Source organism: Agelaius phoeniceus, chromosome 5 (assembly GCF_051311805.1).
Source record: "Agelaius phoeniceus isolate bAgePho1 chromosome 5, bAgePho1.hap1, whole genome shotgun sequence".
Lineage (NCBI taxonomy): Eukaryota > Metazoa > Chordata > Aves > Passeriformes > Icteridae > Agelaius > Agelaius phoeniceus.
In genome coordinates this window covers 72112113-72364290 of record NC_135269.1, presented here as the reverse complement: position 1 = coordinate 72364290, position 252178 = coordinate 72112113, and the positions used below count along the sequence as shown (strand labels likewise).

At 48.8% G+C, this 252178-nt stretch overlaps 5 protein-coding genes and 1 long non-coding RNA gene across 9 annotated transcripts in view; 1 reads left to right on the top strand and 5 right to left on the bottom strand.

Annotated features, from left to right (window-relative positions):
- Positions 1-51614: 51614 nt before the first annotated feature.
- On the bottom strand, positions 51615-53247 carry LOC143694176 (uncharacterized). Its single transcript, XR_013182522.1, has 3 exons — positions 52694-53247; positions 52404-52596; positions 51615-52258 (listed from the first exon to the last, which is right to left on the bottom strand). It is a non-coding gene; the product is annotated as an uncharacterized LOC143694176 (long non-coding RNA).
- Positions 53248-78727: 25480 nt separating this feature from the next.
- On the top strand, positions 78728-82049 carry TUBAL3 (tubulin alpha like 3). The gene is made up of 3 exons (XM_054631148.2): positions 78728-78965; positions 80068-80216; positions 81066-82049. The coding sequence occupies exons 1-3, from the start codon at positions 78764-78766 to the stop codon at positions 82047-82049; spliced, it is 1335 nt and encodes a 444-aa protein (XP_054487123.1). The 5' UTR covers positions 78728-78763.
- Positions 82050-91214: 9165 nt separating this feature from the next.
- On the bottom strand, positions 91215-101547 carry UCN3 (urocortin 3). The gene is made up of 2 exons (XM_077179289.1): positions 100263-101547; positions 91215-92043 (listed from the first exon to the last, which is right to left on the bottom strand). The coding sequence occupies exon 2, from the start codon at positions 92032-92034 to the stop codon at positions 91570-91572; it is 465 nt and encodes a 154-aa protein (XP_077035404.1). The 5' UTR covers positions 92035-92043; positions 100263-101547; the 3' UTR covers positions 91215-91569.
- A 7757-nt stretch (positions 101548-109304) lies between these two features.
- LOC129119670 (uncharacterized) lies at positions 109305-219506 on the bottom strand. Of its 3 annotated transcripts, XM_077179286.1 has the most exons (85): positions 219453-219505; positions 219151-219346; positions 213153-213392; positions 207705-207844; positions 205618-205801; positions 204658-204817; positions 203898-203991; positions 202728-202901; positions 201252-201406; positions 198720-198849; positions 196415-196531; positions 195754-195909; positions 194629-194745; positions 190137-190283; positions 189855-189974; positions 187989-188147; positions 185293-185421; positions 184913-185062; positions 183282-183419; positions 182339-182485; positions 181494-181613; positions 179223-179369; positions 178893-179081; positions 178128-178267; positions 176795-176918; positions 175472-175615; positions 173593-173783; positions 173076-173144; positions 172450-172530; positions 172328-172354; positions 172084-172128; positions 171379-171447; positions 171206-171283; positions 169796-169822; positions 169586-169639; positions 168878-168949; positions 168580-168639; positions 168359-168394; positions 167810-167845; positions 167512-167547; positions 166915-166947; positions 165805-165867; positions 165451-165510; positions 164365-164400; positions 162896-162958; positions 161466-161510; positions 161131-161202; positions 160041-160094; positions 158718-158756; positions 158514-158549; positions 156738-156863; positions 154083-154199; positions 152280-152393; positions 147980-148168; positions 147123-147158; positions 146364-146408; positions 145785-145829; positions 145349-145393; positions 144028-144063; positions 142856-142915; positions 141373-141498; positions 140659-140730; positions 140465-140500; positions 140112-140171; positions 139270-139314; positions 138152-138187; positions 136527-136562; positions 134486-134542; positions 134283-134354; positions 132813-132884; positions 132311-132346; positions 127096-127176; positions 125883-125936; positions 125572-125625; positions 124315-124377; positions 123825-123887; positions 122568-122684; positions 119319-119396; positions 118043-118096; positions 116175-116223; positions 115345-115383; positions 114724-114888; positions 112087-112143; positions 110137-110307; positions 109305-109620 (listed from the first exon to the last, which is right to left on the bottom strand). In XM_077179286.1, exons 4-85 carry the CDS (start codon positions 207778-207780, stop codon positions 109550-109552), a joined length of 7176 nt encoding a protein of 2391 aa, XP_077035401.1. In that variant the 5' UTR covers positions 207781-207844; positions 213153-213392; positions 219151-219346; positions 219453-219505; the 3' UTR covers positions 109305-109549. The 3 variants fall into 3 exon arrangements, with proteins under 3 accessions (XP_077035401.1, XP_077035402.1, XP_077035403.1); XM_077179287.1 differs by lacking the exons at positions 109305-109620; positions 110137-110307; positions 112087-112143; positions 115345-115383 and adding an exon at positions 119043-119224 and having other exon boundaries at positions 114776-114888; positions 219453-219506; XM_077179288.1 differs by lacking the exons at positions 109305-109620; positions 110137-110307; positions 112087-112143; positions 115345-115383 and having other exon boundaries at positions 114871-115000; positions 219453-219504.
- Positions 219507-227185: 7679 nt separating this feature from the next.
- SLC35B4 (solute carrier family 35 member B4) lies at positions 227186-246870 on the bottom strand. The gene is made up of 10 exons (XM_054632216.2): positions 246651-246870; positions 239408-239521; positions 238842-238944; positions 237202-237251; positions 235202-235283; positions 232939-232999; positions 232441-232550; positions 231490-231565; positions 230731-230806; positions 227186-229931 (listed from the first exon to the last, which is right to left on the bottom strand). Exons 1-10 carry the CDS (start codon positions 246725-246727, stop codon positions 229679-229681), a joined length of 1002 nt encoding a protein of 333 aa, XP_054488191.1. The 5' UTR covers positions 246728-246870; the 3' UTR covers positions 227186-229678.
- Positions 246871-248376: 1506 nt separating this feature from the next.
- Positions 248377-252178, bottom strand: part of LRGUK (leucine rich repeats and guanylate kinase domain containing) — a 66858-nt gene continuing 63056 nt past the window's right edge. Inside the window, exon 20 of one of the 2 annotated variants that reach the window (XM_077179283.1) lies at positions 248377-250679. In XM_077179283.1, coding sequence (XP_077035398.1) covers positions 250543-250679 — 137 coding nt within the window. In that variant the 3' untranslated portion in view covers positions 248377-250542. The remainder of the gene's footprint in view (positions 250680-252178) is intronic. The other variant, XM_077179285.1, reaches the window with a different exon arrangement.

Sequence of the window (252178 nt, the reverse complement as noted above, 5' to 3'; positions counted from 1 at the left end):
GCTGAGGGACCCATCCATGGGGATCCATGGGTACAGGAGCCCATCCATGGGCACAGGAGCCCATCCATGGGGATCCATGGGTACAGGAGCCCATCCATGGGCACAGGAGCCCATCCATGGGGATCCATGGGCACAGGAGCCCATCCATGGGGATCCATGGGCACAGGGACCCATCCATGGGGATCCATGGGCACAGGAGCCCATCCATGGGGATCCATGGGTACAGGAGCCCATCCATGGGCACAGGAGCCCATCCATGGGGATCCATGGGCACAGGAGCCCATCCATGGGGATCCATGGGCACAGGAGCCCATCCATGGGGATCCATGGGTACAGGAGCCCATCCATGGGCACAGGAGCCCATCCATGGGGATCCACGGGCACAGGAGCCCATCCATGGGGATCCACGGGCACAGGAGCCCATCCATGGGGATCCATGGGCACAGGGACCCATCCATGGGGATCCATGGCTGAGGGACCCATCCATGGGGATCCATGGGGATCCATGGGCACAGGAGCCCATCCAAGGGGATCCATGGGCACAGGAGCCCATCCATGGGGATCCATGGGCACAGGAGCCCATCCATGGGGATCCATGGGCACAGGAACCCCATCCATGGGGATCCATGGGGATCCATGGGCACAGGAACCCCATCCATGGGGATCCATGGGGATCCACGGGCACAGGAGCCCATCCATGGGGATCCATGGCTGAGGGACCCATCCATGGGGATCCATGGGCACAGGAGCCCATCCATGGGGATCCATAGCTGAGGGAGCTCCCAAAGGATGGAGCAGGCTCTGCAGGACAGGGGGACATGGCTGAGAGAGCCCATTCATGGGCACAGGAGCCCATCCATGGGGATCCATGGCTGAGGGACCCATCCATGGGGATCCATGGGCACAGGAGCTCCCAAAGGATGGAGCAGGCTCTGCTCTGGGCCCAGTGGTGGCACCAGGGGAAGGGGCAGGGTCTGAGCCCAGGAATTCCCCCTGGATGTGGGGCAGAGCTGCTGCCCTGGGCAGGGCCCAGCCCAGAGTGGGGCTGGAGTCTCCTCCCTGGGGACATTCCAGGGGCACCTGGACACTGCCCTGTGCTCTGGGATGGCCCTGCTGGGGCAGGGAGTGGGACCCGTGACCCACTGGGGTCCTTTCCCACCTCACCCATCCTGGGATTCTGTGAAAAACGGGGCCTCCAAGAGACTCTGCTGCAAGGAGGGCAAAGAGGCTGTCCCATCCCACAAAGCCAAGCATATATTTGCTTTTTTCCCCACTTTTAGTGTTTTTTCCTGGCACTTGCAGCATGGCGGGACAACCTCCTTTTAACAGCCGCTCTCCTTGCCAGCGCTGGAGTATATAAAAAATGTTTTTAAAAAAATAATGATTCTTGTCTAGACCTGTTCTTTTAAGTCTGCTCTGAGCTTTAAAGTTGTGCTGGCAGAGCTCTGGGGCTGGGCTGAGCCTCTCCCCCTGCTCTCCCAGGGGAGCCTGTCTCGGCAGGCCCGGCTGGAGCTGCAGAGGGTTTGGATTTTCTGTTTGTTTGTTCAAGTCCTTTCATTCCTGGCACTGCTGCAAATCTCTGAACTAAAAGCTTTCTTGTGCTGGTAAAAATAAACTCGAGTTGATTGGGCTGCCTACCTGTGCTGGCCAAGCTTGCTGCTTCAAGGGGAGAAATTTGGGGTGGGTTCCAGTAGGAGGTTTGCAAACTGCGTTTATCAGAGGCAGGAGGAGGAGAAAAAGGAAAATCCTGCTGTGCTCTCCCCTGGATTTTTAATTTTTGGCTTTGTTTGCTTCTCTCAGCAAATCTGCAGCCACTTAACCTCTGCCATGCAAGGCCAGCACATTGAGGATTCTCAGAAATGCAGGACACACTGAGTCTCCCCTTGCTGGAGGGACAGACTGTGACTCTTCCAGACACAAAAATGCTTTCCTGAATTACTGAAATTCGCTATTTTTAACACCAAAGTGACGCTGACTCTGGGGAGGAGCAGACAAACCCTCCCTTGAACCGATCTTTTTTTAGAAAGCATCAAACCCACTTCTCCTAAAATCCAAGGTCCAAGCCTTGTTAAACCCGACCTAAAGATTCAGGAGCTCGTTTCTTTGCAGGGAGATGGGAAAAGGGCAACTGCAAGCAGGGGATGAACAGCCGGGAGCGAGGGGAGGTGAGGCAGAGTCACACCGAGGTGACACCGACACAGTCCTGCTGTGTGCCGTGTCCCAGAGCTCCTCCTGGGGACATTGGTGACGTGGGTGTCCCACTGTCCTCGGGGCAGGGCCACGTGCTGCAGCCACGGGTGATCCCTGACTCTGTGGTGACACCTGGGCAGGTGACGAATTCGCGGTGATGCAAGGCCCAGCTGAGGTGACGGTGAGGAAACGCTCCTGGCCTGATGGGACAGAGCTCCAGGGCTGGCTCTGGGCCAGGCAGAGGATCTGTGTCCTGGGACATGCCCTGCCTGTCAGAAAGGCCTGAGAGGAGCAGCTCCCAGCTGGACACTCTGGGCTGGGACGGTTTCTGTGTGGCAGCTGGAGCTCTACAGGTCATCAACGGCGTTTTGGGGCAAAACCCACCCTGAGGGGTGGACATGAGAACCTTAAAGCCATCCAAGGGATGGACATGATCAGAAACCCATCCCAAGGGATGGACATGAGCACCATAAACCCATCCTGAGGGATGAACATGAGCACCATAAACCCATCCTGAGTGGTGGACATGAGCACCATAAACCCATCCTGAGGGATGGAGATGAGCACCATAAACCCATCCTGAGGGATGGAGATGAGCACCATAAACCCATCCCGAGGGGTGGACATGAGCACCATAAACCCATCCTGAGTGGTGGACATGAGCACCCTAAATCCATCCCAAGAGATGGAGATAAACACCACAAACCCATCCCAAGGGATGGACATGATAATAAATCCATCCTGAGTGGTGGATATGAACACCATAAACCCATCCCAAGGGGTGGACATGAGCACCCTAAATCCATCCCAAGAGATGGAGATGAGCACCATAAACCTGTCCTGAGGGATGGAGATAATCACCATAAACTCATCCAAGTGACGGACATGAGCACAATAAATCCATCCCAAGGGATGGACATGATCATAAGTCCATCCTGAGGGATACAGATGGTCATCACAAATCCATCCCAAGAGATGGAGATGAGCACCATAAACCTATCCTGAGGGATGGAGATAAACACCACAAACCCATCCAAAGGGATGGAGAACCATAAATCCATCCCAGGCGATAGACATGAGCACCATAAACCCATCTTGAGTGATGATCACCACAAACCCATCCTAAGAAATGGAGATAAACACAAAAAACCCATCCTAAGGGATGGAGATGATGACCATAAACCCATCCCAAGGGGTGGACATGACCACCATAAACCCATCCTAAGTGATGAACACCAAAAATCCATCCCAAGGGTTGGAGATGAGCACCATAAACCCATCCAAGGGATGGAGATGATGACCACAAATCCATCAACTCATCCCAATGGATGGGATGAACTCACAGGGAAGGCCACAAAGCTGGAGAAGGCTGCAGACAGCCAGGCTGGGTGTGCCCAAGGACAGGTCCAAGAACCCTTTCCCAGGATCACGTCCCTGGGATGCCCAGCCTGGCTCCAGGTGTGCTCCGATACCTCCACGTCCCTCACCTGCCTCTGCTGCACCTCTGCCACGGAAGAGGGAATATCTTAAATTTACTGGAGTCCATTGGGATGCAAACCCATCCTGAACACGGCTGAGCAGCTTGGGAACGCTCGGATAAAAGGCAAAATATGGGAAAAGGAAGGAGCAACAAGGCAGCTTGATGGATGTACCTACAAACCCTGTGCTGCCATTGCAGCTTGGGACACATCCTTCAATCCAAGAGATCTCCCAGGGCTCCCTTCCCCCTCTCCCTGTCCTTCCAGGAGCCTCAGGAACGCAGCCAGGCCGGGCCATGGATACCAGACCAGTTCTTCCTGCTCTCCTGCCAGGGGGCATCCACAGCATTCCTGGCCTGGATTGTCATGGAGATTTTCACTTCCAGGAACAAAATCCCTCGGTGATTCCTATCCAGTTATCAAATCAGGGAGCTGGGAAGAGCTGGAGTCACAGGGAATCACCCAGCCCTCAGCTTTCCTCTCATTTTCAGGCTGGGATTTCATTCCCACAGAGCTGTTTTCCTTGAGTCCTGGGCAGCCTCATCCCTGTGACATTCCTGGAATTTATTCCTGGAAGAGCTGCCACCAAATAAAAATCCTCTCTGGGGTATTGCCATACAAGTTTGTTATTTCAGCCCCCAAAGCATCATCCAGTAAATTTGAGACTCACAAAGGATGAACTCTGAAGAAAACAAACATTCAAATTCCAAAATTCCAGCACGCAATTCCAGGCTGATGGAAATTTTTAGGGATAGAAATGCTGGGTTGTTGAAGTGACACCTGGCATCTGGCTCGTGCCAGGGGTTGCCAAAGTGTGGACATGCAGCAATGTTGTCCCCAGCAGCTGAAAATGTCCCCAGGGTGGACACACACAACCCGATCCTGCCTTTTCTCTTGGAAAAACTGAGGGAAATGAGGTGTTGGAGCAGCAGGAAGACATAAAAATCCCAGCAAGATTGGGATTTTCAGCCCATCATGATCAGGAGAATCCTTAGAGCACCCAGGTCTGCCCATGCCAGCGATCCCAAATGATGCCTCAGGGTTCAGCTTTTCTATTTTTCACATTCTGTGCTGCTTTGGTGTGTGGGTCTGAGCTCCATATTCTGGGATGGTGAGCTCTGTGCACAGAGCAGGGAGACAAAACAATTCCTGCTCCAGCTGGGCACCAAGGACAAATGACCCAAATCTCAGCCCAGGAGCACAAACCCCATGGGCTGGAGAGAGAAAAACAAGCAGGGTGGGACTGCAGGGGCTAAAGCTGGAATGGGACAATGAACTGCAAGATGCAAATGGAGCAGAACTGATCCCAGGGAGAGACCCCGGGAGCGCTGGTGCATTTTGGGGCCATTTTGGTTCATCTTGGGTGCAGCCCTGGCTGGGCTCTGGTGCTGCCCAAGGTGCATCCATGGAGGAGATCCTTGGAATGAATCCCTGCTTTATTCTGGGACTCTGCCCAGCCTCTGCTCCAGCTCAGATTCTCAGTGCATCAGCTGTGGTGACCATGAAGGGACACAAGAATCCCCTGGACCAGAGGGTGTCCAGCTCTGGGATGGCTCCATTTCATCCCAATCCAAGAGCCAGGAATCAACACACTCAGCTGGAGAGGAGCAGTTTGGAGCTGTGGCACTGCAGAGCCTGGTGGGCATTCCTCAGTGGGCAGTTTTCCCCAGTTTTCCTGCTGGGCATTCCTCAGTGGGCAGTTTTCCCCAGTTTTCCTGGTGTGCAGTTCCCCCCAGTTTTCCTGCTGGGTATTCCTCAGCGGGCAGTTCCCCCCAGTTTTCCTGGTGGGTATTCCTCAGTGGGCAGTTCCCCCCAGTTTTCCTGGTGGGCATTCCTCAGTGGGCAGTTCCCCCCAGTTTTCCTGGTGTGCAGTTCCCCCCAGTTTTCCTGCTGGGTATTCCTCAGTGGGCAGTTTTCCCCAGTTTTCCTGGTGGGCATTCCTCAGTGGGCAGTTCCCCCCAGTTTTCCTGGTGTGCAGTTTCCCCCAGTTTTCCTGGTGGGTATTCCTCAGTGGGCAGTTCCCCCCAGTTTTCCTGTGGGCATTCCTCAGTGGGCAGTTTTCCCCAGTTTTCCTGCTGGGCATTCCTCAGTGGGCAGTTTTCCCCAGTTTTCCTGGTGGGCATTCCTCAGTGGGCAGTTTTCCCCAGTTTTCCTGGTGGGCATTCCTCAGTGGGCAGTTCCCCCCAGTTTTCCTGGTGGGCATTCCTCAGTGGGCAGTTCCCCCCAGTTTTCCTGGTGGGCAGTTCCCCCCAGTTTTCCTGGTGGGCATTCCTCAGTGGGCAGTTTCCCCCCAGTTTTCCTGGTGGGCATTCCTCAGTGTGCAGTTTTCCCCAGTTTTCCTGGTGGGTATTCCTCAGTGGGCAGTTCCCCCCAGTTTTCCTGTGGGCATTCCTCAGTGTGCAGTTTCCCCCCAGTTTTCCTGGTGGGTATTCCTCAGTGTGCAGTTTCCCCCCAGTTTTCCTGTGGGCATTCCTCAGTGGGCAGTTCCCCCCAGTTTTCCTGGTGGGTATTCCTCAGTGTGCAGTTTCCCCCCAGTTTTCCTGGTGGGCATTCCTCAGTGGGCAGTTTCCCCCCAGTTTTCCTGGTGGGTATTCCTCAGTGGGCAGTTTTCCCCCAGTTTTCCTGGTGGGTATTCCTCAGTGGGCAGTTTTCCCCCAGTTTTCCTGCTGGGCATTCCTCAGTGGGCAGTTTCCCCCCAGTTTTCCTGGTGGGTATTCCTCAGTGGGCAGTTCCCCCCAGTTTTCCTGGTGGGCAGTTCCCCCCAGTTTTCCTAGTGGGTATTCCTCAGTGTGCAGTTTCCCCCAGTTTTCCTGGTGGGCATTCCTCAGTGTGCAGTTTCCCCCCAGTTTTCCTGGTGGGCATTCCTCAGTGTGCAGTTTCCCCCAGTTTTCCTGGTGGGTATTCCTCAGTGGGCAGTTTCCCCCCAGTTTTCCCAGATCCTGGAAGGTGGAATCCATCAGGATTCCATTCCTTCAAAGCAAGAAGCTGGGATGTTTTAACCCCTCGGGCGGTTGCGAGTCTCAGGGCAGAGGAAATCACCCAGTCCATGCCCACTGGCAGTTTGAAACCCCTGAACCATCCCTTCCCAGCTATTTTTGCTGGGATATTTTTAGTGGGAGGTGCAGAGCACTGGAGGATGGGATAAACAGGATTTTCCAGGCTGGCTTTTGCCATCCCTGTTCAGCGGGAGCCCAGGCCCAGGCTGTTTACTGGCCACGAGCTGTGTTTAACATTCCACTCCTGCATATTTATATTCAAGCCAAATTCAGAGCAGGATTCTGGAAAATGAGCAAAAGTAGGCGATGACCCAACCAGAGACCATTGGGTCATCCAAAAACTTGAGGAGCTGCTCTGGAATCCAGTGTTTTTTTGGGATGCTGGGAGCTGACTATAATTAGCAGCCACTCAAATCCTGTAAACAGCCACAAAAAAATCAACTCTGACTTTGCTGAAATCCAGCCTTGAACATTTGGGAATATTTAGGGAAGGTAAAATCCACCCTTGAACATTTGGGAATATTTAGGGAAGGTAAAATCCCTCCATGAATATTTTGGGAATATTTAAGGAAGGTAAAATCCCTCCTTGAATATTTTTGAAATCTTTAGAAAAGGCAAAATCCACCCTTGAGCATTTGGAAATATTTAGGGAAAGTAAAATCCACCCTTGAACATTTGGGAATATTTAGGAAAGATAAAATCCACCCTTGAATATTTAAGTAAGGTAAAATCCACCCATGAACATTTGGGAATATTTAGGAAAGGTAAAATCCACCCTTGAACATTTGGGAATATTTAGGAAAGGTAGAATCCACCTTTGAAGATTTGGGAATATCTAGGAAAAATAAAATCCCTCCTTGAATATTTTGGGAATATTTAGGAAAAATAAAATCTATCCTTGAACATTTGGGAATATGTAGGAAAGGTAAAATCCACCCTTGGACATTTAGGGAAGACAAAATCAACCCTTGAACATTTGGGAATATTTAGAAAAAATAAAACCTCTCCTTGAATATTTTGGGAATATTTAGGAAAGGTAAAATCCCCCCTTGAGCATTTGGATTATTTAGGAAAGGTAAAATCCAGCCTTGACCATTTGGGAATATTTAGGGAAGGTAAAATCCACCCTTGAATATTTTGGGAATATTTAGGGAAAGTAAAATCCACCTTTGAACATTTGGGAATATTTAGGGAAAGTAAAACTCTCTTTGATATTTTGAAAATCTTTAGGAAAGGTAAAATCCACCCTTGAGCATTGGGGAATATTTAGGAAAAGTAAAATCCACCCTTGAATACTTAGGGAAGGTAAAATCCACTCTTGAATATTTTGGGAATATTTAGGAAAGGTAAAATCCAGCCTTGGACATTTAGGGAAGGTAAAATCAACCCTTGAATATTTGGGAATATCTAGGAAAAAATAAAATCCCTCCTTGAATATTTGGGACTATTTAGGGAAAATTAAATCCACCCTTGAAGATTTGGGAATATTTAGGAAAAGTAAAACCTCTCCTTGAATATTTTGGGAATATTTAGGAAAGGTAAAATCCCTCCTTGAATATTTTTGAAATCTTTAGAAAAGGCAAAATCCACCCTTGAGCATTTGGAAATATTTGGGGAAAGTAAAATCCACCCTTGAACATTTGGGAATATTTAGGAAAAGTAAAATCCACCCTTGAATACTTAAGTAAGGTAAAATCCACCCATGAACATTTGGGAATATTTAGGAAAGGTAAAATCCACCCATGAACATTTGGGAATATTTAGGAAAGGTAAAATCCACCCTTGAACATTTGGGAATATTTAGGAAAGGTAAAATCCACCCTTGGACATTTAGGGAAGACAAAATCAACCCTTGAACATTTGGGAATATTTAGAAAAAATAAAACCTCTCCTTGAATATTTTGGGAATATTTAGGGAAGGTAAAATCCACCCTTGAACGTTTGGATTATTTAGGAAAGGTAAAATCCAGCCTTGACCATTTGGGAATATTTAGGGAAAGTAAAATCCACCTTTGAACATTTGGGAATATTTAGGGAAAGTAAAACTCTCTTTGATATTTTGGAAATCTTTAGGAAAGGTAAAATCCACCCTTGAGCATTTGGGAATATTTAGGAAAGGTAAAATCCATCCTTGGACATTTAGGGAAGACAAAATCAACCCTTGAATATTTGGGAATATCTAGGAAAAAATAAAATCCCTCCTTGAATATTTTGGGAAGGTAAAATCCACCCTTGAATATTTTTGAAATTTTTAGAAAAGGCAAAATCCACCCTCGAGCATTTGGGAATATTTAGGAAAAATAAAATCTCTCCTTGAATATTTTGGGAATATTTAGGAAAGGTAAAATCCACCCTCGAAGATTTGGGTATATTTAGGAAAAGTAAAATCCACCCTTGACCATTTGGGAATATTTAGAAAAAATAAAATCCCTCCATGAACATTTTGGGAATATTTTGGGAAGGTAAAATCCCTCCTTGAATATTTTGGGAATATTTAGGAAAGGTAAAATCCACTCTTGAACGTTTGGATTATTTAGGAAAGGTAAAATCCAGCCTTGAGCATTGGGGAATATTTAGGAAAAGTAAAATCCACCCTTGAATATTTAGGGAATATTTAGGGAATATTTAGGGAAGGTAAAATCCAGCCTTGAATATTTGGGAATATTTAGGAAGGGTAAAATCCATCCTTGAACGTTTGGATTATTTAGGGAAGGTAAAATCCACCCTTGAGCATTTGGGAATATTTAGGGAAGGTAAAATCCACCCATGAGCATTTGGGAATATTTAGGGAAGGTAAAATCCACCCTTGAATATTTTGGGGATACTTAGGAAAGGTAAAATCCACCCTTGAACATTTGGATTATTTAGGAAAGGTAAAATCCAGCCTTGAATATTTTGGAAATATTTAAGGAAGGTAAAATCCACCCTTGAATGTTCGGATTACTTAGGAAAGGTAAAATCCACCCTTGAGCATTTGGATTATTTAGGGAAGGTAAAATCCAGCCTTGAGCATTTGGGAATCTTTAGGGAAGGTAAAATCCACCGTTGAACATTTTGGGAATATTTAGGGAAGGTAAAATCTGCCCTTGAATGTTTGGATTATTTAGGGAAGGTAAAATCCAACCTTGAACATTTGGGAATCTTTAGGGAAGGTAAAATCCAGCCTTGACCATTTGGGAATATTTAGGAAAGGTAAAATCCAGCCTTGAATATTTTGGGAATATTTAGGGAAGGTAAAATCCAGCCTTGATCATTTGGGAATATTTAGGAAGGGTAAAATCCACCCTTGAAGGTTTCGGAACGAGCTCCCCCAGCGCTCCTTGTGCTCGGGGCAGAATGGCAATTTCCATCTCATGAATATGGATGAGAGAGCAGAAATCGGGCCGGGCCCATCCGGGGATCCCATTAAACCCCAAATCCCTTTTCCCCAGGGATGAGTGGAGCAGGGAGCTCCGGTTCACTTCGGCTCCCGTGCCGGGAGTTGTTTTTGGGGGCCGCTGGACGGGATCCAAGCCGATTTTCAAGCACAAATTTGTAACTCAGCGCAAACGTTCCTGCAGAGATGGACACGGCCAGAACGTTCCCATCAAATGTCCAGAACATTCCCATCAAATGTCCAGAACATTCCCATCAAATGTCCAGAACATTCCCATCAAATGTCCAGAACATTCCCATCAAATCCTCGGCGCGGAGGGAAGGAGAGGCTCGGCTCTTGCTGCAGAGGCTGGGGGATGTTGGGATACAGAGAGGGAGGTTTGGGGTTTTTGTGGGGTTTGGGGAGGATTTTTAGGCTGGGTTATCCCTGCCTGAAGCCAAGGAGGTTGGGGAGGAATTAGAAGGGTTTTGGGGAGGAAAGAGAAGGTTTTGGGGATGAATGAGAAGGTTTCGGGAGGAAAGAGAAGGTTTTTGGAGGAAAGAGAAGGTTTTGGGGAGGAAAGAGAAGGTTTTGGGGAGGAATGAGAAGGTTTTGAGGAAAGAGAAGGTTTTTAGGAATGAGAAGGTTTTTGGGAGGAAAGAGAAGGTTTTGGGGAGGAAAGAGAAGGTTTTGAGGAAAGAGAAGGTTTTGGGGAGGAAGGAGAAGGTTTTGGGGAGGAAAGAGAAGGTTTTGAGGAGGAAAGAGAAGGTTTTGGGGAGGAAGGAGAAGGTTTTGAGGAGGAATGAGGTTTTGGGGAGGAAAGAGAAGGTTTTGGGAAAGAAAGAGAAGGTTTTTAGGAGGAAAGAGAAGGTTTTTGGGAGGAAAGAGAAGGTTTTGAGGAGGAAAGAGAAGGTTTTTAGGAGGAAAGAGAAGGTTTTTGGGAGGAATGAGAAGGTTTTGAGGAGGAATGAGAAGGTTTTTAGGAATGAGAAGGTTTTGGGGAGGAAGGAGAAGGTTTTGGGGAAAATGAAATTTTTGGGAAGAATTACAAAATTTGGGGAGGAATGAGAAGGTTTTGGGGAGAATTACAAGGTCTTTGGTAGGAATGAGGTTTTTGAGGAGGTTTTTGGGAGGAAAGAAGGTTCTTGGGGAGAATGAAAGTTTTGGGAGGAATGAGAAGGTTTTGGGGAGAATTACAAGGAAAGAAGGTTCTTGGGGAGGAGAAAAAGCTTTTGAGAAGAATGAGAAGGTTTTTAGAAGAAATGAGAAGGTTTTTGGGAAGGATGAGAAGGTTTTTAGGAGGAAAGAGAATGTTTGGGAAGAATTACAAGATTTTGGGAAGAAATGACAAGGTTTTGGGGGGAATTAAGATTTTGGGGAGGAATGACAAGGTTTTGGTAGGAAAGAAAGATTTTGTGAGGAAAGAGAAGATTTTTGAGAGGAATGAGAAGGTTTTGAGAGGAATGAAGGTTTTTGTGAGGAAAAGGTAAGGTTTTTGAGAAGAATGAGGAGTTTTTTGAGAGGAATTATAAAGTTTTGGGAGGAAAGAGAAGGTTTTTGACAAGGATTTTGAGAGGAATGAAGGTTTTTGTGAGGAAAAGATAAGGTTTTTGAGAAGAATGAGAAGGTTTTTGTGAGGAATGATAACGTTTTGGGAGGAAAGAGAAGGTTTTTGAGAAGGATTTTGGGAGGAATCACAAGGTATTTGGGAGGGCTCCAGCCATGGAATGTCACTCATGGATGGCTTCAAGGGGTCAGCACCGGCAAGAATCCAGGATTTTCTGGAAAAAACAAGGACTTCCTCTCCCTCTCCTCTTTTGAAAAAGCATTTTTTCCACATCAAAAATAAAATGAAATAAGTGTTTTGTGCCTTTCATGGAGATGTCACCCCAGCCTGTTCCTTTTTCCCTGCCAGGCTGTTGGGATGAGATGGATTTCAGGTCCTTTCCAACCCAAACCATGCCATAATTCCACTTCCCAAGCTTCTCCAACTCCAGGAGAAGTTGGGAATTTGGGCTGAAACGCCCCCTAAGACGTGAGGGACACTTGGAGAGGACACAGCTCGGGGTGGTCAGGACGAGGCCCCTCACTGAGATTTCCCTCCAGAAACCCCTAAATCCTCGCAAGGACAACCCAAGAGGAGAAAACACCACCCCAAAATGCTTTTTTGGCTCGTTTAGCCTCGGGGTAAATGGAGTGTGTGCCCTGGCAGACAATGCCGGTGTTTATTTTATTTAGTTGCTACCAACGGCCGCGATCCACACCCCGCCCTCGGCACAGCCCCCGCCGCTTCCTGCCTGACTCAGCCGCGCCTCACGGCCCGGGCCTGCGGGACCGACCAGGCCCCAAAAACACCTGAAACGCGGAGATAATTCGGATTTAGAGCAGAAAAACTGCATTTCCTGCCCTTTGTGTCCAGTGTTTGTTATAGTCAACTATGGGGGTGATTTGGGATCACAAACAGCCCCAAGCTCACTTGAAATGCAGGGATTAAAGCAGAAAAACTGAATTTCCTGCCCTCCATTCCTAGTTTTTATGGTTGGTTATGGGGGTGATTTGGGATCGCCAAGGCCCCAAACTCACCTGAAACGCGGAGATAATTCGGATTTAGAGCAGAAAAACTGAATTTCCTGCCCTTTCTGTCCAGTGTTTGTTATAGTAAATTATGGGGGTGATTTGGGATCGCCAAGGTCCCAAACCCACCTGAAACGCGGAGATAATTCAGATTTAGAGCAGAAAAACTGAATTTCCTGCCTTCCATTCCCGTATTTGTTACAGTCAATTATTGGGGCAATTTGGGATCGCCAAGGCTCCAAACTCACCTGAAACGCAGAAATAACTCAGATTTAAAGCAGAAAAACTGCATTTCCTGCCCTCTGTGTCCAGTGTTTGTTACAGTAAATTATGGGGGTGATTTGGGATCGCCAAGGCCCCAAACTCACCTGAAATGCGGAGATAATTCGGATTTAGAGCAGGAAAACTGCATTTCCTGCCCTTTGTGTCCAATGTTTGTTATAGTAAATTATGGGGGTGATTTGGGATCGCCAAGGCCCCAAACTCACCTGAAATAATTCGGATTTAGAGCAGGAAAACTGCATTTCCTGCCCCTTGTGTCCAGTGTTTGTTATAGTAAATTGTGGGGGTGATTTGGGATCATAAACAGCCCCAAGCTCACTTGAAATGCAGGGATTAAAGCAGAAAAACTGCATTTCCTGCCCTCCATTCCTAGTTTTTATGGTCGGTTATGGGGGTGATTTGGGATCGCCAACGACCCCAAACTCACCTGAAATGCGGAGATAATTCAGATTTAGAGCAGGAAAAACTGCATTTCCTGCCCTTTGTGTCCAGTGTTTGTTATAGTAAATTATGGGGGTGATTTGGGATCGCCAAGGCCCCAAACTCACCTGAAATGCAGAAATAATTCAGATTTAGAGCAGGAAAAACTGCATTTCCTGCCCTTTCTGTCCAGTGTTTGTTATAGTCAACTATGGGGGTGATTTGGGATCACCAAGGCCCCAAACTCACCTGAAATAATTCGGATTTAGAGCAGGAAAACTGCATTTCCTGCCCCTTGTGTCCAGTGTTTGTTATAGTAAATTGTGGGGGTGATTTGGGATCACAAACAGCCCCAAGCTCACCTGAAATCCAGAAATAATTCGGCTTTAAAGCACGAAAAACTGCATTTCCTGCCCTCAATTCCTGTTTGTTATAGTAAATTATGGGGGTGATTTGGGATCGCCAAGGCCCCAAACTCACCTGAAACGCGGAGATAATTCGGATTTAGAGCAGAAAAACTGCATTTCCTGCCCCTTGTGTCCAATGTTTGTTATAGTAAATTATTGGGGCAATTTGGGATCACCAAGGCCCCAAACTCACCTGAAACACGGAGATAATTCGGATTTAGAGCAGGAAAAACTGCATTTCCTGCCCTCAATTCCTGTTTGTTAATTATTGGGGCGATTTGGGATCACCAATGGCCCCAAATTCACCTGAAATGCAGAAAAAATTCGGCTTTAAAGCAGGAAAAACTGCATTTCCTGCCCCTTGTGTCCAGTGTTTTTTATAGTAAATTATGGGGGTGATTTGGGATCACAAACAGCCCCAAGCTCACTTGAAATGCAGGGATTAAAGCAGAAAAAAACTGAATTTCCTGCCCTCCATTCCTAGTTTTTATGGTCGGTTATGGGGGTGATTTGGGATCGCCAAGGCCCCAAACTCACCTGAAACGCAGAAATAATTCGGATTTAGAGCAGGAAAAACTGCATTTCCTGCCCTTTCTGTCCAGTGTTTGTTATAGTCAACTATGGGGGTGATTTGGGATCGCCAAGGCCCCAAACTCACCTGAAATGCAGAAATAATTCGGCTTTAAAGCACGAAAAACTGAATTTCCTGCCCTCCATTCCTGTTTGTTATAGTAAATTATGGGGGTGATTTGGGATCGCCAAGGCCCCAAACTCACCTGAAATAATTCGGATTTAGAGCAGGAAAACTGCATTTCCTGCCCTTTGTGTCCAGTGTTTGTTATAATAAATTATGGGGGTGATTTGGGATCACAAACAGCCCCAAACTCACTTGAAATGCAGAAATTAAAGCAGAAAAAACTGAATTTCCTGCCCTCCATTCCTAGTTTTTATGGTCGGTTATGGGGGTGATTTGGGATCACCAAGGCCCCAAACTCACCTGAAATCCAGAAATAATTCAGATTTAGAGCAGAAAAACTGCATTTCCTGCCCGGTTTTTTTATGGTCAGTTTTGGGGGCAATCTGGAATCACAAACAGCCCCAAACTTTCCTGAAATGCAGGGATTAAAGCAGGAAAAACTGAATTTCCTGCCTTCCATTCCCATATTTGTTACAGTCAATTATTGGGGCAATTTGGGATCGCCAAGGCCCCAAACTCACCTGAAATGCAGAAATAATTCTGCTTTAAAGCAGGAAAACTGCATTTCCTGCCCGATTTTCCCAGTTTTTTTACAGTCAGTTTTGGGGGTGATTTGGAATCAACAACAGCCCCAAGCTCACTTGAAATGCAGGGATTAAAGCAGAAAAAACTGAATTTCCTGCCCTCCATTCCTAGTTTTTATGGTCGGTTATGGGGGTAATTTGGGATCACCAAGGCCCCAAACTCACCTGAAACACAAAATAATTCGGATTTAGAGCAGAAAAACTGCATTTCCTGCCCTTTGTGTCCAGTGTTTGTTATAGTAAATTATGGGGGTGATTTGGGATCGCCAAGGCCCCAAACTCACCTGAAATGCAGAAATAATTCGGATTTAAAGCAGGAAAAACTGAATTTCCTGCCTTCCATTCCCATATTTGTTACAGTCAATTATTGGGGCAATTTGGGATCACCAAGGCCCCAAACTCACCTGAAATGCAGAAATAATTCGGCTTTAAAGCAGGAAAAACTGAATTTCCTGCCCTCCATTCCCATTTCTTATTGTCAATTATAAATGACATTCTAGACCAGCTCTAGGTATGATCACAAGAGAAAATTCCTGATTTTTTTCCCCAAAGGAGGCACGAGCAAAGAGGTTGAAGGAATCCGACTCAGATTTGGGAATATTTGGAAGGTTTGAAAACAGAATTCTCCAAGATTTGCTGGATCTGGTTGAGTTTTGAGTAAAAAAGTAAGGAAATAAATAAAAATAAAGGCATTTCATGGCTCTGGATGATCCCCCTGGCCATCCCACATCCCACATTCCCAGTGTGTGGAATAATCTGGATATGGGAGCTTTAAAAAGCATTAAAGGATTGCTGAAGTTTTTCAGAAAAAAAATTCCAATCAATAAAAATAAAATCTCAATTAATAAAAAATCCCAATTAATTGAAAATTAAATGTCCCCCTTAGCTTTATTTTAAAAGCATGTGGGGTAGGGTGACAAATTTGGGATTTTTCAGCTAAATGTGCTGGAGCTGAAATCCCAGAAAAACCCTGGGAAATCAATTTATCAGGGGCTGAAAATAAATGTGGTTTGATCAGTCCATGACTGAATTATTGTGATTTTCTCTTGAGATTTTATTTCAGCTGGGATGGAGCCAAGTTTGATGGTTTGGGTTCATTTTGGTGAAATGGAGACAGAGGAAAGAACAATTTTGAAACTTTAAAAATCCTGGAGAGTTGGGATCAAAAAGCCTGGAAATTTTAATTCCAGCAGCACCATTCATGTATTTTAACATAAAATAAAAAAAGAAAATAAGAAAATTCTCCTCCCTTAGGGCAGATTTCCCTGTCTGAACACTCCCATTGCATCAGGAGCCCAGAATTCCCTCAGGAACAAAACAAATTTTAAAAAATCAGGTTCAGAGGGTCCAAACCTCTTTTTTTTTGCTCTCCTCCCATCCTGGAATTGGAATTTGGAGAGGTCAAAACTCAGGATTTGCCTGGGCAGCATTCAGCAATGCCAGGGGAATAATCAATTCTGAATAAATAATTCACAAGAAATAATTGGATTCAGGATTCAGCAATGTCAGGGGAATAATGAATTCTGAATAAATAATTCACAAGAAATAATTCAGAATAATTAATTCTGAATAGATCATTCAGTATAAATAATCCAGAATAACTAATCAGAATAAATAATCCAGAATAACTAATTCTGAATAAGTAATTCAGAATAAATAATCCAGAAAAAAAAATATTCATAATAAAAAATTCAGAAGAAATACTGCTGAATAAGGAATTCAGGATAAATAATCAAGAAGAAATAACCCAAAAGCAATAATTCAGAAGAAATAATTAACTGAGAAATGCAAATGAGATGACATCAGCAGGATGCCCTGGTCATGAGGTCACACAGGAAATGCCCCACTAGCAAATTGCCTTTAATCCCAGCCTAACAAACCTTAAACCTCACTTAGCTAAGCCTCAGCTAAAGAGGTGTCACACAGGAAAATTCCTTTTTCTCTTCCTTCCCCTCTCCAAAGGGATCAGGACAGACAGAGAGAAAATGGGGAGGAATTTCTCCTCAGGAAAATCAGGAAAAGCTTCACCTCAGGATGGATGAAAAGAAGAAGAAAGAAATTTTTCCCACAAGAAAAATGGGAAAAGATTCCCTTTGGGAGGAGTGAAGGAGTTTTTTCACAAGAAAAGTGGGAAAAGATTCACTTCAGGATGGATGAAGGAGTTTTTCCACAAGAAAATCAGGAAAAGCCTCACCTCAAGATGGATGAAGGAATTTTTCCCTCAGAAAAGCAGGAAAAGCTTCAGGAGAGATGAACCTCAGGAGGGTTGAAGGAATTTTTCCCTCAGAAAAGCCTCACCTCAGGACAAATGTGGGATTTTTTCCCTCAGAAAAAAAGGAAAAGCTTCACCTCAGGACAGATGAGAGTTTTTCCCTCAGAAAAGCAGAAAAAGCTTCAGAAGGGCTGAACCTCAGGAGGGTTGAAGGAATTTTTCCCTCAAATAAAAAGCGGGAAAAGCAGGTAAAGCTTCACCTCAGGACAGTGGGAAGGAGTTTTTCCCCAAGAAAATCAGGAAAAACTTCACTTTAGGAGGGATGAAGGAGTTTTTCCCTCAGAAAAATGGGAAAAAGCTTCACCTCAGGACAAATTTAGGAATTTTTCCTTCAGAAAATGAGGAAAAGCTTCACATCAGGATAGTGGGAAGGAATTTTTCCCTCAGAAAAGCAGGAAAAGCTTCACTTCAGGAGATTGGGAAGGAGTTTTTGCCTCAGAAAAACGGGAAAAAGCTTCACCTCAAGACAAATTTAGGATTTTTTTCCCTCAGAAAATGAAGAAAAGCTTCACATCAGGAAAGTGGGAAGGAATTTTTCCCTCAGAAAAGCAGGAAAAGCTCCACCTCAGGACATTGGGAAGGAGTTTTTTCACAAGAAAGGTAGAAAAGCTTCACCTCAGGAGGGATGAAGGAGTTTTTCCCTCAGAAAAATGGGAAAAAGCTTCACCTCAGGACAAATTTAGGGTTTTTTTCCTTCAGAAAAGGAGGAAATGCTTCATGTCAGGACAGTGGGAAGGAATTTTTCCCTCAGAAAAGCCTCATCTCAGAAGGGATGAAGGAATTTTTCCCCAAGAAAATCAAGGAAAATCTCACCTCGGGACAGATGAAGGAGTTTTTCCCCAATAAAAGCAGGAAAAGCTTCACCTCAAGAGATTGGGAAGGAAATTTTTCCCTCAGAAAAATGGGAAAAAGCTTCACCTCAGGACAAATGTAGGATTTTTTCCTTCAGAAAATGAGGAAAAGCTTCACATCAGGATAGTGGGAAGGAATTTTTCCCTCAGAAAAGCAGGAAAAGCTCCACCTCAGGAGGGTGGGAATGAGTTTTTCCCTAGAAAAAGCAGGAAAAGCTTCACTTCAGGAGATTGGGAAGGAGTTTTTCCCGCAGAAAAATGGGAAAAAGCTTCACCTCAGGACAAATGTAGGATATTTTCCCTCAGAAAAAGACAAAAAACTTCACCTCAGGACAAATTTAGGGTTTTTTTCCCTCAGAAAATGAGGAAAAGCTTCACATCAGGACAGTGGGAAGGAATTTTTCCCTCAGAAAAGCCTCACTTCAGGATGGATGAAGGAATTTTTCCCCAAGAAAAGCAGGAAAAGCTTCACCTCAGGACAGTGAGAATGAATTTTTCCCTCAGAAAAACAGGAGAAGCTTCACGTCAGCAGAAATTTTAAGATTTTTTTCCCTCAGAAAAATGGGAAAAAGCTTCACCTCAGGACAAATTTAGGAGATTTTCCCTCAGAAAAGGAGGAAAAGCCTCACCTCAGGACAGTGGGAAGGATTTTTTTCCCTCAGAAAAGCAGGAAAAGCTTCACCTCAGGATGGTGGGAAAGAATTTTTCCCTCAGAAAAGCAGGAAAAGCTTCACCTCAGGATGGATGATGGAGTTTTCACCTCAGGAAAAAAAAGGCGGGAAAAGCAGGAAAGTTTCACCTCAGTAGGGATGAAGGAGTTTTTCCCCAAGAAAATCAGAAAAGCTTCACCTCAGGACAAATTTAAGATTTTTTTCCCTCAGAAAATCAGGAAAATTTAAGATTTCTTTCCCTCAGAAAATCAGGAAAATTTAAGATTTTTTTCCCTCAGAAAATCAGCCCCACCTCAGCTGTGTAAATCCCTTTAATCCCCAGCTTTAAGGACAATTTCCCACCCAGCCAGTCCAGCGGGTTCTCACCCCCACCCAGGGCACTGAAATGAAAATAAAACAACATTTGAAGAGGCTTTGCAGAGTTTGCCTTCCTGATTTTTGGGGGAAAGCACATTTATTACACCCAGCATCCAACCTGGGGTGGGTTTGGAATAGCTGGGATTGGGGCAGGAGCAGCAGCATTGGGAGAGGAGGACTCAGAGGCCCTGACCCTTGAAAAATGTTAATGAAAATATTAAAAATTGTGTTTTTATGGCAGAAAAACACCATAAAAGAGGAGTATTAAACAAAAAAAAAGGGGTTTTTGAGAGCTCTCAGATTTTCAAAGGAACTTGGAAATTCAGCTGGGCAGCATTTCAAAAGAATTTTAATGAATATTTCTATTTCAATAACTCCCAAATTTCAGCTTTTACAGAGCTCTGACATCATGGAAAGCATCTTTAAATATTTGGGTGCATTTTGAAATGCCAAGAAAACAGGAATAGCACCTTTGCTGCTGCCAGGAGCTCCAAGTGCTGCAGTGGGAGGGCACAAAAAATGAAATTTCATGGGTAAAACTCATTTATTTCACACCACATCCAACCTGGAATTCGGGATTGAGGCAGGGTTGGGAGAGGAGCAAACCCAGCTGGGCACGAGCCTGAATTCAAACCACAGAAAACTGCACAGGAATTGCCAAAGGAGGGGATTGGAAGTGGTGTAAATTCATTTTCAGGTGGTGTAAATTGATTTTCAGGTGTTGTAAATTGATTTTCAGTACCTTAAAGTCGAGGCTGCTCAGGCTGACGGCGTCGTCGTCCTTCTCTCGCCGCTTCCTCTTCTGTGAGAAACCAAACACAGTTGTGGGTTTGGGGTCAGAAATGGAATTTTAAATACAAAATCTGGAGATGTTTCCTTTTTTACATCTCCAGCTAAGGGTAAGAAGTCAAAAATTAAAAGTTGAACACTTTTTTTTTTTGTTATTTAATGAAGTTTGTCGCCTGGAAATTAAATTATTTGTCTCAAAACTTCTCATCTCTTAATTCTGGTTGGGAATTGAATTTTTAAGTAGGAAGTGGCAGCAGCAGCAACCACTGGGAAATGATTTGGGATTGATTTAAAGTCATAAAATCCTGGAATGGTTTGGATTGCAAGAAGTTCTAAAAATCATCCTGTTGCAAACCTGTCACCTCCACTACCCCAGGGTGCTCCAACCTGGCCTTGGACACTCCAGGCATCCAGAAGTTCAGGAATTTTATTTTAATTTAATTTTATTTTTATTTTATTTTATTTTATTTATTTTATTTTTATTTTATTTTAATTTTATTTATTTTATTTTATTTATATTTTATTTTATTTTATTTTATTTTTATTTTATTTTATTTATATTTTATTTTATTTAAATTTAATTTTATTTTTATTTTATTTTTATTTTATTTTAATTTAATTTTATTTTAATTTTATTTATTTTATTTTATTTATATTTTATTTTATTTTAATTTCATTTTATTTTTATTTTATTTTATTTTAATTTTATTTTATTTTATTTATATTTTATTTTATTTATATTTTATTTTATTTTTATTTTATTTTATTTTAATTTAATTTAATTTTAATTTTATTTTATATATTATATTATTTTATTTTAATTTAATTTCATTTAGGAAGTCCCTGCCTGTGTATGAGAGCTGTGGGATCTCCCATTCCTTTGGGCATGGCCAGCACAGATCTGTGGTGCAGAATTCCTGCTGGGAATGTGAGTGACTAAAAAAACAAGGATTTTTTGGGGGATAAAAATGAGGATTTTGGCTTGGGAATTCTCAGTTCTTCTCCCTTCCCCAGAACAGAACCATTGGAATAATGATCAAAGGCATCTGCACTGAGATCCCTGCTATTTCCCACTGGAAATCTGGAATATTAAACTAGAAAATTCCCATTCTCCCAGCCCCCAGATTGTGTGGAAAAATTCCTTTTCCCAAAATTATTGAAGTAGAAAATTCCCCTTCTCACAGTCCCCAAATCCTGTGGAAAAAGTTCATTTTCCCCCAAATTTAATAAAGTGGAAAATTCCCCTTCTCCCATGCCCAAATTGAGTGGAAAGAATTCCTTTTCCCAAAGTTATTACAGGGGAAAACTCTCCTTCTTCCAGCCCCCAAATTGTGTGAAAAAATTTCATTTTTCACAAATTTATTAGAGTGGAAAATTTCCCTTCTCCCATTCCCAAATCCTGTGGAAAATTTCATTTTCCCAAAATTATTAAGGTAGAAAATTCCCCTTTTCCCAGCCCCCAGATTGTGTAGAAAAAAAATATTAAAGGGGTAATATTAAATTTTATTAATATTAAAATATTAAAGGGGTAATATTAAATTTTATTAATATTAAAATATTAAAGGGGTAATATTAAATTTCCCTTCTCATGGTCCCCAAATTCAGTGGAAAAATCCATTTTCCAAAATTTATTGCAGTAGGAAATTCCCCTTTGCATGGCACCCAAGTCCTGGGGGAAAAATTCCTTTTTCCAAAATTATGAAAGTAAAAAATTCCTTTTTTCCCAGCCCTCAAATCCTGTGGAAGAAATTCCTTTTTCCAAAATTGTTAAGAGGGAAAATTTCCCTTCTCCCACACCCAAATCCTGTGGAAAAATTCCTTTTCCCAAAATTATTAAGGTAGAAAATTCCCCTTTTCCCATACCCAAATTGTGTAGAAAAAATTCTTTATTTTAATAAAGTTATTAAAGGGGTAAATTTCCCTTCTCATGGTCCCCAAATTCAGTGGAAAAATTCCTTTTCCAAAATTTATTCAAGTAGGAAATTCCCCTTTGCATGGCACCCAAGTCCTGTGCAAAAATTCCTTTTCTCAAAATTACCAAAGCAGAAAATTCTCTTTCTTCCACTCCTCAGATTGTGTGGAAAAAATTCCTTTTTCCAAAATTGTCAAGAGGGAAAATTTCCCTTCTCCCACACCCAAATCCTGTGGAAAATTTCATTTTCCCAAAATTATTAAGGTAGAAAATTCCTCTTTTCCCAGCCCCCAGATTGTGTAGAAAAAAAATATTAAAGGGGTAATATTAAATTTTATTAATATTAAAATATTAAAGGGGTAATATTAAATTTTATTAATATTAAAATATTAAAGGGGTAATATTAAATTTTATTAATATTAAAATATTAAAGGGGTAATATTAAATTTCCCTTCTCATGGCCCCCAAATTCAGTGGAAAAATCCCTTTTCCAAAATTTATTGCAGTAGGAAATTCCCCTTTGCATGGCACCCAAGTCCTGGGGGAAAAATTCCTTTTTTCTCAAAATTATGAAAGTAAAAAATTCCTTTTTTCCAGCCCTCAAATCCTGTGGCAAAAATTCCTTTTTCCAAATTATGAACCCCTCAGGCCCAGCTTAGGGGGTTTTATGGAGCAGAATTTAAAATTCTTGCTCAGGAAGGAAAATGAAAATATTTTGGGATTTTATTTCCAAGCAGGGCTGAAAATGGAATTTCCAGGATTGTGAGGGAAGCTTCAGGAATTCTTTGGAAGCAGTGATGGGGTTTGAACTGGAAAATAATTCCAATAAAATTCTCCTTTTTTGCCTCTTTCCAGGGGGTTTTGGTTTGGAAGGATCAGAAAAGTTTTTGGTGCTTTTTGCCCACTGAGGTCAGGAACTTCAATGAGGGCTCAGGATCATTAAATCCACAAAGCTCCAATTTCCCAGAAAGAAATCCTCAAAAATGAAACTGAAATTTAATCAAATTAAATGAAGGGAAATAAAATTAAATTAAATGAAAGGAAACATCCCATAAGGAATTTTGCTTCCCCTCAGAGGAAGTGTTAAATATTTGGATTTTGCCCCCAAACTGATTTCATTTTTTCTTACAATTCTGTAGAACAAGCACTGAGCATTCCCTAAAAATCTTTCCCACTTTGGATTTTTAGAAAATTCTGGTTTAGAATTTTAAATTTCTTCCCAAGGCAGGTTCATTTTCCAGCCTTTTGGCCAAACAGCTGCACCAATTATCCCATGAAAAAGGGGATTTTTGGGACTGGCATGGGAATATTTGGGGGGGAAAAAATCCTTTAGATTTGTGTTGCTAGAGCACAGAATTTTCAGATTTAAAAGAAGAATTTTCGAGGCTTTGTAATAATAAAAAACAGGGTTTAATGGAGCTGAAAGCTTCTAAAATTCAGCAAAATTTGAATTTAGGAGAATTTGTGGGTTTGGGTCAGCTCAGCCCAAAATCCCAGGGCTGGGTTGGGACAGGGGAATTTTTTAGGTTTAGGGATGGGATCAGCAAATATGGGAATGAGCTCCAGGATGGGGCAGGAGCTGGAATCCCTTCAAACCCTCCCAATGATCCCAAAGGGAAATTCCCAAGGGAAATCCTTCCCTGCCTGCTCCAGGCCTTGGGAAATAAAGGATGGGAAAAGGAAAGTTCACAAGAGGACCAAAAATTCCCTCTGAGGAGCTTCTCCACACCAATAAAATCCAGATTTTTTTGCATTTAAGGAATAAAAACTTTTCATTTGATTCCCCCACTTGCCAGGGCTAAAACAAGGAAAAGTACCCAGAATTTCCCTGAATTCTGGCTGAGCTCAGGAACCTGGATAACTCAGGAATTATTCCAAGGAAAATGTTGATTTTCCTGTTTTTCCAGAGGAGTTTTCCTGCTTTTCCTTCACCCTGGATTGGGCTTTTCCAGCTGTTCCACTCACCAGGGTGAAATCCCAGTGGGGGCCTGGAGTCAGGAATGTGAAGGAGCTGCCTCGTCTCAGTGGGTACCTGTGAGCAGAAAATGAAATTATTATTATTATTATTATTATTATTATTATTATTATTATTATTATTATTATTATTATTATTATGTTATTATCATTATTATTATTACTGTTATATTATTATTATTATCATCATCATTATCATATTTTATTATTTTATTATTTTATTATTTTTATGTTATTATCATTATTATTATTACTGATATATTATTATCATCATCATCATTATTATTATTATTATTATATTTTATTATTTTATTATTTTAATGTTATTATCATTATTATTACTACTGTTATATTATTATTATCATTATTATTATTATATTTTATTATTTTATTATTTTTATGTTATTATCATTATTGTTTTTACTGTTATATTATTATTATCATCATTATTATTATGTTTTATTATTTTATTATTTTATTATTTTTATGTTGTTATCATTATTATTATTACTGTTTTATTATTATTATTATTATTACTATTATTATATTTATGTTATTATCATTATTATTACTATTATATTATTATTATCATCATTATTATTATATTTTATTATTTTATTATTTTATTATTTTTATGTTATCATTATTATTATCACTATTATATTATTATTATCATCATTATTATTATGTTTTATTATTTTATTATTTTATTATTTTTATGTTGTTATCATTATTATTATTACTGTTTTATTATTATTATTATTATTACTATTATTATATTTATGTTATTATCATTATTATTACTATTATATTATTATTATCATCATTATTATTATATTTTATTATTTTATTATTTTATTATTTTTATGTTATCATTATTATTATCACTATTATATTATTATTATCATCATTATTATTATATTTTATTATTTTATTTTATTATTTTAATGTTATTATCATTATTATTACTACTGTTATATTATTATCATTATTATTATAATATTTTATTATTTTATTATTTTATGTTGTCATTATTATTACTGTATTATTATTATTATTATTATTATTATTATTATTATTATTATTATTATTATTATTATATTTTTATGTTATTATTTTCCTATTGTTCTTGAATTCCTGCTGCAGAATGGATGAATTCCATGTTTTCCAGTAGCTCAGACAAGGAAAGGTGGAGGTTTTTTTTTTTTGGGAAGGAGGAAGCCAAAGGATTTGCCAGCATTCCCCACCAGATTTGGAATTTTGGATTCAAAATCTTGATTTTCTGTAATAAGAAGGGGCTCTGTGTAAAACTTCCCACTGGGGATTGCAGGAAAAGCTCATTTTGATCCCAAATTTTTTTGAAAAAGGGAAGGATATACAGTGAAAATAACGAATAATTATAATTTTCAGCCTCATTTTCTCACTTTGCCAAGGCAGCCCTGGAGCTTGCCATGAAATTCCAGGCTGGAATTGCTCGGGGGGATTTCCTGGAGGGAATTTTCCTGCAGGGAAGTTGGGGCACACACAAAGGACCCTTTGTAATCCCAATTTTGAACAAAGCTGAGCCCTTTATTGCACCAGTCCCACCTGAGCAAACAAATTCTGCTCTCCCAGCTTTCACCCTCTGCTGCATTGAAGGAATTTTTTCCAGCCAGGATTTTTTCCCAGCTTCTCCTGGCCAGAGGTTGGAGGGATTTGTGTCTCTTGCTGGGTTTTTTGTGGGATTTTTGTCCCAAATGGCCCACACCATTTTCCCCCCACTTTTTTGGGGGGAGATTTCCCCTTTTCTCTCTGGCATCTCCTCCGCTTCCTCATCCTGAGATCCTACAGGATTATGGAAAACCTGGGAATAACCAAGGGCTGGAAATCTGAATTTCAGGGATTTGCCTCCCTTCATTCCCAGATTCTGGGGAAGGAATGTGTCAGATCCCAAATGGGCCACACAGCTTTTTTCCCACTTGATTTTTTGGAAATTTCCCCCTTTTGTGTCTTTTTTTCCTCCTCTTCTTCATCCCAAGATCCCATGGGATTGTGGAAAACCTGGGAATAACCAAGGGCTGGAAATCTGAATTTCAGGGATTTCAATCCTGTCATTCCCAAATTCTGGGGAAGGAATGTGATCCCAAATGGGCCACACAACTTCCTGCACTCAGGATTCCCCCCATGGATTCCTGCACTCAGGATTCCCCCCATGGATTCCTGCACTCAGGATTCCCCCTATGGATTCCTGCACTCAGGATTCCCCCTATGGATTCCCCACTGGATTCCTGCACTCAGGATTCCCCCTATGGATTCCCCATGGATTCCTGCACTCAGGATTCCCCCATGGATTCCTGCACTCAGGATTCCCCCATGGATTCCTGCACTCAGGATTCCTCCCATGGATTCCTGCACTCAGGATTCCCCATGGATTCCTGCACTCAGGATTCCCCCATGGATTCCTGCACTCAGGATTCCCCCCATGGATTCCTGCACTCAGGATTCCTCCCATGGATTCCTGCACTCAGGATTCCCCATGGATTCCTGCACTCAGGATTCCCACATGGATTCCTGCACTCAGGATTCCTGCACTCAGGATTCCTGCACTCAGGATTGCTCCCATGGATTCCTGCACTCAGGATTCCTGCACTCAGGATTCCTCCCATGGATTCCTGCACTCAGGATTCCCCCCATGGATTCCTGCACTCAGGATTCCTGCACTCAGGATTCCTCCCATGGATTCCTGCACTCAGGATTCCCACATGGATTCCTGCACTCAGGATTCCCCCATGGATTCCTGCACTCAGGATTCCCACATGGATTCCTGCACTCAGGATTCCCACATGGATTCCTGCACTCAGGATTCCCACATGGATTCCTGCACTCAGGATTCCCCATGGATTCCTGCACTCAGGATTCCTCCTATGGATTCCCCCCATGGATTCCTGCACTCAGGATTCCCCCATGGATTCCTGCACTCAGGATTCCTCCCATGGATTCCTGCACTCAGGATTCCCCCATGGATTCCTGCACTCAGGATTCCTCCCATGGATTCCTGCACTCAGGATTCCTGCACTCAGGATTGCTCCCATGGATTCCTGCACTCAGGATTCCCACATGGATCCCTGCACTCAGGATTCCCCCCATGGATTCCTGCACTCAGGATTCCCCCATGGATTCCTGCACTCAGGATTCCCCCCATGGATTCCCCCCATGGATTCCAGCACTCAGGATTCCCCCATGGATTCCTGCACTCAGGATTCCCCCCATGGATTCCTGCACTCAGGATTCCCACATGGATTCCTGCACTCAGGATTCCCCCATGGATTCCCCCCATGGATTCCTGCACTCAGGATTCCCCCATGGATTCCTGCACTCAGGATTCCCCACTGGATTTCCCCACTGGATCCCTGCACTCAGGATTCCTCCCATGGATTCCTGCACTCAGGATTCCCCCCATGGATTCCTGCTCTCAGGATTCCTCCTGTGGATTCCTGCACTCAGGATTGCTCCCATGGATTCCTGCACTCAGGATTCCCCCATGGATTCCTGCACTCAGGATTCCTCCCATGGATTCCTGCACTCAGGATTCCCACATGGATTCCTGCACTCAGGATTCCCACATGGATTCCTGCACTCAGGATTCCCACATGGATTCCCACATGGATTCCTGCACTCAGGATTCCCCCATGGATCCCTGCACTCAGGATTGCTCCCATGGATTCCTGCACTCAGGATTCCCCACTGGATTCCTGCACTCAGGATTCCCCCATGGATTCCTGCACTCAGGATTCCTCCATGGATTCCTGCACTCAGGATTCCCCCATGGATTCCTGCACTCAGGATTCCCCCATGGATTCCTGCACTCAGGATTCCTGCTCTCAGGATTCCTCACTGGATTCCTGCACTCAGGATTCCCACATGGATTCCTGCACTCAGGATTCCTCACTGGATACCCGCACTCTGGATTCCCCCCATGGATTCCTGCACTCAGGATTCCTCCCATGGATTCCTGCACTCAGGATTCCCCCCGTGGATTCCTGCACTCAGGATTCCCCCATGGATTCCTGCACTCAGGATTCCCCATGGATTCCTGCACTCAGGATTCCCCCATGGATTCCTGCACTCAGGATTCCTCACTGGATTCCCCCCATGGATTCCTGCTCTCAGGATTCCCCCCATGGATTCCTGCACTCAGGATTCCCCCCATGGATTCCTGCACTCAGGATTCCCCCCATGGATTCCTGCACTCAGGATTCCCCCATGGATTCCTGCACTCAGGATTCCCCCCATGGATTCCTGCACTCAGGATTCCCCATGGATTCCTCACTGGATTCCTGCACTCAGGATCCCCCCATGGATTCCTGCACTCAGGATTCCCCCATGGATTCCTGCTCTCAGGATTCCCCACTGGATTCCCCCCATGGATTCCTGCTCTCAGGATTCCCCACTGGATTCCCCCCATGGATTCCTGCTCTCAGGATTCCTGCTCTCAGGATTCCTCACAGGATTCCTGCACTCAGGATATCCCATGGATTCCTGCACTCAGGATTCCTCACTGGATTCCTGCACTCAGGATTCCTCCCATGGATTCCTGCACTCAGGATTCCCACATGGATTCCCCCATGGATTCCTGCACTCAGGATTCCCCCATGGATTCCTGCACTCAGGATTCCTCACTGGATTCCCGCACTCTGGATTCCCCCCATGGATTCCTGCACTCAGGATTCCTCCCATGGATTCCCCCATGGATTCCTGCTCTCAGGATTCCCCCATGGATTTCTGCACTCAGGATTCCCCACTGGATTCCAGCACTCAGGATTCCAGCACTCAGGATTCCTCACTGGATTCCTGCACTCAGGATTCCCACATGGATTCCTGCACTCAGGATTCCTCACTGGATTCCTGCACTCAGGATTCCCACATGGATTCCTGCACTCAGGATTCCTCACTGGATACCCGCACTCTGGATTCCCCCCATGGATTCCTGCACTCAGGATTCCTCACTGGATTCCCCCCATGGATTCCTGCACTCAGGATTCCCCCCATGGATTCCTGCTCTCAGGATTCCCCCCATGGATTCCTGCACTCAGGATTCCCCCCATGGATTCCTGCACTCAGGATTCCCCCATGGATTCCTGCACTCAGGATTCCCCCCATGGATTCCCCCCATGGATTCCTGCACTCAGGATTCCCCCCTGGATTCCTGCACTCAGGATTCCCCACTGGATTCCTGCTCTCAGGATTCCTCCCAGGATTCCTCCCAGGATTCCTGCACTCAGGGCTGGCTCAGGATGGCCCAGGATGGATGTGAATCCCTGGCAGGATTTGAAGCCAGCCCAGGTGGGTTTAAGGTCACGGATGCTGCCCTGGAACCCTCCTGGAAGTTTTCCCTGCTCAAATCAGCGTGAGGAGAAGCAGAGCTGAGCCCTGCTCCAAACACTCTGTGATGGATTGAACTGAGCCTGTTGCTGGAAGATTGTAGGATCTGAAGGGAGCAAACTGAGGTGGAGCTGGTGGCCCTGTTCAGTGTCCCTGTGCCCCGGGCAGGCCCAGGCTGTGTCAGGAACTCAGGTCCCTGGCAGGATTGCTGTGTGTGTGTGTTTGGGGCAGCACGAGCAGCCCCGCTCTCCTCACCTCAACAGCAGCACCAAGTGTTAACCAGGGCAGGCTGATTCATACCTCAGCGTGATTGAGGAGTTCAGGGTCACGAGAAGGCACAAAAATAAAGTTTGCAGATGTAAAACATCGAGGCAAAACAAATCCCTCCAAACTCAGGCCAACCTCGTAGAGAAAAGAACAAACATTTCTGTTTTGGTACCCTCTGTTTGCTTCAAGAAATGAAATGTTCCAGGCTTTTCCCCAGCAAATGATGGCACTGCCAGGAGAAAAGTGCTCTGTTCAAACAGAGATTGCCATGCTGATGGTGCACGGGGAATATTTTTAACCTTCAGGGAGAGAATTCCAGTTGGATTCCCAAGTCAGAAAAGTGCTTTTCACGTTAGAAAACTCTCCCCCAGTGCTGAGAGAGAAGCCCTGGAGGCAAAACCCGTTTGGCAGCATAGCAGAGGAGGAGATGTGGCCCCAGTAATCTTCAGGGAGGAAGTTTGGGTAATTAATAGATAAGGAATTGATAGAGCAGAGCGGGCAGCTGGATTGTTTGGCTTTGGGAGCAGAGTAGGAACCGCTCATTGTTCCCCACCTTCCTTGGACAAACAGTGGATGCTCCTGCCAGGATCCTATGGAGGCACTCAGCACTTGGCCATATTTGTCCTGGGAAGGATTTACCTCCCAGAGTCCAGCAGCACTGCAAAAACACCCTCAAATCTTAAAGCTATTTGTCAAAAAAAGCAAATTTTTCTATCGACTCTTACGTTGTTCCTAATCTGTCACTGCTTTTCTTCACCAGATACAGCCTGGGGGTTTTGTACATGGATTTTTGATGGTTGGCTTTAAGAAAGGAGGGGGAGAAAGCCATAAATGAGATTTTGGGGTCACAAGAATGCCAAAGGAGCCCCAAAGGGCTGCAGAGAGCTTCCATCAGTGCGAGGGTGAGGCACAGCACAGCAAATTCCCATTAATGTCGTTTTTCTCCCTGTTCCTGTAAATCAGCACTGCTCACTCAGCACCATTTGACAGCCTGCCCCCTTTTCCCCCTTCTTTTTGATGACTTCTCCAGGAAACTGCAGAAATGCTTGGATCTGGCAGGACTCTGAATTTTTTGGAAGTTCCAAAATAAATTCTTCAGGCTGGGCAGCAATTTTGTGTTTCCTTCCCCTCTGACTTCCAACCTCCTTTATTTTTTTTTTTTGGTGTTTTCAGAGCAAGATGTTCTTGAACATAAACCAGTTTTAAGATGGTGAAGAGAACAGGAATAGATTAAAATTCGGTTTTTTCCCCCCAAACAATCAGTGAATCCTGCTTGGAAAGATAAGAACAAGAAAGCTCCACAAAAAAGTTTTGAATTTTAATTTAAAGCTTTTCTGCAGGGGAAAAAAAAAAAAAGAAAAGATTTTCAGCTTGTTAAGAGTTGATATTTCCACAATATCCAGAGGCTTTGGCTGCTGGAAGAGGCCTCCCAAGCTGTGTGCAAACAAAGCCTGACTCAAGGCACTTAGGCTGGGCTTGTCAGGGTTCCTTATCTTGCAAAGCCCCAGGGGAAAAGCTTTGCTTGAAGGAAACTCGATTGACAAACCTTTGGAACTCAGGATTTTAATTTCATCGAATAGGAAAATTGGGTAAACTGAGCCTGGAGTTCAAGTGGGATCCTTGCAGCCCTAATTAAATAGGGAGCAAAGAGGATTAAACAGCAATGCTGGGTGGCTCTCTGGAAATGTGCTCTGAAAACTGCAATAATTTGCAGGGTAATTCCAATTTGGGAATTCCAGCAGGCTCAGCTTGCCAAGGGGAGCCTAACAGGGATGGGAAACACTCCCAGGCAGGGATGGTGCTGGAACCCCTGTGCTGGGAATTGGAGATTTCTGTGACCCCCAGGAGAACCCTGCACTGCCCTGAGGCCTGGAGAAGCTTCCAGAATGGAATGATGGAACTGGGATTGTGGGGGTGCAGTTTGGACAGGAGTGTGTGAGATCACAGGGGGGAAACTCAGAGTTTAAGGGTTTAGAATGCAGGAATGGATATAAAGCAAGATGGAGGTTTGGGGCAGGGCTGCTCCTTCTTCTTCACCTTCTTCTCCATGGGTTTGGGTGGTTTTGTGCCATTGGATTAAAAAGTCCCCATTGCAGGGCATGGGTGGTTGGTTATTGGGTTAAAAGTGAAAATAATTCAGGTGTCATTTCTTAATTGGACAGTTTATCCTTAAAAGGCCTTGGAGAGAGAGAGACACAGCTCCATTTTTAGTTTGTTAGAGTGAGGTGCAGTAGAACTCAGGGTTTGTGAGACTGGGACATGGATAAGAACTAACAAACATCTGAGTCCAAACAAGAAATATCATCTCAGGCATTGAATCCCAACCCTGGCAAAAAAAAGATAAACTCACCAACCTGCTGTCCCTCAGTTCCTAATTATCCCAAAGGCAATCAGCAATTAACTTCTTGGAGTTCTGGCTGCTGGGAATTGGAGATTTCTGTGCTGCAGGCACTGACCCCCAGGAGAACCCTGCACTGCCCTGAGGTCTGGAGAAGCTTCCAGAATGGAATGATGGAACTGGGATTGTGGGGGTGCAGTTTGGACAGGAGTGTGTGAGATCACAGGGGGGAAACTCAGAGTTTAAGGGTTTAGAATACAGGAATGGATATAGAGCAAGATGGAGGTTTTGGGGCAGGGCTGCTCCTTCTTGACCTTCTCCTCCATGGGTTTGGGTGGTTTTGTGCCATTGGATTAAAAAGCCCCCATTGCAGGGCATGGGTTGGTTATTGGGTTAAAAGATAATTTATAATAATTATTATAATTATTTATTATAATTTATAATAATTCTGGAGGTACATGTCCACTCTGCTCACTCCCTGGGCACGGGTGGTTGGTTATTGGGGTTATTGGATTAAAAGGTAATTTAGAACAATTTTTTATTAAAACATTATTAAAATTTATTATTATTAATTATTAATTAATTATTAAAATATTAACAATAATTTATATTAATTAATATAATAATTTATTATAATTGGGTGAAAATCATTGAGGTGTCATTTCTTAATTGGACAGTTTATCCTTAAGAGACTTTGTACAGAAATGCAGTGAGCCTTTTTGTAACTACAAAATCAGAATTAGTAACTCTAATTACTAACTCTGCAGGAGAATGCTGTAGAACTCAGCACTTGCAGGATAAAGATAAATAACAAACATTTGAGGCTGAACACCAAACATCATCTCAAGAGAAGAAGTTGAAGAATGCCCAGGCAGGGACTGAGCATTGCTGCTGTGGAGCTGGGAACTGCCTGTGCTTTTCTGGAATTGCCATTATTCTGTTCTGTTCTCTTGGCAAGGCCCTGGGCAGGCTGGGCCAGCAGAGGAACCCTGGCTTTGTGGTCAGCTTTATGGGGTTCAGCACAGCTGGCTGGGAAAAGCCATTTTCCAGGCAGGGCTTGCAGGCACTGCAGTGTCCCAGCAGCAATGCCTGGCTGCAGATACGGCCTGGGGAGGGAGATTAAAGTGGCCCTGCCATCCCAGAATAATCAGCCCAGTGCAGGCAGCTCCAGTGAGGGCTCAGGGATGTCCTCCCAGCACACACCTCCCCTCTGAGCCAGCCTGGCCTCCCACTCTGCCCTCGCTCACACCTCCCTCCCTGCTCTGCTCCAGGCACACCCACGGCTCCATCCTGGGCCTGACAGGCTGAGCTTCCCACAGGGAAAAGGTACTGCAGGAGGCACTCCAGGCTGCTCTTTTCCTATCCCAGGGATGGGAAAAGGACACTCCAGGCTGCTCTTTTCCTATCCCAGCAATGGGAAAAGGACACTCCAGGCTGCTCTTTCACCATCCCAGGGATGGAAACAGGACACTCCAGGCTGCTCTTTCACCATCCCAGGGATGGGAAAAGGACACTCCAGGCTGCTCTTTTCCTATCCCAGCAATGGGAAAAGGACACTCCAGGCTGCTCTTTCACCATCCCAGCAATGGGAAAAGGACACTCCAGGCTGCTCTTTCACCATTCCAGTGATGGAAAAAGGACACTCAAAGCTCCTCTTTTGCCATCCCAATAGCAGAAAAAAGGACACTCCAGGCTGCTCTTTCACCATCCCAATGGAAAAAACCCCACTCCAGGCTTCTCTTTTCCCATCCCAATAATGAAAATAGGACACTCAAAGCTCCTCTTTCCCCATCACAATAGTGGAAAAAGGACACTCCAGCTCCTCTTCTCCCATCCCAATAGTGGATAAAGGACACTCAAAGCTCCTCTTCTCCCATCCCAATGATGGAAAAAGGACACTCCAGGCTCCTCTTTTCCCATCCCAATAGTGGATAAAGGACACTCAAAGCTCCTCTTTTCCCTAGCCCAATAATGGTAAAAAAAAAGAAACTCCAGGCTCCTCTTTCCCTATCCCAATAGCAGAAAAAAGGACACTCCAGGCTCTTTCCCCATCCCAATGATGGAAAAAGGACACTCCAGGCTCCTCTTTCCCCATCCCAATAGCAGAAAAAAGGACACTCCAGGCTCCTCTTCTTCCCATCCCAATGGAAAATAAAAGAAACTCCAGGCCCCTCTTTTCCCATCCCAATGGAAAATAAAAGAAACTCCAGGCTGCTCTTTCCCCATCCCAATAGTGGAAAAAGGACACTCCAGGCTCCTCTTTTCCTATCCCAATAATGGAAAAAGGACACTCCAGGCCCCTCTTTCCCCATCCCAATGGAAAAAAAAAGAAACTCCAGGCTCCTCTTTTCCCATCTCAATAATGAAAATAGGACACTCAAAGCTCCTCTTTTCCCTAACCCAATAATGGAAAAAAACCCAAGAAACTGCAGGCTCTTTTCCCCATCCCAACAATGGAAAAAGGACACTCAAAGCTTCTCTTTTCCCATCCCAATAGGGAAAAAGAGGAGCCTGGAGTGGTTTTTTTTCCCATTATTAGGGTGGGAAAAGAGGAGCCTTGAGTGTCCTTTTTCCATTGCTGGGATGGGGAAAAGAGGAGCCTGGAGTGGTTTTTGTTCCACTATTGGGGTAGGGAAAAGAGGAGCCTGGAGTGTCCTTTTTCCATTATTGGGATGGGAAAAGAGGGGCCTGGAGTGTCCTTTTTTCTGCTATTGGGATAGGGAGAAGAGGAACCTGGAGTGTCCTTTTTCCCTATTGGGATGGGGAAAGAGGGGCCTGGAGTGGTTTTTGTTCCACTATTGGGATGGGAAAAGAGGAACCTGGAGTGTCCTTTTTCCCTATTGGAAAAAGTTGCCAGCACGCTCACAGGAAAGAATTCCTTGCTGATATTTATCCTAAATTCCCTCTAAACCTGCAGCTGTCACAGCCACCTGAATCTCTGCTGCTGGCGATGCCTCAGAGCCTCCCCAGCTCTCCCCTCCCCTGACATCCACCTGCACCCATGGTTTGGATTTTTGGACTGTGGCAGGCAGAGAGCTCCATTGCCCAAGCGGCCCAGAGAGGATTTTGGCAATAATCCATCACTGGGAGGAGGAAAGCTTTCCTGGAAGGAGAGAATGAGAGCTGCTGATGACAGAAGGAGCATCCTCTGCTCCGTGCTCCCTTCCAGGCTGGGATGCAAACCCAGCAGCAGCAGCAGGAGGAGGAGGAGGGAGGGCTGAGCAAGAAGCCATGCAGCTGCTGCCAAAATATTTTGCTCCTCAGCATGCACACAATGTCTGCCTCTGCTGCAGGAGCAGCCCTGGCACAGCAGATGGAGAGCCCAGGATCCCAAAAGCTCCCACAGCTGGATCCCCCAAAATGTCTCAAAGCTGGATCCCAAAAGCTCCCACAGCTGGATCCCAAAGCTCCAAGGCTGGATCTCAAAGCTGGATCCCAAACCTCTCAAAGCTGGATCCCAAAGCTCCCAAAGTTGGATCCCAAAGCTCCAAGGCTGGATCTCAAAGCTGGATCCCAAACCTCTCAAAGCTGGATCCCTAAAAGCTCCCAAAGCTGGATCCCCTAAGCTCCAAAGCTGGATCCCAAAGCTCCCAAAGCTGGATCCCTAAAAGCTCCCAAAGCTGGATCCCCTAAGCTCCAAAGCTGGATCCCAAAGCTCCCAAAGCTGGATCCCTAAAAGCTCCCAAAGCTGCATCCCCAAAGCTGCATCCCCAAAGCTGGATCCCAAAAGCTCCCAAAGCTAGATCCCAAAAGCTCCAAAGTGGATCCCAAAGCTCCCAAAGCTGGATCCCAAAAGCTCCAAAGCTGGATCTCCAAAGCTCCAAAGCTGGATCCCAAAAGCTCCCACGGCTGGATCCCCCAATTCCCAAACCACAAATTTGGGTACTGTAGGAGCAGCCCTCGCACAGGAAATGCAGAGCTCAGGATCCCAGAAGTTCACAAGGCACAGATTTGGGTGCTGCAGGAGCAGCCCTGGAGGTGCAGATCTTGTGATCCCCAAATTCCCAAAGCACAAATTTGGGTAAAGCAGGAGCAGCCCTGGTACAGGATCCCAAAAGCTCCCAAAGCTGGATCCCCAAACTCCAAAGCTGGATCCCAAACCTCTCCAAGCTGGATCCCCAAAAGCTCCAAAGCTGGATCCCAAAGCTCCCAAAGCTGGATCCCAAAAGCTCCCAAAGCTGAATCCCAAAGCTCCCAAATCTGGGTCCCAAAAGCTCCCAAAGCTGGATCCCAAAAGCTCCCAAAGCTGGGTCCCAAAAGCTCCCAAAGCTGGATCCCAAAAGCTCCCAAAGCTGGGTCCCAAAAGCTCCCAAAGCTGGATCCCAAAAGCTCCCAAAGCTGGGTCCCAAAAGCTCCCAAAGCTGGATCCCAAACCTCTCAAAGCTGGATCCCAAACCTCTCAAAGCTGCATCCCAAAAGCTCCCAAAGCTGGATCCCAAAAGCTCCAAAGCCGGATCCCAAACCTCTCAAAGCTGCATCCCCAAAGCTCCCAAAGCTGGATCCCAAAAGCTCCAAAGTGGATCCCAAACCTCTCAAAGCTGGATCCTCAAGGCTCCCAAAGCACAAATTTTGTGCTGCAGGAGCAGCCCTGGCACAGGATCCCCAAAGCTCCCAAAGCTGGATCCCAAAAGCTCTCAAAGCTGGATCCCCAAAAGTTCCCAAAGCTGGATCCCCAAAGCTGGATCCCCAAAGCTCTCAAAGCTGGATCCCAAAGCTGGATCCCAAAGCTGATCCCCCAGTTCCCAAAGCTCCCAAGTGGATCCCCCCGTTCCCCGAGTGGATCCCCCCCCCCCCCCTTTCCCCAAGTGGACCCCCCCGTTCCCCAAGTGGATCCCTCCATTCCCAAGTGGATCCCCTGTTCCCCAGTGGCTCCTCCATTCCCAAAGTGGATCCCCCGTTCCCAAGTGGCTCCCCCGTTCCCAAAGTGGATCCCCCATTCCCAAAGTGGATCCCCCGTTCCCCAGTGGCTCCCCCATTCCCAAAGTGGATCCCCCATTCCCCAGTGGCTCCCCCATTCCCCAGTGGCTCCCCCGTTCCCCAGTGGCTCCCCCATTCCCAAAGCAGATCCCCCATTCCCCAGTGGCTGCCCCGTTCCCAAAGTGGATCCCCCATTCCCCAAGTGGCTCCCCCGTTCCCCAGTGGCTCCCCCGTTCCCCAGTGGCTCCCCCATTCCCCAGTGGCTCCCCCGTTCCCAAGCCCGGCCCGGCTGCATTGCCCCGGTCAGTGGCGCTGGAGGCGGAGCCTGCGCTATCCCTGCTGTTCCAGCCCAGCACAGCAATAACCCCGCACACACCGGGCCCTGCTCCCACCCAGGGCTGATCTCATCGGGCCCAGGCCCCGCTGTCACTCCTGCGGGGCACTGACACCTCCAGCCAGGCAGCTGAGGCTGCCCCGGGCGAGGCTCAGATTGAAGCAATCGCTTTTAGGTGAAATCAATCTCGGTGAGGAGGCACCAGCTCCTGAAATTTCCAGACATAACGTTCATAAATCCATTTTTGCCTCTCTCGCTCGTGTCATCCTAGCCGGGCATGGATAGCAGGTACTTGGAAAGGCTCAGAATAAAGCCTGACTAAAGATTACTCAAAATAGTTCCTCAGCAATTTCAGTGCCAAGGTCAGCAGGGAGTTCTGTGCTCTAGAAAAACCACCAGCAGTAGAAAGGAAATCAATATAAAATCCAAATAAAAGCAGATTTGTCGATGCAGAGATGTCAGAAAATGCCATGACAGAAGGTTGAGGAATCTGTATCCAAGGAAAGAGAAAGGAAGCAGATGTTGGACACAGAAATCCTCCAGGAAATCAGTGTCCCATAGAGACTGGATGGGGAGAACAGGAATTTCCAGGGGTTTGTATGGAGCAGAGTGGAGCTCTGTAGATGTTTAATGCACACTGACCCTTCCCAATTAACTTTACCTGCCTTTCCTTCCTTCCTTCCCACAGAGTCAGCCTCCCCAGGGCTCCATGAGAACACTGAGATTCATGAACATTTCCAGCCAGCCCAGCTGGCATCAGTGGGACTTCAACGTCCCTCAGTGTCACCCCCGTGAGCCCCTCTCCCTGGGATCCCTATTTTCAGCTTTCCCTGGGGACAGGGGTCTGGCCAGAGGAATTCCAAGTGCCCAGAAGCCCTGGGAGCCAGGGGGGACCACGCTGCTCCAAATGCACACAACTATTTTGAGTTCTTGTGGGAACTGAGCTTGTCCAATAAATATCAGGAGTTATCACAAGAGAACCCAGAGGAAAACACACACTGAGTGCTGACAGACACAAATTTCCCTTTTTTTAGCTGGGATTTCAAATGAGTGAAGGCAGCATTTTTCCAGTTCTGCAGAAGCCATAAAATTCAGTGGGATTGAGGTGGGGGAGGTCAAATCCCTTTTTTCCTGCCAGTTTCAGTGGTGGGAATGATGCCTTGAGAATCTGAGCTGGAGCAGAGATTGAGCAGAGTTCCAGAATAAAGCAGGGATTCATTCCAAGGATCTCCTCCATGGATGCACCTTGGGCAGCACCAGAGCCCAGCCAGGGCTGCACCCAAGATGAACCAAAATGGCCCCAAAATGCACCAGCGCTCCCGGGGTCTCTCCCTGGGATCAGTTCTGCTCCATTTGCATCTTGCAGTTCATTGTCCCATTCCAGCTTTAGCCCCTGCAGTCCCACCCTGCTTGTTTTTCTCTCTCCAGCCCACGGGGTTTGTGCTCCTGGGCTGAGATTTGGGGCATTTGGCCTTGGTGCCCAGCTGGAGCAGGAATTGTTTTGTCTCCCTGCTCTGTGCACAGAGCTCACCATCCCATAATATGGAGCCCAGACACTAAAGCAGCTCAGAATGTGAAAATATAAAAGCCAAACCTGAGGCATCAGACACCCCTGTCCCCAAGTGCCACAGGCACAGGGCTCTGGAACCCCCCCAGGAATGGGAGCTCCAGCCCTGCCTTGGGCAGCCCAGTGCCATGCCTGGAAACCCTTTCCATGGGGAATTGTCCCCAGGGTCCCCCCTGAAGCTGCCCTGGCCAGCCTGAGGCTGCTCCCTCCTGTCCTGGCCCCTGTCCTGGCCATGGAGCTCCCCAGAGTGACCTCGTGCTCCCTGCGGAGCTCGGCCTTCCCAGCCCCTCTGGGCAGGATCCAGCTGGGCCCAGAGCCAGGCCTGGCCCCAAAGGTTGGATTGTCCCTGGGCCAGGGCTGCTGGGCCAGCCCCACCTGGAGATTCCATGGGCTCCAAGGGGCACACGTGGGATCTGACACAGCAAAACCCACACTTGGACCCACCTGAGCTTCAGCCCACGGGGTTTGTGCTCCTGGGCTGAGATTTGGGGCATTTGTCCTTGGTGCCCAGCTGGAGCAGGAATTGTTTTGTCTCCCTGCTCTGTGCACAGAGCTCACCATCCCATAATATGGAGCTCAGACCCACACACCAAAGCAGCACAGAATGGGAAAAATAGAAAAGCCAAACCCTGAGGCACCAGGAACACCCCAAAGAAACAACTGAGCTGCAGGACTCCTGCCAAAGTTATCCTGGTGGATGAGACTGGACAAGGACTGGAAGAGGGAATGCAGCTGATAAATTTGTCAGATCAAGCTTAAAACTCCAAAAGTGAAGGAAAAAGGAGCCTCACAAACATCAGCCTTGTCCTGTTTAGCACCCAAGTCATTGCTGGGATCCCTGGAGCAGAGGGAATCTCCTTAGGGAGATTCACCTTGCTGGCTCAGCAGGGCTATAAAAAGCTGCCCTGCATTGCTGAGGGGGATTAACATTGATCCCACAGGAGGAAAAAGAAATGGGGCCAGGAGTAGATTTGGGCAGGAGGACAGTCTGGGAATCCTGGAGGAGAAAATGGAGGTGCTGAAAAGAGCAAAGAATAATCAGGGAAAATCCTGGAGGAGAAAATGGAGCTGAAAGGAGCAAAGAATAATCAGGAAAAATCCTGGAGAAGAAATGGAGGTGAAGGGAGCAAAGAATAATCAGAAAAATCTTGGAGGAGAAAATGGAGCTGAAAGGAGCAAAGAATAATCAGGAAAATCTTGGTGGAGAAAATGGAGCTGAAAGGAGTAGAAGAATAATCAGGAGAAAATGGAGCTGAAAGGAGCAAAGAAAAATCAGGAAAAATCTTGGAGGAGAAAATGGAGCTGAAAGGAGCAAAGAAAAATCAGGAAAAATCTTGGAGGAGAAAATGGAGCTGAAAGGAGCAGAAGAATAATCAGGAAAAAAATCCTGGAGGAGAAAATGGAGCTGAAGAATAATCAGGAATAATCCTGGAGGAGAAAATGGAGCTGGAAGGAGCAAAGAATAATCAGGAAAAAAATCCTGGAGGAGAAAATGGAGCTGAAAGGAGCAAAGAAGAATCAGGAAAGAGCAGGAGGCAGGAAATGGCTGCAGGGTGGAGCTGGGGTTTGTAATGTCTGTACAGTTTCAGGGCACATAGAGGAGAAGCAGGCCTGGCTGGCTGCTAAGGCAGCACTGAATGAGTTCATATTTGAAATATTTAAACACTCCAAGGGCTGAAGGTGTACTTTGCCCTGCCTAAAGGGTTTGTTGAATGCTTTCCCTTTTCAAGGCCCAGTCCCCCTCAGTAAAGGCACACAAAGTGAACCCCCTGAGTGAGGGCTGGCAGGGCAGGCAGAGGCAGCAGCCATGCCCTGGGCTCAGGGGACACAGCCAGGAGAGCTCCTGTGCCCAGCAGGGTTTGCAAACCCCCTGAGTGAGGGCTGGCAGGGCAGGCAGAGGCAGCAGCCATGCCCTGGGCTCAGGGGACACAGCCAGGAGAGCTCCTGTGCCCAGCAGGGTTTGCAAACCCCCTGAGTGAGGGCTGGCAGGGCAGGCAGAGGCAGCAGTGTGCCCTGGGCTCAGGGGACACAGCCAGGAGAGCTCCTGTGCCCAGCAGGGTTTGCAAACCCCCTGAGTGAGGGCTGGCAGGGCAGGCAGAGGCAGCAGTGTGCCCTGGGCTCAGGGGACACAGCCAGGAGAGCTCCTGTGCCCAGCAGGGTTTGCTCTCCTCCATTTCATCCATTGCAAGCCCTTGGGCAAGATAAATTCCCTTTCCTCAGGCTGGTTCAACCTTGAACCACCTCCTCCTGCAGCCTGGGACATCCCTGGATCCCTTCTCCTGCAGTGTTTTCATTTGGAACTTTGGGAGAGGTGCTGGGATCTGTGTCTGAGCTGTGTCTGCACTCACACAACCCCAAAAATGACATTTCCCAGCCCTCCCTGGCCCTCTGTGTGTGCTTGGGTGCCTCCTGATTTTCCTGTGACCTCCTCCTCCTTCCTGACGGGGAAACAAGAGAGGAAAATCAGCTCTGCAATGCTTTGGTTCAGGTCCTGGATAAGTTCTTCCCTTTTCCTCTCCTAGTCTAGACATGGATGGTGGCAGGGATCAGGTCTGACTCAAAATCTCCTTGTGAGGATGAAAATCTTGGATAACCTAGACATGGATGGTGGCAGGGATCAGGTCTGACTCAAAATCCCCTGGAGGGGATGAAAATCTTGGATTTTTCTTGGTAATTTGCCCATGGAGGTTTTGGAGAAGGGACAAAGAACAACAGGCCTGGAAGGAGAAAAAATGAGAGCGTCCTCTCCTTGCTGGTGGGAAAACAAGAGAGGAAAATCAGCTCTGCAATGCTTTGGTTCAGGTCCTGGATAAGTTCTTCCCCTTTCTTCTGCTAGTCTAGACATGGATGGGTGGGATCAGGTTTGACCCCAAATCTCCTTGAGGGAATGAAAATCTTGGATAACCTGGACATGGATGGTGGCAAGGATCAGGTCTGACTCAAAATCTCCTTGAGGGAATGAAAATCTTGGATAACCTAGACATGGATGGTGGCAAGGATCAGGTTTGACCCAAAATCTCCTGGTGAGGATGAAAATCTTGGATTTTCTTTGGTTATTTGCCCATGGTGGTTTTGGAGGCAGGAGCAGATGAAGGACAAAGAAAGGATAAGAAGAGGCTCCTCTCCTTGCTGGTGGGAAAACAAGAGAGGAAAATCAGCTCTGCAATTGTTGGGTTTTTATTTCCAATATGCAATGATTTGGTTCAGGTCCTGGATGGATTTTCCAGCCTGAGATCCCTTCTTTACTCCTAATTTAGACATGGATGGGTGGGATCAGGTCTGACTCAAAATCCCCTTGAGGGGATGAAAATCTTAGATTTTCTTTGGTTATTTGCCCATGGAGGTTTTGGAGGCAGGAGCAGATAAAGGACAAAGAAATAAAAAAAAAGGCCAGCAAGGAGAAAAAACAAAGATCTTGAGCCTGAGCCCAAAGAAGAGTGAAGGATGAAGCAGAGCTGCAGGAAAACGCAGTCAGTGCAGCAGACAGGGAACTGCTGCCTCCAGGGAGGGTTTTATGGAGCCTGGCAGGGATCAGGGGCCAAGGCAGCAAACACAAGCAGAAAAGGAGAGCTCAGAGCCTCTCATCTCTGTCCATGGCAGAAATGTAAATACACCTGAAGTGTGTTTGCAGGTTTGAATCAGAGCAATAAAGAAGGTTTATTAAAGCCTTACAGTAATTCCCAGTTCTTACAACAAACAAAGCAACTGCCCACACACAAAGGAAATCTCCCAGTGCAGGGGGAAAGCAGATTTTTATGAAATGATTTTTAAAGAGAGGAGAAAGTCTGCTAGGCATGGCCACAGGAAAACCACGATTGAAGCTCCCTCGGCTCAAGCTCACGTTCAGGAGAACATTCCTGGACAGTGAGCAGGAAAAGGAGTCTGTCTGTCCTAGAGATGAGTCACAAACACACCAAGAAATCCCAGTCAAGCTGCAGAGCCAGCGCAGAGCTGCCCCCCGATGGGCATGGGCGGCAGTGCTGCAAGGAGGGATCGCCAAAAATCAAAATCAGCGGAAAACCGGAGGGGTTGGGGGAAATCAGCAATAGGCAGGGAAATCAGTAATAGCCAGGGAAATCAGCAATAGCCAGGGAATTCAGCACTAGCCAGGGAATTCAGCAATAGCCAGGGAATCTGCAATAGCCAAGGAAATCAGCAATAGCCAAGGAAATCAGCAATAGCCAGGGAAATCAGCACTATCTAAGGAAATCAGCAATATCCAGGGAATTCAGCACTAGCCAGGGAATCAGCACTAGCCAGGGAATTCAGCACTAGCCAGGGAATTCAGCAATAGCCAGGGAAATCAGCAATACCCAGGGAATTCAGCACTAGCCAGGGAATTCAGCAATAGCCAGGGAAATCAGCAATACCCAGGGAATTCAGCAATAGCCAGGGAAATCAGCAATACCCAGGGAATTCAGCAATAGCCAGGGAAATCAGCAATAGCCAGGGAATCTGCAATAGCCAAGGAAATCAGGAATAGCCAAGGAAATCAGCAGTATCCAAGGAAATCAGCAATAGCCAAGGAAATCAGCAATATCCAGGGAAATCAGCAATAGGCAGGGAAATCAGCAATAGCCAGGGAATTCAGCAATACCCAGGGAATTCAGCAATAGCCAGGGAAATCAGCAATACCCAGGGAATTCAGCAATAGCCAGGGAAATCTGCACTATCTAAGGAAATCAGCACTAGCCAGAGAAATCAGGAATAGCCAGGGAATCAGCAATATCCAGGGAATTCAGCAATAGCCAGCGAATTCAGCACTAGCCAGGGAATTCAGCAATAGCCAGGGAATCAGCAATAGCCAGGGAATTCAGCAATAGCCAAGGGAATTCAGGAATAGCCAGGGAAATCAGCACTAGCCAGGGAATTCAGCAATAGCCAGGGAATCAGCAATAGCCAGGGAATTCAGCAATAGCCAAGGGAATTCAGGAATAGCCAGGGAAATCAGCAATAGCCAGGGAATCAGCACTATCTAAGGAAATCAGCAATAGCCAGGGAAATCAGCAATAGCCAGGGAATTCAGCACTAGCCAGGGAAATCAGCAATAGCCAGGGAATTCAGCAATAGCCAGGGAATTCAGGAATAGCCAGGGAAATCAGCAATAGCCAGGGAATCAGCACTATCTAAGGAAATCAGCAATAGCCAGGGAAATCAGCAATAGCCAGGGAAATCAGCAATAGCCAGGGAATTCAGCACTAGCCAGGGAAATCAGCAATAGCCAGGGAATCTGCAATAGCCAAGGAAATCAGCAATATCCAAGGAATTCAGCAATACCCAGGGAATTCAGCAACATCCAAGGAATTCAGCAATATCAATATCCAGGGAATTCTGCACTATCCAGGGAATTCAGCACTATCAATATCCAGGGAATTCAGCAATAGCCAGGGAATTCAGCACTATCCAGGGAATTCAGCAATATCCAGGGAATTCTGCACTATCCAAAGCAGCTGCTGCCAGGACTGTACAAAGTCCCATGGCACAAATGTCATCTGTGAAGGAACCTGAGTGCAGGTCATTAATTAAAGAATTAATTAATTAATGCCTCCCAGTGCTCTGGGCAATATTTTTCAAGCAGTTCAGGATAAAACGATTTGGGGTTGGAAAGGATCTTTAAAAACCCCTCCAATTCCATGGGCAGAAAATGGGATATTTAATGGAATATTGACATGTCTAAATCCATCCCTTGGTCTTTGCATTCCAATTGTGCAGCTGGGGAACCTCAGCCCTTTGCAGTGAGACACAGAAATAATTCCAGGTGTGGAGAAACCTGGAATGCCTGGAAATTTCTATCCCAGGCTGCTCCAAGCCTGGCTTTGGACATTGTAGGGGCAGCCTCAGGAGGAGTTTAAGGGACTCATGAACACAACTGGAATTAAAAAAGCACCCCAAGCAATGGAAGCTCTCAGACTCATGGAAAAGCTCCTGTGTAGAGGTTTTGTTTAATGGAATATCCATCCCTTGGTCATTTAATTTGAATTTTGCAGCTTGCTTGGTTCAGCTGGGGAGCTTCAGCCCTTTGCAGTCAGACACAGAAATAATTCCAGGGTTTCTCCCCACCTGCAATGCCAGGGAATTTCTATCCCAGGCTGCTCCAAGCCTGGCTTTGGATATTCCAGGGGCAGCCTCAGGAGGAGTTTAAGGGACTCATGAACACAACTGGAATTTTAAAAAGCACCCCTAGCAATGGAAGCACTCAGACTCATGGAAAAGCTCCTGTGTAGAGGTTTTGTTTAATGAAATATCCATTCCTTGGTCATTTAATTTGAATTGTGCAGCTTGCTTGGTGCAGCTGGGGAACCTCAGCCCTTTGCAGTCAGACACAGAAATAACTCCAGGGTTTCTCCCCACCTGCAATGCCAGGGAATTTCTATCCCAGCCTGCTCCAAGCCTGGCTTTGGACATTGTAGGGGCAGCCTCAGGAGGAGTTTAAGGGACTCATGAACACAACTGGAATTCCAAACCACCACCATTGCAGATTTTCTGTATTAACAAACCTCAGAAAACAATTTCTTCTGCCTCTCAATCTCAAATGTTTTTGGTGTTTTCATTGCATTCAGAGGTAATGCCACAGAAATGCCCATGGATTATGTTCCATAATGTGTGTTCATATTCCTATCATGCCCCCACCCTAAATTAATATACAGGAGAAAAACTCGGAGCTTTGGTCACTTTGTTTTTGCAATGGAAGCACTCAGACTCATGGAAAAGCTCCTGTGTAGAGGTTTAAACCTGGATTCACAGGAAAACCTCCTAAAGCTGAGCTTAAAGTGAGCCAAGCTCTGGGAGTGCTCCTTCTCCCCCAGCCAGACACGGGCAGTGCCAAGCTCTGGGTGTGTGGGAGGAAAATCTGTTGAATGAAACGACACCTTTTGAATGAAATCAAATTACACCAAGCAGCTCTGTGCTCTCTCTGGTGCTGGGGATCAGCACATCCCAAAGCACCCAGGCAACTTTGGCTCAGGAGCTTTGAGAGAGGAGCCTCCCAGCCCACCCACCCAGGCCTGCAGCAGCCTGGGCACCTTCACCTGATTCTTTTCTTTATTCTTTCTCCCCTCCCCAGGTCAGCTTGCAGTTGTAAAAGTTCAGGAAAGGGCCAGGGTGGGTGTTTAAGGATATTTAAAACCAGGTTAGACAGGGCTTGGAGTGGAGGTGTCCCTGCCCATGGCAAGGGTGGAATGAGATGAGCTCTAAGGTCCTGAAAATCCTTTGGGATTTTATTGGTACTTTGGGATTTGTTGGTCCTTTGGGATTTATTGGTCCTTTGGGATTTTCCAACCCAAATCTTTCTGTAATTCCATAAATATTAATTCAGTGCAAGAAAGTGGGGGAAAAAAAATCACATTGAAGTATTAAGGAATGAATTCCTTTAAGCCTTGCTGCGTTTGACTGGGTAAAATGAAATCAATCCAAATTATTGGAAATATTTAATATTTCACCCAAAGCAGGAGTGAAATCCCAACTGCTGTGGCTGGAACTGGAAGGGAAAGCTGGGATTCCCAATCCAGTGGTGACACCTGGAGGGACAGGAAGAAATCACCTCAGGGACAGGAAGGATTTCACCTCAGGGACAGGAAGGATTGCACCTCAGGGACAGGAAGGATTGCACCTAAAGGAAGGATTGCACCTGGAGGGAGAGGAAGGATCTCACCTAGAGGGAAAGGAAGGATTGCACCTAAAGGAAGGATCTCACCTAAAGGAAGGATCTCACCTGGAGGGAGAGGAAGGATTGCACCTCAGGGAGAGGAAGGATTTCACCTAAAGGAAGGATTTCACCTAAAGGAAGGATCTCACCTAAAGGAAGGATTTCACCTAAAGGAAGGATTTCACCTAAAGGAAGGATTGCACCTAAAGGAAGGATTTCACTTAAAGGAAGGATTTCACCTAAAGGAAGGATTTCACCTAAAGGAAGGATTGCACCTGGAGGGAAATGAAGGGAATGACAAGGGAATTTTTGTAAAGCTGTGCCTGAGGCAGGAGTGGCTCTGGAGCCCTTTGGTTCACTCCAGGGAACACCAAAGGCAAAGGGAGAAGCCCGAGGCTCTCCGGGGAGGTCTCTGCCAACCCCGGGAGCGCTGCACTCAGGCCCAGCACAGCAATCCCGTTTAACCCTTTCCTGCCAAACCTCCCCTCCACGCTGCATCTCCACTTTTTGGGGTTTTTTTAAGCTTTTCTTTCCTCTGTGAGGGAACTGTGGCACCTCAGAGCCATCAGAGACGTTCATGCTTGGAACTGCCTGCCCAAACCTGCAGGAAGCTCGGCCTGCAGTTGTTCCTCTGCCTCCACACCGGGTGGGGCCCACCTGGCTTTGCAATTCCACAGAGATTTTTGACTCCGTGCCTTTTTTTTGTTGTTTAGTCTGGGTTTTCTTTGCCTGGGAGCAGAGAAGCACCCAAATGGGAGCTTGTGGGACTTTTATTTTATCAAATGTTTTATATTTTCAGAGCATAAATCCTTTTTTTTTGAGAACTTTTTGACAAGCACAAGGTGCTGCTGAAGGAGAGAAAAAAATCCCCTTGTCCATGTGGGCTCCATCCAAACACCTGAGAGTCAGGGCTGGAATAATTGTGGAGTTTTTTCCTCACTCTAAAAATGACTGGGAGAGCCTCACCTCACTCGAATTTCTGGGCACACTTCCAAGGAACCCCAAAGGAAATTGCTGTGATCAAGCCTTGCCCTCCTGTCCAGTGCCAGCTGCAGAGGAAGGCCTGGGCAGATCGTTAATAATTAATAATTCCTCGTTAATTCCAATGAGGGCAGCACCTTTCATGAGGTGGTTCCCTCCTCCCCAGGCTGTGGGAAGTGTGGGACCACCACAACCCAAGAGATTTCCTGCTGAGGAGAAACCCTGGAATTGTTTCTGGCTCTCAGCTGAACCATGCAAGCTGCAAAATTGAAATTAAAATAACAAAGAATGGATTTAGACATGTAAATATTCCATTAAAGTACACCTGCTTTCCAGGAAATTTGTATAAAAATATGGGAATAGAAATGCTTCAATTTAGTGACCTTTTAATCCCTGACCATCCCTATATCCCAAATATGACTGAAATAATTCTTTATTGACCAAAAAATCCCTGACCATCCCTATATCCCAAATATGACTGAAATAATTCTTTATTGACCAAAAAATCCCTGACCATCCCTTCCCAGCCCTGTTATCCCAAATATGACTGAAATAATTCCATAATGACCTTTTAATCCCTGACCATCCCTTCCCAGTTTTTATCCCAAATATGACTGAAATAATTCCTTAATGACCAAAAAATCCCTGACCATCCTTACCCAATCCTGTTATCCCAAATATGACTGAAATAATTCCATAATGACCTTTTAACCCCTGGCCATCCCTACCCAGTCCTGTTATCCCAAATATGACTGAAATAATTCCTTATTGACCTTTTAATCCCTGACCATCCCTTCCCAGTTTTTATCCCAAATATGACTGAAATCATTCCATAATGACCTTTTAATCCCTGACCATCCCTTCCCAATCCTGTTACCCCAAATATTAATGAAATAATTCCTTGGTGACCTTTTAATCCCTGACCATCCCTTCCCAGTTTTTATCCCAAATATGACTGAAATCATTCCTTAATGACCAAAAAATCCCTGACCATCCCTACCCAGTCCTGTTATCCCAAATATGACTGAAATAATTCCTTATTTACCTTTTAATCCCTGACCATCCCTTCCCAGTTTTTATCCCAAATGTGACTGAAATAATTCCTTATTGACCTTTTAATCCCTGACCATCCCTTCCCAGTTTTTATCCCAAATATTAATAAAATAATTCCTTATTGACCTTTTAATCCCTGACCATCTCTTCCCAATCCTGTTATCCCAAATATGACTGAAATAATTCCTTATTTACCTTTTAATCCCTGACCATCCCTTCCCAGTTTTTATCCCAAATGTGATTGAAATAATTCCTTGGTGACCTTTTAATCCCTGACCATCCCTTCCCAGTTTTTATCCCAAATATGACTGAAATAATTCCTTGGTGACCTTTTCATCCCTGACCATCCCTTCCCAATCCTGTTATCCCAAATATGACTGAAATCATTCCTTAATGACCTTTTAATCCCTGACCATCCCTACCCAGTCCTGTTATCCCAAATGTGACTGAAATAATTCCATAATGACCTTTTAATCTCTGACCATCCCTTCCCAATCCTGTTATCCCAAATATTAATGAAATAATTCCTTGGTGACCTTTTAATCCCTGACCATCCCTTCCCAGTTTTTATCCCAAATATTAATAAAATAATTCCTTGGTGACCTTTTCATCCCTGGCCATCCCTACCCAGTCCTGTTATCCCAATGATATTGCTCTGCTGCAGTGCTTTTGCTTTACCAATGAATCATTTTTATTCAAACTGCTGCAGTTCCTCCCAAGGAGCAAGGGGCAGAATCTTCTCTGGGATTTGCAGTTTTGAGTTCACTGGTTCAAGCAGCACTCAGGGCCCATCCTTGTCACCAAGGACATTTTTACAGGAGCTGCTCTCATTTTCTGGGGTCTGCAATCCCCCCTTTTTGGGGTTTCCCATGCTGCAAAGCACCTGCCAGGAGCTGCCCTGACACCATTCATGAGAGCAGCACCAACAACTGCAGCCCCTGGAGGATGATGATGATGATGATGATGATGATGAGGATTTGGGAGGAAGATCATTATTTGCTAAGTGTAGCTTGACTTGGCTTTGCAATCCAATAATGAGCAGCCTATCATCAGCACAAGGTAATGAAAAGCCTGGTGTTAAGATAATCAACATTTACACCGAGGGCTGAAGGGTTTGCTTGGGTTTTCATCACTGCAGCATGCTTTAAAAATAAGATTTTACAGGTATTTTCTTTCTCCTCTCTTCACCTCACCTTTCCTATGAGGAAATTGATTTTCCCAGCATTTCCAAGCACTGAGAAACACCAAATTGCAGTGGGAATAGAAGAGATTGCACAGGCCAAAAGGACATGGAGTGATGGAATTATCCTTCAGCTTGGTTTATTTATTCTGCCTGTGTCCCAACACCTCTCACACATCCTAAGAGAAAATCCAGGAATTATTTCCAGAGCTGCTCACACCTTCTCTGCCCCTTGGAGGAACACACCAGGCACAAGAGTTTAGAAGAGGTGCCCAGTGAAATCAGGATTTTATTGCACTTCAGGAGGATTTTAATAAACCCTGGCACTCAAAATGTAGGGAAAGAGAAAAGTGACCTTAAATTATTTCACTGACCATCATTCTATAGCAGAAAAACCCCAAAACACAACCACAAGATCATAAATCCACTCCTTTTTAGGGATAATTTCCTCCCAACCCTCTCCCAGTTACTGGAAGATTGTGCAATAGCTGTCCAAGGAACAAAGGACACAAGTGGGGATTAAACACTTAAAAACTCTTTTTTTTTCTTCTTTTTTTTTTTTTTAATGAATGATTGCAATCGGTTTTAGGGATAATTTCTTCCCAGTTGCTGGAATATTATGGAATTGTTGTGCCAAGAAGAGCTGAGGAGAAGCCCAAAGAACAAAGGACATGAGTGGGGTTTAAACACTTAAAAACTCCTATTTGATTTTTTTTAATGAATGATTCCACTCAGTTTTAGGGATAATCTTTCCCCAGTTGCTGGAATATTATGGAATTGTTGTCCAAGGAACAAAGGACACAAATGGGGTTTAAACACTCAAAAACTCCTATTTGATTTTTTTTAATGAATGATTCCACTCAGTTTTAGGGATAATTTTTCCCCAGTTGCTGGAATATTGTGGAATTGCTGTTCAAGGAACAAAGGACATGAGTGGGGTTTAAACACTTACAAACTCCTATTTGATTTTTTTTAATGAATGATTCCACTCAGCTTTAAGGATAATTTTTCCCCAGTTGCTGGAACATTGTGGAATTGTTGTCCAAGGAACAAAGGACACAAGTGGGGTTTAAACACTTACAAACTCCTATTTGATTTTTCAATGAGTGATTGCACTCAGGGATAATTTCTTCCCAGCCCTCTCCCAGTTGCTGGAATATTGTGGAATCGTTGTGCCAAGCCCAAGGAACAAAGGACAGAGGTTGGGTTTTAACCCTTAAAAACGCTGAGATTTTTTGAATGACTGATTCCCAAAGGATCAATAATCTTTTCCAGTAACTTCAGGCCAAAATATGAATTAATAATTTGGGATATTCTGATCTCCTGGGAATTGTTTCAGGCCTCTGGAAGGACAACTGCCTGCAGTGCTTGTGGGTTCCTCACACTGCAGACACTCACAAGCTGCTCTTGGAAAGAAAAACCAAACAAAACCAACAACCCACTGGGAATTGGAGCCTATGGACAATTTCTGCAAGCTCGGAGCTTCCAATTCTGCTCAAATGCTGCATTTTAATCAGCACCTTCTTCAGGGGAGGAAAGGTTTCCAGTTTGGGTGAACTTTGATGTGATAATGGCAGGGAGAAGTGCGTGTTTGCACTCTTGGGGAGGCTCTCAGCAGCCCTGGAAAATCTGCTGGACCAGAGCTTTAATCGCAGCCAAGATCAAGAGCAAACAAACATCGCTGGCAGAAAAGCCATCATTAAGGAGAAGAAAGGCAAGAAAAGCATCGGCATCAAAAGCACTTGGCCCTCACGGCAGTAAGGTCAGTGGCCAACAAACAACTGCCTTTAATGGGATAAACGTGGCAAGGGAATAAATCAAAGGCAATTGGATTTATTGCAGCTTGTGCAGGTGATCAGGGAAGGGTTTTAAAAGCATTTTTGAAATCTATAATTCAGGAAGGACTGACTCTCTCTCTTGAGATGCCTCGTTAAAACCAATCCTGGTGAAGAGTGAACAACAAATTCCTTGCAGACAAAGCTCCCCCTGACAGAATTCCAGCATGGATGGGAAGGGGTTTGTTTCACATGAAACCTCTCAGGCTGCCACCAACAAAATTCCACCTTTCTCCCTTCTTCATCCCTGCAAGCCTAATCCAGCAATGCCACAGCCACGGGGAAAGGTGGAAGGGTAGAACTTGACTTTTTTCACAGAACTCACAGAATCCCTGGCTTGGGAGAGACCCTCAAGGCCATGGAGTCCAGCCCAGCCCCTGGCCCCCAGTGCCACATCCAGGCTGTCAAACACACCCAGGGCTGGGGACTGCACCACCTCCCCGGGCAGCCATTGCAGAACTTGATCCCCCTTGCTGGAAAAGCTTTTTCCTGCTCTCCAGCCTGAATTTCCCTTGGCACAGCTGGAGGCTGTGTGCTCTGGTTGTGTCAGTGCTGCTGGAGAAAGAGCCCAAGGGCAGCTGAGCACAGGCACCTTTCAGGAGCTGCAGAGAGCGATGGGGGCAGCCCTGAGTCTCCTTTGCTGCAGGCTGAGCACCCCCAGCTCCCTCAGGGGCTCCTCTCAGGCTTTGTGTTCCCAGCCCCTCTCCAGCCCCGCTGCCCCTCTGGCCCCGCTCAGTGTCCCCAGGCCCTTCCCAGGCTGAGGGGCCAGAGCTGGGCACAGCCCTGGAGCTGAGCCCTCCCCGTGCCCAGGGCAGGGCACAGTGACCTCCCTGCTGTGCTGCCCTCACTGCTGACACTGCCAGGGCACAGTGACCTCCCTGCTGTGCTGCCCCTCATTCCTGACACTGCCAGGGCACAGTGACCTCCCTGCTGTGCTGCCCTCACTGCTGACACTGCCAGGGCACAGTGACCTCCCTGCTGTGCTGCCCTCATCCCTGACACTGCCAGGGCACAGTGACCTCCCTGCTGTGCTGCCCCTCACTGCTGACACTGCCAGGGCACAGTGACCTCCCTGCTGTGCTGCCCTCATTCCTGGCACTGCCAGGGCACAGTGACCTCCCTGCTGTGCTGCCCCTCATCCCTGACACTGCCAGGGCACAGTGACCTCCCTGCTGTGCTGCCCTCACTGCTGACACTGCCAGGGCACAGTGACCTCCCTGCTGTGCTGCCCTCACTGCTGACACTGCCAGGGCACAGTGACCTCCCTGCTGTGCTGCCCTCACTGCTGACACTGCCAGGGCACAGTGACCTCCCTGCTGTGCTGCCCCTCATCCCTGACACTGCCAGGGCACAGTGACCTCCCTGCTGTGCTGCCCTCATTCCTGGCACTGCCAGGGCACAGTGACCTCCCTGCTGTGCTGCCCCTCACTGCTGACACTGCCAGGGCACAGTGACCTCCCTGCTGTGCTGCCCCTCATCCCTGACACTGCCAGGGCACAGTGACCTCCCTGCTGTGCTGCCCCTCACTGCTGACACTGCCAGGGCACAGTGACCTCCCTGCTGTGCTGCCCTCACTGCTGACACTGCCAGGGCACAGTGACCTCCCTGCTGTGCTGCCCCTCATCCCTGACACTGCCAGGGCACAGTGACCTCCCTGCTGTGCTGCCCTCACTGCTGACACTGCCAGGGCACAGTGACCTCCCTGCTGTGCTGCCCTCATTCCTGACACTGCCAGGGCACAGTGACCTCCCTGCTGTGCTGCCCCTCATCCCTGACACTGCCAGGGCACAGTGACCTCCCTGCTGTGCTGCCCCTCATTCCTGACACTGCCAGGGCACAGTGACCTCCCTGCTGTGCTGCCCCTCACTGCTGACACTGCCAGGTGCCATTGGCTCCTTGGCCACCAGGGCACACCAGGGCTCCTGTCCTGCTGCCCACCAGGTCCCTCTGTGCCTGGCACTGCCCCAGCCACACCATCCCCAGCCTGTGGCACTGCAGGGGTTGTTGTGGCCAAAGTGCAGCACTGGGCACTTGGACTGATTAAACTCCATCCATGGGACTCTGCCCATCCCTGCAGAGCCCTCCAGTGGATGGACACAGTCCCAGCTCAGTGTCACCTGCAGATTCACTGGTGACACACTCCCAGCTCAGTGTCACCTGCAGATTCACTGGTGACATGTCAGGACCCAGGACATGCCCCTGGCTGTCCAGGATGGCCCAGACCCTGCCAGGGGGCTCAGAGACGCTGGCACAGAGCCCAAGATGCCCCTGTGGTTCTGATCATGACCCGTGGAGCAAATCACCAACCTTAGATGAAGATCTGCAGGCCATGACAGTTAAGTAGAATAATAGTGAATTTATCATGGGGTGAAAAAATAGATTTTGGGGTTTTTAGAATGGGGATTCAGGGGGCAAGATGGAGGGATCTGGGCATGTCCAGCCTTTCTCCTTCTTCTTCCTGGCCTCCATCTCCTGCTGTGATGTTGGCACTTTTGGATTGGTTTAGGGTAGAAGCTCAGTGTCTAACATAGGGGATAGGTACTGGGAAGTTATGGTGAATATTGCACAGGTAGTTTTTAGTATAAAAGATAACACAGCCCCAGGGGCAGGCAGAGTGCCTCTGTCTGACCTGCTGGATGGACCTCAGCTGGACAGGAAAAAGAATTTTAGTGATAAGAAACAATGAACAACCAAGAACTGAAGAGCCCTGACTCCTCCTTTGAGGGCCAGGCTGGGAAAAGAGACTCTGTGACACATCTTGGGGTCACTGTGAGCAGAGAGACCCCGAGGATGACAGAATGAACCCCTCAGCCATGTGGTCAATAAAGACTGAACAGAGCTGGCCTCACACACAGCCCTGAGGGACAGCCCTGGGGCCTGGCCCCACACAGGACAGCCCTGAGGGACAGCCCTGGGGCCTGGCCCCACACAGGACAGCCCTGGGGCCTGGCCCCAGCTGCAGGCAGCACTCTCACCCAGCACATTTCTGAGTTGTTTTGAACAGATTCAAAAGCAAAGCAAGTCCCCAGCGGGGCTGGAGGCTCTGGGACCCTGCCTTGGGCAGCAGCTCAAGGTTGAGGATCTTACTGAGCTCTTCTCCTGCTCCTTTGGCAGCCTCAGGGTCCATCCCAGGAGGAGCTGCCTGGCCTGGCTCTCTCAGCCCTGAGCATTTTTTCCACCTTCCACCCTCTGGTGACCTTCAGAGAAACACTTTAAATCCACAATCAGCCAATTAATTGGGATTAATCTCATTGGAGTTGATGTTTCCAGGTGTCAGAGAGAACAGCTGGCTCTGGAGAGAGATAAAAATCAACTTTTCAAGCTTGCCTGGGCTTGGAGGGCTCCTTCTCCAGCTGAAGAAGCTGCTCCAGAGCCATTCTCCATGGAAAGGACAAAGTGTCTGGAGCAGGAGAGAGGCCTCAGCTTTATTTCCAAGCTTCACCTGGTCTCACCTCCAGATTAGAGAAACAGGGAAGCTGGGAACAAGATTAGAGAGTAAACAAACAAATCCTACAATAAATGGTGTTTTATCTGTCCCAGGTTAAAGTTTTTGTCAGGTTTTTTTTGTTATCTCCTTGCAGCCAGAGTTGGGGTGGGGGAAAGGTTGAGAGAAAAACACTCATCCACTTGTTGTGCTGCTAAATTCTGGGGAAACTTCTGGAAGAAGAGGTAAAATCATTCTTTATTTGTCCTTCTGAGCACACTCTGCAGCTCCCTCTGCTATTACCTCTCACTTTTGAGCCTGAAACCTGACACAAGAGCTGCAGGTGCATTACCAGGTGTGGGATCTCAGCACATCGTTCCCGATGTCCAGAGATGCCAGGAGAACCCCTGGGGGTCTCAGAAATCCTGGAATGTTGCCAAGAGTGTTTGGTGGCTTGATTTTGATCCATCCACAGAAGTAACAAGAGTTTGAGGGCAAGAGAATCACTTTAGAGTGAAAGGTGTAAAAGGGACACATTTAGAGGGTGAAATATAAACTTTAAGGTTTTTGGTACAGGGGGGTTATGGAGACAAGATGGAGGGATCAAGGTGTGTCTCGTCCTTCTTCTTTCTTCTTCTTGTCCTCCATCTCCTGTGCTGATGTTGGCACTTGGGGATTGGTTTATGGTGAAGGTGCACTTGCTAACATGGGTGAAAAGTATTGGGAAATAAAGGTAAATATTGTGTACGTAGATTTTAGTATAAAAAGACACGACCGCCCCGTGGGTGGGCAGAGTGCCCTTGGCTGCCTTGCAGGTCAGACCTCTGCTGGGCAGACAGAAAATTTTGTAGATAAGAAACAATAAACAATCTGAAGGTCGAAAAGCTGAAGAGTCCAGACTCGTCCTTTGAAACGCGGGCACCCAAGAACCGCCCTGCCCGTGTCGGGGCACAGACAGACAGACAGACAGACAGACAGACGGACCCGGCAACCAGGAGGGGACAAAGAAAGAAGGAAGATAAATGGCAAATGAGAGGATGTGAAAAGCACCCTGAGCTCAAACACTCCCCGTTCAGAACTGGGTGAAGTCACCGTCTCCAGCACCCTCTCCTCCCTTTTTAGACACCACAAACAAGAGGCCGCTCCAAACGCAGCCCGGAGCATCAGGAGCCCTCGGGCAGGAGTGAAATCGGATCCTCCAAACACCCCGCAGGAGCAGCAGCTCCAGACTGCCCGGCAGTGTTGTAGCTAATAAATTCCGGGCTAATAAAGGCAATTACCTCGCCCTGCCTTAGTCTGACGCATTTCTAGAAGCGACAGAAAGCTCTTAGCTGCGAGGAGGTTGTGCACGCTCCTGTGAGAAGACAGCTGGAATTTTGTCTTTTCTAGCAGGCAGGTGCTGTGCATGACAAAGCCACGAGAGAATTGGTTTTATCCTCACAGAAAAATCTCCAGAACATTCACAAGAGCGACTGCTCTCCCGAAGTAAACTAATTCCAGAAGTGGGAAACCGACTGCAGTTTTAGGGTTTGTTCCTTTACATTGTCAGTGGGAAAAAAAGGTTGGGGGGCAGGAGTGTTCTAAAAGTTTTGTTCTTGCTTTTATTACTCTTTCTTTTACTTACTGTTAGTAATTTTTTCTCTATACCCTTTTCAAGTTTTAAGCTGCTTTGCCTTTCTACTCCTACCTCACGAGTCCCTTGAAAACTCCTATTGGATTTTTCTTTTTAATGAATGACTGCACTCAGTTTTAGGGATAGTTTCTGCCCAGTTGCTGGAATATTGTGGAATTGTTGTGCCAAGGAGAGCTGAGGAGAAGCCCAAGGAACAAAGGACACAGGTGATGTTTTAGCCCTTAAAAACGATATTTTTTCTTTTTAATGACTTATTCCACTCAGTTTTAGGGATAATTTCTTCCCAGCCCTCTCGCACCAGAGCTCGGGGTTCCCTACGTGCACCCAGACAGCGAATGGACCAACACTGACACCCACCCCGCTCATTAGCACACCAACCAAGACATCTCGCAATTAGCAAAACCTCAAATTAGCGCCACCAAATGAGCGCTGGGGCCACTCCCCCGGGCGGGTTCAGGGAATCCGGAGGCTCCCGGAGCTCTGGACTGCGATTGGAGCAAACTCGGCTGCCCAAGGGCGGGCTCAGGTTACGGCGCTGGGGACAAAAGCGCCTTCATGGGTGTGCGCACTGAGGTCACTTGTCGTGCATATATGGAATATATGGAATATACTGAATATATTTATGGTTTGTAGGCAGTGGAGGCCGTGCTTAAATCCCAGCCAGACCCTTGAACGTAGAACAGATTTGGCACATTTGGCTACAGTTTAAAATCTGACTGCTTCCAGATTTTGGTCTGTTTTGTTTTTTTTTTTTAAATTAAGAAAACAAACCCCGTGTCACTCTGTCCCCAACAGCTGCAGGGATTAAACGACTGCAATTCTGTTATTGTCGGGAAGCTCAGAGCTCCAATGATGCCAGTTGGGATTTGGGAGATCCCATCTGGATACTGGGAGCAGCTCTGGCATTCCCAGGGCAAGGAACAGCAACTGGGGCAAAATAACGGCCGGGATTCAGAAAGGGACTGGGAGCAGGGGAAAAGGGATTCGGGGAAAGGGGGAAAAGGGATTGGGGAAAGGGGGAAAAAAAGGGATTCGGGGAAAGGGGGAAAAAAAGGGATTGGGGAAAGGGGGAAAAGGGATTGGGGAAAGGGGGAAAAGGGATTGGGGAAAGGGGGAAAAAAAGGGATTCGGGGAAAGGGGGGAAAAGGGATTCGGGGAAAGGGGGGAAAAGGGATTCGGGGAAAGGGGAAAAGGGATTGGGGAAAGGGGGAAAAAAAGGGATTCGGGGAAAGGGGGAAAATAAGGGATTCGGGGAAAGGGGGAAAATAAGGGATTCGGGGAAAGGGGGAAAATAAGGGATTCGGGGAAAGGGGGAAAATAAGGGATTCGGGGAAAGGGGGAAAATAAGGGATTCGGGGAAAGGGGGAAAATAAGGGATTCGGGGAAAGGGGGAAAATAAGGGATTCGGGGAAAGGGGGAAAATAAGGGATTCGGGGAAAGGGGGAAAATAAGGGATTCGGGGAAAGGGGGAAAATAAGGGATTCGGGGAAAGGGGGAAAATAAGGGATTCGGGGAAAGGGGGAAAATAAGGGATTCGGGGAAAGGGGGAAAATAAGGGATTCGGGGAAAGGGGGAAAATAAGGGATTCGGGGAAAGGGGGAAAATAAGGGATTCGGGGAAAGGGGGAAAATAAGGGATTCGGGGAAAGGGGGAAAATAAGGGATTCGGGGAAAGGGGGAAAATAAGGGATTCGGGGAAAGGGGAAAATTAAAAAAAGGGGATCCAGGCAAAGGAGAAAAAAATAAAGGGACCCAGGCAAGGGGGAAAATTAAAAAAGGGGATCCAGGCAAGGGGGAAAATTAAAAAAAGGGGATCCAGGCAAAGGAGAAAAAAATAAAGGGACCCAGGCAAGGGGGAATAAAAAAAGGGATCCAGGCAAGCGGGGGAAAATGAAGGGATTTAAGGAAGGTAGAAGGGGATCCAGGGAAGGCAAAAAGGGATTTAAGGAAGGTAGAAGGGGATCCAGGGAAGGCAAAAAGGGATTTAAGGAAGGTAAAAGGGGATCCAGGGAAGGCAGAAAGGGATTTAAGGAAGGTAAAAGGGGATCCAGGGAAGGCAAAAAGGGATTTAAGGAAGGTAAAAGGGGATCCAGGGAAGGCAGAAAGGGATTTAAGGAAGGTAAAAGGGGATCCAGGGAAGGCAAAAAGGGATTTAAGGAAGGTAAAAGGGGATCCAGGGAAGGCAAAAAGGGATTTAAGGAAGGTAGAAGGGGACCCAGGGAAGGCAAAGAGGGATTGAAGTGCTGCCTAGACAATCTAAAAGGGAGATCAAACCAGAAACAGGCCCTTCCACATGCACAAGCTGCAGCATGGAAAATTCCCAGTAACCCAAGGAAGATTGGCCTGCAGTGAGTGTGACCAGGCTGGGAGAGGTAAGGGAATCCCTGTCCTTGGAGGGTTTTAGAGCTCACCCCGGCAGTGCCAAGCTGACCTAAACTGAAGCTGGGCTGGAGAGCTCCCAGTTTGATTTTTTAATTTCTCTAAACCAGCCTCAAGCAGCAGCAGCAGCAGCTCGAGGTGCTGAGCATCACCAGACCATGGAGGAGCTGAGCTGCCCTCGCTCACCTCGGGTGCCCAGCTGTACCTGCATTCACTCCTGTCCAGTTTTACCCCAATTCCTTGGCCTCTCCCAGCAATGCCCGACGGTCCCCAACCAGCAAAGCCTTCAGTCAGGCTCTGCTTCTCACCGAGTGCTCCTTAGGCAGCTCCAGGTTGGTTGCTCAAGGCACATTGCTCTGTGAACATTTCTTTGTCACAGCCTGTTGAGCCCTTCTGCCGCCCAGCCCAGTGCCTGCAAAGCCCAAGCTCCTCAATGTTTATGTGGCTTTTATCGCCTGATTCAGAGCATCCACTCCAGGCCCCGGGAAGCTTTTCCAAAACAAGGGATTGCTCCACTCCCCTTCCTCGCGCTCATTTCCGTGGAAAAATGAGGCTGGAGGAAAAACAGGAGCATCTCTCACCCCTCCCAGCCAAGCTGGGAAGCAAAGGTTGATCCCCGCCCTAAGAGCCAGGAACAAATTTCTGTCCAAACACAGCGTTTGGAGGTGGGAACTCCCTGTGCTGAGGTAACTAAAGCCACTTTGGTCACATACATGGATATTCCTAATCCCATTTTCACACGGGTATTTCCAAATCCCATTTTCACACATACACATTTGGATATTCCCAATCCCATTTTCACACGGATTTTCCCAAATCCCATTTTCACACGGGTATTCCCCAATCCCATTTTCACACGGGTATTCCCCAATCCCATTTTCACACGCATATTTCCAAATCCTGTTCTCACATGGTTATTCCAGATCCCATTTTTACATGGATATTCTAAATCCCGTTTTCACGTGGATATTCCCCAATCCCGTTTTCACGTGGATATTCCCCAATCCCGTTTTCACGTGGATATTCCCCAATCCCGTTTTCACGTGGATATTCCCCAATCCCGTTTTCACGTGGATATTCCCCAATCCCGTTTTCACGTGGATATTCCCCAATCCCGTTTTCACACATATACATTTGGATATTCCCAAATCCCATTTTCACACACATATTCCCAAATCCTGTTCTCACATGGTTATTCCAGATGCCGTTTTTACATGGATATTCCAAATGCCATTTTCACAGATATCCTAAATCTCATTTTCACATGGGTATTCCCAAATCCTATTCTCACATGGTTATTCCAGATCCCATTTTTACATAGATATGCCAAATCCCATTCTCACGTGGACATTCCCAAATCCCATTTTCACACGGACATTCCCAAATCCCATATGTACATGGATATTTTCAATCCTGTTTTCACACGGTTATTCCAGATCCCATTTTTACATGGATATTCCCAATCCCATTTTCACATGGATATCCTCAATCCTGTTCTCACATGGTTATTCCAGATCCCATTTTCACATGGATATCCTAAATCCCATTTTCACACGGATATCCCCAATCCCATCTTTGCTTGGATATCCCAATTCCATTTTTACATGGATATTCCTAATCCTGTTTTCACACGGATATTCCCAATCCCATTTTTATGTGGCTATCCCAAATCCCATTTTTACATGGACATTCCCAATCCCATTTTCACACGGACATCCCAAGAAGTTTCCACATCACCTGCACGCTTGGAGAAGTCATTTCCTAACCTCGAGGGCAACAGAAAACCCAAACCTCTGCTGATCTGGGGCTGTCAAATCTGCTTAAATTCTAAACACACGCAGGTAACATTTTGGGGTCAACACAAATAAAATGAACTGAACCTCAGGGTGATTTAATTCCTACATTGCTTTCAGGGTGTGACGTTAGGAAAATCTCCCCAAGTTTCACATCTCAGAGCAACAGTAACACGCAGGGGTTTGAACATCAGAATAAAGGCACAGCTGGTGCTGCGCTGGATTTTACACCCAGGAGAGGGAGATGATGCCAGCCCTGCCCAGAGAAGCTCTGGCTGCTCCCGGCATCCCTGCAAGTGTCTGAAGCAGCCTGGGACGGTGTCACTGGATGATCCTTAGGGATCATTCCAGCCCTTTAAAACTCCGTGATAGGAGCAGCTACAGACTCATCAGGGCACATGTTACAAAGCTGTTATGGCCTGAGGAATGAAGCGTCCAATCTCTTGAGGCAGAAAGGCAAAAGATTCCCTCACAGCCCGCAGGAGAGGAATTCCTCTCAGGAGATGGGAAGGGAGACCCTTGAACATAAAACAGGGTTTGATGGGAAGGGAATTTCCCTGGAAAATCCCCTCACAGCTGGCTGGAGGGGTCCCTTCCCAAGGCAGTAAAGAGTTAAAGGCAGAACCGGCGGGGTCTCCTCTGAGGGCGCCCCGCGGGTCACCCTCAGCCCCTCACGGGGGGACGCGGGGGGATCGCGACTCCTACCGGCTGCAGGAAGCGGCCACGCCGGGGGTTCCGCCCGCTGGGGGCGAGATGCTGACCCTGCCCCGTCTCCTCGCAGAGGGTTTCTGGCCTAGGGGCTCTGCCTCCATGGGGACAGGGACCGGCAGCGGCGGTGGCAGCGGCAGGGGCACCTCAGCCTAGGGAGAAATGGCGGCGGCGGCGGCGGCGGTTTGAAAATGGCGGCGGTGGCGGCGCTGGCCAATCAGAAGCCAGGGGGGCGTGGCCAGAGGGTGGCGGCGGGCGCAGCGCCCCCTGGCGGAGCGCGCTGAGGGAGCGCCCCGGCCGCATGGGGGAAACTGAGGCACGGGGCGGGGGCATCGCCCTCCGTGAGGAAAACTCCAATCACTTGTTGGTTTTTTTAAATTTTTAAAAGTTTGATAGTAATAAAATGGTTATAAAAGTATTAATGCAATTAGAGTAATGATAATTTGGACAATTTGGATTAGGGCAGCAAGAGACAATAGAAACAAAGTGTTATGGACAGTCTGGGTACCTCTTTCTGGGCAAAATAAGCCCGAAAAAGGACCCCCGTTAACAAAGGATTAACCCTTAAAAACAATAACCTGTTGTATATTCATACACCTCATCCATGATGCATAAATTCCATTCAAACACAGGATTCTGTCTGGGCAGTGTCAGCTTCTTCCTCTGAATCCTAACAGCGCCTTCGAGGTGGGAAGAAGTTCATTTCTCCTGATAATGGAGCAATAAATTCTTTTCCTGTGAAAGATTCAGGTGTCCTGTGGCTGCTATCTCGCTGCAAGTCCTTTCTTTAATGTGAAAAATGCCAATCACTTGTTTTTAAAATTTTAAAAGTTTAATAGTAATAAAATGGTTATAAAAATAGTAATGCAATTAGACTAATGATAATTTGGACAATTTGAATTAGGACAATATGAGACAATAGAACCAGAGTTACAGACAGTCTGGGTACCTTTTCTGGGCAAAATAAGCCTGAAAAAGGACCCAGGTTAACAAAGCATTAACCCTTAAAAGCAATAGCCTGTTGCATATTCATACACCTCATACATGATGCATAAATTCCATTCAAATACAGGATTCTGTCTGGGCAGTGTCAGCTTCTTCCTCTGAATCCTAACAGTGCCTTTGAGGCGGGAAGAAGTTAGTTTCTTCTGATAAGAGGGCAATAATAATAATAATAATAATAATAATAATAATCTTTTTCTCTGAAAGATTAAGGAGTCCTGTGGCTGCTATCTCACTGCAAGTCCTTTCTTAAAAAAAAGAATCCTATATAGCATAGTTTCTATTTTAACATTTTTTATAACCTAAAACTATATTTAACACACTACTCAAGAGAATTAACACAGCATTACTTCATAACACAACACATATAATATTAATTTGAATATTCGCGAAAAGCCAATCATGAAATCCGCATTTTTCATGCTCTGCATCCCAGGATTCCCGGGAATCACAGCGCTGTGGAGGCTGCAGAGACCTCGGGGACCATGGAGTCCAACGTGAGGCTGAGCTTTGGCCACTTTGCCAGACCTGAGCTCTCGGTGCCGCGTCCGGTTCTTCCTTAAACATCTCCAGGGATGGTGAGTCCAGCACTGCCCTGAGCAGCCCCTTCCAGTGTTTGATCCCCCTTTCTGATGCCTCAGGGTTCAGCTTTTATATTTGTCCCATTCTGTGCTGCTTTGGTGTGTGGGTCTGAGCTCCATATTATGGGATGGTGAGCTCTGTGCACAGAGCAGGGAGACAAAACAATTCCTGCTCCAGCTGGGCACCAAGGACAAATGACCCAAATCTCAGCCCAGGAGCACAAACCCCGTGGGCTGGAGAGAGAAAAACAAGCAGGGTGGGACTGCAGGGGCTAAAGCTGGAATGGGACAATGAACTGCAAGGTGCAAATGGAGCAGAACTGATCCCAGGGAGAGACCCCGGGAGCGCTGGTGCATTTTGGGGCCATTTTGGTTCATCTTGGGTGCAGCCCTGGCTGGGCTCTTGTGCTGCCCAAGGTGCATCCATGGAGGAGATGCTTGGAATGAATCCCTGCTTTATTCTGGGACTCTGCCCAGCCTCTGCTCTAGGGCAGATTCTCAAGGCATCAGTTCCATGGAGAAATTTTCCCCAAAATCCCCCCTGAGCTGCCCTGGCCCAGCCTGAGGCCGTTCCCTCTGCTCCTGTCCCTGTTCCCTGGAGCACAGCCCGACCCCCCCGGCTGTGCCCTCCTGGCAGGGACTTGTGCAGAGCCACAAGGGCCCCCTGAGCCTCCTTTGCTCCAGGCTCAGCCCCTGCCCAGCTCCCTCAGCCTCTCCTGGTTCTCCAGACCCTTCCCAGCTCCCTCAGCCCCTCCTGGTTCTCTCCAGACCCTTCCCAGCTCCCTCAGCCCCTCCTGGCTCTCCAGACCCTTCCCAGCTCCCTCAGCCTCTCCAGACCCTTCCCAGCTCCCTCAGCCCCTCCTGGTTCTCCAGGCCCTTCCCAGCTCCCTCAGCCTCTCCAGACCCTTCCCAGCTCCATTCCTGGACCCTCTCCAGCCCCTGCAGGTCCTTCCTGACCTGAGGAGCTCAGAGCTGACCCCAAGATTCCAGGGGGTCCCTCAGCAGTGCCAGCTCAGGGACAGTCCCTTCCCTGACCCTGCTGGCCACTCCATGCCTGCTAAAATCCAGGTGCCATCGGCCTCCTGCCCACCTGGGCACACCTGGGGATGTCCAGCCACTGTCACCAACCCCCCCAGGGACATTTCCAGCCCCTCTGGAGCGTTCCATGAGGTGAACTTGGCCCTTGGTCTTGTTGGAATTCCAACGCATCCATTCCCACCTGCATCCCTGATCCCGGGGAGGGAGCAGCTGGAGCTGTGTCAGGTGGGCTCAGCCTGGATTTTAGGAAAAAGTTCTTCCTGGGAAGGGGATCAACAGCCTCACCCAGTCTGAAAGAGGCAAAAAATCAGTGAAATTTTGGAGGAGAAACAGCTCCTTCCTAAAAAAAAAGGAAAATATTCCACCTCAGAAATCAGCTCAAATCCCAAAAATTTGCCTCACGGTCACCTCTCTCAAAACCCAGGGGATTTAAATCCTGAGGCACAAAACCACTGCCTGAACCATTTTGTGGTGAGGTTTTTGAGTGAGATGATGGAGCTGGAAAGGAGCAGCTGTTTGGCCAGACATGGCAGCAAATCCCCCAAGCCTGCCTTGAAAATCCATCAGGAGCCCCTGCTGTTCCTCCCATCCCCACAGCACGGGCAAGTGCTGCTTCCAGCCAGACTCTGGGAGGATTTCTGGATACTCTCAGGGAAGGGGATCATCTGGAAAGCTGTCCCACTTGGCTGGGGCCTGGATTTTGCTCCATTGCAGCCCTTTCCCTCTGCAGAGCAGCAGGGATGAGGAGGGGATGGATGGGGTCTGTCCCCTCATGGGGTGGTGCCCCCACCCATCCCTGCAACAAGGGGTGGCTTTTCCCTGCTTATAAATTGGGAATATCTCCTCTGGAGTGCGAATCTGCTGTTGGATCAGGCAGATCTGGCAAGAAATAATCTCTTTTTAACAGCTCTGACCCCCCAGTGCTGGAACAGCCTTTTACACTCCATCAGGTTCACCAGGGTGAGCTCAGCTTCTGGGCAGCCCCTGGATGAAATTCTTTGAAACATATTAAATTCTTTTTGAAACCCATTAAAAAAAAAACAACCAAAAACCCCACATGTGCACAAAGCATTTCACTTTCTTGGCTGTATTTAAGTATTAAAAAAAAAAAAAAAAAAAAATCACAAATTGATTCTTCAGAGATGCAAAATCCACAAGCGGGACCTTGATTCAGACAAGGAGATGCCCCCTCTTTAAACTGCCAAAAAACTGCAAACATAACCAGATGTGAGAGTGAGGATTTAAAGGTTTTAGAAGGAATTTGTGCTGTTTTTTTGGGGAAAAAAAGCATCCATTGGGATGGGAGAGGGAGCATTCCTGGGGCGCCAGGTGTGCCAGAGGACTCAGACTCGGCAAGGAAACGATGCCAAAGAAAAGGGGATTAATTTTGCTCTTTTTATTAAAGAAAAGGGAATAAATTTTGCTCTTTTTTTTTTACTCAAAGGGAATTAATTTTGCTCTTTTTTTTATTCAAAGGGGATTAATTTTGCTCTTTTTATTAAAGAAAAGGGAATTAATTTTGCTCTTTTTTTAATTCAAAGGGAATAAATTTTGCTCTTTTTTTTTTATTCAAAGGGAATTAATTTTGCTCTTTTTTTATTCAAAGAAAATGGAATTAATTTTGCCTTTTTTTTTTATTCCAGTGCAGACTTAAGATGACCAAACTGTGAAGTTTCCATTTGGGTTCAAACCCAAACGCTTCAGCAAAGCTGTGTTGCCTCACTCCACATTTCATTTATGTTGGCTGGGATGAATATCCATGAATCCATTTTATTTCCACCATCCAAATTCCTTCCCCTCAGCTGAGACCTGCCTTGGCTGCACCCTGATTTCTGCAATGGCCATTCCCAAATTGCTGTGTCCTGCTGGAAACTGGGACAGGTTTTCCAGACCTTCCAAACCTCCTGTCCTTTGCCTTCAGCTGCACCCCCAGCCCTGAATCCCCCCTGGAGCTGTGGGATTTGGGAATTGTGGGTTTGGGAATGCCTTTCCCATCAGCACAGGCACTGGGAGGTTTTCCTTTCCCTGCTGAATTCCTCCTCTGGCAGCTCAGGAGGGCAGGGCAGATCCCAGCATGGATCTCCAGGGGTGATCCCATTTCTCTTGGATGCTGGTTTTTAGGAGAAACTGGTTCTCCTCCAGGATTTTGCTGCTTTTTGGCCTCTTTTGGCCAAGGTGAGGCTGCTGCTCCCCTCTGCGAGCTGTGGGGTGCTGGGCTTGCGTGCAGGGCCAAGGGAAGGGTCACAGAACCATGGAAATCCTGAGCTGGAAGGAGCCCACGGGGATCAGCCGCCCCAATTCCTGCACAGACAGCCCAAAATCCCAGCCTGGAGCAGCCTGGGAGCGGGGCCTGGAGCAGCCTTGGGAATGTGCCCATTCCCTGGGAGCCTGCATCCTCTGGGGGAGGAAATGTCCCTAAAATGCCCCTCAGCCTTCCCCGCACAGCCCCGCGCATTCCCTGCAACCCCTAAAGCTCAGCTGCCCACAATCGGCCCCGGGACTTTCCAGTCCTGATTCTACATGGATATCCAAAATCCCACTTTTGCTTGGATATCCCAAACCCCATTTTCACATGGATATCCCAAACCCCATTTCTACATGGATATCCCAAACCCCATTTTCACATGGATATCCCAAACCCCATTTTCACATGAACATTCCCAATCCCATTTCTACATGGATATCCAAAATCCCATTTCTACATGGATATCCCAAACCCCATTTTCACATGGATATCCCAAACCCCATTTCTACATGGATATCCCAAACCCCATTTCTACATGGATATCCCAAACCCCATTTTCACATGGATATCCCAAACCCCATTTTCACATGAACATTCCCAATCCCATTTCTACATGGATATCCCAAACCCCATTTTTGCCTGGATATCCCAAACCCCATTTTCACATGAACATTCCCAATCCCATTTCTACATGGATATCCCAAACCCCATTTTCACATGAACATTCCCAATCCCATTTCTACATGGATATCCCAAACCCCATTTTCACATGGATATCCCAAACCCCATTTTCACATGGATATCCCAAATCCCATTTCTACATGGATATCCCAAATCCCATTTTTACATGGCTATTTCCAATCCTGTTTCTACATGGATATCCCAAACCCCATTTTTGCCTGGATATCCCAAATCCCATTTTCACATGAACATTCCCAATCCCATTTCTACATGGATATCCCAAATCCCATTTTCACATGAACATTCCCAATCCCATTTCTACATGGATATCCCAAACCCCATTTTCACATGAACATTCCCAATCCCATTTCTACATGGATATCCAAAATCCCATTTTTACATGGATATCCCAAATCCCATTTTTACATGGATATCCCAAATCCCATTTTCACATGGCTATTTCCAATCCTGATTCTACATGGATATCCAAAATCCCATTTTCACATGAACATTCCCAATCCCATTTCTACATGGATATCCCAAATCCCACTTTTGCTTGGATATCCCAAATCCCATTTTCACATAGCTATTCCCAATCCCATTTTTACATGGCTATTTCCAGTCCCATTTTTACATGGATGTTCTCAATCCCATTTTTGTTTAGATATTCCCAAACTCATTTTTACATGGATATTTCCAATCCTGTTTTTACATGAATATTCCCAATCCCATTTTTCTTTGGATATTTCCAATCCCATTTTTACATAAATATTCCAAATCCTGTTTTCACATAGATATTCCCAATCCCATTTTTATGTGGATATTTCCAATCCCATTTTTGCTTGGATATTTTCAAATCCCATTTTTACATGGACATTCCCAATCCCATTTTTACATGGATATTTCCAATCCCATTTTTACATGGATGTTCCCAATCCCATTTTTGTTTAGATATTCCCAAACTTATTTTTACATGGATATTTCCAATCTTGCTTTTACATGGACATTCCCAATCCCATTTTTACATTGATATTTCCAATCCCATTTTTTTATTCCCAAACTCATTTTTACAGTCCCATTTTTCCTTGGATATCCCAATCCCATTTTTACATGGATATTTCCAATCCTGTTTTTACATGGACATTCCCAATCCCATTTTTACATGGATATTTCCAATCCCATTTTTGCTTGGATATCCCAAATCCCATTTTTACATGGATATTCCCAATCCCATTTTTGTTTAGATATTCCCAAACTCATTTTTACATGGATATTCCCAATCCCATTTTTACGTGGCCATTCCCAATCCCATTTTTGCTTGGATATTCCCAATCCCATTTTTCCTTAAATATTCCAAATCCCATTTTTTGCTTGGATGTTCCAAATTCCATTTGTACATGGATATCCCAAATCCCATTTTTATGTGGATTTTTCCAATCCTGGTTTTGCTTGGATATTCCAAATCCCATTTTTGTTTGGATATTCCCAATCCTCTTTTCAATCTTTTGGATATTTTCAATCCCATTTTTCACATGAATATTCCAAATCCCATTTCTGCTCGGATATTTCCAAATTCAATTTTACATGAATATTCCCAATCCCATTTTTGTCTCACCCCGTCCATAAACAGCGGGAAAAACTCCTTAAGGAATTCAAATCCATTTTTCTCCAGATTATTTGAAAAGGAACATTTTCCTTAAAGCATTTCCCTCATTACTCTTAAATTAAAGGGAGGGGAGCAGAAATTAGGAATAAACCAAAATAAATCCTCATTGTTGCTACAGCTGGTGCCCATTTTTATTCATTTATTGGGGAGAAATAAATAAATAAAATGAAAATAATTTTCATTATTTTTTGCTGCTGCTTTTTTTTTTTTTTTTTTTGCAGGACAATAAAGAACATCAAAATTCCAGCTGATGCCAAATGCTCTGTTTTAAAATATATTTTAATTAATTAATAATTACGATTAAAACAATGATATTAATTATTTATTTGTGGCAAGGTTAATTGGTTTTGTTTTGGGGAGTGTGACCACATCACCCCACTGCTGGATGTGTTTGCAGGTGGAGTTTGGCTGAAGGAAAATGCGCAGAAATCAGAGGAAAAAATCAGCAAAAAAATTTTAAAAATTGGCAAAAATCAGTGAAAAAAGTCAGCAAAAATATTGGCAAAAAATCAGCAAAAATCAGCAAAATAATGGCAAAAAATAATCAAAAATTAGCAAAACCCAGCAAATTATCAGCAAAAAAATTCAGTAAAATATCAGCAAAAATTCGGCAAAATGTCGTCAAAAAATCAGCAAAAAAAATCAGCAAAAAATCAGCAAAAATCAGCAAAACCCAGCAAAATATCAGCAAAAAATAGCCAAATATCAGCAAAAATCAGGCAAAAAATCAGAAAAAAAATCAGCAAAAATTAGCCAAAAAAAAAAAAAAATCAGCAAAAAAAATCAGCAAAAGTTAGCAAAACCCAGCAAAATACCAGCAAAAAATTAGCCAAATATCAGCAAAAATCGGGTAAAAAAATCAGGCAAAAAATCAGAAAAAAATCAGAAAAAAATCAGAAAAAAATCAGAAAAAAAAAAATCAGAAAAAAAAAATCAGGAAAAAAAATCAGAAAAAATTAGCAAAACCTAGCAAAATACCAGCAAAAATTAGCCAAATATCAGCAAAAATCAGGTAAAAAATCAGGCAAAAAATCAGAAAAAAATCAGAAAAAAAGGAGAAAAAATTAGCAAAACCTGGCAAAATGTTAGCCAAAAAAAAAAAAAAATCAGCAAAAATCAGCCCCCACCCCCCCCCCCAAAAAAAAATTCACAAAAAATCAGCAGAAAAAAATTCAACAAAATAAGTGGATAGCCAAAGGATGGGTTGGATCAAAAAGCGGATTTCCCTTGGGAAGTGGAGATGGAAAAATGGGATCAGATTTAAGCAGGTGAACAATGAAATCTGGGAGCAAATTACTGGAATTGCAGAGTTTGGAAGTGCCTGAATCCCCATTTTTCCATTTTTTCAGCTCAGCCAATTGGGCCAACACAGGGAAAAATCCCTGAAACAAAAGGATTTTTTTTCCTAAAAAAAACCCCAAAACAACAACCCAAAACCCAAACCAAACAAAAAAAAAAATTCCAAAGAATGCCCATTAAATTCAATATTTTCTCTTCCCAGTGCTGAAATCTTTGGATTTGAAGCCGATTGAGGAGCCCGAGCAGCGCCTTGTGGTGAGTGCTGGCCAAAATTCACCTCCAGAAGGGTTTGGGGTCAGGATTTACCCCGGGGAATCGAAGCAGTGCCAGCCATGGGGAGCCAGGGGGGATTTGGGATATTTGGGATTGGGAAGGAGCAGCAGCTGTGAGCCCTGGCTATAAAAATCCTCTGGAGGGGGTGGGCTCTGCTTGGTTCCCTTCTAAATCCGGCCTGGAGCCGAAATCCCAGGCAGGTTCTCTCTGACACCACCAATTTCAGAAATTCCTTCTTTTCCTTCACATTTTTTCCCCAAAAAAACCCCAAATTTTGGGCTTGAGGTTGCCCAAAAAGATCATAATTTAGTGAAGAAACCACTGAAATTCCTTGGTTTTTATCCAGAAAAGCTGAAACCCCAGGAAATGTCTCTCTGCCACCACCAGCTCCAGAAATTCCCTCTTTTTCTTCCCATGTCTCCTCCAAAAAAACCCAAAATTTTGGATTTTGTATTGCCCCAAAAGACAATTCCTCGTTTTCTCTTTTCTGTTTTCTCCAGAAAAGCTGAAATTCCAGGCAGGTTCTCTCTGCCACCACCAGCTCCAGAAATTCCTTCTTTTCCTTCACATTTTCCCCCCAAAAAACTCCAAATTTTAGGCTTGGGGTTGCCCAAAAAGACAAAATTTAGTGAAGAAAACACTGAAATTCCTCGGTTTTTCTCCAGAAAAGCTGAAATCCCAGGAAATGTCCCTCTGCCACCACCAGTTCGGGAAATTTCTTCTTTTCCTTCACATTTTTTCCCCAAAAATCCCAACTTTTGGGCTTGGGGTTGCCCCAAACCCCATAATTTAGTGAAGAAACCACTGAAATTCCTCCTTTTTTTCTCCAGAAAAGCTGAAATCCCAGGCAGGTTCTCTCTGCCACCACCAATTTCAGAAATTCCTTCTTTTCCTTCTCATTTCCCCCCCAAAAAAACCCAAATTTTGGGCTTGGGTTGCCCAAAAAAGGCCATAATTTAGTGAAGAAACCACAGAAATTTCTTGTTTTTTCTCCAGAAAAGCTGAAATCCCAGGCAGGTTCTCTCTGCCACCACCAGCTCCAGAAATTCCCTCTTGTCCTTCACAATTTTCCCCCAAAATTTTGGGATTAGGGTTGTCCAAAAAGACAAAATTTAGTGAAGAAAACACTGAAATTCCTCACTTTTTCTCCAGAAAAGCTGAAATCCCAGGAAATGTCCCTCTGCCACCACCAGTTCAGGAAATTCCTTCACATTCCCAAAATTCCCTCTTTCCCTTTTCAGTTCCCCCCAAAACCCCCCAAAATTTTGGGCTTGGGGTTACTCAAAAACCCCTATAATTGAATGAAGAAACCACTGAAATTCCTCGTTTTTTTCTCCAGAAAAGCTGAAATCCCAGGCAGGTTCTCTCTGCCACCACCAATTTCAGAAATTCCCTCTTGTCCTTCACAATTTTCCCCCAAAAAACCCCAAATTTTGGGCTTGGTGTTGCCCAAAAAGACAAAATTTAGTGAAGAAACCACTGAAATTCCTCGTTTTTTCTCCAGAAAAGTTGAAATCCCAGGCAGGTTCTCTCTGCCACCACCAATTTCAGAAATTCCTTCTTTTCCTTCACATTTCCCCCCCAAAAATCCCAAGTTTTGGGCTTGGAGTGGCCCCAAACCCCCATAATTTAGTGAAGAAACCACTGAAATTCCTCTTTTTTTTCTCCAGAAAAGCCGAAATCCCAGGCAGGTTCTCTCTGCCACCACCAATTTCAGAAATTCCCTCTTGTCCTTCACATTTCCCACCAAAACCGCCCAAAATTTTGGGCTTGAGGTTGCCCAAAAAGACAAAATTTGGTGAAGAAACCACTGAAATTCCTCGTTTTTTCTCCAGAAAAGCCGAAATCCCAGGCAGGTTCTCTCTGCCACCACCAGAAATTCCCTTTTCCCTTCCCATTTCCCCTCCAAAAAAACCCCAAAATTTTGAATTTTGCATTTCCCAAAAAGGTGATTCAGTGGTTAAACCCCTACAATCAGATTTGGGACGCATCCAAGGATAAAAATTCCCCAAATCTTCACATTCCCGCCCCAAACTCTCCCCAGATTCCTGGGAGTTGAAAGCTCAAGGCTCAGATCCCATTCCCTGCCCCAAATCCACCCAATCCATGGATTTGGCTCCAGTTTCCCAGTGGGGGTTTTATACTGGGAATCCCAAAGAAAATCCCCAAAAATGCTGAACAAAAGGGGGGAAATTCCTGCTCCCGATCCCATTTGGGATATTCTTGTCTGCCCTCAGTCCAGAGCTGTTGGGATTTGGGATGGATCAAAGGAAATTTGGGGATTTTTAATGGGAGATGAAGAGGTGAATAAAGGAATTAGGGAAAAGGCAGAAGAACCACACAGGTATTTATGGGATTTGGGAAATTCCATGGGAATGGGGCCAAAAGTGATTCCCAATCCTTGGCAGGAGGGAAAAATTAATCCTAAGGGAATCCAGAGGGGCTGGGCCTCCACCTGAACATCCCAGAGGTGCAAATCCCAGCAGATCCCCTTGAAATCATGGATATTATGGGGGGAAATCACCCCAAAATTTGCAGGATTTTGTCTAAAAATCGACAAAATTCAAAATATCGTCGGCAGTGCTGTGGACAATGACAAAGGCAGGTTGCTCCTGCTGGAAAAAGTGAATTATCTGGGAACACACAAAACTTTTCCTTCTTTTTCTAACCAACCCCAGGCTTAAAAAATCAACTTTTATTCCCCTTCAAACAAAACCCTTTAAAAAAAAAAAGCCCAAAAAAAAAGAAAAATAAAAAAGACAAAAAAAAAAGAAAAATAAAAAAGACAAAAAGCTGCCTTTAATCAGAGAAATCCTGCAAGCTAGGCAGGATTTGATCCCGATTTTTTTGGGGTTTCTTTTTTTGGGATGGAAGGAAAAGGAGCTCTGCTCCTTTAAGCTGGAGGAAACTTCTTTAAATTCAGGTGGAGTCAGGATTTCCTGGGCTATAAAGTTGCAGGGAGAGGCAGAGGCTGCAGCTGCTTTGCTCAGATCTTCCCCAGCCTCACCATGGTAAGAGCGTTAAATTTCCAAATTTTTCCCACTTTTCCCCGAGGCTTCTGAGCTGAAAATTCCCTTTTTTTTTTTCCCCCTTCTGGTTCCTGCCCGGGGTTTTCGTTTCCAGCAGCTTTGCTGGGATTGCTCGGTACCTTCTGGGTTATTGATTCGGGGTTTGCTCCTTATAAGGGAAAAATGAGGGATGTGCTTGGGATTTGTTGCGGTGGCCTCTTGGTGCTTTTCCCCGCGGAGTTTGCAGCTCCTGAGCTGGGCTCTGCAGACTTGGAAAGTTTTTAAAAAGTTGAGGTTTTTAATTTTTTTTTAATTTTTTTTTTTGGTGTATGTGTGTAGAAGCAGGAAAAAAAATACCCCTTATTTTTCCTCTACTAAGTTATGAATTAAAATCAAAATTTTTCATCCTGCTGCCCATTTTTCCTAAAATTTTGACACTCCCAATGTGCTGCAACAAGCACAACTTTTAGGTTTTTTTTTTTTTTCTTTAGGAATGAGCTGCCATGTTGCCTTTGTCTGCTCTAAACCCTTGGGATTATATTAAATGGATAAAAATCCCCCTTTTCCATGTTGTTTTTTCATGGAATCCCTGCTCCAAAACCTTTGCAGCCTGGGAAACTGAAGTGGCTTGAGTTGAGGATTAAAAAAATAAAAAAAAAATCTGGAATTCTGATTATTTCTATCTGCTCCAGTTGAAACTTTTTGGGCAAGAGGATCCCAACTGGCACTTTTTTTTTTTCTTTTTTTTTTTTTGTGGATGCAAAGGAGCAACTTGTTGGGAAAAATCTGGTTGCAAATGGGAGAAAACTTCAAAGTGGCTCCCAGGGATTTGGCTTTGAACTTTTCCTTTAGTCTGAGGGTTTCTGGTCTGGCCTGGCTATAAAAGTGTTAAATATTTACATGGTGTTCCCAAAGGGAAAATCAGCTGGACAACAATAGGCTGCCTATAGCCAGAGTCTGCAAAAGGCACTTCAGCTGGATGCAAATGTTGGGAAGATCCCAAAAAAAAACTTCTCTGGAATATTTAAGAGCAGGGGAAAACCTCCAATAAACCACTGCACTTTTTTCCTTCCAGCAGCTCCCACATATTTCATTTTTTTAATATTTCATTTTTTTAATATTTCATTTTTTAATATTTCATTTTTTAATATTTCATTTTTTAATATTTCATTTTTTAATATTTCATTTTTTAATATTTCATTTTTTAATATTTCATTTTTTAATATTTCATTTTTTTAATATTTCATTTTTTAATATTTCTTTTAAAAATATTTTTAATGTATTTCTTTTTTTAATTATATTTCTTTTTTTAATTATATTTCTTTTTTTAATTATATTTCTTTTTTTAATTATATTTCTTTTTTTAAATTATATTTCTTTTTTTAATTATATTTCTTTTTTTATATATTTCTTTTTTTTAATATATTTCTTTTTATATTTCCTTTTTTTTTATATTTCATTTTTTAATATATTTCATTTTTATTTTCCTTTGTTCTCGTTCCCTGAGCTCTGGGCTGCGAATTCCAGCGCTGCCAGTGCAGCAGGTGCTGGGAATGGGGCTTTGGGAGCGGAGCAGCTGTCCCAGGGAAGAGCTGGGATGGGGAACAATCCCAACCACGCCGCAGCCAGGGCTGGGCAGGGCAGCCGGGGCTGGGCAGGGCAGCCGGGGCTGGGCAGGGCAGCCGGGGCTGGGCAGGGCAGCCGGGGCTGGGCAGGGCAGCCGGGGCTGGGCAGGGCAGCCGGGGCTGGGCAGGGCAGCCAGGGCTGGGCAGGGCAGCCAGCACTGCCCACGGAGAGCAGGCGGCAGCTGGGACAGCGGGGACGGGATGGCCCCGGTCCCTGATCCCGGCAGGAATGAGATCGCCCCGATCCCTGATCCCGGCAGGAGTGGGATCGCCCCGGTCCCTAATCCCGGCAGGGATGGGATCGCCCCAGTCCCTGATCCCGGCAGGAGTGGGATCCCAGGCCCTCCTGATCCCGGCAGGAGAGGGATCGCCCCGGTCCCTGATCCCGGCAGGAATGGGATCACCCCGATCCCTGATCATGGAAGGAATGGGATCGCAGGCCCTCCTGATCCCAGCAGGAATGGGATCGCCCCGATCCCTGATCCCAGCAGGGATGGGATCGTCCCAGTCCCTGATCCCAGCAGGAATGGGATCGCCCCGATCCCTGATCCCAGCAGGGATGGGATCGTCCCAGTCCCTGATCCCAGCAGGAGTGGGATCACCACAATCCCTGATACCAGTGGCTCCTGATCCCAGCCAGAATGGGATCATCACGATCCCTGATCCCAGCAGGAATGGGATCACCCCAGTTTCTGATCTCGGCAGGGATGGGATCATCCCCAATCCTTCATCCCGGCAGGAATGGGATCACCCCGATCCCTGATCCCAGTAGGAATGGGATTCCGACAGGAATGGGATCATCACAATCCCCGATCCCAGCATGAAAGGGATCCCAGTAGCTCCTGATTCCAGCAGGAATGGGATCATCATGATCCCTGATCCCGGCAGGAATGGGATCCCAGGCCCTCCTGATCCCAGCAGGAATGGGATCGCCCCAGTCCCTGATCCCAGCAGGAATGGGATCGCCCCAGTCCCTGATCCCAGCAGGAATGGGATCACCACAATCCCTGATCCCGGCATGAAAGGGATCCCAGTAGCTCCTGATTCCAGCAGGAATGGGATTGCCCTGATCCTGGCAGGAATGGGCTCACCCCGATCCCTGATCCCGGCAGGGATGGGATCATCCCAATCCTTCATCCCAGCAGGAATGGGATCGCCCCGATCCCTGATCCCAGCATGAATGGGATCCCTCTGATCCCAGCAGGGATGGGATCATCCCAGTCCCTGATCCTGGCAGGAATGGGATCACCACAATCCCTGATCCCAGCGTGAAAGGGATCCCAGTAGCTCCTGATTCCAGCAGGAATGGGATTGCCCTGATCCTGGCAGGAATGGGATCGTCCCAGTCCTTGATCCCAGCAGGAATGGGATCCCAGCCCCTCCTGATCCTGGCAGGGATGGGATCACCCCAATCCCTGATCCCAGCAGGAATGGGATCTCCCCGGTCCCTGATCCCAGCAGGAATGGGATCTCCCCGGTCCCTGATCCCAGCAGGGATGGGATCCCAGCCCCTCCTGATCCCAGCAGGAATGGGATCCCAACAATCCCTGATCCCAGCAGGAATGGGATCCCAACAATCCCTGCACACACTGGGGCTCTTGTCCCGCCCTGGGATCTGGGGGTGTTTGGGCAGCTCTGGGTCGGTGTCCCAGGAATGATCCAGTCCTGCCTTGCTCTGTCCTGGCTCTGGTGGCCTCTGGAATTCCTCGAGGGATGGGAAAACCTTGGCACATCCACGCTTGGGGAAGGGGATGGAAAAGTTCCATGGTCTCCTCTCCCTGCCGTGAGTGGATGGTGCCCCGGGATGTCCAGCTGGGATCTTCTGGAGGCTCCTGGGCACTTTGGGCGGTTGTGCCCAGGAGATTTGGGATCTGCTGTTCCCACCACCCCTCTCTAAGCCAGGCTTACCTGGGGAGGCCCAGCCTGGTGAGGTGAGACCTGAGCCCAGCTGCCCACGGATGATCCCACAAATAATGGGATCAGCTCCCTGCCGGTGTTGTACAGTGGGGCTGGATAATTAATGAGGCCAGCACTTACTGTGGTTCCAGGGCAGCTTCTCCAAGTGCAGGGGAGATATGGAGAGGGTCACTGACTCCTGTGTGTGTTCAGCTGGGAATTTCATCCCTCACTTCTGCCCTCTCTGGTGTGGAATTTCTCCTGCCTGTGTAACTGGGGAGAAAATAAAAATGCAGCGTAGGGACATTAATGAGATTGACCCCTTTAAGTTTTAACGTTTGAGTTTTTCCCCCCAGCCTCCTGTTAATGATGTCCCAGTTTGGTGCTGCAGGAGAGAGAGAGAGAGGGAATCTGCATCTGTGCTAACCAAAGGCCAGAGCTAGACAGAGAGAGAATCTGCATCTGTGCTGACCAAAGGCCAGAGAGAGAATCTGCATCTGTGCTGACCAAAGGCCAGAGCTAGAGAGAGAGGGAATCTGCATCTGTGCTGACCAAAGGCCAGAACTAGAGAGAGAGAGGGAATCTGCATCTGTGCTGACCAAAGGCCAGAGCTAGAGAGGATCTGCATCTGTGCTGACCAAAGGCCAGAGCTAGAGAGGATCTGCATCTGTGCTGACCAAAGGCCAGAGCTAGAGACAGAGAGAGAATCTGCATCTGTGCTGACCAAAGGCCAGAGAGGGAATCTGCATCTGTGCTGACCAAAGGCCAGAGCTAGAGAGAGAGGGAATCTGCATCTGTGCTGACCAAAGGCCAGAGCTCACACCTGCCTGTCCTTCCCAGGTGGGCCCCAGCTCCCTTGGGAAGCAGCGCTGCAGTTCCTGGGATTCTGGGCTGGGATCTGGGGCTGTGCTGTGCCTTTGATCGTGGCGTGGTGGCAGCAGCAGGTGCCAATTACCCAGGGCAGCGCCCAGGGAGCCTCCAGGAGACGCCGCTCCCCGGAGCTTCCCTGGAGTCACAGCCCGCTGGAGATGACCTGGATAAATCCAGACTGGAGCTGCTCCTGGGAGCCTTGCTCTGCCCCGGGGCACTCCCTGCTTTCTCCAGCCTGGCTCAGCTTTTCCAAGCTTGGCTTCTCCCTGAGCTCTTTTTCCCGGGCTCAGGAGCCTGGAGCTGCTGGTGCTGATCCATCGGGATGGGAGGGAGCTGGTGCTGCTCAGCTGCTTCCTGCCCCAGCATGGAACCAGCAGCTCCTTCCTTCCTCCTTCCCTGGGTGGGAGAGCCTTTCCCAGGAATGCTGTGTCCAGCAGATCCCGGTTTGATCCTGGCTCCAGCTTCCATGGTGGGCAGACACCACCTGTTTCCCTCAGCATCCCCGGCATGGCTCCAAGGGGAGCTCCGGGGGCTGGAACTCCTGATCCCCCTGCACAGGATGAGTGCAATTCCCTGTTTCCCTTTTCCAGAGGGATACAATTCCCCGTTTCCCTTTTCCAGAGGGAGTGCATTTCCATGTTGTTTCCCTTTTCCAGAGGGAGTGCATTTCCCTGTTGTTTCCCTTTTCCAGAGGGATACATTTCCCTGTTTCCCTTTTCCAGAGGGAGTGCATTTCCATGTTTCCCTTCTCCTATTTCCAGAGGGATGCATTTCCATGTTGTTTCCCTTTTCCAGAGGGATACATTTCCCTGTTGTTTCCCTTTTCCAGAGGGGTACATTTCCCTGTTGTTTCCCTTTTCCAGAGCGGTACATTTCCCTGTTGTTTCCCTTTTCCAGAGGGATACATTTCCCTGTTGTTTCCCTTTTCCAGAGGGATACATTTCCCTGTTGTTTCCCTTTTCCAGAGGGAGTGCATTTCCCTGTTGTTTCCCTTTTCCAGAGGGATACATTTCCCTTTTCCAGAGGGATACATTTCCATGTTGTTTCCCTTTTCCAGAGGGATACATTTCCCTTTTCCAGAGGGATGCATTTCCCTGTTGTTTCCCTTTTCCAGAGGGATACATTTCCCTGTTGTTTCCCTTTTCCAGAGGGAGTGCATTTCCCTGTTGTTCCCCTTTTCCAGAGGGAGTGCATTTCCATGTTGTTTCCCTTTTCCAGAGGGATACATTTCCCTGTTTCCCTTTTCCAGAGGGATACATTTCCCTGTTGTTTCCCTTTTCCAGAGGGGTACATTTCCCTGTTTCCCTTTTCCAGAGGGAGTGCATTTCCATCCACATCGGGCAGGCCGGAGTGCAGATGGGCAATGCCTGCTGGGAGCTCTACTGCCTGGAGCACGGCATCCAGGCCGATGGGACCATTCCCAGCTCCAAGCAGGTGAAATCCATGGATCCCAACTCGGAGCAGGTGGATTCCTCCTTCGAGACCTTCTTCTGTGAGACAGCTTCTGGCAAGCACGTGCCCCGGGCAGTGTTCATAGACCTGGAGCCCACTGTCATTGGTAAAGCTGGGATTTTGCCCAAATCCATCTTTATCCGTAATTTCCAACCCTTTTTTCCGTAGGATCCTGATGTTCCCCCTCCTCTGCTCTGGTTAAACGTCCCTGGCCATTGGCAGCAGACAGAATTTACCCTCCCAGAGGGACCAGGAGGGACAAACCCGTGGCTGTCCCTGAGTTGTCTTTGTTCCCTCATTTTGGGACCTTCAGCAGGTGGGAAGTGTCCTGGATTTGCCAGCCTTGGTGGTCCTGGCTGGAATTCCACCATTCCATGGCCGGATGTGGCCCATCTGGCTCGGATGCCACCCGCAAAGGGGGGTGCCACACGTGCCATGGCTTCGTGGGACCCGGCTCTCCTGTTTCTTGGAGATCTTTTCCAGCCTGATGGCTTCCAAAAGATTCCCACTTCCCCTTCCAGCTCCCTCTGGGATCTCTCTGGCTGTTTGTTTGTGTGGCACCTCAATTTGAGGTGTCTCCCTAGAGAATAATAATTATCTGTTTAGGAAATGACTCCAAACCCAGCCACCTGCTCCTGCCTTCCAGGCTTCTCCTCCTATCTTTCCATCTGGGCCGTGACTCATTAGTCCTAATTAAAGGCTTTGCAGGCTTTTGTTTGGGTTCTGCTTAATTTTTAGACACCTCATTAAGGTATCAAATGGAGAGCTTAATGAGCGAGCCAGGAGATTATGGAATGTGCCCAGTGTTGGGATGGAGTGGATTTAAAACCCCTCAGGAGGCGGGAATGTCAACTGGAGGGGTTTTGTATGTGTCCCTTCCGTGCTGGAGAGCAGGGGATGGAGATGGAGCTTCCAGACTTCTCCTCCAGCCTGCCTGTGGTAGCTGATCCCACAAAAGCTCTGGAATTGTGGTGCCCTAGCTCATTAAGCCAGATTAATTCAGGATTTCAGGCTGGGTGAGGGTGAAGATGGAGTTCTGGTAGCACCTTACCTGCGTGAGTCTCTTCCTCCCCCTTCCATCATTCCCACAACCCTTCCCTGGCCGTGCCCTGACCTCCTGCTGGACATCCCACGGATTTTGCTTCCGTCAGCCTCACCCAGAACCTTTCCTTGTGCTCTGCTCTGGCTGATTTCTCCTCCTGGTGCAGATGAGATCAGGACAGGGCCCTACCACGGGCTCTTCCACCCGGAGCAGCTCATCAGTGGCAAGGAGGACGCTGCCAACAACTACGCCCGCGGGCACTACACCATCGGCAAGGAGATCATCGACACCGTGCTCAGCCGCATCCGGAAAATGGTGAGGGAAACACCCAGTCCTGGGCTAAAATAGTGCCCTTGTCCTGGGCTAAAATAGTGCCCTTGTCCTGGGCTAAAATAGTGCCCTTGTCCTGGGCTAAAATAACGCCCTTCTGGACAGCATTGTGGAGTTTGGGGCAGGAGTCTTGAAGTGAAAGTCTTGAATTAAAAAATAGCTTTAGTTGAGGCCCAAGCTGTTGGGATTTGGTTTGGGGCTTGGAAAGGCTCCAGGTTTGTGTGTTTGTCCTAGAAGTAGAGAATTGTTGTGTTAAAACTGGGCTTAAGATGCCTGGGGAGTGTTCTAAGCAGAATTTTGTGCTGTATTACTTGGGATAGTTATCCTGGTCCTTAAATGGATAAATATCCACTTTTTGGGGATAGTTATCCCAGTTCTTAAAGTAATAAATATCTATTATTGGAATAGTTATCCCAGTCCTTAAATGGTTAAATATCCATTTTGTTGGGATAGTTATCCCAGTCTTTAAATGGATAAATATCCAGTATTCCTGGGATAGTTTCTCTAGTCCTTAAAGGGATAAATATCCATTTTCTTGGGATAATTATCTCTGTCCTAACAGGGAAAAAGATTCCTTTTCTTGGGATAATTATTCTGGTCCTTACAGGGATAAATATATGTATTCTTGGGATAGTTATTCCAGTCCTGAAAGGGATAAATGTCCAGTATTCTTGGGATAGTTATCTCAGTCCTTACAGGGAAAAATACCCGTTTTCTTGGGATAGTGATCCCAGTATTCTTGGGATAGTGATCCCAGTCCTGAAAGGGATAAATATCTGATATTCTTGGGATATTTTTTGGGTCCTTGGGTAAATATCCGACGTTCTGCTGCAGGCTGACCAGTGCAGTGGACTCCAAGGCTTCCTGGTCTTCCACAGCTTCGGAGGAGGCACCGGCTCCGGCTTCACCTCACTGCTCATGGAGCGGCTCTCCGTGGAGTACAGCAAGAAGTCCAAGCTGGAGTTCTCGGTGTACCCGGCCCCGCAGGTGTCCACGGCCGTGGTGGAGCCCTACAACTCCATCCTGACCACGCACACCACGCTGGAGCACTCGGACTGCTCCTTCATGGTGGACAACGAGGCCATCTACGACATCTGCCACCGCAACCTGGACATCGAGCGCCCCACCTACACCAACCTCAACCGCCTCATCGGCCAGATCGTCTCCTCGGTCACGGCCTCGCTGCGCTTCAACGGCGCCCTCAACGTGGACCTCATCGAGTTCCAGACCAACCTGGTGCCCTACCCGCGCATCCACTTCCCGCTCACCACCTACGCGCCCATCGTCTCGGCAGAGAAGGCCTACCACGAGCAGCTCTCCGTGCCCGAGATCACCAACGCCTGCTTCGAGTTCTCCAACCAGATGGTCAAGTGCGACCCTCGCCGCGGCAAGTACATGGCGTGCTGCCTGCTGTACCGCGGTGACGTGGTGCCCAAGGACGTCAACGCCGCCATCGCCGCCATCAAGACGCGCCGCTCCATCCAGTTCGTGGACTGGTGCCCCACCGGTTTCAAGGTGGGCATCAACTACCAGCCTCCCACGGTGGTGCCCGGGGGCGACCTGGCCAAGGTGCAGAGGGCTGTGTGCATGCTGAGCAACACCACGGCCATCGCCGAGGCCTGGGCCCGCCTGGACCACAAGTTCGACCTGATGTACGCCAAGAGGGCCTTCGTGCACTGGTACGTGGGGGAGGGCATGGAGGAGGGCGAGTTCTCCGAGGCCAGGGAGGACCTGGCGGCTCTGGAGAAGGATTATGAGGAGGTTGGAAGGGACTCGGCGGACGGGGAGGAGGATGAGGGTGAGGAGGATGAGTACTGACAGACTGCGGCCTGGTCTTGAGCTCGGCTGGAATCCAGACTTGTGTCCCGAGTTCCTGAGGGCCCGGGGGTGCCCGAGGACCGGCCGTGTTTGATGTATTGAACCTCCCCTGCTTGCATAGAGCTCCTCTCTAGCCTGGGTGTCTTGAGCTTTATCCCACTGCTGTTTATTGGTGAGTGACGCTGAGCCGGGCCTAACTTAGGCCTGACATCCCGCCTAGCCAGGAGATCCCGGTTCCTAATCCGGGGGATGTCGCGGGCTGCCTGCTTCGGCTGGAATGCCAAACTCTTGCTCTGGCTTTTTCTTGTAAAAGCACTTTGGAATTAGAAATGCACCTGTAAACTTCTATGCAAATGGCTTTTTGTATATGAATAAAGAGGGTTTTTTTTGGCTCAGAATTCCTTGGATTTCCCCCGGGGGGGTTTTGTGGGGAGGCTCCTGCTCGCAGATGGCCTGAGGAGAAGAGCAAATGCTGATCAGGGTGTGCTGTGAGAGTCATCATCCCTAATTAGTGTTGTGGGGGAAGCGTCCTATATCCTGTGGGAATTTCTGTCTGGGGCTGGCTGCCGCTCAGGGAATTCCATGTCTGGGATCAGGGAATCACTTCCGGGTGGTGGGGAGCAAATTTTGGCGTTCTCGCCACCTTTGGTGAAGCTCAGGTGTTCCCTGAGCAAATCCTGGTGGTTTGGGGGAGTGCTGAGGATTTGGGAAATATTCCCAGAGCAGGGAAATCCAGCCAGGAATGGGGAGAAGAGAGGGGAGCTCTGTCTGGTATTTGGGACAGGAAGGGGAAGGATCCCAAAAACTCTTTGGTGGCCCTAAAAGGCCAGGGATGATGACAGCAGGACCAGGTTGGAGGTGGCCCCTGGGAAGTTCCAGGTCCCTTGAGCCACTCCAAAGTCCTCATCCCAGATTGTTCCCTGAGGAGATTCCAGGTCCAGCCGGGAATGGGGACGGGGAAAGGGAGAGGAGCTGTGTTTGATATTTGGGACAGGAGGGGGAAGGATCCCAAAACTCTTTGGTGGCCCTAAAAGGGTGGGGTTGGAGGTGGCCCCTGGGAAGGCTGAGGTTCCTTGAGTCACCCCAAAGGTTGTCACCCCAAAGCCCCCATCCCAGATTGTCCCCAAGAAGATTCCAGGTCCAGCCAGGAATGGGGACCGGGAAAGGGAGGGAACTGTGTGGGTGGAGTCACCTTGGAAAGGAGAGGAAGGGGATTTTGGGGAAAATCCCCCAGTTTTTGGGGAGCTGGAACCTCCAATTCTCTCCACAAGGGGTGAATCCTCATAGAGTGATTGCAGCTCTGTTTTCTCTTCTGGGAATAGCAAAGCTGCTCCTACAGAATTCCAGCCTGTGGGAATGTCCCCATCCCTCTTCCAGCCCATCCACCATTCTTAACTCTGTTTTATTCATAATTAATCCATTGAGTGAAATACTTTGTGCTGATGGTAAATTCCACAGAACCTTTTGTTAAATTGTTCTAGTTAGGCCATTAATTAAGTGCTTTTAACTTGAATTTCATTTTTTAATTTAAAGGTTAAAAACCTTTTAATTGTTGACGAAGGGGCTCAGTTTGATTAAGGAACCTCAGGATTCCATGGGAAGATCTCCCTTGCTCCTTTTATCCTTTCCCATTCCCAACCTCCACACAGCTCATTTTTGTTTATTTTTTTTATTCCCAGATTGCTCAAATTTCGGTTTTATTTTGCTTTTTCCCTGAGCTTTGCCCATCCAGTAAAAGCTGCAGGCTGAGCTTTGCCAAGGAGCTTTGTCACGCTTTCGCTTTTAGATGAAATCCACTTTTTTCCACACTTCTGCCAGTGATTCCCTAGGGAATCCTTAAACCTCTCATTCCTGCTAAAGCAATCCCCGTCCTGCTGCCAGGGCTGGAAATTTAATTGGAGTTGAGATGGGAATTCCAGCACTTTGGCTCTGTCTGCCTCCTATAAAACCGTGTCCAAGCTCCCTGGAAAAATTCCTTCCCTGTCCTGGCTGCTCCCAGACGTGATGTAAGAATCCCTGGAAGCTGCAAACGAGCAGGGAAAGGGGATTGAGCCCCACCTCTGCCTTTCCCGGGATTGCAGCTGGGTCATTCCTCCTCCTCTGGGGACTCCCCTGCTGTCAGGGATCCAGGGAAAGCAGCTTGGGCAGGAAAAAAAGGAAAGGAAAAATCCAAGGGGGAAAAAAAAGGGAAAATGCAAGGGGGAAAAAAAAGGAAAAATGCAAGGGGGAAAAAAAAGGAAAAATGCAAGGGGGAAAAAAAAGGAAAAATCCAAGGGGGAAAAAAAAAGGAAAAATCCGAGGCCAGGGGAAAAAGGAAAAATCCAAGGCCAGGGGAAAAAGGAATAATCCTAGGGGAAAAAAAAAGGAAAAATCCTAGGGGAAAAAAAAAAAAGGAAAAATCCAAGGCGGGGGATAAAGGGAAAATCCAAGGCGGGGGGAAAAAGGGAAAATCCGAGGGGAAAAAAAAAGGAAAAATGCGAGGGGGAAGAAAAAGAAGGAAAAATCCAAGGGAGGGAAAAAAAAAAAGGAAAAATGCGAGGGGGAAGAAAAAGAAGGAAAAATGCGAGGGGGAAGAAAAAGAAGGAAAAATGCGAGGGGGAAGAAAAAGAAGGAAAAATGCGAGGGGGAAGAAAAAGAAGGAAAAATGCGAGGGAGGGGGGAAAAAAAAAGGAAAAATCCAAGGGAGGGGAAAAAAGGAAAAAGCCGAGGGGGAAAAAAAAAAAGGAAAAATGCGAGGGGAAAAATAAAGGAGAAATGCGAGGGGGAGAAAAAGAAGGAAAAATGCGAGGGGGGAAAAAAAGAAGGAAAAATGCAAGGGGAAAAAAAAAAGGAGAAATGCGAGGGGGGAAGAAAAGAAGGAAAAATGCGAGGGGGAAGAAAAAGAAGGAAAAATCCAAGGGAGGGGGAAAAAAAAAGGAAAAATCCGAGGGAGGGGAAAAAAGGAAAAATCCGAGGGGAAAAAAAAAAAAGGAAAAATGCAAGGGGGAAAAAGAAAGAAAAATCCAAGGGGAAAAAAAAAAAGGAAAAATCCATGGGAAAAAAACCCCAAAAGCTGGAGTTGAAGGGCTGGCTTGGGAGTGTTGAGCTGAGATGGGGGAATGGAGCTGGATTTGAATCCCAGTTTCTCCTCAGCGGAGCTCTGGGGCTGGGCGCTCCCCGAGGCGGGAAAGCCCCGGAGCTGCCTCACCTCTGGCCGCCCTTTCCCTTGGAGCATCCCCAGCAGGAGGAACGAGGTTTTCCAGGCCTCCCTCCGGCCTCCCGGCCCCGCAGGCTGAGGAGCTGGGAAAAGCCTCTCGGATTGGTGAAAAGTGATGGATTTTGAGCAGAGAAGAGCTCCGGGAGCGTTGGGAAGCTGCCCGGGGAGCTGTGGCTATCGCGGGTGGAGGATCCAGCCAGGACCGCGGCGCTGACCGGAGGTTCCTGGAGCTCCCCAGATCTGCCCCCATCCTCCTGAGGCGGGACTCACCTGGCCAGGGCTGGGAGCTCCGCGCCTGAGGAGCTCCGGGAGGCCCCAAACGCCCCGGAACGGTGGGAATGGGGCTCCCCTGGGACCGCTGGGGGATCCCGGGCGGAGATGGGGGACACGGAAACGCGGGAAAGGCTCTGGGAGTCCTGGGAATGCCAGGCTGGGCAATGGAAATGTGCACCTGCACATCCACGGAATTCGGAGCTTTCTGGGATTTCAAAGCCTCACCCAGCGCTGGTTTCCCTGTAACGTCCATCAGCACTTCCCATGAATTCAGGAAAATTATTTACATTGCTTTTTGGTGGGGGAATCAATTTTTAAAAATGAATTTATTTAAAGGATTAAGCTCATGTTTAAAGGGTTAAGCTAATTTTCAGGAAAATTATTTTCATTAATTTTTCAGGGGGGAAAATCAATTAAAAAAATCAATTTTAAAAAATGAATTTATTTAAAGGATTGAGCTCGTATTTAAAGGATTAAGCTAATTTCAGGAAATTTATGTTAATTGTTTTTTAGTGGGGGAATCAATTTTAAAAATGAATTTATTTAAAGGATTAAGCTCATATTTAAAGGGTTAAGCTAATGTTCAGGAAAATTATTTTCATTGTTTTTTTGGTGGGGGAATAAATTTTAAAAAATGAATTTATTTAAAGGATTAAGCTCATATTTACAAAGTTAAGCTAATTTGTAAAGGATTAAGCTAATTTTCAGGGAAATTATTTTCTTTGTTTTTTTGGGGGTAATCAATTTAAAAAATGAATTTATTTAAAGGATTAAGCTCATATTTAAAGGGTTAAGCTAATTTGTAAAGGATTAAGCTAATTTTCCGGAAAATTATTTTCATTATTTTTTTGGGGGGGAATAAATTTTTAAAAATGAATTTATTTAAAGGATTGAGCTCATATTTACAAGGTTAAGCTAATTTTCAGGAAAATTATTTTAATTGTTTTTTAGTGAGGGAATCAATTTAAAAAATTGAATTTATTTAAAGGATTAAGCTCATATTTTAAGGATTAAACTAATTTTCAGGAAAATTATTTTCATTACTTTTTGGTGGGACAATAAATTTTAAAAAATTTAATTTATTTAAAGGATTAAGCTCGTTTTTAAAGGGTTAAGCTAATTTGTAAAGGATTAATCTAATTTTCAGGAAAATTGTTTTCATTATTTTTTCAGGGGGGAATCAATTTAAAAAAATGTATTTATTTAAAGGATTAAGCTCATATTTAAAGGGTTAAGCTAATTTCTAAAGAATTAAGCTAATTTTCAGGAAATTTATGTTAATTGTTTTTTAGTGGGGGAATCAATTTTAAAAATGAATTTATTTAAAGGATTAAGCTCATATTTAAAGGGTTAAGCTAATTAGTAAAGGATTAAGCTAATTTTCAAGAAAAGTATTTTAATTGTTTTTTAGTGGGGGAATAAATTTTTAAAAATGAATTTATGTAAAGGATTAAGCTCATATTTGCAAGATTAAGCTAATTTTCAGGAAAATTAGAATCAATTAAAAAAATGAATTTATTTAAAGGAATAAGGTAATATTTTCAGGATTAAGCTAATTTTCAGGAAGATTATTTTAATTGTTTTTTAGTGGGGGAATCAATTTTTAAAAATGAATTTATTTAAAGGATTAAGCTCATATTTAAAGGGTTAAGCTCATTTGTAAAGAATTAAGCTAATTTTCAGGAAAAGTATTTTAATTGTTTTGTAGTGGGGGAATCAATTTTAAAAAAATGAATTTATTTAAAGGATTAAGGTAATATTATCAGGATTAAGCTAATTTTTAGGAAAATTATTTTTTTGGAGGAGGGAATAATTAAAAAAAAAATATTTAAAGGATTAAGCTCATTTTCCAAACTTCCCTTGCAGCCCTCAGGGCTGGGAATGGGATTTCTGCTTTGCACCCTCATTCCCAAACGCTGGAATTGCTGGGATGGGGCTCCTGGGTTGGGATCGTGGGGCTGGGATGGTTCTTCCAGCATTGGATCCATGAAAATTTGGCCTCCTTGAACCCAAATTTTGACTCCTCTTCCTCCCTGAGCCCAAACCACGGATAATGAAAAGCCAAAGGCTTCCCCACGGAGCTGGATCCCACTCCCACCCCTCAGTGTCCCTTCCCTGAAACAGGGATAAAAATTCCGTAGGAAATGGGGAATTAGGGATGTCCTGGAGAAGCTGTGGGAGAGGGGACAAAGCCAGGACTGCAGTCACCAGTGAGACCAATCCCGTTGCAGGTGGACAATGGTTTTATTTTCCATGCAAAACAGACAAAATGAAGGAATTTGTGGACACGAGGTGTCCCAGAGGCTGGAAAAAGGAATTTTAAAACTTTATCCAGATTTGGGATGTGGGAACAGCTCCATGGGAATCATGGTTTGGTCCCCTTGGACATTCCTGGTCTGTCCCAAACCTTGCTTTGGTTCACTGGAGAGTTTGGGATCATCTGAGGAAAGCAGGAAATGAGGCTGTTCCCGGGAAAAATCCTTAAAAACTCTTCAGGAAGGGAACGGATGAGGAATCCAAGGACAAGCACATGGGAATAGCAGGGAGCAGATCCCACTCAGCAGCCGATGGAGCTGGGGCCTGGGGCAGGGCCTCACCCGCGCTGGATTTTCCATCTCCTGTCCGTGTGCTGGGGGGATCCAGGAGGAGCTCCCGGCAGCTGGGAATGCCCCAAATCCCGGGATAAGGGGTCCCAGCCCCACCTGGGCCGGGCTGGAATCCCAGGAATGTCCCGGCTGTGGGACAGGACATTCCAGGAGCCGGGCAGGCATCCTGGGAAGGGGATTCATTCCACCAGGGATGGCTCCAGCTGGGCCTGCAGCCCCTGCTCCAGAGCTCCTGGCGGAATTCCCTACAAATCCATCCCATTCCTTGTCCCGTTCCTGCTGGGAATTGCCTTGGTTTTCCCGGCCAAACCCCCGTGGATGTGAACGTGGGTGTGTTCCCTAAACACTGGGAATGTACTTTGGAATCTGTCCCTCAGCAGGTGGGGCTGGATCCTCCTCGATCCCAGGATGGAACTGAGGATCCTGCTGTCCTTGGGAATGTGGGAGCTCTTGCAGCACCTCTGGTTTGCTCTTCCATGTGGGAAGGATCCTTTTGGGAAAGGTTAATTAGGGAAGGGTCCATTTGGGAAGGTTCTATTTGGGAAGGATCCATTTTGGAAGGGTCCATTTGGGAAAGGTTCATTTGGGGAGGATCCATTTGGGAAGGGTCTGTTTGGGGAGGGTTAATTTGGGAAGGGTGAGTTTGGAAAGGATCCATTTGGGAGGGGTCAATTTGGGGAGGATCCTTTTGCGAAAGATCAGTTTGGGAGGGGTCAATTTGGGAGGATCTATTTGGGAAGGATCCATTTGGGAGGGGTCAGTTTTGGGAGGATCCATTTGGGAAAGGTTCATTTGGGAAGGATCCATTTGGGAGGGGTCAATTTGGGAGGATCCATTTGGGAAGGATCCATTTGGGAGGGGTCAGTTTTGGGAGGATCCATTAGGGAAGGATCCATTTGGGAAGGGTTTATCCAGGTGCCAGGTGTGGATGGCCTCTCCCTGGGAGGCAGCTGGGAAGGGAGGATCCCACTCCTTATCAGCTGATAAGAGCTGCCTCAGCTCTGCCTGGAGCCCACAGATCCCTGGGCTCATCCCTTCCCACTTCCCTGGGAATTCCCTTCCCTAAAGGGGGAAGATCCTGTGGGAGCTCCAGGCAGGTGACGTTTGGAATTCCCGTCTGTCCCACAGGGCTGGGATGTTCTCCTGGATGTTCTCCTTGTCCAGCCAGGAGCTGGGAAAGGCTCCCAGGCAGGGCTGGTGGGAGGAAAAGCTGTTCCCAGCCTGGAGCAGGACTTTCCTGGGAATCCCGGTGGGAAACCTCTCCCAGCTTCCTGCTCAAAGCAGGGATTTCTCCTGGGCTCTGAGCAAATCCCTCCTTCCAAGGATCCTCTGAGCATCCCGAAGGCTGAGCCTGGCACACCTGGGACACCTGGGCAGCCCACAAAGGGGTGAGTGACCAACTGGACACAGAGCAGGTGTGGCCTTGTTCTCCCCGTGCCTCAGTTTCCCTGCATGGGAAATGGGGACCGTGTCCGTGTCCTGCTGGATGAGAACACTGGGAATTTGGGTCATTGTCCCTCTGGTGGCTCTCCAGGACATTTCCCACCCACCAGGACATCTCCAGCCCTCTGGCTGTCCCGTGGTGTCCCACCTGGAATGTCCCCGTGGCCGTGCCCTGGATGGGGCTGGTGGGATCTCATTTCCTCCTCTTGCTGAGCACCTCCTGGGGAAGAAGGGCCAAATTTCTCTCCCAAATTTCTGCCCCAGATTTCTTCCCCAGGTTTCTCCCCCACCTCCCAAACCTGCTGCGTGCAGGGATGCGGGAAGAGGTGGGATTTCGGCGGGGCTGGGAGGTTCAGAGGAAGGGGTGGATATTCCGAGCTGGAGGGTGGTGGGAGCAGGGAAGGAGCAGGGATGGTCGGTGGAGGAAGAGCTGAGCCTGGACCAGCTGGAAAACAGCAGAGGGAAAGTGGGAAGGGACAGGGGGGGGGGATTTGTGATGGGACCCAGGGTGGGCTTGGAGCAGCCACGGAGCCACCGGCGGCTCCTGGGATCCAAACCCAGCTCAGGCTGTGGGGTGACAATGGCTGGGACCCACTGGGGACACCAGGGCTGTGTGGGTGACAATGGCTGGGACCCACTGGGGACACCGGGGCTGTGTGGGTGACAATGGCTCCATTGGGGACACTGGGGCTGTGTGGGTGACAATGGCTGGGACCCACTGGGGACACTGGGGCTGTGTGGGTGACAATGGCTGGGACCCACTGGGGACACTGGGGCTGTGTGGGTGACAATGGCTGGGACCCATTGGGGACACCAGGGCTGTGTGGGTGACAGTGGCTGGGACCCACTGGGGACACTGGGGCTGTGTGGGTGACAATGGCTCCATTGGGGACACCGGGGCTGTGGGGGTGACAATGTCTCCATTGGGGACACCGGGGCTGTGTGGGTGACAATGGCTGGGACCCATTGGGGACACTGGGGCTGTGTGGGTGACAATGGCTGGGACCCATTGGGGACACTGGGGCTGTGTGGGTGACAATGGCTGGGACCCATTGGGGACACCGGGGCTGTGGGGTGACAATGGCTCCATTGGGGACACTGGGGCTGTGTGGGTGACAATGGCCAGGACCCACTGGGGACACTGGGGCTGTGTGGGTGACAATGGCCCCATTGAGGACACTGGGTCTGTGTGGGTGACAATGGCTGGGACCCATTGGGGACACTGGGGCTGTGTGGGTGACAATGGCTGGGACCCATTGGGGACACCGGGGCTATGTGGGTGACAATGGCTGGGACCCATTGGGGACACTGGGGCCAGGTGGGTGACAATGGCCCCATTGGGGACACTGGAGGGGTGTGGGTGACAATGGCTGGGACCCACTGGGGACACTGGGGCTGTGTGGGTGACAATGGCTGAGACCCATTGGGGACACTGGGGCCAGGTGGGTGACAATGGCCCCATTGGGGACACTGGAGGGGTGTGGGTGACAATGGCTGGGACCTCTCTGGGGACACTGGGGCTGTGTGGGTGGGGAGGTTGATGCTGAAGGTGCTGGTGCAAACTCAGAGACGTCCTCAGAGGAGGAACAGGGAGATCCCTCCTGAGGTTGTCCCTTCCCAGTGTGTTGGTGGCCGTGGCAGGAACAGCTCATGGCGGGATTTGGGAGGGCTGTGGTGGGGACAGGGCCACCAGGCCCAGCTGGGGGAGGTTCGGGAATCCCTATGGACCCAACGGAGCAGCCGGGGCAGGAGATGGGACAACAAAGCCTTGGAAACTCCAGAGATGGCAGCTTTAATCAGGAACCTTCCCGGGTGACGCGTCCCCTGCGCCCTGCTGGGGACAGGAACCTCTTCCCTGCGCGTGGAAACGTCCGGAAGGAACGGCGGGGGAGAGCGGGGAGGAGGAGGAGGAGGAGGAACACGGATGTGGGGTGGCTCGATGGGTCACAGCCAGCCAGGGCCGATGTCCCAGCCGGCCATCAGTCCCCTCGGTGGCCCCCAGTCACTTCCTGCGCCCGATCTGGGCCATCAGGTGTGCGTTGGCCGCCGCCTTGGCCCGCAAGTTCTTGGCCTTGGCGATGTTGAAGAGGATGTTCATGATGTTGGTGGGGACGTCCAGGGACAGCGTCACCTTGGTGCGCCGGTCGCTCTTGGCCCGGTTCTGCTGGGTCTTGCCCTTGCCCTGCGCCTGGGACACGTATTTGTGGTGGCCGTCCCCCGGGAATGTCCTTTTCCCCAGCTCCTCCTCCTCCTCCTCCATGTCCTCCTGGGACGCCTCCTCCAGGGACGGGGAGGCGGAGCCGCGCTTTTCCAGGACGGCGTTGTCCTCGGGAAGGATCCGGCGTGGCTCCGCGAGGGCGGCCTGGAGGCAGCTGAGGATGGAGGCGGCGCTGGAGAGGCTCAGGGCGCGGCCGGCGCCAGCGGCTCCCAGCAGGACGAGGAGCAGCAGCAGCCTGGGGTGGGACATGGCGCTGGCCTGGCCGGGAGAGGGAGGTGAGCTTCCCATGGGGAGAGAGATCCTCATCTCCTCATCCCTTCCCATCCCTGAACCTTCCTCCCTGCGCTCTTGGAGTCACCTCCCAGGTCCCATCCGAATTTTGGGGCAGGTGGGAAGGAGCTTCCTGGGGATGCAAGCTCCAGGCCTCGGCTTTGGGGTGCTGGTGGGAGGTGGGATGTCCAAGGAGCTTCCATGGAATTTCCTTGGAGGTGAGGGTTTGGTCTTTGCTTCCATGGAGCTTCCATGGAGAGGAGGACTTGGCCATTCCTTCATGGAGCTTCCATGGAGCTTCCATGGAGAGGAGGACTTGGCCTTTCCTTCATGGAACTTCCATGGAGCTTCCATGGAGAGGAGGACTTGGCCATGCCTTCATGGAGCTTCCATGGAGAGGAGGACTTGGTCATTCCTTCATGGAGCTTCCATGGAGAGGAGGATTTGGCCTTTCCTTCATGGATCTTCCATAGAGAGGAGGATTTGGTCTTTCCTTCATGGAACTTCCATGGAGCTTCCGTGGAGGGGAGGATTTGACATTTCTTTCATGGAATTTCCGTGGAGAGGAGGACTTAGCCTTTCCTTTGTGGAGTTTCCATGGAGCTTCCACAGAGCTTCCATGGAGGTGAGGGTTTGGTCATTCCTTCATGGAATTTCCATGGTTTGGAGGATTTTGCCTTTTCTTCATGGAATTTCCATGGAGAGGAAGAGTTAGCCTTTCCTTCATGGAGCTTCCCTTCCATGGATGAGAGGGTTTGACCTTTCCTTCGTGGAGTTTCCATGGAGCTTCCATGGTTTGGAGAATTTCACCTTTCCCTGATAGAATTTCCATGGAACTTCCACGGAGATTCCATAGAGAGGAGGATTTGGTCCTTCCTTCATGGAACTTCCATGGAGATTCCATGGAGAGGAGGATTTGGCCTTTCCTTCATGGAACATCCATAGAGCTTCCATGGATGAGAGGATTTGATCTTTCCTTCATGGAATTTCCATGAAACTTGCATGGAGAGGAGGCTTTGGCCTTTCCTTTGTGGAGTTCCCATAGAGAGGAGGATTTGGCCTTTCCTTCGTGGAACTTCCATGGAACTGCCATGGAATTTCCACGGAGAGGAGGATTTGGCCTTTCCTTCATGGAACTTCCATGGAGCTTCCATGGACGAGGAGGATTTTGCTTTTCCTTCAGGGAATTTCTATGGAACTTCCATGGAGAGGAGGACTTAGCCTTTCCTTCATGGAGTTTCCATGGAGCTTCCTCAGAGCTTCCATGGAAGGGAGGATTTGGCCTTTCCCATGGAACTTCCATAGAGAGGAGGATTTGGCCTTTCCTTCATGGAATTTCCACAGAGCTTCCATGGAGGAGAGGATTTGACCTTTCCTTCATGGAACTTCCATGAAACTTCCATGGAAGGGAGGATTTGGCCTTTCCTTCATGGAACTTCCATGGAGAGGAGGATTTGGCCTTTCCTCCATGGAATTTCCGCGGAGCTTCCGTGGACAAGGAGGAGCATTTTGCTCTTCCTTCGTGGAGCTTCCGTGGGTTTTCCATGGAGGGAATCTTGCAGGGCGCACACGCGGCTGCTGCGGGCCCCGTTTGGGATCCCATGGATCCCTCTCCAGCCCCCGGGAGCGCCCCGGGTGCCACCGGCTGCCGCCAGGGTGACGTTCCCTGTCCCCTGCTCGCCCCGGAGCCACCAGAGATGTTCCTCGAGCCCGTCCCTCCTCCCTCATCCCAAAGGAATGTGGGAACGCCGATCCCGGGCGATGGCCCCGTGTGCTCCGGGCTTGCTCCACCCCCTGAGCCTCCTACGTGAAACGTGGCCACTTTTGGGTCTTTTTGGGTCTTTTTGGGTCTTTTGGGCCCATTTTTGGGGGCTGTAAATCCCTGGACAACTCTCCTGCTCCACAAGCCCTCCCCATCTGCCTTTACCCACTCCTGACCCCTCCCAAAAATCCACCAAGGATCTCCCGTGGGGCTTTTTGCCCATTCCAGGATGGAAAAATGTCCCCAGGCAGCCCCGAGGCCACACAGGCTCTCCGAGCTCCTGGAATCCTGCTGGCATTCCCAAACCCCTGGAATTCCCAAAAACCTGGAATCCTTCTGACATTCCCCAAAAACCTGGAATACTTCTGGAATTCCCCAAAAACCTGGAATCCTTCTGGAGTTCCCAAACCCCATGAATCCTACTGGAATTCCCAAAAGCCTGGAATTCCCAAAAACCTGGAATCCTGCTGACATTCCCCAAACCCCTGGGATCCTTCTGGCATTCCCCAAAAACCTGGAATCCTGCTGGAATTCCCAAACCCCTGGAATCCTGCTGGAATTCCAAAACCCCTGGAATCCTGCTGACATTCCCCAAACTCCTGGAATTCCCAAACCCCTGGAATCCTTCTGGCATTCCCCAAAAACCTGGTATCCTGCTGGAATTCCCCAAACCCCTGGGATCCTGCTGGAATTTCCAAAACCCTGGAATCCTGCTGACATTCCCCAAAAACCTGGAATCCTTCTGGAATTCCAAAAACCCTGGAATCCTTCTGACATCCCCCAAACCCCTGGAATTCCCAAAAACCTGGAATCCTGCTGACATTCCCAAACCCCTGGAATCCTGCTGGAATTCCAAAAACCCTGGAATCCTGCTGACATCCCCCAAACTCCTGGAATTCCCAAAAACCTGGAATCCTTCTGACATTCCCAAACCCCTGGAATCCTGCTGACATTCCCCCAAAGCCTGGAATCCTTCTGACATTCCCAAACCCCTGGAATCCTTCTGGAATTCCCCAAAACCCTGGAATCCTTCTGACATTCCCCAAACCCCTGGAATCCTGCTGGAATTCCCAAAACCCCGGACTCCTGCTGGAATTCCCAATCTTCTGGCCCCATCTCGTGGCCAGCGGCTCGCACGGCAATTCCTGGCCGGAATTCCATCCCGGGGGCGGCGGGCACCTCAGCCTGGGGCTGGAATTCCGTCGCCGATTTTGGGGTTGGGAGCGGCAGATTCCATCCCGTGGAGCAGCGGGAGGTGCTGGGGAGGCCCCTGGGAATGGGGGATGTTCCTCAGATCCATCCAAACTCACCCCAGGGCCTGGGATCTGTCCCCTGCTCATTCCAAATAGCCCTTCCCTGTCCGTGGAGGGGGAATTTTGGGAAGGTTTATCCCCCAAATTTTGCCCTTTGCCAACCCTTGGAGTGGGAATTTTGGAAAGTTTCATCCTCTAAATTCTGCCTTTTGCCATTCCTTGGAGATTGAATTTTGGGAGGGTTTATCCCCTTAATACTTCCCTTTTCCATCCCTTGGAGTGGGAATTTTGGGAAGGTCTTTTCCCCTTAAATTTGCCCTTTGCTGTTCCTCGGAGTGGGAATTTTGGGCAGGTTTATTCCCTTAAATCTGCCCTTTATTGCCCAGGGTGGGAGAGATTTGGGAAGTTTCATCCCTTTAATTCTTCCCTTTTCCATCCCTTGGAGAGGGAACTTTGGGAAGGTCTTTTTTCCTTAGATTTGCCCTTTGCTGTTCCTCCAGCTGGGAATTTTGGGCAGGTTCATTCCCTTTAAAATTCTGCCCTTTATTGTCCAGGGAGGAGGAGATTTGGGAAGTTTCATCCTCTAAATTTTGCCTTTTGCCATCCCTTGGAGAGGGAATTTTGGGCAGCTTTATTCCCTTTAGGTCTGCCCTGAGGTCTGTCCTTGGAGAGGGAATTTTGGGAATTTTTATCCTCTAAATTCTGCCTTTCATGATCCCTTGGAGAAGGAATTTTGGGCAGGTTCATTCCCTTTAACTCTGCCCCTTATTGTCCATGGAGGGAGAGATTTGGGAAGTTTCATCCCTTTAACTCTTCCCTTTTCCATCCCTTAGAGAAGGAATTTTGGGAAGTTCTTTCCCCTTAATTTTGCCCTTTGCCATTCCTCAGAGGGTGAATTTTGGGCAGCTTTATTCCCTTTAACTCCGCCCTTAGGTCTGTCCTTGGAGAGGGAATTTTGGGAAGTTTCATCCTCTAAGTTCTGCCCTTTGCCATTCTGGAAATTTTGGGAAGGTCTTTTCTCCTTATATTTGCCCTTTGCTGTTCCTCAGAGTGGGAATTTTGGGCAGGTTTATTCCCTTAAATCTGCCCTTTATTGCCTGTGAAGGGGGAAGTTTGGGAATTTTTATCCTCTAAATTTTGCCCTCTGCTGTTCCTCAGAGTGGGAATTTTGGGCAGGTTCATTCCCTTAGTTCTGCCCCTTGCCATCACTTGGAGTGGGAATTTTGGGAAGTTTCATCCTCTAAATTCTGCCTTTTGCCATTCCTTGGAGAAGGAATTTTGGGAGGGTTTATCCCCTCAATACTTCCCTTTTCCATCCCTTGGAGAGGGAATTTCGGGAAGTTCTTTCCCCTTAAATTTGCCCTTTGCCGTTCCTCAGAGTGGGAATTTTGGGCAGGTTTATTCCCTTAGTTCTGCCCTTTATTGTCCATGGAGGGAGAGATTTGGGAAGTTTCATCCTCTAAATTTTGCCTTTTGCTATCCCTTGGTGTGGGAATTTTTGGGAAGCTTTATTCCCATTAATTCTGCTCTTTGCCATTCCTGAAGTGGGAATTTTGGGCACGTTTATCTCTTTAACTCTGCTCTTTATTGTTCATAGAGGGAGAGATTTGGGAAGTTTTATCCCCTAAATTCTGCCTTTTGCCCTTCCTTGGAGAGGGAATTTTGGGCAGGTTTATTCCCTTAATTCTGCCCTTTATTGCCTGTGAAAGGGGAAGTTTGGGAAGTTTTATCCTCTAAATTTTGCCCTTTGGAGTGGAAATTTTGGGAAGGTCTTTCCCCTTAAATTTACCCTCTGCTGTTCCTCAGAGTGGGAATTTTGGGCAGGTTTATTCCCTTAATTCTGCCCTTTGCCATCACTTGGAGTGGGAATTTTGGGAAGTTTCATCCTCTAAATTCAGCCTTTTGCCCTTCCTTGGAGATTGAATTTTGGGAAGGTTTATCCCCTCAATACTTCCCTTTTCCATCCCTTGGAGAGGGAATTTTGGGAAGTTCTTTCCCCTTAATTTTGCCCTTTGCCGTTCCTCAGAGGGGGAATTTTGGGCAGGTTTATTCCCTTTAACTCCGCCCTTAGGCCTGTCCTTGGAGAGGGAATTTTGGGAAGTTTCATCCTCTAGGTTCTGCCCTTTGCCATTCTGGAAATTTTGGGAAGGTCTTTTCTCCTTAAATTTACCCTTTGCTGTTCCTCAGAGTGGGAATTTTGGGCAGGTTTATTCCCTTAGTTCTGCCCTTTATTGTCCATGGAGGGAGAGATTTGGGAAGTTTCATCCTCTAAATTTTGCCTTTTGCTATCCCTTGGTGTGGGAATTTTTGGGAAGCTTTATTCCCATTAATTCTGCTCTTTGCCATCCCTTGAAGAGGGAATTTTAGGCAGCTTTATCCCTTTAGCTCTGTCCTTTATTGTTCAAAGAGGGAGAGATTTGGGAAGTTTCATCCCCCAAATTCTGCCTTTTGCCCTTCCTTGGAGAGGGAATTTTGGGCAGGTTTATTCCCTTAAATCTGCCCTTTATTGCCTGTGAAGGGGGAAGTTTGGGAATTTTTATCCTCTAAATTTTGCCCTTTGCCATCCCTTGGAGTGGAAATTTTGGGAAGGTCTTTCCCCTTAAATTTGCCCTTTGCTGTTCCTCAGAGTGGGAATTTTGGGCAGGTTCATTCCCTTAGTTCTGCCCTTTGCCATTGCTTGGAGTGGGAATTTTGGGAAGTTTCATTCTCTAAATTCTGCCTTTTGCCCTTCCTTAGAGAAGGAATTTTGGGAAGGTTTTTTTCCTCCTTAAATTTGCCCTTTGCTGTTCCTCAGAGTGGGAATTTTGGGCTGATTTATTCCCTTTAACTCTGCCCTTTATTGTCCAGGGAGGGAGAGATTTGGGAAGTTTCATCCCCTTAACTCTTCCCTTTTCCATCCCTTAGAGAGGGAATTTCGGGAAGTTCTTTCCCCTTAAATTTGCCCTCTGCTGTTCCTCAGAGTGGGAGTTTTGGGCAGGTTCATTCCCTTTAACTCTGCTCTTTGGATCACTTGGAGGGGGAATTTTTGGCAGGTTTATTCCCTTTAGATCTGCCCTTAGATCTGTCCTTGGAGAGGGAATTTTGGGATGTTAAATTTCCCCTTAAATTTGCCCTTTTCAATTCCTCAGAGCTGGAATTTTGGGCAGGTTTATTCCCTTGACTCTGCTCTTTGCTCTCCATGGAAAAGGGGAGAGATTTGGGAGGTTCATTCCCTGGACTCTTCCCTTTCCCCCTTCCCAAAGGGAGATTTGGCCGTGCCAATCCCCCCTCAGGATTTCAGGGAGCTGCTCCCTTTCCCCTCCTTTGCCTCCCATTTCACCCCTTCCCAAAACCCCCAAATCCAAAATTCCCAAATCCCCCAAACCCCCTCCACCTTTCCCTGGATCCGGATGGGAGAGGAAGAGGATGAGGAGCAGCCATGGAATGATCCAGGGAAAGCTTTTCCTGCAGGATCAAGGGAGGAAAACCCTCCCCAGGCTCTCGTCCCCCACATGGGATCACTGAGGACCCCAAACTCTCCTTTCCTCCAGCCCCAAATCCCACATTTGGCCATTTAAACACGAGCACATCCCGGGATTTCATTTTTTCTTGGAAAATAAAATGAGGGTTTTTCTGGAGATTTGGGAACAGGGTTTTTTTTTCCATGTGATCCAAGGCTGCAATCCTGAATGGGATGAAGATTCCCCCCACCCCAAAATTCCCCTTTTTCCCCAGCTGTGTTTCACCTCCCTCCACCCTGAGCTCCTGCAGGATGGGATGCTCGGGGTGGGGATTCAGGGAATTCAGGGAATTCAGGGATTGGGGATTTTCCCACCCCAGATCCTGGAAGGGAAAGGGGAATATCCCCAAATCCCTTCCAGAACTGGGATGTTCCTGCCCCGCCTGGAATCTCATCCCCCTCACCGCGGGCTGAATCCAGCCCCTTTCCCTGGGATTTTCCCAGCTTTTCCCGCTCAGCAAAACTCCGGGAATGTCAGCTGAGCAGAGGGAAAGGCGGAACAAGGGGAAAACGCGGCTGAAGCCATCCCCATCCACACCCATTCCTGCTCCTCGCCGGGATGGATATCCTGGAAAAGGAGCAGGAATGAGGGAAAAAACAAACTAGGAAAAGCTGATTTTTTTGGGTTTTTTTTCTGGGATTGGGTTTATTTTCGCCGGGGGTGGGGGTGGGTTGTGCCCCGCCGCTCCAGGAAGTTTTTATGGAGCAGGAAAAAAGCTGGAATTGGGGTTTTCTCTTTGCTAAAAAAAAAAAAAAAAAAAGAGCAGGAAAAGGAGGAAAAGCACCGGCGGTGGATCTGAGGAAATGGGAATTTAATCCGCGCTGCCGGAGCCGCTCCTCCCGCTGGGAATTGCTGGGAGAGCCGGGAGCGTTTTCCAGGAATTTTACTGGGATGCTGCCCACCCTGCGAAGCCTCCCGCAGCTCGGCTGGGAAGCGGAAAATCGCCTCATTCCAGCCGGGAGAACCGGGACCATCGCCGCCTCTCCCTGCGGCGGGGCACCGGGATGGAGCGGGATTCCCCGGTGAGTCTGGGATAAACCCGGGAATGGGACCTGGAGACTCCCGCAGCTCCGCCCGGCGCTGCCCCCGCTGCTTTCCCGGGGCTCGGATTTGGGTTCCCCAAACCCGGGCGGGCTCGGTGGGACGGGAGCGCGGCCGTGCCTCGCTCTCCTCCCCATCCCTGCACCGACAGCACGGATTCATCTCCCTAATTTTGCTTTTCCCCAAAATTTCCCTATCCTTCCCATGCTGCCCATTCCAATCTGCCTCCCAAAAACTGCTGGAATAATAATAATGATAATAATAAAAAATATTTTTCCTAGGAGGGAGGGTGAGGGGAATTACGAATCCCTTGATATCAAAATATCTTGGATTGCTTTTCCCATACCTTGCCTATTTTTTTCCCCCTATAAAAACACCCCCCCCAAAAAAAAACCCTGGAAAATTCCATGTCTGGAGCGTGGATTTGCCTCCTCCAAGGACATTTTTTTCCTTCCCAACAAAGATTTTGTGGGGAAAATAAATTTGTGGGGGAATAAAACTCAGGAAAGCAGCCCAGGATGGGATCTGGAGGTGGAAAAGTCTCTCAGTCCCAAAAGAAGCCCCAAACCCTGGAATCTGATATCCCAAGAAAAACACTGAAATATTTAAAGTTTCTGCATTTGGGGGGATAAATGAATTCCAGGCACTCACCTGCTTCTCCTGGATGCTTGGGATGGGAAGGAATTGCCGTGGAATCACTGCCAGGAAAGAGGCATCAGGAGCCTTTCCCAAACTTCTCCTCCCTGATTTATTTTGGGTTTTTTTTTTTTCCCAGGGATTGGGATTTTTTTCCCCCTCTCTCTGGAAACCTTTTCCCCCTCCCTGGTGTATTTATAAAAATCCCAGGGATCACGGGGTTGGAGTCGTGATTCCAGCCTTGCTTGGGAATGATTTCATCCCAATGAGGTCAGAGGGAGGCGGTGACGTCACGGAGCCGCTCCCCATCCGCAGGAAAAACCGGGAATTGGGCTGGAGGGGGGGGAATGACGTCAGATCCCAAAATCTGGGAAGAGTCACCCCAAAACGGGGCTGGCGTCAGTGCTGGGATCTGTAGGATCACTCCTGGCCCCGGGGCTTTGGGAGCAGGGATGTTGTAATTCCGAAGGTTTTTCTGGCTCTGAGGATGCCACGGATTGAGGTTATCCCAAAAAATGTGGGTTTATTCCCCATGTGGGGATCTGGAAGGGTTTTCCCTGTTTTTCCCATTTCCAGGGGATTTTCTCTTCCCACTCATGCAGGGAAACCCTTGGGAAATGGGAATTTTGGGAAGGTTCTTCCAGGATTTGTTTGCACAATCCCAGGTGAGGCTTTGGGAGAAGATGGGAAGGACGAGGTGTGGGATGAGGGGGAAAAGCTGCAATTCCCTGAAACTGCAGCAGGATTGGGATTTGGGATCATCCCAAAACAGCAGCAGGTGGGGAAAATTCCCAGTTTGGGCTCCCAGCACCAGACTGGTCCCAGTGAGCCCAGAGGGGAAACTCCTGGGATTCCCCAAGGTTTGGGAGCAGAAGGGGATTGGGATGGGGATTTGGGAATGAGGATGGAGATTTGGGAATGGGGATGGAGATTTGGGAATGGGGATGGGGATTTGGGAACAGGGATGGAGATTTGGGAACAGGGATGGAGATTTGGGAACAAGGATGGGGATTTGGGAACAGGAATGGGGATGGGGGTTTGGGAATGGGGATGAAGATTTGGGAGCAGGGATGGGGATGGAGGTTTGGGACCAGGGGTGGGGATTTGGGAATGAGGAAGGAGATTTGGGAACAGGAATGGGGATGGAGATTTGGGAACAATAATGGGGATGGAGATTTGGGACCAGGGACGGGGATTTGGGAACAGGGATGGAGATTTTGGACTAGGGATGGGGATTTGGGAATGAGGATGGGGATTTGGGAACAGGGATGGAGATTTGGGACCAGGGATGGATATTTGGGACCAGGGATGGGGATTTGGGAACAGGGATGGAGATTTGGGATCAGGGATGGGGATTTGGGAACAGGGATGGGGATTTGGGAACGGGGATTTTTCCATATGATCCAAGGAAGGCCTCAGGTCCCTCCAAAGGGTCCCACCATGGATTTGTAGCAGGGCTGGATTCTCCTGGAGGCACCAGGACCAAACTATCCAAAATTCCTTTCTGGAACTTCCTTGGAAAAGCCCTTGGTGACCTGGAGGGGAGCAGTTATCCCTGAGAATGGGGCAAATCCTGCTGAAAGTGGGGAAAACCCCTGGAGAAACCCCTGGAGCCAGCAGAGAGCCGGGATGGCCCCTGATTTAGCCTGGGGAGGTGTTCCCAATCCCGGCCTGGAGAGAAGGAGCCAGAACTGTGGGAATTCCTGGATGAGGATCCGGGATCTGAGCTGGGAATGGTGGGAGCTCCCCTGCGCCTCCAAACCTCGGGAATTCCGCCCAGTCGGGATCCCCCTCTCCAGCAATTCCTTCCTTTCCCACCTCAGCTCGTTCCAGCTCCCGGAATGAGGTTTTGGTTTCCCTCCTTCCCTGAGGCCTGGAAGGGAATTTTTTTCCTCCAAATGTTTGGAATTTTGGAGCTGTTTCTGGGAATGAAAACTCCCAGGTGACTCCAGCACAAGGGGCTGGGTGGGAAAATCCACATGAGGGATTTTTCCAAGGAAAAGGATCAGGGCAAGGGACTGAGAGACTTCCCTACCTCTGGATCCCATCCTGGGCTGCTTTCCTGAGTTTTATTCCCCCACAAATTTATTTTCCCTACAAAATCTTTGTTGGGGAGGGAAAAAATGTCCTTGGAGGAGGCAAATCCATGCTCCAGACATGGAATTTTCCATGTTTCAGACATGGAATTTTCAGGGTGGTTTTATTAAAGAAAAGCAGGGAAGAGAAGGCAGAAAAAAGAAGGAATCCTGGTTCATCCCTTGAAAAGCAAATCCGACTTTTTTTGGCTGCCAAAGTTTGGAATTCCTCACTCCTGAGGAGGAGAATTTGCTGCAGGAAAATTGTGTTTCCAAGGGGAAAATTCCATCAAATTCCAAAATTCCATCAAAATATCCCTCGGGAAAGAGAGAGCTGGGCCAGGGACATCTGAGGGCACCCACAGGACCCGGAGGCCTCAAACTTCCAGAAGTTTCCCTGAAAAAGTCCGGAATTTATGAGAAATGCAGGAAGCGAGGAGCGATCCCACACACATCCCTGGGATCCCACCTCTCCTCACCTTTCCCTGGAGCTGAATTTCCCGGAGTGAATCATTGCTCGGTAAAGTTTCATCCCCACAGGCCGGGGACAATCAGGGATTTGGGGCCGTTCCACCCCAGGAACTTTAAAAACACAAGAAAATTCCCAAATCCCAGAAGTTTTGCCCGGCCCAGGGGATCCCGTTGGGTGCTTCCAGCACCAGAATTCCATGAGGGAGTCGGACATGGATGCATTGAGGGGCAAAAAGGACCTTTCTGCTTGGCTTTGTCCCTTTTTCCCCCCCAATTTTTAGGGCTCAATTTGCATTTTCCGGGCTGTGGAAGGAGGGGAATTTCCATAAAATCCTGCAGCAATCCCTTCCTCTGCCATGAGGCTGATTTAGGGGATTCTGTGGGATTTCTCTTCGTTCCAGCCCCAATTTGGGGGGATTTTCACTCCTTCCAACAGCTCAAATCCGTAAAGTTTTCCCAAATATTGGAAAACTCCATCCAATGGGAAGAGGAGAGCTGGGAATACAAAATTTTGAATCATTATTTTGCCCTTTTTGCACTTTTTTGTTTTTCACCTTTTCTGAGGGGATTTGCATCCCTGGATTTCCACAGAGCTCTCCGTGTTTCATCTTCCTGAGAATTAATTAAATTAGTTCAATTAATTAAATTGAATTAATTATTTAAATTAATTGACGCCTGGAGCTTTGGATGCCAACGGAATGTCAGGAAAGCTCCTTGGGATGAACTGGATTTGAGGCTAATTTGAAAATTCCCAAAAATCACTTGGGCCAAACCAAAAAATCCAATTCCAGCAGCAGCTCCTGGGCGTGGAATTAAATTTGGGATTAAAATTAGAATTAAAATTGGGATTAAACTTGGAATTGAATTTGGAATTAAACTTGGATTTTTGCTTGTTTCCCTCCAAGGGAAGAGGAGGAAAAAAGTGGTGGAAGAGGAAAAGTAATCCCAAATCCTCCAAATTTTCCTGCAATGTTTTCATTTCTTCCCCTCTTTTGCAATTCCTGCCCCTTTTCCAAAGGGATTTTTGCACCTCCCTGGCCACGTGGGCAGCACAGACAAAAAAAAAATCCAGGAATTTGTGAAGGGATCCTGGATCCTCACTCAGGTTCTGGGAATTTTCCCTGATTTTCTGTGTCCCAGTGGAAAATCCATTTTTATCCCAAGGATCTGAGTCTTGGAGCTGCTCCTGCTTTTTCCTGCACCCAGAACTGGGATCTGATCCCACAGCTGGAAAAGGCTGGAAGAGCTCAGGGAATGTTTCATTCCCTCCAGGTGGGTTTTGGTGCCTTTCCAGGAGGTTTTTTGGGATTTTCCAGGTGGTTTCAGGAGCCAAACGGGGCAGGACAAACAGCCCAGGGTGGGATTTCTCCTTGGATTTCCTGGGACAAACCCATCCTGATTTCCTCCCTTTCCTGCCGGGCACTGAAGGTTTTCCAGGATTTTCCAAGGATTTTTTGCCTTCCCTGGGCAAAAAAATGGATTATGGATGGGAGTTTGGGAACAGGGATGGGGATGGGGATTTGGGAATGGGGATGGAGATGTGGGAACAGGGGTGGGGATTTGGGAACAGGGGTGGGGATGAAGATTTGGGAACATGGGTGGAGATGTGGGAACAGGGATGGAGATTTGGGATTTGGGACCAGGGATGGGGATGGAGATTTGGGAATGGGGATGGAGATGTGGGAACAGGGGTGGGGACTTGGGAACAGGGATTGGGATTTGGGAACAGGGATTGGGAACAGGGATGGAGGTTTGGGAATGGGGATTTGGGAACAGGGACTGGGATTTGGGAATGGGGATTTGGGAACAGGGATGGGAATGTGGGATTTGGGAACAGGGGTGGAGATGTGGGAACAGGGATGAGGATTTGAGAACAGGGATGGGGATGGAGATTTGGGAACAGGGATGGGGATTTGGGAAGAGGGGTGGGGCTGGGGATGTGGGAACAGGGATGGAGATTTGGGAACAGGGACTGGGATTTGGGAATGGGGATTTGGGAACAGGGATGGGGATGTGGGAACAGGGATGGAGATTTGGGATTTGGGAGCAGGGACATGGATTTCACCCCAGAAGGGTGTGGATGGCAGGATGGTGGAGGCACAGGAGCTTTTCCAAGATTTAGGCCAGGCTGGATGAGGCCTGGAACACCCTGGGATCATGGGAGGTGTCCCTGGCCATGAGATGAGCTTTAGGATCCTTTCCACCCCAGCCATTCCAGGATTAATTCCAGCCCTCCATTAACAGCATCTTTAATTGCTCCCACGGTAAGAATCCATCATTAACGAGCCCAATTCCAGCTGGGAACACCAGCAGGGATTTCCTGGGCTGCTTTTCCACCCGGCAGGATTTTGTCGGCTCCTTCCCTGGATCCGATCCCTGGGCACATCCCGAGGGTGCTGGGTGAGGCTCAGGCCTGGCTCGTTATCCAATTATGGAATTATCCCTCTCCATCCCTCTCCATCCCTCTCCATCCCTCTCCATCCTCGGGGTTGCTTAGGAACTGCTGCGGACACCGGAGCTGCGGCCGGGGGGGTTTCGACATTCCCTGCCTGGATGCAGGGTCCGTATTCCAACACCCAATATCCCAGGAATCCCCTCCTGGAGTGCCCCTAAATCCACATTGGGGTCTGCGTTCCCCAAGCCACAAATCCCAGTCCAAAATCCCTCCTTATTTCCAGATTCCATGAGGAATCCCAGCTGGCGTGGCGCGCTTTGAATCCCACATTTCCACTGCTCAGCTTGGCTTTTCCCAAGGCCTTTCTCCAAAGGATGTTCAGGAATTTTCTGCTTGGGAGCCTGGAAAGCCACCAGGAAGCCTGAAGCTTCTCCCCCCTCTCCTGGCCTAGGATAATTTCAAGGAACTCGATTAGGCTGCCCTGACATTTCCAGGGAAGCTCCAGGCTCCGTTCCCGGAATGCCGTGGCCCTGCCAAAACCTGGATGGCAAATCCATAGGGAACATTTGATTAATCCATGGAAGATTAAAAAAAAAATTCCAGTTCTCAGCTTCCCCGAGCTCTGATGGGAATTTGAGCTGGGTTTAATCCACTGAACTCAACCTTAGGCCTGCCTAAATATCGGTTTTCGCTTCCCGGCTCTTCCAAACCTGGATTAAATCACTTGGATCCCTCAGGAATGTGGATTTTGGTGGAAGGTTTTGAGCCAAATCATTCCCTTGGGAGGCTCTTCCCAACTCCTCTGGATGATCCAGGACCAGGAGCCCAAATCTTGCTTGGATTTGGGATTTGGAGCCAAAAGCTGCCGAGAAATTCCAAAGCCAGGGAAGTGAGGTCTGATTTTTAGGGATGGCACTGGTCTGGAAAGGGAAAATGAAGGGATTGTCCCAAAAAATTCTGGGAATAACAACACAGGAAGGGAATGTCCTCAGGCTCCCAAATCCCACAGGTCCATTCCTCCCCTCCTGCTGCCTCCGGCCCGTGGATTCCCAGCCCTAAGAAGGATTTTCATGGAATTTCTGCTGCTTGGGGTCTCCTCAGCCTCGGTGAGAACTTCCCAACTTTTGGCTCCAAATCCCAAATCCTAAAGGCTGGAGAAGGATTTGGCCTCCTGGTCCCGGAGCATCCAGAGGAGTTGGGAAGAGCCTCCCAAGGGGTTCATAGGGGGGATGAGGGATTTTTGCTCTTGGATTTGGGAGAAAATTCCACTTTGAGTTCTTAATGAGCACTTAATGATTGAATAGGCTGTTGTCCTTAATGGAATGGAGGGAAGAGGGGTTTTAGTATGGAGCAATAGGACACAGGGAATGGCTTTAAACTGGAATAGGGGAGGGATGGATGGGATCTTGGCAATGAGGAATTCCTGGCTGGGCTGGAATTGCCAGAGCAGCTGGGGCTGCCCCTGCATCCCTGCAATGTCCAAGGAAGGATTGGAGCACCCTGGGATAGGGGAGGTGTCCCTGGAATGAGCTTGGAGGTCCCTTCCCACCTAAACTGCTCTGGGATTCTGGGATTTGGGACACTCAGAATCCATCCCGAGGGATTTTTATGGGAAATGGGGAGAGAAAAGAGAGGAGAAGGGAAGGGAGACCCTTCATGGTTTGCTGAGATTCCAAGTGAAGGCCCTGGGTCCATGAATGTCTTGGAGAGGAGATGGATCCAATGCCAGGCTGGGAGAGCTGGGAATGTTCCCCTGGAGAAGGGAAGGCTCCAGGGAGAGCTTCCAGCACATTCCAGGGCCTGAAGGGGCTCCAGGAGAGCTGCAGAGGGGCTGGGGCCAAGGCCTGCAGGGACAGCACCCAGGGAATGGCTCCCAGTGCCAGAGGGCAGCCAGGGATGGGATCTTGGCAATGAGGAATTCCTGGCTGGGCTGGGATTGCCAGAGCAGCTGGGGCTGCCCCTGCATCCCTGCAATGCCCAAGGCCAGGCTGGACACTGGGGCTGGAGCAGCCTGGGACACTGGGAGGTGGCCCTGCCATGGCAGGGGTGGAATTGGATGATCCTTAAAGTCCCTTCAATCCAAACCATTCCATGCTTTTCCAACCAGGGAACCTCCTGCCTCCGTTTCCCTGATCATTTTTGCCCATTTAATATTTAGGAATGGGATGATTTCCCGATTTTTTCAAATCCTTTATTTTCCTGTGTGGTCTCAGCTCCCTTGGGGCTGGAATTCCACTCATTCCCTGTTCCCTGGGATGTTGGATTCCAGAGGCTGCAGCATCCCAAGATCAGCATCCTTCAGCATTCCTGGGTAAAATTCACTCAGGGAAACCAGGAAAATGGGAAAATGTGGGAATGTTTCCCAGAATTCCACTTGTTCCCAAACCCTGTGGAAAAGCCCAATCCCTCAATTCCGGGCGACGCCGCTTTTCCCACTGGGAATGTTTTGTTTCTTCTCCCAGGAAATATTTTTCTGGAATGTTTTTCCTGCCCAAGGACATCTCAGGACAGACCAGGATTTTGGGAGGAGAGGCTGGAATTGTCACTCTGGAAACGGCTCCTTACTAAAGCTTACAAAATTCCCAAAATTCCACGTTTTTCATTTTTTTGGGGGAGGAAAAGGAAGAAAAGTCCCCAGATCTCTGCTCCTCCCTCCTCAGTGCCTGGGACATTGTGGGTGAGGAAAATCCTGGGATTCTGGGAATGAGGAGAATCCTTTTCCTACCTGTGCTTCCAGGAGCAAAGGGCCAGCCCTGGGAAATATGAAATCTGGGAATGCTGAAAAAACTTGGAAATCTGAGCTCAGTCTTACCAAATTACATGGAAAACTTTTACTAAATCCCTGTTTTCCCATTGGAAATCCTGGGATTTTGGGATTGAGGAGAATCCTTTTCCTACCTGTGCTACCAGGAGCAAAGAGCCAGCCCCGAATCCTGGGAAATCTGAAATCTGGGAATGCTGAAACCTGGGAAATCTGAGCTCAGTTTTACCAAATTACATGGAAAACTTTTAATAAATCCCTGTTTTCCCACTGGAAATCCTGTAAACTTTCCCAGGGATTGTCCCATAGAGCAGGACCCCTCTCAGCTGTGTCCGTGTCTCCATGGGACCAAAATCCAGGGATTTGGGATCCCTCTTACTGGATTTCCACACGCTGCAGCTCCAAGCTCCTCAAGGAATTGGAAGTGGCATTTTTTAGGGAGAAGCCTGGCTTGGATCCCTGTTTTTTTTCTTGGAGATTGTGGATGGTTCCTTTTTAACCTGCCCAGGGAATTCCCAAGTGGAGGAGGAGGTGGTGGAAATTCCTAAAGGCCCCAGGGAATTTAGGGCCAGGCCAAAAGGGATGGGGCTCCACCTGATCCAGCTGGAAAAATGGATATTCCCACCTTTCTCTGCCATTCCCAAGGTTTCCCTCTTCCCATGTGAGTGATCCAGAATTCCACGGCATCGAGACACGTTTATTTTACAAAAATAAAACCTGGGAATTTGTGCCACCTGGTTTGGCTCAGGAATTCTGCCCTTCCCATCCTCCTTTTCCTGAGCATCCAGAGGTTTCCCTCTCCTCATCCCATAATGTCCATAATTCCAGTTTTTTTCTTTTTTCCCAACATTTTAGTGTTTGTTTTCCTTGTCCATCCCAGAGGTGTTGGAGTGACTCCTCCCAATCCCGTTGGATTTAAATGAAGCACTTGGAGCTGCTCATCTCCCTCTGCCTGGTTTGGGAAAAGGAGGGAAACAATGGGAATGTTGGCTGCAGTTTGGGCTCCCTCTTGGAATTCCCAGGCTCACAGCGGCTCGGGAGGTCCCTGGCACCACGGGATTGTCCCATCCCACATCCACAAAAAGCAAATGTCCCAATCCTGGCTGGATCCTGGCTCTGTTTAGGATCAGCCAGGAAAAATGGGCACGTGGAGGACTCAGGGATCTGTCCTGGATTGGGATTAATCCCATTCCCAGTGCTGGTTTCTTCCCACAGACCATGCTAGAGATACCTTCAGCTGCTTCGTGAAGTTCCCAGTGGCTCCTAAAGCAAATTCCCTGGAAAAAAATTTCCAGGGAATGGGGAAAAAAAAAAATAAAATCCAGGGAATTCCCTGGAAAAAAAAATTGGGCAGGAGGAACTTCACTCATTTCCTGGTGCTGCTGGGCCTGGATTTCCAGCCCTTGGAGTGATTCCCAAAATTATGGATCTGAGCCTTTAATTCCTCTCTCTTTTTAAAGTTTTCCTCAAACCCAGAGCAGATGAACCTCACCAGAGATTTTTTTTTAATGGATTGTGGAGAATTTATGGATTTTTTTTCCCAAAGGTCTCCGGGCAGAAGGAATTCCCAGAGAGGAATATTTTCCTTGGAAAGCTGGGATCAGTCCCAGCTCCTGCCCTGCTTGGAGCAGGGTTTGCATTCTTGCCAGGCCCCATTTTCCCTGGGATGACCTGGAAATGAGGGAAAATCCACACAAATGGATCCCAAACCCCCTGGATCCGGCAATGGGAGCCAAACTGTGCTTCCAGGGGATTTTCCCATTGAACCCCTGGATGGGGTGAGACCCCAGCCCTGGCTGTTAATCCAGACCTAAACTGGTCTGGGTTAGACTTCGGGTTCTGCCTGGAGATGTCAGAGTGAGCTTGGATGGAACATTCCAAAGGGTTCTGAGGGCACAAATCCCCAAATTCCTGCAAAATTCTAGTCCTTGGAAAATACAAAAGGTGTCCATAACATCAGGACCTGGTGTCCAGGTGGATCCATGCCCATCCCACCCATGGAATTAACCCAGGGCGACGTCCAGGAGTTCCTGGGAATGATCTGGGAATGGGGAAGGGAAGAAAACCCCGTGGCTTCCTGGCGCTTCCGCCTTCGGGGAGCGGGAGTGGGCAGGCCCTGGGTGGGTTTTCCTGCTCTGGCCTCGCTCCTGGCTGGAGGAGGGGGGAATCTGGAGGGCCCAGGCTCACCTGGGGGGCCCTGGCAGCGGCGCTGGCATTCCCGCCGGGATGGGAAGCGGTTGCTGTTCCCTCGGCAGCCCCCGAACAGGAAGGGCCTGCAGGAGCTGGTGGGGACGTGGAAGTACCAGAGCAAGGAATGGTGATGGCAGGAGCCCTCATCCATGGGCTGCAGGCACCGGGCTGCAGGAAAACACCCCACAGTTCCCAGGAGCTGGATCCCAGTGGGAAAACACCCCACAGTTCCCAGGAGCTGGATCCCAGTGGGAAAACACCCCACAGTTCCCCACGGGTTGCATCCCAGTGGGAAAACACCCCACAGTTCCCCACGGGTTGCATCCAGGTTGGAAAATAGCCCATACCCTGCCAGGGGTTGGATTCTCTCTGGGAAACACCCCACAATTCCCCATGGTTTGTATCTGTGTGGGAAAACACCCCACAATTCCCATGGGTTGGATCTGGGCTTCATTCCTGCCCGGTCCCACATTCCCCACGGCTTGAATCCAGGTGGGAAAACACCCCCACAATTCCCACAGGTTGGATCCCAGTGGGAAAACACCCCACAATTCCCCATGGGATGGATCCCAGGTGGGAAAGCACCTCACAATTCCCATGGATTGGATCTGGACTTCATTCCTGCCTGGTCCCACATTCCCCGTGGGTTGGCTCCAGGTGGGAAAACACCACCACACCCACCCCACAGGTTGGATTTGGGTGGGAAAACACCCCACATTCCCCATGGGTTGCATCCAGGTGGGAAAACACCCCCAACACCCTGCCAGGGGTTGGATTCTCCCTGGGAAACACCCCAAAACCATCCAAGGGTTGGATCCATGTGGGAAAACGTCCCCACACCCACCCAGGGGCTGGATCCAGATGGGAAAACACCCCCACACCCTGCCAGGGGTTGGATCTACTTGGGAAAACGCCCCACATTCCCCACAGGCTGGATCCAGGTGGGAAAAGGCCACACCTCAGAAAATATCCCCATAACTATCCATGGGTTGGATTTGCTCTGGAAAACACCCCACACCCACCCTGGGCTGGATCCCAGAGGGGACAAAGGAGGGAATCCAGCACTGGATTCCCGGAATGGAAAAATGGGAATATCCAGGAGTGGATTCCCATAATCAACAAAGGAGGGAATCCAGCACTGGATTCCCAGTGTGGAAAAATGGGGATATTCAGGAGTGGATTCCCATCATAAACAAAGGAGGGAATCCAGCACTGGATTCCCAGAGTGGAAAAATGGGGATATTCAGGAGTGGATTCCCATAATCAACAAAGGAGGGAATCCAGCACTGGATTCCCAAAGGGGACAAAGAGCACATCCAGCACTGGATTCCCAGAGTGGAAAAATGGGGATATTCAGGAGTGGATTCCCAGAGGGGACAAAGGAGGGAATCCAGCAGTGGATTCCCAGTGTGGAAAAATGGGGATATCCAGGAGTGGATTCCCATAATAAACAAAGGAGGGAATTAGAGCGGATTCCCAGTGTGGAAAAATGGGATTATCCTGCAGTGGATTCCCAGAATGGAAAAATGGGGATATCCAGGAGTGGATTCCCAGAGGGGACAAAGGGCGCATCCAGCCCTGGATTCCCGGAGTGGGATAAACTCTGTGTTGCTCCATCCCTGTGATTCCCGCCATGGAGGCCCCTGACCTTTCCAAAGGGATGGTTAAACCCTGGATTCCGGGTGGGATATTTTCACAGGAATGTTTGCATTCAGGGGATTCCAGGAGGATCCTCCCAGTGTGTTTTTCTGGATCAAAACCCCCTCCAGTTCCTTCACCACCAGCTCAACACCCCTGCTTTAAGCCAAGCTGCTTTAAGCCAAGCCCAAACTGAGTTTTAACTTTGTGTAACTCCTTCCGTGCCACATCCCTTGATCCCAAGGCCGAGCAGCCCTTCCCACCTGGGAAGTGACTTCCCAAAATGCCACTTAATTCCCAGCTTTTCACCTGGTAATTGGCTGTCGGCTTCTCCCCGAGAGGCTCCCGCCGTCTGCCGCGCCGGGGCTGCGGGGGGGATGAAAAAACCAAGGAAATCACACGGAACGAGGGCGCGCAAACAAATTATCCCTCATTTAAATAAAGCTCCTCGGAGCCTTCCGTGGCTAACGAGTCCTCCTAATAAATGTCACGGAGCAACCGGCCGCGGGCAGCGAGGGACCGGCGGCAATAAAACCGCCCTAATGGTGTTAAACAGCTCCGTGGGAAAGGTTGGGCGTTCGTCAGGGAGGATGGGAGGTGTTGGTGGTTGTTTGCAGGAGATAAATGTCAGGCTGGAGCTGGGGAGGCTGGGAAAAGCCGGGAGCGATTGGAATCTGGCGGCAATAACGCTCCGGCCGCAGAATCCTGTTAGCGTCTGGAGCCTCGTCACTTAGCCGAGGGATTTATGAGCCCTCCTGCCTCAGCCCCGGCTTGTAATGGGATTGTTGGCTGCCGCCGTGATTCAATAACACCTGGAACGTCCCATCCATCTGATCCCAGCGCTGCCGCGGTGTAAATCGAGTTTAGATCCAGATGGGAGACTCTGACGTCCGGCACAGACGTCGGGAGAGAGCCCGGAGTGGGGAATGCTGGGGTTGGGTTTGGTTCTAGGCTTGGCTGGGTTTTTTGGGATGTGTTCATCCCTTACATGGGGCCACCATCCATGAGTTTGAGTTAAAACCCTTCCCAAAGCTCTTCCCAAAGCTCTCTATCCTGGGGAATCGTGGAATTGTAGAATACGAGCTTGGAATTGGATGATCCTTAAGGCCCCTTCCAACCCAAACTGTTCCATGCCTCAGGATGGAAAGGGGGCTGTAAAAATCCTGGAATCCAAATCTCTGTTGGACCCCTCGGATGATTCTGAAGGCCTCTTCCATCCCAAACGATTCCACGTCTCAAATTGGAAGGGATCAATAAAGACCATTGAGTCCAACTTTCTGTTGGAATCCCTGCCTTGGAATTGGATGACTTTTAAGGCCCCTTCCATCCCAACCTGTTCCATGTCCTAAATTTGAAGGGTCTGTAAAAACCCGGAACCCAAATCACTGTTGGACTCCCCTGCCTTGGAACTGGACGATTTTTAAGGCCCCTTCCAACCCAAACTGTTCCATGCCTTGAGTTGGAAAGGGGGCTGTAAAAATCCTGGAATCCAAATCTCTGTTGGACCCCTTGGCCTGGAACTGGATGATTTTCAAGGCTATCCCAAACCGTTCTATGTCCTAAATTTGAAGGGCCTGTAAAAACCCTGGAATCCAAATCTCTCTTGGACTCCCTGCCTTGGAATTGGATGATTTTTAAGGTTCTTTCCATCCCCAACCATTCCATGTCCCAAACAGGAAGGGATCAATAAAGACCATTGAGTCCAACTTTCTGTTGGAATCCCTGCCTTGGAATTGGATGATTTTTGAGGTCCCTTCCATCCCAAACCATTCCATGTCCCAAACTGGAAGGTGTTGGAAGGATCGTGGAGTCCAGCTCCCTCTTAGACTGGAATTTGGAGCGTCCCTTAGAGGATATTTTTGGGGTGACCAAGAGGATTTAATGGCAGTGCTTGATCAAATTTAATTAAACCCCAAACCCCCAGGCTGGAAAAGCATTCCACTGCTCCATCCTCCTAATTTGGAAGAAATTCCCCAAGAACTTCACACTTGAATCCCATAACAAACCCCCACACCTGTAAACTGCAGGACAACACCACAGCTGATTTTGGGGTGTAAGGGTGACAGCTCTGGGGTGTCTTGCCCAGTGCAATGGAATTTTAAATTTATTTTGAATTATTTCTCCAGCTGTGCCATCCATTGTACCCAACCCTCCTCCTCCTCCTCTTCGTCCTGGCGACAAAATCTGAGCATCTTCATCTGCTGGATTACAAGAAATGATCCCAAACTCTCCCTCCTCTTTAATCCTGTCCTGAAGTTTGGATTTTGAGCCCCAAGTACGAGGAATCCTGCCACAAATTCCCCCACAATCCCTCAGTTTCCCCCTGTCCTGTTTTCCCTCTGTCCCACCAATCCAGATGGAATTCCAAGCCCTGGTGAGGAGATCAGGAGGTCCATGGGTGGCTCTTGCCCTGCTCTAGGAGCAGATCTGGCTCTCCCAGGGCCCTTCCCTCTTGGAAAACACTAACAGGAACAGATCCAGTTGTTTTTCCATGAGGAAAAGCTCATGGAAAACACGTTTTTCCATGTTTTTAAGCTGTGGTTTTATCCTTTATTACAACGTTCACAATGCCCTGGACAGGAATAGTCTGGGATGAATGTTTGGTCTCAGAGATGCCATTTCTGCCTGGCTGGAAATTTTAATGGAATTTGCCAAGGATGTGGTGGGAAAAGTGGGACAAAATCAGCCTGGAAACGGCTGCCTCCTCCCAGCTTTTTAAAAGGAGCCCTTTGGAAGGCTGGGATCACCACTGATCCCACGGATATTTAGGTTTTCCTCACTTCCAGGGGCATGGGCTCATGTCACTTCCAAGTGTGTGGGAGCCCTCACTGGGAATCCCATCCCTGCCTCATTCCTGCCCAATTCCAGGGAAGAGGATTTATCATGGAACACTCCAGAGGATTCATTCCATGGTTGGGAAGATGGGAAGGAGGAGGCTGAACTCACCTGCAAGGAGTGGAGGTGGCTCCATGAAGGGCTTCACCAGAGTCTCCCACGTGGTCTTGCCGTGAGTTGTGCCAAGATTTTCTTCCCAATTTCCACCATTCCCGCCGTATTCCTGAGGCTGGGAATACCCTTGGAGTCGCCTGTGGACTTCAGCCACTTCCAGACCTGTGGGTTGAGGGTCACTGAGGATGAATGTGATGCTTTGGGCTGGGCAGATCAGCTCTCCAGGCTCCGTGGGCCATTGGATTTGAGGACTCCATGAGTCCTGGAGTCGATCCTGGGGAACGGTTTGGGATGGTGGAGCAATCCCGGAATTTTGTGGGCAGGGATTGGGATTTCTGTGGGCTCAGCTTTACAAGCTGGGAGTCAGGGAGGGATTGGAGCAGGTCCTGGAGGAGAGGGTGAAAACAGGAGACTTCCAGGTGTCCCTCTGATCCCTCAGATTCCTCTCAGGAAGACCCATCCCCCTCAAACCAGGATCCAAAAGCTGTTGGCGATCCAACATTTTCTGCACCGAACCCCGGAAAAAAACCCCATTTATTCCTAAAAACAACTTTTCACAGTTTTGGGGTGATCTGGGGCAAGGAGAAGATCCTTTCCTGCATGAATTCCCAGCCTTACCCTTTTCCATGGACATCCTTCCCAACTCACCTCCACAACCTGCAGACCAAAGAGACAGGGATGAGTTTGTTTGCTACATTTTTCCCCAACATAAATAAGATTTTCCAAGGAAATAATTATTTTTATGGGTTATTTTTCATCCCTTTCCCCTCTTTTTCAAGGACTCAAATGCTTCCTAATAACTCCAGTGGTGGTGAACCTAAAAATCTTCCATGTCCATGGGGAAAGCCCTGGGAATGGGGCAGGAAGGTTCTGCTAGATCTCAAATAAATGGATTTCTTCAGGGCAAGGAAAGCAAATCCCCAAAACCTTTCAGTGTTGGGATTTTGGGATAAAACCCAAATTTTGTGGGATTTTTTTTTTGGTTGGTGTTTTCTTTTTTTTTTTTTTCTTTTTTTTTTGTGGGTATTTTTTGTTTGTTTGTTTGGTGTTTCTGGGATTTTTGGGGGGTTTCTTTTTGTTTTTTTTTTTTTTTTTGGTGGTGCTGGTGGCAGTTATTCCCTGTGAGAACAGAGAATTCTGTGTGCCAAGGAATGCCACAGAAAACTGGGAATTAAAAGGTCCAGTGACCTCCAAGTGACCCAGCACCTTCCCAATCCACAAGGAAATGGGGCGAAGATTCGCTGACAAAACCAAATGGGAAGGGGGGAGGTTGTTAAGGGATAAAAATGGAGAATTTCAGGAGGTCAGGAATCTGCAGGGCCTGGAATTCCAGACTCCTGGAGAGGGGCCCCAGCTCCACCTGCTGCTGAGGGTGACATTTGGACGCGTGCTGGCGCGGAAATGGCTCCAATTTAGCTGCTGGCAGGGTCACCACGGGGCCAACTCACCACAAATCCCTCTCATTTCGCTCCTCAGCACTTCCTTCACCTCTTCCTCCTGTGCCAGAGTGGGAAAAATGGAATTTAGGGATGAATTCCAGCCCTGGCACCATCTCCCTGCTTGTCCCACCGAGGTGGAGCCGCCTCGTTTGGGGTGCAACAAGAGCAGAGATTTGGTGTCATGGTTCAAGATTTACACCTCATTTTCTCTGGAAATTCCTGGTTTTCCTGCAGCTCCTTTGGCCATGAATGTGACCCAAGTCACACCTCAAACCTGGGCTGGCTTTCCAAGGAGTGTCCCCACCCTTCTGGCATTGTCCCACTGATGTGGAGCCGCCTCATTTGGGGTGCAATGAGAGCAGAGGTTTGGTGTCAAACCAAGGGAGCTTGGTTCAAGATTTCCACCTCATTCCCTCTGGAAATTCCTGGTTTTCCTGCAGCCAGCTCCTCTGGCCATGAGGAATGGGATCCCAACCCAAGTCACCCCTCAAACCTGGGCTGGCTGTCCAAGGAGTGTCCCCACCCTCCTGACGTTGTCCCACCGAGGTGGAGCCGCCTCATTTGGGGTGCAATGAGATTGGAGATTTGGTGTCACGGGAAGCTCCACCCAAGATTTGTGGCTCATTCCCTTTGGGAATTCCTGGTTTTCCTGCAGCCAGCTCCTCTGGCCGCGAGGAATGGGACCCCAAAGCAAGTCACACCTCAAACCCAGGCTGGCTTTCCAAGGAGTGGGTGATTTTTAAGGCCTCTTCCATCCCAAACCATTGCATGTCCCAAACTGGAAGGGATCAATAAAGACCATCGAGTCCAGCTCTCTGCTGGAATCCCTGCCTTGGAATTGGAAGGTTTTTAAGGGCTCTTCCATCCCAGATCATTCCATGTCCCAAACTGGAAGGGTCTGTAAAAACCCTGGTCACCCCTCAAGCCTGGGCTGAGTGTCCCCACCCTCCTGGCATTGTCCCCAAAGCCACAATCTCCCAAACTTCCCTGAGCTCTGGAAAGCCACGGAGCCACCTGCATCCAAATTATCCTCCAGGACTGCTCCTTGGGAAAGTGGAACCACATCTGATCATTTGGAGCTGCACCTCCTCCTGCTTTCTCTGCTTCTGTCCCAGCCAACACTGTTCCCCACGGAACGAGACATCCAATCTCATGGATTTGGAGCCCATCCTTCATCCCTGGCACAGCCAACAGCCACTGATCCCTTTGGGAATCTTCCCTGTGGGATGGTCGATGTCCTGCTGGACTTCCTGGGCTCATCACCTCTCATCCTTCATGGGGTTCCAAATTTTGGGGCATTTTCCCATGTAGGGAGCTGGAATTTTCAGCAGCCCAAATTTAGGGAGATCCTTTCCCTGCTAAAATTAATCCTGCTTGGAAAATTAATCCACACTCTGAGAAAATGGAAATATTGTCTCGGGTCAATCAAGTGGCACAAAATCCGGGGTGGAGGGAGCTGCCACAGGAATTTCGTCCTGATCCCTGTGGCTCAAACCCTCCTTCTTCCTCAGGATTTGGAAGCCCAGGGCAGCAGCTTTTCCCTAAAGGCTTTGAAAATGGGGCACATTTCCTGTTTTTCCTTTGCTTGGATCAGCCCTGGAGCACCAGCCCTGTTGGACAATCAGGAGCTGGGAGTCCTGGCAAAGATGGGGGAGGAAAAATCTGCCTGGCACTTTGGGCTTGGCTTTGTAGAGCCCAGCTCTGCTCCTGCTCTGCCACCCCTGGGTAACACCCACAGCCTCATTTCCCAGATATTCCCAGAGCAAATCCCTTTCTCAGCATTTCCCTCCTCCCCTCGGCCTCTTCTTGGGGCTGTTTGGCCGATTTTCTCCATTTTCCCCCCGAAATGGGAAACGATCCCGGGAGAAATCACTCACGGAAAGGCCCGGCTCTCCCTTGGCTCCTTTCTGCCCGGCGGGACCATTTTCCCCCTGTTAAAAACACTTGGATCATTATCACATCACTGGAGATTGTCCATGGAATGCTCTGGGGATAAGTGCTCCTCAGGGATGACAGCTCCAAAGGGAGATGGGTAAAAAGCCTCGCGTGTTTTCCTGTAAATTTTAGGGATATCTGCGGGAGGCTCAGTGGGCTGACAGGCACGGCCTCATCCACGTGCCCGTCAGATCATCCCAGATTTTTTGGGAGCTCTGCTCCATCACAACAATATTCATTAAAAAACAGGAGCTGAGAGCCAGCAGCTGTTTCCCAAGCCTTGGCATCCTGATCCTGGGATAATTAACAACTTGATGTCCTGATCACTTGCAATTATCTCTCCATGGAGAGGTCAAATCTTCCCCTGAAGAGATGAGAAAGGAGGGGAGGAAAGGGGAGGGAAAATCTCCAGAGGGAAATGAGCTGGGAGATGAAATCCATGGATCAAGTCAGGTTTGTTTTCCATCTGGAAGAGGTGGATACATGGAGAGGGTCTGGCCTGCACAGAATCTTTGGGAATCAGCTCAAGCAGAAGGTTTGAAACTGGAGCTGCAGTTCCAGTGCTGGAAAGATGGAAAAACCAGGAGATGTTGAGCTTTGTCAACAAGGGATAAAAACACCCTGACAAATTTTCCGCTCAGAACTGCTGGAAACTGGATTTGTGGATTAAGGGTGCTTCAAAATATTAAAGGACAAGGAGCACAAGAAGGATGATCCCAATTAAAGCCGGAAGGATCATTTTTCTCAATCCATGCTCACTTCCAGTGCCAGGAAAAATCACATTATCCACCAGCAGCACATGGAGTTACAGCAGTGCCACTCCTGACCCTAAAATCCCTTGGGACATTGGGGTTTGCAGGGTGTAGGGACTGACCCCAAACTGGCTGGGATCCAAAGCTCTCGTTGGAATTCTCTGCTGAGCGTTAATTATGCATTAATTACCCTGCAGTGATTATTGGCTCATTCCTGCTCAGCCTCGGGGATGTGCTGATCCAAAGTTTGTTGTTTTCCCAGAGGAATATTCCCCCCAGCTGGAGACACCTCCAGGCAGGAATTTGGGCAGCACTGCCCATGCCCAGCGCCTGGAATTCGGGATTCCAATGGCTCTGCTCTTGTTGGAAAATCTGGAGAGCCGAGAAATGAAACCTGGAAGTTCCAAGGTTCATCCAACCCCAGTTTGGAATTTTGGGAACCCCACTGGATCATTCCCATACTGACCGCTTCTCCTTTTGGCCCATCCATGCCCGGGGGTCCCTGGAGGCAGAGCTGGGATCTCCCTCTTTTCCCTGGTGGACCCTGGAGAGGAAAAGGAGAGGTTCTGTCAGCACTTCCAGAGATATCCCACTTTTTTTTTTTTTTTTGGGATTTTCCCCCTAAAATCCAATCTGGGATGGGAATCTGGAATTTTTTCCCCTCTCTCCCAACCCCGCAAGCCATTCCTGGAGCTTCTCCTTTAATTCCAGGAGAAGCCAAGGAGCAGTGTGGGTGGAAAGAGTGGCACCTCACAGCCTCTCTTTAATCAGTGTCCAAAAAAAAAAAAAGTCATTTATTATCCCAGACAGGCTTTTCTGGGCTCGCTAATAACATCAAAAATTCCAGCCTTTTTAAATATCCATGAGGGAATCTTGTACTTTCGGCTCCCTCCTCCCTCCTGTGACTCCTTTGATTTATTTTTCATGGCAAGGCACAGCCTGGGGAGCAAGAGAAGAAAGAATAATTTTGTTTCCATGGGCTGGAGCGGGATTTAATCCATATTTTATTGTTCTGGAAGGACCTTTTCCCACCTTCTTCCTACCTTCTTCCTATAACCACCCTTCAAAATTCCTTTTAAAGATCCCTGTCACACTTCCAGCATCTTTATGCAGTGACTTGAAGCTCTTATCTTTAAGGAAGATGCCAATTTCCAGAGGTGTTTTCCAGGTAAAATTCAGCTTCCAAAAAGGCAAATTAGCAGGGAGAAAATCCAAGTGTCTTTGGGGGAAAAATAAGAGAAATATTTAGGAGTTATTTTAAAGTTGATTTTGTGATAAAGGAGTTGATTAGGGAGATTTGGTGCCACAAACAAAAATAATTATTGGGAATTTCTGGATGTGGGTTGAGTTCCTTGCTTATCCTTTCTGCCCTGCATCCTTCTTCTTGCCCTAAATCCCCTTTTTTGGGGGGGAATTCCATAGGATCACATATTTTTGGCTTTCTGAAGAGCAGCCTCGTGCTCTGATCAACATCTCCTGTTCCTGATATTGATATCGTAGTTTTTAATTACATAATTAATTTAAAAATTGTTTTTCATGTGGAATTTGCCAAAATCCTGCTAATATTTGATCCCGATGGAGCTGATGTGGTGTAGGAGTTGTCAGTGGATATCAGCTTGGGAAAAAAAAGTGGGAAAATTCTGCTGGAATGAGATGGAATTGAGATTTTTTAGGGACCCATCCACATCAGAATTCCTGCAAAGATCTGCAGGACCAGGAGAACTTGGAGATCCAGGAGAGTGGATCTGATGAGATCCAGACTTAGATTTTCCCAGAAAATTGGGAATTGTCCCAGCTTCCATCCTCTAAAATCCAAATTATTGCCAGGATTCAAGCAGGATAAAACTTGGTTTTCCAGGTTATTTTATTCCAATTTTTCTTTGATTCTTGGATCATCCAGGTAATTTTTGTGTTCTTTAATCCAAGCCTGAAACTCTCCCAGCAAAACCACAAAGGGAATTTTCATTTCCATCTTTTTTTTCACTTTGGAAAGTTATTTATTTCTCAGAGCTGTCTCAAGAAAACTTCCAGGGCAAGGTGATCCTGCTCATCGATGGAATTAACATCTCATTTCCCAGGATTTTTTTTCCCTGCATTTCTAAAGGTGCCCAGCGTGGCTGGAATGCAAAAATATTCATTAAAAACGGGAGCTGAGAGCCAGCGGCTCCTTCCCAACCCCTGGCATCCTGATCCTGGGATAATGAACCACTTGGTGTCCTGATCACTTGGAATTATCTCTCCATGGAGAGGTCAGATCTTCCCCTGGAGAGAGGGAAAGGAGGGGAGGAGACGGGAGGGAAAATGTCCAGAGGGAAAGGAACTGGGAGAGGGAATCCGTGGATCAGGATCCCGCGGGAAAAGGGAATGTGGGAGAGCTTGGGAGAGCAGGGACACGGGGACATGGGGACACTTCAGGGGTGTTCATGCACATGAGGGTGTCCAGGAGTGGATCCCTGTGGGATTTGGGATCTGCGGGATTCCTGTGGGATTCAGGACCTGTGGAGTTCAGGACCTGTGGGATTTCTGTGGGATTCAGGGCCTGCTGGAATTCAGGATCACTGGCATTGTGGGATTCAGGACCAGCTGGGATTCCTGTGGGATTCAGGATCTGCTGGGATTTAGGACCCACTGGGATTCCTGTGGGATTCAGGACCTGTGGGATTCCCATGGGATTCAGGACCTGCTTGGATTCCCATGGGATTTGGGATCTGTGGGATTCAGGACCAGCTGGGATTCAGGATCACTGGCATTTGGGACCTACTGGGATTTGAGACCTGCTGGGATTCCTGTGGGATTCAGGACCCACTGGGATTCAGGACCCACTGGGATTCCTGTGGGATTCAGGACTCACTGGGATTCAGGACCCACTGGGATTCCTGTGGGATTCAGGACCTGTGGAGTTCAGGATCTGTGGGATTTCTGTGGGATTCAGGACCTGCTGGGATTTCCGTGGTATTTGGGATCTGTGGGATTCAGGGCCTGCTGGAATTCAGGATCACTGGCATTTGGGACCGACTGGGATTTGGGACCTGCTGGGATTCCTGTGGGATTCAGGACCTGTGGAGTTCAGGATCTGTGAATCCTGTGGGATTCAGGACCTGTGGGATTCCTGTGGGATTCAGGACCTGTGGAGTTCAGGATCTGTGGGATTTCTGTGGGATTCAGGACCTGCTGGGATTCCCGGGGTATTTGGGATCTGTGGGATTCAGGGCCTGCTGGAATTCAGGACTTGTGGGATTTAGGATCACTGGCATTTGGGAACTACTGGGATTTGGGACCTGCTGGGATTCCTGTGGGATTCAGGACCTGTGGAGTTCAGGATCTGTGAATCCTGTGGGATTCAGGCCCTGCTGGGATTCCTGTTGGATCCAGGATCTGTGGGATTCAGGACTTGTGGGATTTGGGACCTGCTGGGATTCAGGACCCACTGGGATTCCTGTGGGATTCAGGACCTGTGAAGACCTGTGGGACTCCTGTGGGATTCAGGACCTGCTGGGATTGAGGCCCTGTGAGATTCAGGACCTGCTGGAATTCGGGACCTGTGGGATTTCTGTGGGATTCCTGTGGGACTCAGGACCTGCTGGGATTTGGGACCTGCTGGGATTCGGGACCTGTGGGATTCAGGACGTGCTGGGATTGAGGACCTGTGGAATTCAGGATCTGTGGGATTCAGGACCTGATGGGATTCCCGTGGGATTCGGGATCTGCTGCTCACCTGTGGGCCTGGCTCCCCCTGTGGCCCTCGAGGTCCAGCTGCTCCGGCCCCTCCAGGCTTCCCAGGCCATCCCGCTTGTCCCTTGAATCCTCCCAGCCCAGGAACTCCCTTGGCTCCCTGGGAATCACAGGGGTTTTAGGGATGGGGCAGCCACACCTCAGCCAAACCCTTCCATGCCATTGGGAATATGGAAACACCTCCCACATTCCTTGGTGTGGGAGCTCTGCTTTCCACCTTTCCTAGTCCAGAAGGTGCTTGGTGACTTGGATTTTCCATCCAACTGCTCCCTGGAATCCCTAAATTCCCAGCTCACCTAAACAGAACCCTGGGAAAAATGAGGAAAGAGGAAGATCCCAAACCTATAAATTTCACCTTCACTACTGAGCTTTCTCCCAGAGCTGCTGGAACAGAAAATATTCCCATGAAACCCAGCAGAAGGAAAAATCCAACACCCAGCAGTGGTGGAAAACAAATCCGTGGGAGAGCAGAAGGCCAGGAGAGGACGGGAATGACAATTCCCTGGGAATGATCTCCAGGCCACCAACCAGAGACTTCAAGAGGTGGCTCGGCCATCAGGGAATGGGAAACAGATTTGTTGTCAATAAAATCCTTTAAGATCCCAAATCCATTGGAGACTGGAATGCGGGAAGGGCCTGAGGGGCTGGAAAATGCCAAGAGATTTGATGGAGGCTGCTGAAAGTTCGTTTGGTTTTTTTCCCCTCCTTAAAAATTTACTGTTTTAACAGAAATCCCGTTTTTTTTCCCCCTATAGAAAAGCACAAATTTAGGTGTGGTTTTTTTTAAAGAATAAAGCAGGAATGCTGAGAAGGAGGATTGGTGGGGAGTGATCCAGGTGGGAATTCCTCAAAGAGATGGGAACAGAACTCGGGATCTGCTTGGAGACCTTTCCCATTTCCCATGCCAAGGTGGCCACAGCCTGATCCACTTCCATCCCAGGGATTTACCCGGGAATGGTGATGGAATAACTCTGCCAGTGAATCCCAGCCCCTCTGGATGGCTTCTCCTCACACCAAACTGGCTCCTCCTGGGATTTTATCCATGCACAGAGGGGAATTTAAGGAGACCTCTCTCTCCTGCCCTTTTCCAACTGCATTCCCTGGAACCCTAACATTCCAGCCAGTTGACATTTCCCCTCTGGAAAGGGCACCAGTGATGTGGAAAATGTTAAATTTTGTTAACTGCACCTGATGGATGTGGGATTTATTCCTTGGAGAAGGCAGCATGCTCAGCACCAACCTTTTCTCCTTTCTCCCCAGGAATTCCCGAGGCGCCGTCGCTCCCTGAGGCTCCTGGCTCGCCCTGGAAGGAGCCAAGGTAAAATCATGGCTAACGTGGGCTTGGAAAGGCTGGGATTTTGGGAATTAACTGGTTTTTCCTTGGATTAGAGTTTTTTACTGAGTGTCACCTCAGTCTGGGCGCTGGTGGTATTCCAGGAGAGGGAAAATTCCCATTAAAATGGAAAAGAGCCTGTGGAGCATCGGGATTGGGATGGATGAACTCAGCTGAGGAGGTGAGTAAAGATCCCAATCCCAATATCCAAGAATCCTCACCCAATCCAGGCTGATTTATGGGAACAGATCCAGGAAAACCCAATTTATGCCCTCTGGAAGAAATGGGCATTTTCCAGAGGTGGATTTGGGAAAACTTCTGGGAAAACTCTTGTGGGATGACCTTTAATGTCCCTTCCCAAAGCATTCCATGATTCTGGGGTGGTTCAGATCCTCACCTTTGGTCCATGCTGTCCATTCAGTCCTGGAATTCCTGCTTTTCCAGGACTACCAACTTCTCCCTGTGGATGGAAAAGCAGTGGAGGGGCTGTGAGGACAAAGAGCCCCAAAAACATTGGGAAAACTCTGGAAAAGCAAGGAAAGGGATAACCCAGGGATGACACACCGAGATGAAATCTCACCTCAGCCCAGAAATTTCAGATCACTAAAATTTAACTAGTAACAAATGAGACAAATTAACAAACTAACACTAATTTAACTCTTAACCAAGATAATTGGGAATCCTTAAAACTGGAAATCCTTAAAACTGGAAATCCTTAAAACTGGAAATTATCCCAACTCCAAGCTCTCCTGGAGGGAAGTAGGAGGGGAATTCCCCAGATAAAAATTCAGTTACCAAATGGAGCGGGGCTGATGAATCCAAATGTTAATAACAACAATAATAAAAATAATATTAATTTAAAAAATTATTATAACCACAGTAATAACCACAGCATTGCCTCTGCCACCAACAGCTCCCATTTCTCTTATCAAGCTTCCCAATCCCTCCATAAAAAGCCCATTAAGGCTCATTAGATGTTGTTTACTGATAAGGAACTAATGGTGATGATAAGAGCCGGGCACCAATTTAGACCTGAGCCCAGGCCGTTGCTAAGCCACGGATCAGGAGGGATTTGGGCTGGGTTTAGCTTCGTTTTTAACCCTAGATTATCCCAAAGTTCCCTGCAATCCTTAAAGCTTCCCGATCCGTGATTCCCTGCTCTTCACAAGCCTTACAAGAGGGATTTTCTGCCCAAAATGGGGTGGATTCCTCAGGATTCCATGCCACGGATCAGGAGGGATTTGGGCTGGGTTTAGTTTCGTTTTTAACCCTAGATTATCCCAAAATTCCCTGCAATCCTTAAAGCTTCCCAATCCGTGATTCCCTACTCTTCATAGGCCTTCCAGGAGGGATTTTCTGCCCAAAATGGGGTGGATTCCTCAGGATTCCATGCCACGGATCAGGAGGGATTTGGGCTGGGTTTAGCTTAGTTTTTAACCCTAGATTATCCCTAAGTTCCCTGCAATCCTTAAAGCTTCCTGATCCACGATTCCCTGCTCCTCATAGGCCTTCCAGGAGGGATTTTCCCCCAGAAATGGGGTGGATTCCTCAGGATTCCATGCATGAAGCTTTCCTGGGAATGGGTAGGAAGCAGTTTTGGGAATGGGGCAGCTGGAGCAGGGTGGAAAGCTGGGCTTGGCTGGGCTTGGCTCACCTTGGCACCTTTGGCTCCGGGAGCGCCGATCCGGCCTGGAAGGCCCCGCAAGCCCTGGGAATTAAGGAGATCACAGGGAATGAGGGCAGAGGAGGAATTCTGGGGCTGCTGGAAGCTCCTTCCCCATCCCTGCTCATCCCAGCCTTTATTTCCCAGGATCATGGAGTGGTTGAGGGTGGAAGGAGCTCTGGAGAAACTTTCTCCAACCCCAGATCCATGCAGTGCCAACCAAAGCTGCTCCACCACGTTCCCAGGGATTTTGGGCATCTCTCCAAGGAGTGGGATTTCCCAGGATCTCATCCATGTCCTACCTTTGTCCCTTTCTGCCCGGTGTCACCAGTGGTCCCAGGGTCACCTTTCCCTCCCTACATGGGAAAAAAGGACAAAGGAGGTGAATTTTCAGGAATAATGGGTCAAAATCCCAAGCACGTGCTGGAAGTTTTTTGGAAGCCTCCCTGTGGTGAGAGAGCTGATCCCAGGAAATCCATGAGGGATTTAGTGAAGGATTCCTTGGCTTCCTGCTCTCCACCAGGCAGGGAGGGACTTGGGATGTGAAGGGAATTGAAATTTGGGCATTGGTAAGAAACAGAGGAAAACTCAGGCTGGGAAACATGGGATAAGTAAGAAATTTTGGGATATGGACATGCTGGGAACTGGAGGAGGACAAGTCCTAAAAACCAGGCCAGGATGTGCATTGGAGACTTTTCCAGGATTTGGGAAAGACCCTGAGGAAAGCCCTGAGGCCTTTAGGGGGTGGGAAGGGAAAGGAATGTGGGATCCAGGATGGCAGAGACAGGAATGTGGGATTTGGGAAGGAGCAGACAGGAATGTGGGATCCAGGATAGCATAGACAGGAATGTGGGATTTGGGAAGGCACAAAAGGAGTGTGGGATCTGGGAAGGAAGGAGCAGACAGGAATGTGGGATCCAGGAAGGCCCAAAAGGAATGTGGGATCCAGGAAAGCACAGACAGGAATGTGGGATCTGGGAAAGTCCAAAAGGAATGTGGGATTTGGGAAGGCACAAAAGGAGTGTGGGATCTGGGAAGGAGGGGACAGGAATGTAGGATTTGGGAAGGAGCAGACAGGAATGTGGGATTTGGGAAGGAGCAGACAGGAATGTGGGGTCCAGGAAGGCCCAAAAGGAATGTGGGATCCAGGAAAGCACAGACAGGAATGTGGGATCCAGGAAGGTCCAAAAGGAATGTAGGGTCTGGGAAGGAGGGGACAGGAATGTGGGATTTGGGAAGGAGGGGACAGGAATGTGGGATTTGGGAAGGAGCAGACAGGAATGTGGGATCTGGGAAAGTACTAAAAGGAATGTGAGATGTGGGGAAAGTGCAGACAGGAATGTGGGAAAGCACAGACAGGAATGTGGGATTTGGGAAAGAGCAGACAGGAATGTGGGGTCCAGGAAGGCCCAAAAGGAATGTGGGATCCGGGAAAGCACAGACAGGAATGTGGGATTTGGGAAAGAGCAGACAGGAATGTGGGATCCAAACATTCCAAACAATCCTGCCACTCACCGGCTTCCCCTTCTGTCCCTGAAGGCCTCTGTCCCCTTTGGCTCCCTTAATCCCGTTTTTCCCATCCAGTCCTGCTGCACCCTGCCAGAAAGTTGGGAAAAAATTCATCCCAGAGCCCATTTTTTTTCAGGAAAGAGGGATGAGGACAGTCCAGGATGGAATCCCAACTGTAGGATCCCTCAATCCGAGGGCAGAAGCTCCCCCAGGACCAGCCCCAAGAGCTGAGGCTGGGATTTAACTCCCACTCCTCACCCCAATCCCATGGATTGTAAATCCCTGGAAAATGAAACCCGGGAGGGGATGAATTTGTAATTCCAGCTGGGGGAATTGTGGCAGCAAAAGGGTCATTCCAGGCAGGGAGATTTGGATGGGGTGGGAATGGGAACAGGGATTTAAGGGATGATTTAAGGGGGCTGCAGGATTTTTATCCTGTTGTGGAATTTTTTGGCTTTTGGAGCCACATCCGGCACTGGGACCTCATTTCATGGAGTCTCCCATTGTTGTGGTAGCAAATAAACCTGCTAAAAATCCTCTTTTTTTAAAATTTTTAAATTTTAATTTTTTTTCCCAAGTTTGCTGCAGTCTCCTCATCCCATCCTGGCCAATTTTGATGGCATTTTCCAGCACCTGGATGTGAAGGAAAAATTGGATTTATCCCCACTTGAGCCCCTCTCAGGGGAGAATGAATTGGCTGCTTGAGCAAATCAGGAGCTGAACAAGTGGAATTCTCTGCTTGGAATTTGTTTGCTGTGGTTGTTGGAGGGAAACAAATTCATTAAGATAAAAAAACAAAAATCAGATTTGTGTGCCAGGGACTCCCTGGATCAGGGGAAATCCATGTTCCTCCATATTCCAGGCACGGATATCTCTTTATTGGTAACAATTTGTTGACACAATCAATAGAAAATTCCATCTGGGGATGTAAATAAACCATAAAACCCTGGGAAAATGGGAATATTTCTGTTTGCTGGGGCAGATTGGAGGGTAATAAACCATTTGTGTGGTGGTTAAATCCCACAAATCCAGGATACCTTCAAGTGCCTGCAGTTTTGAAGGAGCTGGGAGCTGGGATCAGACCAGGAATGGCTCAAAAAGCTTCTTTTTGTGCACTAAAAAACCTGACAATAATTAGAGTTCTCCTAATTTAATTCAATTTAAATTTAATTTAAGCTTTAATATTTCTCTTAATTATCCCAAATATCTCCAGTGCCAGGTTTTCCACATTTTCCTGTCCAACTCATCTTCCTGCTTTCCATGAGATCCTTCTCGTCCTGAGAGAATCCCAGCTGGTTTTAGGAAAAGTTACACTCACTTAAAGATATGCTGAAGGAAAGCTGGGTCTGAGTCTGGCCTACTTGGTCCAGGCAACATAAATAATATTTAGACCTGGGTTTTATCTCTCTATAATTGGTTTGTTGCTTATCCTGGGCTGGAGAGATTTTGGAATGTGGATTGGAATATTTAAAATCATAAGGACGTGCTGGAAATTGGGTCTGAGTCTGGCCTACTTAGTCCAGGCAACATAAATGAGATTTAGACCCAGGTTTTACCTCTCTATAAGTGGTTTCCTGCTTATCCCAGGCTGGAGAGATTTTGGAATGTGGATTGGAATATTTAAAATCATAAGGACGTGCTGGAAGGCTGGGTCTAAGCCTGGCCTACTTAGTTCAGGCAACATAAATAAGATTTAGACCCGGGTTTTATCTCTCCCTAAGTGGTTTCCTGCTGGAGGGATTTTGGAATATGGATTGGAAAGCGTAAAATTGGGATTGAACATGGCCTGAAAGGGAAGAAGGTCATGGAGGTGATGCTTTCCTAGGGCAGGGAAAAGATGGGATTGGAGAAATTTAAAGAGAAAATAAAAGGGGGGAGAAAAGAAAAAAAAAAAGAAGAAAATGCAAAGAAGCCAAATGGAAATTCGTTCCCTCAGATTTCCATCCCGGTGTCGTGCCAGAGAAGTCAAGGCCGGACAATAAATGGGAGCAAATTAAAATTTAAATGGCAATTTAAAGGCAATTACTGCGGGAATACTGGAAACAGACCCCGGCTCTTTGGATTTGGGATTCAAACCTTGCTGGAACTGCGCTGCCAACGCTGCGGGTCCACGCAGAGAGGCTGAGTCACCAACGCTGTGACGCAGGCAGAGGAACCTTGGATCCTCCCTGGCTCCAGGGCAAGAATTCCTGCGGGCTGGAGGCAGGGAGGAGCCGGGGAGGAGCTGGGAATGAGCAGGGACGCGCTGGAATCCATCGGGATGCTCCCCCCAAAGGATGGAGCCCTTTGAAGGCACACATCAAAAGGAGGATGAATTCCCAAACTTCTCCTAAAAGGGTTTCCACCTCCCGGGCTCCCGCTCCTCAGTATTTGATGGGATGATGGGAATGGAATCTCCACCCTGGAGCTCCAGCCGTGGCTTTAGCCCTTCCCTGCTGGGTTTTGGTTGGGTTTATTTGCTGCAGTTTTGAGCAACTTTCCCCCCCTCCAAAAATTTGGTGTTTGGGGTGGGAATTGCCTGGTTTGGTGGAAAATTCCCTGGTTTGGTGGAAAACTCCCCTTGGCTGGGGGTTTGGAATGAGAGGATCTGGAAGGGAATGATCCAACCTTCAGCCTTTTAGGATTCTGGGTGATCCCAGTTTTCCTGGGAGATTTAATGTCCACCACAAACTCAAATTCCTGCTTATAAACCATTCCCTCTCCTGCTGAACTTTTCCAGGGATTCAGAATCCCTGGAAAATCAAAACAGGGAGGAAGAAACGAGGGAAAAGCGCATTAAAACCCAGAGTTTTGGGGAGAATAACGGGTTAACCCGTGGCTATTTTAATGCACAATCACAGGGAATAAAGAAGAGGAGCTGGGAGTCTGAGTCCATGATCCAAATGAGGAGTTAAAGGGTTTCCACCTCCCGGGCTCCTGCTCCTCAGTATTTGATGGGATGATGGGAATGGAATCTCCACCCTGGAGCTCCAGCCGTGGCTTTAGCCCTTCCCTGCTGGGTTTTGGTTGGGTTTATTTGCTGCAGTTTTGAGCAACTTTTTGCCTCAAAAATTTTGGTTTTTGGGGTGGGAATTGCCTGGTTTGGTGGAAAATTCCCTGGTTTGGTGGAAAACTCCCCTTGGCTGGGGGTTTGGAATGAGAGGATCTGGAAGGGAATGATCCAACCTTCAGCGTTTTAGGGTTCTGGGTGATCCCAGTTTTCCTGGGAGATTTAATGTCCACCACAAACTCAAATTCCTGATTATAAACCATTCCCACTCCTGCTGAACTTTTCCAGGGATTCAGAATCCCTGGAAAACCAAAACAGGGAGGAAGAAACGAGGAAAAAGCGCATTAAAACCCAGAGTTTTGGGGAGAATAACGGGTTAACCCGTGGCTATTTTAATGCACAATCACAGGGAATAAAGAGGAGCTGGAAGCCTGAGTCCATGATCCAAATGACGAGTTAATGGGAATAAAAGGCAGCAATTGGAACATAAAAGAGGGAAGTGAGGCAGGAACAGCAAAATAAAAAGGGAGCAGAGCTTTTATAAAAGAGGGGGAAGGAGGGGGAGGCGCCTGGAATATTAAAGCTGAACCTGTGTGGGAAGTCAAGGGGATCCATTGAAATTCTCTGAGGAATAATTGCAGGGAGAAGACACAGATGCTGTCAGCTCTGTTGGGAACTTCCATGGATCAGAAAAATCGGGAGAGTAAATGGATGAGGGCGCCGAAATCGCGGCCAGGGAATTCAGCAGGAGCAGCAATTGTGGGCAATTTGTGGGAATAAAAGATGGGATTAGGGGGAAATGAAGGAAAATGAGGAGCACAGGGCTCTACCTGGAAGATTTGGTGTTGGATCCAGGCAGGATGGGAGTTCTGTCCTTGGGAAAAGAGGATTTGGGAATGAGGGACAGCTCAGGAATAACTCAGGGAAGGAATAATCAAAGTGGGAGCACTTAGGAAGTGAAGTGGGAGCTTAATTCCCATCAGGATCCTCCCTAAGGCGCCTGAATGGATGGGAATGATGCGTGAGAATTCCCTAAATCTTCCAATAAAACCAGTGGGAAGTGAACCTGGCAGAGGTGGCCCCAGGTGGGATGAATTCCAGAATTTATCATGGATCCTCCAGCAGCGTCCCAGCTCGGATCTGGCTTTTGCAATTTTGGGAATGCGGTGAGGGACCAAATCCCATCTTAGCATCCCAGGATATTTCCAAAAGGAAAATTCCTTTGCTTTGCTCAGATGGTGGATGGCAGGACACCACTCTGTGGGAATTATTATCCCCAAAATCCAGGGAAAACCAGGATGCTGGGACCCTTTGCACTCAGCAGCCTTTGCTCCATTCCTGGATGGATTCACCCCATGGAGTCAGGTGTTCCCTACAAAACAATTCCATAAATATCCTCAATCCCACACCTAGCAGCGCTGATCCCAGGCCTTGCAGCACATTCCGGCCTCGAGGCTTTGGCCAAGTGCTCAGAAGGTTGATAATAATTATTAATAACAATAATAATTAATACAATTACTAATTGGATGAGGGCCTTTTCCTCAGGGAGCAATTCCCACTCGGGATTCCAGGCCTGTCAGTAATTCCGTGGCTGTGACCAGGAATCAGTGGGGATTTATTTCTCGGGAACAACCTTGGAAATTTGGAGTTTGGGCCCTTAATTTAAGAGCTGGACTCAGTGATCCTGGCGGGCCCTTCCCAACTCCAAATGTTCCATGATTCCATGATTCTGAGAGTCTTTGGAGCTTGGAGACTTTTCCACTTGGGCTGAATACACCAAAGGCATTAAAACCATTAAATAAATGTATTTTTCATTCCTTAATGCAAAATCATGGAATCACGGAATGGTTTGGGTGGGAAAGGACCTCAAAGCCCATCCCAAGGGCAGGGACACCTCCCACTATCCCAGGTTGCTCCAAACCCTGTCCAACCCAGCCTTGGACACTTCCAGGGATGGGGCATCCATAATTTTTATGGGAATTCTGTGCCAGGGCATCCTGAACCTTACAGAGAGGAATTTCTTCCACAAGCCATAACCCCAAACTTCTGGCTGTGATCCCTGATATCCAGGCTGGTTTTCCAGCAAAACCTCCTGGAACACGGACTTTGGGGAGCAGCTCTGAGTTCCCATGGCCTCTTCCCACCCTTTCCCACATTCCCGGCCCTGGGAGAGGACCAGGGCCCTTCTCCACACCCAGGGTTTGGAAAGGCAGGGGAACTTTTCTGACTCACGGAAGATCCCGGCGAGCTCGGCTCTCCTGGCTCCCCCTGCAAGGAAAGCAGGGATGAGTTACCCTGGGGAAGAGCTGAGATCCCTCTGGAAACAGGGAATGCTGTAGGAATTCTGGAAAAGGGACAAGGAGAGCTTTGAGGAGCTCCTTACAGTAGCAGCTGGAAGGGCAGTGGGATATCCCAAATATCCCAGCTGGAAAAGAATTGATTCCACCAGCTCTAAATGGAGCTTGGAGAACATCTCTCACCTCCCTGCTGGAATACTGACATTCCAGCAGCTCCTTACTGACCATTCCAGCCTGGAAAAGCTTCCAGAGCTCTCTGCTCCTTTAAAATCTTCAGGATTTTCCTGGAAAATGCATCTGGTCCTGCTTTTCCAGAGCTTCAATCACTCCAATCAGCAATTTTGGGGAGGGAATGAGGGATTATATCCCATGGGAAAACCGGGATGAGATTTTTCCACCTCAGTCCTGGCAGGAGATGCCTCAAGTCTGGCGCTCACCTTCTGTCCCACGGGTCCTCTGCTCCCGAAAAGTCCCATCATTCCCTTGGATCCAGCTTCTCCTTTGGTTCCCTAGAATGTTAAAATCCCTGTTAAACACATTGTGAGCACATGCTCTCTGCAACTTATCCATGGAAAAAACCCATGGAGATAACCAAGATGACCAAAAGCACCATTTCCATATCAAAATTCCATCCCAGGGGTCGGGAGGAAAGCCACCAGTGCCAGGACCCGGCAGGAACCTCTGGGAATTGCTCTGGAGAAGATTCCTTGCCCAGTGGTGGGGATTGAAGGAAAACAGGCAGGAAGGGGGTTTGGATCCTCGGGATGAGCTCTATATCTGCCAAAAATCCAGGAGAAGGCCCTGCTGGGCTCACTGGGGCTGGAGATTCCACCCTCCAAAGCCATCCAGATATTTATCCAAGGGGAGAGGTTTGTGGGTTATCTCACGGATTATTTTTCATGGATTACTTTTTCTGGAGTATTTTAATGGGTTATTTTTTATGGATCTATTTTTATGGGGGATTTTTCATCAGAGTCCAACCGGAAAAATGAAATACATGGGATTTTATCCGACTTTAAAAAACATGGGAGAGTCTTCCAAGTGTTTCCTTCACTGTGGGGACCTGAGCAGCGGGATCAGAAAAGGGCAGGATCTGCCTCTTCCCAAGGGACGTGCCCACCTTGGATCAGGCAATTCCCACCTGGGCTACACTGGGATGCAGCTTCCCGTGGGAAATGACAGGAGCTGGATGTGTCACTGCTGCTGCGGGAACTGGAATTTATTCAGTCCTGGGTCAGGCTAGAGAAGCCAAAGCCATTTCCGTGAGATGGAAATTGGGATGAGTAGGACACGGAGATGGGAGCTGTGACTCAGCTGGGAGTGGGAGAATTCCATGATTCCTCCCAGGAAAACGGGGCTGGGTTGGGACCTGGGATGAGCTCCTGGGGAGCAGAGGGAGAGGGAGGAGCCATGCCACCACCCAGGGGACACAACAGGGACACGGGAGCCATCCAAGCCTTTCCAAGGGCATTCCAGAGGCTCCGGGAGCAGGGGCGGCTCCTGGAGGGAGAGGGGGATGTGGGAATGGAGTGGTCGCTCTTCCCATGGGACGCCTGAGAAATGGGATCTGTTTGGGGTCCCCAAGCCCCTGGCCAGCTCTCTCCTCTCCCTGTCGGTGCCAGAACTGGGTGTGGCTGTGTTTTCCAGCAGAGACCAGAGAATTCCGGGATGGTTTGGGATGGAAGCGACTTTAAAGATCACCCAGTTCCAATCCCAGCCACGGAACTCCCTCCATGATCCAGGTTGCTCCAAGTCTCATCCAGCCTGGCCTAGGACACTTCCAGGGATGGGGTAGCCGCAGTTTTTCTGGGAATTCTGTTCCAGGGATCCAGGGGCACCCATAATTTTTCCGGGAGTTCCTTCCACCGCCCTCAGTCCCTTCCTCACAGGCTTTGGGAAGTTCCCACCTTTTCTCCTACGGGTCCGTCCTCTCCCTTCTCGCCTTTGTCTCCATCAAAACCTGGCAGTCCCTGCTCACCCTGAAAGGAAAACCAGGAATTGGTGGGTTTGAATTATTCCGCCTCTCCTGGAAGGATCCAGCTGGATCCATGTGCTGCTTCCCTGCACTGATCCCGAGCAGAGAAGGGACAGCTTGGAAAGCCAAACTTACGGGATCTCCTTTGGTGCCTTTGTAGCCCTGGGGTCCAAAAATTGTCATGGATTCACCCTGGAGAAAGGAGAGACAGGGAAAGGGATCCACCAGGAGCTCATGGATCCCACTGGGAATGCAGTGATTAATGATGACGTTAATTGTTAGGGTTAATCACCTTTAATTAAAAGCTGGGTCATGAACATGCTCAGAAAACCCCAAATCCTGAGGTTTCCCAGTGACCTCCTGTCCCTAAAAATGCTGGAGCCCTCTGGTGTTACCCCAGTGGAAAGGGACAATGGGATCATTCCCTGATCCCAGTGCTGGGACAGATTCCGTGAGTGACATGTGGCTTTGTCACTCAGAGGATCCCACTGGGAATGCAGTAATTAACAAAAATGTTAATTGCTAGGGTTAATCACCCTTCATTAAAAGCTGGGTGATGAATATGCCCGGAAAAACCCAAATCCCGAGGTTTCCCAGTGATCTCCTGTCCCTAAAAATGCTGGAGGCCGCTGGTGTTATCCCAGCACTTTTCTCCTGGATGGAAAGGGACAATGGGATCATTCCCTGATCCCAGTGCCGGGACAGACTCCACAAGTGACACGTGGCTTTGTCACTCAGGGGGTTGGGATTCCCAGCTCTTCCCAGCTGTGGGAATGGAGCAGGGAATGGAGCTGTCCATGGTGCCCTGGATCATGGATGCAGCCGGAGCTCAGGAATGGCACTGAGGTCACCCCTCAGAGGGAGGTTTTGGGGGGTGACACCCCCAAAGTGCCACCCTGGGAGCCACAGGGACACAGGAACCCCATGGACACATCCGGGCTGAGCTCCTCAGGGAGTGGAATTCTGTTTTTCCAAGGAATGTCTCTGCTCTCGAGGAGGGATGGTTGTGTTTCCAAAGGTGGGCAGCTGGGTTCCCTTCAGAAAAAATTCCCTTCACTCACCTCCCTTCAGTGCAAATATTCCTGATCTGGGTGATTCTGCCTTGCTGGGCTTTTACCAACTCCACATCCATCAATATTCCCAAAAATCCGACATTTTTTGGACTCTGTCCAACCCTCACCACAGGACCCTGCCTGAATTCTGGTTTCATACACATTCCTGCTTCCCAGCTCTCTAACAGAGCCAGGATGGGGCTCAGCAAATTTTGGGAATAGAAGGAAGACTAAAAATCCTGCAGTTTAATCCAACCCTGGGATCCATGGAGTTATTCCTACACTGATCCAGGGAGAATGGGATGGAAAATTAAGCTGGAATCAGGTGGAAGAAACCCAAACCAATTTTCCCCTCCGGCTCCCGTTCTATCTCCGATTCCACCTCATCTTTTACAGAGGCATCCTTCGGAAAACTCATCCCGCATTCCTTCGGCCTGGGAAGAATTCCGAGGCCTCCTCACGAAGCAAATTAAGAATTGATTGGTCTCCGGGGCGAGTTCCTTTCCAGAGGAGCTTCCTCAGAGACAAATGGGCCTTAATCACGGAATATTGCGTGACTCAAAGGCGGCATCATCACGGAGCTCTTCCAAAACCTCATTTTCCAACCAGCCATTCCGGCCAGGAAGGGACTTAACAAAACACCGGGCACGAGTTCAGCGGTTTCTGAGCATTTTTCCAGGAGCACTTGAGGAGTTATTTTCCCATTACCTGTCAGGAGCCAGCTCGGGCTGCTGGAAATTAAGGTTGGCTTTGGGGTCAGCTGCTCATTCCAAAAATCAGGGGGAATTTTCTTCCTCTCTTAATTCAGGATTTTTGTGCCCCAGCAAATTGTTCCCAAAATTAGTTTCCTTTTTATTCTATTTTTTTTTTTTTGGTTGTTGTTGTGCTTTATAGGATCCCATGAAATCCATCCCACAAACTCAGCTCCCCAGAGATGTTTCCAGTGCGAGGATGGAATAAAAAAAAATTTGATTTAAAGTGGTGGAGACCCCCACAAAGGAAGGGGAGAATCCAGGTATTGCCTCCTCTCAATTTCATAGGCACAGCAAGGAGAGGATGGATCCAGGCTTTTCTGGGAGCCACACAGGGAAAGGAAAACCCCCAAAAATCTGGAATGTCCTTACTCGTTCTCCCTTTGGTCCCAGAAGTCCCCGATCACCCTAAAAACAGGAAAAGAAACAAAAAAAAAAGGTGAATTATTCCCTTTTTATTCCCTCCTGTGCTGCTCAGGCCATTGATTCCCACTCCAAGCCCACTAAAATCCCCTGGAGCTGGAAGTCAGATCCTCTGGACACTGGAAAACGCTCAGCTCGCCATGAAATGTTGTGGAAACCCCAAATTTATGGATTAGACAATGAATAAAACCCCAGGGACTGAGGTGGGCTTTTCCTGACTCCATGCTCAGCACAATGTGGGATTGCTGCTGGAATTCCCATCCCAATGGGATTCAGCACCTCCATCCTGCAGGGGTGGGATGGCATCCTGAAAACGAAGGATTTCCCAATTTTCTCCCTCAAACCTTTTCATAGAATCTGAATGGACTAGGAGCTGGAGTGCAGAGCACATGAGGCTGATCCAGGGACTCTCCCAGTTTATTCCCAGGAGATCCTGGGATGATTCCCAAAGCCTGATCCAGGGACTCTCCCAGTTTATTCCCAGGGGATCCTGGGATGATTCCCAAAGCCTGATCCAGGGGCTTTCCCAGCCCATTCCCAGGAGATCCAGGGGCTCTCCCAGCCCATTCCCAGGAGATCCAGGGGCTCTCCCAGTTTATTCCCAGGAGATCCTGGGATGATTCCCAAAGCCTGACCCAGGGGCTCTCCCAGCCCATTCCCAGGAGATCCAGGGGCTTTCCCAGCCCATTCCCAGGAGATCCAGGGGCTCTCCCAGTTTATTCCCAGGAGATCCAGGGGCTCTCCCAGTCTGTTCCCAGGAGATCCTGGGATAATTCCCAAAGCCTGATCCAGGGGCTCTCCCAGTTTATTCCCAGGAGATCTGGGATAATTCCCAAAGCCTGATCCAGGGGCTCTCCCAGTCCATTCCCAAGAGATCCTGGGATAATTCCCAAAGCCTGATCCAGGGGCTTTCCCAGCCCATTCCCAGGAGATACTGGGATGATTCCCAAAGCCTGATCCAGGGGCTTTCCCAGTTTATTCCCAGGAGATCTGTGATAATTCCCAAAGCTTGATCCAGGGGCTCTCCCAGCCCATTTCCAGGAGATCCTGGGATAATTCCCAAAGCCTGATCCAGGGGCTCTCCCAGTTTATTCCCAGGGGATCTTGGGATGATTCCCAAAGCCTGATCCAGGGGCTCTCCCAGCCTATTCCCAAGAGATCCTGGGATAATTCCCAAAGCCTGATCCAGGGGCTTTCCCAGCCCATTCCCAGGAGATCCAGGGGCTCTCCCATCCCAGGAGATCTGGGATGATTCCCAAAGCCTGATCCAGGGACACTCCCAGCCCATTCCCAGGAGATCTGGGATGATTTCCAAAGCCTGATCCAGGGGCTTTCCCAGCCCATTCCCAGGAGACCCAGGGGCTCTCCCAGTTTATTCCCAGGAGATCCTGGGATGATTCCCAAGGGCTGACCCAGGGGCTCTCCCAGCCCATTCCCAGGATTTCCTAGGATTATTCCCAGTGGTTCAAAAGGGCAGTGGCTCCCTACAACATCAGGACGCCGTGTGGAGAAGATAAAAGATGTAGATAAGAATTGCAGATAAGATAAAAGTTGTAGATAAGATCAGCTCTTACTCTTTGGCCTTTCACGCCTGGGAAGCCTTTTGGACCCTGGAAAAACACATAAAAAACACGTGAGGATCCACAAAAACCGGGAGGAAAGTGGGAAGGTGGAAAGCTGGGAAAGAGCAGCCTCCATGCAAAGGCAGAGCTGCTTCCAGGGGTGAGCTCCAGCATGGAAAATCTGCTGGAAGAACCAGCACAGGAGCTCCTACTTTAATCCTCTGTGCACCACCAGGATTCTCCTGGCAGGTGGATAAATTCAGCCAAATTCCCTCATTTTGGGAATCCCACTGGGATTTTTGGGACCCCCAGCATCAAGGAAAAGCTGGGCTGCTCCAAGAGGTTCCTCCAAGGTGGAGGTGGATCCTTGATGGGGATCTCCAGATCCCGTGGAGGCCAAGCCAGGATGGGAGGCAAATTTGGGGAGGGGAAAAGCCATCGTGGTCACCCCTGTTTGCTAATTTCCCAGGAACATGCAGGAAGATGGGAATTTCCATCTGCAGGGACACCTTCCATTATCCCAGGGTGCTCCAAGCCTCGTCCAACATGGCCTCGGACACTTCCAGGGATGGGGCAGCCACAATTTTTCTGGGAATTCTCTGCCAGGGCCTCCTCAGCCCCACAGGGAAGAATTTCTTCCCAATATCCCATTTATCCCTGGCCTATTCCAGTTTAAAGCCATTCCCCCATTTCCTATTGCTCCGTGTCCTTATAAAAAAAATCCTCTTCCTTTTTCATTCCATGAAAAACAACAGCCTAATAAATAATAATTAATAAATAATAATGAGTTTATCCAAATTCCAGCTGCCATTTGTGTCTCCCCCTACTCAGCCTCCTCCAGTGGAACAAGAGCCTGAAATTCCTGCCCTGAAATTCCTGAAATTCCCCCAGACCTGACAACAGCAGGCAGGGATTGATATCCCAGGAGGGCTTCCAGACCTTGGAATGAGCCACCCAAATGGACAAGGACAGTAAGGAATTCACAGGATTCCCGCTCCCCCATCCCACTGGAATTCGGGTTCCCAAATCTCTATTTCCCACTGGAAGAATCCCATTTTATTTCTCTCATGGCTCCTGGGGACTCTGCCAGCCGTGGATCCATGGTTTTCCGGGAATATCGGAGCACTCACCATCATTCCAGGGGGACCCCGCATTCCCACGATGCCCTCGTCACCCTGGGGGACACAGCAGAGGGGCAGGGACAGAAACGGGGAGTGAGGCACACAGGGAATCCCAAACCCACAAACCGTCCCGCTGGGAATGGGGCAGGCAGAATTCCCTGTCTCCAGAGGACCTGTCCAACCTCCTCATGCCTCCATCAGGATGAGGTGCTGGGTGTTCCTATGGATTGGGATGGAAGAGCTGCACTGGGGGGTCCATGTGCACCTACAGGAGCTGACCCTGCAGGAGCTGCCTTTAAGCCTCAGGAATTGCCCAAATTCCAAATAACTGAGGCCAAAATCAGGTCTCCCAAATGAAGCCAACACAACCTGAGATCCTGGGATTTAGATTTATGCCGGAGTTGGAAGAGCAGAAACATTTTTCCATCATTTCCTTTGGAAAATGAAGCTCCAGCGAGGTTTACCCAGAGCTGTTGACATTTTCAGGGAGTGTTTTGCCTCGGGGTTCTCATCCCAAAGCAGGTGGGGAGTTTGTCCCGATGGATTGGGCCATAAAATCCCAATTTTTTTTGTGGGACAGCCACAGGAGCAGCAAATTCAAACACGGGCTCCGATTCCGACTTTGCTGGAACAAGACCAAAACTCCTCGGGGATAGGGAATTGGGATAGGAATTCAGGGATAGGAATGAAAAGTGAATTTTGCTGCCTGAAACCCTTCAGGAATTTCTGGGATGGGTGGGAAGGAGGTAATGGATGAAGCTGCCTCCAAAGGGGCTGGAGACTGCAGGAATCCAAGCCTGGAATATTTATGGAATATTTATGGAATATTTATGGAATATTTATTTATTTACCCGAGGGCCAGGGAATCCACGGGGACCTCTCGGGCCAGCGGCTCCAACGCCGGCTTCTCCCTGGAAAACAGAGAATTCCAGAGGCGTCACCGGGAGCAGGGAAATCCCACCACGCAATTCCTGATTAGTTTGGCCAGGATTGAAGTCCCAGGAAGACTCAGGAGACCCAAATCCATGGATTTGCTGCTGTTCTCTCTGGAGGATGCTGCAGCCACCATGGGAGGAAGGGAGTGAGGGTGGAATGGGATGAAGTAGGATGGGGTCAGGGATGAGGAGCCAGGAGAAGGCAGGGATTTGTCCCATTCCCATCCCAGGATTTCTGCTCATGGCTTTCCCAGGAGGGTGGCACTGACCTTGTTGCCTTTGGGTCCAGGTGTCCCAGGAATTCCCTGCGGGAGAAGGAGAACGAAATAAAAGGGAGGATTTGCTTTGGAAGTGCTCAGTGCTCTCCTAGCCCAACATTCCCAGAGGATGGAAGCCCCATCCAGCCCAGATCCCTCACCCATCCCTCCCTCCCAAAAGGCACAGGGAATATGTACAAATCCACCTCTTTTCCTGGGGATCCCGGTGGTCCCATGGGGCCAGGAGATCCACTCCGGCCTCTCCTCCCACGTTCCCCCTGGAAAACAAAACCCTTTAAGAGGAGAACGCACGGATGGGAAAGGCCCCAATTTCCCTGATCCAGACAAAAGCGGGAGCTGGTGACGCGAGGGTTCCCTGCACTGGCAGGAATTTCCTCACGGCAGGAATTTCCTCATGGAAAGGGCGGTCAGGCCTTGGCAGGGGCTGCCCAGGGAGGTCTGGAGTCCCCATCCCTGGAGGTGTCCAAGGAATTCCTGGATGTGGCACTCACTGGGGATTTGGCACAGCTTGGACTCCTTGATCTTGGAGGGCTTTCCCAACCTCAGTGATCCTGGGATTCTGGGATTCCTCCCTCTGTTCCCAGGGATTAATGACCCCAAAATTCCAGCTGCCGTCCCCGTGGCCACTCCTTCCCAGTCCCACCATTGAATTCCCAGGAAGAACAATTTCCTGGGGGCTCCACTGTTTTCTTTTGGAACCTGAGGATCATCCCATCGTTCTAATCATTCCCAGTACCTTTCCTATCCTAACTGGGATTTGTTCCCACTTCCCTGACAGCCTCCAGGCTCAGGAAAACCTGGAATTGTGGGGCTTTGGCCCACAGGGGCCACCTGGCCTGGACAGTTTGCTCACTGCGGCCACCTTGAGGTGACAAACACAGCCCATGGTGTCCCCTCACCTTCTGTCCCGGAATTCCGGGCAGACCTGGAGCCCCTCTGTCCCCCTGGGATCCAGGAGTGCCGGCGTTGCCGCGGATTCCTTGGATGCCCTGAGCTCCTGGAGGTCCCAGGGCCCCTGGCTCGCCCTGGAGAGGGAATCACAGGGGATTGGGATATTGGGTGGGATTTGCTGGAGCTCCTGGGGAAAATCTGGGATGTCTCCTTGAATTCCCACGACCAGCACATGGAATCTGGGACATTCTAGTCCTGATTCATGAGGAGATCCAAGGGCTGCAGGAATTGTCACCAAACTTTGGAATGTCTTTCTTCCCAAGTTCTGGTGACAAAAGGGCTTTTCCATGGCTAAATAAGGACAGAGCCTTTGGCTCCTGACCTGTGGGGAATTCAAACATCCCAGGGATTCCTGTCAAGCCCACAATTCCTTGGATTTTTTTCCCCAGCCTGAGATGTCCCTGCTGATTGCAGAGAGGTCAGCCCCCACCCTTCCATGATTCCGTATTTATCCTCTGGATCTCCCTCTGGAATTGGGATATTGGGTGGGATTTGCTGGAGCTCCTGGAGAAAATCTGGGATGTCTCATTGAATTCCCATGACCAGTGTGTGGAATTTGGGACATTCCAGTCCTGATCCATGAGGAGATCCAAGGGCTGCAGGAATTGTCACCAAACTTCGGGATGCCTTTTCTTCCCAAGTTCTGGTGACAAAAGGGCTTTTCCATGGCTAAATAAGGACGGAGCCTTTGGCTCCTGGCCTGTGGTGAATTCAAACATCCCAGGGATTCCTGTCAAGCCCACAATTCCTTGGATTTTTTTCCCCAGCCTGAGATGTCCCTGCTGATTGCAGAGAGGTCAGCCCCCACCCTTCCGTGATTCCATATTTATCCTTTGGATCTCCCTCTGGAATTGGGATATTGGGTGGGATTTGCTGGAGCTCCTGGAGAAAATCTGGGGTGTCTCATTGAATTCCCACGACCAGCACATGGAATCTGGGACACCACTTCCAGTCCTGATCCATGAGAAGATCCAAAGGCTGGAGAAATTGTCACCAAACTTTGGGATGTCTTTTCTTCCCAAATTTTGGTGAAAAAAAAAGGGCTTTTCCATGGCTAAATAAGGACAGAGCCTTTGGCTCCCGACCTGTGGTGAATTCAAACATCCCAGGGATCCCTGGAGCTCATTCCTGCCGAGCCCACAATTCCCTGGATTTTTTCCCCAGCCTGAGATGTCCCTGCTGATTTCAGAGAGGCCACCCCAAACCCTTCCACGATTCCGTATTTATCCTCAGGTTCTCCCTCTGGAATGGCCCTTTGGAGGACACAGGGCATTCCCTCTATCCCAAATCCTTCTCCTGCCTTTCCAGGATGATTTTGGTGCTTGCTCTTTGCAGTCACTTCCGTGCTCCACACCCAGCAGTGGAAAACCAGGATGGCAAAGAGGAAAAACCCAGGAAAAAAAAAAAATTCCAAGAGAGATTCAACCTTACCTTAAATCCAGGTGCTCCAGCCTGGCCAATGGGACCTCTGAACCCAATTCCAGGCTCTCCCTGTGAAAGGAAAGTCAGGAAAAATCAGGAATTCTCCTTCCAGTGTAAACCCAGCACAGGGAGAGTGTGGTTCGTGCTGCTCCGTGGAGATCCAGCTGAAATCCCACGGAGCTGATCCCATTCCGAGGGCTCCTGCAGAGCCCTCATCTCCTCTGGATGAGACAGAGCTGCTGGGAATCAGCTCTGGAAAAGAGGGAGCTGGAATGTTCCTGGGAATGGGATCCCAGGATTCTGGGTCAGACACATTCCCTGGCATTATTCCCAAGGTGTTCTGTCCCTGTGATCCTCCTGGAATGTTCCTGGGAACGTTATCCCAGGATTCTGGGTCAGACACATTCCCTGGCATTATTCCCAAGGTGTTCTGTCCCTGTGATCCTCCTGGAATGTTCCTGGGAACGTTATCCCAGGATTCTGGGTCAGACTCATTCCCTGGCATTCATGGCTCATTCCAAAGGTGTCCTGTCCATGTGATCCCCCTGAAATATTCCTGGGAATGGTATCCCAGGACTCTGGGATGCCATTCCCAGGGTCAAACAGATTCTGGGTCAAACAGATTCCCTGCCATGGCTCATTCCCAAGGTGTCCTGTCCATGTGATCCTCCTGAAATATTTCTGGGAACAGGATCCCAGGATTCTGGGTCAGACACATTCCCTGCCATGGCTCATTCCCAAGGTGTCCTGTCCATGTGATCCTCCTGGAATATTCCCAGGAATGGTATCCCAGAACTCTGGGTCAGAGACATTCCCTGGCATTCATGACTCCCAGGTGTCCTGTCTGTGTGATCCTCCTGGAATATTCCTGGGAATGGTATCCCAGGATTCTGGGTCAGACTCATTCCCTGGCATTCATGACTCATTCCCAGGGTGTTCTATCCATGTGATCCTCCTGGAATATTTCTAGGAATGTTATCCCAGGATTCTGGGTCAGACTCATTCCCTGGCATTCATGACTCATTCCCAAGGTGTCCTGTCCATGTGATCCTCCTGGAGTCTCCTCCTGGTCCCCAGCCACACCTGAGGAGGTGACCTGGATGCTGATCCCGAGCTGGGAATGTGGGATATGGGAAAAGGAGGAAAAGTCCCCCCTGGCTGGCACCAGCTTTGTCCTTTACCTTCTGACCTTCTTCCCCTCGGTCTCCTTTGGTGCCCTGGGAATAAAGAGAGGATTCCGAGGTCATGGAATTGTCACCCCTGAGCTGGAGATTTCCAGGGATTCTCTGCCTGGAAAGTGGGAAAAAGCTGGGAAAATGCCCTAATTCCAAGGAATTCAGTGATGGGATGAGAGGGGTGATCAAACACCCCACTCAGGTTGTGTCTGGATGAGTGACATCAATCTCTACTTCAATTATTGGGGTTTTTGGCTAATTGTAAGATAATTGCTTTAAAAAAATGATATAAATAATAACTATAAAATAATAAATATTATATAAAATAATTTTATAAATAATTATTATAAAAGCATAATTAATTGCTTTAAAAATTATTGCTTTAAAACAAATTAATTATTTTTCAAACACCAAAATAATTAATTTAAATTAATTTAATTACTTTGGTATCATGCGCTGTTCTGTCCTGTCCTGGGAGTTTCAGCTTCTCCATGATAAATAATTCTGATGAAGATCTTTTTATCTAATTATTTATTAGTAATAAATAATTAGACAAAAAGAGCTTCATCAGAAATAAAAATTAGTAATTAAATAATAAATAATTAAATATCAAACAAATAACTATTTAAATAAGTAAATAAATAAATAAATAAAATTAACAAATAATTATTTTTTATGTCAATATTTTTGGTTTGCCATCATTAGTCCTGCTGGACAGCATCTCTTTAATTCCTTGGATTTAATTCATTGATATCCCAGGGCTGGGATTGGATCCAGCCCCACCCAGGCTGCTCTCGGAGGAGATTCCCAAATAAACTTTGGAGCCAATTCCAGCACTCCCCTTCTCTCCAGGTTCTCCCCCATCCCCAGGCTGTCCCTGCAAGACAAAATTCCCTTTCCAGCCCCCCTCCTTTTCTCCCAGGGTTCCATCCAAAATTCCCCATGGGATTCTGCCTTTCTCCAACCCTCCCTTTCTCCTGGAATTCCGTGTCCCGTCCCCCTGGATCTGCCACCTGCTCCCTGTAAATTTTCACTGCCCAAAGTGTCCCTGAAATGAGGGGTTTTTTTTGTGGCATTTTTTTCCATCCCTGCCCTCATGCCAGGGCTGGAATTTCCTTGTCCATCCCATCTTTTAGTTCTCTTATCCAGCAGAAAACGAATTTTCGGCGTCATAAAATACAATAATTCCATCATTTGGGCTGGAAAATTCCTAAAAATAAAATCACTAAATCCAACTTTGAACTTTTGTATTTCCTCCTGGATGTGCCATATGTGTGGGAAACTGCTGGAATTCCAAAGGATCAGGCTGGAAAACCCCCATCCCTACCTTTTCTCCTTTGTCTCCACGGGCTCCAGGAGCTCCCATTTCTCCCTGGAAAACAACAAATCCCAAAAAAAATAATCAATCCCAAAAATTCATTATTCCTTGGAATTTCCCTTCCCTCTTTGCACCACTTGAATTTTTGGAATTGTAGGATAGAATAATTCCATCATTTTGGCTGGAAAATTCCTCAAAAATCACTAAATCCAACTCTTAAATTTTGGATTTCCTCCTGAGCGTGGCAAATATGTGGGAAACTGCTGGAATTTGAAAAAAAAAAAAACCCAAACCAGGAAGATCTGGGGATAAAGGTGGGAATGTACCAATCCCAGTTTCCATTGATTGTCCTCTCCATGAGCGTATTCCCAACCGCCTTTCCCTTTCCAGACCCTCTCAACACAGGGAATTCTGGTTTCAAAGTTCAGGAAAACCCCATCCCTACCTTTTCTCCTTTGTCTCCACGGGATCCAGGAGCTCCCACGTCTCCCTGGAAAACAACCAATCCCCAGAATAGTCAATCCCAAAAATTCATTATTCCAAGGAATTTTCCCTTCCCTCTTTGCAGCAAGTGGGTGCTGCCCCTATTCCTGCTGCAGTTCTTGGCAAAATATCCATGGAGGAATCCCTGAATTCCGCCACCCACATTCCCACAACGGATTGGGAATTCTCCTGTGCAGTGGGAATGCAGAGGGAGAAGCACAAATCCTGGAGCAAAGGAAAAATCCAGGGTTTCCCTATCCGAGGATACTGTGGATGTTAAAGAATTCCATGATTTTGAAGGAGACAGGAGGAATCCCAAACTGATTGAGAATTCCCAAAACACAAACCCCATGTTTGGATCAGCTGTGAAAGATTCCACCCTGGAATTCCTGCTCATCACCGATGGCAGAACTGGTGATTTCATCTCAATTTTCCTGATTTTTTTTCCCTGTGATTCCTCAGTTTCCGAAGTGAGGCAGCTCTGGGAAAAGGGATCATTATCCTGGGAATGCACATTAAAATGTGGGATAAAAGCACTGACCTTTGGGCCAGGGGAGGAGGGATCTGCTGGGCCACTTCCCTCCTTCTGCAAGGAAAAAGGCACTGGGATGGGATGGGATCCATGGGATGGGATCCGTGGGATGGGATGGGATCTGTGAGATGGGATCCATGGGATGGGATGGGATGGGATCTGTGGGATGGGATCCGTGGGATGGGATGGGATCCATGGGATGGGATGGGATCCATGGGATGGGATCCGTGGGATGGGATGGGATCCGTGGGATGGGATGGGATCCGTGGGATCCATGGGAGGGGATCCATGGGATGGGATCCGTGGGAGGGGATCCGTGGGATGTGATGGGATGGGATCTGTGGGATGGGATCCATGAGATGGAATGGGATGGGATCCAGAGGATGAGATCCATGTGATGGGATCTGTGGGATGGGATCCATGGAATGGGATCAGTGGGATGGGGTGTGTGGGATGGGATCCATGGGATGGGATGCATGGGATGGGATGCATGGGATCCACAAGATGGGATGGGACGGGATAGGATTAATGGGATTGGATCCATGGGATTCATGAGATGGGATGGGATCCATGGGGTCCATTGGATCCATGGGATGGGATGGGATGGGATGGGGCCCATTGGATCCATGGGATGGGATGGGATCCATGGGGTCCATTGGATCCATGGGATGGGATGGGATGGGATCCGTGGGGTAGAGTGGGATAAGAGGGAGAAAGGAGCAGCTGCTTCCTCCCTGGGATAAGAGCAGGACAGGAGGAATTCCGTACCTTAATTCTCCTTGGATGATGAGGGCCTGGATATGCCTTGGATTCAAAAAGAGGAGAGGGAATTGTGAGAGCAGCTGGAAAAACTTTTCCTTGAGCCACGGGAAAGACACCTCTGAGGAATGGGATGTGAGGAAGGAGGTGGGAAATCCCAGAGGGAAGCTGGGGGTTTCCAGGGATCACCAGGATCCTTTGGAGGGTTCCTGGTTGGATTTGGGGTGGCTCCAGGCTCCTCATCTGCTCCAGCCTGGATGGGACATCTGGGAGCTGCCAGGACCAAGGAATTCCTGAGCAATTCCTGAGCAACTCCAGGCTTTTGGCAGTGGCACAGGTGTCCCACTTCAGCCCTGGAATTTCTGGAGAAGGTGTGGATGAGCTCAGCTCATTCCTCCTGGGAATGCGGGGCGAGGGTCACTCCCTGCTTTCAAAGAAATCCATTCACAGGAAAATCATCCTGAATTTCCCGTCCATTCCTCCTGGGAATAGGAATTTTTGCTCCTATATTTTTTTATAAAAATCAACTTTTTCCCCCCCCTGCCCCCATTTCCGGGATCTTGTGTTAAAGATCCCTGGAATGTCCAGGTGTGTCAGGAATGGGCAGGTTTATCACCACCCACCCTCACAGGGAAATACCTTTGACATTCCAAGGGGATTCCAGTTGTTCTGTTTTCCCCAAAACCCAGATTATTCTGTTCCCTCTTTTCCCTGGATAAATTCACAGAGAAGGATCTGTTTGTCCATGAAAAATGGTTCCTGCAGCACCTGTTTCCTGCTTTATTTATGGATATTTATCCCTAAATTTCCACATTCATCGCGTCTTTACCCAGGTAGGAAAATAAGGGCCCACTTCCATTGCTCACCGTGGATCCCAACGGGAATTTCCGAGCTCCTGGAGCACCAGGGGGATGAGCTGGTGGTGGAGCCTCCAGGGAAGGGGCACTGCTTCCTCCTGGATCACAGGGATGGCTCTGGAATGGGATCCTTACGGGGCGGGATCTCCTGGATCTGTGCCTCGGGATCGCGGAGCCGCTGTCGGAATTCCCGTTTTCCTGCGGGAAGGGAAACACAGCACCTGACATATGGACAGGGAATGGTTTAAAAACCAACAGAGGGGAGAACTGGATTGGATGGGAGGAAAAAAATTCCTTACCCAGGGAATGGGGAGGCCCTGGGAAAGGTTTCGTGGAGAAATTGTGGATTCCCCATCCCTGGAAGTGTCCAAGGTGAGGTTGGATGGGGCTTGGGAGAACCTGGGATAGTGGAAGGTGCCCCTGCCCGTGGAACTGGGTGGGCTTTAGGATCTCTCCCACCCCATTCCATGATTCCGTGAATTTCTAATTATAAAATAATAACATTAACACCAATAAAACCAAAATTATCTTTTCCAACCCTAAGAATTCCATGGTTCCGTTTTCCAGTTTATGGCCAGGCCATAAATCCGCGGCCCTTTCGAAGCAATAAAACCTAAAATATTCCAAAATTGAGCTAAAAATCCCTCCCTGCTCCAGCCATTCCCAGGCAACTCCATGTTTACTGCACCTGGGGCATCCAATTGGAATAAACCATCAATTAATGCCAATTAAGGGCCATATGTTAATCAGCCCCCCGGTGATAATTTGGAATACTTAAGGCACACAAGGTAAAGCAAATAATTCCTGACCTGGTTCCTAAATTGTTCCTGCTTTTCCCTGGCAACAGGAGGCAATGATCCATTGGAAAAATGAGAATATTCCTATCAAGAATATTCCCAGCAATTATTTCCTGAGGCAAATATTTGGGGAATATTTGGATCTGAAAGCAGAAATTTGAATTTATTGGCCATAAATGTCCTGAGATCTTCCAGGAGCACAAGAAGGAGAAGGAAAAATCAGGATTTGGTGCACTTATTTAGGGATATTCCTTTTTTTTAAATTTTATTTTTATATACTATATGTTATATATAATATATATTTATAAATTTTTATTTTTATTTTATTTTTTATTTCCCCCCCCCCAATAATTTAACGGCTTTTTAGATGGTTTAAGCAGGGAAAATAAATCCTAAACTCCCAGGGAATGTTGGTGAGTGCAGCTTGGTGAGGTTTTCAGGGATGTTCATCCTTTTTTCCTGGATTTTAAAAAACCCATGGGATAATTCCACCTCATGGATAATGAACCCAGCAAATTTCTGGCTCACAAGGGGGAAAAAAACCCCAATTTTGAGCCAGTTAAAACTGGAATTCTTTACTGGAAGAGGATGAGGGGAAAAGGGATAAAAGAGGGATGAAGGATAGGGTGGCACGGGGAGAACCCATCCAGGGTGGGATTTTTTGGGATAAATGAGGGAAAATCCCCCAGAGGTGGCACCATGGGATGGCACCACTGCTCATTTCCCTGGGAATGGCTCTAAAATGCTCCACAGATCCTCGTGGAGGCGATTCCAGAGATTCCAGAGGTTGCCAAGACCTGGTTGGGGTTTGGAATGGATCCCATTTGCTGGGAAATCTCCCTGGGTAAATGAGATTCCATTAATTCCATAATTCCTCTGTAATTTTGGCAGTTTCCTGCTCCAGGAGTGAGGCACTTCCAAGAAAAACTGGGAGGCTGCTGCTTCCTCGAGGAATGATTTGTTGCTGGCAGGGAAAAAAAAAAAAAAAAAAGAAGGAAAAGAGGGAAGGGAAAAAAAGAAAAAAAGAGGGAAAATGTAAATAAAAGGGAGAGGAAAGAAAAATATTCCTGCAGAAAAGGAAAGGGAAAAATAGGAAAAAAAAAGAGAGGATTTCAGGGAGGAAAATGAAGCAATTGTGGGTTTATCCTCGTGGAGATGAGGGGGATTTATCCAAATGAACTCTGGAAAGAAATAAGCTGGAATCCAGGGATGGAGGACAGGAATTTTTTGGGATAACCCCAAAGCAGAGGCTCATCCATGGGTGAGTATCCAGCCCTGCTCTGGACACACAGATTTGGGCTCATCCCGCTCTTCCCAGGGGTTCCTTTGCTTCCCGTTAACTCCTGCCAGGAATTGCTCCTCAGGGATGGAGCTCCTGGGCTCTTCCAGGTGGAAATTTGTGATTCCTGCTGCTGCTACTGGGAAATCTGGCAGGAAAACTGGCTCCATCCCTCCTTGGCATCTCCAGGATGTGGAGCTGCTCCTTCCCTGCCTTTGGAATGTGCTGTTCCCTTCTCATGAGGATAAATGGGATTTTACTCCAAATGCAAGCAAGGAAAACATCCTTGGGATGCAGATCCTGTCCTGCTGAGGGAGTTTGGAGTGTCCTAAAATATTTGTGGGAGTTGTTCTGTGTTGATAAAGCTCCTGATAGAATGGGGATCATCAGGAGCTGCTGGAGGAAATCCAGAGGAATCCATGGAGCTGCTCCGGGGCTGGAGCCCCTCCGGAGCCAGGCTGGGAGAGCTGGGAATGTTCCCCTGGAGAAAGGAGGGATCCAGGGAGAGCTTCCAGCACATTGCAGGCCTGAAGGGGCTCCAGGAGAGCTGCAGAGGGACTGGGGCCAAGGCCTGCAGGGACAGCACCCAGGGAATGGCTCCCAGTGCCAGAGGGCAGCCAGGGATGGGATCTTGGCAATGAGGAATTCCTGGCTGGGCTGGAATTGCCAGAGCAGCTGGGGCTGCCCCTGCATCCCTGCAGTGTCCAAGGAAGGATTGGAGCAGCCTGGGATGGTGGGATTGGAATGGGATGGACATTAAGGTCCCTTCCCACCCAAACTGCTCTGGGATTCTGCAATTTGGGACACTCAGAATCCATCCCGAGGGATTTTTATGGAAGTTGGGGATGGAAAAGGGAAGGGAGACCCTTCCTGGAGTCCTGAGGTTCCCAGTGAAGCCCCCGGATCCCAAAATCCCTTCCTAGAGAGGAGTCGGAGTGCGGATGGATCCAATCCCAGGCTGGGAGAGCTGGGAATGGAGGGAATTCCCTGGAGAGGGAGACTGGGCTGGGATTTTGGGAAGGGATTCCCAGAGCAGCTGGGGCTGCCCTGATCCCTGCAATGTCCAAGGCCAGGCTGGACCCTGGGGCTGGGATGGTGGAAGATTCCCTGCCATGGCAGGGGGATGGAATGGGGTGATCCTTAAATCCCTTCCCACCCAACCCATTCCAAACCCGATGGGTTTGGGCTCCATCCTCTGTGTTCCTCCAGCCTGACCATTCCCAGGGGAGGGAATTGCTGCATCCAGGAGGAAAAGCAGAGCCCGGGATGCTCTTGGCACATCCCGGCGGCGTCTCCAGAGCCGCGGTTCCCACTCCAGGATTTTCTGTTGGAGCCGGGAGCCCTCTCGTGGCCGCTGGAGCCATCGCGACCCCAGCTCCGTGATTATCCCTGGAATTAATTTCCCGAGCCCGGGCAGGGATAAAGGGAGCAAAAGGAAGAGCTCGGCAAAGTGGATAAACCAGAGCGGGATTTCCTGGAGCTGCATCTCCCCACTTGCAGTCACTCCCGTCTTGCCATATGAAAATAAAAAATATCCTTGCTGATGCTGTTCCTGCAGCTCCAAGGAAATATCCCAGGGATTTTTCCCCTTTGCTTTTTAAAGCTGGTGCTGTCCTGCCTCTGGGCATTTCCAAGAATTCCATCGGGATGTCCAAACTGGAGAGGGCTGGGTTTGGAGCAGGATTTGGGAAAGGAATCTCTGCCCAGGAGGGCAGGAAAACAGAGGGAAATGGGATTTTAGGGATCAGAGAAAATCCCCAAATTCCTGCCTGGACCCTAAAATCTTCCTCTTTAAATGACTCAGATGCTCCAGAGCACAGCAGGAATATCCTGGAATATCTGTGGGATATCCTGAGACCATATCCAGGAATTTCCATACCCATGGAAAGTGGGAAGGAAAAGGGAATGTCCTGTAGGAGGCATATTTTAAATTCCCTGTTTGGAATCTGCATTATCCCTGCTTTAAAAGTCTTGGGAACCATCAACTTTTCAGTCAACCAAGGTGGACTAACACAAGGATGGGATCAGATAAAATGGGATTATCCTGGTTTTCCCCCCCAAAATTGTGGAATTAACCAACAAAACATTTCCCAAGGGATTTTTGTCGCTGCCAAAGGGATTTTTTTTTTCCTGCCCATTCCAGGAGTTCTGGTGTTCTCCAGGGATATGGAGAAGCCTCCCCCAGGATTAAGATTTGCATCCCAGTCCCTCTGAAATCCTTGGAAAATCGTACCTGGCTGGTGTCCTGCTGGGCTTGTCCTTCCAGCCTCTCCTCCAAGGGCTGCAGGAGATCCAGGGAATGGTTTTCCTCCAGATCTCCTGGATGTGGTGGGGGCACAGCCAAGCTCTGCAGAGAGGGATGGATAAACACCCACAAAATTCCATTAATTACTGGAAAAACTGGAAAAACTGGACAGTAGGGCCCTTTCCCAGGCCCTGACACTGATCCATGCAGAAATCCTTTCTCTAATTTCATTTTCCATCGCAATAAAACAGGGGCAAAACTCAGAATTCCAGTGATCTGCCCAGTCAGGCTCTGGGAATTTTTAACTCCTTTGTACCCATCCAATCAGTGCCAATGGAAAAGGCAGGATTCCCTGAGGGAATTCCTTCCCTGAGGGACTGAGGGACGCTCTGATGGTCCCAAATCCTTTTTTTCTGGTTTGGGTTGGGCTCCCCAAGCTCAACAGAGGAAGTTTTGGGGTCTCTGTATCCCAAATCCCAACTTTTGCTGGCTCCAGGGTTGTGTCTCTTGGAGCAAACCACCCTTCTCAAACTCCTAAAATGTCCTGAACCAGCTTGGAAAAACCTGGGGAGAACCTGAGGACATGGGAGGAGCCTGGGGCTGAGGGGGAATGTCCTGTCCCACCTTGTCCAGGCCTCTGAGGAATTGGATCATCCTGATCCTGCCACAGAGGGAGATAAAACCCCAGGAGATGCCTCCCACAGGAAGCCCAGCATGGAGAGAAGCCTTAAAATTGTGGATAAATTCCTGATTCCCACAAATAGGAGCTGTTAATTGGGATGGCTGGAATTTGTCCGGTTGCTCCAAATGAGGGCTCTGGAGTCACAGAATCATGGAATGTCCTGAGTGGGAAGTGACCCACAGGGATCACCCAGTCCCAGGGCATCCCAACAATCCCACCCTGTCCCTGGGAGTGCTCTCCAAACGCTCCTGGAGCTCTGGCAATCCCAGCAGGGACAATCCCAATCCATCCTGACAACGGGATTGGATCCATCCCTGCCAGGGCAGGAGACACTCCAGAGAATTCTAGGATGGAAAAGAATTCCAGGACCATGGAGTCTGAGCTGTGACTGAGCCCTCCCTGTCCCCAACCCAGAGCTCTGAGTGCCACCTCCAGGAATTCCTTGGACACCTCCAGGGATGGTGACTCCAAACCTCCCTGGGCAGCCCCTGCCAAGGCCTGAGCCCCTTTCCATGGAAAAATTCCTGCTGATTCCCCCTTGAGGCTGCCCTGGCCCAGCCTGAGGCCGTTCCCTCTGCTCCTGTCCCTGTTCCCTGGAGCACAGCCCGACCCCCCCGGCTGTGCCCTCCTGGCAGGGACTTGTGCAGAGCCACAAGGGCCCCCTGAGCCTCCTTTGCTCCAGGCTCAGCCCCTGCCCAGCTCCCTCAGCCCCTCCTGGCTCTCCAGACCCTTCCCAGCTCCCTCAGCCCCTCCTGGTTCTCCAGACCCTTCCCAGCTCCCTCAGCCCCTCCTGGCTCTCCAGACCCTGCCCAGCTCCCTCAGCCTCTCCTGGTTCTCCAGACCCTGCCCAGCTCCCTCAGCCCCTCCTGGTTCTCCAGACCCTTCCCAGCTCCCTCAGCCTCTCCTGGTTCTCCAGACCCTTCCCAGCTCCCTCAGCCCCTCCTGGTTCTCCAGACCCTTCCCAGCTCCCTCAGCCCCTCCTGGTTCTCCAGACCCTCCCCAGCTCCATTCCCTTCCCTGAATGCTCTCCATGTCCTTCCTGATTGGAAGAGCCCCAAACTGGACACAGTAAAATCCCCAATTTCATCTTTCCTGCTGTTTATTTTCACCTCAGGGATTCCTCCAGACAGCATCACCTCTGGAGTCTCCAGCTCCAGGCTCTGTCCTTCTCCTGCCACCTCAGTCCAGGCCGGGACACGGTGGGAAGTGTGGGACACCAGCGGATCCTGCCACACAAAACAAGGGATTGGTGTGACAGTGACAGCCCCGGATCCTGCCACACCACAACAAGGGATTGGTGTGACAGTGACAGCCCTGGATTCTGCCACACCACGGGATTGGTGTGACAGTGACAGGCCTGGATCCTGCCACACCACAACAAGGGATTGGTGTGACAGTGACAGCCCCAGATCCTGCCACACCACAACAAGGGATTGGTGTGACAGTGACAGGCCTGGATCCTGCCACACCACAACAAGGGATTGGTGTGACAGTGACAGGCCTGGATCCTGCCACACCAAAACAAAACAAGGGATTGGTGTGACAGTGACAGGCCTGGATCCTGCCACACAAAACAAAACAAGGGATTGGTGTGACAGTGGCAGGCCTGGATCCTGCCACGCCAAAACACAACAAGGGATTGGCGTGACAGTGACAGGCCTGGATCCTGCCACACCAAAACAAACAAAGGATTGGTGTGACAGTGACAGCCCCGCATCCTGCCACACCAAAAGAAGGGATTGGTGTGACAGTGATAGGCCCCGGATCCTGCCACACCAAAACAAACAAGGGATTGGTGTGACAGTGACAGGCCTGGATCCTGCCACACCAAAACAAACAAGGGATTGGTGTGACAGTGATAGGCCTGGATCCTGCCACACCACAACAAACAAAGGATTGGTGTGACAGTGACAGCCCTGGATTCTGCCACACCAAAACAAAACAAGGGATTGGTGTGACAGTGACAGCCCCGGATCCTGCCACACCAAAACAAAACAAGGGATTGGTGTGACAGTGACAGCCCTGGATCCTGCCACACCAAAACAAAACAAGGGATTGGTGTGACAGTGACAGCCCCGGATCCTGCCACACCACAACAAGGGATTGGTGTGACAGTGACAGGCCCGGATCCTGCCACACCAAAACAAGGGATTGGTGTGACAGTGACAGGCCTGGATCCTGCCACACCAAAACAAGGGATTGGTGTGACAGTGACAGCCCCGGATCCTGCCACACCAAAACAAACAAGGGATTGGTGTGACAGTGACAGCCCCGGATCCTGCCACACCAAAACGAAACAAGGGATTGGTGTGACAGTGACAGGCCTGGATCCTGCTACACCACAACAAAGGATTGGTGTGACAGTGACAGCTCTGGATCCTGCCACACCAAAACAACAAGGGATTGGTGTGACAGTGACAGGCCTGGATCCTGCCACACCAAAACAAAACAAGGGATTGGTGTGACAGTGACAGGCCTGGATCCTGCCACACCACAACAAGGGATTGGTGTGACAGTGACAGCCCCGGATCCTGCCACACCAAAACAAACAAGGGATTGATGTGACAGTGACAGCCCCGGATCCTGCCACACCACAACAAGGGATTGGTGTGACAGTGACAGGCCTGGATCCTGCCACACCACAACAAAACAAGGGATTGGTGTGACAGTGACAGCCCTGGATCCTGCCACACCAAAACAAGGGATTGGTGTGACAGTGACAGGCCTGGATCCTGCCACACCACAACAAGGGATTGGTGTGACAGTGACAGCCCCAGATCCTGCCACACCAAAACAAAACAAGGGATTGGTGTGACAGTGACAGCCCCACATCCTGCCACACCACAACGAACAAGGGATTGGTGTGACAGTGACAGCCCCGAGCTCCCAGGAACCACACCCGTGAGGAGCTGGGTCCTGGTGGCTTCATCCCAACCTTTCCCAACCTTTCCCAGCCTTCCAGCACGCTCTGTCCCATTGGTGACATTTCTGAGCCAGGATGGGGTGAGTGGGCAGCAATTCCTTGCTGGCCACATCCAAACTTCCCTTCCAAGGAATCTTCCTCCCTCCCTGGGATCCTTTTTACTATCAAGACCCCACTCATGACCCCTTTTGGTGCCTCCAGCCCCACACCCACCACTCCAAAAGCTCCCAGAGGGCACAAGGACACTTTGGTGGTCTTGGGAATGGCTCCTATGGACAACAAATGATTGAATGGGAATGACTGAATTTCCTACAACTCATTGGGAATGATTCCTTCATTCCCATTAAAAAATGAGTGTTTTGTACCCCTTTATCCCAAAGATCCCAGATCCTGGTGCCAGCCACAGCCTCTCCCAAGCCACCATGACCTGCTTGAGGACAGAGGTGACCCCGATGGCTTTGGTGGCTTTGGGAATGGTTCCTATGGACAACAATGACTGATTCCTTCATTCCCACTAAAAAAATGAGTGTTTTGTATCCCTTTATCCCAAAGATCCCGGTGCCAGCCACAGCCTCTCCCAAGCCACCATGACCTGCTTGAGGACAGAGGTGACCCTGATGGCTTTGGTGGCTTTGGGAATGGTTCCTATGGACAACAACGACTGATTCCTTCATTCCCATGTTTTGTATCCCTTCATCCCAAAGATCCCAGATCCTGGTGCCAGCCACAGCCCCTCCCAAGCCACCATGACGACAGAGGTGACCCCGATGGCTTTGGTGGCTCGTTCCCACCTCCCTCACTCCCTGGAGGGCTGCCACCCCTGGCAGCTGAGGTGACTCACGGTGACAGGCACGGCTGCCTGGTTTTCCATGGGAGTTCTGCTTGTCCTGGAGCCGCCCCGGTGCCACAGGAGCCCGTCCAGCCCGTCCCGCAGGATCGCCTCCGAGAGCTCCCTCAGCAGCGCCAGCTGGGGTTGCGGTGTGATTTCAGGGTTTGCCTCAGAACCTCGGGCCCCTCCCCTGGTAATTCCCTGCCAGCTGTGCCAGTCATCCCTCCTTTCCCCTCCCAGCACTGTCTGTCAATCCTGGAATCCAGAAGGGATTGGCAGATTCAAAGGATGCCCTCTACTCCTGGGAGGACATTGGGCCATCCAGGTGTCCTTTGTCCCTTGTACCTGGCTGGTGGCTCCCTACCCCTTCCCTCCCCTCTCCCCGGGGTTAAAAGGAACAGCAACCACACAGTTTGGGAGTTCTGTTGGAGCTGTGGGCCGGAATAAACCTCTGGATTGAAACCCTCCATCAGAACTGACTCCTTTCCTTCACCATCACCTTGATCACCTAAATCCTGGCATTCCAGAAGGGCAGATTCAAAGGATGCCCTCTACCCCTGGGGGGGGCATTGGGCCACTTAGGTGTCCTTTGTCCCTTGTACCTGGCTGGTGGCTCCCTACCCCTTCCCTGTCCCTCTCCCCAGGGTTAAAAGGAAAGCAACCATACAGTTTGGGAGTTCTGTTGGAGCTGGTGCTGCATTCAGAGGCCTGAGGGCCAGAATAAAGCTCTGGATCCAAACCCTCCATCAGAACCGACTCCTTTCCTTCACCATCGCCTCAAAGCTTCTCCACAGAGGGAAACCTGAGGAGCAGCCCCTGTTATGGGGGGAAGCTCCATCCCAGCACCACCAGAGCTCCTGCAGGCCTGGACTTGTCCCCACGTGCCCAACTGCAGCACCCAGCCAGCCCAAAGTGTCTGTGGGGTGAAACACCACACACCCAGCCAGCCAAAAGTGTCTGTGGGGTGAAACACCACAGCTGCCACTTTTTGGTTCAGCACCAAAGGCCAGACGAGCTCAGGCATGTCCCATCTGGCTATATTGGTATTATTCCAATAAGCTGGAACCAGTGCACACCAGTGAGGCAGCCCAGTGCCACCCTCCTGTCCCCAGCATGTGACAATCCAAGGGCAGCCACCCCAAAACGAGGAGTGATGGATTCCCAGGGGCTCACAGGGACAGCCCTGGTTTAAATACAGGTTTGGGATCAAGGAGATGATCCATGGAGCTTTTGTGGGGTCTGTCCCCATCCTAAATAGAAACCCCACATTTGTGGCCTTTCAGGACTTAAAGAAGAGGGAGAGTGGGAAAAATCCCCTTTTCCCATGGGAATATGGGGATATGGCAAGAGGGCAGGGTTTTAAATGCAATGAGGATTTAGGTCGGATATTAAGAAGGTATTTTTCATTGGGAGGGTGGGGAGGAGCTGGAATGGAATTCCCAGAGAAGCTGTGACTTCTCCAGCCCTTGGAAGTGTCCAAGGCCAGGTTGGATGGGGTTTGGAACAACCCGGGATAGTGGAAGGTGTTGGGGTTGGAATTAGAGGGGCTAGAGGGGCTTTAAGGTCCACGTGTCGCTGTCACAGGGGCCTCAAAGCCACCACCCACCCCATAAAATGGCAGCAAAAAATCTGTCCCAGAAATACCTAAATACAACCTGGAAAAGGAAATGGAATGAACCTTCCTGGGATTGCTGGGGGAGCAAATGCCACCTCCAGGATTCCAGAGGGAAGCGATGGAAAAGCCAAATCACAGTCCCTGGTCAGGAGGAAGGACAAAGGATCTCCTACCTTGATCCCGTACGCTTCGAAAAGCCTCTCCAGGTCCTGCAAGGGGAGAGAAAAGTCCCAACTTCTCCCCCTCTGCTCTCCAGGAGGTTTCTCCTGGAGGTGGCTGATGGCCAAGGGGACACATATTGGGTCCCCTCTGCCATCCCAACCCAGAGGGGGAGGTGATTCCAACATTTATGTGGTCTTTAACTTTGATTTATTTACCTTCATTTCCACTCCTCTTCCTGGTGGGCCAGGTTCTCCCTTGGAACAAACGAGATCAGCTCATTAATTCCATCATTTCCATGAGGAGCAAAAGAGCAAGGGGGGTAATCCCATATCTGACCCTTTGTCTGCCACCAGCCCACTCCATAATCCTGGATAAATCCCATTTAGGGGTTTGAGTCCCACCCTCCTCCCTCCCTCCTCCACTGGACACAGGCACAGATGGAATTTTTGGGAAAGCCTGGCCCATGAGGAGCATCCACGTGAGCTTTGGGCCAGAGCTTTGCTCCATCCCCTTCTCCACTTGGCCACAAACGTGTGGGAAATGAAAGATTGTTGAGGTCCCTCGGTGCCACCAGTGCAGAGGACACCAAGGAGGACGATGGCCAAGGTGTCCCCGTAGCTGGTGGTCCCTTCTGGAGGTGGCCATAGTGCTGCTGGCCCCACACGTGGCTGGGTCCCGCACCTCCAGCAGGATGGGCTCCCACAGAACGTCACGGCGATGGAATTCCATCTCCGGGCCGGAGATCTTGGATCGTGCAGGGATAAAACCATGGATGAGCTGCAGGGGCTTGGGAAGGTCCAGCCTGGAGGCTCCTGGGATGAGGAACATGGGCTGAGGTGGGGCTGAGCTGCCTCTCTGAGGGGCTTCATTTCACTGAAATCCGAGTTCTGCACTGACAGATTCCGGTGGAATGAAGGGCACCAGGAAGGCCCCGAGGGCATCTCCAGCCAAGGTGTGCCAGGGAGAACTTGGGATGCCTCTTCCCTGGATAAATCTTTGCTTTTCCAAAGGTCTGGATCTCGTGGCAACCAGGAAATCTCCCTGTCCCCGCTGATGCCGCTTCCTGCAGCATTTTCCTCTCCATTAAGCAAGGAGCTGTTCCCACCTCTAAAGATCTTGGATGTGTGGGATCTGAAGCCATTCCTCCTTCCAACCCTTTCCATGGGCCCTTCTTCAACTTGCAGGAGGAGGGAAGGAAGGAATAATCTGTGAACATTCCAGAAATTTATCCCGTTTGGCTCCTGAAGAACATTCTTCTTCCCAAAGAAATTTATCCTGTTTGGCTCCTGAAGAACATTCTTCTTCCCAAAGAAATTTATCCTGTTTGGCTCCTGAAGAACATTCTTCTTCCCAAAGAAGCTCTGTGGAGATGTGGGACCACGGCCCCGGACCCACCGTGAGTTCCTGAGCCCATCCCAGGAGCTCTGCTTTGAAATCCCATGCTTTTGGGGGGTCAGAGGAGACCTCAGCTGGGTTTTCCTCCCCTCTGACCTGCCCGAGGTGGTGGCACCACCACAGAAATGTGGATCAGGACCTACCTTTGGGCCTGGAGGGCCTCTTTCACCTCTCAGGCCGTCCTTCCCAGGATCTCCCTGAAAACCAGCAGGAATGTGTTAGTTCCCCTCTAAAATTCCCATTTCCCGGGTGCTGATCCCAAATTAACACCACCTTTTCCAGAGGGACCAACCAACTCCTTCCTGTGTCTCCCTAATTCCTGTTTTTAGGTTAAATTAAGAGCAATTCTGCTCTCCACTCAAAGCTTGACCTCCAGAAGGGCTCATGTTCCTGGCAGTTCTCCTGCTTTTCCTGGTTTTTCCTTTGCTATCCCACCTGGAATAAGGGAATTACCTCTCGTGCAACCCAAATTTTGCTTTTATTTCCCTGCCACCACATCTTAGCTGAGGAAGCAACACCATTTCTTTGGGAAAGCCTGAGGTTGGATCTGTTTTGGATTCATGGGGATATTTCCTGCAGCTTTTCTCCCAATCCCACTTTTCCTGTGACTCAGGACACGAGTCTTGCAGGCAAATCAGGAATTTGGCAGGAATGGCTGCAAAGGATCCATCCAAAAACACTCTTTGGACCTCTGGGAATGAGTTTTTCCTCCCAGCACAGCAAAATTTCTTGGGAATTGCTGCTGTGGCTGCTTCTACCTCGTGTCCTTCCCTGTCCCCACGAAATAAACAGCAGGAATAGATAAAATTCAAAATAAATAAAATAATAATTTTAAAAATTGAAAATAAATTAAAATATTAAATATTATAAGTTAAATAATTTGATAGAATAAAATTAATAAAGTAAATTAAATAATTAAATTAAAAATTTAAACTCTCAATTCTTGCTGAAATGGCCACAGGGAAAATCACAGGGAAAATGGTGGGAGAAGGGGAGGAGCTGCTTTGATATTTTTGGGAATCTCCTGAATAGGATTTAGGTAAAGTCATGAGAAACTTGGTAATATTTTCCCTGATTTTTTTTTTTTTTTCCACAGGGATGAAAAAAGGATGGAGCGAATCCATCTCTGCTGGATCTATCCACATTGGATCCATCCAACCCCAATCCAAAGAAATAAATAAAAGCTCTCCCAAAATCCACCCTCTCCCAGCTGCTCCTTCAGGGATTCCTTACATCCTTTCCAGGTTCTCCTGGATCTCCTTTCAGTCCTTGTTCTCCAGCTCGTCCTGGGAGTCCAGGAGGACCCTGCAAGAAGAGATTGAGAGGAAAAAAAATCCCAAACAGAGCCCGAGCAGCAGCTCAGAAAAGGAAAATAACAAGGAAAATACAGTTTGTTTTTTTTTTTTTTTTTCCCCAGGAAAGGAATATTTGGAAGTGGATATTTCCAAGTGAGGGCTCCCATTGGGATGGAGAAGGGAAACAGAGCACCCCCACCACTCTCCAGGGCAGGAAAATAATATAATAAAAAATATAATTAATATAATATAGTATAATAATGGAATTATTACCCTGATTCCTCTCACTCCTGGCTCTCCAGGAACTCCAGCTTCTCCCTAAAAGAGAGGAGCAGCTTTCCAAATGTTTTCCCATCAAGTGACAGGGATTTTATTGCACTTAAACCTGGAGGAAATGGTTTAAAGGGAGAGAACCGAGTCTATCAAACATTCCAGGGGCTCCAAAGGCTGGGAGGAGACAGAGGCAGGACAGGTGACCCAAACTGACCACAGGGATATCCCAAACTGACCACAGAAATAATCCAAACTGACCACAGAAATAATCCAAACTGACCATGGGGATATCCCAAACTGACCACAGAAATAATCCAAACTGACCACGGGGATATTCCAGATCATGTGACATCAAGCTCAATGTATAAAAATCCACTTTTCCAGAACCCAGTCAGGATGTTTTTGTGAGGGGCCACCTTGTTTTTTGTGAGGGGCCATCTTCTTTGGTGAGGGGTCACCTTGTTTTTGTGAGGGCCCATCTTGATTTTGTGAGGGCCCATCTTGATTTTGAGAGGGCCGACCTTGTTTTTCTGAGGGGCCATCTTGTTTATATGAGGGCCCACCTTGTTTTTTGTAAGGGCCCATCTTCTTTTGTGAGGGGTCACCTCGTTTTTTGTAAGGGGCCATCTTCTTTTGTGAGGGGTCACCTTGTTTTTGTGAGGGCCCATCTTGATTTTGTGAGGGGCCCACCTTGATTTTGTGAGGGGCCCACCTTGATTTTGAGAGAGTCCATGTTCTTTTGTAAGGGCCCACCTTGTTTTTGTGAGGGCCCACCTTGTTTTTGTGAGGGCCCACCTTGTTTGCTCCCAAGAGGGAACTCATAATAGAGTTTCTATTCCATTTCCAGGGACTAACCCAGCCCTCAGAGCTGAGGGAAGCTCTTCACTGGGATCAGGAGAAATTTCTAGAAGCTTGTTCTGATGTTTTTGTGAGGGTCCACCTTGGCCCTAAAAGGGAATTTGGCCATAAAAGGGAATTATTTGGGCAGTTCTGTGGGGAGCTGGGCTCCATGATTTTGATGGATCCTTTCCAAGCTGAGATCATCTGAGGCTCAGAACCAGAAGTGACCCCTCAGGGCTGGTGTGGCTGCACCTCGAGCTAAATCCACATCAGGCAGATGTGACTCAGTGACAGAAATCCTGATCAAAGAATCCCAGCATGGTTTGGGTTGGAAGGGACTTTAAATTCCACCCGGTGCCACCCCTGCCATGGCAGGGACACCTCCCACTGTCCCAGGCTGCTCCAAGCCCTGTCCAACCTTTCCTTGGACACTTCCAGGGATGCAGGGGCAGCCCCAGCTGCTCTGGGCACCGATGTTGAATAACAGGGAATAAAAGTTGTCCCGTGTTTGTCATTTCAGAGCTGGGATTGTTGGTTGGTCCCGAGGGATCAGCAGCTCCACCATCCCCCTGGATCCTGCTTTTACTCACATCTTTTCCTCTCAGCCCGGCCTCTCCTGGTTTTCCAGGGAATCCTGGTTCACCTCTCTCCCCCTGAAGGAAACAAGACTCATCACATTGCTGTCCTGCATCCCACAGCCCTCAGACACTGAGGGGCAGATTCCAGCAGCACATCCATGGTCACGGAGTTGCTTCCACAATCCTGGATGGAGTTTGAGCTCAGAGCATTTACCCTGTGCTAGGAAGAGCTGGGATTGTAGGATTTTTACTATTAATATTTATTTTATTTTGATTTATTTAATAATATATGCTTATAGCATTGCAGTTTATTTAATTACAGTACTATTATTTTTATAGGATTTTTACTGTTAATATTTATTTTATTTTGATTTATTTAATAATATATGCTTATAGCATTTCAGTTCATTGAATTATAGTATTATTATTTTTGTAGGATTTTTACTGTTAATATTTATTTTATTTTGATTTATTTAATAATATATGGTTATAGCATTTCGGTTTATTTAATTATAGCATTATTATTTTTGTAGGATTATCGGGCTGGAAAGCATCCAGCTCTAACCTCATCTATCCAGACTCCACAGTCATCCCTGGAATTCACTCAGGACAGAATCTGTTGAGGTTCTCCACCTCCAGGAGCAGCTCAGATTAGCAGAGAGTCGAGATGGATCCAGTTTAGGACACAGGATCAGTTCCCATGCCATGTTTTGATTTTTATTCCCATTTCAATCAGCTGGGCTCTCATGGATGGGAGAGCTCTCATGGGTGCTCATCTGCTCTGTTTGATGTTTGTCCCACAAGGTCGTGGATTTGATCCCATTTCCTTAAGAGCTGGATTGGATGATCCTTGTGGGTCCCTCCCAACTCAGAATATTCCACAAAATCTGGGGAATTTGTGACACCACCTCTCCAGGCCTTCTCCGAATGCAAACACCTTTCCTTGCCTCCACTTTGCCACCTCATTAACACATCTCATTAACACCTCCTGGCCTGGCTGCATCCCATTTTGTGAAGTCCCATTTTTCCATGCCCTGGAAGCTGATCTGGTCTAAATATTCCATTCACCCATCTGTGGAACAATTCCCAAACCCAAACCCTCCTCCAGCCAAGTCTGGGGAGATCCCTGCTTGAGGAATGCCCACAGTGAGACACTCACTGAACAAATTCCACAGGTGGGACCTTTTCCAGAAATTTCTTGACTGGTTTTCAACTTTTCCTGGGAAAAATCCTGCAGGTGAGGATTAGCAGGAGTTTTTTAAGGCCTGATCAGAGATGGTGGAAGGAGACCTCTGAGAACACTTGGTTCCACCCCTATCCATGGACAGGGACACATTCCATTATCCCAGGGTGCTCCAAACCCCAGTGTCCAACCTGGCCTTGGACACTGCCAGGGATCCAGGGGCAGCCCCAGCTGCTCTGGGAATTCTGTGCCAGGGCCTCCCCACCCTCACAGGGAACAAAGCTTTCCATGGACTCACCTTCTGACCTGGCTTCCCAGACAATCCCACATTTCCCTGCAGAAACACAGAAGGAATGACACAGGTGAGATAATTCCAGGTAAAAATCAGAGAAGGGGAGAACAGAGAATGTCCCACGAGAGACTGGACTGTGCCAAGTGCACCCTGTCCAGAGGTGTCTCCTGTCTCCCCCACTTTGAAACTATCAGTATTTTGAGCTTCCCACCCCTCTTCCAAAGATACTCATCCATAATATTGGGATGTAGCCATGATATTTTATGAAAAATCCCTTTGCCAGGATTTTTCTCCTGAGAAGCTGAGACCTCAGGAACAAAATGTAACCAATGGTTATCTGCTGCTGTGGAATGCAACAGGTGCATCTGGGATTGGGCTCATGGGGTTGTTTCTAATTAATGGCCAATCACAGTCCAGGTGTCTCAGGCTCTCTGGTCAGTCACAAGATTTTATTATCATTCCATTCCTTTCCTTTCAAGCCTTCTGATGAAATCCTTTCTTCTGTTCTTTTAGTATCATTTTAATATAATATCTATCATAAAACAATAAATCAGCCTTCTGAAACATGGAGTCAAGATTCCCATCTCTTCTCTCGCCCTGGCACCCCTGTGAACACCACCACATTGGGATTTGCCAGTTTTTGCTGGATTAAAATGAACAGGACTGCGATGTCCCTGGAGAAGGGAACAGCAAGGATCAACCCAACCCTTCCTGGACATCCCTGGAGTCATCGCGGGAGCCACCAAGACCTTCCTAGACACAAAAGTCAGGAAGATGAAGATCAAGGTGACTTTCAGGAGGGGAAATAATTGGAAATGGGACTTCCTTGGATTCTGTCCACAGAGCCACCGGTTGAGTGTTGACCATCCGTGTTTTCCTCCAGTCATTTTGGGGGATCCCATCTTTGCACCTGACCCCATCACCCCAGGCCTCCACAGGGTCACCAGCCTGGTTCCTTGTCACCTCCCCAGTGTTCGTCTCCTCAGGGCCAACAGATCCATGGAGGTGGCAGAGAGATTTTGTCCCCAAACCTCCTGGTTTGTCCCCTGGGCCCTTCTTCTCATTCCACACCCACCCCACTGTCCCACTCACCCTGTCACCGATGTCTCCCTTCAGCCCAGGCTGGCCAGGAATTCCAAATCCTGGACTTCCCTGAAAAAACAAAGGGATTCAGGGTCTTGCCAAGGCAGCTTTTCCAAGCTCAGGAGAAACCTCCCCAGCTCAGAAAAAGGCAGAGCAGATCCAAGATATTTCCATCCCCATGGCTAATCAAGGAGCTGAGCATTTACTCCCTCCCTGATTTCCTTTCCAGGAGCTTTGGATTTCTACACATGGAAATCTTTGCCTGGAATCCTGGATGGATGGAATTCCATCTCCCTCAGAGTTTCGTTGGTGGCCACAAACAAAATAAATCCTTTTATCCCTGAAGGAAGTGCGAGTCATCACCTTCTCCCCCTTTTCTCCTGGCATTCCTTTGTCTCCTCGTGGTCCAGCTGGTCCGGGATCTCCCTGGGAATAAAAGGCACACCTGAAACCAGGAATATCCTGCAGGAAGCCAAGCCCTGCTCCCATGACTCCTTAGGGCTGCATTCTGCACTTTTAATGCACCCTGGAAAAAATTCCTTTGCCAAATCCATCCATCCATCCATCCTGGATTTATAAGGAATTTTTTCCATTTTTTCCAACCTGCCTTCTGCCATCCAAAATTCATCACATTTCTTGCCACGCTACATAGCGCCATAAATGCATTTTTACTGGTTTAAAGTGAATAAAATGAACTCCTGTCATTTCTCTGCAGGTTGTCAGTGAAATATCACAAATAATAATAAAAAAATTCACATATTCCAGGCCACATTCCATCACAAGGCTACAGCAAAATTCCTAGGACACCACTTAAGCTCAGCCTAAAAGAAAAGAGGGATTTGTGCCAGCTGAGGTTAAGCAGTCTGGGCAATTAAGACAAATAAAAGGAGGTAATTACAACGTCAAATCCCAGCAAAAAAGTCAAAATTCATTGTGCCTGTGGAAGGAGGGAGGTCTGAAGCACTGTAGGGAATTTCCATGGAAAAGCCACAGGGAACCAGTCCTGCACTAAATCCTTCTCACAGAGAGAAGGTTCTTGGCAGGATGGCAGTGAGAGAGCAAAACTGAAAAAAAAAAAAAGTTAAAAAATTCCATTTAAAATATTCCAGGTCATGTTCCACCTCAAAGTGATTGGAATTCTCTAAAGCAGCTGGAAAAAATGGATAATTCAGCCAGGGAACAGCTGGAAGTATCTTCTGGGATTGGGCTGGATCTGCACTTGAGTGATGTCTCCCTTCTGAAATCCCAAATTTTCCCCTGGACCAAGGCTAGAATGGGAATACCAGGTAGAAAATGTGAACAAAAGCAAGAGAAATATCCCCAGGACAAGGCTTTTCCAAGCTCTCCTCTCCTGTCCATTACAAGGGAGATGGAATTCAGGAATCGTGGAACAACCTCTGCTTTTCCAGGAATAGATCTTGCCTTTTCAAGCAGTGCTAATTAATTAATTAATTAATTAAATGTCAGTCTTACCCTGACACCCTTCATGCCTGGAGGTCCCGAAACCTGAGGAGAAGAAGAAATCACAGAAATCCTCTGTTTAAAAAATTAATTTAATTTAATTTTAAAATCTCCTTGTCATGATACCTTTTCCAAAGCAAGGAATTTTATGGGATAAAAAGAATAACACTATACATAATTTATTATATATATAAAAATTATTATGTGATAAGAAATTTTATGGGACACAGAGGTGGCCACCCCAGAGGTTTTATCCTTAAAGCTGGAATCTGGGGGGACATGGAGGGCTTTGGGTGTCCAGCAGGGCTCATCCCTGTGGATGAGGATCTTGGGCAGGGACAGGCCTGGAGCACACGGATTCAGTGCTGGGAATTCTCATCCTTATGTTTCCTGGAGAGCAGTGGAGCTCCTTTGAGGGGACAATGGGAATATTGGGAATACGGGAAGTGGAGCAAAGGGAGAAGAGGACAAATTTGGCAGGAGGGTCAGGGAAAAGGTCTGGGTGTTCTTCCCATGGTTCGGTGGGACACAGCTCTTGGAATCCTGGAATTTTGGGATTGAAGCCGCACAGCTGAAGGACAACAAGGGCTCTCAACCACTCCAAGTTACCTCCAAGGCTGGAGCACCTGGAAATCCTGGATTTCCCTGCAAGGCAAGAGGAAGGAATGGTGGCCAATGGAATGAGAAATGTGAGGCAGGGAAAACTTTTTCCTCATCCCTTTCCCACCATTTCTTCCTTGAAAGTGCCCAAAAGTCATCTCAGAAGCACAAGGGCCAAGGAGAGGGGAGAACTGGGATCAAGGATATCCCTGCTGGATCCCACAGGGAACAAGCTGGGAAAAACGGGATGAAAAATCAGGATAATTGCGCCTGAGCTGGCCAAATGTTCTCTTACTGTTCCACTCACCTGGTCTCCCTTCTGCCCTGGAGGTCCTGGAATTCCCTGGAAGAAATCAGAAGGGAATTTTTCCACCAGAATGAAATCAGATCCAACATTTTTGGCTCCTGCTGCCATCCAGAGGGAGGGAGGGAAAGATGGAGCTCTTCAACCCAATTTTCCATTAATTATGGGACAGCTCTTCCAGCCTGGGACTCTGGAGTCTCCCTGGCCACAAAAGTGCCATTTATTATTGAAAATATCCCACCTTGCTGCCGTTCCACGCCTCTCCTTGGCAGCAAGGAATTCCAGGGTGCAGGGAGAGGAAAATTATTCCCTTTCTTTGCTTTTGAGCCTGGAAGGCTCCAGGTCAGGCTGGTGTGGTTAAAGATGTCCCTGCTCAGTCCAGAGGGTTTGGACCAGGTGGCCTTGGAAGGTCACTTCCAACCCAAACCATTCCATGATCCAATGGTTCCCACAGGAATTATTATGATGATTAATTATGATGCTGGTTAGGGCCAGAAAATCTCCTTGGAACCTGAATTCCAGGGAACTCGGGCTCGGGATTTCAGCACCCACCTTTGGTCCTGGTGCTCCTGGAGGTCCCATCATTCCCTGAAAACAGCAGAGGAAACAGTGAAAACACAGATTTTAAACCCCAAAATCCTCAATTTTCTCACCCTTTCCAATGAGGAACCATAGGATTCCAAGGAAAACCTTAAAACTGGAGGGGACTTTGGAGACACTGAACGCTCTGAGAGGATTTTAGTGCAAACCCCACTGCAAGGTTCCCAACCCACCTGCTCTCCTTCTTCCCCCTTCGTGCCAGCAGTGCCAGGAATGCCAACTCCTGCCACTCCCTGCAAGGAAAGCACAGAATCCTCAGGAATGCTGATCCCAGAGCACCCCTCCTGCCCAGATTTCTGCTCCAGAGTCTTTCTTAGCAAAACAGGAGGGGAGAAATTTCCTCTAGAAACGTTTGGCTCTGAGCAGAGAAATTTCCGGGTATGTTGGGACATCCCAAAATGCCTCCCCACAGGTCTGCCCTGCTCTTCCTGTCACTTCCCCCCTGGCTGAGGGATTCAGGAAATATCCAACCTTTTCTCCCTGAGGTCCAGGCAGTCCAGGAGCCCCATGGAGCCCCACAGGGCCTGGCAAACCAGGCTTTCCCTGGAAAGGAAGGAACATCATCAAATCTCTTTTTTTCCCTCCAAACTGGCAAGGTTTATTTTTAATTCTGCGGAGAAATATTTATCCTGATCTGTCCCTCTGAGCAGTTCCTTTAAAAGTGAGGAATTACAGAGCTGCCTGTGCATTCCCAAATTTCCTTTTCCCTCACAAATGAGTTGTGAACCCCTGGCTTTACTCAGGGAGGGGAAACAATGGGAGACAGAGGCTAGGAGCCCACGTTGGTCTGGAATGGTGAATCCAGACCCATGGAAAGGGGCTGGGATATCGGATATGGCTCTCCAATATACCAAAAACAACCAAAAACAGATCCAGGAAGGATGGAAGAACAGCACATGGGTGTTATCCCTCAGATGGAGCCATTTGCAACACAGGGAATTCCCAAACCAATCCTGGTGTCTCGTATTCCCAGTAATCCTCCCCATGGACTCCTTCTCGTATCTCCCCTTGAACTCAAACTCCCCACACCCCAAACCTCCTTGTGGGATGATTTCTGGAAAGAGCCACCTTTTCCCTGGTTTTGGATCTGCTGCCAGTTGGGGCCATTTGTTCTTGATCCACATTTTCCCCTCCTCTGGACCTGCCCCAGTGTTTCCCTGATTTCCTGGGACCACTCACCGGCTCTCCTGTGTCTCCTCTGTCACCTTTGAGGCCACTCCTGCCACGGGGACCCTGCATCAAGCACAGCAAAGTCCCACTCCGTGACCCCTTCATGGATCTCCACGGAATTTTGGGAAGTTTGGAAGCCAGGACTTCCTGGGCAGCTTGGAAATAATGATGGAAAAAAGGCTTTTCGTCCCAAAGTGAAAGCTGACCTCAGGTACTCACCCTGATTCCTGAGTCCCCTGGTTCACCCTGAAACACAAAGGACAAGGAGAATTCCCATGGGATGGGCATTTAGGGGCTCCTCGCCAAACTTCATCCCAGAAAAAAAAAATAAAATCCTGCAGTCTGACAATCCAAGAGAGCAAAATTCCCACTCCCAGCAGAAGGCAGAGCTTTAGGAGAGGTCTCCAGACACCTCCACCTCAATATTGGGTGTTGGGTCTCCTTTCCCTGTGCTGGTAACTCAGGGTTTAGCTTTTATATTTTTCACATTCTGTGCTGCTTTAGTGTGAAGGTCTGAGCTTCATATTATGGGATGGCGAGCTGTAAGAGCCTAAATGAGAGATGTGGCCCTCCAGGGGCTCTACAAAATGCAGTTTATTGTATCCAAAATGCAGTTTATTCCATCCAAGGTGCCACAGCAGCCCAGGGCTGTGGGTGACAGAGCTGTGCCCACAGCTGTCAGCTCCAGCCACAGGCAGCCCTGCAGACCCTTTGGTTTTGGTTACAGTGCATTATAGACTTTTCTTTGCTGAGCATCTTCATGCAGTAGAACCAATCTATACCTGAACTGTTATCTACAGCCTGTCATAACTACTGTAATTACCATATTCATGGTACTGTTCTCCAGTCACTCCAAGTTAGTGCATTACAGTTTAAGCTAGAAGTTGGTTTTCAGTTTTCTTGCAGTGGAAAATTCTGAGACCTTTTTTTCTACTTGCCACATCAGCAGGCTTGTTTGCCTGTGCTCTCTTTGTGCTTGGTAAAAACATCTTCTTGTTTGGGGTGGGTTTATCCTTTGCTCTAAGCCATAAAACCCCTTCTAACTAACACACCCTTTGCCTCCTTGGTTATCCAGTGAGACTGGCTCAGCAATTCTTTTCTTCTATATCAAAACTTGCCTCCATCTCTATTCCTTCATCAGACTCTACATTTAAAAATCTTTCTGCCAAGCACACATCTCTGTGAGACCTTCTTGTCAAAATTTCATCCTTCCCAACATAGAAAACTCTGCACAGAGCAGGGAGACAAAACAATTCCTGCTCCAGCTGGGCACCAAGGACAAATGACCCAAATCTCAGCCCAGGAGCACAAACCCCGTGGGCTGGAGAGAGAAAAACAAGCAGGGTGGGACTGCAGGGGCTAAAGCTGGAATGGGACAATGAACTGCAAGATGCAAATGGAGCAGAACTGATCCCAGGGAGAGACCCCGGGAGCGCTGGTGCATTTTGGGGCCATTTTGGTTCATCTTGGGTGCAGCCCTGGCTGGGCTCTGGTGCTGCCCAAGGTGGGTCCATGGAGGAGATCCTTGGAATGAATCCCTGCTTTATTCTGGGACTCTGCCCAGCCTCTGCTCCAGCTCAGATTCTCAACCCATCAGTGGCACATCCCAGAACTGTGCTGCAGACTCACCTTGATGGAGATTCCTGGTGGCCCTGGAGAACCTGGTGGTCCTGGAACCCCAGGAACCCCTGGCTGCCCCTTCTGTCCCTGCAACAAGGAAAAACAGGAGAGAGAGGGATTTGGGATCTCTCCCAGCCCTTGGGAAGCTGAAGGCTCCCCCACACCTGGGGTTTGATACTCACAGGGGGGCCAGGCTGCCCATTCCGGCCAGGAATCACCTCCACGCCTCCCAGGACATAGCCTGGCTCTCCCTGTGGATAAAGGCACCTTGGGAGATCCAGGAGCAGACTGGGTGTAATAGGGGCAATGCCATCAACCCAAAGCACCTGGTACCCAAAACTGCGTGGCCATGACCTGAGTTTTGTTTGCTGGCATGGGAAAAAAATCAATCCCAAGGAAAAAAATGGAAGTTGGCTTTCAGCAGAATCCGTTCCTGATCTTCATCTGCACAGACAGCTCAGGGGAATGCAAGGAAAGAGGAGGAATGGAGACTGGAAGAACAGCAGGAAGCCCCCAGTAAATATTGAAATATTTCAGTGTCCTAAATGGATTAAACCAGGTTTGTTGATAATGGAAACTCAGAAAAGCAGAATAACCCCACCTTCTCCTGCAATTAACTAATTAATTAATTGTGCCCAGAACCTGGGATTAAGATTGAGCACTTTTCTCCATAAAGACATAAAATTCCTGAGGGAAACTCCCCAAGATGAAGTCTGGCAGTATAGGATTAGGTAGACACAGCTTAAAAATTCACATTCGCCAAAGATCTCGGCGAAAATGCTTGGAAAAGAGAGGTCACAACAAATAAATGAATTTTCATTTCACACATTTCATGTCACACACAAAGAAATGAAATTTTCCCAGTGAAATCCAGGAATGGAACTCACCCTGTCTCCTTTCAGCCCCGTGGGCCCTGGATAGCCCGGAGATCCCTGGAATTAAAAATAAATTCTGCAGCATTAAAGAGAAAAACAGCCCCAAGACCATGGGTGCTGATCCCTGGCAGTTTCCAAGGGCAGGCTGGACAGGACTTGGAGCACCCTGGGGTAGTGGGAGGTGTCCCTGCCCATGGAATGGGATGAGTTTTAAGGTCCCTTCCCACCCAAACCAGCCCAGGATTCCAATACTCACAACGTCACCTTGGCTGCCAGGGAGCCCCTGCAAAACAGGACAGGGGGATACCGGTCACTTTTCTCTGGAATGGCCCTTTGGAAAAGCTTGTTATGGAAAAGTTTGGTAGAACCAATCCATACCATGATTCCAGGGGGGCCTGGAGGGCCTGGCCGGCCCGGCCTGCCCGGCAGCCCAGGAATGCCGTCCTTCCCAGGGAAACCCTAAAAACATGGAAAAGACCAGCGTGGGGGGCATGACCTGCAAACCCAAACAGCTTCAGGCAGCACCCTGACACTTGAGAGCATTCCCAAATCCCAGAGCAGGTCCCCTTTCCTGGATTTTCAAAGCCAGCAGAGAGCAGGAGGAGCAAAACACCAACTGGAAAGATCTGAGGGTGATTCTTTGCTCAAACTCTTCCTTGGTCATAATTTGGTTGTATTTACTGCCAGAGGGCAGGGATGGCTGGGATATTGGGAGGGAAATGCTGGCTGGGAGGGTGGGTAGGCCCTGGAATGGAATTCCTAGAGGAGCTATGGCTGTCCCACCCCTGGAAGCGTCCAATACCAGGCTGGACAGAGCAACCTGGGATAGTAGAAGGTGTGGAGGTTGGAACTGGATGATCTTTCAAGTCCCTTCCAAGCCAAACCATTCCATGATTCCATTATGTTAATTATCCAAGTGGATCACGCTGTGGGGCCATTCCCTTAAGAGCCGGACTCGATGATCCATGTGGGTCCCTTCCAACTGAGAATATCCCGTGACTCACCCGCTCCCCTTTCTCTCCCTTCGCAGTGTGGGGGTCATAACTCCTGTGAGCAGCTGAGCCCCTGGAGATCTTCAATAGAAAAGAGAAAAAAGAAAAATATCAGGGAATTAATATCCAGCAAAAGATGGCAAATAAACCAGAGCGACCAGGAAACACAGACTAAAACATTCCTTGGTTTAGGCAAAAAAAAAAAAAAAAAGGGAAAAGCAAAGCTGTGACCATCCTGGAGAATTCTCAGGCATTTAAAGTCTATTCCTATGAATTTAAAATGTGAATTTTTAATATTTCTAAGTGTTCTGCAGTGGCTTTATCCACCAAAACATTCCCAGCTCTAACCTGGCTTCCCCAGTTCCACTCCCTGGATTTCAAAGGTTTCTTTAGGGCAGGACAGTGAGGTCAGGATGGGATACAGTGTCCTAAACCTGCTCTGATTCTGCTTTGAAACTTCCCACAGGGAAGATTTTCCTTGTGCCTGACCCACCCCAAGCTGGATTTACTCCCAGGAGTAGGAACTCACCTTTCCCAGTGGGATTTGGGTTCCTGGAGGCTGAGGATCAGAACAAATGGCTTCTATCAGCTCTTGGAGGATTTGGGGGAAGTCGTCGAAGGTGCTGACGTAGAAAACGTTCTGGGGGTTCTGCTGCAGCAAGATCCTGTGAAGCTCCACGGGGTCAGCTCCCGACACCCCCACAGCAATGACACGGAGCCCTGGAATGACATGGATCCCACCACTCCCAATCCTTGGGATCAGAGTTTCCAAACCTCTTCCTGCTAAAAACCTCTGGTGGGATCAGGTAGAGCCCACGGAGAAGTCACCTGGAGCTGGGTGTGAGTTACAGCAAACCAAGGTGGGGAGAGAGAAGAGAAAGGATGAAGGAGGGAAGGAACCAAGAGTGCCCTCAAAGTGACTCCTCACACAGGGCACCTCCCTCAACCCCCTGGAAATCCATGGAAAACCAAGGGAAACCCAACTGGGCAACCTCAGCCCCCTGAAAGTTCATGGAGAACCAAGGGAAACACTTGGGGCAGCCTCAAACTCCTGGAAATTCACAGAGAACTGAGGAAAACACAACAGGGTGACCTCAACCCCCTGGAAATTCATGGAGAACCAAGGGAAACCCAACTGGGCAACCTCAAACCTCTGGAAATTCATGGAGAGCCAAGGGAAAAAATGGGATAACATCAACCCCCTGGAAATTCATGGAGAACCAAGGGAAACCCAACTGGACAACCTCAACCCTCTGGAAATTCATGGGGAACCATGGAAACAAAATGGGGCAGCCTCAAACCCCTGGAACTTCATGGAGAACTGAGGGAAACACAACTGGGCAACCTCAACCCTCTGGAAATTCATGGAGAATGAAGGGAAACCCAACTGGGCAACCTCAAACCCCTGGGAATTCATGGAGAACCAAGGGAAACACTTGGGGCAGCCTCAAACTCCTGGAAAGTCACAGAGAACTGAGGAAAACACAACAGGGTGACCTCAACCCCCTGGAAATTCATGGAGAACCAAGGGAAAAAAATGGGATAACATCAACCCCCTGGAAATTCATGGAGAACCAAGGGAAACACAACAGGGTAACCTCAACCCTCTGGAAATTCATGGAGAACTGAGGGAAACACAACTGGGCAACCTCAAACTCCTGGAAATTCATAGAGAACTGAGGGAAACCCAACGGGGCAATCTCAACCCTCTGGAAATTCATGGGGAACCATGGAAACAAAATGGGGCAGCCTCAACCCCCTGGAAATTCATGGAGAACTGAGGGAAACACAACAGGGTAACCTCAACCCCCTGGAAATTCATGGAGAACTGAGGGAAACCCAACGGGGCAATCTCAACCCCCTGGAAATTCATGGAGAACTGAGGGAAACACAACAGGGTAACCTCAAACCCCTGGAAATTCATGGAGAACCAAGGGAAAAAAAATGGGATAACATCAACCCCCTGGAAATTCATGGAGAACTGAGGGAAACACAACTGGGCAACCTCAACCCCCTGGAAATTCATGGAGAACCATGGAAAAAAAAAATGGGGCAACATCAACCTCCTGGAAATTCACAAAGAGCCAAGCGAAACCCAACCGGGCAGCCTCAAACCCCTGGAAATTCATGGAGAACTGAGGGAAACCCAACAGGGCAACCCCAAACTCCTGGAAATTCATAGAGAACTGAGGGAAACCCAACGGGGCAATCTGGAAATTCATGGGGAACCATGGAAACAAAATGGGGCAATCTCAACCCCCTGGAAATTCATGGAGAACTGAGGGAAACACAACAGGGTAACCTCAAACCCCTGGAAATTCATGGAGAACCGTGGAAATAGAACAGGGCAACATCAGTCTCCTGGAAATCCATGGAGAACTGAGGGAAACCCAACTGGGAGCTCCTACCCACGGCATGGGCTGCTCTGGCAGGGGACACCACGTCATCCTGGGATTGTCCATCGGTCACGAGCACCAGGACGTGAGGAAAACCCGGCCTCATCCCTCTGGAGGGCTGGAATAATTCCTTTAGCATGTAGGATATGGCATGGCCTGAGCAGACAGGGAGAGACAGGGTGGGAGTCTGGATTAATTCCACAGGTTTGGACTCTGGATCTCCTTCCATGGGTGGAGGGTGAAGGGAACTCCTCAAAAGTGGAAAACCCTGGGTATGGGACGTCTTTTGAAGGAAAACAGCTGGAAATCAGCTTGGCTGGAATGGTTCTGGTGGAATCAGCAGATAGTTTTGGAAAAGGGGAGCCAAAATATTCAGAAAATTGAAGCACTTTTCTTACACTTCTGGAATAAACCCCACAGAATTCCCATTTCAAATGTCTTTGGAATGACCAAGAAAGAAATCTTCTACAGATTGAAATGGTCAAGAAGCTCCAAAACACTATGGAAAGGTTCCTGCATGGAGTAAAATGTCCTTATTGACACAAACTCCATAAAAAAAGGATTAGAAGTACGGCTAGTCAGGAATTTCCAGCCTGACCAATTTCATGCCTTCTTTCCCTGAGCAATCCCACAAAAATTCCTGTATTTGGACTTTTCTTGGTTTTTTTTGTGCTCTTGTCCAATACCACTGAGGCAGGATGAGGGATTTGGGTGCCTCAAATGAAAAGAATTCATTGAAAAAAAAAATCACAAAACTACAGAATATTCCAAGTTGGAGAGGATCCACAAGGATCATTGAGTCCAATTCCTGAATGGTCCATAGGGGCACCAAATCTTGGAGTTACTGGCACCAGCTTCCAACCAAGTGGGCTAAACGATTAAATGAAAATTAACCATCTTTAATTGACCATTTCTGGTTGTGTTCCTCCAGGGAACCAGGTATCCCCAGTGTCCAGGTGGGACTGAACAGAGGGAAAGTGCCTTCTCTTTGAGTTTTTTAAACAAGACAAAATATCTGGGTTTCAGGGATGCAGGGATGCTTCAAATCAGCTATCCTCATGTTTACGGTGTAAAAACCTCCCTCAGGAGCAGGCAAAATCATAAAATAATGAGGAAAACCCAGGGGAAAAACCAGCACATCGATAAAGCACCAAGCGGTTGGAAAAACCACTCCTGAAAATCAAATTTAATTCATTCCTAAATTTAGAACAACTTTGAGCACAACATTCCCACCAAGGAAACGGCTCCAAACCACTGAGGGAAATGTTTTCCTTGGCTTCCAGGTTCTGTCCTGGGCCAGAAGGACCACCCCAGGTGTCCAGTCCCCTGCCAGACCTGTTTTGGTGTTGCCCCCGGTGTAGCTCAGCCCCCTGATGGCTCCGAGGGCTCCGTTGCGGTCGCGGTGTTGGTTGAAGTGGAAAGCTGCCCTGGGCTCCTCGCTGTATTGAGCGACAGCAACCTGCCAAAAACAGGGATTAAAACCCCCAAATCCCCAGGAATCGGGACAGACTGCCTCCAGTCAGAGCATGGTGCACCGGGAATGGGAAGAGGTTGAATTCTCTGGGAAAAGGGACTCAGATCCTCACCTAAATCAATTTTTTTTTATGTTCCCAGAGTTATTTGTTGACCCAGGGTGATTTCATCATTCACCTAAAACCTCCAAGCAGAGTCCAAGAAATTCCCATTTCCTGCTCAACTTAAACTGAGCCCCGTAACTCTCCCTTCATAACTTAAATTAAATAAATGACCCCAAATAAATGAGGAACTGAGTCTTCCCATTGGCTTTGCTGTCATTAAATCCTTCAGGCTTCATTTGTCCTGGGGGTGATTCCTGTCATGACCTGGGGCTTTGGTTCTCTGTTGGAGGAAGGAGCTGCTGGGACATCCTGCATTTCCCACTTGGATCCACACCTGGATTTCCAACCATTCTCACTCTGGATTCCCATCTGTCCTCACTCTAGATTCCCAACAATTCCCCCTCTGGATTTCCCACCATTCCCCACCCTGGATCCCCACCACCCCCACCCTGGATTTCCAACAATTCCCCCTCTGGATTCCCAACCCTTCTTCCTCTGGATTTCTAACCATCCCCACTCTGGTTTCCCAACCATCCCCACTCTGGTTTCCTAACAATTCCCCACTCTGGAGTCCCAACCATCTCTGCTCTGGATTTCCAACAATTCCCCACTGGATTCCCAACCATTCCCACTCTGGATTCCCAACCATTCCCACTCTGGATTCCCAACCATTCCCACTCTGGATTCCCAAATATCCCCACTGGATTCTCAACCACATCCCCACTCTTGTTTTCCAACCATTCCTCACCCTAGATTCACAACCATTTCCCACCATTCCCCACTCTGGATTTCCAACCATTCCCCACTCTGGGTTGGCCCAGAGATGGGATCCAAGAGGGGAATATGCCCCTAAGAGACCTCTGGGCTAACCTAGACAGCATTTCAGGTGTGGAATTTGCTTTATTCCTGATGATTCAGTCTTGGAAAAATAACCCAGAAATGGAAATCTCTCCAAATGGGAAAGCTGACATTGAGGAGACTTTGATTCCTGTTGTTTTTGTTCCACACAGGTCTTTCCCTGGTCTTTCTGCTCCACAACTCCTGGGGGGTGAGCAGACTCTCTCCAGGAAAAAAACTTAAGAAAATCTTGCCTGCGTCCCTCCAGGTCCAATTTTGGGGAAAAAGGAGACGATCCGGAAGAGGAAATCCTTCACTTTGTTGAAGTTGCTCTGGCCGATACTCGAGGATTCATCCACCAGGAACCCAACGTCTGCCTTGAGCTTCCCACAAACTGCAGAGGGAAGAGAGGAATTCCGTAAGCTGAGGGGTCCTAAAGCACCCTAAATCCTGGGGTTTTGCACATTCAGAGCACCAAAACAAACCCCAAACCTCTTGTGATGCCAATTTTTGGGAGAGCAGCAGCACCTTCACCCCTTAGGGTAGTGCTGAGGCCTTCACTGCCTTTATGGGGTTTGGGCCTTCCCTGGCATTGTCCGCTCTCGTTATTCTGGGAATTAAGACCTAAGTTAAGCTTTAGCTCAAAAAATTAAGTTTTAGCTCCTGCAATCAGAGAAGATCATGGTCACAGAGGTTTGGATCAGACAAGATCCTGGTCTCTGAGCTTTGGATCAAAGATGATCTCAAAGCTTTGGATCAGAGAAGATCTTGGTCTCTGGGCTTGGGATCAGAGAAGATCCTGGTCTCTGAGAGCTTGGGATCAGAGAAGATCCTGGTCTCTGAGAGCTTGGGATCAGAGAAGATCCTGGTCTCTGAGAGCTTGGCATCAGAGAAGATCCCAGTCTCTGAGCTTTGGACACCAGAGAAGATCTCTGAGCTTTGGACCAGAGAAGATCCTGGTCTCTGAGCTTTGACTGTTTCTACATCATTATCATCATCATCCTCCTCCCCACACTCACTTGGCCCAGGCAGGGTTGTCAGCGGTGCCGACACCGTGCTGGTCCAAACTGGGGGCTCTGGGAGCTTTGTACTGGTGGGCACTGGGAGAGGAGAGGTGCCCACGCTGCTGGGAGATCCTGATGGAGATTTCCTCACATCCAACGGTGCAGGAGCCGCTGGAGCAGTTGGTGGCTCCCTGGGAGCTCCTCCTGTAGGACCCAAACAGAAAAGGTGAATTTTAAACCTCTTTTAGCCTCTCCAGCAAAGAAAAAAAAAAAAAGGGTATAAACCCCAAAATTCAGCCTCAAGAGCAGTTTTCCCTGGAAAATCCAGGTCCCCACCCTTCAGACCTGTTTGTGCAAGGAGCGTTGTCTCTGGTCCCTCCAAGTCTCCAAACATTGGTTTTATGGAAAACAGATAAATTTCCTTGGAGCTCAGCCCTGTAACTCGATGGGATCGGGAAGCTGCTGGCAACAATTCCTGGGAAAGAGCAGGAGCTGTGGAAAACAGGAGGAACATGACTGGGAGCCAGGAAAACAGAGGAATTCCCATTTTGGTGGCGTCACTGTTGGCAAACAGGAATTTGGGGATGATTCCCAGGATTTGGAGAAGAGGCAAAAGCAAATAATTCACAAAGTGCAGTGGTTGGGTCCTAAACCAGATGAAATCAGGTTGATTTTGTGCATTGAAAATTTGGAATTTATGCAAAAATTGAGGGAATTTGGTGCTCAAGGCTGAGAGAGCAATTTCTATCCAGTGGTTCTTATGGATAGAAATAAGATTATTTTCTGGGAATGAATGGAAAGTTTAATGAAAAATAAAATCAAACTTGACTGAGAAATTTGGCTGCACACAATTCATAGTTTTGATTTAAAATAATGATGGGAAAAAAAGTGTGATAATAATGATTGCTATTTCCTGAGTGCTTTACTTTAGAAATAATAAATTTTGAATTTGACATTTTTCAAAGCAGAATTTGTAGCTTTTTTATCCTGAAATAACATTTTCCTTAAAAAAAAAAAAATCACCCAAAAAGCTCAGTTTGTATGTCAAGAATTAAAATCAGTGCAAATAATCTGTTCCACTGTCATCAACTCATGGAATTAAGGTTGGAAAAGATCTCCAAGGATCAAATCCAGTTTGCTGTTCTCAATTCCCCACAAAAATTTTTGGAATGAAGGTTTTCCTCCTTTAAATAAAATTGTAAAATCCCTCTTGAAATTTGACTTAAACTCTTGTGCTTCCCTCCCTGAATCAAAATAGTCATAATTGGTTTATTTAGTCTGATCCACAGGTGTAATGATCCCAAGTGGAATAGAAAGGGATCCAATTTTTTATGGGTCAGGCTGGGTGGAATCAGCCGGGAAAAGGGCATTAAATGAGCTTAAAAAGGAGCAAGAAAAATGTGTAATAAAATAATATTTATTTAGGGAAAAAAAAATCAAGTTGTATGAAGGAAAATTAATCAAGACAAAAAAATAAAGGGCCAAATTTTAAATCAAACAAAATTTAAATCCCAGTGTTGGCAGTTGGGATAATTAACCGGGAAAAATTGGAATTCCTCACTCAGGAGCATAGATTTTATCCTATGGAGGAGTGGGGTCAGGATTCACCTGCTGGTGATGGGAAATCAATGTTTATGAACCCATTGCAGCTGGATCGATGGAGGGAGGGCACAGGGGGACTGTCAGACATGGGATTATCCACTCCTGATTCCCTGGCAACTCCGAAATCAGGGATTTCTGCGTCCTTCCAGATCAATAGCACAGGAACAGCACAGCACAGGAAGGGGAACAGTTGCTTTGGATCACTAAAATCACTCCAGAGATCCCCAAAGGTTCCATTACCAAACCACTTTTCCATAATATTTATCCCCCCAAAAAAAAAATGCTGATGTCATGGGATGGTTCATCCTGAGTGACACAACCTGCAAGTTATGGAGCTGCCAATCCTGAAATATCCTTGGAATTAAAAAAAAAATATATAAAAAATTAGTGCTCCTGGTAGCTCCAAAAGCACTGCAGGGATTACAGGGAATTCCACTGGATTTGGTTTCTTTATTGACTTTGGACATGAACTCATCTTAGAAAAAAGTTTGTGGTTGAAGCCACAGGGACAACTTCAAATTCAGAGAGGATTTTAGTCCATTCCAGGACAAAAAATCATGGAGTCAGTGCTTTAAAAGGGCAAATCCTGAAAAGCCAAATCAGTTGGGAAAAGGAATGGTGAGGAATGATTAAGGAATTGTTAAAAGCCTTTCACAGCAGAGCAGAGATTTGAAACAGATAAAAATGAGGTTTTATGGATGACAAAAATCCACCTTTTTTTTGGTGGATTTGATGGACAGGAAGGGACACAGATAATGCCAAAATTCCTCTTTCCTGAGGAAAAAGGAAATTCCTTTTCCCCACCCCTCCTTTTTTTCCTCCCCCCGAGGATTTTGGAGTGGCCAAATGGGACATTTTGTGAGCCTCCTCCAGCTCCCATTTTCCCTCTTTTTTCAGCCAAATGGGGAAGCCGAGATGAAGGAAGCCATGGAAACCTCCAGGGTTGTCCTGCTGAGCAGGGTCCAGAGGAGCTCGGGAGATGGATCAGGGTTTCCTTCCTGCCCCAAACGTTACCTGAGGACAATCCCCACATCAGCAAATACAGGGATGCTCCGGGGACGGAATTCCAGGACAACGAAACGCTGGAATCCGTGGCCTCCTGCACGGTGAATTCCATCACTTTGGGCAAATCCACTGTTGGAAAAGCAAGGGACAAAGCTTAGGGGCTGGAGACGGCTTTGGGGGCATTTCTGCCTCCCAGATTCCGTGATTCTGGTGGGAGGAAGGAGATCCTTCAGCACTTCAGGGGTTTTCCAAGCAGCTGAATCAGACCAGCTTCTCATTTGGTGGGAATTGGGGGAAATTTTGCCAGATCTTCAGTCTGGACTTTAAACTGACTGAAACTTGAGGTTTTGGGATGGGTAATGAAGTTTTTCTGGTGATTTATTTTTCCCAGATGCTCCCTGAAATTCCAGTGTTGGCTCCACATCCCTGATTTTCTCCTCGGTTTGATCTCAAACCTGCCCGTTTTGGCACAACTCATGAGGGGTGTTGGCCTTTACCTGCTGGAAAAGGTCAAGGTATTGCATAAAGAGGGAATTCCAAGATAACGTGCCACAAAAATGGAAATTATTGGCAGGGGAAGACAGGGAAATACCAATATTCCTTGATAATAAGGAGAAAGGATCAATGTCTGTTTTTTTTTGTGGGATCTGAGAAGAAACGAGGTCGGGTTGGATGGGGTTTGGAGCAACCTACAGAAGGTGTTGGAAGTGGAGGATCTTCAAGGCCCCTTCCAACCCAAAACATTCTGGAATTCCAGGAATGAGGTGTGCATCAACCAAAACTGGTTGATATTTCTTTTTCTTTCGCTCCCCTATGGAGATGCTCTTATCCCAGCCCATGAATCCCATACTCACAGGTTTTGGCCGTGAGCACCATGGGGTGTCCCTCCTGCCCCTTTCCCACTGCAGACACGGAGATGGTGTAGGTGGTGTTGTCCTTCAGTCTGGGAATCGTGAAGGAAACGGCCTCTGCTGGGACCAGCTGGGAGGATTCCGAGTCACCTGAGAGGAGACACGCCCAAAAAACCCGTGGTGTCCACAGAAAGGGAAGTGTGAGAGCCATGGTTACAGCAGCTTCACACACACCTGGCAGGGTCTGGCCAGGGAGGAGAGTTAGGGACTCATTCTGCCCACGGGGAAACTGAGGCACAGACACATTTTATGAAAAATCCTTTTGGGGGGATCTTTTCTCCTGAGAAGCTGAGAGGCCTCAGGAACAAAATGTAACCAGTGGTTATCTGCTGCTGTGGAATGCAACAGGTGCATCTGTGGTTGTTTTTAATTAATGGCCAATCACAGTCCAGCTGTCCCGGACTCTCTGGTCAGTCACAGGATTTTGTTATCATTCCATTCCTTTCTATTCCTTTCAAGCCTTCTGATGAAATCATTTCTTCTATTCTTTTAGTGTAGTTTTAATATATCATTTTCTTTTAATATAATATATAAAATAAAATAATAAATCAGCCTTCTGAAACACAGAGTCAGATTCTTGTTTCTTCCCTCATCCTGGCACCCCTGTGAACACCACCACAGAAACTGAGGCACAGGCAGAGGAGAGATCTGGTCACAAATGTGGAAAGGAACTAATTCTTGGAATTCCCAAGTCCTAACTATATTTATATCCTTGGTTAGAGCCTAAAGCTTAGCTCAGGGCTGGTTTAGAGGAGTTCAGCCTGTCCCTGTAGCCATTGAAGCCCCCAGCCTACCCCAACCACCCGTGGAAAAAGGAATTTCCTGAGCCAAACTCCCCATTTTTGTGGGTTCCTTGTGCTCCCTGACCAAGGATTGGGATTCTTACCATTGGATGGCTCCCAGGATATCTTGTAGTGACTTATCCCAGGAAGCCTTTTCCAGGCCAGCTTCAAAGTGCTGACACCAGTGTCGGTAACCCGCAGGTCCTGGATGGTTGGGATGGGGTTGGAATCTCCAGAAGGAGCTGGAAAAATGAACCAGGATAAGATTTCAGCTCAGTCTCGGAGCGGCACCATGCCTTCAAGCTGTGGTGGAGGAGAAAAATTTGGGCATTCATTCAATGTCTACTTTCCGAACATTATCCAGGATGTCAGGCTGAAATTCCTAATGGATCCATGGAATCCAAGCTGAGGAACCTCATCCACATCTCTCACCACCCACACCAAACTGGTGACACGCAGAGGGACACGAAAAGAACTCCAGGAGAGGGTGGATCATCCAGACACATCTTCAAATTCCCCGAAAAACTCATTGAGATGGACTCAGGAGAAGAAGACACGGAAAGGAGCCAGAATCCCGTGTTGGAAGAGGCAGAGCCACAACCTGTCGCCCTGATTTTTTAAGATTTTCCAAGCCTTCTGATGTTTACATTCTTGTCACAAACTTTCTCACACACTTTCTGCAAATAACCTATTCTTTTGCATTCTTTTATGGAGGAGGAGAAATTTGATGGGCTGTTGGTTTGTCCAGTGTCATTGGAGAGGTGGCACTGTCACCCTCCAATCCACTGCCACTTTTAGAAATCCGTAAATGCTGGAGTCAGGAAATAAACTTCCCTTTTCTTCACCTTGCTTGTGTTGTTTCACGTCCTATAGTGACAACAATCCAAGGAATTCCCAAAACCTCAGGAGTGCAGGCTGGTGAGTGACCCTGGCTGGTGCCTGCGGAGATGCTCCTGCATCATTCCCAAGGTGCTTCTGGATAAAAAACTCTGGGAATTGCGTTGATAAATCCAGGATTGTCCAACATGCCAGAAGAATGTGTCCACTCCCTCCCCTGGGAACAGCCAGGGATTGTTGCCACCAAGCAATGAGGGCTGCTCGTGCCTCCACCATCCACAGGATATCCTGAGCTGGACCCACCAGGACCGTGGAGTCCAGCTCTTAAGTGGATGAACACGAGGATTGAACCCAAAACTTTGGTGTTTTTATCACCAGGCTCTGACCAACTGGGCCAATCCCATGCCCAAGACCAGCCCAAGCTTTGCTTCCCAAACTGAAGGAGGGTTTTGCTGTTGCCATGATATTTTATGAAAAAATCCTTTTGCTAGGATCTTATTCTCCTGAGAAGCTGAGAGGCTTCAGGAACAAAATGTAACCAATGGTTATCTGCTGCTGTGGAATGCAACAGGTGCATCTGGGATTGGGCTCATGGGGTTGTTTCTAATTAATGGCCAATCACAGTGAGCTGGCTCAGACTCTCTGGTCAGTCACAAGATTTTATTATCATTCCATTCCTTTCCTTTCAAGCCTTGTGATGAAATCCTTTCTTCTATTCTTTTAGTGTAGTTTTAATATATAATTTTCTTTTAATATATATAATAAAATAATAAATCAGCCTTCTGAAACATGGACTCAAGATTCTCAGCTCTTCCCTCGTCCTGGGACCCATGTGAACACGACCACATTTGGTGACCCCGAGTGATGAAAAATTCCCCATTTTCCCAGCAGGACTCACCTGTGAGGTGAGTTAGGATCACCTCGGGCCCCTCAGTCCTGCTGAACACAGCCCGGACGCTGACCCTGTACAGGGTGTTGGGCACCAGCTGCTCAATCCGATGGGCCAGCACTCGGCTGCCCAGGTACCGAGTCCTGGCAACCTGTTTTCCTGGAAAAAATGGGGATATTTCAGAGCCTGGAGCTCTCTTCCTTCCTCCAAAGGAAATTGCTGCACTGCCCAGAGCTCTGGGGATTATCTCCACAAATAAAACCAGGAAAACAAAGAGGGGGAAGGACCCCCAACAGGACCAAGTTTCCCAGCTGCGGGATCTCTTTCCTACCCCTCAAGGTGGGGTCAGGAATTTGGGAAGGTGCCTGGAATGTCCTTTCCCTGCTCACCTTTTCCTGCTCCCACAGGGCTCCAGCTGAGTTTGAATTTGGTGGCAGCGGCTGTGGCACTCCAGGCCAAGGACAGGCTGGTGCTGGTGTGGGACGTCACCTTGAAGTTGGAGACTGATCCCAGAGGAGCTGCAGGACAGGGACAACATCAGGAGCGCCCTGATTCCCGCCCAAGGGCTCATCATTAATGAGTCAAAATTATATCCAAGAGTTTTTTGATATAATCGAGTTCTTTGCTTATCCTTGGTGTCTCCTCATCCTCACCTGGAGAGATGTCACTCCCTGAGGTCATCAAGGAGCACGTTCTGCCCTAGATCCAGTGGGACCAAGGCCAGGCCTGGCCAGGCCAGGATGATGGGAAACACATCAGGAGTGCCTTGATTCCTGTCCAAAAGCTCATCATCAATGAGTCAAAATTGTATAAAAGAGTTAAAAATGGCCTCTTTGCTTATCCTTGGTGTCTCCTCATCCTCACCTGGAGAGACACCACTTTTTACTCCCTGAGGTCATCCAGGAGCATGTTCTACCTTAGATCCAGTGGGACCAAGGCCAGGACAGGCCGGGGTAATGGGGACAACATCAGGAATGCCTTGATTCCTGCACAAAGGCTCATCATCAATGAGTCAAGATTATATTGAAGGGTTAATGAGTCAAAATTGTATAAAAGAGTTAAAAATGGCCTCTTTGCTCTCAGCTGGAGAGACGCCACTCCCTGAGGTCATCAAGGAGCACGTTCTGCCTTAGATCCAGTGGGACCAAGGCCAGGCCAGGCCAGGGTGATGGGGACAATATCAGGAGTGTCCTGATTCCTGCCCAAAGGCTCATCATTAATGAGTCAAAATTATATCAAAGGGTTAATGAGTCAAAATTATGCCAAAGGGTTAAAAAGGGTGTCTTTGTTTGTCCTTGGTGTCTCCTCATCCTCACCTGGAGAAACACCACTTTTTACTCCCTGAGGTCATCAAGGAGCATGTTCTACTCTAGATCCAGTGGGACCAAGGCCAGGCCAGGCCGGGGTGATGGGGACAACATCAGGAGTGTCCTGATTCCTGCACAAAGGCTCATCACTGACATGTTAATTAGTAAAAATGGTATAGATGGGTTAAAAATGGCCTCTTTGTTTATCCTTGGTGTCTCCTCATCCTCACCTGGAGAAACACCGCTCCTTGAGGTGATAAAGGAGCACGTTCTGCCTTAGATCCAGTGGGACTGAGGCCAGGCCAGGCGGTTCAGGGATCCATGGAGTCAGTTCAGGAGATCCATATCCCAGTTCCCCAGGTGAAACACCCGCCCAGAGCTCTCCTGGCTGTGGAATATTCCCTGTTCTCTTCCCCACAAGGGTCAGATCACTTTCTCCACGTGGTATTTCAGGGTTTCCAGGCACCTGCTGCCACTTCGGAACCTTTTCCAAGAATTCCCCCTCTGCTTTTGGATCAGCAGCGCTGCCCCTTCCCTGCTCCCAGGGCAGCCCAGAGGTTTGAGAGACAGGGACAAGGTTTGTCCATCACCTTTCCCTATTTGACACAAAGGGTTTGCACCTGCTGCCTCTTGTCCAGGGAATCTGATCTCCCGGAAGGATTCCTTTGGAATTATGGAATTCTTTAGGAAGGGGACAGCCCTTATCACCAAGCACAAAGGACTGCGCTAGGATGTCCCACCCTCTTCATCTTCCTATGGCTTCCTACAGCAGATTTTACCCAGATTTCCTATTTTTCAGATTTTTTTCGGATGGATCCTAACAATTTTGAGGACTCAATATTGGTGTGAAATTTGGGATATTTGGAAGATCAGTGAGTTCAGACTGGGCACTTCACCACTGGGGAGAGACTTTGGACAAGGGAGAGTGGCTTTAAACTGAAACAGGGCAGGTGGAGGTTGGATTTTGGGAAGGAATTCCTGCCTGTGAGGGTGGGGAAGCTCTGGCACAGATTTCCCAGAGAAGCTGTGGCTGCTCCATCCCTGCAAGCGTCCAAGGCCAGTTTGGATGGGCAACCTGGGATAGCGGAAAATGTTGGAACAAGATGGGCTTCCAACCCTTCCAACTCTTCCAAACTTTCCAACTCTTCTAACCCTTCCAAACCTTCCAACTTTTCCAACCCTTCCAAACTTTCCAACTCTTCAAACCCTTCCAACACTTCCAAATTTTCCAAACCTTTCAACCCTTCCAATACTTCCAACCCTTCCAACCCTTCCCACTCTTACAACCCTTCTAAACTTTCCAACTTTTCCAACCCTTCCAACCTCCCAACTTTTCCAACCCTTCCAAACATTCCAAACCTTTCCAACCCTTCCAACTTTTCCAACCCTCCCAAACTTTCCAACCCTTCCTAGCCTTTCAAACTCTTCCAACTTTTCCAACCCTTCAAACTTTTCCAATCCTTCCAAACATTTCAAACCTTCCAACTTTTCCAAACTCTTCCAAACATTCCAACCCTTTCAACTCTTCCAACTTTTCCAAACTCTTCCAAACATTCCAACCCTTCCAACTCTTCCAGCCCTTCCAACTTCTTCCAAACCTTCCCACTTCTCCGACCCTTCTAAACTTTCCAACGCCAACCAATCTGGGACCTTACAAACCCGAAGCTCTTCCCAAGCCCGGAGCACGGGGACAGCCCCGGTCAGGGACACACGAGGTCGAACCAGGTACTCAGAGGTTACGTCCTGTAGCAGCTCCTCCATCCTGCCCCTGCACTCACCTGTCCTGGCCGAGGTGGTGACGCCGGGGCCCTCCCCAGGGCCGAAGAGCACGGACAGGGAAATGACGTACTCGGTGCCGGGGGCCAGGCCGCGGAGCTGCTGGGACGCCACCGACCTGCCCAGGGACAGGTGCCGGGGACGGTCCTTGCCAAAGAACTCTTCGGGAGAGAAAAGAGTGGAGAAAGAGGCTGAGGAGCAGCTCCGTGGCATCCTGGGAAATCCACCGCGTTCCCTCGGCCGGAGGACACAAGTTCTGAGACAATCCAGGAGGAATTTCCTCACAGAGGACACAAGTTCCAGGACAAGTCAGCAGGCATTTCCTCATGGAGGATACCTGCTCCAGGATAATTCAGCAGGAATTTCCTCATGGAGGATACCTGCTCCAGGATAATTCAGCAGGAATTTCCTCATGGAGGACCCCTGCTCCAGGACAATTCAGCAGGAATTTCCTCATGGAGAACACCTGCTCCAGGACAATTCAGCAGGAATTTTCTTATGAAGGACACCTGCTCCGGGACAATTCAGGAGGAATTTCCTCATGGAGGACACCTGCTCCAGGACAATTCAGGAGCAATTTCCTCAGGGAGGACCCCTGCTCCAGGACAATTCAGGAGCAATTTCCTCATGGAAAGGGTGGTCAGGCATTGGAAGGGGCTGCCCAGGGAGGTTTGGAGGGCCCATCCCTGAAGGTGTCCAAGGAACACCTGGATGTGGCACTTCCATCACAAGGTTGGGATTGGGCACAGGTTGGACCTGGAGGTCTTTTCCAGCCTCAGTGCTGCTGGGATTCCATGCGTCCACCAGGGCAAGGGAGAGTTTTCCTGTGGTTATTTATTTTGGAATTTTAACACCTGAACAATCCAAACCAGTTGAGAGGGACTGAATCCAAACCATCTCACATCCGGAGAGCACAGGAATCTGGGAATGCTCCCTGTCTCCTTCCTGGGCTCTCACACTGTGTGGGGCTGGGGCCAGGTTGGTTCCTTGTAGGAAAGACATTCTGTGCTGTTCTTGTGAGCCAGCAAAGGCTTCCTGATGATAAGGAAAGCCCCTTATCTCTCCTGGGGAAGACACCAGGGTTGTCACCATGGAGATGTGATGGAGGAGGGAAAGTTAAGAGATACAGACTCCAGCTGGCTCACAGAATGACACAGCTCCCTGATCACCCACTGAGAACTTTGTTTCCTTCCTATAACCAATGGGCAGTAAATGTGTCTGTTAAGTGAATGTAAACATCCTGACAAAGTATAAAAGCAACACGTTGCTGTAATAAATCTCTCTTGTGTCACAGACATCTTTTATGAAAAATCCTTTCCTTAGGATTTTTCTTCCTGAGAAGCTGAGAGCCCTCAGGAACAAAATGTAACCAATGGTTATCTGCTGCTGTGGAATGCAACAGGTGCATCTGGGATTGGGCTCATGGGGTTGTTTCTAATTAATGGCCAATCACAGCCCAGCTGGCTCGGACAGAGAGCCAAGCCACAAACCTTTGTTATCATTCCTTCCTATTCTATTCTTAGCCAGCTTTCTGATGAAACCTTTTCTTCTATTCTTTTAGTATAGTTTTAATGTAATATATATCATAAAATAATAAATCAGCCTTCTGAAACATGGAGTCAGATCCTCGTCTCTTCCCCAGTCCGAAAACCCCTGTGAACAGGGTCACACTCTTGCACCCTTCTGAGGGAGCCGTGGCACTTTGTGCTGTGTCGTGCTCTATAACGACATCACCTTGGGGCCAGGAATTCAGCTCACACTCTGGAATTGCGGGAGAGGCTGCTTGGAGCACTTCATGAGCTGGACCCGCCCCACTCCCAGCACTCCTGAGGTTCTCCCGTTCCAGGGAAAGCAGAGGTGGATCTCACCTGGTGTTGGGCCCCAGGCCAGCCGGTACCCGGTGGCTCCCATGACTGAATCCCAGGACACCAGGAGGCTGTTGATGGAAATCTCGCTCACTTTCAGCATCTGGACAGTGCTGGATGCCACTGCAGGAGAGAGGAGATGCCCGGCTCCATCGAGGTCCCAACAGCTCCGAAGACGTCCCCAAACCCAACGATGCAGAGAAGTGACCGAAGTGACACCAGCTCTGTGCCAGCACCCCCCATGTCTGCATGGGCTGAGTGCCACCCCTGCTGCAGGACACTCACCCGTGGTGGCTTTGCCAGTCACCATCGGTCCCTCGATGTCCCCAAAGATGGGGTTGATGGTCACTGTGTGCTCCATGCCCGGCTCCAGCCCCTGGATCATGTAGTAGCTGTAGGAGCTGCCCAGGGTCACGTCCTGGATGCTGCCCTCTGTGAAGGGAACGGTGTCCCCTGGCTCAGACACTGTCCCCTGGCTCAATCCCTGTCCCCTGTCCCAGCTCCTGTCCCCTGTCCCAATCCCTGTCCCCTGGCTCAGCCCCTGACCTCCCCTGTCCCAGCCCCTATCCCCACTCGTATCCCTTGCTCAGTCCCTGTCCTCCCCTGTCCCAGCTCCTGTCCTCCCCTGGCTCAGTCCCTGTCCTCCCCTGTCCCCACTCGTGTCCCCTGGCTCAGCCCCTGTCCCAGCCCCTGTCCTCTCCTTCCTCAGCTCCTGTCCCCTGTCCCCACTCGTGTCCCCTGGCCCAGCCCACCCCATCGGTACCACCCCGGGTGGGTGCAGGTGGAAATAACCCACATCCACTGGGAAGAGCTCAAGGATCACCGAGGCAACTCAGGATTTGCCAAAAACCAGGAAAACCCCAAACCGGGCATGTTGGGGTCTGGGAGCGATCCCATAAAGGTTCCAGAGCCTGCCCAGCCCTGGTGACTCCGTGCTGGAGCCATCCTGCCTCCCCTGCAGCAGCTGAAGCCAGCGATGCCCCAAAGCCCAGTTTTAATGTCCTTGTTGCGGGCTGAACCCAGCTCAGCTGAACGGGCCCAGCAGGAGAAGAGTTAAACCCGAATTCCTGCGGATCCACCCGCGATTCCCAGCGGCAGGCAGCAGGATGTGGAGGAAAACCTCCAAAAGAGGGAAAACGCCTTTCCCCCTTTGGTCACTGGATGGTGCCACGTCCCCATTTTCTGTTCCAGCAGCACCAGGAGCTCCATCCCCCTATTCCCACCTGCTCTCCACGTCCCCCACCTCCAGTTTGGGCTCATCTAATCCCGGTTTTAAAAGCCGGACGAGTAAAACCAAACCCCTCCCGTGCAGCAGGGTCCGGATCCCGTCACCACATCCCGAATCCCGGGATGGGGTGGGGTTTGGGAAGCGGACCCAGAGTTTGGGCTCATTTTATCCCGGTTTTAAAAGCCAGACGAGGAAAACCAAACCCCTCCCGTGCTTGGGACAGGCAGCAGGGTCCGGATCCCACCACCGCACCCCTAATCCCGGGATGGGGCGGGGTTTGGGAAGCGGACCCAGAGTTTGGGCTCATTTTATCCCGGTTTTAAAAGCCGGACGAGTAAAACCAAACCCCTCCCGTGCAGCAGGGTCCGGATCCCACCACCACACCCCTAATCCCGGGATGGGGCGGGGTTTGGGAAGCGGACCCAGAGTTTGGGCTCATTTTATCCCGGTTTTAAAAGCCGGACGAGTAAAACCAAACCCCTCCCGTGCAGCAGGGTCCGGATCCTATCACCACGCCCCGAATCCCGGGATGGGGTTTGGGAAGCGGACCCAGCGGCCAGAGGGGGCTGCCCTTGGGATTTTCCACCCCTGGAATTGGGGCGAGCTGGCGCCAGGTGCACAAGCAGCTGGAAATCCGGGGTGGAGGTGTTGTGGTTGTCTCCCTGTTCCCGCAGTGTCCCCATTCCCAGACAGAGCTCCGTCCCTAGCTGGGATATTGGGCACAGCAAACTGCTGAGGTTTGGGGTCATTACAAAGCCATAAAAGCTGGTTTATGTCTTCCCTGGGAAGGTTTTCCCCTCCTGGTGACCTCTGGAGCTGTTCTCCCACCTTTTCCGGTGGAGATGTCTCCTTCCACCATAACCAGGGGAGCTGAGGGAGAGGAAAACGTGGTTTTTGTTCAAAGCCTGGGTGTCCTGACACCCCTGAGCCCCAGAAACATCCATCTCCCAAGGCCAAAATCTGCCATCAACCTGGAATTTCTCACTCCTGCTCCCTCTCCCAGCGCCACATAAAATGTCTTTGGGTTCAGGGCAGGGGAAAAGCTCCAGCTGAAAAGGTGGATCTGTCTCCAAACTCCCAAATTTGCCCAAAAAAATGAGGATTCTGGGGGATGCAGCCTGGCTTTAGTGCAGCAGAGAGAAAAGCCACGAGCACAGGCACTTCTAGGCTGTCCCCCCAAAAATCACATACTCAGTTGTCCCCCCAAAAAAGGGGTGACCCCAAATATACTCAGGGCTGTGCAGCTCTGCAGGGAGGGCTTTCCCAGCTCCTCTCAGCTATTCCAAGGCTCCTCATGGAATAATAATTCCATGCAACAAGGTTGGATATCCACCAGCCTGCTCCATGCAGGGCCACAGCAGGAAATTTTGCTTCCATGGCAGAGAAAACGCCACCGGTTACAAACCCCCCCCAAAAAAATCCCAGTTCCCTCTGGACACAGATGGAATCCAATCCAATCCAAAGTGCATCCAACACCTTGGGAATTTCACAGCTCCCACCTTTCCATGACCTGCTCACTGATACACACCTCCAGCCTTGTCTGTACCTGCTGATGTCCAGGTGAGCCTGAATCCCACCCCGTCCATACCTGCTGATGTCCAGGTGAGCCTGAATCCCACCCTGTCCATTCCTGCTGATGTCCAGGTGAGCCTGAATCCCACCTTGTACCTGCTGGTGTCCAGATGAGCCTGAATCCCACCCATCCATACCTGCTGATGTCCAGGTGAGCCTGAATCCCACCCATCCATACCTGCTGATGTCCAGGTGAGCCTGAATCCCACCCATCCATACCTGCTGATGTCCAGGTGAGCCTGAATCCCACCCTGTACTTGCTGATGTCCAGGTGAGCCTGAATCCCACCCATCCATAGCTGCTGATGTCCAGGTGAGCCTGAATCCCACCCCATCCATTCCTGCTGATGTCCAGGTGAGCCTGAATCCCACCCCATCCATACCTGCTGATGTCCAGGTGAGCCTGAATCCCACCCCATCCATACCTGCTGATGTCCAGGTGAGCCTGAATCCCACCCCATCCATACCTGCTGATGTCCAGGTGAGCCTGAATCCCACCTTGTACCTGCTGATGTCCAGGTGAGCCTGAATCCCACCCCATCCATACCTGCTGATGTCCAGGTGAGCCTGAATCCCACCCATCCATAGCTGCTGATGTCCAGGTGAGCCTGAATCCCACCTTGTACCTGCTGATGTCCAGGTGAGCCTGAATCCCACCCTGTCCATTCCTGCTGATGTCCAGGTGAGCCTGAATCCCACCCTGTCTGTCCTGCTGATGTCCAGGTGAGCCTGAATCCCACCCCATCCATACCTGCTGATGTCCAGGTGAGCCTGAATCCCACCCTGTACCTGCTGATGTCCAGGTGAGCCTGAATCCCACCCCATCCATTCCTGCTGATGTCCAGGTGAGCCTGAATCCCACCCATCCATACCTGCTGATGTCCAGGTGAGCCTGAATCCCACCTTGTACCTGCTGATGTCCAGGTGAGCCTGAATCCCACCCTGTACTGGCTGATGTCCAGGTGAGCCTGAATCCCACCCTGTCCATTCCTGCTGATGTCCAGGTGAGCCTGAATCCCACCCATCCATACCTGCTGATGTCCAGGTGAGCCTGAATCCCACCCATCCATACCTGCTGATGTCCAGGTGAGCCTGAATCCCACCCCATCCATACCTGCTGATGTCCAGGTGAGCCTGAATCCCACCCTGTCCATACCTGCTGATGTCCAGGTGAGCCTGAATCCCACCCATCCATACCTGCTGATGTCCAGGTGAGCCTGAATCCCACCCTGTCTGTCCTGCTGATGTCCAGGTGAGCCTGAATCCCACCCTGTCTCTCCTGCTGATGTCCAGGTGAGCCTGAATCCCACCCTGTCCATTCCTGCTGATGTCCAGGTGAGCCTGAATCCCACCCATCCATACCTGCTGATGTCCAGGTGAGCCTGAATCCCACCCCATCCATACCTGCTGATGTCCAGGTGAGCCTGAATCCCACCCCATCCATACCTGCTGATGTCAGGTGAGCCTGAGTCCCACCCTGTCCATTCCTGCTGGTGTCCAGGTGAGCCTGAATCCCACCCATCCATACCTGCTGATGTCCAGGTGAGCCTGAATCCCACCCATCCATACCTGCTGATGTCCAGGTGAGCCTGAATCCCACCCTGTCCATTCCTGCTGATGTCCAGGTGAGCCTGAATCCCACCCATCCATACCTGCTGATGTCCAGGTGAGCCTGAATCCCAGCCTGTACCTGCTGATGTCCAGGTGAGCCTGAATCCCACCCATCCATACCTGCTGATGTCCAGGTGAGCCTGAATCCCACCCATCCATACCTGCTGATGTCCAGGTGAGCCTGAATCCCACCCATCCATACCTGCTGATGTCCAGGTGAGCCTGAATCCCACCCATCCATACCTGCTGATGTCCAGGTGAGCCTGAATCCCACCCTGTCTCTCCTGCTGATGTCCAGGTGAGCCTGAATCCCACCCCATCCATACCTGCTGATGTCCAGGTGAGCCTGAATCCCACCCATCCATACCTGCTGATGTCCAGGTGAGCCTGTATCCCGTTGCTCCCCGGACAGGGCTCCACCGGGCCTGGAGCGTGTCCGTGGTTTCATTCTGCAGCACCAGGTTCTCCACAGGCAGGAGCTTCACTGGAAGGAGGATGGAAAGAAAATTTCAGAGCATCCACTCCGCTGTTTGTCCATCAACGTTCCCCTGGCTCACCTGGGTGAAGGGAACACCTGAAGGGAGGTGGCCGGGTGGGACTGGGCTCTGCTCCCGCAGAATGAGGGGCAGGACAAGAGGGAATGGCCTCAAGCTGTGCCAGGGGAGGTTCAAGTTGGATTTTGGGGAAAACCTCTTGATGGAAAGGGTGGTCAGGCATTGGAAGAGCTGCCCAGGGCGGTGGTGGAGTCACATCCCTGGAGGGATTTCAGAGCCATGTGGATGTGGCACTTGGGGACATGGCTGGGGATGGTTGGATTCAGGGATCTTAGAGGGCTTTTCCGGCCTTAACGATGCCAAGAGAGGGATTTCCAGGAGCTCCTGCCCAGGGGCTGAAGGCATCTCATAAACCAGAGGGAGAACAGCCCAGTCTGTCCCTGTCCCCTGTTTGGGACCAAACAACCTTGCTTTCCCTCCTGTTTTGCACCCACACTTCACAATCTCCCACATTCCCCCAAACTTTGGGATGGCACTGAGGATGTCCATGTCTATGAGGGAAGAGTCAGGATGGAATTGGGAAGGTCCTGGTGCGTGAGGGCACCAACTCTGAGGTGAGGACGGTTGGATTCAGGGATCTTAGAGGGTTTTTCCAGCCTTAATGATTGATTGCAAGAGAGGGATTTCCAGGAGCTCCTGCCCAGGGGCTGAAGGCATCTCATAAACCAGAGCTGGAACATTCCCATCTGTCCCTGTCCCCTGTTTGGGACCAAACAACTTTTGTGAAGTGTGGGTGCAAAACAGGAGGGAAAACGATCTCTGACATTCCCCCAAACTTTGGGATGGCATTGAGGATGTCCATGTCCATGAGGGAAGAGTCAGGATGGAATTGGGAAGGTCCTGGTGCGTGAGGGCACCAACTCCAAGGTGGGGACAGGACAGCTGGGGACAAAAGGGACCAACCATGGTGGGGACAAAAGGGATGACCCAGCTCTTACACGTCCTGCCCAGAGCAGCCACGGGCTGGCTCGGGCCCTCAGGATACACGGCGTAGATGCTGATGCTGTATTCCCTGTCCTCCTGCAGGTTTTCCAGCAGGTGGGAAGAGACATCGCCCCGCAGGATCTGCTCGAAGGTCACCCCGGGCTTGCTGGCTGCAAAATCAAGGAGAAAAGGGACGGTGAAGCCTTCCCAGGAGGATAAACCCCACCAGGGAGGTCTTCACACCATGGAGGCGGCTCAGGGGCCTGGTTGGAGCCTCCCAATCCATGTGGTGGAATTCTGGCTGTGCCGTGCCAGCCCTCAGATCCCACGGAGGGGAGTGGGAGGCATCCCAAACTCATCCCAAATCCCCCCCAGAGCAGGCACTTGGGAGGGAAAAACATCTGGATGTGCCAGGGCAAACAGGGAATTCACAGTGTCATCCTTCAGCTTGTTCTTCCAAGGAAAAGTCCTTCCAAGGACTCTCCTCCATGCTGGAAGAACCACAATATTTGGAAATGTCTATCCTGGAACTCTTTCCAGAGTCATGCCAGGAGTTCACAGCACCTTCCCTTGGATCATTGCTCCTTATAAAGCAAACACCAAGAAAAAATAAGAAGAATCAATTAAAAATGGATTAAAATTAATAAAATTAATAAAAAAAATGATAAAACTCACCCCTGGGGATGTAGATCTTGTAGCCCTCCAGCTTGCCCAGGGGAGGTGTCCAAGCCACCCTCAGGCTGAAAAGCCCTTCTTCTATCACACGGAAATTGGTGACTGGAGGCACAGGAGCTTTGGGGACACAAAAACAGGGCAGAAATGGAGGTGGCAGTGCTGGAATGCTGGAAAAGATCCTTGGAAAATCTTTTGTCCTCAGGGACAGAGAGACACAAAGAGGAGAAGCACCAACTCTGGTTCCTTAAAACCAACAATCCCCCTCCCTACCAACTCTTTTTCCACTGGAAAATAGGGACAGAACATCCCAGGGCAGAAAGTTTGGGAGTTTTCTCTGGGAATGCTGTTGGGATCTGAAATATCCTTTCACAAGCAGAGGAAATCTCCCCTGGGCAGGGGACACTCCGCAGCTCTTGCGGACTGGGCAGGAATCAAAGCCATGAATCAAAGCCTGCTTTGCTCCCACGGCCACAATTCCAAGGGAGAGGAGCCCATTTGGATCCAGCCAGCCAGGGCAGATGGATTTATGGCTCCTGCCTCTGGCTTCGTGTTGGGGATAATAAGAGGAGAGATCAAATGGCTTTATTTCCACCCATAAAGACATTCCATCTTCTTGCTGGCAAGTACAGATGAGCCAAACCTCATTGAGGAGCTTTATTTATTCATCCTGTCAGAGACCTTCCCTCGAGAAGACAAACAATTCCGGGCGGTGCAGGGGGTGAGGGGAGGGAACAAAAGGCAGGGAGGGAAGGAAGGAAGGAATAATTCTTCACAAAACCCCTCGGGCTAAGCAGGATTGGAGCTTCATCCCGGGAGCAGAGTGGGATTAGTGAGCTCTGAAAATCCCTGAAAGCAGAGGTGATGAAAGTCCAGTGCCACTTTCAAACGTTCTCCTGGCATGTCCCCATGTCCATTCTTGGGAATGGAGATTCCTGCTTTTGGTGGGGACACCCCTCAAAGCCACTCCTTTATTTATTCATCCTGTCAGAGACCTTCCCTCAAGAAGAGAAACAATTCCAGACATAGCCGGGGGTGAGGGGAGGGAACAAAAGGAGGGGAAGGAGGGGAAGGAGGGGAAGGAGGGGAAGGAGGGGAAGGAGGGGAAGGAGGGGAAGGAGGGGAAGGAGGGGAAGGAGGGGAAGGAGGGGAAGGAGGGGAAGGAGGGGAAGGAGGGGAAGGAGGGGAAGGAGGGGAAGGAGGGGAAGGAGGGGAAGGAGGGGAAGGAGGGGAAGGAGGGGAAGGAGGGGAAGGAGGGGAAGGAGGGATTCTTCACAAAATCCCTCGGGCTAAGCAGGATTGGAGCTTCATCCCGGGAGTGAACCCCTTAAACTGTGAAAATCCCTAAAAGCAGAGGTGATGAAAGTCCAGTGTCACTTTCAAACCTTCTCCTGGCATGTCCCCATGTCCGTTCTTGGGAATGGAGATTCCTGCTTTTGGTGGGGACACCCCTCAAAGTCACCCCTTGAGGGTCAGCAGAAGAGATTTGCCCCTGGACATTGGTCTGGGTGAGTGACATCAATCTCTACCTCAATAATTGGGTGGGGGTTTTTTTGCTAATTATATTACAATTACTTTAATATAATTACTATAGTATAATTACTTTGATGAAGTGCACGATTCTGTCCTATCCTGGTAGTTTGAGTTTCTCTACTGTGCAGTAAATAATTTTGATTAAGATCTTTTAATCTACTCATTTATCATAAGAAATCATTACTTTTAATATAAATTTTATATAATCTAAATAAACCTGGTTTGCCATCTTTAATCCCTGGACAAAGTTCAACCACACCTCTATAATTCCTTAGATTTAATGCATTGACAACCTGGGGCTGGGATTGGATCCAGCCCCATCCAGGCTCCTCTTGGAGGAGTTTGGAAAGCCAAGGAGCTTCCTGCACCTCAGGACTCAATGGAAGCTTCTCTAATAAAATTTGAAGCTCCAAACCCATGCCACCATCCATCCCTCATCCATCCATTCCTCATGCTTCCATCCATGTCTCCATCCCCCTATCCATCTATCCTGCTATCCATCCCACCATCCATTTCTCCCTTCCTCATCCATCCATCCCACAATCCATCCATCCACCCACCCACCCTCCTTTCCTCCCACCATCCCTCCATCCTTCCAAGCCTCCATCCCTCATCCATCCATTATCCATCCATCCATCCATCCCTCCCTCATCCATCCCTCATCCATCCCTCATCCCTCCCTCATCCCTCCCTCATCCATCCATCCCTCCCTCATCCATCCCTCATCCATCCATTCATCCATCCATCCCACAGGGCTGGCCCAGGGGACACTCACCCGTTTTCCCTTTGGTGGCTGCTGGCTCCCCGAGGGCCCCTCCATAGCTGGCCCTCACCGTCAGCACGTATTTGGTGCTGGGCTTCAGATCTGTCACCAGCACCGTGGTGGTGTCCCCGTCCACCTCCATCTGCCACACAGGGGGACAAGGGACACCGGTGTCACGCCCACAGCAGAAGATCAGGCCGCCCTCCACACCTGCTCGAGGTGACCTCCATGGGCGGGAGCCTCTTAAAACCCTCACCCCGATGTTGTGATCCTCAAATTGTGGAATAACCCGGGAAATAGAGCGTGGAGAGTGCATTAAGGGTAAAGGTGATCTCAAATTCCTTTGAAGAAAATGAAGGGAAAACAACCAAGAAAGTTCCTTTTTAAGCTCAGAGAAGGAATTTTTGATGTAACCTGAGGGCAGGAGATGGAAACAGAACTTCAGGATCTCATAATAACAGGGAAAACACAGAAGCTGCCAAGGATGATCATTCCAGTTAAATACAATTTTAATAATTAATACAATTAATAATCTCCACCTTAATAATTTAAGCTTTCATAGCTTTGTTCTATTATCAGGAATCAAAGCTTTTAGGGCAAGTATCTTCTGCCCTTCAGTGTTACTCCCAAACTTTGTGCTGTGTGGGATGAGCTGGAGCACACGGCAGCATCCCTCACACAAGGACATGGAAAATCCCAAAATCCACGGAGATCTCACCAAAATGAACAGCCCTGGCAGCAGGAGGAGCAGGAGATGCTGCCAGAGAGGCTGGATGGGATGGAGTGGTGGCATCATAAAGATAAGGAGAGAAAGGATTGGATATCGGGAAGGTTGGGTGCCACCCCCTAACCCAGCATGACCTCCCAAAATTGGGAGCTGGAACCCAGCACTGGGAATTGTAACTGGTGAATCCCATGGGGGATCCACACCCATGGAGGATCTACAGCTTCAAATCAATCCTCAGGAATTCCTGCCAATCCCGCTGTGCCCAGGATGGCTGAGGGATGAGGCTGAAGGATCCAGGACGGCTGAGAGATGTGGTGCCACCTCCTAACCAGGCCGTGCCCTCAACATGGGATGAACCCCCAACTTTGGGAACTGAAACCTATGGATCCCATGGTGGATCCACACCCATGGTGGATCTACACCTTCACTTCAATCCTCAGGAATTTCCACCAATTCCATTGTGACCAGGATGGCTGAGGGACATGGTGTCACCTCCTAACCAGGCTGTGCCCTCGGCATGGGATGATCCCACAACAATGGGAAAGGAAACCCAACATTGGGAACCGAGCCCCAACACTGAGAACTGAAACTGGCAGATCCCATGGTGGATCTACAGCTTCATGTCAAGCCTCAGGAATTCCTGCTAATTCCACTGTGCCCAGGGTGGCTGAGGGATGTGGTGTCACCTCCTAACCAGGCTGTGCCCTCAACACGGGATGAGCCCACAACACTGGGAACTGAAACTTATGGATCCCATGGTGGATCTACACCCATGGTGGATCTACACCTTCACTTCAATCCTCAGGAATTTAAACCAATTCTGTTGTGACCAGGATGGCTGAGGGACATGGTGCCATCTCCTAACCAGGCTGTGGGATCAACATGGAAAAACCCCACAACATTAGAAAGGAAACCCAGCTTTGGGAACTGAGACCCAGCACTGGCACTGAAATTGGCGGATCCACACTTTGATTTCAACCCTCAGGAATTCCTGCCAATCCTGCTGTCACCGGGATGGCTGTGGGACGTGGAGTGACCGCCCAACTGGGCTGTGCCCTCAACATGGGATGAACCCCCAACATAGGGAACTGAAACTGGTGGATCCCATGGTGGACCTACAGCTTCACTTCAAGCCTCAGGAATTCCTGCCAATCCTGTTGTGTCCAGGATGGCTGAGGGACGTCGCGTGACCTCCTAATTGGGCCGTGCCCTCAACATGGGATGAACCTCTGATGTTGAGAACTGAAACCTGACATTGGGAACTGGACCTCAACACTGAAAACTGAAACTGGTGGATCCCATGGGGGATCCACACCTTCACTTCAACCCTCAGGAATTCCTGCCAATTCTGCTGTCACCAGGATGGCTGTGGGACATGGAGTGACCTCCTAACCAGGCTGTGCCCTCAACGTGGGATGACCCCACAACATTGGGAACTGAACCCCAACTTTGGGAACTGAAACTGGTGGATTCCATGGAGGATCCACACCTTCACTTCAACCCTCAGGAATTCCCACCAATCCTCCTGTGCTCAGGATGTCTGAAGAACATGGTGCCACCTCCCAGCTGGGCTGTGCCCTCAGCATGGGGTGACCCCCACAACATGGGGAACTAAAACCCAACATTGGGGACTGAAACTGGTGGATCCACACCTCCACTTCAACCCTCAGGAATTCCTGCCAATCCTGCTGTCACCAGGACGGCTGTGGGACATGGAGTCACCTCCTAACTGGGCTGTGCCCCCAGCATGGGATGACCCCACAACACTGGGAACTGAAGCCCATCTGGGGCCCTGTAACACGGGAACATGACCCTACCTGTCTCTGGTGCTCCGGCTGCCCCGGTGGCAGCGAGGGGTGGACGTGGACGTGGTACCCTGTCACCCTGCCCGTGGCTGCCACCCACGAGAGCCTCAGGGAGCTGTGGCTGTGCTCGCTGACACGCAGCTCCCGAGGGCCCAGGATCTGCTCAGCTGCAAGAGCACAAAGGGAAGAGTTTGGATTGGATTCCACCACGTGTGGAAGTTCATGGATGGAGTCAACACGTGCCACAAGAGAAAGCCATGGGTGTCACTCAGGTTAGGAGAACAGGGACACCTGGGGTCTGTTTACAGGCAGGAGATGATCCAGCAGGAATTTTTTTTTTTTGGCCAGTTTTTTGACAGCACAAAGCAAGAAACCAAAATTTTTTTGGTTACACTTCCCCAGTGAACACCTGGTTAATGCAAGGGGCAGCAGCTCCTCCCTGCCCTACTCCTTCCCAACGCTGGAGAAATCTGCCAGGAAGCTTGGACTCTCCATGGAATGTCACAGGAAGCCTGGATTTTCCATGGAATGTCACAGGGAGCCCTGAAGTGCTGCAGAACCACAGAAGAGGCCCAAAAAAAAAAAGAGACCCTTTAAAGCCTCAGGTGAAGTTCTCCCCATTTCTGCCCCAAGCTTTGAACTCAGCTTCCCATGAGCTCCTGAGCCAAGAAGGGGCAGGAATTCAGTGCCATCACCTCTGGATTCGCTGCAGTGTCAGGATCTCTTTGGAAATATATTTGGAGACCTCTTTTTGGAGACCTCTTTGGATCTTCAGCAGGGAATGGAGTTCTTCCTCAGACCCCAAGCTGTGCTGCCAGAATTCCCTGTGACAATCCCACAACGAAATACCCCAAGGAGCTGCTCCATCCCATCGCTGCTCCTTTTGTTTGATCCAGCAGCAAAATAAAAAAATAAAAAAATAGGGATACCAGGATCTGGTATCCCTTAAAAAAAATTTAAAAATAGGGATACAAGAATCTGATATCCCTTAAAAAAAATAAAAAAAAAATAGGGATACCAAGATCTAGTATCCCTTAAAAAAAAAAAAAAATCAAAAAATAGGGATACCAGGATCTGGTATCCCTAAAAAAATCAAAAAATAGAGATACCAAGATCTGGTATCCCTTAAAAAAACCCCAAAAAATAGGGATACCAGGATCTGATACCCCTAAAAAATAGGGATACCAGGATCTGGTATCCCTTAAAAAGAAATCAAAAAATAGGGATACCAAGATCTGGTATCCCTTAAAAAAAAAAATCAAAAAATAGGGATACCAGGATCTGATATCCCCAAACAAACCATGGAGAGGCAGCCACAAGGAAAACACCCAGGACCACTGTCCCCAGGCAGGAGCTGGTTGCTCCTCTGGGATCACCCAACCCCTCCAGCTCCCCCAGAGGGACGTGGCAAGTTCATCCCCATGGAAGCACACCCAGAGGCTGGTTTAAGCAGATGGAAGGCAGGATCAGGGGAGAAGCCGGACACACCTTGCACCCTGTGCTTGACAGGACGCGGTGGCTCCGAGGCGGTGAAGCAGAGCCTCCGAGAGAGTTTGGGAGCCACGTCTGGGAGCAGCTGGAAATCCTCCACGTGAAGCAGGTGCTCCGTGGTGGGATCTGAGGCAATCCTGCCCAGCTCGTTCTTGTCAGCATCCTTGATCCCTAGGGGAGGGAAAGAGGACATCAAACACCATCCACGGGGCAGGCCAGGCTTTGGAAAGGGGGAGCAACGTGCTGGGCTTTGAGTTTGACACCAATTTTGGGTTGTGCTGCCAAGGAAGAGGAGGGAACAAGGAATGGAGCCTCAAGCTGGAAGGGGGAAGCAGAGGAAGCCTCTTCCAGCAGGGAAAAGAGGTCAGGATTTCTCCAGAGGTGCCATAGAGATGTCTCAGTGCTGGTAATGGGCTGAGAGGTGGGGAAAACAGGAACAGGGCAGGATCTGGCCTTGTCCTTCCCATTGGGTACAGAGGCATTCCTGTGCTGAGCAGACAACGGGATTTTGGGGGGCTGTTTGAAAATTCCAGGGTCTTCCTGTGGTTTAAAAAAAAATAAAGGGGGAACAACCCACCCAACAAACCAATCCTTCCCCAATTTCCATCTCGCATTGGTTCAAATCGACCTGGCTGCTCTTTGTATCAAAATCCCACCACCATTCCTGTCATTCCCTGGGATATTTGGGGAAGGGAAGGATTTGGCTGGTGGAATTTCACTCTTGGGGATGGGGGGAGCAGTGGAACCCTTCCTCACTCATGGAATTATCCCGAGGGACATTTTTGAGTCAATCTGTGAGTCCCTTTAAGAGAAAACTTCAGAAGCAAAAGCATTTTCAATTTTTTTTTTTCTCTAAATGTGACATCAAAACATTTTGACTTTTATGGAACCATTTATCGAACCCCTTCTGAATTCCCAAGTGGCTTTGACAGGTACAAAACCACAGATTCTCACTGAATAAATCAGTTTTTAACAACAACAACAAAAATATCCAAGAACACAGCAGTTTTCCTGGACTTGTGGGAAAGGCTGAGCCTGGGGATGGGAGCAGTTTTCAGGAAGAGGGTGTGGTGAATCAAGAATGGTTCCTGGGGAGAAGAACGAGGGTCGGTCACACAGGAGAAGAAGGAGGGCTGGTCTCACAGAGGACTTGGTGGCCACACGTACCCACAGCAAACACTGTCACCCCCCCATCCTGCAGGATCCGGGCTCCCTCTTCCACGGAATCGCTGGATTTCCCATCCGTGATCAGAACCACCGCCTGCAAGGGTTGGGATAACAGCCAGGCAAGAAACGGGCGCGACATCAGGGGGGTCACAACGGGAGCTGTGGGGTTTTGCATCCATGAAATCCCTCTCTCGGAATGAAATCCGTCACAAACCCCACACCTCTGAGGAGGCTCCCATGGAATCGTTGCCATGAGCTGCTCCTCTGAGGACCTTCCCTGCAGGGCCCTCCTGCCCTTGTGTCTCATCTCTGCTTGGGGCAGGAGCTCCAGGAGGAAATTCCTGCCAGCACAGGGAGAGGAGTCATCCCTACAAGTCCTCATGAGCAGCTCTCAAAAGGCTTGGATTGGACACTAGGAAAGAATTCCTCCCTGTGGAGAGGGACAACTTCCAAGATCATGGAGCGACGGGACAAAGTGGGAATGGCTTCCCACTGCCAGGGGGCAGGGATGGGTGGGACCTTGGGAAGGAATTCCTGGCTGGGATGGAATTTCCAGAGAAGCTGTGGCTGTCCCTGGATCCCTGGCAGTGCCCAAGGCCAGGCTGGATGGGGTTTGGAGCAGCCTGGGATAATGGAAGATGTCCCTGCCCATGGCAGGGGTGGCACTGGATGATCTTTGAATTCCCTTCCGACCCAACCCATTCCATGATTCTGGGATGACCCAGCTGCTCCCTGGACAACGCCTCGGGAGCTCGCCCACCTTTGCTGCCTCCCGTCTCAGGGTGTCCTGGTGGGCCAAGGCCTGAGCTGCAAAAGCCAGGGCTGAGCCTGTTTGGAGGCTGCTGCCTTTGGAGGAGAGATCCTGAGCTGCATCCAGCCTTTCTCTGATGGTCGCGTAATCCGTGAGCTCCACGCTCATCCTGGCAATGGGAGATGGGGTAATAAAGAGCAGGGGGTGCACGGAAAATGGCCATAACCAGCAATAACATTGAAATTTAGTTTTTTTCCACTTGCCCAGAGCAGCTGTGGCTGCCCCTGGATCCCTGGAAGTGTCCCAGGCCAGGCTGGATGGGGCTTGGAGCAGCCTGGGATAGGGGAAGGTGTCCCTGCCCATGAAAGCTGGAATGAAATGGTCTTTAAGGTCCCTTCCCACCGAAACCATTCCATGGATTTAACTCATCCCAGAAAGTTCTCCTCACAGTGGCCAGGGGAGTGCAGGGAACGAGCCCCAGATCCTGGTACCACGACCAAGGACCTAAAGCTTGGAATTTGGGTGTTAAACCCATCCTTCCTGCCCTGAACGTTGAATTTGGGTGTTAAACCCACCCTTCCTGCCCTGAACTCGGAATTTGGGTGTTAAACCCATCCTTCCTGCCCTGAACTCGGAATTTGGGTGTTAAACCCATCCTTCCTGCCCTGAACGTTGAATTTGGGTGTTAAACCCATCCTTCCTGCCCTGAACTCTGAATTTCGGTGTTAAACCCATCCTTCCAGACCTGAACTTGGAATTTGGGTGTTAAACCCATCCTTCCTGACCTGAACTCAGAATCTGGGTGTTAAACCCATCCTTCCTGCCTTGAAAGAATTCCCTGTGGCCAAGCACCTCTGGTTGGCTCTGCTGAGGGTCCAAGCTCCTGCTCAGAGTTTCCCCAGAGCTGCAGAAGCTCTTCACCCACGAGCTGCACCCCAGAGGTGGCTGGAGGAGGATGCTCAGACCCACCTTGGTGTCTCCCCATACAGAGCCAGGCCCAGCTGGACTCCTCCTGTCCCCGTCCCCGCGCTCTCGAAGGACCTGGCCACGCTCCCGATGAAATCCTGGAGCAGCCGGGAGCTCTCCTTCCCTGCGCTTCCCTCCGAGTGCCCCACCAGGAACAGGACCTCGGCCACCTCTGCTGTCCTGCAGGCTGGGGGACAAGAGGGACAGACAGGGAGGCTCGTCCCACACCATGGAATCAGGGACACCCCCAGAACCGCCCGAATTCCCAGGACACCCAAGGGAGGGAGATGGAGAGACCATGCTTAGGTGCTTCCCAGAGTGTTGTGTGCTCCTTAATTTCCTCCTAACCCTTCATTTGGATGTTTGGACCCAGGAGAAGCTTCTCATCCAGAGATGCCCCATCCTGGGAAGTCTCCGAGGCCAGGACAACCCAGGACAGTGGAAGGTCCCTGTCCATGGCAGAGCTTCCTCCATCCATGCTGGTTTTTGAGAGTCTTCCTCACCCACCCTCATTTGCATCCAGGGATAATGAGGAGGAAAACAACAAATAAGGGATTCCAAAGGGTGGGATGGTGCCCTTTCCTCTATAAGAGTGACAATCCCAGCTCATTCTGGGGGCTTTCCTTTTTTTTTTTTTTTTTTTGGGGCAAAAATTTCCCAAAACCTCAGAATTCCTGCTTGGATCAGGCACCCTGAGCTGTCATGGGAAATGTGGGATGTTAAAGATATTTGGATTGGTACCTTCTGGAGGAAATCCCACCCTGGACAGCTCTATCAATCACAGGGGGATAGGGTGGGAGTGGGAATTTTCCATGAACATCCCGTTCCATCCATCACGGCTTTGCCAGAGACATCTCCAAACTTTGATTTATTACCCTGCTCCCAGCCCGGAATTAAACAGTGCCAGAGTCAAGTTCCTTGGTTAATTGATGGACAGCAGCTTAATTAAGCCAATTTCCAAGCTGATGCTGAAGATTCCATTAACTCCTTGTTGAATTTAATGGATCTAGATGGATCTGCACCTCCAAACCAGAGGGTTGTTGGAAAAAGGAGGATCCCACCCAGCCTGGGACAATCCTGGGAACTCTGGGGGATGCTCCCAAGGATCTCCCCCCATGAGACCAAAAATACATCCATGAGGCTCTTCCCTGGAATTCCTTTTCCTCCTGCTTTTTGGATCCAGCCCCTCATCCCCAAAAGGTCTTTGTGGGCCTGCATGGAGCTGGGGAGGCGAATCCTTGTGCCATCCCAACTCCCTAAAAACCAGGAGAAGGATTCAAGGCTTCCTTGAGGTTTTCCCTCTCCCATTTCCCATGTGGTGGCTGGAACCAGGTCTTGGAATTCAGAGGGGATTTGTTTTCCCTTTCTCCCCACTTTCCTCTGGAGCAGAGGCAGGACGCTGAGCAGAGCCCTGATCTTTCCATGAATCCCAGAGCAGGAATTCAGGCCCTGAATTCAATGCCAGGGCAGGAATTCAGGCCCTGAATTCAATCCCAGGGCAGGAATTCAGGCCCTGAATTCAATGCCAGGGCAGGAATTCAGGCCCTGAATTCAATGCCAGGGCAGGAATTCAGGCCCTGAATTCAATGCCAGGGCAGGAATTCAGGCCCTGAATTCAATGCCAGGGCAGGAATTCAGGCCCTGAATTCAATGCCAGGGCAGGAATTCAGGCCCTGAATTCAATGCCAGGGCAGGAATTCAGGCCCTGAATTCAATGCCAGGGCAGGAATTCAGGCCCTGAATTCAATCCCAGCGCAGGAATTCAGGCCCTGAATTCCTCTGAGGATCTTCTCTGCAGGGCCCTCCTGCCCTTGTGTCTCATCTCTGCTTGGGGCAGGAATTCCAGGAGGAAATTCCTGCCAGCACAGGGAGAGGATTCATCCCTACAAGCCCTGAATTCCTTCGGAGGTGCTCTGTTATCCACACGATCCCAACCCAGGAGGATCCTGAGCAGGAATTAAAGGCACCACAGCTCCACCCTGACAGATCCATGAGTGGATCCAGGAAAATCTGCTTGGAAAAGGGATTTTCCCCCCCGAAACGCCCCAGGTGCCGCACCCATGGTGACCCAGGTGTCACTTGTCACTCACCTTCATGAGCAGCCCCAGCTCGGAAGGGCCCCATGGCCACCACCAGGACAAGGATCTGGATCTGGGCACACGACATTTCCCTTGGGAAGCAGCTCCTGGGAATTCCTGGAAGCCAGCACAGAGCCTGGAGAGCCCCTCACCTGCAGAGGGAAAGAGGTTGGAGCTGGGGCCACCTAAGGGTGACGCTCCCACCCACCCTCAGTGCCAGGAAAAGCTTTTCTCCTGCTGAAAATGCTCTTCCTGGCTTGGAAAATTGGGATTGAAATCCATAAATCCTTGAATTCCTTCATTTCTTCTCTAATGCTGAGAGTTCAGCTTTGGCCCTCCTTTCCCAGTATCAACCTGAGGCAATGAAGCCCAAATGGGAATGTTGGTGGTGGGATAAAAGCAGGAGAAACTTCCCACTTCAATTAATCTGGGAGAAAAAGCCTGGAAAATCAGATTTCAGCAGCATCCAACCCTGATCTCCAGGCTCCTAAATCCAGGATGAACTTCCTTGAGGATGCAGCCCACCATGCCAGAGGAGTCTGGAATTTTGGTCATTCCTGGTGGTTTAATGACTCCCCAAAACTGCTGCAGAACTCCCCCTCTGGAAAACAGGGAATTCTCCCTGTGGAGCAGAAGTGGTGCTGCCAAAAGGAATTTTATTCTTTTTTAATGGGCAATCAAATGTTCTTCTCCTGCTCCAAGCCTCACCTGCTCCCAGGTAAGCATGGACAACTTCCAAGGTGGAAATTATGGATTCAGGGAGGAAAAAAAAAAAAAAAAAAGAAATCTCAATAGCTTCATCCAGCTTCACTCTTTTCCAGGGATTTCATTCCAATTAACACCAGGGATTAATGAGAATAAGGAGAAGGAGTCCCTCTAAGATTCCTGTGACAATGAAGGTCCCAGGAGTTTAGGATGGAGGATTTCAGCTTGGAAGCATCCAGGGGAAAAGCAGGGAAACACCTGGTGAGTCCTGGGAATGACATCCAGACCCTCCTCTCTTTTTTCCTGCTCCATGGTGACTCCCCACAAATCAGATTTTCACACTGAAAACACCTTTTTAAGCTAAACTTAGAGGCTTTTCCAAGCAGAAAATTCCAGCGGGGTGTTTCTTGGGAAGATCATCTCCAGGCAGAGCCTTCCTCCCTCTCCAAGAAGCACAATTTGAGGGGAAAAAAATGTTGGATTTGCCCATGCAGCTGCTGCAAACAGCAAGGGAGGGGTTTGGTGCCCTGAGCTCCAAATTCCTGCAAGAAATCCCAGGAGAGGAGGGAAGGTTTGGGGTGGGTGACTCCAAAGGGGAATTTTGTTGGGAATCACCGCTCATCAGATAGATTAATGGAATAAAGAATGGGATATCTGCAGTTTTGTCACGTGGGGCGTCCAGGGGGGATGTTTGTACGTCTGTTTTCCCTTAAAAAAGGTGGAATGGGATTATATATTCTCAAAAAGGGAATATCTCCAGGGAAGCAGGATCCATGGCCAAGGAGAGGGGGGGATTTGTGAGAAAATCGTTGGATTTGAAGGAGGTGGGGGTTAAAAAAGGGTTGGGAAAGTGATGGATGAAGAGATTGAGTGCCTGGCTGGCAGCCAGGGCTGCACTGCTCCGGTTCCTCCAGCTGGAACTTTTCCAGGTTATTCACATTTCCAAGTGCTCCTGAGGGGAACAGGAGCTGGGACAAAGGGAACAAAGATCCCAAAGGTTCTGCATCCCCTGGTCTCGGGATCTCCAGCTGGTCAGAGTGACCCCAAGGTCAGTTAGAAAATCTCTTTTTGCATTCTGGCAGTCGAAGAAGGAGTCAGGATTCTTCTGTTTTCAGTCTCAAGGTTGTTCATTGTTTCTTATCTATAAAATTCCTTCTCTGGCCTGCTGAGGTCTGTCCAGCAGGTGTGCAATATTCACCATAACTTCCCAATACCCATCCCCTATGTTAGACAGCAAGCTTCTGCCTTAAACCAATCCAGAAGTGCAACCATCACCCAGAAGATGGAGGCCAAGAAGAAGGAGAAAGGCTGGACATGCCCAGATTCCTCCATCTTGCCCCCTGAACCCCCATGCTAAAAACCCCAAAAATCTATTTTTCACCTTGTGATAAATTCACTATTATTCTACTCAAACTTTCACGACCTGTAATCCTTCACATAAGGTCAGGAATTGTTTTTTCCAAGGGCTCAATCAAAGGCACAAGGGGGGTCTTGGGCTCTGTGCCAGGGTCTCTGAGCCCCCTGGGCAGGGCTCGATCCCTCCAGGGCAGCCAGAGGAATTTCCTGGGTTCCCACACCCTGGGAGCCTCCTGGGTTTGGGGCAGGGGAAATTCTCCCAGCTGCTGTTTCCCTGGCTCCAGATTCGCGTTTGCTGGGATAAGGCCGTGGAAGGAGGCAGCAGGGAGAGTTTGGGCATGGAATTCCCACATTCCCATCTCCTGACCCAACGCCCCGTGGCCAGGTAGGCACTGGATGGGCTTTAGAGTCCCCTTCCAACACAAACCCCTGAGTCATTCCCTGATTTCTGGGCAGGGAATGGGAGAGGCTGATCCAGAGGCAGCCCCTGCCCAGTCAGGAGGAGATCCCCCAGGCCCTGAGCTGGAGCCAAGGGTCTGAACCCAAATCTCTGACTTTTCCCATTAATTTAATTATTAATTCCACGGGAAGGTGAGGCCGGAGGTGAGAACATCCCACAGCTTCGGCACCACCTGCAGATCCCAAATCCCAAAGAGTCACACTCCATCCGTCCGTCCATCTGTCCCCTGCTCCCCGGGTTTTCCCACTCCAAGACAAGCCATGCTTGGGAAAACTGAGTGAACCCAAAAGGACCAAATGACACCCAAAAAATGACCAAATGACACCCAAAAATCCAGTGATCCCAAAAAGGACCAAATGACATCCGAAAAGGACCAAATGACACCCAAAACCCCAGTGATCCTAAGATTCCAGTGATCCCCAAGATGACCAAATGACACACAGAAAGGACCAAATGACACCCAAAAATCCAGTGACCCCAGAAAGGACCAAATGATACCCAAAAAACCCAATGATCCTAAAATGCCAGTGATCCCAAAAAGGACCAAGTGACACCCAAAAATCCAGGGATCCCAAACATCCAGTGACACCCCAAAAGGACCAAATGACGACCAAAAACCCAGTGATCCCAAAACCCCAGTGAACCCAAAATTCCAGCGACACTCACTAAGGACCAAAATCCCAGTGATCCCAAAATTCCAGTGACACCCAAAAAGGACCAAATGCCACCCAAAAGGGCCAGGACATGTCCCCATATCCCTGTGCCAACCCTCCAAACAGAACCTCCAGCCCTCCCCAAGGATCCTTGGAGCTGCAGGAAAATTGGGAATATCCAACATTCCCCCGTCCCCTTCCCGGTGCATTGACCACAGGAAGCAATTCCTGCAAATTCCACCCCGAACCACAAAGAGCCTCAAAGACTTCTGAGACATTCCAGGAATCTTCTCCTGGTGGCTGATTTCCTCCTCTCCCAGGAATGAAAACCATTTCCCTGCAATTCCTGATTGCAGCAGAATTCCCGTTATTTTGGGGCCACGATGGAGAGCAGCCAAAAAAAAAATTTTAAAAATTGTGAATCAAAATGAAATTTGTGGAACATCATTCCAGAATCCACAGGGAATTGTGAGGGGATCTCAGTCCCCACCACCACTGGTGCTCCCGGGGCAGGAGAAGCTGGATTGGGAAAGGAGCAAATCCACGGCTGGGTGTGGATTCTGAATCCATTTCCACGATCAAACCTGCAGCAGGAGAGGAGAATTCCACCCTGGAATTTGGGAGTTCCCCAGCCAAGAATGGCCCCAGACCAAGCCCTCCTGCTGCTTCTCCCAAATCCCACCAAAATATCCATTTTGTTGGAATTACGGCCATTCCCAGGGGATTTGCTGCATTGTTGTTGTCCCAACTTTGATGCAGGACTTGCTTCACGCAGAACAAGGGAGCTCAGAGGGAGAATCCATCTCCTCATCCCACTGGTGGAAGTTTTCTGGGATCAGATCCTGCCCACTCCATGCTCAGACCCCCTGGATGCATCAAAGGAGCAACAGGAATTGGATTCTGCCCAAAAACACCTCAAAAAACCCCAAAACAAAACAATGGAACTCTGGCAATGCCGACGGAGCTGAGGGAGCATTGGGGCAATGCCCCCGGGAACCTGGTGGGATTTTGGGATTTGGGATTGAGTGGCACTTGGGTGCCCCCTTCCAACCCTGGGTACTCCATGATGCTCTGGAATCTCCTTCCCAGCTCTCCCTGAGCCGCGTCCCACCCGGGCAGGGGAAAAGTCATCCCAAAATTCCAATCCCAGGCAGGTCTGGGGCCCCTCAGGCCCTTCTGGGGCAGCACCAAGGGATTGAGATCCACAAATTTGAACCAAGGGGCTCAAATTGTGCAGTGCAGGGGGAATCTGCAGCTGCTTCTGCCTCCTCATTCTCTTCATCCTCCTCATCCTCCCCATTGGGAGCTGCTGCTCCTCAACCTCTTCTTCCTCCCCCATCTCCCCATGTGGTGCTTCCTCATCCAGAGCTGGTTGCTTCTCATCTTCCTCTTCCTCCCCTTCGGAAGCTGCTCCTCCTCATCCTCCTCTTCCTCCTCACCTGGAACTGCTGCCTCCTCATCTTCATCTTCCCCCAACAGGAGCTGCTGCCTCCTCATCTTCATCATCTGGAATTGCTGCCTCCTCATCTTCCTCATCCCTTTGGAAACTGCTGCCTCCTCATCCTCCTTACTGTTCTTATCTGGAGCTGCTGCATCCTCTTCATCTTCCCCATCAGAAGCTGTTGTCTCCTCATCCTCCTCTTCCTCCCCGCATTGGGAGGTCCTGCCTCCTTATCTTCTTCATCCTCCCCACTGGGAGCTGCTGCCTCCTCATCCTCTTCATCTTCCCCATCAGAACCTTGCCTCCTCATCCTCCTCTTCCTCAGGAGCTGCTGCCTCCTCATCCTTCTCATCTGGAGCTGCTGCCTCCTCTTCATCTTCCCCATCAGAAGCTGTTGCCTCCTCACCCTCCTCTTCCTCAGGAGCTTCTGCTTCCTCTTCCTCCCCATCGGAAGCTGCTCCCTCCTCCTCCTCCTCTTCTTCCCCCATTGGAAGCTGCTCCCTCCTCCTCCTCCTCTTCCTCCCCCATCGGAAGCTGCTCCCTCCTCATCCTCCTCTCCCTCCCCAGTTTCCTCATCCGGAGCTGCCGCTCCTCATCCTCCTCATCCTCTCCCTTGTGGGAGCTGCTGCTGCTTCCTCTTCCTCCTCTTCCTCCCCCGGCCCCTCTCCCTCCTTCCCCTCCGCAGTTCTTTAACTGCAACCTGAGACTGAAGAGTGGCAAAAAAACCCAAAAAACCAAACAAACAAACAAAAAAACCCCAAACGAAAACAAACCCAAAGCCAAACCCCTGGAGACGGACAAACAGACGCAGACAGACAGACAGACGGACGGACCGTGCTGCTCACCCGGCGCCGGTTTCTCCCTTTTCCCAGGAGCGTCCCGGGGCTCCCTGCACCGGGAACCCGCGGCGCAGAAACTTCCAGGGGCTGGGGAAAAGCAGGAAAGCAGGAATTCTGAGGCGGGAGGAGGGGCTGCTCCAGGCGGGCTCCCCCTTCCAGCTGCGCTTCCTCACCTGGGACGGACGGACGGACGGACGGACGGACGGATGGAGAGAACGGGGCAGGCAGGGGATGCCACCCCGCGCGCTCCGGGCAGGAATGTGGGAATGGAAACGGGGGGGGAGAAAGGGAGGGAAAGGGGGGGGGGGGGGAAAGAATTAAAACATTTTTACCTCGTGGGCATAAAACGATGATAAAATAACTGGGATGTTTGCGAGGGAAGGGGCCGGAGCGGGGAAAGGGGGAGAATTTGTTCCCAGGGAGATGAAAAACTCCAGGTATCAGCACCTGGAGAGGGTGGAAAACAGCGGGCTTGGGGGGAAAAAGTGATTTATGGCAAAATGTGGGAGCCTGACGTCGCTGGGGGGCTGGAGTGGGGGCGGCACAAATGAAATCCTGATTCATCTCCTCTCCCCACAGCAGAGATTTCCATGGAATTGTCTCCTGGACGGGGAACTGGAGGAACTGGGCAGGGAAGGGAGCGCAGGTCCGAATGTTTGGGAAATGACCCCAAAAAGGACCCGAGCGCCACACGTGGCTCCGTGGGGTGGGGACAGCGCAGCGACCCCAAAGCTCCGGGCCAGGTGGGCAGGGAAGGAGTGGGACACATTCCATGGAAATTCCTGGGGAGGGAGAGCAGCTCCAAGCAGGATCCCAGGAATTAATGGGAATTCTCACCCTCCTGGGACCAAACAGGATCCCAGGAATAAATCTGAATTCTGAACCCCAGCTCCAAACAGGATCCCAGGAATAAACCTCAGTTCTCACCCCTATCTCCAAACAGGATCCCAGGAATAAATCTGAATTCTGAACCCCAGCTCCAAACAGGATCAAGGGAATAAATCTGAATTCTTCCCTCAGCTCCAAACAGGATCCCAGGAATAAATCTGAATTCTCCCCTCAGCTCCAAACAGGATCCCAGGAATAAATCTGAATTTTCCCCCCTCAGCTCCAAACAGGATCTCAGGAATAAATCTGAATTTTCCCCCCTCAGCTCCAAACAGGATCTCAGGAATAAATCTGAATTCTCACCCCAGCTCCAAACAGGATCAAGGGAATAAATCTGAATTCTCCCCTCAGCTCCAAAGAGAATCCCAGGAATTAATTGGAATTCTCACTGTCCTGGGATCAAATAGGATCCCAGGAATAAATCTGAATTTTTGCCCCTCAGCTCCAAACAGGATCTCAGGAATTAATTGGAATTCTCACTGTCCTGGGATCAAACAGGATCCCAGGAATAAATCTGAATTCTCTCCTCACCTCCTGCAGCCAAATCCAGAGCTGCATCCCAAGGCAGCTTCCAGCCACAGGGAAAACCCCAACCCAGCCACCCCTGCAGCTCCCACCACACAAACAGAGGAGATTTCGGCTTAGTTAAATAAAAAAAATAAAAATCAGGAAGAATTAGAGACCCCCCATCCCGAAATCCCACAGTTTTCCTGCTCAGAGCAGGGGAGCTGCAGGGAGGATTTCCGTGCCCGCGGTGCTGGGAATTCCAGAGCTGGTGAAGAGCAGATCTCACCCTGGTGGGTCCCATCCCTCCCTCAAGATCCCCTGGCCAGGAGCTAAAGGGGCCAAAAAGGTCAAGGACAGAGGAAAAGGGAGAACCGGGAGCCTCCAGGGTGAGCGGGAACGTTGGCTTGAGATGGAAAAAAATTCCAGGGAATCCCAGCCCCACCCGGCTGCAGGTGAGGCCGAAGGACCGGCAGGGCCCCGTTAATAAATGAGAGCCTCAAGGAGCTGTTAAAAGAGATTTAAATCACCCATCAGCTCCCAGGTGTTCAAACATCCAGGGTTTGGAGCTTGGGAGAGGTGGAATTTCGCTCTTCCCTGCAGGGAAGTCACTTGAGCCGATGTTCCCCCACTCCAGCAGAAGATCCCAGGAATTAACTGCTTCCTGCCCAGAAATACCCACGATTTTTCCTCCCTTTCAGATCATTTTTGCCTCCAAGCTCTCCAGGATTACCCCAGTTTTAGGGGTTGCTGCTGATCCCAGGTTTCAGAGGAGCACTCCATAAACTCAGGCTTAACAACTGAGCCTAATTAAACCCTGCAGAGCTCCCAGAGCCCTGAATGCCTCGTTAGGGAGCTGAATGGGCCTAATTGCAATTGGAGCTGCATTCAGCAGCTGACTCCACTCCCAAACCCGGAGTGGGGCAATCAGGAGGTTTTGTGCAGCTCCAACGCAGTTCCTGACAGGATTGGGGCTCCCAAAAATGCTGCAGGATGAGGAATTCTGGTTTTAACCCAGCTCCAGAGGGGTTTAACCCTGCAGGGGTTGGCAGGATGTGGATATGTGGGACCTGGGGACACCCAGGAGCAGCAGCAGCACCTGGAGAGAATCCAGAGGAACCCATGGAGCTGCTCCAGGGCTGGAGCCAGGCTGGGAGAGCTGGGAATGTTCCCCTGGAGAAGGGAAGGATCCAGGGAGAGCTTCCAGCACATTGCAGGCCTGCAGGGGCTCCAGGAGAGCTGCAGAGGGACTGGGGCCAAGGCCTGCAGGGACAGCACCCAGGGAATGGCTCCCAGTGCCAGAGGGCAGCCAGGGATGGGATCTTGGCAATGAGGAATTCCTGGCTGGGCTGGGATTGCCAGAGCAGCTGGGGCTGCCCCTGCATCCCTGCAATGTCCAAGGAAGGATTGGAGCAGCCTGGGATGGTGGGATTGGAATGGGATTGAAGGTCCCTTCCCAACCAAACCATTCCAGGATTCTGGGATCAAGGAGGCTTTTTATGGAAGGACTTTTATGGAAGTTGGGGATGGAAAAGGGAAGGGAGACCCTTCCTGGAGTCCTGAGATTCCCAGTGAAGCCCCCGGATCCCAAAATTCCTTCCTAGAGAGGAGTCGGGGTGGGGATGGATCCAATCCCAGGCTGGGAGAGCTGGGAATGGAGGGAATTCCCTGGAGAGGGAGACTGGGCTGGGATTTTGGGAAGGGATTCCCAGAGCAGCTGGGGCTGCCCCTGATCCCTGCAATGCCCAAGGTTGGACCCTGGGGCTGGAGCAGCCTGGGACAGGGGGAGGTGTCCCTGCCCATAAATGTTGGGATTGGTGACTTTTCCCCATGGATCTGGGCTCAGGCCATGTGGAATTTTCATGCTGGGCTCTTGACAGGTGTGATGGGAACACCTGGAGCTGAACAATTCCCTGCTCTTATTCCCAAAGCCTGGAGCCAACCAGGCTCCATCAAATGCCCAGGGCAGGGGCGAAGAACAAAACGAGTTCTTCAATTGTCAAAAAAATAAAACCCAGAGGAGGGGGAACACCAAACTCAGGCCAAACGCAAACCACAAAAATAAACTGTGCTGAAGCAAATCTGGGAGGTTTCCAAGCCAGGCTCCTCAGCTCCTGGAGCAATCAGGAATATTTGGGAACGATCAATGGGAGCAAGGCCAGGCAAACAATGAGGAGCACTCACCACTTCCGGGAATGCCAGCCCCTCCGGAGAGGGAAGGGTTTCCATCTGCTGGAATTCTGGTTTCACATTGAGCTAAAAGCCCTGGCAGCCACTCCTCACCCATCAGATAAAAGCTGGGAGAGGTCCAGCAGCGCTTTCTGATCCCAAAGCACCTCTGGAAAAACACCTGGAGGGCCCCCAGCCCTGTTTCTGTCCCATTGTTCTTCCTGAGGCCCTGAAAACAGCAGGGGAGATCCAAAAATGACTTTTTGGGATGAGAGATGGGACCAAGAACAGCTGGAGTGAAGATGCTCCATGAGGTCTCACAGCCCTGTGGAGCTTTGAGGGTTTCCAGCTCATGGGATGGTTTTTATCAGCCCCCCTTCAAGATAAGGGCTCTTGTTTGATAAATTTGGCCCCCAAATCAATGGAGTGGCTTTTGCCCTGGTCCAAATTTGTGTTCCCAGTTGTTTTCCTTGCTGGACTCTCCCACTGTGCTCCATGGAAATCCCAGCAAAGGTGGTTTAGAATTCCAGAATTGGTGGGAAGGGACCTCAGAGCCCCTGCAGTGCCACCCCTGCCATGGCAGGGCCACCTCCCCCTGTCCCAGGCTGCTCCAGCCCCAGTGTCCAGCCTGGCCTGGGGCATTGCAGGGATGCAGGGGCAGCCCCAGCTGCTCTGGCAATCCCAGCCCAGCCAGGAATTCCTCATTGCCAAGATCCCATCCCTGGCTGCCCTCTGGCACTGGGAGCCATTCCCTGGGTGCTGTCCCTGCAGGCCTTGGCCCCAGTCCCTCTGCAGCTCTCCTGGAGCCCCTTCAGGCCTGCAATGTGCTGGAAGCTCTCCCTGGAGCCTTCCCTTCTCCAGGGGAACATTCCCAGCTCTCCCAGCCTGACATTGGATCCATCTCCTCTCCAAGACATTCATGGACCCAGGGCCTTCACTTGGAATCTCAGCAAACCATGAACGGTCTCCCTTCCCTTTTCCTCTCTTTCTATTCCCATTTCCCATAAAAATCCCTCGGGATGGATTCTGAGTGTCCCAAACCCCAGAATCCCAGAGCAGTTTGGGTGGGAAGGGCCCTCCAAGCTCATTCCAGGGACACCTCCCCTATCCCAGGCTGCTCCAATCCTTCCTTGGGCACTGCAGGGATCAGGGCAGCCCCAGCTGCTCTGGGAATCCCTTCCCAAAATCCCAGCCCAGTCTCCCTCTCCAGGGAATTCCCTCCATTCCCAGCTCCCCCAGCCTGGGATTGGATCCATCCCCACCCCGACTCCTCTCTAGGAAGGGATTTTGGGATCCGGGGGCTTCACTGGGAACCTCAGGACTCCAGGAAGGCTCTCCCTTCCCTTTTCCATCCCCAACTTCCATAAAAATCCCTCGGGATGGATTCTGAGTGTCCCAAATCCCAGAATCCCAGAGCAGTTTGGGTGGGAAGGGACCTTCAACCCCATCCCATTCCAATCCCACCATCCCAGGCTGCTCCAATCCTTCCTTGGACACTCCAGGGATGCAGGGGCAGCCCCAGCTGCTCTGGCAATTCCAGCCCAGCCAGGAATTCCTGTTAGGATATTCATAATTTTAAATCATGTTAATATTGCTGAGATTATAAGAATTGGAAAGGGAAAAGAATAATGGGAATAAAATAAAATAAATATTTTTTAGGCATTCTTCCCTGCATTTCCTGAACAGACCAAGGGTGGCCTCTCTCACCAGCCCTTCCTGGGGTTTGGATTTTGCTTTTCCGTGGGATGAAATTTGTGGCTGTTCCGCAGGGAATGAGGTGGCAATCAGAGGGATAAAATCCCAATTTCTGCCATGGAACAGCCTCAGGCTGAGCCTGTTTTATTTGGAATGAAAATAAGTGGAGAAGGATAAAAGTGGGGGACACAAAACTGTCCCCTCATGGTGACAGCGACCCAGCCATGGCACAGGACCCCAGCTGCTGCCAGCCTGGAATTCTGATTTATCCAATGGAAAAACCAGCCAGTGGTCCCTAAAAATAACCAGAGCCACTCCTGTGGGTGAGGCTTTAAGCCTCCCCTTCAGATTTTATCTTCCCTGTAAATATTAAACTGCAGGATTTGATTTGATGCAAGGAGGGAGGCAAATTATCCCTGAATTTCCATCATCCTCCTGAACCCAAGTATCCCGAGGAATATTTAAGGAACCTCACAGATCTCTTTTTAATTTTTTTGTCCCTTTCCAGATATTTTTTGCTCCAAGTCGGATTTACCAGCCTGGAAATTCACGAGAAGCAAAAACCCAGTGACGAGAAAAGAACAAATCTCATTTTTTCCCCTTTGCAGTATTTTTTTTATTTTTGCACAATTCCAATCAGACCCAGAATCCCAACCTCATCTTCTGTCCTCGCTTTGGAGGGCAGGGACTACAACAGAGTTTCTCCCCCCCTCCATTTTTCCAGAGATTTTCCCCATTTTTTACTCACCTGCTCCGCGGGGGACAGAAGGGGAGCGTCCAGAATTCAGCATTTTTGAGATGTTTCACCCTCAGATGGAAAGGGAGCTGAGCACCCCGGGACACGCCGAAAATCCTGCGGATTCCAGGAAAAATCAAGGAGCTGGGAGCGAGCCCTGCTGCCTCTCGTGCTGCCAGGGAGCTGCAGCTGTGCCAGGGAAATATTCCTGCAAAAGCAGCAGATGTTGGGAGAGAGGGATGAGAAAAAGTCATGGGAGGAGGTCGGGGCTTGTTCCTCCAGGGATAACGGGAGCGGAAGAGCAGGAAAAGCACCTGGAGAAGCTCCATCCTCCCATAATCCAGGGATTTCCTGGATGCACCTTGGAGTGTGTTTCCATTCGCCACCCTGCAGGAACTTCTGGGAATATTTAAATTTTTTAACCATTAATTTTTTTTTTACCTTCTCCAGGTCCTGTGGTGATGATTCCCACAGGTTTTTATCCCACTTTTTATCTCCTCTCCTTGGTTTCCAACCTCAATCCTTGGTTTAAATTGTTGCCACTCCAGGGAAATATTCCTGCAAAAGCAGCAGATGTTGGGAAAAGTCATGGGAGGAGGTTGGGGCTTGTTCCTCCAGGGATAACGGGAGCGGAGGAGCAGGAAAAGCACCTGGAGAAGCTCCATCCTCCCATAATCCAGGGATTTCCTGGATGCTCCTTGGAGTGTGTTTCCATTCCCCACCCTGTAGGAACTTGTGGGAATATTTAAATTTTTTAGCCATCGATTTATTTATTTTTAACCTTCTCCAGGTCCTGTGGTGATGATTCCCACAGGTTTTTATCCCACTTTTTATCTCCTCTCCTGGAGGTTTCCAGCCGCAATCCTTGGCTTCATTTGTTGCCGCTCAATTCTTGCACGAGGGGAAATCCCAAAATTCCTGGAAGGAGGTTTTGGGTCGGGTCTGTTCTCCCAGGAATCTTGGGATGGGATGAGGGGAAAGGGGCTCAAGTTGTGCCAGAGGAGGTTCAGGTTGGATTTCAGGAAAAATTCCTTCAGGTTGGATTTTAAGAAAAATTCCTTTAGGTCGGATTTCGGGAAAAATTCCTTCACTGATAGAGTGGTCAGGAGCTGGGACAGGTTTTCCAGGGAAATTGTGGAGTCTCCATCCCTGGAAGTGTCCAAAAAAAAAAAAAATATTGGATGTGACGCTTGGCAACGTGGTTTAGGATATTCAGGGTTGGACTTGATGGTCCTGGAGGCCTTTTCCAACCAAAACGACCCCGTGATTCCATGGTTTGGGTTGGTAAAATCTGGAAGAATTGCTTGGGAATGCCGTCAGTGCCTGTGGGGCTGGAAAAACCTGGAAAACCCACAGGAAAATGGGATTCCCTGGAGGCTGAGCTGCAGGGAAACCCTGGGAGCCAAGGGGGAGAAGGTAATTTATGGGAAAATTGAGAAATTTATGGAAAAATTGAGCAATTTATGGACAACTGGAATAATTTATGGAAAAAGAAGTAATTTATGAAGAAATTGAGTGATTTATGGAAAACTGGAGTAATTTATGGACAACTGGAATAATTAATGGAAAAACGGAGTCATTTATTAAGAAATTGAGTAATTTATGGAAAAATTGAGTAATTTATGGGAAAATGGTGTAATTTATTTAAAATTGAGTAATTTATGGAAAACTGGAACAATTTATGAAGAAACTGAGTAATTTATGGAAAAATTCTATTAATTAGGAGTGTTTCAGAATGAAGGTGTGAGGGTCTGCTGGCTCCAAGGGAAAAGGGAAAGGAAAAGCTCCAAGGAATTGCTGGGTGTGGCACTCAGGTCGGGAAAAGTTTGAATTCCCAAATTTTCCAAGCCCCACCACGTCCTGCAGTGAACTGAAACTAAAGTTTGGTTCCATGAGGACAGGAAGAGTCAAATTCCCAAATTTTCCAAACTGAAGTTGGGTTCCATGAAATCAGGAAGAGCTCGAATTCCCAACTTTTCCAAACCTTCCATGAGGTTGGGAAGAGCTCGAGTTCCCAAATTTTCCAAAAAAAATTTGGTTCCATGAGCTCAGGAAGAGCTCAAACTCCCAAATTTTCCAAACCCTCCATGAAGTCAGAAAGAGTTCAAATTCCCAAATTTCCCAAGTCCTCCACATCCTGCAATGAACTGAAACTCAAGTTTGGTTCCATGAGGTTGGGAAGAGCTTGAATTCCCAAATGTGGGAGGCAAAAGCAGAAAAAGTTGGAGAGAAATTTATAAAAAAAGACACAAAGCACAGAGAAAAACATTTTAGGGATGGTCCCCTTGGATCCCACTGAAGGCCAAAATTCCAAATCCAAACGTATTTGGATATAGATGGCTCTGATTTGCTTTCTGGACAAGGAAAAAAAAAAACCCAGTTAAAAATTATAAAAATCTCTTTTTCTCCTCTTTGCATGTTTTTAGGCATTTTTAATGGAAAAGATTCCCATCAATCACCTCTGGAAAGTCTCTTGCCTAAAGCATGGAGAGACAAATCTGATTCAGGGAGGTTTTCCAAAGGGAAAAGCACTTCAGCTTGGAGTTTTTCCAGCTCATTTACAGGGATGTCAAATTTAACAACCTTAAGGAAGGGGGAGAGGGTTTAAAACAACAAAAAAAAATTGAGTTATTTCAAATTTTCCCCCAAAATATGCCTGGAGTTTTTAGGTTTTAGTATTTTTGACAAGTTCCAACACACACAGGCAGTTGGAGCAGCAAGAAAAAAAATTGGCATTCATCCCTCCAAAAAAAAAAAAAAAAAAAAAAACCAAAAAAACCCAAAGAAAACCCCAAAAAACCCAACTTGGCAGAGGAAAATAAAAGGAATAAAAAATTTGGGGGAATGTAAAAATTGATAAAAAGAAAGGAGATGGGAAGTTTGAACCAGGGAAAAAAATCCAGGAGTAAAAAAAAATCCCCTGTATCTCATGGAAAATGAAAAGTTTGGGATGGCAGGAATTTCTCCTCTCCATCCAGAGAAACAGGGATAATTTCTGGAAAGCTCCAAAAATGAGACACATTTCAGCAAATAATTGGAATTCCTGGGAAAAAAATTCTCTGGGAAAAATCCCTCTCTGCTGAGGAGGGAGCAGCAGGAAGAGTTGGGGGAGCTGGAGGTTTTTGATGGGATAAATAATCCCAAAAATGGGACAATTTAAGGAGAGGAGACTCAGCCCTTCAAAAACTCCTAAGATATCTCAGGGGTTTATTTTGGTTATTTTTAAGTGACGTGAGAGAACACAAAAATGGGGAATTTAAAGCAAAAAAACTCACAAAATCTTCCCAAGAGTGGAAGGAAAAACTCCTCCAGCTGCATAATTCCAGGGGTGGAAGTGGGAAATTCCTCTGGAATTCCTGCTGGGCACATTCCCAAAAAAGGTGAAGGAGCTGAGATTGGACATTTTGGGGCTGAGGGATTTAGGACAGGAGGTGCCTGTCCCAGCAGGGCTCAGGGTTGGATCAGTTTGGGATTCAGGCACCCAAAAGGATTTCATTTGTCCCCATAAATGCCCCTGCCACAGCAATAAAAACAATGGGGAGGATTCCAAATCCCAGGATCCGTTCCCTGGTTTTCCCTCACGATGGGGCTGAGTCTCCGTTTGTGTCCTCAGCTGGGTTCTGCTGGAATCCTGGAATGGTTTGGGTGGGAAGGGACCTCAAACTCCTCCAGTTCCACCCTCTGGACACTTCCCACCATCCCAGGCTGCTCCAATCCTTCCTTGGGCATTGCAGGGATGCAGGGGCAGCCCCAGCTGCTCTGGCAATCCCGGCCCAGCCAGGAATTCCTCATTGCCAAGATCCCATCCCTGGCTGCCCTCTGGCACTGGGAGCCATTCCCTGGGTGCTGTCCCTGCAGGCCTTGGCCCCAGTCCCTCTGCAGCTCTCCTGGAGCCCCTGCAGGCCTGCAATGTGCTGGAAGCTCTCCCTGGAGCCTTCTCCTCTCTCCCAGCCTGGCTCCAGCCCTGGAGCAGCTCCATGGGTTCCTCCGGATTCTCTCCAGGTGCTGCTGCTGTAGGATCCAGCACTGGATGCAGAATTCCAGCCATGTCAGTCTCTTTTTCCTTTTGCTTCCATCCCTGCCCAGCTCTCCCAGCCAAGACCACTTCCACCTTCATCCCCACTCTTGGGAGTTGCTCCCTCCTGCATGAAACCAGCCAAGTTTTCCCAGAATTTCCTCATCCTGGGGTACAGAATCCTGCAAAATCCTTGAGACTCTTGAGTGGCCTCAGCGATTCGTTCTCCTCCTACTTCCAGGAAATTTTAAACTTTCCAGTGCAGGAATTGTATCTTTATTTGGATGTTGTCTTATATATCAAGTGTTCTCTTATCATTATGGTGCAAGGATTCCACACCGCCAGAGTTTTGTACCCCCTTGATGTTTCTTGCAGGCAGCTCCTCCAGCACTGACTGTTCCTGGTCCTTGCAGTCACCATCTAACTCCAGTTCCCACCAATCCACTCTTTTACACCTCTGTTCCTATTGGCTACAGGCGTGGCCTGTTAACATCAGGCCTGCTCCTGATCTTTAGTAATTGGTTCAGCTGCAAATCTTTAGGGGATAAGATTACATTCTATACAATATTCTATAGAATGTAATAATGAATACTTCTATATATTACGTTCTATACCACCTTCATTTACCCATACTGTATCCCCCTACAATTCCCCCTTTTTCTTTTAATTAAAGATTTGCAGCATTACCAGAAGTACATATTCAAATAAATCACCATTATGACACATTCATATATTTCATTTAGAACTGGGAGTTATACAAACATTCAAACAGCATATCACAGCACAGATATATATATATATATATATATTTCTAAATATTAGTTCAGTCCTATAACTTTTCCCAATTTACAAAGCCCTTATCTTCAGAGTCTTTTACACTCATATTTAACAAACACCAATAGCCGTAACTGATATATTTTGCCAATAGTTTGGTATTCAAATCCTGCTTCCCTGAATCCAGGGGGTTATATGGTCAAATCCTGGTTCCCCAAATCCACGGGGTTATATGGTCAAATCCTGGTTCCCCAAATCCACAGGGCAAATAGAGTTTAATCCCGAATCACATCGGGATCACCACTTGTTCTCTTACGATTAAGGTGCAAGGATTCCACACCGCCCGAGTTTTGTACCTCCTCGATGTTTCTCACAGGCAGCTCCTCCAGCACTGACTGTTCCTGGTCCTCACAGCAGCCAACTGACTCCTGATCCCACCAATCCACTCTTTTACATCACTGTTCCTATTGGCTACAGCTGTGGCCTGTTAACATCAGGCCTGCTCCTGATCTTTAGTAATTGGTTCAGCTGCAGCTCTTTAGGGGATAAGATTACATTCTGTACCACCTCCATTTACCCATACTGTATCCCCCTTTTTCTTTTAATTAAAGACTTTCAGCATTACCAGGTGTACATATTCAAATAAATCACCATTATGACATATTCATATATTTCATTTAGAACTGGGAGTTATACAAACATTCAAACAGCATATTACAGCACAGATATATATATACATATATATATATATATATATATTTCCAAATGTTAGTTCAGTTCTATAGCTTTTCTCAGTTTACAAAGCACTTATCTTCAAAGTCTTTTACACTCATATTTAACAAACACCAATAGCCGTAACTGATATATTTTGCCAATAGTTTGGTATTCAAATCCTGGTTCCCCAAATCCACGGGCTTATATGGTTTAGTCCTGAATCCACAGGGCAATAGAGTTTAATCCCAAATCACATCGGGATCACCACCTGTTCTCTTATCATTATGGTGCAAGGATTCCACACCGCCAGAGTTTTGTACCTCCTCGATGTTTCTTGCAGGCAGCGCCTCTAGCACTGACTGCTCCTGGTCCTTACAGTCACCATCTGGCTCCTGATCCCACCAATCCACTCTTTTATACCACTGTTCCTATTGGCTACAGCTGTGGCCTGTTAACATCAGGCCTGCTCCTGATCTTTTGTAATTGGTTCAGCTGCAACTCTTTAGGGGCTAAGATTACATTCTGTACCACCTTCATTAACCCATACTGTATCCCCCTACATTTGGATTCTACAGAGCTGAGGATACAGCTGGAGGATAAATATTCATCTTATTTCCCAGCTGGAAAAAGGAATTATTTGTTTTCCGTGAGCAGGGGCTCGCCTGCGTTTTTTTTCAGAGAACAATATTGGAACATAATCTCCTATTTTTGAATCAATTCTTGAGCCCTGAGCTTCCAAAACTTCCACCTGTGAGATCCCACGTGTTGGGGCCAGGGAATGCAGCCCTTGCATGGAAATAGGAAAAGGGATTTTAAAAGCACCAGGGAGAAGCTGAAGTTCCTAGACTCAACAAATTATCAATTTATTGCCTTTCCTCCCTCTGCTTTTCTGCCATTCCCAGACTACGGATCAAATTTCTAACCCGAAATTCAAATTCCCAGCCCAAAATTTAATTTCCTAACCCAAAACATCTGGATTGTGCTGCCCTTTCCTGCATTCTGAAGTGTGGAACATCTGGCTGGGGTTGAAGGCAGAATTCTGCCTGGATTATATTTTTAATATTTACATTCCTCCTCCCAGATTTTTTCAGGGAATTCTGGTTTTATTGGCAGGGAAGAGTGTGTGAATTACAGCAGAGTCCAACCTTAAACTGGTCAGGGTCAAACTGAGCCTGGAGCTTTACAGAGGATTTAAAGCTTTTGGAACAACCTGATTCTGATGTTTTGGGGGTTTGAATCCTTTTGGAGAACCTCAGAGGAAGATTTGAGTCTTTTTGGGGAACATCAAATTCCGATGGTTTGAGGATTTGAGTCTTTGGAGAACATCAAGTTCTGATTTGGGATTTTGAGTCTTTGTGAAGAACCTCAGTCCCTGATTTGAATCTTTTCAGAAAACCTCAAATTCTGATGATTTGAAGATTTGAGTCTTTTTGGAGAACCTCAGATTCTGGTGGTTTGAGCATTTAAAGTTTTTTGGATAACCTCAAATTCTTATTTAAGTATTTGAGTTTTTGGGAGAACCTGACAGTCTGATGTCTTGAGGATTTGAGTCTTTTTGGAGAATCTCAAATTCTGGTTTGAGGATTCGAGTCTTTTTGGAGAATCTCATATTCTAATGGTTTGAGGATTTGAATCTTTTTTGAGAACCTCAAATTCTGATTTAAGGATTTGATTTTTTTGTGGAGAACCTCAGATTCTGATGTTTTGAGGATTTAAAGTTTTCTGGAGAACCTCAAATTCCAATTTGAGGATTTGAGTCTTTTTGGAGAACCTGAAATTCTGATTTAAGTATTTGAGTTTTTGGGAGAACTTGACAGTCTGTTTTGAGGATTTGAGTCTTTTTGGAGAATCTCAGATTTTGATGGTTTAAGGACTTGAGTCTTTTTGGAGAACCTCAAATTCTGATTTCAGGATTGGAGTTTTTTGGGAGAACCTCAAATTCTGATGCTTTGAGGATTTGTGCCTTTTTGGAGAACCTCAAATTTTAACGGTTTAAGGACTTGAGTCTTTTTGGAGAACCTCAGTTCCTCATGGTTTGAGATTTTGAGTCTTTTTGGAGAACCTCAGATTCTGATGAAGATTTGAATCTTGCCTGGCACCCCAAATCTGGCCATCAGTGAGGATTTGAGTCTTGCTGGGAGACCTCAAATCCCAAATTTCCCCTTTCCCAGCTGCTCCTGACTCCCATCAGTGCTTAGGGAATCCCATCAGGATTTAGGGAAACTTGGATCTGATGGTGGCATCCTCTCCAGAACTTCACCCAGCCAGGCTGAGTCTTTGCTATTTTCTCTTATATTAGAGAAAAATGGTGAGTTGTTACTTAGTTTGGATACTCATGGAAAATTTCTTCATGGGAAGGGTTGGGACAGGGCAGTGGAGTCCCCATCCCTGGGGGCGGAGGTGGCACTTGGGGACATTCATCAGTGGTGGCCCTGGCACTGCTGGGTGATCTCAGAGGGCTTTTCCAACCCAAACGATTCCATGGTTCCATGGATTTTCCAGCCACCAGCAAAGCAGGAAATGAGACACACACCCAGCAGCCGCTGAAGAGGATACAGATTTATTTCACTTTAAAAAAACCAACCCAAACCCCACCCCAAACCCAACCAGCCACCCCAAAAGCGGCCGGGCTCCTTCCCTTCTCCAGCCTCTGCTAAAAAATAGGTGCTCTGGTCTCTACACAAACATTAAACCCACACTAATCAGCAGCCCCAGCCTGGAGGGGGAGCCTGGGTTAATTAATTTTGGCTACCAAGGCCCCTCTGCCGGGACCTTTCCTGCTCTGTCCTGCAGCAGAAGGGAATTGCTGCCACTCCTGTGGCTCCATAAATACCCCAAACGCACTCGTCACGCTGGAAGTTAAAAAATGCCCCTGACAGCAACTAACAACCCAAGGTTGATGTGTTGGGAGTGAAAAGCACATGGTAAAAAACCAAAAAACAGGAGTGCCCAAATCCCCCAGATGTTCCCGTGTCCCACGGGAACTGGGGACAACGTGCAAGGTCCTGGAGAGGCAGAGGGACCCAGAGGATGCACAGGATGTGACACCTGGGAGCAGCTCCGTGTCAGCTCTGCTCAGCCCCCGGATCCTCAATCCCTGGATAAAACAACCCCTGGATGCCACAATCCCTGGATCCTACAATCCCTGGATAAAGCAACCCCTGGATCCTGCAATCCCTGGATCCTGCAATCCCTGGATCCAACAATCCCTAGATCCCACAACCCCTGGATCCCACAACCCCTGGATCCCGCAATTCCTGGATCCTACAACCCCTGGATCCTGCAATCCCTGGATCCCGCAATCCCTGGATCCCACAATCCCTGGATCTGGCAATTCCTGTATTTTACAATCCCTGGATCCAACAATCCCTGGATCCCACAATCCTGGATCCTGCAACCCCTGGATAAAACAACCCCTGTATCCTACAATCCCTGGATAAAGCAATCCCTGGATAAAAGAATCCCTGGATCCCACAACCCCTGTATCCTACAATCCCTGGATAAAGCAATCCCTGTATCCTACAATCCCTGGATCCCGCAAACCCTGTATCCTACAATCCCTGGATCATTCAACAATCCCTGGATCCCACAATCCCTGGATCCAACAATCCCTGGATCCTGCAACCCCTGGATAAAACAATCCCTGGATAAAACAATCCCTGGATAAAACAACCGCAGGATCCCACAATCCCTGGATCAAACACTGGAGTTACAGCTCCGCTGTTTCCCCGCCGTGTTTGATCTCTGAAGAACCTCACCAGTTACTCCCTGCTCCCAGAATCCTCCATCCCGAATTTCTGTCGGCTTCCCCACCTCCCCAGTCCCAGCTGAAGCTCCGTGTGAAGGGGAAAATCAGGGATAAAGGTTCTGCCTCTCTCTGGGTCCCTCCTGGAGCCACCACAAACAGCTGGAACAACACCTGTCCTACTCCAGGTCAGCCTCCCCATCCACAAATCCCTGCAAAAATCCCATGGCACTTGAAATTCAGCTTTTTCAGGCTCAGGAAAAATGGAAACGGAAAAAAAAAACCCTTCAGGACGTTGGGATGGAGCTGCAGGTCCCGGCAGCACCATGCTGGCTCTGGGTGGGATGGAATTCCTTTTTCCCACACTGGGATTTGGGGCTGGGGCTAAACCAGTGCTCCCAGCACGGCATGGAGCCTTTCCCTTTTCCCACTCTGCTCCCAGCAAGGATGAGGCCATGGAAAGCTGGGAAGGGGATTATCCCAGACAGCTGATAAAAACAGAGGGAGGAAGTTTTGGAAAGGTGGCCTTGGCTCAGGGAATGCCTGGCAGGGAGGTGCTGCCTTTCCATCACTTTGGGATTTTTTTTTCCATCATTTTTCCTTTGCTGTTCAAGCCCCTTCACCCCTCCACTGTCCCAGTTGAGCAGGGACAGCAGCATCACCACGGGAACAAGGTGCTGCTCCAGGAAAATCTGCAGGGAAGCTCCAGGAAAAGCAGCCAGGGGTGGCACTGAGGGACAGGGAGCCTCTGTGCCAGGCTGGCACAAAAGCCACGAGGAAGCTGATCCCAAGGGATGGGAGGAGAACTGGGAGAGGAAGCCCAGGATGCACTGGGCAGACTGGGAGCTCCAGCCGGGGCTGTATCCCACATCCTCCCAGCACTGGAATGGGGCTCAGCCACCAGCTCCAGACACCGGGGCGATTAAAGGACGGCACCAAACTGGCTCAGGGTCCAGCTGATCCAAGGCAACAGCCACGGAAGTTGGGCTCCCAGGTTCCCAACAAAGCTCTGGATCAGCTTATCCTTAAAAAGGGTTATTCCAATGGGAAAGGAAAAAAAAAACCAAAAAAGAAGCAAAAGGGGTTGCCTAAAAAATGCCAACTCGCAAAAATGCCCAGATTGTTTCTCCATGATCCTTTCCCCAGGTTCCCAGTGGAGGCTCCCCATTCTCCCAGGAGCTTGGCACAGCCAACACCTCCCCTGGTACAAAAACACCCCCTGGATTGGGGGGGGGCTCCAGCTGCTCTGTTCTGGCAAACAACCAGAAGCTCCCTGCGGGAATTCCCTGGATTCACTGCTCCTTGGGCCTGCCCCGGCTGCGGCAGCGCGCCAGGAGGGGCCCCAGGCTGTTCCACAGCTCCGTGTACATCAGGGTGCCCACGAAGACAAAGGCAGTGCCCAGCCAGTGCCAGCCCGTGAAGGGGTTCTGGAAGTACAGGATGGAGAAGATGAGGCTGACGAACTTGCGCAGCGTCACCACCAGCGTGACCGTCAGGGACGTGCACTCCGTGGTCAGGATGAAAACGCCGCGGATGCAGACGTACCTGGGGGCAGGAGCTAAGGGACGGCGGGCATGGAAACTGGGATTCCCTTTGGCAATGGGCAGCCCGCTGTGGATGGGGGAAATTCCCTCCTGGGATCAGCTGGGTTGGAATGGGACACATCAAACTCAGGGAAACCCCAAATCTCAGATGTCCCCGCTAGAGCACAGAAGCTCCAAACTCCTCCATTTCCATGGAGCAGAAGTCCTAGAATCCCACAATGAAACAGGCTGGAAAAGACCTTTGAGATTATTGAGTACAGCCTAAAAAACCAAAGTTCCTTTTCCCCATATTTTTGGAGTTCCACCACCAGCAGCTCCCGAGGGCAGGGAAGACTCCCAAGGATTTATCTCCTCCTGGGAGCAGGAGGTAAGGGATAGCAGGCATGGAGATTGGGGATTTCCTGTGGGAATGGGAATGAGCAGGGAGATGGGCAGCCTGCTGTGGATGGGGGAAATTCCCTCCTGGGATCAGCTGGGTTGGAATGGGACACATCAAACTCAGGGAAACCCCAAATCTCAGATGTCCCCAGTAGAGCAGCCAGGGCTCAGTTGGACAAGGGAAGCTCCAAACTCCTCCATTTCCATGGAGCAGGAGTCCCAAAATCCCAGAACAAACCAGGCTGGAAAAGACCTTGGAGATCACTGAGTCCAGCCTAAAAAACAGAAGCTCCCTTTCCCTGCATTTTTGGAGTTCCAGCACCAGCAGCTCCTGAGGGCAGGGAAGACTCCAAGGATTGAGGAAGGCGGCCCCAGCCCTGCTGTGCCACCCCATAAAAGGTGGGATCAGGGATAAAGGATACTGGGTGATGACGTTCATCAGGAGGTAGAACCACATGATGGGCAGGGTCAGGCCGATCACCGGCACCTGGAACAGCTCTGCAGGGAAAAAGGGAACAAAAATGGGAAAAAGGGAAAAATAATAGGATGAGGTCACTGCTGGAGGAGCCTCTCTCCTTGCCAGGCCTAAGCATGACCCAGGATTCCCTGCAGCCTTACACAGCCTGCAATTCCAGAGGGAAGAAGGGAAAATAAGGAAAAATATTAGGAGGAAAGCTCTGTCTTGGTCTGGTGCTGGAGGAATCCTCTCTGTTCCCACAGCAAATCCTGAGGAGCACCAGCAAAAAAAAAAAAAAATAAAATCCCAGCAGGTCCATGTTTACATCCCTTATTGAGGATCAGGCCCTGGTTCTCCCATTTCTGAGCTCCCACGCTCCTTTTCCCAGGGATCCCTCTTGGATGTGGCTGGTGTGTGGGAATTGGTAAGAAACTTGGAATTATGGAATGGTTAAAATTCCACCCCTGCCATGGCAGGGACACCTCCCACTGCCCCAGGCTGCTCCAGCCTGGCCTTGGGCATTGCAGGGATGCAGGGGCAGCCCCAGCTGCTCTGGCAATTCCAGCCCAGGCAGGAATTCCTTCCTGAAATTCCTCAAAATCCAAAAGGCCTGGAACACCCCAAGATGCCAGCATGCACAAGTGCAGGAATGAACTTCCCAGAGGATTTTCCAGAGGATGGGAAGGCCCAGGAGCAGGGATCCCTGAGCCCAGCACTCACTCACCAGACTGGCTGAAGAGCACGGCGTGCTGGTAAATGTTGGGAGCCAGGAGCAGGAATCCAGGGAGCGGCAACGCGTGCTGGGGGGAGAAACAGATCCAGGGTGGGATCAGGGGAGGGGAATCCAGCCCAATTCCCTGCTGGAAAGCAGCTGGATCACAGCAGGCTCCTCACTGCTCCCTCCTGCCAGTGTGGGATCCTTTTTGTGCCCAGTGCAGGAGTGGGAAGGGTGTCACAGACATCTTGTATGAACAAACAAGGACTGGATCTCCTGGCCAGGGGAACTCCTCTTGGTTTCTTTTCAGTGTGTGACCAGAAGCCAAATGCCTCTGGAAATGCATCCATCCTGCAGCAAATCCCACTGGTTTAACTGGGACCAGGAGCCCGGCTCCAGGGATTGCCTGCAGGAGCAGAACCACCCCTCACAGGCCATGTGGGACTGGTCTCCTTCAGTGTGGGCTGGTTTTATCCCTTTGAGCCTCTCCTGATCCCAGATATTCCACCCCTAGGATGTGCTGTGGGAAAAGACCTCCCTGCAGCCATGATATTTGCTGAAAAATCCTTTCCTGAGGATTTTTGCTACTGAGAAGCTGAGAGGCCTCAGGAACAAAATGTAACCAATGGTTATCTGCTGCTGTGGAATGCAACAGGTGCAGCTGGGATTGGCTCATGGGGTTGTTTCTAATTTATGGCCAATCACAGCCCAGCTGGCTCAGACTCTCTGTCTGAGCCACAAGCCTTTGTTATCATTCTTTGTTTTTCTATTCTTAGCTAACCTTCTGATGAAATCCTTTCTTCTCTTCTTTTAGTGTAGTTTTAATGTAATATATACCATAAAATAATAACTCAGCCTTCTGAACATGGAGTCAGATCCTCATCTCTTCCCTCCTCCTGGGACCCCTGTGGACACGGTCACAGAAGGGAGCTCGGAGCAGGGGGAGCCCCAGGCACTCACGTTGTAGAACAGGGCTTCCTTGGAGTGCTTCCCAAATTTCTTGTACAGTGTCTCCTGGAAAATCCCCATCCTGGCAGACATCAGCAGGGCAAAGGTGAGGGCAGCAATACCTGCAAGGGAAGCACAGCTCTGCAGCTTCAACTCACCAAATTTGGCTTTCAGGGGGGAAAAAAAACCCAAACAAACTGCCCAGGCTTGATAAGAAAACTGATAACGATTTTGGGGTTTGATTACAGGTCTCCAAGAGATCCCTTAAAAATACCAGGGATGCAGTTTGTGCCCTACTGATAACAATCAATGCCAGATTTCCCAAAGAGCCACCAACAGACCCAGGGTGGAGGTAGGGAACCACAGATAAAGCCTCATCTGTGAAATCCTGTGCAGAGGAACACCTGGAGCAGCCCCAGCCCCTCTCCCTCTCTGCTCCAGGCAGGGCTGCCTCTGCCAAGAGAATTCCAAGAATCCTGGCAGTATCCCAGAAATGTGGCCCTCACGTACCCAGCAGCCACCAGAGGAAAGCCTGGGGTCCATCCTCTTGACTTGAGCTGGAGTCAGATGCCTGAAGGGAGACACAAGAGTCACCAGGAGCCACCAGGTCCCTGCAGCAGCCCCAGGGAATGCAGATTCCAGAAAAAAAAAAAAAAGTGGCAGAGTCTGATCAAATCAGGATTTTGCCTGAAAGGAACGGCCTGGTTTGCTGAGACTGAACTTTTTTAACCACAAAAATAATCAGTGTTGCTTTTCAAGCCCTCAAAGCCAGCCCATTCCCAGATCCCTGTGTGGGGAGGTATCTCCATCCCATTCCCAGGTTCCTGTGCTCCCATTCCCAGGTTCCTGTGTCCCCATCCCATTCCCAGGTTCCTGTGCTCCCATCCCATTCCCAGGTTCCTGTGTCCAAATTCCCAGGTTCCTGTGTCCCCATCCCATTCCCACGTTCCTGTGTCCCCATCCCATTCCCAGGTTCCTGTGTCCCCATTCCCACGTTCCTGTGTCCCCATCCCATTCCCACGTTCCTGTGTCCCCATCCCCAGGTTCCTGTGTCCCCATCCCCAGGTTCCTGTGTCCCCATTCCCAGGTTCCTGTGTCCCCATCCCATTCCCAGGTTCCTGTGTCCCCATTCCCAGGTTCCCGTGTCCCCATCCCATTCCCAGGTTCCTGTGTTCCCATCCCATTCCCACATTCCTGTGTCCCCATCCCATTCCCAGGTTCCTGTGTCCCCATTCCCATGTTCCTGTGTTCCCATCCCATTCCCAGGTTCCTGTGTCCCCATCCCCAGGTTTCTGTGTCCCCATTCCCAGGTTCCTGTGCTCCCATCCCATTCCCACGTTCCTGTGTCCCCATCCGCAGGTTCCTGTGCTCCCATCCCATTCCCAGGTTCCTGTGTCCCCATCCCCAGGTTTCTGTGTCCCCATTCCCAGGTTCCTGTGTCCCCATCCCCAGGTTTCTGTGTCCCCATTCCCAGGTTCCTGTGTCCCCATTCCCAGGTTCCTGTGCTCCCATCCCATTCCCAGGTTCCTGTGTCCCCATCCCCAGGTTTCTGTGTCCCCATTCCCAGGTTCCTGTGTCCCCATCCCATTCCCAGGTTCCTGTGTCCCCATTCCCACGTTCCCGTGTCCCCATCCCATTCCCACATTCCTGTGTCCCCATCCCATTCCCACGTTCCTGTGTTCCCATCCCATTCCCACATTCCTGTGTCCCCATCCCATTCCCACGTTCCTTTGTCCCCATTCCCATGTTCCTGTGTCCCCATTCCCAGGTTCCTGTGTCCCCATCCCATTCCCAGGTTCCTGTGTCCCCATTCCCACATTCCTGTGTCCCCCTCCCATTCCCAGGTTCCTGTGTCCCCATTCCCACGTTCCTGTGTCCCTATTCCCAGAGATGACTCTCTAGGAAGGAATAAGAGCCCTGGCCAAGCCCATCAGGAGCTAAAGCCAGACCTAAACCAGGCCTAAGCCAGGCCTGTGGTTAAGCAATTGAGGAGATGAGGCTGAGGGCACAGCTCCAGCTGGAGTTGCCTCAGCTCCCTCCCCGTGCTCCAGGGAAAATCAGATTTATTCACCTTTGCCACTAGTGTCAGCTCTGCCCCAGGCTCCAGCCCTGCTGGGAGCTGATGTGGATTAACTCAGGGCCAAGGCTGCAGAGCCCAGCCCTCCCCCAGCCACCCTGAGGGTGAAAAGCTCTGAAATGATGGGGAATTTGGAGCTCTGACAGCTCCCTTTGGTTTCCAGCCTCTCTGAGCTGGATTAAGTGCAGCCAATTTTCACTTGGTGCCATTTTTCTGTCATCAGCTGACGGGGTCAGGCCGTGGGTGCTGACCCAGGGAAAGCTCTGAGTGTGCTCCACGTGGATTTGCTTCCCTCCCTCCTGCTCTCCAAGCACAGGCACTTTATTTAAAGGTCAGGCTGGATGACAACAGGAAAAACCCAGCCTGAAAGGCAACAATCTTTTGTGGGATGGAAGCAGGGAAGATTTCTGATGGATTTTTGTTTAGGATTCACCTGCTCCTGCCTGCCACACCAGGCAAGGAAAAGCAGCTTCTTTCTGTTACCTCTGAGGCCAAAAAATAAATAAATTTATTCCCAAAAAGCAGCGTGAGCAGGTGAAGATTTCATTTTATTACACCTGGAATAAAATGAAATCCCACAGGAAAATAGAACCAGGAGGAAAAGCTTTTGGGGAGCAGATGCAGAGGTAGGAGACACCTCCATGAAAAATCAGGCAAGGGGAATTGCTGAGGTTCCTTGTCCCCTCCCATCCTTACCACTTGCTTTGCAGACATGAAGGTGCAGGTGAAGATGCCCAGGGACACCAGGGCTATGGAGCTGTACTTGGACACGCTGTACCTGCACGGGGACAAGGGACACGTCACCAGCCCCACCCACCTGGCTCACATCCATCCCTGCCTGCCTGGGTTCTGCTCCAAACCTGGGATGAGGGCACGTTCCCACCTCCATCCCACCATTCCCATTCCCCACATTCCCACCTCCATCCCACCACTCCCGTTCCCCACATTCCCACCTCCATTCCACCACTCCCATTCCCCACATTCCCACCTCCATTCCACCACTCCCATTCCCCACATTCCCACCTCCATTCCACCACTCCCATTCCCCACATTCCCACCTCCATTCCACCATTCCCGTTCCCCACATTCCCACCTCCATTCCACCACTCCCGTTCCCCACATTCCCACCTCCATTCCACCATTCCCATTCCCCACATTCCCACCTCCATTCCACCATTCCCATTCCCCACATTCCCACCTCCATCCCACCATTCCCATTCCCCACATTCCCACCTCCATTCCACCACTCCCATTCCCCACATTCCCACCTCCATTCCACCACTCCCATTCCCCACATTCCCACCTCCATTCCACCACTCCCATTCCCCACATTCCCACCTCCATTCCACCACTCCCATTCCCCACATTCCCACCTCCATTCCACCACTCCCATTCCCCACATTCCCACCTCCATTCCACCACTCCCATTCCCCACATTCCCACCTCCTAACCCGGGCAGGCCCAGCTGACTCCAGCTCAGCACCTCAGGAAGCTTTTCTCCCCACATTTATCCCACTTTATCCCAACACTTCTCCCACTTTATGCCACAGCTCCAGCCTTGGCTCTGTGCAGGCACAGCTCAGAGTTATCAATGTTATTAATGTGTTATCAGCATGTTATTAATGTGTTATCAACATGCTATCAGCATGTTGTTAATGTGTAATCAACATGTTATTAATGTGTTATCAGCGTGTTATCAGCATGTTATTAATGTGTTATCAACGTGTTATCAGCATGTTATTAATGTGTTATCAACATGTTATCAGCGTGTTATTAATGTGTTATCAACATGTTATCAGTGTGTTATTAATGTGTTATCAGCATGTTATTAGTGTGTTATCAACATGTTATCAGCATGTTATCAGCATGCTATTAATGTGTTATCAACATGTTATCAGCATGTTATCAGCATGCTATTAATGTGTTATCAACATGTTATCAGCATGTTATTAATGTGTTATCAGCATGTTATTAATGTGTTATCAACATGTTATCAGCATGTTATTAATGTGTTATCAACGTGTTATCAGCATGTTATTAATATGTTATCAACATATTATCAACATGTTATCAGCATGTTATTAATCTGTTATCAACATGTTATCATCATGTTATCAGCATGCTATTAATGTGTTATCAGCATGTTATTAATGTGTTATCAACATGTTATCAGTGTGTTGTTAATGTGTTATCAACATGTTATCAGCATGTTGTTAATGTGTTATCAACGTGTTATCAGCGTGTTATTAATGTGTTATCAACGTGTTATCAGCATGTTGTTAATGTGTTATCAACGTGTTATCTGCATGCTATTAATGTGTTATCAACATGTTATCAGCATGTTGTTAATGTGTTATCAACATGTTATCAGCGTGTTATCAGCATGCTATTAATGTGTTATCAGCACTGCTGGAGGCACAATCCCCAGCAGAAGGGAGGCACTGAGCTCCTCCCCAGCACAGCACCCAGAAAAGCCAGCAGTGAACACAGCTGTGGAAAATCTCTTCCCAAATTCCAGCCAAGAAAGGAGGGAGAGGTGGGAATGCACAAGGAGCTATTCCAGCCTCTGTGCCATGCTCTCTGTCCCAGTTTCCCACCATTAAAATCAGAATATTTAACAGGAGAAGTGATGGCACAAAACACCCAGCAGGGTTTAATCCGGAGCATTCCCTAAAGAGATGAGGTTTGGGATTTACCTTTTTTTCAGGATGATGATCCCCAGAGCCATGCTTGCTATGAGAGAACCCTGGGAGAATAAACAAGAAGAGAAAACAAAACAGGAGGTCAGCAGGCCAGAATGCCCCAGCTTGGGATGCTCATCCCAAAGGGACACTGCAAGAACACCAAGAGAAACTCCAGGTTTGGAGCAGGAAAACTGGCAGGGAGAAGGAACAGCTTCCTTGAGCTTGGATATTGGGAAACCTCCAGCCCTGGAGGGATTTGCAAGCCCTGTGGATGTGGCACTTGGGGACAGGGGGCAGTGGTGGCCTGCCAGTGCTGGGAATGGTTGGACTCCATGAGTTCAAAGTTCTTTTCCTACCTCGATGATTCCATGACTGTGAGTCCCTTCACCCAGGAGGAGGTGAGCTGGGTGCCTTGGGAACAAGGACTGGATCTCCTGGCCAGGGGACCTCCTCTTGGTTTCTTTTCAGTGTGTGACCAGAAGCCAAATGCCTCTGGAAATCCCATCCATCCTGCAGCAAATCCCACTGGTTTAACTGGGACCAGGAGCCCGGCTCCAGGGATTGCCTGCAGGAGCAGAACCACCCCTCACAGGCCATGTGGGACTGGTCTCCTTCAGTGTGGGCTGGTTTTATCCCTTTGAGCCTCTCCTGATCCCAGATATTCCACCCCTAGGATGTGCTGTGGGAAAAGACCTCCCTGCAGCCATGACATTTGCTGAAAAAGCCTTTCCTGAGGATTTTTCCTCCTGAGAAACTGAGAGGCCTCAGGAACAAAATGTAAGCAATGGTTATCTGCTGCTGTGGAATGCAACAGGAGCGTTTGGGATTGGGCTCATGTGGTTGTTTCTAATTAATGGCCAATCACAGCCCAGCTGGCTCAGACTCTCTGTCCAAACTTTTGTATTGACTCTTTCCTTTTCTATTCTTAGCTATCCTTCTGATGAAATCCTTTCTTCTCTTCTTTTAGTATAGTTTTAATATAATATATTTCATAAAATAATAACTCAGCCTTCTGAAACCTGGAGTCAGATCCTCATCTCTTCCCTCCTCCTCAGACCCCTGTGGACACGGTCACACCTCCCACCAGGAGATTTTGTTACTCCCAGCAGCTGGGGCTCCATTTCCCTGGGGTTTAAAAGATCTTTTAGCCTGGCACTCATCCACACTTAAGTTAAGATGCAGTTTAATGTTTTTTTTTTTTTTCCCCAAAGCAAAGACCTGTGCAGGTGGAATTAATCCCAAATCCCAAATCCATGCTCTCTGACCATGATGTTCAAGACCAGAACATGAACCACTCGGTGGCAGGGAAAGCTGGATCCCTTTGGCCATCCAGAGTTCAGGATTGGTTTTGTCAGAATCTGCCAGGAGCTGCCACTTCTCCCTCAGCTCTGGAATTCCAAAGCCTGTCTGAGCCTGTTTCCCTGCCTGTCCATTAAGCTGGAGTTTAATGATCTACACCATCAAGTGAAAGCTTTGGAGCTAAGCTTTGGAGCGAGGCTGCTGGAATTCAGGATCTCCTGGGGGCTTGGTGCTCTCTCAGGACACATGGAGCAGGAACAGTTCCAGCAGAAAGGATGGAATGGGGGCCCCAGGAGGATGAGGAGGATGAGGATGAGGAGGATGAGGATGAGGAGGATGAGGAGGTGGCTCACCGAGCGGAAGATCATGTGCAGCGGCATGGCGATGTTCAGGTTCAGGGCGTAGTTATTGACCACGCTGACGGTGAAGAACATGGCCACCATGATGAAATAGTTCCTGGAACGGGGAAAAATACCTGGGAGATGTGCAGGAACCTCCCTGAGATGCTGAGAGACCCCTGAGGAATGCACAGAGAGGTCTGGAGCAGGGCAGAGCTCTTGGCTCTGTCACCGAGCCTGTCCCCAGTGGAGAAATGTGAAGTGAATTTGGGTGATTTCTGAGGAAAACTTTCCCTTCCCACTCCCACCACACCAAATCCCAGAGCTGAAAAGCTCCTGAAGCACAACAAACTCTGTGCAAAACTCTGCCCTGTTCCTGTGACAGGGAATGGCAACTTCCCACTGAAAATTCCTGATAAAAGAGTGTGGATTTTACCCGGCCTGACAGCTTCCCAAGGCGGCTCTGCAGAGGATGGACGCCATTTCCAGAGGACACGTGGAAAATCCATTTCAGGAAAAGCTTTTTGGAGATAGGAGAAAGATCCAGGCAACCCCTGCTGGGGCCAACCCTGGGACTGTACCTGATGGGGATGGCCGGGCGCTTCCTGCCGAAGTTGGCCTCGAAGATGAAACCTTCCACAGCGATGAACAGGAACTGGGAGAAGGTGACGATGTTCCCACAGCCGGGGAACCGCCTGCAGCCAGGAGAGACAGGAATCAGAGCCACCCATGGGGAACTAACACTGGCACTAAGACTGGGAATCCTGTCCCTGTGCCCAGAGTCCTGTCCCTGTGCCCAGAGTCCTGTCCCTGTGCCCAGAGTCCTGTCCCTGTAACAGGAACTGGGAGAAGGTGACGATGTTCCCACAGCCGGGGAACCGCCTGCAGCCGGGAGAGACAGGAATCAGGGCCAGCCATGGGGAACTAACACTGGCACCAGCAAAGACTGGGAATCCTGTCCCTGTGCCCAGAATCCTGTCCCTGTGCCCAGAATCCTGTCCCTATTCCCAGAGTCCTGTCCCTATTCCCAGAGTCCTGTCCCTGTAACAGGAACTGGGAGAAGGTGACGATGTTCCCACAGCCGGGGAACCGCCTGCAGCCGGGAGAGACAGGAATCAGAGCCACCCATAGGGAACTAACACTGGCACCAGCAAAGACTGGGAATCCTGTCCCTGTGCCCAGAGTCCTGTCCCTGTGCCCAGAATCCTGTCCCTATTCCCCAAATCCTGTCCCTATTCCCAGAATCCTGTCCCTGTGCCCAGAATCCTGTCCCTGTACCCAGAATCCTGTCCCTATTCCCAGAATTCTGTCCCCTTTTTCCAAAATTCAATCCCTTTTCCCAGAATCCTATCCCTTTTCCAAAAATCCTGTCCCTTTTCCCATAATCCCAACCCTTTTTCCAAAATCCCAACCCTTTTCCCAGAATCCTATCCCTATACCCAGAATCCCAACCCTTTTTCCAAAATCCCAACCCTTTTCCCACAATCCTATCCCTATACCCAGAATCCCAGCCCTTTTTCCAAACTCCTTTCCCTTTTTCCAAACTCCTGTCCCTATTCCCAGAATCCTGTCCCTATTCCCAGAATCCTGTCCCTTTTTCTAAAATCCCAACCCTTTTTCCAAACTCCTATTCTTTTTTCCAGAATCCTGTCCCTTTTTCCAGAATCCTATCCCTATTCCCAAAATCCTGTTCCTTTCCCCATAATCCTGTCCCTTTCCCCAGAATCCCAACCCTTTTTCCAAACTCCTATCCCTTTTTCCAGATTCCTGTCCCTTTTCCAGAATCCTGTCCCTTTTCCCAGAATCCTGTCCCCTTTTCCAGAATCCTGACCCTTTTCCCAGAATCCTGTCCCTTTTTCCAAAATCCCGTTCCTTTCTCCAGAATCCAATCCTTTTCCCAGAATCCTGTCCCTTTTCCCATAATCCTATTCCTTTTCCCAGAATCCTGTCCCTATTCCCAGAATCCTGTCCCTTTTCCCACAATCCTGACCCTATTCCCAGAAGCCAGAATCCCTTTTCCCAGAAGGAGACCTACCCTGGAGGAGCTTTACTCAGGGTTTATTCACCTGAGCTTGTGCAAACTCCTGCACGGTGTTCCCTCCACCATTTCCCAAGAGGAACAGGTCAGTCAGGTCAGGAAGGGAAAGCAAAACCTGCTGCATCTCCCTCTTTCCCACGGGAAGTGCCTTTGGGAGGACTCTGTCCCTCCCTAAAAGCTGCTGAGTTTGTCAGAGGTTGGGTAATCTGAGGTAATCTGCTTTTCCAGGGGGAAAAGGCAGCTGGAAATTCAATATTCCTCATTCCTGCTGCAGGAGAGAAGTGCCAAGGTCAGCTCTGTGCTGGCAGAGTGTGCCTGGTTCAGGTTTGCTCTGTTCCCTCTGAAAAAGCTTCAGCTCCCCTGGGATTTCAGGATGGAAAAAATCCCTTTTGGTTGTGAATTCCAGAATGGACCAAAACTCCAGGATGCAAAAAAACCCTTTTGGTTGTGAATTCCAGAATGGATCAAAACTCCTCACAGGAGCCCAGAAAAGCCCTGGATGCAGAAATCCCAGGTTGCTCACCCATGGTTGCTCATCCACCTCTGAGCAAACCAAGGGTTTATCCTGAGGGAACAGGAATTCCACAGCAGGGAATTCAACCAAAGCCTCCCTGAGCAGCTCCCCTGGGATTGGGAATTCAGGATGCAAAAAAACGCTTTTGGTTGTGAATTCCAGAATGGACCAAACCTCCAGGATGCAAAAAACCCTTTTGGTTGTGAATTCCAGAATGGACCAAAACTCCTCACAGGAGCCCAGAAAAGCCCTGGATGCAGAAATCCCACCTGACACCAACTCCAGCAGGCTTCAAAATGCACCACATTCTGTCAGAGCTCAACAGGGACCCTCTCAGTCCCTTTTTGTCCTCCCTGGAGGGACCCAGGAGTGCAGGAATGCCACCACCACCACCTCTGAGCAAACCAAGGGTTTATGCTGTGGGGACAGGAATTCCACACCAGGGAATTCAAACAAAACCTCCCCTGAGCAGCTCCCCTGGGATTGGGAATTCAGGATGCAAAAAACCCTTTTGGTTGTGAATTCTAGAACGGACCAGACCTCCAGGATGCAAAAAAACCCTTTTGGTTGTGAATTCTAGAACGGACCAAAACTCCAGGATGCAAAAAACCCTTTTGGTTGTGAATTCCAGAACGGACCAAAACTCCAGGATGCAAAAAACCCTTTTGGTTGTGAATTCCAGAATGGACCAAAACTCCTCACAGGAGCCCAGAAAAGCCCTGGATGCAGAAATCCCAGGTTGCTCACCCATGGTTGCTCATCCACCTCTGAGCAAACCAAGGGTTTATCCTGAGGGAACAGGAATTCCACACCAGGGAATTCAACCAAAGCCTCCCTGAGCAGCTCCAGGGAGCAGGGAAGGATTTCCTGGGAAGCAGAAGCTCAGAGGAGGCCGTGACAGGGCAGAAAATGAGAAGTGGGAGATGCAGGGATTTTAGGGAATCTTTTCCCTTTTTCTGCTGCAAGGCAGAAACTGAGGCCAAGCATTCCTGGGAGAGTCCTGCTCCTCGTGGAACACGCTGTCCCTGGATGCAGCTTTGCAGGATTCAAGCTGGGAAATGCTCTGGAAAATGGGAATTTCCAAGTTGTCTCCTCCAAATCCTCCTCTGTCAGCCCCACAGAGCTCTCAGCAGCAGCAACACCTGGGGAATGCTGGGCTGAGGAAGCAAAAGGGGGATTTCTTTTACTGGAAAAATCCCCTTTTCCCTGCTTTTTCCAGGGATGGGCACCACCCTGAGCCACTTCCCTCTGCCCACCTGCCAGTCCCCATGTTCTTCCCAGAGGAAGAATTATCCATAAAACTTCACCATCCATAAAACTTCATTATCCACAAAACTTCATTATCCACAAAACTTCACCATCCATAAAACTTCATTATCCACAAAACTTCACCATCCACAAAACTTCAGCCCTGAAGCTGGAAGGTCCAAAAGCTCCTGGGAGAAAGAGAAGAGACCTTGAAGCAGAGCTGGATTGCCAATCTTATCTCCAGCCTTATCTGCAGCCTTTCAGCTCCAGAGAGGATCACAAGGAGCTGGAAACCTGGGATAACCCCAGGCTGGGCTTTGCTTCCTCCCAGAGCCCTGGACATGACCCCATTTTATCAGCACTGTTGGCACTCAGGGTTTTGTGCTGGCTGATAAGACACAGATAAGAATTCTGGGCTCCTTTTCTGGCTTATAACCCTCACTCAGATGCACCTAAAAATGAGATAAATCCTGATCTGCCAACTCCTCAGTATCTGCTTCAGCTGTAGGCAACTGGAAAGAATCCTCCCAGCAAGAAATTTCCCTGCTCTCTCTCTCTCCTACCTCACCACATGGAAAGGGGGAAAATCTGATTTTTTGGGGCCTGATTATGTCCCTTGCACAGCAATTTGAGCCCCTCAAATGAAGAAATGGGAGATTCCTTGTTCTGCCTCCACAGCCCAGCAGAAATCTTTCTCTCCTCTGCCCTGCAGCCACTCTCCACACATTTAAATGTCCTTTGTGTGCCCTCGGGCATTTCCAGACTAAACAATTCTCATTCCTTTGCTTTCCTTATAAATCCTGAGCAAATTTCTTCCCAATCACCTTTGCTACTCCTCACCTGCCTTTTCCTGGCATCCTGCTCCAGAATTTTGCTTGTTCTGGGAATATCAGAGTTGGGATATTGGGAATATCAATACTCATCTGCAGGGGGAACTTTTCCTTCCAAAACCCAATGAAATAATTGGTGTTATCCCAATTTTGGGACTAAAGGTGAGCAGGGCAAGTAAAAGGCAGAGGAATTGAGATGTTAGGAGTGGAGGAATTTTAGAAGTGGATGAGAGGTGCTGCTTGAAAGAAGGTTTTGTGTGAAAAGCAGCTTTTCCTTGATGCCTGCACTTGGGACTTCTGGAATTTGCTCCTCTGGCCTTCAGTCACCTTTGAATAACTCAGTCTTCAAACAGGGTTTAAGTTTTGCTTTAAGGTTTGCTTGGAGGAGAAATGAGTGGCAAAAAAAGCTAAATCCAAAGGGTTTTTTTCTTGCTTCCAAAGGGTTCATTTCTCCTCTGTCATCCAGGCAGGAAAGGCAGAGATTGGAGCAATCCCTGAGGGGAAAAACAACTCCTCCCACAAGGCCTCTTCTTCCAGGAACTGCTGCTGGGTTTACCCAGGGATTGTGCCCCTGGATCCCAGTTTGGAGCAAATATCCCAACTGCTGGGCTTTGCAGTCCCCTTTTTCTCTATACCCTGGGGTTCTGATGGGCTGGGAGGGATGAGGGGCTGCTTCTGGAAGCTGGAGTGCACTGAGGAGGGCTCAGGGGTGCAGCCCCACGCTGGCTCACTGGGATTTCACACTCCAAAGCAGCTCAGGCGTCGCTCTGCTCCCAGTCAGGCTTTCCCAGCCTTCTGAGCAGCCCTCTGCAAACCCTGCCAGCCTTCCTCCAGCACGGCCAGGAAGGGGAGAGCCACAAAAACACCAGGGGGAGGGAGGAAGGGGAGAGCCACAAAAACACCAGGGGGAGGGAGGAAGGGGAGAGCCACAAAAACATCAGGGTGAGGAAGGTGAGATCCCAAAATCATCAGGGGAGGAAGGCGAGATCCCCAAAAACATCAGGATGAGGAAGGTGAGATCCCAAAAATCATCTGAGTGAGGAAGGTGAGATCCCAAAAAACACCAGGGTGAGTGAGAAAGGTGAGAACCACAAAAACACCACGATGACTGAGGAAGGTGAGATCCCCAAAATCATCTGAGTGAGGAAGGTGAAATTCCCAAAATCATCAGGGGAGGAAGGTGAGATCCCCAAAGACATCAGGGGAGGAAGGTGAGATCCCCAAAACCATCAGGGTGAGTGAGGAAGGTGAGATCCCAAAATCATCAGGATGAGGAAGGTGAGATCCCCAAAAACACCAGGATGAGTGAGGAAGGTGAGAGCCACAAAAACCAGGGTGAGGAAGGTGAGAGCCCCAAAAATACCAGGATGAGTGAGGAAGATGAGAGCCACAAAAACTTTTCAGGGGGGGAAGGTGAGATCCCCAAAAACACCAGGATGAGGAAGGTGAGATGCCCAAAAACATTGGGGTGAGGAAGGTGAGATGCCCAAAAACATCAGGATGAGGAAGGTGAGATGCCCAAAAACATTGGGGTGAGGAAGGTGAGATGCCCAAAAACACCAGGGTGAGTGAGGAAGGTGAGATGCCCAAAAACACCAGGATGAGGAAGGTGAGATGCCCAAAAACACCAGGATGAGTGAGGAAGGTGAGATCCCCAAAATCATCAGGGAAGGAAGGTGAGATCCCAAAAACATTGGGGTGAGGAAGGTGAGATCCCCAAAAACATCAGGATGAGGAAAGTGAGATCCCCAAAAACACCAGGATGAGTGAGGAAGGTGAGAGCCACAAAAACTTTTCAGGGGGAAGAAGGTGAGATGCCCAAAAACATTGGGGTGAGGAAGGTGAGATCCCAAAAACACCAGGGTGAGTGAGGAAGGTGAGATCCCCAAAAACATTGGGGTGAGAAAGGTGAGATCCCCAAAATCATCAGGATGATGAAGGTGAGATCCCCAAAATCATCAGGATGAGGAAGGTGAGATCCCCAAAAACACGAGGATGAGTGAGGAAGGTGAGCCACAAAAACACCAGGGTGAGTGAGGAAGACAAGATCCCCAAAAACATCAGGGGAGGAAGGTGAGATCCCAAAATCATTGGGGTGAGGAAGGTGAGATCCCCAAAAACACCAGGATGAGGAAGGTGAGATCCCCAAAATCATCAGGATGAGGAAGGTGAGATCCCAAAAAACACCAGGGTGAGTGAGAAAGGTGAGAACCACAAAAACACCACGATGACTGAGGAAGGTGAGATCCCCAAAATCATCTGAGTGAGGAAGGTGAAATTCCCAAAATCATCAGGGGAGGAAGATGAGATCCCAAAAAACACAGGGTGAGTGAGGAAGGTGAGATCCCAAAATCATCAGGGTGAGGAAGGTGAGATCCCCAAAATCATCAGGGGAGGAAGGTGAGATCCCCAAAAACACCAGGGTGAGTGAGGAAGGCAAGATCCCCAAAAACATCAGGATGAGGAAGGTGAGATGCCCAAAAACATTGGGGTGAGGAAGGTGAGATCCCCAAAAACACGAGGATGAGTGAGGAAGGTGAGAGCCCCAAAAACACCAGGATGAGTGAGGAAGGTGAGATCCTCAAAAACATTGGGGGGAGGAATGTGAGATCCCCAAAAACACCAGGGGGAGGAAGGTGAGATCCCCAAATTCATCACGGTGAGGAAAGTGAGATCCCCGAAATCATCAGCCTCCACCCTGGGAATTCAAGGGGACTCAGTGACTTTGCAGGTGGAAAATCGAGTGACGATCCCAGGTGGAAAACATTCCAAGCTCGCACTCCCAGGTGTACAACATTCCCTGCTGTCCCCGGGGCCAGCTCCTGCCTTGTCCCGGGGATTTCAGCGCTGCCCGGGATGGGGACAGCGGAGAGGGGACATCCCGGCGCCCGGACAGGTCACCGACACGGCCCACAGCCAGGGAACAACCCCAAAACACCCCCAAAACCCCCCGGACCCCATCCAGCAGGGACGGGAGGCGATGATCCAGCTCTGGGCTCCTTCATGAGGGGCACCAAGGCCTGAGGGGTGAAACCCCCTCAGTGCCCCCACACCCCAAATCCCCCCAATCTCCCAAACCTACCCTGGCACCGCTCCGTACCCTCACACACTCTGAGGCCTCACCCCAGGAATCCCACAGGAATGGGCTCCCCTGAGCCTTTATCCCCCCCCAAATCCTCCCCGCGGCCCCGCACCTGGCCAGCAGCTCCAGGAACACCACGTTGCTGCAGCAGCCGCCGAACACCAGCCCCACCGCCACGGCCGGGTGCATGGTGTCGCTCCGGGCAACGAGGCGGCGTCCCGGGCCGCGGCCGCATCCCGATCCCGGGACTCTGCCCCGCTCCCGGCCCCGGCCCCGGCCCTGCCGCCCCCGCTTCCTCCGGCCGCCGGTAGTTCGCTCCCCGCCTGCCGCATCGGGGACTACAACTCCCGGCAGGCTCTGCGCTGCCTCAGCGCGGCTCCCGGCGGGCGCTCCGCCGCGGGGCACGAGGGGAGTTGTAGTTCTGGTCTGAAGGGTGTAATGGCGGCGCTGAGGTGGCGTCAGGAGGAGGCGCGGCTGCGGCGCTGATTGTGGCGGGGAGCAGCCCGTAGTTGACTTTTTGGGGTTATTTAGTGACCCTAAAACGCCAGTTAGAGGCAGTTCCTAAGGATGCTGTGCCAAAGAATTCCCTCGCTGTTCAGAATAATAATTATTATTGAAAGGGAGAGCTGGCGGTGCCTCACCTGGAGAGGAGAAGGCTCCAGGGAGAGCTTCCAGCACATTGCAGGCCTGCAGGGGCTCCAGGAGAGCTGCAGAGGGACTGGGGCCAAGGCCTGCAGGGACAGCACCCAGGGAATGGCTCCCAGTGCCAGAGGGCAGCCAGGGATGGGATCTTGGCAATGAGGAATTCCTGGCTGGGCTGGGATTGCCAGAGCAGCTGGGGCTGCCCCTGCATCCCTGCAATGTCCAAGGCCAGGCTGGACACTGGGGCTGGAGCAGCCTGGGATGGTGGGATTGCAATGGGATGGGGTTGGAGGTCCCTTCTCACCCAAACCATTCTGGGATTTTGGGATCAAGGAGGCTCAGAATCCATCCTGAGGGATTTTTATGGAAGTTGGGGATGGAAAAGGGAAGGGAGACCCTTCCTAGAGTCCTGAGATTCCCAGTGAAGCCCCCGGATCCCAAAATCCCTTCCTAGAGAGGAGTCGGGGTGGGGATGGATCCAATCCCAGGCTGGGGGAGCTGGGAATGGAGGGAATTCCCTGGGAGAGAGAGACTGGGGTGGGATTTTGGGAATGAGGAATTCCTGGCTGGGCTGGAATTGCCAGAGCAGCTGGGGCTGCCCCTGCATCCCTGCAATGCCCAAGGCCAGGCTGGACACTGGGGCTGGAGCAGCCTGGGACACTGGGAGGTGTCCCTGGACACTGGATGAGCTTTAAGGTCCCTTCCCACCCCACCATTCCATGATTCCATGGTTTGCTGCTGGATTTTCAGTCCAGTCCAGTCCAGCACTCACCTCACTGAACTGCCAAAAAAACCCCACTTTGGCCAAAAAAAAAACCCAAAAAACCCCCAAATTTTGCAGTTTTGGCTCTGAGCTCCCTGTGCCCCAGTGCGACGGAATCGCTTCTTGTTTTCCCAAAATCCCCTGTGAAAATCTGGAGCCTTGGAAGAGCTGCTGGTCTTCAGCTTGAGGATCCTCCTCCATGGAAAGTGCTTCCTAAAAATCTTTGGAATTGGAGGCTCCCTGAATCTGAGTTACTCACCCTGAGCTGCTTGGTGCCATTCATCCAATTCAACCCACAAAACCCTTGGCTCTTCCCTGGCTCCAAACTGGGCCAAGGTCCCATTTTGTGTGCAGGGAAAGGGCTCTGAGGAGGAACCTGCTGAAGCAAAAGGCTCTGGAAGGAGAGGGCAACGAAAATGAATCAGGACAAACATTAATTCAGGAGTTTTATTGTGAAAACCCAAATCTTCACTCACTTCCTACCCCTTCAGCTGGTTCTCAATAATTCTCATTTTTGCTGATGGCTTCTCACTAGGTTCTTTAAATCCACTTGCAAATCAAATAATTGTGACTCAACCACATTTTATTAAAAGAAAACCCCAACCCTGAACTGGTTTTCACTCCCGATTTCCCTCTGAACATTTCACAAAATCCCTCTTCTAAATAATTCACCAACCCTACAAGACAAACGATATCATCAGCAGCCCTGGCGCTTCCACACCTCAATTAAATCTATAAAATTAATGAGAGATACAATTCCATGCTAGGAAAAAAAAAACCTCCCCCGTTTCCCAGCTGAGAGCGGCTGGGGAAATAATTTCTGCCTTTGAGGAATAACTTTTTAATAAAGTTATAAATAAACAGCATTTTTTTGTTGTTTGTTATTGTTTAGGGGAGTTAACGAGAAATGGATCCGGCACCAATATTTGATCTCTATTCAGCATAGAAAGAGATGAAGAGCGGGGCTGCAGAGAGGCAGGGCCGGGCTGGACGCGGCTCTCAGGGGTCGCTGCTCCTCCAGCGGGGCGGGATCGGGGGCAGGACGCGCCGGGAGGGGCAGCGGGGCCCGGGGAACAGGAATTGATTCCAAAGGAAAGCGAAAATTGACCCCACACATTCCCAAAGGGTCCGGGGGGGAATAGCTCAGCTCAGCCACTCCGATACAATTCCATGCTAGGAAAAAAACCTGCCCCGTTTCCCAGCTGAGAGCGGCCGGGGAAATAATTTGTGGCATTGAGAAATAACTTGTTAATAATTAAAAGTTATAAATAAACAGCATTTTTTTTTTTTTTTGTCATTTGTTGTTGTTTTGGGTTGTTAATGAGAATAGCTCAGCTCAGCCACTCCGATACAATTCCATGCTAGGAAAAGAACCTCCCCCGCTTCCCAGCTGAGAGCGGCCGGGGAAATAATTTCTGCCTTTGAGAAATAACTTTTTAATCAAGTTATAAATAAACAGCATTTTTTCTGGTCGTTTTGGGGAGTTGTCGTTTTGGGGAGTTAACAAGAAATGGACCCAGCAATAATATTTGATCTCTATTTAGCAGAGACCTCTATTTAGCAGAGAAAGAGATGAAGAGCGGGGTTGGAGAGAGGCAGGGCCGGGCTGGACGCGGCTCTCAGGGGTTGCTGCTCCTGCACCGGGCTGGGATTGGGGGCAGGACGCGCCGGGAGGGGCAGCGGGGCCCGGGGAACAGGAATTGATTCCAAAGGAAAGCGAAAATTGACCCCACACATTCCCAAAGGGTCTGGGGGGGAATAGCTCAGCTCAGCCACTCCGATACAATTCCATGCTAGGGAAAGAACCTCCCCTGTTTCCCAGCTGAGAGCGGCCGGTAAAATAATTTCTGGCTTTGAGGAAATAACTTTTTAGTAAAGTTATAAATAAACAGCACTTTTTTTTTGTCGTTTGTTGTCGTTTTGGGTTGTTAATGAGAATAGCTCAGCTCAGCCACTCCGATACAATTCCATGCCAGGGAAAGAACCTCCCCCGTTTCCCAGCTGAGAGTGGCCGGCAAAATAATTTCTGCCTTTGAGAAATAACTTTTTAATAAAGTTATAAATAAACAGCATTTTTTTTGGTCGTTTGTTTTGGGGAGTTGACGAGAAATGGACCCAGCAATAATATTTGATGTATTTAGCAGAGAAAGAGCTGAAGAGCGGGGCTGCAGAGAGGCAGGGCCGGGCTGGACGCGGCTCTCAGGGGTCGCTGCTCCTCCAGCGGGGCGGGATCGGGGGCAGGACGCGCCGGGAGGGGCAGCGGGGCCCGGGGAACAGGAATTGATTCCAAAGGAAAGCGAAAATTGACCCCAGATCCCAAAGGGTCTGGGGGGGAATAGCTCAGCTCAGCCACTCCGATACAATTCCATGCTAGGGAAAAAAACCTGCCCCGTTTCCCAGCTGAGAGTGGCCGGCAAAATAATTTCTGCCTTTGAGAAATAACTTTTTAATAAAGTTATAAATAAACAGCATTTTTTTTTGGTCGTTTGTTTTGGGGAGTTGACGAGAAATGGACCCAGCACCAATATTTGCTCTATTTAGCATAGAAAGAGACGAAGAGCGGGGCTGCAGAGAGGCAGGGCCGGGCTGGATGCGGCTCTCAGGGGTCGCTGCTCCTCCAGCGGGGCGGGATCGGGGGCAGGACGCGCCGGGAGGGGCAGCGGGGCCCGGCGGAACGCGCGGAGCTGGCGCGGCTGCATTTCCGCAGGGGGCACCCGGCCGGCTCCTCCTCCTCTGCTGGAATTGCAGGGAAACGGGAATTGGTGCCAAAGGAAAGCGAAAATTGACCCCACACATCCCCAAAGGGTCCGGGGGGGACAGCTCAGCTCAGCCGCTCCCAGCAGTCGCTGGGGTTTGGGGTTTTTTAAAATGTTTGGAATTTCATAATAAAATAAATGCTTGGAATTTTGTTATTTGGAATTCTGGAATATTTGGAGTCGCGGAAGTTTGGGATATTTCGAATTCTGGAATATTTTGGAGTTCTGGAATTTTTGAATATTTGGGATTCTGGAATATTTGGATATTTTGGATTCTGGATTTTTTTTAATATCTGGAATTCTGGATTATTTAAAATATTTGGAATTCGGGATTTTTTAGAATATTTGTAATTCCGGAATTTTTTAATATTTGGAATTGTGGAATATTTGAATATTTTGAATTCTGGAATATTTGAATATTTGAAATATTTGAATATTTTGAATTCTGGAATTTTTTTTAATATTTGGAATTCTGGATTTTTTTTTTTTAATATTTGGAATCCTGGAATATTTGGATATTTGGAAATTTCGAATATTTGGAATTTTAAAATTTTTGGACTTCCAGATTTTTTTTTTTTTAATATTTGGAATTCTGGAAATTTTTGAATATTTGGAATTCTGGAATTTTTTGAACTTCCGGATTTTAATTTTTTTCCTAATATTTGGAATTCCGCAAACTTTCGAACACCTGCAATATTTTTTTTTTAAATATCCAGAATTCTGCAATTTCATTGAACACTTGCAATTCCGGATTTTTTTTTTATTATTTTTTAATATTTTTTAATTTTTTAAAAATATTTTAAATATATTTTTTAATTTTTTTTAAATTTTTTTAATTTTTAAAAATATTTTTAATTTTTTATTTTTTTTAATTTTTAAAATTCTTTTTAATTTTTTAAAATTTTTTTAAAATATTTTTTAATTTTTAAAATGTTTTAAAATTTTTAATTTTTTTAATTTTTAAATTTTTAAAATATTTTTAAAATTTTATTTAATTTTTAAAAGATTTTTTAAATTTTTTAAATTTTTTTAATTTCTTAAAAAATTTTTTAATTTTTTTAAAATTTTTTTAAAATTTTTACTTTTTTTTAAATATATTTTTAAATTTTTAAAAATATTTTTAATTTTTGAAATTTTTGAAATTTTTGAAATATTTTTAAATTTTTTAAAATTTTTTTTAATTTTCAAATTTTTTAAATTTTTTTAAAAATTTTTTTAATTTTAAAAATTTTTTAAATTTTTTTTTAATTTTCTAAAATTTTTTTATTTTTTAAAATTTTTAAAATATATTTTAAATTTTTTAAAACATTTTAAATTTTTTTTTTTAATTTTTAATTTTTAATTTTTAAAATTTTTTTTTAATTTTTTTTTACTTTTTTTTTTTTTTTTTTTAATTATTTCTTTTTCCCCTCCATCCCCGCGCAGCCGGGGCCGGGCCGGCCCTGCCGTGGTTCCCATTGTCGCTCCCCGCGCTCCCCC

What these genes read in the sequence shown, in the direction of transcription:
- TUBAL3 (XM_054631148.2), top strand. Translation starts at nt 78,764, where the DNA reads ATGGGCAATGCCTGCTGGGAGCTCTACTGCCTGGAGCACGGCATCCAG. An exon ending in CCTGGAGCCCACTGTCATTG is followed by an intron (nt 78,966 to 80,067) that starts GTAAAGCTGGGA and finishes CTCCTGGTGCAG; the next exon opens with ATGAGATCAGGACAGGGCCC. An exon ending in TCAGCCGCATCCGGAAAATG is followed by an intron (nt 80,217 to 81,065) that starts GTGAGGGAAACA and finishes GTTCTGCTGCAG; the next exon opens with GCTGACCAGTGCAGTGGACT.
- UCN3 (XM_077179289.1), bottom strand. Translation starts at nt 92,034, where the DNA reads ATGTCCCACCCCAGGCTGCTGCTGCTCCTCGTCCTGCTGGGAGCCGCT.
- LOC129119670 (XM_077179286.1), bottom strand. Translation starts at nt 207,780, where the DNA reads ATGTCGTGTGCCCAGATCCAGATCCTTGTCCTGGTGGTGGCCATGGGG. An exon ending in ATCCTGGGAGCCATCCAATG is followed by an intron (nt 182,486 to 183,281) that starts GTAAGAATCCCA and finishes GTCTCCTCTCAG; the next exon opens with GTGACTCGGAATCCTCCCAG. An exon ending in GCCACCTCCACTCCTTGCAG is followed by an intron (nt 112,144 to 114,723) that starts GTGAGTTCAGCC and finishes TCCCCCCCGCAG; the next exon opens with CCCCGGCGCGGCAGACGGCG.
- SLC35B4 (XM_054632216.2), bottom strand. Translation starts at nt 246,727, where the DNA reads ATGCACCCGGCCGTGGCGGTGGGGCTGGTGTTCGGCGGCTGCTGCAGC. An exon ending in TTCCTGGAGCTGCTGGCCAG is followed by an intron (nt 239,522 to 246,650) that starts GTGCGGGGCCGC and finishes TCCTGGCTGCAG; the next exon opens with GCGGTTCCCCGGCTGTGGGA. An exon ending in AGGAAGCCCTGTTCTACAAC is followed by an intron (nt 231,566 to 232,440) that starts GTGAGTGCCTGG and finishes TTCTCCCCCCAG; the next exon opens with CACGCGTTGCCGCTCCCTGG.